General features: G+C 45.6%; 3 protein-coding genes, 1 long non-coding RNA gene and 1 pseudogene across 6 annotated transcripts; 3 read left to right on the top strand and 2 right to left on the bottom strand.

Annotated features, from left to right (window-relative positions):
• Nucleotides 1-498: 498 nt before the first annotated feature.
• STK10 (serine/threonine kinase 10) lies at nt 499-125,446 on the bottom strand. The gene is made up of 19 exons (XM_061393205.1): nt 125,052-125,446; nt 99,360-99,524; nt 74,783-74,831; nt 67,880-68,029; nt 51,903-51,975; nt 50,778-50,972; nt 50,114-50,195; nt 40,228-40,362; nt 37,927-38,469; nt 35,546-35,676; nt 30,089-30,212; nt 29,490-29,669; nt 18,854-18,946; nt 15,713-15,842; nt 13,463-13,587; nt 11,224-11,412; nt 10,599-10,724; nt 7,913-8,026; nt 499-2,955 (listed from the first exon to the last, which is right to left on the bottom strand). The coding sequence occupies exons 1-19, from the start codon at nt 125,205-125,207 to the stop codon at nt 2,812-2,814; spliced, it is 2,904 nt and encodes a 967-aa protein (XP_061249189.1). The 5' UTR covers nt 125,208-125,446; the 3' UTR covers nt 499-2,811.
• On the top strand, nt 40,312-49,692 carry LOC133233417 (uncharacterized). The gene is made up of 3 exons (XR_009731704.1): nt 40,312-40,384; nt 42,753-43,097; nt 45,645-49,692. It is a non-coding gene; the product is annotated as an uncharacterized LOC133233417 (long non-coding RNA).
• LOC133233416 (small ribosomal subunit protein eS1-like) lies at nt 110,711-113,168 on the top strand (annotated as a pseudogene).
• An 11,591-nt stretch (nt 125,447-137,037) lies between the features above and the next one.
• Nucleotides 137,038-142,689, top strand: EFCAB9 (EF-hand calcium binding domain 9). Of its 3 annotated transcripts, none has more exons than XM_061393206.1 (4): nt 137,038-137,244; nt 140,369-140,517; nt 141,317-141,493; nt 142,464-142,689. In XM_061393206.1, the coding sequence occupies exons 1-4, from the start codon at nt 137,097-137,099 to the stop codon at nt 142,656-142,658; spliced, it is 669 nt and encodes a 222-aa protein (XP_061249190.1). In that variant the 5' UTR covers nt 137,038-137,096; the 3' UTR covers nt 142,659-142,689. The 3 variants fall into 3 exon arrangements, with proteins under 3 accessions (XP_061249190.1, XP_061249191.1, XP_061249192.1); XM_061393207.1 differs by having other exon boundaries at nt 137,039-137,232; XM_061393208.1 differs by lacking the exon at nt 137,038-137,244 and adding an exon at nt 138,598-138,771.
• Nucleotides 142,690-146,268: 3,579 nt separating this feature from the next.
• UBTD2 (ubiquitin domain containing 2) lies at nt 146,269-206,482 on the bottom strand. The gene is made up of 3 exons (XM_061393209.1): nt 206,261-206,482; nt 163,400-163,636; nt 146,269-148,763 (listed from the first exon to the last, which is right to left on the bottom strand). Exons 1-3 carry the CDS (start codon nt 206,328-206,330, stop codon nt 148,366-148,368), a joined length of 705 nt encoding a protein of 234 aa, XP_061249193.1. The 5' UTR covers nt 206,331-206,482; the 3' UTR covers nt 146,269-148,365.
• Between the last annotated feature and the right edge of the window lie 29,124 nt (nt 206,483-235,606).

Consider the following 235,606-nt stretch of genomic DNA (forward strand, 5'->3'; position numbering starts at 1 on the left):
CCCTGAATGAGATTTTAGAAGCATGGCCATCACTTTCTATATGGCAGAGAAGCCAGTGGTTAATTGTGTGTGTCTCTTGCTTGAGTGTAATGCGTGCAGCTGGTGGGAGAGGAGCTGTGGAGAAGACCGTGGAGTTCAAACTTCTGAATTCCATGGGCATCACCAGGGCTGTGAGCTTTCACCTGACCTTCCCCTTACCCAGCATGTTTCCTCATCTATAAAATGACAATGCCTTCCTCACAGGTTGTTGAAAGGATTCAGTAAGTTAATGTGTGAAAAACTCTTAGGGGCCAAATGTTTGCTGTTAAATGAGAATGATATAAATGTCTGTAGAGAAAATACATCAAATGTAACTTCTTCAAGAACAGAAACCCCGAAGTCTGACCTGCTATACACCCTGGGACGCACTCAGTGTACTCAGACAATAGTAAACCGTTTCCTGGGTAAGTCTGCCCTGCTTTCCCCACCCCAATCCAAGAGAAAAAACCCAAATGCAAAGAGTTTCTCACCTTGTTATTTTATTAGAAGCATATTTACATTCTTGCAGTTAACTTTGCAGAGAACACTTCACAAAAGTTTTTTATATAAAGTTTGGAAACTACATAAAAATAACTTCTCCATAAAAGGGAAAATATAAGTTAGTTCTATTTACTCTGCTAAAAACTGACTGAAGAGAAACAGTTCCGTCTGTCCCTTCCAGAGAAAACATTAGCACAGAACATGAAGAATACTGCATGGGCTTCCTCAGTGAGGGGCGTCATACTGGCTTAACGGTGAGCCTGGGAGACCCAAGCGGACCCCATCCAGAAAGGACGGGGGAGCTAGTAGGGCTCAGGCGGTGCTGAACAGAAAGCGGCAACTCCTTGAATGAGATTCCAACGTGAAGGACTTCCTCCTCAACCATGAGACGGGCCTCTCTCCTAACACTCTCTCTCATACCCCAGGCTACAGAAGGCAGTGTTGTAAACAAAGCCCCCCCCCCCCAAAAAAAAAAAACAAAGCCCAAATCAGCCCTGCCAACGGCCAACGCGAGACCCTTTGCCACTGCTGGCCTCGCCCGGTGGGACTGCGTCCGTGTCCTGTCGTTACACTGCTGCTAGTTCATGTTTCCCCAGCGCCCGTGCACCAGAGAGAGGCAAAGGGGATCATCATTTCCCTTATCTCACCTGTGGGAGACCTGAAAACTGTCCTTCTGGGTCAAATACTGAAGCAGGCAAGCCGAGCGCTCACTAACCTAAGAGAACCAGTGCCTTCCCACGGGCCTCGGGCATCTTCACCGCGTGTGTAAGTCTGTGGAACCGCAAGTCCCTTTTTCTATTGAATGGTTACCCTCCTTTCCCAAAATCCAGTTACAAGAGTACCCAGAAAACTCCAGGGACTTGCTGTAGAAAGACAGAACATCTAACCTTAACCTATAGGAGAGGAAGAAAGAGGAACTCTTCCCAGAGTGTTAACCACCCATCACCAGCAAACTCATGCCCAGAATCAGTACGCCCATTTGACTCGTCTCAGTCACCTTCATATTTTTCTGTTGTTGTTGTTTTTTATTTATTTATTTTTAAAAAGCAGATGTTTTCCTAAGGAAGACATTCATTTATATCAAGTTAGACATAAAGATGGGGAAAAAAAAGGTTTTCTTTGTAGATGAGTCGAATGCTGGGTTGAGCATTCGCTTTACCGGGTTATATACGCTCTAGCCTGTGGGGAGTGGAACCTCTGGGGGGCCGGCTGAGGCATCAAGGCCCAGGACTCCATCTGAGAGACAGAAGCTTTGCTTCTGTCTGGTTCCTGGGGGCAAGAAGCACTCCATATTTCTCCCTTATGTTTTTTCTCCCTGAACAGAAGGTGCAGTGCCTGTGAGCCTCTGTCTGAAGTGTGAGGCTGGACCCTGAAGTAGGAGGGAAGTGGCCTTCCTGGATCACCTGCAGACAGGATGGGCAACGAGAGACAGAGTGACTGGGCGGGGGAAGTCTATTCCTGAACATAGGATCCCTCTGTGGGGCCAAAAAGGCATCACAGACTGGCAACTCAGCCGGTACCGTCTGTGCCTCTGGGGCCAACACCCAGCACCCCCACCCCATACCAATGGCTCGCCCTAACATACTCTGTGGCATGGGCTCAGCCGGCAAGTACCTTCCAACACACCCAGCACAAGAGGCCCAGGGCAGAGGCAAGCCTGCGTAGCACCAGCGGGCCCTGTTCTGTGTGCATGGGAAGGGGGCGGGGACGTGCGTGCAGAAAGGGGGACCACAAGATGGCATGAAACCCCTGAGATCAAAATAAAGCGTTCAGGTTCTTCCCGTTCCACCACTGTGGAGGTGGTCTCAAGAGGAAAGCGAGCTGGGGGAACGGGGGTACCCCAAGCATCCGGCTGCAGACCAGGCTCTGCTGGAGCCAAAATGGCCATTATGAGCCCTGGTTCTTGTCTTCCACCGCAGGGAACGGCTGAAAAGCCCCCGAGAATTACAGGATGAATGAACCCACGGGGACCTCGGCGGCAGTGCTTCGAGCTCACAGACAGCACAAGTGCTGCTTTGGCAACAGGAGGGGCCTCGCGGCCACAGAACACCTGTTCCTCCTGGTCTGCCGCCCCACCGACAGCCCAGCTCACTGGGGCCCAAGTGGAGCACGCACAAGAGTCAGGCAGCCCGTCACGAAACCTCGCCCTCCACAGCAAGCGAGCACTCAGGGATGCCAGGGCCGTCGGGCACAGCTGAGGTGGCCTCAGCAAGGGGCTGGATTCGAGTGGCATGGAAGCAAGAAGGAAGGGGGTCCTGAGTTACTTGTTCACAGAGCAGCCCTGAGGGGCTGTTAAGAAGCAGCATCCGCAGAGCTGTAGGGGAAGAACTTGGTGACCTTGTTTGGGGAGGTGGGATTCGCACACTCTGACTCCTCGTTCATCTTGAAGAACATCTCCTGCTCTCGCTTTTTCTGGTTCAGATCTTCTTCCAGAGCCTAGGACAGAGGGCAGATGGAGCTCAGTCACATCACTTACTTAGGACACAAGTTCCCCCAACCACTGGACCACCAAAATGGTCTTCTCTGGAAATTTCTGCCCCCCCACCCCCCAGGCCTCAGTGCTCAGGTAACTCGATCTTCCCTCTTTCCTTTCCCAGAGCCCACCACCCAGAAGGTAAGTACCACCTCCTCCTTCCTACTGCCCCAACCATGCAGGAGTTGCCTGTGGGCCAAGAGTTCTGCTTTGGGGAAATGCCAATCTAGACAGGGCATGAGGGAACAGCAGAAGTGAGTCTGCTGGCAGGGAGCAGACAGATGACTGGAGAAAAACCTGAGGCACTAATAGAAGATGGAGGAAGAGCTTTAACAAGAGCTGTCTGAACTACACAGTGTTCCTAACCAGACTGCTGTCCTGCCAAGGCAGGGGGCTTTTCAAAATCTAAGCGCAGTCGTGCCACCCCGAGATTCTGATTCTGAAAATCTACTGTAGGACAGGGCTTCTTGACACTGTAAAAGCATATCATGTAGCTCCGAGGGGAGCATCAGGCAGCTGGACACACGCAAGTTTAACAAGATAAATAGTGTCCTACCAGAAAAATGTATTACGTTCTCCAAAAATACACATCCAGTTAAGAAAGGAAGCATGGAAACATATACACTAACATATGTAAAATAGGGGAGAAGGCGGTGGCACCCCACTCCAGTACTCTTGCCTGGAAAATCCCATGGATGGAGGAGCCTGGAAGGCTGCAGTCCATGGGGTCGCTAAGAGTCGGACACAACTGAGTGACTTCATTTTCACTTTTCACTTTCATGCATTGGAGAAGGAAATGGTAACCCACTCCAGTGTTCTTGCCTGGAGAATCCCAGGGACGGGGAGCCTGGTGGGCTGCCATCTATGGGGTCGCACAGAGTCAGATACGACTGAAGCGACTTAGCAGCAGCAGCATGTAAAACAGATAAAATAGACAGCCAGTGGGAATTTGCTGTATGACTCAGGGAACTCAAACTGGGGCTCTGTGACAAGCTAGAGGGGTGGGATGAGGTGGGATGTGGGAGGGAGGCTCCAGAGAGAGGGGACATATGTATACCTATGGCTGATTCATGTTGATGTATGGCAGAAACCAACACAACATTGTAATTATCCTTCCATTAAAAATTTAAAAAAGTTCCTCTAAAACTATCCAAGTATAACATTGAAATAATATTGCTGTGAGAAATATCAATGACCTCAGACATGCAGATGACACCACCCTTACGGCAGAAAGCAAAGAAGAACTAAAGAGCCTCTTGATGAAAGTAAAAGAGGAGAGTGAAAAAGTTGGCTTAAAGCTCAACATTCAGAAAACTAAGATCATGGCATCTGGACTCATCACTTCATGGCAAATAGATGGGGAAACAATGGCTGACTTTATTTTTTGGGGCTCCAAAATCACTGCAGATGATGATTGCAGCCATGAAATTAAAAGACACTTACTCCTTGGAAGGAAAGTTATGGCCAACCTAGACAGCATATTTAAAAGCAGAGACATTACTTTGCCAACAAAGGTCTTATCTAGTCAAGGCTGTGGTTTATCCAGTAGTCACGTATGGATGTGAGGGTTCGACTATAAAGAAAGCTGAGCGCCGAAGAACTGATGCTTTTGAACTGTGGTATTGGAGAAGACTCAGTCCACCCTAAAGGAGATCAGTCCTGGGTGTTTATTGGAAGGACTGATGTTGAAGCTGAAACTCCAATACTTTGGCCACCTGATGCGAAGAGCTGACTCATTTGAAAAGACCCTGATGCTGGGAAAGATTGAGGGCAGGAGGAGAAGGGGACGACAGAGGATGAGATGGTTGGATGGCATCACTGACTCAGTGGACATGGGTTTGAGTAGACTCCGGGAGTTGGTGATGGACAGGGAGGCCTGGCGTGCTGCGGTTCATGGGGTCGCAAAGAGTCGGACATGACTGAATGACTGAACTGAACTGATTTACAAATAAAGGAAATCATACCAGAAGACCAAAAAAAGAAAAAAAGGAAGCAGAGTGCAGAGGAAAAAAGCAGGGGTTTTACAGTCAAATGGGATTCAGCTCCATTAGCAGCTGGGTGGGCCCCTGCGTGTTCTGTTTTCTCCCCAGGTCTGTTTCTTCTAGTGTAAAATGGCAATCTCACTGTCTTCCTGGCAGGGCACTTGCAGACTAAATTAAAAACCAATGGGCTGGGATTTCCCCCTCATTGTCCAGTGGTTAGGACTTCGCCTTCCAATGCGGTGGGTGCGGGTCCAATCCCTGGTTGGACTTGCACGAGATCTTATGTGCCTTGAGGCCAAAAAACCAAAGCATAAAACAGAAGCAATACTGTAACAGATTCAGTAAAGACTTTAAAAATGGTACACATAAAAAATACATATATATATATATATTTTTTTTTTTTTAAAAAACGAATGGGCTGTAACTACTGAGTACTTCTTGCATGTCACACACTATGCTAAGTGTATTACAGCTTATTTAATCTTCACTCTATGAGATAGATACTATTATCCCCATCTTATAGATGGAGAAACTGAGGCTCAGAGAGTTTAGGTCACTTGCCCAAGGTCATTCAGCTACGTGGGGGCAGAAGCAAGACGGGTCTAACTTTAGAGTTCAGGCTCTGAAACGCTCCGCAAAGTCAGGCACACATGTGTTACTCAGTAAATGTGGGTTTGTTATTGCTTGCATTACAGAAGTAACCATTCACAGGAATGGACCAGCATTCTGTCTCTTAAAACTATTCTAGGATGCCCTGAAATAGTCTCAGCAAACTTAGCCCCTTAAGTTCACATTCCTTCAACAGTACTAAATTCTAGTGAGTTCTACCTTAAAGGAAAGATGGGGAAAGGACACTGTCTTCCCAGCTCCAGCTGATGGCTGTCATGTGGTATGACGGGCCCAGTGTTGCTAGAGCTCCTAAGTTTTCAAAAGAAACTGGAAATCCAGGTTTTTATGTAAAATTTCCTTATACTTAAAAAATTGGTAACTCAAAAAAGTCTTTAAATTGCTGTCTGTTGGCCAAACCTCTCTGTAAGCCAGTTCCAGCCTGTAAGCCGTCAGCTACCACTTTTATTTTAGCACAGAAAGGTTTAGTAACTGCCTAGGGTCTCACAGCTAGTAATGGGGGAGCAAAGACTTTCTCCCCTGTTTGTCTTACTTCAGAACCTATCCTCTTAAGCACTCCTCTCTTTTACCCCTATAGAACCTCTATGTCCTCTATATAACCCAGGGCAGTCAGCAGTCCTTCTGTAAAGGGCCAGACTGTAAATATTCCAGCTTTGCAAACATTAAGGTCTCTGGTAAAACTGCTCAACCGCTGTTGTAGTAGAAAATCACCCATAGAGGATATGTAAATGAACGCGCATGGCTGTGCTCCAGTAAAACTTTATTTACAAATACAGGTGGTGGGCCACATTTGGCCCGTGGGAACAGGCCTTAAAACACCTGTTTTAAGGGAAGAAATGTTATCTTCATCTTATAGCCGTAAAAAGCAAGGTTCAGGAGGAAAGGCTTGTCTGAGGCCACATTCTATGTTAACTATGACCCAAGCAACACCTTATTGAATTCACCAGACATTCTATACTTACTGAAAGAAAAAAATCTGAATTTTTCTAAAAATACTCCACAAGGTACCATCATCTCCCCTGGCTCCCCCAACATGGGCCACAGCTCAAAGCTGCTGATGGAAATCCAAGAGTGTAAAAACATTTATTCTAGAATGAAAATCATCACCTCTGGGTCAGTGTTCCACCAACAACCCAGGTAAATGAAAACAAATAAAAGTGAAAAAAAAGGAGAGAATGCATCTACAAAGAATTCAGGAAAAGAGGCAGCCACCACCAGCAAAGTCCAACACCAGCTCACCAAACACACACTTGGAATACCTCCCTAAGTCCAGGCACCCCCCTGAAGCAGTCTGGGAACTGATGCAGTTGCTGGAGGCAATGTCACCGTTCACTTTCAGATTCTCTCAGGATGTGCAAAGCATACAGAACCACTGGGTAAGAGAACCAGGCAAACATTTACTTCTGATACCAGAGGGAACCTATGTCAGCAGTATTATTGATGTGAGTGTCAAGTATCACAAGTCCCAGCAGACCACATGTGGTTACAAGTTAAGTGTGGACCTTTTAATCGGAAGGTCTGGGGCCTTGGCCAGCTTCCAGCCAGAAATCTCCATTAGCACAGGGAGGGAGGCCTCAACTCAAGGACTTCCAAGGCCACTCTGAGGCAGAGGTGGGCAGCCGCCTCCTGGCCAGACCTCAGTTAGAGCATGTAGAGCTGAAGATGCCCGCAGAACAGACCTCAGGGCTTAAGGACAGAGAATCAAGGACAGTTAGGGCAGCTTCATCCTCAGAGTTTAGAATGGAAGGAGATGAGTCTGTCCCTGGCCTATACTGTGGCCTAGGGACTTTCCACGTAACACTATATGATATTTCTATCTTCACTTTACAGATAACCACACTGAGGCCCTGTAGAGATTAATTTATCTGTCAACCTGCCAAAGCCATGGTAACCAGCTGTTTGGTCAAACACCAGTCCAGATGGCACTGTGAAGGAATTTTTTAGATGTGATTAACATGTAACTCAGTAGACTCTGAACAGAGCAGCTTACCTGCCATAATGAAGGTGGGCCTCGGTCAGTCAGCTGCAGGCCTTAAGAGGCAAGCCTGAAGCCCCACTGAGGAGAGGACTGTGCTCTGGACTGCCCTGGTGCTCAGGACCACAGCATCAACTCTCTCTGGCTCTCTAGCCTGCCGTCTGCCCTGCAGGTTTCAGACTGACCAGCCCCAACCATCGGGTGAGCCAGTTCCTTAAAATGAACCCCCAAGTCTGTATCTCATCCATATCTGTATCTCCACCCGCACCCTAGGCAGACACCGGTGGTCCAATGAAGCAGAGCCCTCCACAGGCCCAGCAGCCCAGACATGGTTACCTTTTTGCGCGGCCGGAGCTTGTCCCGCCATTCCTTCAGGTTCTGGTTATGGCTTTCGTCCAGGGCCTTCAGCTTCTGGGTTTCGTGCTCTATCAGGAGGTGACACTTTTCATTCTGGAACACATTCCAGGCAGGACAGGTAAGAGGCGCAGAGGGCTGAGTCATACCATGAGGCACCAGCACCATGCACTTATGTCTTCTTGATTATAAACCACATTTATACAAAACTATACACATGAATACAAATGCACCAAAAGGTGCCTGGAAGAATAGTCCAGAATATTAACATTAATAGATTTTATTGTGTAATAGGATCTGTAGCAGTTTTGCAGCTTTCTTTGTGCTTCCTGCATTGTTTGAATTTTTCAACGTGAACATTATGTCATTTTAACAAAACAATAAAACCATTAACAATAAATATGTGCCCTAATTGTACCACACAGAGGCAACCACTACAGAATTTTAGATATATTTCCTGTCAGGCTCTGTGCTGTGTGGTATTCGGCTCACCCTGTATATAAAATTCTGAAACGTGCCTCCCTCTTAACATTAGAATGTAAACAGTTCTACAAAGAATTAACGTTTTTTATAATCATGATATTTGATTCCTACAGAGTATCTTACAGTATGGCTTTATCTAATTTAAACATTCCTGTATTTTTGGCCAGCTTGGGTTGCTCTTAATCTTCACTGTTATAAATAGCATTGTCTTAAACATCTGTGCCGTATACTGAATTGTTTCTCCCTAAAATTCATTCTGTTGAATCTGTAATGTCCAATGTGATGGTATTTGGAGATATGGGGCCTCTGGGAGAGAAGGAGGTTTAGTGAGGCCAGGAGGACAGTGCCCTCGTGGTGGGGTGAGTCAGGAAGAGACCAGAGAGCTCACATGCTAAGTGCTCCATCCTATCTCCATCCCTCTTTCCCCTCCCCTCTCTCCCTCCTTTCCTCTCCTGTCTCTCTGCCACGTGAGGACACAGCAAGAAGGCATCCACTCCCCCGGAACCCAACCATGCTGCCCAAGCTGATCTCTGGATCCCAGGCTCCAAAACTGTAAGAAAATAAGCTCCTGTTGTTTAAGCCAGCCGGTCTCTGGTATTTTGTTACGGCAGCGTGAGATAAGATAATCTGTATGTATAAACATTTTGTATCTATGTAAGTTATATACTTTCTGTGTCACATACCATCCCTCCAGAAGAGATCTGTGACAAGGGATAAGGGCCGTGGACCTGCCTGAGGCTTGCCAACATCACTGCTCTCTCTCTGAGGCAAGTTATCTGCCTCACAAAACTGAACCTGGAACCTCCCACAGGGACAATTCCCTGTTGGCTCCTCACAGAGAATCAACCCTGCGGTTTATCACGCGTTTATAAAGCAGGGGGAAGGTGCCTTTATCCAGGTACCTCCACCCTCCTGGACTGGAGTAGAACTGCTGGGGGATTTTTACCTGGGGTTTCAAGCTCTAGGGTTCTAGGAATTTAGAAACCGCCTTGTGGGAACAATACTCATAGCTGCCCTGAGTACTTGTGGCCTGCCCAGAGCTGGCTGCTAGCTCTCTACAGCTTCTCTCAGTTGATCCTCACAGTAACCCCATGAGGCAGGGGTGGGAACATAAATACAGAAGGTGAGCAGGCTGGCTAAAATTCACGCGGCAACACGCAGCAGAGCCCCTGCCTGCCAGGATTCAACACCTGCAGTATTTCCTCCACACCCCTCTGCCCTTCCAGAAATTGCTGGGTGGATCTCACAGCCTCAAGAGTTTCCTGAGGTCACAGATGCTTGTGTCAGTGCATCTGTCAGGCAGAGCAATGCCTCGCTCCACCACAAGGGGGCTCCAAGTACCAACTCCTGGGCAAGGGCCCTTAGGGTGAGGCGAACTTGACTGGGATTCGAGAAACTTGAAGAGGTCAAGGATCTCCCCAAGGAAGGGGGTCACACAGGGGCTTGGCAATATCGGGATTCCTTTTCCTGACTTTATGGGAAAATTTTGAGCTTCTTACCATCAAGGATAATGGTAGCTGTAGGTTTCTGTAGATACTCTTTATCAAGTTAAGGAAGTTCCCTTCTGCTAATTAACATAAGCAGGTGTCAGCCTCTGTCAAATGCGTTTTCTGTATCTACTGATGATATGATCATGTGATTTTTCTTCTTTAGCCTTCTGATGTCATGGATTACATTAACTCATTTTTGTATACTGCACCAACCCTGGGGGGTAAATCCCACCTGGTCATGGTATATACTTCTTTTTATGTATTTTTAAATTCTGTTTGCTAACATTTCATCGGGGATTTGTGCATCTGTGCTCATGAGAGATACTGATCCTTGTAATGTCTGGTTTTGGTATTAGGGTTATTGGGACACCTTTTCCAAAGACACAGTGATGACCAAGAAAGCCAGCAACATGCCCAATGCCATGTCCTAGGCATAGCACTTTTGGCTCAGCTCTGCCATCTCATTCACAAAGCCTCACTCCAGTTCTACAAAATAGGAGTGATTACCTTGCCCCACACCTGTTTTATAAATGTGGAACCTATGGCATGGGAGGGGGACATGATGTGACCAACATCACAGAGAACAGCAGGATGGAAACAGCTCCACCCAGAGCTCCCCTGTCTGTAGGGTCCCCCCAGAGAGCTGCGCGCCCCCGGGGAGACGGGGGCAAGCACAGCGGGGCAGGGGGTGGTACCTGCAGCTGCTGCAGCTCACTCATGTTGCTCTCACACTGGGCCAACATGTCCCGCATCTGGTTCTCATGTTTCTGCTGCTGCTGCAGCCGCTCTGCCTTCTGCCTCTTTTCTTCCTGCTGGGAGAACTGCAACCGAGAACAAGTGAGGTCGCTCCCTCAGGAGACGCCCCGAGGGGCCAGGGTGTACACAGGCACAGTGTCCTGCGCCACTCAGGCAGGGTCCCCTGTGTGAAGTCCTCCCAGCCCCCGCCTTCAAGGAGCCCACAGACGGGCGGGACACTGAGACGTGCTAGGACAGTGTGTGGAGGAGGCAGGAAGCACAGGACTCCAGGGTCACCGACTCCATGCGCCCGAGCCACCTGGGTGACTCGTGAGTGGGGGTCTCAGGAGATGAAAAGGGTAGAAGCAGCTGCAGAATAGAAGCCCAGGAGTGACGGGGAGCGTGCATCAGAAAGCAACGCCAAGCCTCCTTCCTACCCACCAGAGGGGGTCAACGTGAGGCTTCCAGTCCACTCCTCTCTCCAAGACTGCTGCATCTTATATTTTATATTCCCCTAAATGTGTAAGATTCAGGCCCCACCACAACTGGGTCTGGCCCCACTCCAGGACACCCCAGGCCCCCGACCTGCTTGATCTTCTCACGCTGCTCAGCAGCGCTGCCCCCTCCGTTGATGTGGAGGCTCTTCTTGTACATGGCCATGCGCGTCTTGCCCTCGCTTCTCTGAATCTTGGGCAGCCGCGCCTTCTCCTGCTGCTGCCGCACCTTCAGCTGCTCGATCATGCGCTGGTTGTAGCGCTGCATCTGCTCGCGCTCCTGAGAGGGACACCCAGAGGGGACAAGGTCAGCTGCTGCTCCACACACACAGGTGTAGTCAGAGGTCAGGGCTGCCACACGCCCCTCAGGAGCCCAAGACCTGCGTGGTTCAGAATGCTCAGAACAAGGCTCGGCGTCATTTGACTTCTCTCTTAAGTAACATTTTCTATTTTCAATTTTAAAATTACCATTAACAATGTTTTAGAGTCTTACCTTCTGAATGCCTTCTCATTTAACCAATTGGTAGCATGCTATCCTGAGCTATTATCTCAGAGCAAAATGTACATTAATGGGATGGTTCCTCATTATTGATAGGTGTCAATTCATATTTTTTAAAGTCTTGATAAATTTGAATATTTTCCTTCACCTAACACTTGTATTTCAAAACTTGGCACAGGCATCACTTCTCCCAAGAAGCCTCCCCTGACTTTCTAGCCAGGTAGAGCATGCCACAGCCTTGGGCTGACTTCCAACACTGTACTTAGGTTAGGAGCTGTAATAACCCACACCAGATCTCAGTTTAACCTGTCTCTGTCCCCACTAAAAGGACTGAACCAAGACAACTGCACAGAAGTAGAGTGCTCCAGCCACACAGAAGGGGCCCTTCTCTGGGCTGGGGAGGTTAGGGAAGGCTTTCTGGCAGAAGTGGTATTTGAGTTGAGACTTAAATGTATTTTGAAAGACTTCAGACAACAGTAGAAAGCTACAGTAATCAAAACTGCATGGTGCTGGGAAATCTATGGCAGTCCAGTGGTTAGGACTCCTGAGATTTCACTGCCAAGGGCCCGGTTTGATCCTCGGTCAGGAAACTAAGATCCCACAGGCTGTGAGATAAATAATAAAATAAATAAATAAAAAAAACAAGTCTATCCAAAAAATAAAAAGGACAGTGTGGTATTGGTACAAAAACAGATATATGGATCAATGGAACAGAATAGAGCCCAGAAATAAACCTACACACCTACAATCAATCTTCAGCAATGCAAATCAAAACTACCATGAGGTACTACCTCACATTTGTCAGAACGGCCGTCATTAAAATGTCCACAAATAACAAATGCTAGACAGGGTGTGGAGGAAAGGGAGCAGTCCTGCACTGTTGGTGGGAATGAAAGTCAGTACAGCCACTATGGAGATCAGTACGGAAGCGCCTCAGAAAACTAAGCGCTACCGTATGATCCGTCAATCCCACTCTTGGGGAGACAACAGTATAATTCGAAAAGATACATGCACCCCTATGTTCATAGCACCATTCCAGTAGTGAAGACGTGGAAGCAGCCTACGTGTCCACTGACAGAGAACGGATAAAGCGATGTGCACACGTGTCCAGTGGAATACTACTCAGCCATGAAAACACAAAGGGATGCCTGCAGCATGGATACACCTAGAGATTGCCACAGTGAGCGGAGTGACAGACAGACACCAGATGATGTCACTTACCTGTGGAACCCAAAATAACGGCGCAACTGAACCTGTCTACAAACAGAAACGAACTCACAGAGAACAGGCCAGCTGCCAAGAGCAGGGTGGGGGTGGGGGATGGAGAGGGACCGACTGGGCTGTGGGGGTGGCAGATGCAAACCCTCACATTTAGAGCGTATAAACAACAAGGTCCTGCTGTACAGCACACGGACCTATATCCAATCTCCTGGGAGAAGCCATAATGGGAAAGCCTATTGAAAAAAGACTGTATATGTGTGTATATGTGTGTGAGTCACTTTGCTGTACAGCAGAAATTAACACAACATTGTAAATCAATTGTAACAAAAAAAAAGTAAAAAGTATTCTGAGAGAATGCATGGGAAAGACAAAGTGAAAATGGAAAGGAGGGCAGGACAAAAGAAAGGAAAAAGGGGGTAAAAGTGAGACATATACGTCAGGCGTCAGGGTCAGGGAGGGAGCTTCCATGATTCCTGGCCCCTGGATCTGAGGCAGGACGTTGCCGAGAACCTCTTGAGCCTCCCTTTGGCCAACCAGCTCCTCTCAGACGTGCGGGGTAGCCTCCCGGCCCCCCAGTGGCAGCCTGGGAACCGCGGGCTCGGAGCCTCACCTTCTCATGCTTGCGCAGCAGCTCATGCCGCTGGAGGAAGTACTGGTCTTTGAGCTGCTGCTTCACCAGCTGGTGCCTCTCCTGCAGGTGATGCTCCTCCATCTCCCACAGCGCCGCCTCCCGGTCTGCAGCGGGCACAGCACCCAGTGAGGTGCAGATGGCCAGAGCCCCCAGGCCCTCCCCTCCACTCCCGAGCCCGGTCTCCACACCGCAGCTGGCGATGGCGCCGCCTCCTCAGACTATGCTGGCTGAGCCACCAGCTAGGAATTTCCTCAGCACCTCAGGGATGAGAGCCCCCCGCAGCATGGTACAGCGGGAGGTGTTTGGAGTGTCAGGACGTCAGGAGCCAGAGAAACCAGAGACCTAGGCTAGAACCCAGCCAAAAAGTCTGCTCCAGGCCCCATTTTCCACCCCTGCCAAATGGCACACCATGGAGGGAGGAATACCCTTGGAAGACACTATTACATTCTATCCGCACTGCGCCTGCGCTTCCCTAAGGGGCAGATGGGAAGCGCTCATGTGGAAACCTAGGGAGAAGGTATGACACTCTTGTCACTACATCCTACTTTGAAAAATGGGTGGGACCCTCCGCATCCCATCTGTGCGTTTTGGAACATTACCTGGCATTTTATCACTAGAGTCCATTAGTGCTACAGGGCAGGGAGGTGGTGTCATGGAGAACCTCACACCCTGCGAGACGTAGCTGGTCCTGCTCAGCCCACTGTGAAAGTTCCGTTTATCTTGCTTCCCTCCCATCCCATGAAAGCCAGCATCTACCCACAGGACACCGAAACAGTGATTTGGCTTCCAAACCAATCAGAACCATAGTCCCACAAGTAGGATGGTTCTTACAGACCATCACGTGATAAGCAAAGGAAACAAGGGAAACGAACTTTTTTGAAACACCCGTGGCTCTGTTCAGGATGTCGGAATACCAAGGACTCCATTTTGCTTGGTCCACATTAAGTACTGGGCTCACACCGTTTAACTGCCCTGGCCATCGGAGTCCTGGCTGCAGTCCCCGGTATAATAATGAGCCAGAAACAGTACTTGGGTATCAGTCCTGTTTACATCTTTATGACAGACAGGGACCATTAGGTCCACAGCCCACAGGCACCAAAGTCCAGTTTTCACTCAGCCAGCTGCTGTAAATGGAGTTCAGACCACAGAGTTCTAGCCATTTGGAGCCTGCTTGCTTTCCATACCCCATAAAATTGTACCCAACATCTGCTGCTGCTGCTGCTGCTGCTGCTAAGTCGCTTCAGTCGTGTCCGACTCTATGCGACCCCATAGACGGCAGCGCACCAGGCTCCCCCGTCCCTGGGATTCTCCAGGCAAGAACACTGGAGTGGGTTGCCATTTCCTTCTCCAATGCGTGAGAGTGAAGTCGCTCAGTCGTGTCCGACTCTAGCGACCCCATGGACTGCAGCCTACCAGGCTCCTCTGTCCGTGGGATTTTCCAGGCAAGAGTACTGGAGTGGGGTGCCATTGCCTTCTCTGGCCATAAATAAGACAGCCTGGGGGCTATATAAAGACCCCAAGCCCTGCGTCCTCCAGAGCGCCCTACCCAGAGCCTCCCCAGCAGAGCTCCCCACGCTGAAGGCCTTCGCCCAGACACGTGAGCTCGCCCCGCCGAGGCCCGTCTTCCAGGCACCCCTCTGCCCGCCGCCCCCGCACTGTTGTCTCTGGACAGTCCCGAGCTGGGAGGGGCCTGCCAGCACCAAACCTGCCCACACCCCACCCGCCGGGGACTGAAGGGCGTGGCTTCCAGAGAAGGTCTGCATCCAAGGCCCACTCGGCCGTTCGCGAGCAGTGCAACTCTGGCCAAAGCACAGCCACCCTCCAAGCCTCGGCTTCCTCATCTCTAAAAACGGGCGTGATGAAGGTACAAGATGAAGGCACACGGCTTGGCAGAGGAGGCGTTCAACATGTGATATGGCTGCTCTGATGGGCTCTGGATTCTGGCCGCACCTCACCACCCCACTGACCGGCTCACTGATTCTTTAATACAGTTTCCACCCATTCTACGTCGCTTCTTGTTCTCCTTCCTTCCTTGACGTGTGCCAGCATGTTAAATCGTGTTATTGATAATGGTCTCTCTGCCTCAGTCTTGACTTCAGTGGGGGTTTTCCTCCTGTTTCGCCACGAGGCTGATGTCTGGTCTTAGGGTGGAGAAGTCTCAGCGTCCGTCCCGCCCAGGGCTGGGCCATCCACTCAGGCCCGACGTGCACCCCGCTCTCAGGCACCCACCTCGAAGGAGCTCCTGCTTCCTCGTGAGGCACTCGCGCTCCTTGTCGCAGATCTCCCGCCTGTTGTCGGCCGTGATCCTCTTCATGGCCAGCTCCAGGTCTTCCTTCTGCTTGGCTACGAAGTCCCGGTCCTGTTGAGTATTTACAATTTTAGGGGTGAAAATTCCCTGGCGGTCCAGTGGCTAGGACTCCACTCTTCTCTCTGCCCAGGGCCAGGGTTCAATCCTGCTCAGGGAACTGAAATCCCACAAGACACATGGCACAGCCAAAAAAAAATGTTTCAATAAAAAAATTTATAAAATTTTAAGTGTGTTTTTGGTTTTGTTGTTCTTTTCTTAGAGATACATATTGAGGTACTTACAGATGAAATGATATGAGGTCTGGGATTCAATTCAAAATAATACAGTAGAGTGGGGAAGTGAGCAGATAGGGGTTGATAATTGCTGAGGTCAGGTGATCTGTATATGGGGTGGTTGTTCAGCCACACAGTCATATCCAACTCTTTACGGTTATTATATTATTATACCTATTTGTGCCAATGTTTTTAATTTTCCTTAATAGTAAAAGCTAAAATTTAAATTTAAAATTTTAGCTACTATATATGACGTAGATAACCAACAAGGACCCACTGTCTAGCACAGAGAACGATACTCAATATTTTGTAATAACCTGCAAGGGAAAAGAATCTGAAAAAGAATATATATATACACACACACATATATATCTGAATCACTATGCTGTATACCTAAAACCAATACAACATTGTATACTTCAATAAAAAATACTAAATTAAAAAATTTAAAACTTTAGGAAACATGTTAAGAAACTAAAATTTGCACTAATCTTACCACTCATTGCTAGCAGCTGGTTTTGGTACATTTATACAAATGTATCTACACCTGTTGTTTCAAAAATTACTTTTAAAGACTTGAAGAGATATTTATACACCCATATTCATGGCCCTATTGTTCACAACAGCCAAGGGATTGGAAACAACTCAAGTGTCCATAAACAAATACAGATAAACACAGTGTGGTGTACACATACAGGGGATCTTATTCAGGCTTTAAACGGCAGGAAATCCTTATACACGCTACAATGCGGATGAACCTTGAGGACGCGGTAAGTGAAGTAAACCAGACACAAAAGGATAAGTAATGTATAATTCCATTTGTATGAGGTCAAATTTGTAGAGACAGAAAGTAGAATGGTGGTCGTCAGGGACTGGAGGGAGGGTGTCGTGGGGAGTTCTTGTTTAATGGGTACAGAGCTTCTGTTGTGAAAGATAAAGAGTTCTGGAGATGGATCGTGGTGATGGTAATGCACAATGATGTTAATGTACTTAGAATCATTTAAACGTGGGTAAGATATCAAATTTTATGTCAATTTTACCACAATTTGTAAAAATTATTAAAAAGACTTTTCCATGTCATAATGTAACCTTCTATCAAAAATATATTTTAATGGCTGAATATATTTCATGGTATAACTACACCCTAACTTATCAAACCAATACATAACAGGTTGCTTATAGATTTTCTTTTAGATACTGCTGCTCTTCACATTCTGGTAGCTAAATGTCCTTGAGCCTCTGTGATAACTCATCTGTAAGATGAGCCCTCGTAGCAGAAAATCTAGGCCAAAGGATGGATTTGGGGGGCTCTTAATACATTTTTGAGGCTCTTGATGCAATTGCCAGGTTTCCAAGGGCCAATCTGCTCTTGCTCTCAGGGGAGGAGGGCCTGTCTCCCCGCCACTCCCCAGCACTGCATTCTTCCTCTAGTCACAGCATCGAGGACAGGTTGGAGGAAAGCAGGAGAGTCTGGAGTCAGATTCAGTTTGAGGCCTGGGACCCCACTGTTAACTGTGCACCGTCAACCCTCCAAGCCCTAGTTTCTTCCTCTGTGAAGGGAAAAACAAGCAGCACCTATCCTGGTAAGCTGTGAACACTGAACTAGATAATATATTAACACAAATACATTTGTAATGGCAGACTCTAATGTTCTTTGCATTTGGGGACAGAGGAAGTGGGAGAAGATGGGAGCACGAAGTGGGAAGAAGGCTGGTGAGGCTGCAGCAGAGGGGACTGCGTTCGGCTGGGAGAGGCGGACAGGAACCAGACCTCCAGGGCCTTGAAAACACACGAGAAGGCTGAACTGGTCAGATGAGTAAAGTGAAGGTTTATCTGTATGAGGGCTTAAAGGCCGGGATTTGGGGGGAGGGTGTCATGATCAGATCTGATCAGATTTGGAATTCGTGTTGATCACACCAACTGGTGTGTGAGAAAGAGCTGCAAGAGCTTCAGGGAAACCAGCTGGGAGGTTACTGAAGTAGTCCAGGCAAAAGACAACAAGCTCAGGGGTCACAGAGATGCTGACAACTTGATGGATCCAGAGAGAGTTTGGAGATTAAAAAAAAAAATCCAAACTCTGAGAAGCAGTGACAAACTAAGGGGAAAGAGGCGCCAGGAATGACAAGGCCTGTGGTCTCACAGCACAGTGGAGGACAGTGACCCCTCGGAACTAAGGGAACAGGCCAAGGTCTGGGGGACCTGGGCCTGATGTCTTTGAGACTCCAAGCAGGCAGATGGATATACTGGGTTGGTCAAGGAGATGTGATGTACAAACAACCGTAAAACAAGGCAGGAGGTGCTAAAGGCTTTGGGAGAGATGGAAATAAATGTCTGTGGTGTCTCGCAGAGATGGGAGAGCTCACTTCCAGCTGGAGTGAGGGCTATCAAGGAAGGCTGCATGGGAGAGGTGATGAAGGATAACCAGGATGATCTGGTTTAGATGTTCAGAATAAGGGATAGGGGGGTCTCCCTAGTGGCTCAGTGGTTAAGAATCTGCCTGCCAAAGCTGGAGACTCAGGTTCAATCCCTGGATCGGAAAGATCCCCTGAGAAGGAAATGGCAACCCACTCCAGCATTCTGGGAAATCCCATGAACCGAGGAGCCTGGCGGGCTACAGTCTATGGGGTTGCAAAAGAGTTGGACATGACTGAACACAAGCAAGAATAAGAGATAGGTGAATATTCAAGGGGCAGGGCACGGACACAGAGAAGTACTTGGGGCACCATTCAGGGTCTCAAACCTGGGACTCCCCAACCCCTCCAACCCCCCAACTCAGGGACAAGGACTCACGAGAAGCTGCTTTTTCTGAGTGTGCTCCTCCATCTTCTGCTTCATGCTCTCCTTCCGCTGCTGCCGGGGGAGCTTCTCCACCTCATTCTTCACCTGCACCAGCAACAGCAGAGAATTGCGGGGTCAGGGTACCCTCTCACACTTCATATCAAACAACCCTTCAATCCCAGAACTCCTGGGCCAGGGAGACTGAAGACAAGGCTCAGCTTTCTAGGCACTAGCCCCCACCCTACTCTCCACCCCAGTGACAGAGGGCACCCCCAGCCACCATTCTGCTGCTGGCTCCAGTTTCCAAGGCTCCGCCAGAGCAGATAAGTGCTGTTTTTGCTGTTTGGTATCCATGCCCCTTCTTTTGACGACAGTACCTCAGTTTCATTTAGGGCAGTGTTTCTCAACCTCCTTTTAAACTGTTGTCCCCTCAGAAGCCCTTCTCAACATTTTTTCATAGTTACCAACCTCCATGAAATGTTAATCCCACAAATAACACTGTCAATCTGTTAAACTATATATTATCTAAGATGTTTTTAATTCCTTGGGGGTGATATCACCCTGGCTGAGAACGCATGTCTTAAGTAGGTCCCATTCCGTGTCTGAGATTCAGGTATAACTGATGTCTCAACCCCAACTGACCCCAGGCTGAGCATAAGATCGAGGCTGTCTGTCAGCATGTTCCATGCCTTGGCATCAGAGACTGGTTCAGAGATGAGCAAGCGGTCTTGCCGGGCTAGTGAGAGCTTCAAGATGTTTGCTAAACTACTGGGGAAAGCCACTCTCTGCCCTTCAGGGTTGCTGATCTGGGAGGATGTAGGTCATGGTGGGCCACGCTGGAGGGATCCGCCCGAGACAGAATCAACTCAGGGAAGCAATCTTAAGAGATGAGGAAGGTGACATTTCTGGCTTCCTGGTCAGAGGCTAACAGTATTTTCAAGCCAACCAGAAGTGGGTTTCTGTCTTTGATAACACAAGAAAGAGAAGCGATTCATGACACTTCTCTGTAAGGAACCTAGATTTCCTCAGACAGTTTTCTGTGAATAACTTATATCTTTACAGGCACCTGATATCTCAAAACATACACTCACTGACAGGTTCCTTAGGAGCAGCAAGTGAGGGTAAAAATACTGTGATTAAAAAAAGAGCATTCCGGGAGAGTTCTGCTTCTGACATAATGAGGTAAATCAATACAACCTCTCTTTCCTGCTGAATACAGTGAAAAACTCTGGATAAAATACAAAAAGCAACTACCTGAGGACTCTGAAAAGTAAACAAAAGAAGGCGACTATGAAAGGGAGTCAAGACTTAGAGAAAGGCTGGTACTGGGGGTGAGTTTCCCTTTTTTCTTTTTCCTTTTGCTCTCCTAGCTTTGCCCCAATCCTGGACAGTGACGCTGTGAAAAAGTAGGTAAAACCCTAACAAACCTCATGTTTCTGGCCAGAGAACCAGGCAACAGTCAGTAAAATTAACAAACCTTTAGCCAGATTGACAAAGGAGGAGGAGGACGAGGAGAGGGAAAAGGAGGCAGGAGAGAAAGAGGCTACGACAACACAAACCACCACATGAGGAGCGAAAGAGCAACCACCACAGACCCCACGGCCACGGAAAGGGCGCCAAGGGAGCACCAGCAGCAGCCCAGCCCATTCGGCGAAACAGACAAATCCCTGGAAGGAAAGCACCCAAGCACATTCAAGAAGAAATGAAGAAAACTAGAGCAACATTAAAATAAAACCACAGACCGATATACTTTCAATGAATACAGACTCAAAAATCCTCACCAAAATAACAGCAAATTCAATCTAGTAATATATCAAAAGGAAAATACATAATGAGCAAATGGGCTTTATCCCAAGAATGTAAAGCTCATTCAATATGTGAGAATCAGTCAATATAATTCACAATATCAGTACACTAAAGAAGAAAAACTATATGATCATATCAATATAGGAAAACCGTTTGCTAAAATTCAACATCCACTCATGACAAAATCTATTAGTGAACTAGAAATAGAAGGGAACGTCCTTAATCTGAAAGACAGCATCTACAAAAACCCTAATGCTAACATCATACTTTACTAATGTTTCCCCCTGAAGACTGGGAACAAGGCAAAGTCGTCCACTGCACGGCTCCTGTTTAACATCCACTACAGGTCCCTGCCAGCACGATAAAGCAAGAAAAATAAACAAAAAATGTATAGATTAGAAAGAAAGAAAGAAATATGATAAACAATAAGGTCCCACTGCACAGCACAGGGAACTACATTCAATATCCTGTGATAAACCGTGATAGAAAAGAATATGGACTTCCCCGGTGGCTCGGCTGGTGAAGAATCCACCTGCAATGCGGGAGACCTGGGTTTGACCCCTGGGTTGGGAAGATCCCCTGGAGAAGGGAAAGGCTACCCACTCCAGTATTCTGGCCTGGAGAATTCCATGGACTGTATAGTCCATGGGGTTGCAAAGAATATGAAAGAGAATATATATTTATGTATAACTGAGTCACTTTTCTGTACAGCAGAAATTAACACAACATGCTAAATCAACTATACTTCAATAAAAAATTTTAAAATAAAATAAAAAGGAAGAAATAAAACTGTTTGCAAAATTGTTGTCTATGTAGAAAAATCCCAAGTCGATTTTTTTTCAAAAGTCCTAGAACTGATGAGTTTAAGCGTGATCAATATACGGGGCTCAATATACCAATATTTTCCTATACTCTAGCTTTGACATTAGAAATTGACATTAAAAAATAGTATCTTGTACAATAGCACAAATGAACTAAATATAATTCTTACAAAATATATGCTGAATTTGTATGCTGAAAACTATAAAACACTAAGGAAGGATGTTAACGAAGACCTAAATGAATGGATATATTATGTTCATAGAAAGGAAGGTTCAATATTGTTCTGATTCCATTCTCCCTAAATTGATCCATGAATTCAACTCAATCTCAATCAAGTATTCCAGCAGATATTTTTACAGAAATCAATAAGCTTATTCTAAGATATATATAGATGGGCAAAGGAACTAGAATAACCAAACTAATTTTGGAAACAAGGAATAAAGTTGGAGGACTCACACCACCTGATTTACTGTAAAAATATATTTATCAAGACATTGTAGAATTGGTGAAAGGTAGACAAACAGATCAATGGAACTGCATATAGTCCAGGTATAGACACACACAAATATATGGTCAATTGATTTTGCATAAAGATGCAAAGGCAGATCAATGGAGAAAGGACAGTCCTTTCAGCAAATGGTGCTAGAAAAGTGGACATCCATAGACAAAACCACACTAATAACGGTGAACCTCACCCACACGTTACACATCTAACGTAGAACTTAAAACTGTAAAACATCTGAAAGAAAGCATGACCTTGAGCTATGCAAAGATATCTCAGATATGCCACTAAACACACAATCCGTAAAAGAAACAGTGGTAAAGTAGACTTCATCAGAGTAAGTGCTTCTGCTTCATGTAAGACACTGTTAGAAGAACCAAAAGACAAGCCACAGATGGGCAGCAAACATTTGCAAAATATATAACTGACAAAGGACTGTATCCAGGATGTAAAAAGAACTGTCAGAATTCAGTAATAAAAAAATAAATCACCCAGCTAATAAATGAGCAAAAGATTTAAACAGCTACCTTGTCAAAAAAGATATACAGACAGCAAATAAACACATGAAAAGATATTCAACATTAGTCATTAATGAAATGCAAATAAAAGTCACAATGCAATTTCACTTCATGGCTTTAGGTTTGTAATCCAAATCCTGCCCCTGTATTCTTTAGCCTTCTTTAGTCTTAGATTAGGGTTTCTCAACCTTGGCACTATTGACTTTTGGAGCCAAATAATTCTTTTTTGTCGGGGTTTCCTATGCACTATAGAATGTTAATAGCATCTCTGACCCCTACCTACTAGATGCTATAACCAGTCCTTCTCCCCAGTCATGACAACCAAAAATGTTTCTAGATATTGCCGAATATCTACATGGGGATGGACAAAAAGAGTCCCTGCTTGAGAACTACTGTCTTAGACATCCTCATAAGATATCTCAAAAATTGCATTTGTGCCACTTCACCCTCCATATCCAAGGGCTCCCCTAGATATATGGTACATAATGATAATTTAGCACCTGTCTAGAGTTTGTCAAAATGCCACTGCCAGCCCCACTCAAGGCATCATACAGTTGAAAAGACCCACTAGCTTAGAAGGGTGCTTTTCAAGCTTGATGAAGTAGTTTTCCAGGACAGATGAGAAGCAGCAGTTTAGAAAGGGTCTGGAGGTTTCTGCTAAAGGCACTGAACACTGTGAGAAGTGTTATGCCACTCAATGGAGGGAGAGAGGAAAAGGCCATCCAGAGTCGAGCCGCATGGGGCTTGGCAAAGGGGCATTTGGACCTCCTTGTAAGAAGCCGCTGAGGGCAGGGATGTACCAGCACCACTCTGACTAAGGGCTATAAAGACAGGCTCCCTACTCAATGTCAGAAATCCTGCTTTCTCATCCAACTGCCCATCTTTGGAACAGTCCCTGGACTTGTTTCCCATTCTCTCATCAGAAAAACTTATCTGGCTTTTAACTAAAATTTCCAGGGTCCTTCCAGGAGTATAATTCTGTGGCATTATAGAGATCCAGACTATTTAAGAAGTAGTTAAATCATGTTTAATGAGTTTTGCCTAGGAAGGCAAGGAAACAGGGTTCTGGAAAGATTCCCTTTAAGACTGAATCTGTTCTCACATTTAGGGGATCTAAGAAGTAAGCTACAATCGTCAACTGAGTTTCTCACAGATATTAAATGTACCGTGTGTATGGGCAATGAGAAGCATACCATCAATTCCATCCTCACAAAATATATTTATTATATTTCTATGCGCAGACATACACAGTACTGGGTTTAATTATGTGAAACAAAAACGAAGAATAAATTTTTCCCCATTCAACTAGCTTACTAATAATGATTTTTCCTATATGCATACCTTCTAAGTGCAGGAAGGTCATTAGCATGATAAATATTTCATAATAATTGCTGTAACCTTGAGAGTCCCTTGGACTGCAAGGAGATCCAACCAGTCCATCCTAAAGGAGACCAGTCCTGGGTGTTCATTGGAAGGACTGATGCTGAAGCTGAAACTCCAATACTTTGGCCACCTCATGCAAAGAGTTGACTCATTGGAAAAGACTCTGTTGCTGGGAGGGATCGGGGGCAGGAGGAGAAGGGGACGACAGAGGATGAGATGGCTGGATGGAATCACTGACTCGATGGACGTGAGTCTGAGTGAACTCCGGGAGTTGGTGATGGACAGGGAGGCCTGGCGTGCTGCGATTCATGGGGTCGCAAAGAGTCGGACATGACTGAGCGACTGAACTGAACTGAACCATGAAAGAGGCCCCAGGAGGCATCTCAAGTTTTACCCTCTGTTATTTTTGTATGTTTTCTATGCCTGAGATCAAATCATGACCAGCCTTCTCACATTCAATGTGTGGTAGGGAAATGGACAGGGTGAACCCTGCCTTGCTCTGAACTGGTTAAAGAAAACTCCACACTGGGACTTCTCTGGTGGTCCAGTGATAAAGAATCCACGTGCCAATGCAGATTTGATGCCCAGTCTGGGAAGATCCCACATGCCGCGGGGCAACGAAGCTCGTGTGCCACAACTATGGAGCTGGTCATCTAGAGCCGTGAGCCACAGCTACTGAGCCCACACAGTGCAACCACGGAAGCCCATGCACCTGGACCCTGTGCTCTGCAACCGAGAACCCGCCACGAAGAGAAGCCCGTGCACCCAACGAGAGAGGAGCCCCACTCGCTGCAACTACAGAAAGCCCACGCACAGCAGCAAAGACCCAGCCAAAAAGAAAAGAAAGATATAAACTTGTTTAAAAAGTCCACACAGATCTGAGTATGGTGCCCCTCGCCAGCACCCACGTGTGGATTTCTCTGGTGCAGCGCTGGGCTGGCTAATGCACCCGCCGATATTTAAGTCTGCTCACCTGGGCATCCTACCCATTCCCACTTTCGTCCCTCACCCCTGCTGGTGCATCCTAACACCAATCCAAGGGCCATGGGCAGGCGGTCTCTACCCAAGCCGGCCATTCCTACTGGGCTTCACCTGCACAGAGGTGACCTTAGCAGTCAAAGAAGGCCTCTGACTATGAAGTAGGCCGTGGCAGGATACGGAACCTTCGAACACTTTGGGGGGTGTTCCGTGAAGCAGAGCCCTTCACTGGTCCCACCAGCAGGAATCCTTAGATATAACAAGGATAATGGTAAGCATGACCCGAGGGGCCACCGTGCAGTAAGTGCTTACGAGGTGCCAGGTGCCTGGCGGGCACTCTGTCATTTAGTCTGCATCTAGAACAGCCTCCCGGGCGATCCTGTCATTACCTGCTTTCACATGTAATGACAGAGGCTTGGTGAGTTTAAGCAGCTTGCCTGAGTTCAGAGTCAGCATTCAAACCTGGGTCTCTGACCCCAGGCTCCACATAAGCACTCCTCATAACGCCATTCTAACAGGACTTGCTTTTTTCTTTACAAGCTGAAGAAACCATCACTCTCCTTTACGCCCTCAGATAGACATGTAGCACGTTCTCAAACTTCTTAGAACCATGTAACTCTTCCCATGTTGACAGCCTCTTACAACAAGGGCAAGTCCGAGGACAGGGGCTGTACATGATTTGCTCATCACTGCCCAAGAGTAGAAGCTTTAAAGATATATACGGATGAACAAAACCTCAGCAATTAGCTCTGGAAACCAGAAGCAAACGCCAGCCTACGCTTTGCCTGGCTCCACCATGAAGCCAATTGAAGCCAGCAGCTCTGTTCCTGCAGGCCAGGTCCTGTCCACAAGAGCGCTTCATGGAAGGACAGGGATAGGATCACAGTCTTACTAAACAACAGAGGCCAAAGGCACAAAGATGTCAAGCTTTTTCTTTCTGTGAAAACTTTTTGAAGAAGAACACCCAGGAAATAAGAAAATTAAAAAAACTGAACCTGAGCAGAAGTGCAAGTATCAGACCCTACACACGGCCTCAGAATTTACTGACATAGTGCAGGGAGCTCAGCTCGGTGCGCCTAGAGGGGTGGATGGGGCGATGGCGGTGGGAGGGAGGGGGTAAATGCACATGTACAGCTGAGCCACCTCGATGTACAGAAGAAACTAAAACAGCATTGGAAAGCAACTCTACCTTGATTTAGAAAAGAAAAAGGAATTCACTGACAGGAAGGAATTCACTGACAGGCTGAGACCGCACCCCACCCCCTCCACCAAAATCCTGGCAGCAACAAGAATTTTCAACTTTGTTAAACATCAGTGCCAGCAAAGGGAAGGAACTGTGGCAACCTCCCACTCCTTCCCATCCCAGGCCCTGCCTCCACAGCCAGCTCTTTTTCCCACTCTTAAATCCCCACGACTCCTTCCCCACCCACACACACAAAGGGTGTGCATACAGGGCAGAGTGAGGAGCCAGGAGGAAACTGGAATTTACCTACTTCTCACCGAATGCTCACAGCATCTGTGAGAAATGCACGGTTAATAGCAATGAATCAAATGCAAACTCCCGCTTAGGAGTCACGTCTGTGCATGATTTGGCCCCTACCTGATTTTATCCCACAGTCATCTCCCCAGCACTTCCAAATCTCCTACCACCCTGACCATTTTTCAGCTCTTCGCACACCCCAAGCTCTTTGCCATACCTCAGGGCCTTTGCATATACTATTCTACCCTCCTGGAAGCATCCTCTTAACCAGAGGATGCTGGTTAACCAGCCTATTTGCTCTCACAGCAAGTATTACTATGTAACGGGCAACGGTTTTATTTATTTAATATTGTACTTTGTTTCTCTAGCTTCCCTGGAAATTAACAAACTCCTTGAGGAACCCTATCTATTTTGTTCATCACAGTGTCCCTGGTACCCCATTCAGTGCCACACAGGTAGGTACTCAACACAACCGTCCCTGAATAACTCTCACAGTGACAGAAGACAGCCAGAACTCAGGCCAGAACTTGGGAATATCATTGGTTTGGTTCCAGACACCCACAATAAGGTGAAGATTGCAATGAAGCAAGTCCCGTGAATTTACACTATATTGTAGTCTGTTAAGTGTGTGAAAGTGAAGTTGTTCAGTCGTGTCCGACTATTTGCAACCCCATGGACTGTAGCCTACCAGGGATTTCCAGGCAAGAGTACTGGAGTGGGTTGCCATTTCCTTCTCCAGGAGATCTTCCCAACCCAGGGATTGAACCCAGGTCTCCCGCATTGTAGGCAGATGCTTTACTGTCTGAGCCACCAGGGAAGTCTTTAAGTGTGTTATTATATGCATGTCTTAAAAAACTGTATATAAGGGAAACATGTTTTATTGCTAAAAAATGCTAGTCATCATCTCAGCCTTCAGCAAATTGTAGTCCTCCTGCAAAAATAACCATCACCAATCACCATGGCAAATATAAAGTCTGAAATAGTCAAGCATTACCAAAATGTGACAGAGACAGGAAGTGAGCAAATGCTGTTGGAAAAAATGGTACAGAAAGACTTGCTCATGGGAGGGTTGCTACAAACCTTCAACTTGTAAAAAGAAAGCACAACATCTGCTAATGTGCAATAAAACACGGTCTGCCTGTAGCTTGTCCAAAGCCTAGCAGTTAGCTTTGAGCCACAGTGCCAAAGACTTAGAAACAAGCCTGCCTCCCAAGCCTGTGCTCCCAGCACTGGAGCTGCGATGTGTTTAGTACCAGCCCCTCCCCTCCCAACCCCACATATCTCAGCCCACAAGCCCATCTCTCAGCAGGAGGTTCAGGACCAGGGTAAGTCAAGGCCTTTGGAAGGAAAGCTATGACAAACCCAGACGGTGTTAAAAAGCAGAGACATCACTTTGCCGACAAAGGCCCATATAGTTAAAGCTGTGGTTTTTCTAGTAGTCATGCATGGATGTGAGAATTAGACCATAAAGAAGGCTGAGCACTGAAGAACTGATGCTTTCATACTGCAGCGCTGGAGAAGACTCTTGAGAGTCCTTGGACAGCAAGGAAACCAAACCAGTCCATCCTAAAGGAAATCAGTCTCGAATGTTCACTGGAAGGACGGATGCTGAAGCTGAAGCTCCAATACTTCGGCCAACTGATGTAAAGAACCGACTCACTGGAAAAGACCCTGATGCTGGGGAAAGATTGAAGGCAGGAGAAGGGGACAATAAAGGATGAGATGGTTGGATGGCATCACCTACTCAATGGACGTGAATCTGAACAAACTCCGCGAGATCATGGAGGACAGAGAAGACTGGTGTGCTACAGTCCGTGGAGTTGCAAAGAGTCGGACATGACTTAGTGACTAAACAACTCAAAAAGTGGAGGCACTCACCTCAGACACAAAGGAGCATATATACAATTTTAGAAACTCAAAATTCATGCCAAAGAAACCATGAACAAAATAGCAAAAACAGACAGGATCAAGTCCTATACTTGCAGGGCTCAGCCTCATTGCCTCACACTAATCCTGGCTCTATCAGATCCTGCCTTTATTTTAAATAGCTGATAATCTGTTCATCGTGAATTTTTTTTATTTTTGACCCACCATGTGGCTTGTGGGATCTTAGTTCTCCAACCAGGGATTGAACCTGGGCCCTCAGCAGTAAAAGTGCAGAATCTCACCGCTGGACTCCCAGGGAGTAACCTGTGATTAATATTTTACACTAATTTCTATTTTAAAACATTGCATCAGAATATTATTTATCTTGATATAGGAGTTTTACTGTACATCCTTAAGTTTTGTGCCCTAGGCAAGTTGTCTCATCACAGCCAGTGGCCCCGATTCCCACAGGCAGCCACTGGATTCAGCACATGTCATGTCCGACACAGTAAAGTCTGGGCCCTGGGCTCTGCAGGCCCCGAAAAGCACCATGGGCCGCCCCTAGAAGCTGCTCCTCCCATTCCCACCTGGAGATCGAGAGCAGCCTGGATTGGTATGCCCTGCCCTAGGTTCTACCCTCCTCGCTCCCATCCTTTCTTCTGAGGGCTCAGGAAAGAAAGTCTGGCCCAGCCTCCAAGTGTCTGGCTCCATGGGGGAGGCGTGGGCTGCTCCCTAGGACTCAGATGCCCTGCCCTGGGGCAGGCCTCCCTTCCCTTGTCTCAGGACCGTTACCTCTTTGCCACTTCCCTTTCCAGCTGGGGAAAGAGGGAGAAGAGGCACGTGTGTCCAAGCAAGGGAGCTACTCTTCTAGGAGAAGGGGGAGTCAGGCATGGAGGATGTGTGTGCACCCACCCAGGACTCAGCTCTCCTCCTGGTGACAGCATCTCAGGTTTCCCTAAGCCGCCATCCCTTCCCTCCTCTCTGCTTTCTTCCAGCTCAGGCTGCTAAGCTGGGGGGATATAGAGGAAGTTGCCTGAGGCCACAAGACAAGGGCCTGCCTGGAGCCAAGTCCACGCAGAGGAAGGCAGAGCCCAAAAGACGGAGAAGGGGCTCCTGATGGCACAGCTAGGGGATGCAGATCCAGACATCCCTGGACATGCACTTTTCAGGTACATAAGCTCCTCCAAATTCCCTCTATGGCTGAGGCAAGGCTGAGCTGGAGTTTTGGTCATTTGCAACTGAGAGGGCCCTCATCCTCCCAGGACGCCCTGCTTCCGCCCAGCACGTGTTCACCTCCTTCTTCATCAGCTTGAGCTGCTCCTGGAACTTGGCATAGTCCCGCTCCTGCTCCAGGCGAATCCGCTTGGCCTCCTCCCGGCGGCGCACCGCGTGGTCTTGCTCCATCTTCTCTACTTGTTGCTTTTGCTGACGCTCCAGGTTCTCCAGCTCTATGTCAAAGAACTTCTTCTTGGCCTAGAAAGAGCAGAAAGGGAAAGTTAGAAAAGTCACCTGGGAGGGAGGTGGGGAAAGCCCAGAGGCTGTGCTCACACCTGGGCTTGAATCCCAGCTCTACTACCTCGCTGTGTGACCTGAGACAAGTCACCTAACCTCTCTGTTTCCTCAGGTGCAAAAGAAAGACCAGCATTGTTGCGTGGGGCTCAATAAAGGCTATGTCCACTCTAGAGGCCCTCCCATGTGGCTGAGAGCAGCACTGTGACCCGCAGGTGACACGGCGCTTACAAGTCAATACCTAATGGCATCAGGAAACCAGAGGAACTGGGAAACTGCTGTGAATCATTCTCCATGCCCAATCATCCTCACTCAGCAACTTCTGCTTAAATAAAATAAGGAGGCAAGAAGCCCTCTGGGGGCCCATCTTTCCTCACACTCACGTTGATTTCTTGTTCAAAACGCTTATGCATTTGTTCCAGCTGCAGCTCATGCTTGCTGCTCAGTTGGGTTTGATTCCGATGTTCTTCTTTCTGGAGCAGCCGAAGCTCTCGGAGTTCCTGGCGCCTGAAGGGTAGAAAGATGTGGACATTCCAGTCAGAAAGTGTCCTCAGTGGTCACATATGTCATAGCTAAGGACGCGGAAGGCAGGGGCATAGTGAGGCATCACATGGTCCAGGACAGAGGCGAGACAAGAACTTACAACTCACACTTTATTTGATATTGATTGACAGGCAAAACATTAACAATCTTGGTATATAAAGAGTGCTTACAAATCAATATGAAAAACAGGAATATCCTAATTTTAAAAAGCAGCACAGAGCATGAACAGACATGAAGCAAAAGACAAAAAGAACATTTTAAATCATCTATATGGGTATGAAATTCAAATGAAAAACAAATACATTTTCATGAAATAGGTAAGAATATAAGGGAAATTGATTTCTTCCTACATTGCTGATATGTATAAATTGACACATTTCTGGAGGGCAATTTGTCAGTAAGGTATGTCTTTTGACATAGGTCTACTTCTGGATACTGATTCTAAAGAGAGATTCATAGATATGTCCATTTCTGGATACTGATTCTAAAGAGAGATTCAAAGATACACAGCAAAACTGAATAAGGATATTCACCCACTCCAATATCCTTGCCAGGAAAACCCCATGGACAGAGGAGCCTGGCAGGCTACAGTCCATGGGGTCACAAGAGTCGGACACAACAGTGACTAAACCACCACCCCCACTGTTCATGACAACGCTATTTATAATAGTACAAAGTTGGAAGCAACTTATGTGTCTGTCAATATAGATGTAATTAAATAAAATGTCTATCTGATATAATTTTATTCAATCATTAAAAATGAATTTCTAGAAGGTATCAAATTACATGGGGGGAAAAAATCTATGAAAAACGCAGCAGTTCTTTATAAACAGATAGGGACTGATCTCTAAGTGAAAAAAGCAAGCTATTAAAGAGTGGGTCTATTATGCTACTGACCACCTGCTTGAAAAACAAAAAGGACCATATATTTGTGTGCACATGGGCCTGTGCAAGTTTACTTTCCTGTTTAAACACTGTTTCTGGAAGGACTGCACTGTGAAATATTAACACAAGGAAGGGAGCCGGCGGCCAGCAGAGAGTGAGTAAGGGAGGCATTGTACTTTCACCCTCTTTTCCGTTTCGAGTCTTGAACCGTGGCATTATATTACCTACTCAAAAGGTAAATACAATAAAAATTTGACCCAAACCACACAGTGTACCTTAACTTTGTAACACATTTATTGTCAACGTGTGTATGAGTGTACACCCAAAAATATACTTGTGGCATGCACGCATGCTCAGTCGTGTCTGACTTTTTGCAATCCCACGGACTAGAGCCCACCAGGCTCCTCTCTCCGTGGGATTTTCCCAGCAAGAAAACTGGAGTGCGTTGCCATTTCCTCCTCCAGGGGATCTTCCTGACCCAGGGATCGAACCTGAGTCTCCTGCGTTTCCTTCACTGGCAGGCAGATTCTTTACTACTGAGTCACCTGGGAAGCCCCCTGGTAGGATAAAGCCCAACTACCGTGTTTCTTTCTGGGCAAGTCCATTAAAAATTGGTATGTATCCTTTATATAATCAGAAAAGAAATTAAAATGATGGCAGAAAGAGCGTGGGCCTCCTGGCAGGGAATGGGGATCCCTTGGCAGCCTGTGCTCTGCTCTGGTCCAGCATCTGTGGGCGCATCATGGTCACCCCCACTGCGGGCCCACCTCACAGCTCTGAGCAGGCAGAGCTCCCCAGGAACTGCCCACAGCAGCTGCTGGAGGGGAGGCCTCCTGCTCTCAGAGGTCAGAGAGGCCTTGTCTGAATCTTAGCTCAGCTCGTTTTCCAGCCAGGTGCCCTCAGGCAGTCACTCAGTCTTTGCATGTTCTTTCCCTGCATCTGTAAAATGGGGAGATAATCTCTTCCTCACAGGTTCTTTAAGGTTAAATGAGGTGATACATGTAGCATCAGGTGATACTGTCTGACACATGGCAACCACTCCCCAAGTGGCAACTTCTCGAATGATAACGAGGAAGAAGAAGCAAAGGCCGCCCAATCTCTGGGAAAAGCCAGAGACGCTTTATACAGGTGTGTAAGGAAGCATCTCTGGGAGCCTCTGCATTTCGGGAAGAGAGGAGGCAGGAGGCGATTTCTGAGACATGGAAATCCCGACACAAGAGGAGCTAAGGCTCAGACTGCAACTGAAAAAACAGACAGAGTAAGGTAAGCAGCCAGCTTCTGACATCACCTCCTTGACCCACCAGAGTTCTCACAAGGGAGAGGCAGGCAGAGACAGGTCAAGAACCAGCTCCAGGAACTTTAGGGGAAACCAGAAAGAAGTCTGACCCAGCAGCCCCCACCTGCATGAGTGACTATCCGGTGATACTGTTCAAAACCCTACGTGGGACCCAAGCCTCCGGAAACGCTAGGACCCAGGTTCAACCAGGGACGCGGCAGAGTCTGACAGCCCGCAGCCCGGCCGGACTCACAGGGCCTTCAGACACGGCAGGCAAACAAGGGAAGGCTCGTTCTTTGCGAGCACCTCTTCTCCACCTCAGCTAAATCTCACCTTTCAAACCTGGGCAGCACCCGCTCCTCTGCTGAGGAGGCAGGTGGGGGTCCCGCCTCGGGGCCACTTTCAGATGCAGTGTGGTGGAGCTGGAATTTCACCCCCAGGAACCCAAACTGCCCAGAGGGGAGAGGACAGAAAGGAAACCCAGCCCCTGAGTCTGAAGCTCGAGGAGTGACCGTGAGAACAGAAGGCCGTGTCTTCAGCCGAGAGCAACCACGACCACCCCTCCCCTGACCCGAGCCTCCCCAGCACACACGGAGGACGTGTGTGTGTGTGTGTGTGTGTGTGTGTGTGTGTGTGCACACCCATACGCGTGTACACAGAAACTGCGGCCACCGGACGCAAACAGCTGACTCACTAGAAAAGACTCTGATGCTGGGAAAGACTGAAGGCAACAGGAGGAGGGGGCGGAAGAGGATGAGATGATTAGATGGTATTACTGACTCAATAGACATGAATTTAAGCCAACTCTGAGAGCCAGTGAAAGACAGGGAAGGCTGGCATGCTGTAGTCCATGGGATCGCAAAGACTCGGACACGACTGAGCGACTGAACAACTGAACAAGTAACGTCACCAATGCAAAGTCTGCCTGTCATCCCCCTGGCTTCGAGAGGGGAGACGTGCCCTGACATCCAAAACTCCTTCTGTCGGGCTTTGGAATGTCTGTGCTTTTTTAAGATAAGAATGTGTTTGATGTTTCAGAAGTGTCCTCCAAGCCAGTCATGAGTTGTTCCAGCAAAGGCCTGGCCTCACGGCAGCTTCGTGGCTCTGAGGCCTCTCTCCCTAGCTGCTAAGCCCCCACCTCCACCCCCGGGGAGCCCCCCAGAAAGCTTCCGGGTCCAGTGGAAACTGGTAGAATTCTCACACAGATAGATCTTCTCACCTGGGTGACCTGAGGCAAGTAAGTTCCCACCAGGAAACACTGTTTCCTCATCAACAGAACGGCCGAAATAGGGTCTCCCGAGACCCTTGAACTGCAAGGAGATCCAACCAGTCCATCCTAAAGGAGACCAGTCCTGGGTGTTTATTGGAAGGACTGATGCTGAGGCTGAAACTCCAATACTTTGGCCACCTCATGCGAAGAGTTGACTCATTGGAAAAAACCCTGATGCTGGGAGGGATTGGGGGCAGGAGGAGAAGGGGATGACAGAGGATGAGATGGCTGGATGGCATCACTCATCACATGAGTTTGGGTGAACTCCAGGAGTTGGTGATGGACAGGGAAGCCTGGCATGCTGCGATTCATGGGGTCACAAAGAGTCAGACACAACTGAGCCACTGAACTGACTGGGGAGGGCTGTCAGGGTGCCTGGACGCCTTAAGAATGCAAAGATGACTCCGTGCAAACAACTCTACCTCACACCCTCCTGCCCACACCAACCCCTCCCGTCTTCAGCTTTGCCTCCAGAATGCATGCTGAACCCAACCTGTCCGGCCACGCCTTCCCTCTGTCTGGCCACCGTCCTGGCCAGGGTGTCCCTGCATCCCTGCTTCAGTCCTGCCCCCTCTATAGCCCAGACTTGGATGACAGCAGAGTCGGCTTTTAAAAAGGGACATTACAGCTGGTCACTCTCCAGATGCTTCATTCCAGTTGTTTTTTTGTTGTAGAATCGCTAAGTCGTGTCTGACTCTTTGCGACCCCATGGACTGCAGCACACCAGGCTTCCCTGTCCTTAACCGTTTTCCAGAGTTTGCTCAAACTCGTCCATTGAGTCCGTGATGCCATCCAACCATCTCATCCCCTGTCGTCCCCTTCTCCTCCTGCCCTCAATCTTTCCCAGCATCAGGGTCTTTTCCAATGAGTCAGCTCTTCGCATCAGGTAGCCAAAGTATTGGAGCTTCAGCATCAGTCCCTCCACTGGGGATGAAACCTACGTTTCTCCACCCCTGCCCGTGGACTGACATGACCTGGACCCTGTGGGCCCTGGGGATGACTCCGCATCCTCTCCCTCCAACTCCACACTCCAGCTCCGCCCTCTCAGGTCCCTGAACAAGCCTTGGCTTTGGAGTTCCTGCCATGGTCTCCCAGCTCTGCCACTGGCTGGCTCCTCTGAACCCTCTGCTCTGCTCAGGGGATTTCCTGCCAGGCAAGGCCCCCCACCCCTAGCCCAGTGGCCACTCCCCCATCAGCCATTATTCCCTCCACAGCATGAACTACAGTTGGGAATTATCTTGAGTGCTATTTGTGGGCCTATGAGGTGTAAGTTCTACAATAGCCACACCTCCATTATCTGGGTCATCAATGTGTCCCCCAACCTGGTGAGGGGGTGTGGATATATCAGTGAATGGATGGCTGGCTAGCTGGAGGGGAGGCTGGAGGAATGCGTAGATAGGGAGCTGAGTGGGTGCGTAGGTGATGGGTGGGTGGGTGACTAGAAGGATGGGTTAGAGGATGGAGGGACGGGTGTGTGGATGGACGGATGAATGAATGAGTGGGTAGAGGGGTGGGCTGATGAGTGGACAAGTAAATGGAGGGGGAGGGAAGTGGATGAAGAGGTGGGTGGGTATATGGAGGAGGGAGGTGAGTTAGGGAATACAGGGTCTCAGACAAAGCCAGCTTCTTTTAGTGTCCCTGATTCCACACTTAATGCTATAGACAGACAGACAGTTCTTTTTTGGCAGCGTGGCAGGTGAGATCTTAGGTCCCTGACCATGGATTGAATCTGTGCCCATACAGTTGGAGCACAGAGCCCGAAACACTGGACTGCCAGGGAAGTCTCAGTTCTTGCACCAGAAAGACCCAAATCTCCCGTCTCATCCCTACCCTGTTACGGCCGTCAGCAGCCCCTCCCAGCCTCACCTGAGGAATCGCATCTCCTCGTCCTTCTTCTCATCCTCGCTGATGATCTTGGAGGTGGTAATGCTCACCTCCACACCGTCCACAACAAACTTGCGTGTCCTCTTCAGGGTCTTATTGTGCAGCCTTGAGTCCTGGCCAGGGAATATCATTAGGCAAAGCTCAGCATTACAGCCATGAATCCATGGGTGGCCCAGTCTCAGCCCAGTCCAGGAAGGAGGTGACTGTCCATGGTTCCCCGCATGCCTCAAGCTTCTCAACCTGGAGGCCTGAGTCTCTGAGGTTAGGCCTCTTCCTCTCCCTGACCTCACCCTTCGGACACTGCCCAGCCTCTGCCTGCTGACCACCAGCATTCTCTCACACACACGGCGCAGCAGCCAAGCGAACTGGGTTCCGACTCTCCTTCTACACCTCCTGGCCCTGTGACCCTGGGCAAGCCCCTTGTCCTGCCCAAGCCTCAGCTTCCTCAACCTGTCAGAGGAGACAAGCAGTGCTTGCCCCCCAGGTTGTTCTGAAGATGCAGTGAAGCAGGGGCGGGTGGAATGCAATAGCACCTGGGTCATGACAAGGGCTCAACACTTGATATTTATTTCTGACAGTTGCTATTGCAGACCACAATCGCTTATCCTCAATGCCAAAATCCAAGGAGCCTGGAAAACCAGAGTTCAGAACTATGTTGGCAGCCAAGCCTAACCTGACCTGAACTCCACAGGAGGCCACAGCCCTCTGGAGCCACCCTGAGATTACTCGTATCTTTGTCTTTACCTTTTCCTATGCATAATCATGCCCCTCACCTGTGATCGCTTACACAGTGCTGCCAGAACTCCTGGAGGCATTTAAACACCCTTTGAACATACTCTATCCTGACTTAGATGAGCCTGTGGGTCTGCACTGGAGTCCTCACGGCATCTCCTTCTCCAACTCCTCCCCTGGCTCCAGAGGCCCTTCCTGGTGGAGCCCAGCCTGGCCTTTCCAGCATCTCCCTATGGCAGTCCCTGCTGTGCCCCAGGACTCAATTCAGGATGAGTCAGACTAGCAACCAGGAAGAGGCTAGCCAGAGATGGCAAGGGAGAAAGGCCTGGGGTCCCGGTCACAGGGCCTCGGCAAGGGGGTAACAGACTCCCCGTGAAGCCAAGGGCGCTGACACAGCCAGGCGCTCTTATCAGAGCAGCTGTGTTCCCTGACTCACTGCCAGCCCTCCAGTTAAGGGATCCTCTCAACACCCTCGAGGAGAGGCGAGGTGGACCAGACTTAAAAAAAATATATATATCTTTTTTTTTCTAACCCTTAGTGTCTTTCCAAGAAGAGAAGGGACAGAAACCCTGTCCTAAGGCCCCGATGCTTCTTACACCTAAAAGCTGCTGCCCTTTCTGCTTGTCCTGTTCTATTTGTCTGATATTCTCACTTTAAAAAGTTAGCTTTTAGTTTTGTGCTTGCCTTTAATGTACTAGCTTTAAATGTAATATGATCTAATCTATTCAATTTTTTGGTGTGATTTCTCTCCCCCCCTCCACCCCACCCCCAAAAAGAAAAAAGAAACGCGCTTTCTTTCTGTTCCCAAAGGCAACTGCAACAGCTGGCTGCTTCTCCTTTTTCCTTCTTTCATTTGGGCCAAAATTTTTGAGTCTCTGCTATGCGGTTTTCAAACAAAAAGGCTGCAAAACGTTTCCTAAATTCAGCCTTGGTTGGGGGTGAGGTTCTTGGGGCGGCCAATCAGGTGACCAAAGGTGAGTTTGCGAACATCTCATGATCTGTGGGAGCAGGCCGGGGAAGGGCCAGGCCTCCCTGAGAGAAAGAGGCCACACAGCCAGCAGCCAGGACACTGACACGCGGGGTCCAGAGCGCAGAGGCTGGGGTCTGCCCAGCTCCCCACCTGCCACCTGAGGCTCTGTTTGCCGGGCTGTACTCAGCGATACGGCTCCTTTTAGGCATTTTGCAGCACAGGCCTTGCGTTGAGCTCTGAAGTGCAGTGGCTAGAGTCGCTCATAACGCCGCTCCCCCTCAGAACAGCCATGAGCCCACTCCCTTCCGCTGACTCTATCAGCAAATGGACCACACAGCCGGTCCACAAGTCAGAGAGCTTTCACTTCCAGAATTCTCTCTCCCTAGTTTGACCAAGGCCTTTAACCAAACCCAATTTAAATAGAACCCCAAACTGAAATTAAAACCCAAACCTACAGCCTGACATGACTTAACCCCAGACTGAACTCAAGATATCTAGGGGATTAAACAGCGATTCAAACAAAGGGCTCCTAAGAAACAGAAATCTCATGAACCACTTAAAATGCAAGGCAGCCACCGGATGCTCTCACAACCCAACATTGAGCAGCAGCAACTTCTGCAGAATGCCTGCCCCGAGCCCGCAGCACAAGAGGTGAGGTTACCTTGATGGACAGAGAGCCCGACTCCTTGTTCACGGACATGTCTGCTGACAGGGAGGTGCCGAAGTCCGTGCTCCCAGAGGTGGAGACGCTGCCACAATCCGAGTCCCTCTTGGAAAGGCTCTGTGCCCCCGGGGTGGGGAGCTCCAGACTGCCATTGGTCAGCTCGCTGCGCAAGGTCTCCAGGGCGCTGCTGTTGGGACGGCTCTGGCTTGCTTTCTGGGACCTGCTGGCCACTGGACTGAGGTCTCCACCCTGGTCAGCGGCTTGCTTCTCCTCGGACACCTGAATTCTGGCACCCATGGACACCGGTCGGAACTTCCGGAGGGGCACAGGCACCGCCTGGCCGTTCTCGTTTCCAGGGGCCACATCCAGGGGGCTGGTGGCCGGGAGGGCCCCGTGCCCAGGGGGCTCGCTGGGCCCATTCGCACCATCCTGAGGCTGGCTGGGAGGTGGCGGGGTGAAAGGTGATTCTTTGAGAAGTTTGTCCGCATCAATGCTCAGCTGACTCACCTCGGAGGAGTCTCGAGTGTGGTTCTCCAGAGGCTAGGAAAAAACAGACAGTCAAGGCCACGGGCCTGTGTGTCTGAGCAACAGTCAGAGACGCAGCGAGGCTGGACAGTCAGACACCCACAAGGTTCGGAAGAGGGCCAGGGAGGTCTCATAGGCGCCTCTCTAGTGAGCCACAGTCCTCCCCACTCCCTGCTGCCCAGCCAACAATAAAATTACCACTTGCTTTCAAGAACAGGTATTCCTCCTAGGAGTGGAGGCAACCGCGGCCAGCTAGATAGCTCGGGTCCTGTCTAAAGCGGGCAGCAGCTACCATGCTCCAGCCAATCATGAAAGCCTGGAAAAACTGGGTCCCCTGAGCCCAGACCTTCCAATTTTTCAAGACAAGCTGGAATTTGGAGTTTTACATGCCATCTCCCAATTTTTAGATGGCAACTAATTCAAATTTTTTAAAAGTCACAGAAAGGCCAAGCCAAACTAATCCAGAGGCTAGATTTCCGTCTATTAACCACTATGTTTTCTATGTTTTGTTTTTGTGTTTTAGAGCTTTTGGGGGGCAGAAGTACTGAAAATGTTGTTACTGTGAAACAGAACAAGGATTTCTGCAGAGGAAACATAAACGTCCCCCTTAATGAATAAAGTAAACACCCACGTAGCCACCTTCCAGGTCAAGAGTGGGACACATCCCAGACCTGAGACCCTCCCCTTGTCCAGGAGGGTCTCCCTGTGTCCAGACTCCCCTTGACATTGTCCTGACCTTGACCTCTAAGTGTTATAGGTTAGTTATAGGATTTACACACCAGCTCCAGCTCCTCCCAGGAATGAACTGCACTTGAGGAAGTGCTATATAATCCTTCCCAAACAGACAGGTCTGGACAAGCCTTGCTAGGTCCACAGCACCACCTGGACACTAAGTCTCCCCTCCTGGAGGAAGCTGTCCCCAAATGACTAGACCAGGGATCCGAAAGTGGCAGTTCAGGACAGAATCCAGCCCACAGATGAGTTTTGTTTGGCTCAAATGTTTTGTAAAAATTTAAATTAGCTTTACGGCTCCCTGGTGGCTCAGAGGGCAAAGTATCTGCCGGCAATGCAGGAGACTCGATTTCAGTCCCTAGGTTGGGAAGACTCCCTGGAGAAGCGAATGGGCAGTCCACTCCAGTATTCTTGCCTGGAGAATCCCAGGGTCAGAGGAGTCTCAAGGGCTACAAGTCCATGGGACTGCAAAGAGTCGGACATGACTGAGTGGCTAACACAAATGTTTTGTAAAAAGTTTAAGTTAGCTTTAATTTAAATTTACACCCAGCCAAGTGCCGAAGCTGCAGATGGGTTACAAGCGTGCCAAGACATGGGTCCCCTGGGCCCTCGCGATGGCCAGACGGGGTCTGGGGTGCTCGGAGCCCCTCGGCCTGTTGCCTCTGATCACAGGCAGCCTTTCCATGCACTGAGCCCACTGTGTGCTACACACATCCTCATTCCGTATGTGCGTCACGACAGGGAGCAGGCTGGGAAGCAAAAGGAGTCCACCACCAACTTTTAAAACCTGGAAAATCCCACAGAAAATTCCAATTCCGGGTCTTCCCTGAAAATTATAGGATTTGGCCAACACACCCTGCAGCCTCATCCCGGCCCTTGTGCTGTCTTACGTAACCGGTGGCGTGGGAGCCTGTGACCTCTGAGCTGGGAAAGAACAGAAAGGAACCTCTCCTGCGCCTCCCGGTGCCCTTCCGCCCCAGCTGAGGGATGCGGGGACCCCATCCCTCCCCAGTGCTCCCCGGCACCCCCTGATCTCCTTACAGAGGCAGCCTCCACCGCATCCTCCTCATCCCCCTCATCTCGGCCGTCTTCAATCTCCTCCATCACTTCAGCCTTGGCCTCGGCCACCAGCTCCCGCAGGGCCTTGTTGCTGGTGACGCTGCTGACGAAGGGATGCTGAGAAGGGCAAGACAGCTGGGTGAGAATCACAGCAGGCGAGGGCGGGGGTGGTGAGGAGGGGCACCCAAGGCCGGGGAAGGCGATCCCCCAGGCAGAGGAGGCTGGCAGCATCCCTCAGGGAGATGTGAACTTGAACTTGGTCAGGCAGACCCAGAGGCAGCTCAGAAAGTCCTGTGTGTGGTGAAAGAGGGCAAATGCCAGCTCCACTGCTCACTAGCTGTGTGACCCTGAGCAGGTCCCTTTCCCTCTCTGAGTTTCAGGATCCTCACCTCTGCATGGAGAAAATCATAGCAAACCCACAGGGATGGTATGAGGGTGGAAGGAGATCAAGCACAGAGAGGAGTTTAGCCCAAAGTGGGAGCAAAAAATAATGTTTCAGGAGGGTTATTTGTGTTTGTTAATTTATTTTTCTTTTTTATTTTTTTGGCCATGCCATGTGGCTTGTGGGATTTCAGTTCCCTGACTAGGGATTGAACCTGGGCCCTCAGCAGTGAATGCATGGAATCTTAACCACTGGACTGCAGGGAATTCCCTGTTAATTTACTTCTTAAAAAGATTTTAAAGGTGTAGTTTTAAAAATATTGGCTTCCCTGGTGGCTCAGTCAGTAAAGAACTGCCTGCAATGCAGGAGACTGCTTGTAATGCAAGAAACCCAGTATATGCACATACAGAGTATAATATATAATATCTAGTATGCACACACAGAGTACAATATATAATATCTAGCGTGCACACACAGAGTACGATATATAATATCTAGCGTGCACACACAGAGTACGATATACAATATCCAGCATGCACACACAGAATACCATATACAATATCCAGCGTGCACACACAGAGTACCATATACAATATCCAGCGTGCACACACAGAGTACCATATACAATATCCAGCGTGCACACACAGAGTACCATATACAATATCCAGCGTGCACACACAGAGTACCATATACAATATCCAGCGTGCACACACAGAGTACCATATACAATATCCAGTGTGCACACACAGAGTACCATATATAATATCCAGCGTGCACACACAGAGTACCATATATAACATCTAGTGTGCACACACAGAGTATAATATGTAATATACGATATAATATATAGTATGTACATACATATACACACACACACTTTATTGAGGAATTACACACAGGAAAGTTCACAAATCATTAAGTTCAGTGACTTTTTCCATATATACAGACTTAGTATAACCACCACCCAGCTCAAGACACAGAACATTTCCATCACTTCAGGAAAGTCCCCATCCCCCTTGCAGTCAAACCCACTGCCCTCAGCCGTCAAGCTCCAGAGACTAGTTTTGCTTGTTATTTACCTCCATCTGAACAGAATCCCAAAATATGTAGTCTTTTGTAGTTGGCTTTCTTCACTCAACACAACTAAGCTGAGACTATGAGATTCCCCTACCTTGTTGCATGTTAGTAAACGGTTCCTTTTCTAATTTTTTTAAAACTTATTTTTATTTATTTTTTCAAATTTTGTGGCCATAGCACGTGGTATGCAGGATCTTAGTTCCCCAACCAGGGATCAAACTCATGCCCCCTACAAGGGAAGCAAGGATTCCTAACCACTGGGATGACTGCCAGGGAAGTCTGATTGTTCCTTTTTGATTCCTGGGCAGCATTCTATCACATGACAATGGCACAGCCGTTTATTCTTTCTGCGGCTGATGGCCGCTTCTGTTTTAATAAAGCTGCTATGGAAATGCTTGTATAGGTCTTGGGTTTTGCAAAATCTTGAGGCCAAGTGGTATATGTTATATTCTGAGGCATTTTCAGAAATGTCACATCTCTAAAAAGTGAAAGTTATTTCATGGTCCGTGGGATACACCCAAGCTTTTAAGGCCTCAGTAGATGGTAAACGAACCTGAAGATCTCCCTACTGCAAGTCTGCACTGCATCAGGGTGTGGAAAGGGACGCGGGAGTCCTCAATTTCCCACACTCACCCAGGGCCGCTGAGAAAGGCACAGTGGCTCCCTGTGGTCCATGGCTAAGTCTCTGAGCTCCCAAAGCAGGGGGCCCAAGTTCGACCCCTGGTCAGGGAACTAGGTCCCACATAACACAACTAAAGGCCTGGCGCGGCCCAATAAATAAAAATAATTTTTTTTAAAAAAGAAAGGCATGTTAGGAGTGGTCATTAAATTGGAATTCGCTCATTTGAAATTTGCAGGAAGGCTCCAATGAAACTCACCGTTCTTACTGTCAGAAAATTTATCACTGGAGCAACAGTGTCAACAGGATTGCAGGGTAGTATCTAAATGACTAAAGAGAATAAATTGTCTAGCACCCTGAAAACACATTCACCACAGATAGGTCTACTACAGACCATTCTTATCTGCTTATTCGCTTTTCTCTGTTTAGTTCATTTGTGAACGGCCAGAAGCAATACCTGTTCACCCGGGGACCTGACCCTGCACACCAGAAACCAACGCCACTCACTCCTGTTAGAGAGCTCTGGCGTTCAGATTGCTCTAAACCAGCTGGACTTCCTCCAGTTAGTACCAGCTTTGAAAGGCATGAAGAATTTAATTTCTCATCCTTCTCTCCCACACCCCTCTTCATTCGTCGATTCACGCCTCGGTCCCATGTTGAGGCCAGCGACGTGCCAGGTGCTGAAAAAGGCCAAACAAGCAGACAGGCAAGGTCCGTGGCCTCGGGAAAGATGATGGGCATGTCACCAGATGACAAGAACCTTTTTCAGATCAGGTAAGAGGACAGTGTGAGGCTGGAGGAACATAGGCCTGGGCTGGGGTGCTGGGGGTGGGGTGGAGTCTGCTTAGGTCAGAGGGGCCCCCTTGGGAGGGGACACTCAAGGTGAGACCTGAGGGGATGTAAAGGGGCCGCCGACCAGGGAAAGATCTGGGCACAGAGAATTCCAGGCAGGAGCATAAGCGAGTACAAAGGCTACAGCAAAACAGTGCTATAAACAGGGACCCTTCAGAGGTGTCACTCCAGCAGCCGAGCGGCTCTGAAAGGTCTTGAGTTGGATGTTAATAAGAGCTGACTCATTTGAAAAGACCTGGATGCTGGGAAAGATTGAGGGCAGGAGGAGAAGGGGACGACAGAGGATGAGATAGTTGGATGGTATCACTGACTCAATGATGCCATGGTTGGATGGCATCACTGACTCAGTGGACATGGGTTTGGGTGGACTCTGGGAGTTGGTGATGGACAGGGAGGCCTGGCGTGCTGTGGTTCATGGTGTCGCAGAGTCGGACACAACTGAGCAACTGAACTGAGCTGAGGGAAGCAGGAGAGTATAGCAGTGAACACTGTGGGCTCTACACTTGAGACCAGGCTGCCTGGGGTAAAATCCCACTTCCAACATCTTGGACAAGTCAACCTCTCAGAGCCTCAGTTTGCTTATCTGTACCCTAGGAATAATAGTATGGATGTTCTAAGCATTGTAGTAAGAGCTCAAAATATGGCTCAAAAAATCATCTGCATAAGCATCACCACCATCATCCTCATCTCCAGCACCATCACCACCACCACCATCACCACCATCACCACTATCATCACCACCATCACCACCATCATCACCACCACCACCACCATCATCACCACCACCACCACCACCACCACCATCACCACCACCACCACCACCACCATCACCACCACCACCACCACCACCACCACCATCACCACCACCATCACCACCACCACCACCACCACCATCACCAACACCACCACCACCACCACCACCACCATCACCACCACCACCACCATCACCACCACCACCACCACCACCATCACCACCACCACCACCACCATCACCACCACCATCACCACCACCATCACCACCACAACCACCATCATCACCACCACCATCACCACCACCATCACCACCACAACCACCATCATCACCACCACCATCACCACCACCATCACCACCACAACCACCACCACCACCATCACCACCACCACCACCACCACCATCACCACCACCATCACCACCACAACCACCATCATCACCATCACCACCACCACCACCACCACCATCATCACCATCACCACCATCAGGAGAACCACAATCAGAGAAGCCTGTTAGCGCCAGTCTGCCCTCCCAGCCATTCCCGTTCCCTCCTGCATCCCCACAGAGCACAGTGCTTCAGAACTGAGGATGAGAATCAGATCCCAAATGTTCCCAAGCTTCACATTGCACAACCTCACACATGTGAACTTGAGCAAGAAGCTACGGGACACTTCCCTGCAGTGGCTGAAGCAGATGCAGCAGAAACAAATAACGCAGACACAGGCTTCTGGAAATACCAGGTTTTCATCAAGCCACATCACATATTGACCAAATTAGTGGTTCTTCAGCTTGGCCAGAAGCTGTGTTTTCTTGAGGCTGAACATCTGCTCCATGGCCTCCCTTGAGTACCCTGGAGTCTTTAGGAAGTGGAGGGGGAACTGTGGGGAAGAAAGCTTCTGATGAGGGGCAGGCGAGCAGGGCCACTTCTGGACCCCAAGCTCCTGGAATCCCCGGGCAAGCGAGGCTGGCAGACGGAGCAGGCCCTCCTGTCTGATGAGGCCCAGAAGACTGCTTTGTAAACTGCTCTGGGACACAAAGCACACACACCCCCCCCCGCCACTGACCCAGCTCTGTCACCTCCGGGATGTGTTTAAAAGGAGAGACAGCATGCAGCACCGGAAGGCGTGGGACCTTCCCCGACGGCCAGCACGCTGTGCACCACCTGGGGACAGGTTCATCTAGGCACAGGGTCCCTGGAAAGGTGCTCAGGTGCCCCCGAGAAAGACCTGGACCAGAGGGGACGCAGCAGTCTGCTCCTTCAGGACGAGGACAGCTACTCTGTGCTATCTCTGAGATGAGCCCCATGATGCCGCAAAGCTTACCAACTGGCACCCAGCATCCAGCCAGGACCTCTCTTGCCATCTGCATAGTCAAGCTTCCAAGACATTGAGCCCAGTTTTCCTCTGTGTACTTAAAAGTCATCAGCCGGGAACTTCCCCGGTCCACGGGTTAAGGCTCTGCCTTCAATGTAGGCAGCATGGGTTAGATGCCTGGTCAGGGAGCTAAGATCTCATATGCCAAACAGTGTGACCAAATAAAAAAAGAAAATCAAAACAAAAAAAGAAACCACCAACCGGGATATCCCACACTCCAAGACTAGCTTTAAAAAATGTCTAATAATACTTCCAAGTTTTCAGGCGTCGGTATTTTTCCTTCATTCTCCTTTCCCCACCTCCTAACTTTCCTCCTTCTCTTCTCTCTCTCCTTCATTCGTTCAGAGAGGCAGCTTACTAGAGTGGTCAAATGAACAGGTTTGGAACCAGATGACCAGAAATCAGCTCTGTCGCTTACATGCTGTGTGACCTTCTGCAGGCTACTTGACCTCTCTGTGCCTCAGTTTCTTATCATCTGTTTGATGGAGATCCAAACAATACCTACTTCAGAGTTGTTACGAAGATTAAATGAGTTAACATTCGTAAACATTTAGAATCGAACCTGGCATGGGAAAAAGCTTACATAACAGTTTACTAAGTAAAAATAAATATATTTAGCAAATATTTAGTCGAAGGCCCTCTCATACCAAGCACTGTTCTGGATGACTGGGGCACACTGGTGGAAAAAAAAAAAAAAAAAGCTGCTGTTCCCAGGGAGCTGACACGCTGGTCAGGGTGACCAACAATAAACCTGATACACAAGTTATATACTCTAAGTGCTATGTGCCATGGAGAACTAAAGTGGTGCAGGAAGACTGCCCTGGTGGTCCAGTGACGAGAATCCGCCTTCTAATGCAGCAGACACAGGTTCAATTCCTGGTTGGGGAACCAAGACCCCACGTGCCTCAACTAAGACCCAATGCAGCGCCCCCTCCAAAAAAAAGGTTAGGGCACAGGAAGGAGAGTTAGGAACGTGAGGGGTGCGGGTGGTTTGCAGTTTTAAATAGAACACTGGGGGAGGCCTCACTGAGAAGCTGCCATGTGAGCAATGATTTGAAGAAAGGAAAGAGGTGGGGGTGTCTACGGGAAGAGCAGCCCAGGCATAGCGGACAGCCAGCGCAAAGGCCCTGAGGCGGGAGGGCGCCTGGAGTGTCAGCAAGGAGGCTGGTTGGCTGGGGAAGAGGGAGGGGGTAAGAGAGAGACAGATCCGAGGGATCAAGGTGAGATGGGCAGACCATGCAGGACCCTGCAGGTCACTGAGACTCGGGATTTTATCCTGAGTAAGATGGAGTCTCAAGCGGCGTGGACTCAGGAGGTATAGGAGTTCCCTTGTGCTTTTCCCTCAGCTACAATGGAGGTGGTGAGAAGTGGTTGGATTCTGGGCATGTTCAGAAGGCAGGGATGATGGGACTCCCTGGTAGAATGGATACAGAGTGTGTGAGAAAGACCGGGTAATCCCTCTGAGAAGATGACTGCAAGGTTTGGGGCCTGACTGCTGGCAAGGTGGGGCTGCCATCAACCGGGGTGGGAAAATCACTGCTAGAGCACATGTGGGGAAAGATCAGTGGCAGACCTGTTAAGTTTGAGATGCCTGTGGACACCTAAGGCGGGTAGAGAATACTAAGGGGGGTGGAGGGAAACAATCGGACACAAGGGTCTGGGGTTGAGCAGGGCAGTCCGGGCTGCAGGCAAACTAGGCGAGCCCATCGAGGTGATGGAGATGGAGGAAAAGGCCCTGGCAAACCTCATGTGAATCAGCTGGAGAAAGAGAACAGCCAAAACAGACAGGCTAGTGACCAGTGAGAAGGAAGGAAACCAAGAGGGCGTGGAGACCTGACATCAGGAACCGACAGCAGGAAGACACGGGTCGCCTGCGACCGCTGCTGGGGCCCGCAAAACCAGCGCTGCAGCCTGAGCTGACCATGACGTCCAGAGGTGCCGACAACCTTGAAAAGTACGCTGTGCTAGAGCGGAGCAGGTTTAAGAGCAAATTCAACAAGTGTATACTATGCACCAGTGATGCTCCAGACGTCAGGTGGCTACAGACCTGCACCCACTCACACGCTTCTGTGATGTGAGCACGACCCACCCCCTGCAGAGGAGGAAACGGAGGCTCAGGGTGGGGACCACTCACATTCCCGGCAGGTGAGCCTCATTTCAGAGCCTGGGGTACCACCAAGTGATGTCAGTCCCCAACTAACATCCAGGCAAGCGAATGAATGGACCACAAGCCAGCAGGGGCAGAAGTCAGTCAGCTGAAGGCAGGATGCAGGGAACGGTGCGGGCCAGGAGGAACCAGCAGTCAGGCAAGGGCTGAGGCGGGGGCATGATCAGCTCTGGAGGAGGCGCTGGCTGGCAGCACGAGATCTGGGCTCGCATCTGGCCACTCAAAGCCAGATGACCTCAGGGGGCCTGTTCTGTTCCCTGAGCCTTGGGACCTCACCTACAGGGGTAACAATGCCTCACCCTCCCTAACTCAAGAGATAAATAGGCACATGGAAAAAGCTGACGGTAGCCTAAGCTCTGCAAGCAGTTTTATTTATGCGGAAGGATCTCTCTTTTTTTCTGCAACCCTTCTGTCTTAGCAAACAGTCCTCTGGCAGGAAGGTTTTTTCCCCCAACTATGGAAAGGAAATTCCCGGCCCAGGCTGAGGCTCCCGGGCTGCCATGTGGGATGAGAGACAGCTGGTCTCTTCACGGCAGCGTCCCGGAGGCCGGATGTTCCAGGCCGGGAGGTGACTGTTCACAGGAAACAATCGGCCTGAGGAGCCTGGAGCTCTCGCATCTGACGATGACAGCAGGCCCACCCCACCCCCACCGCCGGCTGCCCAGACCGTCCCTGCCCAACGCCTCCCCACCTGACGCGTGAGGCCACCGTCACTCCAGCCACGTGACTGCAAACACAGTGCAGAAACCCACAAGGAACAATCGTGACCCCAAGCAGATAACCCCAGTCTGCATCCCCGTTTCTTTCCACTTTTAAACAATTTAATTCAAGGCATCAAACAGTCACTGAGCATAGCACTGCACAGTTTAGCTAAGCACTTTCCAGGATCTTCCACTTAACCCTCACAATGACCCTGTAAGGGGAGGGGGGCTGACTATTATCCCCACTTCAGAGTGGGAACAGGGTCACGGCAGGATGAAGCCCCTCAAGCAGGGTCCCACAGCCAGGAAGCGGCAGACCTGTGATCTGAACCCAGGCCTTCCCACCCCCAGGCCACACACTTCACCACTGTGCACAGAGCCCAGAGGGACGCCCTAAGCGCCAGCCCAGCCCCAGTGCCTGACTCACAGGAAGTCAGCGCTGGGAAAAAGCGGCTGCATGTGAAGAGAGCCTCCAGGGCGCGGTGGGGCGCGGCCCCCTCTCCTCCCACCGCAGTCAGAGGCGGTCACACAGGGGGAAGCACCAGAGTGGTGGACGGGCTGGAGGGCCAGCCCCTGCCCGACCCCAGGCTCGCTTCCTCTCCCTCTCCCAGCAGTGTTGGTGCTCCCAGGAACAGTGGCCAGGCGACCTGGAGACGGCCGGGCGAGTGGTGTGTGCAGGTTTTCAAACACAGCTGCCAAGGCTCCAACACTCACCCCATCAGCTGCGGACACCAGGGCCTGAGGCATCGGCTCTGGACAAGGGTGGCTCACAGCTACCTCCAGTATTTCAAACAGCTTCAAGGAAGCCACCATCCACTTCCCCACCCAAAGGTCATTCAGCCAGCTAAGGGGATGCTCCCCGAGTCACCTGTCACCCTGGCTGGTCTCCCAGATGCCACGTCCAACAGCCAGAGAGACCTTTGTAAGAGTAACTCAGTGTTTCCCTCCAAACCCTCACAGGTGCCCTGTCCCAAACAGGGTGAAGTCCACGTCCTCCCAAGGCCCTATGTTACCCTCCGTGACCTGGTCCAGCTCTCCTTTGGAAGGCTGCTCCCATCATTAGCCCTTTTCTGGGAGCCTGGACTTGGAGAGGGTTCCCACCGTGAACTGATAAGAGGGGCTGACTCGCCTGCACTGTGCAAACGATGGAGTCCATGCGGACCACCTGCCCAGCCTTCTGGAGCCTGGAACTCTGGTCTGTGCCAGCAGAGGCTGCCCATGTGGTCAGCTGCCAGTGAAACCCCAGGCCCCGAGTTCTCCAACATGCTTCCCAGGAAAACAACACTTCCCATGTGCCACCAGAGAATACAGCTGGGGAACTCGGTGTGTCATCTGTGACTCCACAGGGAGGGGACTCTAGGCACTTCTGCCTGCCTTTCCCATGCGCCTTTTTCTCTGCATCCTTTTGCTATAATAGTCACAGTGGAGAGACTGACTAGATGCTTCGTACCCAGAGTCCTCTTGGGGAAGCACTGAGCCTGGGACTGGGCACACTCCGTGCAGCTCTGACCTTGTCTCCAGCCCACCCACCTCCCACACCCCTGTGCTCACCCCAGCCCCCGCACCCAGGCCTCCTGCCTCTGCCAGCTGCACCCATCATGCCCCCATCCCAGGCCTCCACCTCCACTCTCGAGCACCACGTGTGGCCCCCTCGCCTCCTCTGGGTGTTGGCTCACAGAGCCCCTCGCGTCCTCCTTTTATAGGAGAGCAGCCCCTCCCCTGTGCTGCTCATCGGCCGCCTGTCCCCCTCCCCCAGAAGGTTAGTTCCGTGCAGACAGGACTCTGGTCTCCCTTCGCCCTCCCTGCACAAGGGCTGGCGGGTATGGGTGCCCAGGGCACGCTGGCTGGTGACTGCACGGCTGTGCACGACGCCCCCAGGTCAGGGTGAGGATGAACCCAGCTTCTGGGTCAAGGCGGGCAGCCACCTGGGAGGGGGGACCACTCACCTCCAGGAGCTGCGCAGCGCTGGGCCGTGTCTCTGGGTTCTTATCCAGGGCTGTCTTCAGGAAATCTCGGAACTCTGCAGACCTGGGAGGACAGACAGGTGGGGGAAGTGAGCTGGGAGCGGGGAAGAGCCGAGAACACTCCCGCATCAGGGACTCCACTCTCCTGAGAGTCCCGTGCTTCCCAAACACGCCCCTCAAAGGACAAAGGTCGCCTTTATAAGCGAGCCAGCGGAGGCGACCTCAGGACTGCCCTCTGGTCACTGACAGAGGGGATGCAGAATCAGAGAGGGGGCTTGCCCAAGGCCACGCAGCGGAACACAGCCGTACTGGGGCTTTGAGTCCCAACTCCGAGCCTAGGGTTGCGCCGTGTGGCTGCAAGGGCTCATGTGGGCTCTTATTCCTGCAGCGGGATCCGGCTTATTTGGGTTCCGCGGTCTGCGTGGACGGAGAGCTGATGCTCAGAGCACAGAGGGAGGAAGGAGCTCTGAGGGCCCAGGAGCTCAGAAAAAGCCTGCCGACCCCCAGGCCTGACTGCTCCCCCGCTGTGGGGCCAAGCAGGGACAGCAGAGCCCGGCACCCCGCCTCCCCTCACCCCACCTGCCCCGCCACCCAGGGCCGCTGGCCGCCCTGCAAACACCCCCGGGCAGGCCTCCAGGCTCCTTACCACTTAGAGGGCGAGAGCAGTGTGGGAGGGTCGGACTTGGCGATCTTGAGCAGCACCCGCATGGGGTTGAGCTCGTGGTGCGGGGGCTCGATCTGGGCCATCTCAATCAGCGTGATGCCCAGCGACCAGATGTCCGCCTTGTAGTCGTACGGGGTGTCCTTCATGGTCTCACACATCACCACCTCGGGGGCCATCCTGAACCGACCAGGGGACAACAGAGCGCTAAGACCCTGGCCTCCACAGGCGCCTCCTGGAGGCTCAGGGTCAAGGACCAGCGCGAGCACTCCCAGGACCTGAAGTGCGTTCCTTCCCACCCCCTGTATTCCTTGGGACGGTTTCCTCACAAAAGGACGCCTTCCAAGCAGCTTCACAGCCCAGTCCTGCTGCAGCTCCGATTCCTACCAGAAGAGGGCAGCAGCAATCCAGAACACAGGGTCCTGGGGAAGGGGCGGGTGGGAGCAGGGCGGAGGGGACCCGGGGAGATCGGGGGCGGGACGGTGGGGGGAAGAATACATCAGCACAGAGAGGGGCGGGAGAGAAAAGGAGGAAGAGGAATAAAGGGGGGGAGAGAGAGAGAGTGAGTAATAAGCAGGCAAAAAAGGAACCCAACTCCATGATCGGACGGAGTAAAACAGAAAGCAGTTAGGTGTGAAACTGAGAGAGGCTTTTTCTTTTTGGAAAAGAAGGAACCAAAACGGACTGGAAGAGTCTAGGGAGATTTCATATAAGCATAGCAACAGAACTCATACCGCTCATCTTCCTGGCCCCAGCTCTAGCTCTGGGTCTGCCTGTCAATCTACACTTGTTGAATTCATCAAGAACCATTCTCCAGGGAATGTCAGTTCTTATCCGTGGAGCACTTTCTATATGCACCACCCCATTTAAGCCTCACAATACCACATTATATAGGCACTATTATACCCCTCATTTCACAGATGAGTAAACTGAGGCACAAAAAGCTGGGCAATATGGCCAAGGTCTCAGCGGGCCCAGGCTCAGACCCAGCAGGCTGACTCAGGAGCCCCTGCCTGTCCTCTCCCCTCCAGCCCAGCCAGGAGTCACCAAGGGGACATGGAGGTGTGACGTTCAGTCCACCATCCCATTTCCAGAGGCTACACGACTCACCAGTAAGGCGTTCCTATGAAGGAATCTCGCTTCTGCAAAGTTTTCAGATTCTTGGCAGACACACCGAAGTCAGCTGCAAGGCAAGAATCTCAGATAGAGGACTGGATGGACATTCCTCCACCCACGGCCCTGGGGTGTGGACGCAGAGATTCGCGTTCCAAACGCGATGCCATTTTCTGTCTAGCAAATTAGTGATCATTAAAAAATAACAACACCCACTGCTGTAAGAGGTATGCACCTTCCTACTTGCCAATAAGAATATAAATTGAAGAGGCTTTCAGGAAAGCAGTTTGGCAATAAATAGCAAGAACTTCTGAAATACCCATACTTGGGACGTCCCTAGTGGTCCTGAGGTTAAGACTTTGAGCTCCCAGTGCAAGGCGCATGGGTTTGATCCATGATTGGAGAATTAAGATCCCACATGCCGCACGGTCAGACTAAAAAGATGAATTAAATAAGACACCCATACTCTTCTGGCGCAGTAATCCAAATCTAGGAGTCTACCTTAATGAAATAATTTTCTTTCTTTTTTTTTGGCACCACCTTTCAGCTTGGGGGATCTTAGTTCCCCAACCAGGCAGGGACTGAACCCAGGCCCTCAGCAACGAAAGCACAGAGTCCTAACCATTGCACCACCAGGGAATTCCCTGAAATAATCTTAAATATAAAAACATTATGGGTAATGATTGTTCACCAAAATGCCATTATAATAGATACAACTTAAAAACAAGCATCATTGCTTAGCTTTCATGGAGGGATGTTTAAAATTCTTATGTGCAGTATATAATAGATTCTGTCTTTTCTAAAAAGGATTTAAGATTATGTATCATATATACAAACGTACACACAAGAAAAATGAACTAGGATGTGAAGACCTGAAACATTAGAAAAGACCCTGATGCTGGGAAAGATTGAAGGCAGGAGGAGAAGGGGACGACAGAGGATGAGATGGTTGGGTGGCATCACTGACCCAATGGACATGAGTTTGAGCAGCTCCGGGAGATGGTGAAGGACAGGGAAGCCTGGCGTGCTGCAGTCCATGGGGTCACAAAGAGTTGGACACAACTGAGCGACTGACAACAATAAGAAAGAAGTATGTTAGTTGCTCAGTCGTGTCCGACTCGTTGCGACCCCATGGACTGTATTTCCACCAGGTTCCTCTGTCCATGGAACTCTCCAGGCAAGAATACTGGAGTAGGTTGCCATTTCCTTCTCCAGGCAATCTTCCCAACCCAGGGATTAAACCCAGGTCTCCTGTACTGCAGGCAGATTCTTCAGCATCTGAGCCACCAGGAAAACCAAGAAAGAAGGTAAAGACTAAATAACTGAACAGATTAAGTGTGATACACACACATATGGTGGAATATTTTATAGTCATTAAAGTTTTAAAATATCTTATTCAATATTTCAATACTGAATTGTACATAATATTCAACTTTAATATACACTTAATAATGATAATAGATGAGGGAGACTAAGAGGCACAAACTTCCAGTTATAAAATAAATGACTCCTAGGAATGAAATGTACAGCGTAGGGAATACAGTCAGTAATAATGTAATATCTCTGTGCGGCAATAGATGGTCTTATAGCGGTGATCATTTTATAATGTGTAGAAAAATCAACTTACTACGTTTTACACCAGGAGTCAATATAGTGTTGTCAACAAACAAACAAACTCACAGAAAAAGAGATCGGATCTATGGGGGGTTGGGGGAAGGAGAATTAGATGAAATTAGTCAAAAGGTACAAACTTGCAGTTATAAGATAAATAAGTACTAGGAATGTACTTAAATATGCTTAAATATAATTAAGCACAATAAATATATATATAAATAAATATAACATTACTATATGTTATATATGAGAGTTGTTAAGAGAGTAAATCCTAAGAGTTCTCATCATAAGGAAAATATTTTTTTCTTTTACTTTGTAACCACACAAATGGATATTCACTAAATTTATCGTGATAATCATTTCATGGTGTATGTAAGTCCAATCGTTATGATGTAACCTTAAACTGACATAGTGCTGAATGTCAATTATATCCAAATAAAAATGTAGGGGAGAATAAATTAAAATTTTAAAACACCATGTGCGCTAAGTCACTTCAATAGTGTCCAACTCTGTGTGACTCTGTGGACTATAACCCACCAGGCTCCTCTGTCCATGGGGTTCTCCAGGCAAGAATACTGGAGTGGGTTGCCATGCCCTTCTCCAGGGGACCTTCCCGACTCAGGGGTCACACCCACATTTCTTGCGTCTCCTGCATAGGCAGGCAGGTTCCTTACCACCAGTGCCACCTGGGAAGTCTTAACAAATATTGAAATATTCAATGTTTAATAGAATATGAAAATATTTTATTGGTATATTTATATAGACTCAACAGGAAAGGGAGAGGATGCATATTTGAATCTATTGTATGGTTGGAATTATACCCTACCTCCCCCCAAAAGAGCAAAACTACAGTTTGAATTATTGGAGGAAATGTACTAGCTTGCTTAAATCGTTGTCCATGGGCAGAGAGACGAGATGAGGTTTCTTCCACTTTTCTGAAGTTTGCCATTACAAAAGCATTTGACTTTCAGGACTAACAAAATAATACAATTTCTCTTTACACACATCCATCACCACCACCCATTGCTAAGGGAAGAAGCCAGCACCACAAAGAGGAATTTTCTCCCAGTGCTCCAGCCTTCCGACGCCAAGCTCCACCTTGATTAAAAGCTGAACTCGAGAGGAAGCAACACACTGAGGGAACCACTGGAGTGGCAACAGCCAGCCGCCCTAAGAGCCGCCACCTGGGTCTGGAAGCCACGCTCGGCAGTTTCACTCGGACTCACACTTTCAAACCAGGAGCGGGCACGGCGCTGAGCTCAGCTACATGCTGAGCGACAGGCCTGAGCACGAGAGAGCGGGGCTCCAGGTTCACCCCTTCTGTGTCACTGCCTTCTTTCATCTATTCATTTAAGTTCCATCTGGAACCACCCATGAGCTGGAGCAGAGAACACAGTGGGGAAAAAGCAAACTAAGTCCGTGCCCTCTGGCAACTCGAAGTTTAGTGGTGGAGGCAGCTGGCAATCCCATGAACACCAACTGTGTCTGTTCACAATTGTGTGACATGATGGGGAGACGGGGGTGCAGGACTCGAGAGACAAGGAAGGCGGGACCTGGAAGAAGTCCAGCTAAGGAAAAACCCAGAAAATTATTCGGCGTGGCCATCTCACATGCTTACGCGTCCTACAAAAAGCTAAATATTCTAGCAGTGCTGTAATGAGACGTTACATCCTACTGTTGATATATGTATGGTCTGGTATACAGATGTCATTCTGTTGTCACAGCACTACAGTGAAACACACAAATAAAAACTTAAATTCATAAAAAAAAATTTTTTTTTTCATTTCCAGGCAATTCATTCATTCAACAAATATCTATTATGTGCCAGGCACTGTTGTAGGCACAGAGAGGAAACAAAACCTTCACCCTCATTGGCCTGTTTTTCTAGTGGTAGAAACAGGCCCTCCACACCATGGGACTCCTGGTAATGGGAAGGGCCATGCAGGGATAAGGCAGAGACAGGGCTGGTGCGTGCAGTTTAGACAGGTCAAGGGCTAGGGGAACGTATTTCCAGGCATAGGAAACAAGCTGGCTGAAGGGCCCAGGATGGGCAGGGCAGCATGGCTGGAAGGGGTGGTCTTAGATAAGGGGAGAGACAGGCAGGGGCCAGGACAGTTACCAAGCCTCCAAGCCTCAGTGTCCCCGCAGTGACACGGGGTGAGACTGTAGAACTCACTCTGCAGGGCTGCAGTGAGGATGAAACGACACACCAAGGCACTCAGCTCCAAGCCCAGCTCGTGGTAAGTGCTCCATCATGATAGTGAGTATTCCATGGGGTACTTGAGCTGTACTCCCGAGAGTCTGAGGCAGGGACGAGGACGAGGCTGTACTGAGGCCTCCTCCTGGGAATGGTCAGGACTGCTGGCCTCTGAGCCTTAGTCAGTGCTAACTGGACAAGAGCTACTTGGTCAGCTGAGGGAAGTGCTCACGGGACAGGCTGGCTACTGGGGCTGGAGAGCTGCTGCCTTTCAGGGTGGGAGCAGCAGCAGCTACAGGGTGAGATGCAAAGCCCAGGAAACCCAGGTGAGGGGCCAGCTCTGCCCTGTTGGCCTGGACACGTCACCACCCTTCTGGACCCAGGGGTGAGGACGGGCACCCATGTGGGCCTGGCTCTCCATATAAACACCAACAATGGCTGACATGCCATCCCAGAACACCTCTGAGGAAGAGGGACTGCCTCTCAGACCCAGGGTGAGGCTTCCAGGAGAGACACTGGAGCTGGCTACTCCCATATCTCAGCACCCACTGGTCCCTTCCAAAGAAGGGAGTGGAAAAGCAGAAACCACCAACTTTCAAAATGACACACAGTTGGTCCCCAGGGTCCTCCCTAAAACAAGCGCCTGCCAGCTTCTTGGGTGGTTGCTACTTCCGCTTCTGGGGCCCAGGCTGTGGGGGGGGGTCATCACCTCCCCGAAGCCCAGGAACCTTGGGCTGTCCCTGGGCAGGGGGCAGGGGGGCCCCAGCTGTTTGCTCCCTGAATGGACTTTATAAGCCATGTCCCCCAACAGGTAGACGGCTGCTCTCAGACAGTTCAAAGATTTTCACGAGGCAGTCTCTGTGGTTGAAAACATTCCTCTCTCCCCTTCTCCTATTTTAAAACAAGAATCAGAGACAAAGCAGCAGACATGTGGGGACTCTATACACTATCACTTCCATAAGGAAAGAGGCCATTTCTGCTTTGTCCACACCTGTACCTGATGCTGCATCTGCCACATGAAACACTCAACAGGGCTATCAAATGAACAAGATAAATGAAAAAACAGGAAAAAAAAAAGACAAAACTGGGCCTTAAGACATATGTTTGCGGGCCTTCCCCCCCCAGTCCAGGGGTAAAGACTCCATGCTCCCTGCATGCTGCAGCCAAAAACAAACAATGGAAAAAGAAAACATGTTTGACAATAATTCTACCTCTGGAAATAAACCCCAAACCGGACTTCAAATACACATGGAAGCTTCTAAAGCATTATTCAAAAGAGGGAAAGACTGGAAGTGACCTGAGCTGCTGCTGAACCCTGACTGGCGGACAGTTCAGGAAACTGAGGCTCACTCAGACCGTGGGCAGAGGAGCCTGGTAGGCTGCAGTCCATGGGGTCACTAGAGTCGGACATGACTGAGCGACTTCCCTTTCACTTTTCACTGTCATGCACTGGAGAAGGAAATGGCAAGCCACTCCAGTGTTCTTGCCTGGAGAATCCCAGGGACAGGGAGCCTGGTGGGCTGCCGTCTGTGGGGTCGCACAGAGTTGGACACGACTGAAGCGACTTAGCAGCAGCAGCAGCAGCAGACCATGAAATCACACGCAGTTCGTAAAAACGATGAGCTTGCCTTTGTGCTAATTTGGAAGCTGGTCCATAACACGCTATTCCCTCCAGGGTGCTGACAGCCCAATGCACAGTGTGAAATGGACAGTGTGGACTCCAGTTATATCTTAAGAAGAACGGCACGTGCATACTGTGAACACACAGACGTCCGTAAGCACAGAAAACGGTCTGGGAGGCCATCAGACTTAGTCGTGACCACCTCCCCGGGAGTGGGACTTTGGTGGGGGCAGTGTACGCCATCAGACTTAGTCGTGACCACCTCCCCGGGAGTGGGACTTTGGTGGGGGCAGTGTACGCCATCAGACTTAGTCGTGACCACCTCCCCGGGAGTGGGACTTTGGTGGGGGCAGTGTACGCCATCAGACTTAGTCGTGACCACCTCCCCGGGAGTGGGACTTTGGTGGGGGCAGTGTACGCCATCAGACTTAGTCGTGACCACCTCCCCGGGAGTGGGACTTTGGTGGGGGCAGTGTACGCCATCAGACTTAGTCGTGACCACCTCCCCGGGAGTGGGACTTTGGTGGGGGCAGTGTACTGAGGTGGCCTTACGTTTTTTACTGTGTACACTTCATAGAGAGTGTGCATTGCTTTTATGGTTTGAAAAGCTGAAATACATGTGGTAAGTTGCGGGGGTTGTTTTTGTTTTTAAGTAAAACCCGGTGGGGGCCAGGATGTGGTGAAAGAACTTCACACTCTGCGGGGGGGTGTGAACCGGCGCATCCAGCGTGAAGGGCACTCTGGCCTCAGGAATCAACGCCGCCTGACACACCACACCCATGCAACAGTCCTGCTTCTGAGCAGCCCTCTAAACGGTGCGATTACAGACGGAGACCCACAGACACACACACAGGCATGCCCGTCGCCACACCACCCAGAGGGTCGTGCGAGAAACCTCACGAGACGCCCAAATAGCCAACTTCGGGGGATTCATAAGTTAATCATGGTTTGCACAAGCGATGGAATGAAAGAAAAACATGAAGTAACTATGTTTCTAAGGAACGTGTAAGGATATGAGGGGTTATCTGATATTATTCAATTTTTTTAAAAAGCTGACTGGAAAATATATATATATATTAATATAGGTATATATACCATGATCTCATTAAAAAAAAACAAAAACTACATGTTGATCTAATAAAAACTACTATTTACTGACAACTTATTGGGTGTGCTGCTGCTTCTGCTGCTAAGTCCCTTCAGTTGTGTCCGACTCTGTGACCCCATAGATGGCAGCCCACCAGGCTCCCCCGTCCCTGGGATTCTCCAGGCAAGAACACTGGAGTGGGTTGCCATTTCCTTCCCCAATGCATGAAAGGGAAAAGTGAAAGTGAAGTCGCTCAGTCGTGTGCGACTATTAGCAACCCCATGGACTGCAGCCCACCAGGCGCCTCCGCCCATGGGACTTTCCAGGCAAGAGCACTGGAGTGGGGTGCCACTGCCTTCTCCAACTGGGTGTGCAGCACTACCCAAAGAGGCTGACGTGTTATCATTTGCCTTCCTCTACATATCACCTTGCATCTCATCAGCATATATATTACTATATATTTATCATTTGTATCTCTGACCCTTCGGGACAGGGAAAATTATTATCCTTATTTTACAGATGAGGACAATGACGTTTAGAGAGATTAAGTAACTTGTGGATGGTCGCCCAACATGAAGGACAGATGTGCCTCTAAGTCTGTGTGCTTTACCACTCTCTGGTCCCACTTTTCTGAGCAGAGAAAAAAGACTGGAAGGAAGCTGACAGTGGTACATTCCGGCAAGATCAGAAGGGACTTTAATTTCCTTCTTTGTGGGTCTTATTCCTAATTGTCTATAGGGCTATATCTACCTATATAGTCATTCTTAAATATATTTACTTACTACCAAGGCAATGCTGATTATCAAAAATTCAGACATTTACACAATAAAAAGTGTCCATAATCCTGGCAGTGATAAACACTTATGAAATTGTTGCATCTAGCTCTAGACTTATTGATATAAATAAAAATCACATATGTAAATAAAATCGTAAAAAATTGTGTGTGTGTGTGTGTGTACACACACACACACACACACACACACACATGCTGCTGTATAGTCGCTTCAGTCCTGTCTGACTCTTTGCAATCCTATGGACTGTAGCCCACCAGGCTCCTCTGTTCACGGAATTCTCCAGGCAAGAGTACTAGAGTGGGTTGCCATGCTCTCCTCCAGAGGATCTTCCCAACTCAGGGATCGGACCTGGGTCTCCTGCATCGCAGGCAGACTCTTCACCACTGAGCTACCAGGGAAGCTACCAGGGAAAAGGAAATGGCAACCCACTCCAGTATTCTTGCCTGGAGAATCCCATGGACAGAGAAGCCTGGTGGGCTGCAGTCTTGGGGTCGCGAAGAGTCGGACACAACTGAGCGAGTAAGCACATATATATACATATATATAAAATTTTCAGGTATTTGCTGCTTTTAAAAGAACGAAATTGGATTAAACATACTATTTTGCAACTTGTTTTTTTCCCTTTCACGGTATGTACATACATCTTAACAAAAGATTATCATTTTATACAACTTCATTTTCAATAACTGAAAAAGATTCTACTGTATGACATACCATAACTTATTCAAATAATCCTCTACCAGAGTAAATTGGATCACTTCTGATTTCTTGCTGTTACTAATACTGCTGCAGTGAATACCATTGTACATATCTTTCCATACATGTGTAAATTGCACACACAACTTTTATAATCAGAAAACTACATAACAGTATACATGCATTACATATCACGCTCTGTGCACACAGGGAGGCAGTGAACAGCATGAAGTTATACAGGAGACTCTCTCATCTGTCCCCTTAACTGCAGGCGACCACAAGAATCCAATATAAGAGCAGCCTTTTCCCAGACAACGCCAGGCCAGCTAGAGCCAGCCGCTGCCCAGCAGTCCTCCTCTCCTGGACCCTCCACCCCATGCCCAGGGGGTCCACAGTCCAGCTAGGTCAGGGCTTACCTGAGAGCTTTCCCGGTAGGCCTCAACCCAGGGTGGTGCCACCTGCCCCAGGAAGCATTTGGAAATAAATGGGCAGTCAGGCTGCCACAACAAAGAACTGCTGCCGTTTAGTGAGCAAGAGCCAGGGATGCTGCCCTTCCTTACGTGGCAAAAACTGTCCCATCGAAAACGCTGGCAGTGACCCTGCGGGCAAACACTAGCCACAGGCCTCACGGTGCAGACAGAACAGTGAAGCCTCACCGAGGGTTTAGGACCTGCTGAAACTGGGGTAGGGATGGGAGAATCAAAGGCTTCCACCACGCAGCCCTGGGAGCCCAGGGGCCTCCTTCCTCTGGATCAGGGCAGCCAGAGGCATGCCTGGGCTCAAAAGAAGGAGGCGTCTACCAATAACCCGTAATCTCTCTCATAATAACTACCAGGACATCTGTCTTCCTAGGAATATCATGGAAACAGTACCAAGCAGGGAAGTGAGAAGAGTCTACGGTGATTTGAGACAAACTATTTCTTGTTTCTGAGCCTCATTTTCTTCATCTAGTAAATGGGTCATATCTTTTAAACTAATTAATTTTTGGCTGCATTGGATCTTCGCTGCTATGCACGGGTTGCAATCAGCGGCTACTCTTGGTTGCAACGCCCAGGCTTCTCTTGTTACAGAGCACAGGCTCTAGGCACGAGGCTTCAGGAGTTGCAACACGCGGGCTCAGTCGTGACTCACAGGCTTACTTGTCCCTTGGCACGTGGAATCTTCCCAGACCAGGGATCGAACCCGTGCCCCGTGTCTCATCCACAGTACCACCAGGAAAAGTCCAAGGGGTCATATTATACAACCAGCTGTGAGACCGAAAGAACTGCTCTATTTTTCTATTTCCATTTTTGTTTTGTTTTTCAGGCAACCAGATACAGGGGACCCCTAATAAGGGCTTTGTTTTCCCATTTAGTCCCCTCTGTCTTCGGCCTCCCACTCCCACTGCCTTCATCCTCTCTTCTCTCCCATAACTCTTCATTTTTCTAGTCGTTTCCCTTTCTCAAGTCAATTGCAAATTCAGTCCTTTGTTTTCCATCCACTTCCACCTCACTCACTCCCTTTTCTGGGTCGCTATTACTCCAACAGGCTGTGTCAGTCTAGAGTAGACAGCAGTTGTTTTTTTAGCAACTCCAAATCTTTTCTCCTTCTGGAAAACCATGTCCCCCACCCACAACCACACTGTTCTATGGTGGCAAGGGGGACTGTCATATTGATACATACGCCGGCCCAATTCTCACAGAGTGACTACAAGCCCGGCCAGTCAGAGAAGCCTGCTTGCTAGGCCTCCCAGTTGGACCGGGAATCTGCATCTGAGCCACGCTGGGCCCATCAGAACTCTTCACTGGGATTATTGACTCTGAGATGTGAAATGCTGTGGCTCAGCTCACTCTGCAGGAGGTGGTACTGGGAAAAGTGAACACTTAGCCAGAAGCTGCAGAGAAGGCAATGGCACCCCACTCCAGTACTCTTGCCTGGAAAATCCCATGGACGGAGGAGCCTGGTAGGCTGCAGTCCATGGGGTCGCTAAGAGTCGGACACAACTGAGCGACTTCACTTTCACTTTTCACTTTCATGCATCGGAGAAGGAAACGGCAACCCACTCCAGTGCTCTTGCCTGGAGAATCCCAGGGATGGGGGAGCCTGATGGGCTGCCGTCTATGGGGTCCCACAGAGTCGGACACGACTGAAGCGACTTAGCAGCAGCAGCAGCAGCCAGAAGCTGTGGGTGAGGGCTTACACTGAGAGCCTAACCAACATGCACAGAAAGGCAGAAACCAGGGACATTCAGGGCAGCAATGTTTTCCAGGGTCCAACCACACATCTCCAGCTGCAAATATACAACTCGTATCTGTCCCAGCAAGGTTCCGTATACCCTATACACACATTATCCTGTCTGCCTTAAGTCACATGAGACCAGCTTCTATCATCTGCCACCAGGAGAGTCTAAGGAGGGTAGTGGTTAAGCACTTGGGCTCTGAAGCCAGTTGCTCCTCGGACTAGCTTTGCGACCTTGGGTAAGTTAATTAACCTCTCTAGGTGCCAAATCCTTCCTCTGTAGAATGTTAGCAGTCATCTGTGAGGATTCAGTGAGTTACATATTAAACACTGGCTCAGTGCCTGGTCGCCATCATAAAAGAACCAGGACTCCAGCCTGCTGGCAGCAGCAAAAAGGGATATTGGGGTTAGGGTCCAGGTGGGGGTGAGAGGCAGGTGACTGGTCCCTGCCAGGCCCACCTGCTAGGGCTCCTGAATACCAGGGCGCTTTGGGGAACTAGGGATCCTGCAGTGTCATAGGCTGCTACAGGAACGGCAGTGGTAGTTTCTACTACTTACTGAGCACCCACTATGTGTCGGGCTCTGTGTCGGGCACTCTGGTTTTTAGGGCAGTTCAGACCTCATCTTGGAACTTGAAAGATCCAAAAAGTTGTGAAATTCCGCTCCCATCTTCAGAGAAGCACCTCTGGGGAGAGGAACACGATTCTCTGGAGAATGAGGACCATTCCTCCTCACGACAACACTGAGTCATTCCTCAGCCCAGGAAAAAACTCAACGTATGATAGGCCTCTCTGATGGGCTGGGCACCTATAGATGCTTTGCATGTGGTGTCTCATTAAATCACCATACCAACTCATGAGGTAAGAACTATCAGCCCAGTCTGTCTGAGGACACTGTGGTTCAAAAGGGCTAGCTGACTCATCCAAGGTCAAGGACAGATCCAGGACGAAAACACAGATCTTTGGACCTCAGAGTCCTTACCCTACTTCATATCTGAACTGTCTCAGACAGCAGACACTCTTCCTTTCTCTCTCTGCACAAACGGATCCCCACCAGCCAGGGAAAACTTCTTCACACCCACCCAGAGCTGGAATGCCTGCTCTGCTTGGCGACTATCCAGTGAATCTCAGAGGAAGTTTGAAATCCTAGACAGAAGTAAACACTTAACAGGAGGAAGAAACCAAACGCCTAGCAGCGAGAGGAACATTACCCTCAGCTTCCCTGTGATGGTTACTTTGTGCTTTAGCTCACAGGTCACAACTCTGCAGGGAGAGTCTGCTGTTACACCCATTGCACAGATGAGAAGACTGAGGCCTGAATGGTTAAATGTGTTTACTCAGCTCAGAAGTGGCAGAACCAGGATCTGAACCAGGCTTGTCTGTGTCTAGGGCCCACACTTTGCTCAGTTCACTGTGCTCCTTTCCATTTATTCCCGTTCCACTGAGAAGCACAAACAGTGTCTCCAGTGAGGCCACATCCTTGCCTGGGAGGCAGAGCTGCTGAGCAATTCTCTAACACAGCCCTGGGTTGCATAAGGCCATGCAGGGGAGTGGGGGTGCCTCCAGGGGCCCAAGAAGAGGCAGACAGACTGCCACCCCACCTCCCAAGCTTCCTCCACTGCTTGCCAGGCTGCAGATTTCCGGCCCCAGGGGGAAGGATGATTTTCCAAAACAGAACATTAGGTCTCAGCAGGCGTCCACACCACAGCTCCCAGGGCCCAGTGGTAACTGTGTAAATACTCGCACACTCAACTCCCCCTGAACGGTTCTTCCTCCTTAGTTGGCTTCCTGGTTTTCTCAGCGGCCTCTGCCAAGTCACTGGGAAAGCTGACGCCCCCATCTGCTTACGTCCCATCTCTGCTGGGTTCCAGGTGGGATTCTGGAGTCTGCTCGGGAAGTCAGTGCCCCCACCCCCCAGACTGCGGGGCCGTGGTGGGGGAAACAGCATGGGAAATGAGGCCCCACCGGGCACATCCTTGCCTGCTGTCTCCACCCTGAGCTTCCCCGCTGACCCCTCAGGCTGCTGCAGACCCAGGCTCTGTGTGTCCTGCCTTCTCTGTTTGACACGTTCTTGAAGGCTGAGCCGAAGGTTTGCCTTGAAATTCCCCAAGGCACATGAGACTCTCCCGTCCCAAGACTCTGCCTGACCTGGCCCTTCCTGCCTTCCCTCCACCTTTGACAGAGCCGGTCCACTAGCAGCCGGAGCCAGAGGGACGCGAGTCCAAACTCCGCTGCTTCTCGCCTCCGTGGACCGACCCTGAGCATCTCACGCTAGCATGGGCTTCGGTGCCACACCATGATGGGTACAGTTCCCTCCCCTCTCCCAAGTGTCCCCTGGAGTGCTGAGTAAATGAGATCACATCTAGAAAGCACTCTGTCTAATGGCTGGTGTCTAGATGATGCTTCAGAGACCCAACACATATGTGTTATTATTTTTACCATCACTCCCCACAAAATATACTACCGGGCCTCCTTACTCGGCGCCTCTGCCCACAAGGCTGGACCTCTCTGCCCAAGCTGGTTTACCTGGCAAGTACCTACCTGCCTTTTCACAACCCAGCTCAAACTATCCTCTCACCAAGTCTCTAGAATCATAAACACCCAACCCTCAGGCCCAGGTAGGGGAACAGGCCACCCCTCCCTGCACACCCGCACCCCAGCACCGGCTCCTTCCCCGGTCCCGATGCTCCCGTGTCTCCCCACTGGCCTGGGAAGCCTGCAGGAGGAGGACGGGGGTCTCTGTCCTGCCGTCCCCAGAGCCCAGCACAGGACAGGGCTTGGCACACACCAGACACGACAAAACAGCAGGAATTACAGCTGGCTTTTCTGGAGAGCTTACTCTATCTTCTTATAACCAGTATCACAAAGCTCTGGATGAGCCTTCACTGTCACTTCAGTTATACAGATGAGGAAGTCCACAGGCAGCAGGTGAGGTGACATGCATATCCAAGGTCAAAGAGCTGGGCGCAGACTTGGATCTGAACCCAGGTCTCCCTGGCCTTCCCTGGTGGCTCAGACAGTGAAGAACACGCCTGCAATGCAGGAGAACTGGGATGGATCCCTGGGTCGGGAAGACCCCCTGGAGGAGGACATGGCCACCCACTCCAGTATTCTGGCCTGGAGAATCCCATGGACAGAGGAGCCTAGTGGGCTACAGTCCATGGTCGCAAAGAGTCAGACACGACAGCGACTAAGCACACACACACTCTCAGGCTCCAGGGTGCAAGCTCTTAGCCTCTCCAGCTAAGAGGATGAAACAGGAGGAAGGACAGCCATAGCACATGGGGGCTGGGCCTCAGGGTCCCAAGGAGCTGTGTCTTCAGGAACAGAACCGAGTGTGGCCTCGCTCATGCCTGGTTATGAGAAGCCCTCTCACACAGCTCACTTCAAGAGAGCACCAACCCTACCCTCTTGGGGACACAGAACTTCTAACAAGCTCCCAGGTAATGTTGATGCTACCACAGACCAGGCTTTGGTTCCTGAGGGTTCAGAGCTGAGGTTCTCAAAGTGTGGTCCCTCGGATCGGCAGCATCAGCTGGGAGCTTATGAGAAACGCAGGTTCTTTGGCCCCCTCCACAGACAGAAACCCCAAGAGATGTACCCAGCAAGCTGAGACTCAGAAGCCCACCAGGTGACCAAGAAGCACTAAATCTGAGAACCCACTGGTCTCGCATGGCTCGTGTAAGACCTCCAGCTCTCGGCTCCCAGTGGCCTGGGCTCGGCCGCCTCTGTGCTCAGCAGGTCTTCGGCAGGCCCTCCCGTCTCTGAGCTTCGGAGCCTCAAAGCGGGGATGAGGAGCCGTGCCGTTCTGTGCCAATCCTGGTTATCGCTGCGGCTCTATCACAGGGCTCGCTGGTGCTGCAGGTTCTTATGGACATAACTAAAATGTTCCTTAAAGAGACGAAGGTAGGGACTTCCCTGAGGGTACAGTGGTTAAGAATCTGCCTTCCAATGCAGGGAACATGAGTTCAACCCCTACTCAGGGAACTAAGATTTCACATAACCCGGGGCAACCAAGCCCAAGCACTCCAACTACCGAGCCTGCCCGCCCTGTGGCCTGTGCAACTCAACCAGAGGAGCCCGCACACCGCAACGAACACCCTGTGAGCCACAGCCAAGGCCCAGCACAGCCAGAAACAAAGAAGGACACGGAGGGAGCTGCTAGAGAAACCGCACGCAATGACGCTTCTGAGTGAAAAGCTCAGGGCTCAGGAAGAGGAGCGGCTGCAGGTGAATGAACTATTTACTCTCAGAGGAGGATGTCAGTAGAAAGTAGGGGCGAATGTAGTTAAACGATTAACAAGAGATTGCCATCTCTCTACTGTTAATATCACCCCCTAAATCCTCTCTATCCGCACATCCTTCTACAGACAAGGCAGGCAGAGGTAACTCAGAGCCAAGGTCTGGAGGGTGAGACTGCACGCACTTTCTGACTTTCCCTTTAAACCTTCCTGCACTGTGCGCATTTTCTATAACACACACACAGAGCTTTTTCATCAAACAATGAAAATCACTGCTTCAAAAAATAGCATTATAGGCATTTATACAACAATGAAGGAATAGATGCGGGAGGAGTTAAAAGCTATTGTCTCAGCGGTGGGGACAGGGAAAGGAGGTAGTAAAAGCAGAGGACACAGACGTGTGTTATTTTGGTTTAAAAACGTATTAAAAATACAAAGAAGTTATGACACATGCTACCACATGGATGGACCTTGAGGACATTGTGCTAAGAGAAATAAGCCAGTTACGAGAACACAAATGATTGCACTTGTAGAGAGACCTGGAGGAGAACGGTGGCTGGCGGGAGCCGGGTCAGAGAACGGGGAGGGACGCTGCTTAATGGGCACAGTTCGGGCAGATGACGAAGTCCCAGAGACGGGTGACGGTGGCGGCTGCACAGCGGTGTGGATGCATTTTGTGCCCCTGAACTAGACACTGACAAATAGCTAAAATGATAAATTTTATGTTATGAGGATTTTGTGTGTGTGCTCAGTTGCTCAGTGGAGTCCAACTCTTTGTGACCCCATGGATTGCAGCCTGCCAGGCTCCTCTGTCCATGGGGTTTTCCAGGCAAGAATACGGGAGTGGGTTTGCCATTTCCTCCTCCAGGGGATTTTCCTAACCCAGGGGTTGAGCCCACATCTCCTGCATTGGCAGGTGGATTCTTTACCACTGTGTCATCTGGTAACCCTATGTATATTTCACCGCAGTTGGAAAAAAAACGAAGAGAGGGGATCCATAATGAAAAAAAAAAAAATAAGGTTTCGATATATGCCCCTGATGTACTATTTTCCACCTGCAAATGGACCTCCATCTGTCACTCTCCCTCAAATTCTATCAAAAGCAGGAGCACAAGGGGCTGGACCAGTGCCTCCTCAAGGCGCTGCCAGCCCGCGGACGAGATCATGGTTGGCAGCGAGGGGCTGACTGCGTGCTACAGGGTGCTGGGCCCCCATCACCTCCACAGACCAGGTTCCAGGGGTCTCTCCCCACCCCTAGTTGCAACAATCAGAGATGTCTCCAGACACCGCCAGTGTCCCTGGGGGATAAACTCTCCCTCAGTTGAGAACCCTGGGTTAGATGCAGCCACAATGGGAACTGTGCCCCGCTGGACGCGGACAGACTAGAAGGACCTCAGCATCCCATGGGAGTGCGGACTCACACTCCCTCCTGTCCACAGAGGCTGGGCCCAAACTCAGGTGGGTAGTGCGGGGCTCTGCCTTCCCACCTCGCCCGAGATGCCCCTTACCCAGCCTGATGTCCCCCTCGAGGGTCATGAGCACGTTGCCGGCTTTCAGGTCCCGGTGGATGATCTTCTTGCCATGCAGGAAGGTGAGGGCTTCCAGCATCTGGCGGCAAACCACCTGAATCTGGGGCTCAGTGAGGCCTCTGTCCAGCTCTGCAAACAGAGAGGAGAACATGTCAGTTCAGCAAGCGTTCAGTGCAGGCCACTGCAAGTCAGGCTCCCGCAGGCACAGAAGCACACCAGCCGCCAACGTGCTTGAGCCCTTACTGTATACCAGGTACCCTGCCAAGCACTTTTTACGCCACCTGCTTTGGGCTCACAGTAACCCTATGGGACAGGCACAGCTGTTACCCCATTTCACAGGTGAGACTGATGCTCAGAGAAGTCAAGTCACTTGCTCAGGGTCACACAGTAGGGTCACAGATCTGAGACTGAAAACAGCCAGCTGGGCTTCAGAACTCAGGTTCACAAACACAACGCTTCTGAAGGGCAGAGACCCATTCCGTGAGCAGGTCCTGAGTGTCAGGCTCCGTGCTGCGTGCAGGGTCTCAGAGAGGCATGGAAATGATGAGCAGTGTTGGGAACACAGTGGGCGTGGGGGCGAGAGAGGGCAGCAACCCCTTCTACCTGGGGAGGCAGGAGGCTCCCCAGAGGAAGAGGCTCTGAAAAACGGTAAACAGGCTGCTGGTGATGGTGGGGCACGAGATGTGGGAGGAGAGGGGCCATCGCCAAAAGCCTCTGGGGCACTAGTTGGAGCCGCGGATGCACACGTGCACACACACAGACACACACACTCCACATACAACACAGTGTCCACTGAGAGACGGCAGGGCTGTCTTCTCTGAGCAGGTGGGGAGCACAAACAAGAGTATTCCTGCAGGGGGAACAGCAAGTGCAAAGGACCCCCCACTCCCCGCATGGAGAAGTGGAGGATACAGGTCGGCAGGAGATGTGGAGGCTGCGTTTTCTTTGAAATCCAATGGGCAGTGCAGGAGAGGTTCTGAGAGGGACAGAGATACAACCTGAGCTTTGCCTTAAAAAATTCCTCCTGGCACAGCAAGTGAAGAGCTTGCAGGGGAACAAGAGTGGGCAGGGGCTTAGCTGGCAGCCACACGGTAGTCCAGGAGGGCTACATGGTGGCCAAGGCTTCACAGAGGAAGGATTCCTGACAGGGAGGTGGGAATGACAGGGTGTGCGACTAGTGGGTGCAGTGGGAGGAAGGGCATGAGAAGAGCCAAGGATGATATCCCATGCTCATTGCTTTGTGAGCCATCATGATTATTTATTTCTTTTAAAAATATTTTGGGCATGCCAAGGGGCAAGTGGGTTCATAGAAACCCACACTCCTGCATTGGAAGCTTGGACTCTACTGCAGAACCACCAGAGCAATTCAGTTCAGTCGCTCAGTTGTGTCCAATTCTTTGCGACCCCATGGACTGCAGCATGCCAGGCCTCCCTGTTCATCACCAACTCCCAAAGCTTGCTCAAACTCAAGTCCATCGAGTCAGTGATGCCATCCAACCATCTCATCCTCTGTCGTCCCCTTCTCCTCCTGCCCTCAATCTTTCCCAGCATCAGGGTCTTTTCAAATGAGTCAGCTCTTCGCATCAGGTGGCCAAAGTATTGGAGTTTCAGCTTCAACATCAGTCCTTCCGGTGAACACCCAGGACTGATCTCCTTTAGGATGGACTGGTTGGATCTCCTTGCAGTCCAAGGGACTCTCAAGAGTCTTCTCCAACACCACAGTTCAAAACATCAATTCTTTGGCACTCAGCTTTCTTTATAGTCCAACTCTCACATCCATACATGACCACAGGAAAAACCATAGCCTTGACTAGATGGACCTTTGTTGGCAAAGTAATGTCTCTGCTTTTTAATAGTTAGTCATGGCTTTTCTTCCAAGGAGCATCTTTTAATTTCACGGCTGCAGTCACCATCTGCAGTGATTTTAGAGCCCCCAAAATAGTCTCTCAATGTTTCCATTGTTTCCCTACCCATTTGCCATGAACTGATGGGACCAGATGCCATGGTCTTAGTTTTCTGAATGTTGAATTTTAAGCCAACTTTTTCACTCTCCTCTTTCACTTTTATTAAGAGGCTCTTTAGTTCTTCTTTGCTTTCTGCCATAAGGGTGATGTCATCTGCATATCTGAGGTTATTGATATTTCTCCCGGCAATCTTGATTCCAGCTTGTGCTTCCTCCAGCCCAGCGTTTCTCATGATGTACTCTGCATAGAAGTTAAACAAGCAGGGTGGCAGTATACAGCCTTGACGTACTCCTTTCCCGATTTGGAACCAATCTGTTGTTCCATGTCCAGTTCTAACTGTTGCTTCCTGACCTGCATACAGATTTTTCAGGAGGCAGGTCAGGTGGTCTGGTATTCCTATCTCTTTAAGAAATTTCCAGTTTGTTGTGATCCACACAGTCAAAGGCTTTGGTGTAGTCAATAAAGCAGAAGTAGATGTTTTTTCTGGAACTCTCTTGCTTTATTGATGATCCAAAGCATGTTGGCAATTTGATCTCTGGTTCCTCTGCCTTTTCTAAATCCATCTTGAACATCTGGAAGTTCACGGTTCATATACTACTGAAGCCTGGCTTGGAGAATTTTGAACATTACTTTGCTAGTGTATGAGATGAGTGCAATTGTGCGGTAGTTAGAACATTCTTTGGCATTGTCTTTCTTTGGGATTGGAATGAACACTGACCTTTTCCAGTCCTGTGGCCACTGCCGAGTTTTCCAAATTTGCTGGCATATTGAGTGCAGCACTTCATAGCATCATCTTTTAGGATTTGAAATAGCTCAACTGGGATTCTATCACCTCCACTAGCTTTGTTCGTAGTGATGCTTCCCTAAGGCCCACCTGACTTCACATTCCAGGATGTCTGACTCTAGGTGAGTGATCACACCATTGTGGTTTTCTGGGTCATGAGGATCTTTTTTGTATAGTTCTTCTGTGTATTCTTGCCACCTCTTCTCAATATCTTTTGCTTCTGTTAGGTCCATACCATTTCTGTCCTTTATTGTGCCCAACTTTGCATGAAATGTTCCCTTGGTATCTCTAATTTTCTTGAAGAGATCTCTAGTCTTCCCTATTCTGTTGTTTTCCTCTATTTCTTTGCACTGATCACTGAGGAAGGCCTTCCTATCTCTCCTTGCTATTCTTTGGAACTCCACATTCAAATGGGTATATCTTTCCTTTTCTCCTTTGCCTTTAGCTTCTCTTCTTTTCTCAGCTATTTGTAAAGCCTCCTCAGACAACCATTTTGCCTTTTTGCATTTCTTTTTCTTAGAGATGGTCTTGATCACTGCCTTCTGTACAATGTCACGAACCTCCATCCATAGTTCTTCAGGCACTCTATCAGATCTAATCCCTTGAATCTATTTGTCACTTCCACTGTATAATCATAAGGGATTTGATTTAGGTCATACCTGAATGGTCTAGTGGCTTTCCCTACTTTCTTCAATTTCAGTCTGAATTTGGCAATAAGGAGTTCATGATCTGAGCCACAGTCAGCTCCCAGTCTTGTTTTTGCTGATTCTATAGAGCTTCTCCATCTTTGGCTGCAAAGAATATTATCAATCTGATTTCGGTATTGACCATATGGTGATGTCCATGTGTAGAGTCTTCTCTTGTGTTGCTGGAAGAGGGTGTTTGCTATGACCAGTGCATTCTCTTGGCAGAACTCTTATTAGCCTTTGCCCTGCTTCATTCTGTACTCCAAGGCCAAAGTCCTGTTATTCCAGGTATCTCTTGACTTCCTACTTTTGGATTCCAGTCCCCTGTAGTGAAAAGGACATCTTTTGGGGTGTTAGTTCTAGAAGGTTTGTAGGTCTTCATAGAACTGTTCAACTTCAGCATCTTCAGCATTACTGGTCAGGCCATAAACTTGGACTGCTGTGATATTGAATGGTTTGCCTTGAAAATGAACAGAGATCATTCTGTCGTCTTTGAGATTGCATCCAAGTACTGCATTTCGGACTCTTCTGTTTACTACGATGGCTACTCCATTTCTTCTAAGGGATTCCTGCCCACAGTAGTAGATATAATGGTCATCTGAGTTAAATTCACCCATTCCAGTCCATCTTAGTTCACCGATTCCTAAAACATCGATGTTCACACTCCTGCCATCTCCTGTTTGACCACTTCCAGTTTGCCTTGATTCATGGACCTAACATTCCAGGTTCCTATGCAATATTGCTCTTTATAGCATCGGACTTTACTTCCATCACCAGTCACATCCACAACTGGGTGTTATTTTTGCTTTGGCTCTGTCTCTTCATTCTTCCTGGAGTTATTTCTCCACTGATCTTCAGTAGCATATTGGGCACCTACTGACCTGGGGAGTTCATCTTTCAGTATCCTATGTTTTTGCCTTTTCATGCTGTTCATGGGGTTCTCAAGGCAAGAATACTGAAGTGGTTTGCCATTCCCTTCTCCAGTGGACCACGTTTTGTCAGAAGTCTCCACCATGACTCACGGTGTAGGGCCACCCAAAACAGACCAGGGCAATCTGTGATTATTTAGTTCTTGCTCCTGCCCAAGCTCCCTGGGCTGAGGTCAGCCCCACAGTCCCGCCTGCTCAGCCCTCAGGCTGAAGGCTCCCATGCTGGTGGGCAAGGACACTGCATTGAGGCCTCCCTCTGGTTGGGGCTTCCAGGTTCCCCTGCAGTGCCTGGAGGAATCCCCACAGTCAGATCCCTCAGGCTCAGTAAAAACAAACATGCCAGCCAGGGTGGAGGCGCTGCCTGCAGTGTCCTGGGAAGCCCGGCTCCAGAGCAGGGCTCCTGAACCAGGGATCATTCTGGGTCTGTATCTCCTTCCCTGCAGCCTCGTCCTCAACCCCTGCATCTCCTCCAGCAACGGTCCAAGATCAGAGTCTGTGAGGACTTCAGGGCCACACAGACTGTGCCTGAACTTGGGCACTGCCTCTTACTGGCCATGTGATTTCTCGCAAGTCACTCTATCTCCCTGCATCTTCATTACTGGTCTGTAAAATGGAATGAGGAGGACATGAAGGCAGGGCTCAGAGATGAAGCATGTTAATGTCTCAGCATGGAACACAATCAAGAAAAGGTGATGACTATTATGCTGGTCCTGAGATTGTGCTGGACTGTCTGTAGCAAATTTTTAAATGTCAAAAGTGTACCTGGCTCATGTCTGATTTACTTATATAGATGAAACAGGAAAAATCAAAGTGAGGAGGAGGAGGAGGATGACCTCAACACCACCATTTTTTGAGCCTTTACAATGCACCAGCACAAGGATAAAGTGTTGGGTGCATCATTTCATGAAAGCTTTATAATAATCCAAAGAGGTAGATAGACATAACACAATTAAAAAAATTTTTTTTGTTTTGATGTGGACCATTTTTTAAAGCCTTGTTATTAAATTTGTTACAATATTGCTTCTGTTTTATGTTTTGGTGTTTTTGGCCAGGAGCCATGTGAGATCTTGACTCCCCAACCAGAGATTGAACCGGAAGGTGAAGTCTTAAGCACTAGATGGCCAGGAAAGTCCCTATGACACATTTTTAAAGTCCAGTTTATTGAGATACAATTTACATACAGTAAAATTCGCCTTTTTGGGGGTACAGTTCTGTGAATTTTGGCAACTGTATGTGGTCACACCAACAGTCCCACAGTTTAGATACTGAATACATACTTCTATCACTCCCCAAAATTCCCCACTGTCCCCCTTCCACCCCCCAACTCTAGCCACGAAGCAATCACTAATTAGATGTGTTCCTATAGTTTCATCTTTTTCTAGAAAGGCATATAATTGGAATCACACAGCATGGTGAATTTTTAAGGTAAATTTTTGATTATACAGCAATACATGAATACTTTCTTCCTAATAAAAAAAAGTTGCAACATTTCAGATGAGCCCAAGTCCCCTTTGAAACCACATCCCAACCTGCGCCTCATCCTTCTGCTCTGCAGGACGGCTGAGAGCCAAAAATGTGTAACAGCTAGCAAGTCACGGCCAGCAGGATCAGAACGAGCACTGGCCTTAACAAACTAAAGCGGCCACATGGTGATGTGCCGGACGCATGTTCCCCCTACGCTGTAAAGGGGCCAGCCCAGTGCCCACAGCCACCAAGCCGAGGAACCTGGGATGGCCCTCAGGAACCCTGGGCCCCGAGCCCAGGCTCATCCCTCTACACAGCTCTGCAAGGCGATGGGCAACAACCTGGGGCAGAAAGGCCCTCTGAGCAGGGCAGGCATTTGTGGGAGAGTCAACCCCTGGCCACAGAGCTGCAGCTGCAACCTGGCTCTCACTGGGCCAGCTCTCCCCATGCCAGCTTCTCTTACCCCACCTGGATTTCTAAAATAGTAATGGCACTGTTTCTTCAAGCTGCCACCAACAGAGAGCAAACCGTCTGGGGCTGGACCAGTTAGTTCCATTAGGAGAACTGAGAGAAAATGGGTGGAGATCCCCGCTTTTCAAAGAACCTCCCTCAGGGGTCTCATTTTCACCTCCTACAAGTGCTGTGGGGTTCGGCAAGGGGGCAGCGCACCTGTCTTACATCCAGACAGCTTGAGGGAGCCAGTGATCCACTCGAGGACATGTGGCTCTTTGAACAAGAAGTTTTGGTCTTCTGAGTATCCTGCATCCTCTCCAGTAACCCAACCCCTGCTCCCAGATGCGGACAGAGTGGGAAGGTACTCAAACAGGCCATGGGCATTACTGGGGTAGGGACGTGATGGATCCCCGTGCTCGACAGAGCCAACCCCAGCACCACTGCCCTGTATCAAGGAGGACTCACCAGGGGCTTCCCTGGCCGTCCAGTGGTTAGGACTCCATGCTTCCACTGCAGGGGACACAGGTTCAATCCCTAGTTAGGGAACCAAGATCCTGCAAGCCCCTCAGAGAGGCCAAAAAAAAAAAAAAGAAATGACTCACCCAGCATGATGGCATCCACAGCTCCCCCAGGACAGAACTCGATCATAATCTGCAGAAAATACAAGGCAAAGTAACATGAGCAGCAGTGCCCAGCCCACGAATCGGGAGCCCCTCCAGGGCCGGCCCTGATCAGACAGGTCTGCTAGCACCTGACGCATTTGCTCTTCGGCCCCTCTCCCTCCTGCCCAGGGGTTTGTCCAGTCTGCCCCCACACTCCTGAAACCTGACATCAGTTCTTACAGGAGGCTCTCACACCCAGGAATTACTTGGGCACTTCACTTTTCAGGGGAAAAAAAAAAAAAGTCACCATGGAAACCCGCAGCTTCAGTGAACAGCCTTTTCAGCCGAGCCCACATCCTTCCCTTCTCCTCTGATCGGCCCTGTCTGCTCACTCACCCCCACCCGCCAGCCACCCTGCTTCTTACAATCCAAAGCCAGGTCTCAGAGGACACCTCCCAGCCACACACAAGCTGGCCAAGTCCTCCTGGGACTCCAGCACCTGTCTGTTGACTCTTCTCCATCACCCAGAGCCTGGAGTATCAGAACATCAGGTCCTTGAAGCCCAGCTCAGGTAGAGAAATCAAAGCCCAGAAAGGAGCTGTAATTGACCAAAGCCACACAGGTTGCCTAGTGGCTCCTGAATGGAAAGCAGGTTTTCCTAACCTCCAGGTCATTCATTCATTCACTCAGCACACATCCAACAGGTAGCAGGCCCTGGGAGAACCACCTGATACGGGCCTTCAGGGGCCAGCCCAGTGCAGCAAATTGGAAAAGCCAATTAGAGCCACAAGCGCCGGGGTGCTGACACAGGCCCCTCCCTGGTCTACTCGCATCTTCACTCTTTCTGGCCCACTCTGGGCTCCTATCATATACAGGAAGATGCTTTCTCTTTTTTTTAAAGTGCAGGTAGAGATGGGTGGGGAAGGCAGAAAGTGACACAAACTTCAAGGCACTCCCAGCATCTCCTCCAGCTCAGGGTCAGACACAGTGCCTGAGGGGCGCTCAAGAAGGCCTGCTGCTCTAAATAGAAAAGAAAACCTCAGCTGTGACCTCACTGGGCCAGAGCCAGCTCTCCAGCCATAGGAGGGAGGAGCTGCTTCAGTGTTTCGACGAGGCCTCCTAACTTGTAGTTGACTTTCCAGAGGCTTCCTGGCGCTGTAAATATGAGGATGCGGTGATGCCTGGTTGGACCCAAGTCCCAAGCCCACCGCTCACTAGTTGTGGCCTTGGGCAAGTCATTTCAACCTTGTGAGCCTGTTTTCTCAACTGTAAGACGGAGCTGCTGATGCTGTTCCTCTTAGCTGGGCCCCACCTCTGAGCTATATTTAGGGTACAGGCCACCCCTGGAGGTCAAGCAGGGAGCTCTAAGCTGGGCCAGGGACACCAGAGAAAAGGGTAAAAGGGAGGGGAAGGCTGTGGTGCCCTCCCTCAGCCCAGGGCAGCAGACAGGCCTGCCACATGCTGGACAAGGCTACATGCCACGGGAGGGGGCCGGACAAGGGAGTGCCCACCCGCTCACATACCACCACCCACCAGGGAGGAAGCACAGGGCCTCTGATGCTCCCACAGTCACTCTGGTCCTGCTTGGCCATGAGAACGTCAGGCCTGCCCCAGCTCCCCTGGACTACTCTTTACCACCGTGCTGACTGTCGTCCTAAATAAAAGTCATCAGAGATGCGTTAACATGCTGCAATCCAGTACACGAGGAAGCGGTCCTTCTTTCTTCCACTCACTCACTCGCTCGTGTGTTCACTGAACCAACCACCAACCAACCAGGCTTGTTCCCAGGGTCAGAGTGACCTGGACATGGGCATCAACCTCTTGAAGCCCTGCCTTTTAATAATGCTTGGCACTACAAAAGAGAACCCCAAATCCTACTAATTGCTAGAAAAAGCCAAGCCACAAGAGGCAGCAGTGGAAGAGAAGCCCAGCTCAGTCACCGCACAAGTCACTTACGAGTACGTGGCCTGTAAGATGGTGGAATGGTATGCCCAGAGCCCACAGGAGCGACAGAGTCATCCAGGCCTTGATGGGCGACACGTGAGACTCAGTCAGTATGGACTGTTTCTAGGACTTCTTTCTTGAGCTCAGGGGTTCAGGGTTTTTTCTCGTTTTGTCTTGTGTTTTGAGACCCCATGAAAGCCACCCTCTCACCCCTCATATAGAAAAATGCAAATACAAACAAATGTTCGTGTGCAATATCACTGACTTCTTCCATGCCCTCAAGTTCCACCGCCAAACCCAGGTCAATGTTTTCACCAGCTACTGACTATGCAGCCTTGGCAATGACCTACCTCTCTGTGAAATGGGACAACACTACAGACGCCCCCAGAACCACTCTAAGGATCCGATGAGGTGGCAGCAAGCCCGAGCCTCACGCACACAGAGGCTCAGGGCAGGCTCAGCTGTCTCCTCCTCTACTAGGGGCAGCTGAAAAGGGAAAAGTGGTGGGCTTGGCCTCGAGGCCTGGCATGCGTGTGCTCAGTCACTTAGTCCTATTCAACCCTTTGCGACCCTTTGGACTGCAGCCTGCCAGACTCCTCTGTTCATGGGATTCTCCAGGCAAGGATGCTGGAGTGGGCTGCCAAGGCCTCCTCCAGGGGATCTTCCCCACCCAGGGATCAAACCCACGTCTCTATGTCTCCTGTACTGACAGGCAGGTTCTTTACCACTAGCACCACCTGGGAAGCCCTTCAAGTCAGCTTCCTTATTAGCTATGTGAACCTAGGTAAGTCACTTAAGGTCCCCATGCCTCGATTTCTTCATCTGAAAATGGTACTAATATTTTCTGCCCCCAGTGTCATCAGACAGCCAATGACATGTCCAATACAAAAGCTACAACAACGAATATGCACTTGGTGAATCCAGCAAAGGAAATCTCTAGGAAGATCACACTTCAGTTCAGTTCAGTTCAGTTGCTCAGTTGTATCCGACTCTTTGCGACCCCATGAATCGCAGCACACCAGGCCTCCCTGTCCCTATTTAGGCTTCCTACAAAAACATGCCTTCCCAGAATTACAGTTCATCAACACTCCCACTGCCAGTATCAAAAGTCAATATGAGAAGTGGTCAAACCTGGGCGGTTCCTGCATCTTTCAGTGAAACTGTTCCTTACACAAGGCCCTTACACAAGGCCCTTACACAAGGCCCCCATGACCCCTCCCCTCCCAGGTCAGCACTAGGAAAGTTGAAGCAGTCTCCTAATCTGGTTTGCTTCCTCTTCTGCAATTTGAGACCTCCATGATGCCTTGCACTTCCCATATTTTTTTACTTTTTATTTTCTTTGAGGCAAGGAATATGACCTTATTTGGAAAGCCAGCAGACAGAGAAGATGGCAGACTAATATCTCAAAATAGACATCTTCCATTATCATTATTATTCTGTGCCAGCTACTGGGAAGCTCTGAGTTTAGCTTTGGTTTTACTCCTATGAATAAATGTACCAACTTTTCATTCTAAACCAGGATTAAATCTACAATTTTCTACAATTTGCATATGGACCCTAATGAAGTGTCTTTAGAAGATGACTGTCCTGGAATCCACACTTCAAAATGTGAAGCTCTTTTTGAAACAGCAGTCCTCATTTGGAGTTAATCATAGCCTATGTCAGAGTGACATTCTGTTTTATTAACTTTCTGTAATTTTGCCCAACTGTACTCTCATATGTGGCAAAATACAGTTTGGTTTTTCTTCTTCTCCTTTTTTTTTTGAAAGTGGCTTTTTTCGGCCCTTTTAGTTTAAAAAGTTTCATGTCTTGGTGCCTTTTATATGATATAAAACAGAAAAATAATGTCTCTCATGACATGGTTCACACTGGGTTCCATTACATGGGTCTTAACACTTCACATTTCAGCTCTCAATCACAGGGAGCTTATAACATGAATTTCGTAGTACTTTTATAGAAATGCATGAGGTTCAATTAATAAAATGATTATCTCAATAAATGTAATAATGACAATAAATAAAAAGAAAACAATCATCTGAATGCCTTAGGATATTACTAAATAGCCTGTTTAGAAAAGAGAATGGAAAAATTACATCAATACCCACAGAAGGTTTCAGTTCAGTTCAGTTGCTCAGTTGTGTCCAACTCTTTGCGACCCCATGAACCGCAGCACACCAGGTCTCCTTGTCCATCACCAACTCCTGAAGTTTACCCAAACTCATGTCCATTGAGTCGGTGATGCCATCCAACCATCACATCCTCTGTCATCCCCTTCTCCTCCTGCCCTCAATCTTTCCCAGCATCAGGGTCTTTTCAAATGAGTCAGCTCTTCACATCAGGTGGCCAAAGTATTGGACTTTCAGCTGCAACATCAGTCCTTCCAATGCACACCCAGGACTGATCTCCTTTAGAATAGACTGGTTGGATCTCCTTGCAGTCCAAGGGACTCTCAAGAGTCTTCTCCAACACCACAGTTCAAAAGCATCAATTCTTTGGTGCTCGACTTTCTTTATGGTCCAACTCTCACATCCATACATGACTACTGGAAAAACGAGAGCCTTGACTAGATGGACCTTTGTTGGCAAAGTAATGTCTCTGCTTTTTAATATGCTATCTAGGTTGGCCATAACTTTCCTTTCAAAGAGTAAGCATCTTTTAATTTCATGGCTGCAATCACCATCTGCAGTGATTTTGGAGCCCCCAAAAATAAAGTCAGCCACTGTTTCCCCATCTTGGTCTATTCTTGTATTTTCTACATTTTATTCAACTAATATGGTATAAAATTTCATATTAGAAGTACTGTTAACAAAAAGTACTGGCCTAAAATCACCCATGGCTACAGATGCATCTGTTCATCTGGAAGGGGATAGGGCTGTGCCTATCCACAGTGAAAGTCCCAGCAGGACCATGCCCAGAACACCCTCTTTAGGGTTTTCTATGTATAAGAGCTTGTCATCTGCAAACAGAAATAATTGTACTTCTTCTTTGCAATTTGCATTTCTTTTATTTCTTTTTTCATAATTGTGCTAACTAGCGCTTTCAATACTATGCTGAAGAGAAGTGATGAAGGTAGGCATCTTTGCCTTATCTCAAATCTTAGAGTTTTTAGACTCTCACCATTGAATATGTTCACTGTGAGTTGCTCATATATGACCTTTATCGTGTTTAGATACTTTTCTTCTATTGGTTTGTTAAATGTTTTTCTCATGGGAGTGTTGAATTTTGTCAAATACTTTTTCTTCATTAGCTGAGATGATCATGTATTCTCCCACTTTTATTCTGCTAATGCAGTTTGATATATTCATTGATTTTCATATATTAAACCATCCTTGCTTCCAAGAATAAATTCCACCAGTCATGGTGTATAATCCTTTTAATAGGCAGCAGTGTAGCCAAAAAACCAACAACAAAAACACGCTGGGCTTCTAGACACGAACAATGGACAATTCAGTAAAAGAAAATTAAGGAAACAATTCCATTTATAATAGCATCAAGAAGAAAATACTTAGGACTATCTAGGAAAAGGGAATAAGATTAAACCAAGAAGGTGGAAGATTTGTACACTGAAAAGTGCAAAACACTGCTGAAAGACATTAAAGATGACACAAATAAATCTAAAGACATCCTCTATGCATGACTGAAAGACTTTGTTAAGACATCAATACTACCCAACACAATCTACAGATTCAATGCAATCCCTATCAAATCCCCATGGCATCTTTTATAGAAACTGAAAAAGTTCATACTAAAATTCATATGGAATATCAAGGGAACCCAAGCACCAAAAGAACCTTGAAAAAGGACAGTTGGAAAAAATTGTTCAAAGAAAGTTGAAAGTCTCATACTTCTTGATTTCAAAACTTACTACAAAGCTACAATAATCAAAACAGCAAGGCACTAGCATAAAGACAGACATATAGACCAATGGAAGGAGATCCCAGAAATAAACCCTTGCATATATAGTCAGATGATTTTTAACAAAGGGGCCAAGACCATTCAGTGGAAAAAAAATAGTCTTTTCAACAAATTTTGTTGGGAAAACGGAATTACCAACATGCAAGAGAATGAAGATGGTCCCTTACATCATGTACCAAAATTTATTAAAAATGGATCAAAGACATAAATAGAAGAGCTAAAACTACAAAATTCTTAGAAGAAAAAAAAATGAGGGAAAAGTCATGACATTGAATTTAGCTATGATTTCTTGGTTTTGACACCAAAAGCACTGGCATCAACAACAAAAAAATTAAACTGGACTTTATCAAATATAATAACCTTTGGACATCAAAAAACACTATCAACATAGTGAAGAAGCAACCCACAGAATGTAAGTATATATGACACTTACAAATCATATATCTGATAAGTGACTACATCAAGAATATATTAAAGAAAATACTTTTACAACTCAATCTTGAATAGACACTTACAGATATACAAATAGCCAATAAATGCATGAAAATATGCTCAGCATTACTAATTAGAGAAATGCAAATCAAAACCACAATTTAGACCTAGAGGGGCAGGATGGGGTAGGAAGTGAGAGGGAGGTTCAAGAGGGAGGGGACAAATGCATACTTATGGCTGATTCATGTTGATGTATGACAGAAACTGATACAATATTGTAAAGCAATTATCTTCCAATTAAAAATAAATAGGTTTTAAAAAACCACAACTAGATATCACTTTTCACCCATTGGGCTGGCTACTTTTAAGAAAACAGAAAACAAGCAAGGATGTACAGAAATGGGAACATGTGTATTGATGGTGGGAATGCAAAATGCTGTGGCCACTGCAGAAGACATTATGGCAGTTCCTCAAAAATTTAAAACTAAAATCCTAAAAATTAAAAACAGAATTAAAAATGGAGTTGCCTTATGAACTGGCTTTCCACTTCTGAGTATATACCCAAAGAAATGAAAAGCAGAGTATCAAACAGATGTTTGTATACCAAAGCAGCATTATTCACAATAGTTAAAATTTGGAAACAACCCAAGAATACATCAAGAGATGAACAGAGAAACAAAACATGGCACATCCACACAACGGAATATTATCCAGTCATTACAAAGGAATGAAGCATTGACACATATGAATGAATCTTGAAAATAATGTGCTAAGTGAAAAAAACATCAGCCACAAAAAGCCACACATCTCTGATTCCATTTCTATGAAATGTCCAGAACAGGCAAATCCATGGTAGACAGAAGGAGATCTAACCAGTTAATCCTAAAGGAAATCAACCCTCAATATTCACTGGAAGAAGTGATGCTGAAGCCGAAGCTCCAAAACTTTGGCCACCTGATGCGAAGAGCCAACTCACTGGGAAAGACCCTGATGCTGGGAAAGATTGAGGGCAGGAGGAGAAGGGGATGACAGAGTATGAGATGGTTGGATGGCATCACTGACTCAATGGACATGAGTCTGAGCAGCTCTAGGAGATGGTGAAGGACCTGGTATGCTGCAATCCATCCAGACGCAAAAAGTCAGACACGACTGAGCAACTGAACGACAACAACAACAGAGACAGAAAGATCAGTGATTGCAGAGGCTGGGGGAAGGCTCCCAGGGTGATAGACTGTGGGTCTTAAAATATGACCTAAATGCTTTTCAGCTCAGAAAAGTGCTGACGCTATATGCGAAGCCCTGGCCAAGGTCACCTATTCAGTCTCTCATTTAATCCTTACACATTTCTTTAAGGTGAATACTGTTATTATCTCCATTTTCTAGGTCAAGGATCTCCTAAGTTTATCTGTAAAGAGCATGCATGCTTACTCACTCAGTCATGTCTGACTCTTTGCAACCCCATGGACTGTAGCTTACCAGACTCCCCTTCCAAGGGGAGTAAGAATACTGGAGTAGATTGCCATTTCCTTCTCCACAGGATCTTCCTAACCCGGGAATCAAACCCTCATCTCTTATACTACAGGAGGACTCTTTACCACTGAGCCATCAGGGAAACCTTTCCATGAAGAACCAGATAGTAAATAATTTTGGCTCTGCAGCGCTTTGACTCTGATGCTCCATTCCGAAAGCAGTGGTGGACGAGACCTGATCAAATGAGTGTGGCTGTGTCCCAGCAAATCCCATGGGCCACGGTGCTGGGACTTCAGGGTGTGCAAGAAGGTGGCAGGCCAGATGTGGCCCGTGGGTGGCTCCCTAACACCCCTGTTCCAGATGAGAAAACGGAAGCAGAGAGCATTTCAGTAACTTGTCAAGGTCTCCAACTAATAAGAGATGAGGCCAGGATTTGAACCCAGGTGCTCTGATTCATGAGCTCATAGTCTGTCCTTGGGCTAGAGTTCTTCCCCAATCATTTGGAGGACACTTAACATGTCACACCCATCCCTCATGGCACCGGAATATCTTTTTCATGAGGATTTAACCCCACCGGCCAGGTCAGAATCGCCCTCCCACCCAGTCTTGAGACCCACAGCAGGTACAGGCCAAGCTGGGATCTGACACCAGGCTGCTCACACTAGCTGCCCTGCATGAGGAAGACAGGTCTGCCTGAACCTGAATACGGGGAGCACACTCTAGGGCAGGAGGCGTTTGCTCTTCCTGGGCCCTCTTGCCAGGTGAGTAACCTCGGCACAGCTGGTCTCCCTAGTCAGCACTCACGAGCTTTTTGTGTCCCTGGAGACCTCAGCCCATAAACACGCTCAGAGGACGCCCAATGGGAGACAGTCTGCAGTCACTGGCTTGGGACTGCCTGGCGCCCAAAAGAAACTGGAAACCTGTGTTCACCTGGACCCCCTATCAGTTTAGATTAAGCAGCTGTCATGGAGCGGCTTAAGGGTCACGGCCTTGCTACATGATCCTGGAGGGCCAGCTCACCTCCCCGATCATGCGTGCATTCATTCATCCGTGGACTGATTAGGCACCTACTCTATTCCTGCACTATCTCAGCCATGGGAATTTGGCCCTGCACCTGTGCAGGTACTCTCTTCCCACATGGGCAGTGTCCTCTCAGAGTTGCCCTGGAACTGGTGACTATTAAAATCTTCCTCGAAGCTGTTGCAAATAGAGAATCAGCTCAATAATCCTTTAGGACTGAGAGAGCAGAATTTAAAAGCTCTCTCCTCCATCTGATCAACTCTTCAGGACGAAACACTGACACCAGAGTCCTGTGCCAAGCTGATTTCTGCCCCAGCAAGTAACATATACACAAAACCCACCCCCCACCCGCCGCCGAGTTCACTGTTCCCCCTTGCACAGTTTCACTCCATGCCGTCAACTTCCTTAGGACGTAAGCGGTTGCCTGATCAATTAACACAGGTCGGCCTCAGTTTCCCCATCACGACAAGTAACAGGAACTGAGAGTCTTATTCTGTGCCCGGCCCTATGCCAAGTGCTTTGCATAAATTATCTTACCATTTGAAGTGGGTATTCTAAAGAATGCCTCTTCCTCACAGGATCTATCGTGAGGATTAAAGGTAACAGGGGTTAAGGTAACAGATGCCTGGCTCTCAAAACATTACCTGGCAAACAGTAAGTAAATGCTTGACAAACGCTACCCGTTATTATCAGTATCTGGTGATGCTTTATTCCCATTTTATGTATGAGAAAACTGAGGCTCAGAGAAATTAAAGTCACAGAAATAGTAAGCACCAGAGCCAGGACCTGAACTGGGACCTCTCTGGGTGTCAGGTCAGCTGCACTCACCACCATGAAGGAAGAGACCTAGTGACCCCATGCCCCCATCCTTGTGCTTCAGGAAGGAAGCCAAAAAAGCTTGGGACATAGCCTCCCGGCGGTGGGGGAAAAGGCGCCTCTGCCTCCCTGCTCCAGCACTCGCTGGGCCCCAGGGGTCAGCTCACACATACCAAGTGAGCTTGCTCACCCGGAGATAAAGGGGCCAAGATGTCACAGCCCAGATAAGAGCAGGCTTGAACCACCCACGGGGTTTCGGACATTACCAACATGTACAGCCCGCAGGCAGCAGGACCAAGCCTGACCATCCTCAAGAGACAACTGAGGCATGCTCAAGCCATGCCCTGGAGACCGCACAGCGCTCGAGGCCTGGCTCTCCTCCTTTCCCTGGCCCTCCCCAAGGCCAGCAGGAGCTCTGGGTACACAGAGATGCTCAATGATTAAATGTTGACAACACTCCTGCAACCAAAAGTAAATACAATTAAAGGGCAACTCTCTCCACTGTTCCTGCCTGGAGAGTTCTATGGACAGAGGATCCTGGAGGGCTACGGTCCACGGGGTCACAGAGTCAGACACGACTGAGCACACCTCTTGCGTAGGTCTGGACAGTCCCAGACCTCCCCTGTCCTGTGACTGTGCTATCCAAACCCCTTTCCTGCTTTGAGCCTTAGTTTCCCCACCTGGAAACTGAAGCCTCTAACAGCTGAAAGGTCATTTGCAACACTGACATTTGAGGGTCCAAGGTGATGGACATCACTTAATCATTAAATATTATTATATTTAATATTTATAAAAGTTCATTCACATCATACATTATAAGAGTCTGGACCTGATTTGTGGACAGTGTTTGCTGAATGAATTTATGAAGAACGAAGAAATATGAATGAAACATTTCAGTGGCCTTCAGATGCCCAGAAATCAGGGCAAAACTGCCAAAAAGATGACTCACACAGCTGATTCTGCAAAGAAAGCAAGCCAGTCCCTCCCTCTGCTGCTGCCCAAGAGAACAGAGATAATGACTGCCATTATTGAGTGCCTAAGGCATACCAGGCACTGTGCTGAGCATTATACAAGCATTCCTTTACTTACTTCTATAAGGAATTCTATTTCTCTCTGTTTTACAGATGCGGAAACTGAGGTTTGATGGGGAAAGAGCCTCCCCAAAGCCACTAACCTCCTAAGTCCACAGAACGAGGGTAGAAACCCAGGTCTGTCCGACTCCCAAGGTCCAAAGATAGCCGAAATGTACAGCCAAAGGCAAGCCTGTTCCCCTCTCGAGACTTGCTTCTTCTTGGGGAAGAGGGGTGGGTGCTGCCTCTTCACCCCTTCTTTCCCAGGTCTCCCTGCCCTGAGAGGCACAGGGACACCCCACCAGCACAGAAGACAGAGGCTCTGTTTACTCAACAGAGACCTGTAGAAAGAAGGTCCCCGAAACACAACAGTGAACCCAAAAATGTCTCCAGCTTCTCAGCAGCTGGTCCCTGGAGTTGGAGTCCGGAATCTCCACACCTCCGAGCTCCAGGCCATACAATGCGGCCATTGAGAGGGGTGGCCCACACCCACAAGGCCTCCCGGAGCACAGGGCCTTGCTCCTCTGCCCCCAGCCGCACCCACCACGTTCACAGAGACTCGAGGAAGGAATTCGGGTTCCCCTCGAGACTAGCAACTGAGTGATCCCTGGCAAGAAGGAAGAGCACAGGGGATGACCTTGGGGTTCCTAAGGAGTGTGTGTGGGGGTTCCTGTCAATGCAAGGGGGAACCCCTAAGCACACCCCCCGGGTCGGGGTGGGAATTACTAGACGAGATAACCGAGACAGCGCCAAGTATACCGGCCCCAGCCCCGGGGCACCCCTGGGACAGAACTGAGGTGATGCAAATTGGGGGTGCCTAAGTCCTTCTGGCACTGTCTGGCCCAGAAGTCAGGAGCACCGACTTCAGAGTCACGTCCTCTGAGCTTGAGTGCAAATGCTGCCACTCTGTCTTCAGGCGACATGCTTCACCTCTCTGAGCCTCTAACAGTATGTGCGCCCCTGTAAATGGGGACACGTTCTCACCGTGATGGAGTCGTGGGAGAGTAAGTGAGCTGGCACATGCGAGAACAACAAGCACCAGGCCTGGCAGCTAGCAGAGCACAACAGACGACAGTCACCATCATCACGGGGACGACTACCACCATCGCCACGCATCACACCAGGAAATCAGGGCTGCGACCAGACTCCAGGCAGACATGAACTGGAGTTTCAGCCCCCAGGGGAGACACAAACAGATCTCTGTCTGCACAGATATTTTTGATCTCTTGACCATCTGTCCAGCCATCATTCCCGAAAACCAGGGGTGGCAGGGCTCCTGCCGCCAAAAAGAGGAGTAGTCCAGGGCCGTGCCCCTCAGAAAATGGACTCACAACCCACACGACCAGGAAATCAGGGTCACCCGAAGCACAGATACACCTCTGGGAGGCCTGCCTGCCTGGTAGGACATACATTCTTCAACTAAAATCATTTGAGATTTGTGGCATGTGAGACAGTCCTCAAGGGGCAAGCAGAACTGAAACCAAGGGGAGCGGGGTGGTGAGGTGGGCACGGCAGGCAGAGACGGGGCTGAGCGGCTCACAGCCAGGGAGACAGCACAGGCTGGGCGTCCATGGTGAGGTGGGCACGGCAGGCAGAGATGGGGCTGAGCTGCTCACAGGCAGGGAAACAGCACAGGCTGGGCGTCCATGGTGAGGTGGGCACGGCAGGCAGAGACAGGGCGGAGCTGATCACAGGCAGGGAGACAGCACAGGGTGGGCATCCATGTTCTATTACATCCCCAGGGCAACCCCCAGATCATCACCAAGGAACAAAAACCTGAGTAAATAAGGTGAGCCCAGGGTTTCGACCCTGGAGTCAGACACGCATGCATGCTCAGTCACTCAGTCATGCCCGACCCTGTGACCCCATGACTAGCCCGCCAGGCTCTTCCGTCCATGGTTCCCAGGCATACCTGGGTTCTAATTCTGGCCCTGATGCTAACTAACCCTGAACAAGGAATGACCTTGGAACAAGTAAGCGTAGAGCTCCGACCCTCAGTTGGAACTATAGCATCTGCCACCTGGGGAGTGAACAAATGGGAAGAGTTGGGGAAAGCCCAGGGCTCGGGACCTGGCTCTCGGTGAGCGTGCTCCAACCAGTAACAGCGGAGGCTGGACACACGTGGGAAACTGGCATGACCAGCCCGCTCGCAGAGACAAGGCCCCAGCGCCAGCAGCTGCCCCAGGAAAAGGCGAAGGAACAGTCTGAGAGCAGCAGAGAGCAGAGCAACGACCCTGGGTGCCCTGGGCAAGTCCAGGCATCTATCCAGCTACACACTCTACAATTTTATTTTTTTGTCTGCCTCCTCACCCCCACCCCACTGCCCCACAGAATGTGAATCCCTGAAGGGCAGAGCTTTGTGTCTGTGCCCTTAAAGCTGCCTGGCACACAGCTGATACTCTGGAAACATTTGTTGGTGAACAAATAAACGCACGAGTGAGTCAGTGACTGAACAAGTGAATGAATGAACAGTGGCTGCCCCCGCTGCTGCGGTGGGGGGAGGGGGGCAGTCACACGGGAGCATGGGTGCAGAATACCAGACACAGGTAGGAGTTACTGCGATGGGGACGCAGAGGCTCTGCCACGGCAGCAAGCACTGAAGGTCCCATCAGTGAGGACCCAGGTCTAAGGGCTCCAGAGACAGAGACTGGTGCGGGCACAGCCAGGAAGGAAGAAGCAGCCCCCGGGATCCAAGGAAGACGTAAGACTGCCTGCCAGCCTCCGGCTCGTCCCTCTGCTTCCCCACTTCCCACACAGGCCTGCGGTTACCTACTCGCATCAGGGCCAGGCTGGGTTAAAGGCAGCGAGGCTGCCTGGGCAGAGGTGACGGCGGCGGCAGCAGGTGGCTGCCTATGGGCGACCGCGCTCAGCCCAGCTCATAGATGCCATCGGGAGTATAAGCCCCTGTGGCTGGAGCTGCCGAACCTTCCAGTCAAGCCAGACACTTGGATTCTCACGCGAAAAACGCCATTTACAAAGGGTCACATTTCTGCAGAACTCTAGAGAAAGCCTGCCTTCGGTACAGCCTGTGGGCCAGGTCTGCACGTTTAACTGCCATCTAGACTTTGAACAACAGACATGACCTGTCTGCTGGGTGCCTGGCATGGGGCTCCTACTGTCTTGCCAGCTGGGACATACTGGGTTTCTAGCAAAGCCAACAGCATCGAGATCAGCATCATCACCCTTAATGTCCAGATGGGGAAACTGAGGCTCAGAGACATACCTGGGTCACACAACAGCACACAGGCAGCCAGGCTCCAGCCCACGTCTGGCTGACTCGGAGGCCACTGCCTGATGGGCCGAGGGCAGGGAGGGTGTGTGTGAGGCTGGGGCGGGGCAGTGAGCAGTGAGCAGTGGGAGCGGCACACAGGAGTGCCCCGGAGGGCATGACGCCTGGCTGATGGCTCAGGGGGTGAACTAAGTGCTTGGGAATGTGGCAGGCAGATCCCCGGACCACAGAGTCACCTTTGTGCCTGTGAATGTGACCCAGAGACCCCAGCCCAGCCATTGCAACAGCAAGATTCCAGACAAAACCCCATGTTACTTCAGCCTGGCCGTCCACAGCTACTCGGTTCTACCTGCTCAGGGCTGAGGGTCCACTGAGCCAAGGTAGAAGCTGGAGGGATTCCAAAGCCACAGGCCCCTCCCCACCAAACACTGCCAAGAAATGCTCTGCAGGAAAACAGCTCCTCAAGCGGAGGAGGGGGCCGCAGGCTGTGTCCTCTGAGCAGTTCCCATTGGTTCCCAGGGCTGGTACCTGGGGTGCGGGGGCACCGCAGCAGTGGGAGTCTGGCTGATCTGGGTTGGAACCTGGCTGGGAGCCCTGAGCCAATCTCTCTCTCTCTCTCTCGCTCTCTCTCTCTCGCTCTCTCTCGCTCTCACCCTCAGTCTTCACACCCGTAAAATGGGTTGACGACATCGCAATCCCATATAAATGTGAGGATTTGGCAAGTTAATCACGACAGGGCCCAGCGCACAGAGGAAGTGTCCAGCAAAGGCCCGCTCTCTGTGCTCTTTTGCTGATCCCTCCCTCTCACCTCCACCCCCTGCCTCCTGCCTCCCTGCCTAGGCCGCAGAAGTGGTAAGGAGCGACAGCAGGCTTGCCCGGTGGGCTCAAGTGCCCACAGGCTGTCAAGCGCTCTGTGCTTCGCCGCTCGGTGGTGTCCGACTCTTTGAGTCCCCATGGACAGTAGTACTTTATGGAGTGCCATTACGATCACGTGTGTCCCCAAAGTGGACGCCCCTACAGGCCTGATGCAGAAGGACACAGAGGTCGGCAACCGCCGGGGAATGCCAGGAGCACCAGGATCCCATGGGAAGAGGTGCTGCCCTCAATTCTGCCGAGAAGCGACACCACAGGGCACCAAGCTGACCACAAACATGGAACTCAGACTTCAGAGATAACTGGGCAAGGGCAAAATGAGCCGACTCGGGCCAAAGGGCCTCCTTGAGATCACCCCTTCCGAGCCCTGGGCGCTGCGGGCCAGGAAGGAGCGGGGGAGGGAAGGGACGGTGCCTCCAAGGGTCACAGAGAGCTGGGCCCAGACCCGGGATCTCAGGTCCGACTCAGCCCTGCGCCCTTCGACTGCACTGGGCGGCTCTCTACACGTATGCCACGCTGCTAGTGACTTTCTCGTGCCACATTCTCTTTACAGTTATTGGATTATTTTAAGGCCAGATATGCAATCTCTGTTGGTGACCAACGGCTAGCCTCAGAGCCCAAGGCGACAAGCCACAGAGACCCTGGCCGGGGACACAAGGTCACGTGAACATGTGTGGCCAGCGGGCCCCTCCCACCCACACCCTGCTCTGTGACCCGGGTCTGCACTTCCTCTCTGGAGGAGGCTCACTTTCAGACAAGCGGTCACATTCTGGAAAGCCTGCAGTCACTCCTTCAGACTCACCCGCACACACAACTTGGTGTACACGCACAGGAAGTTCACATATGCCTCACAAGCCTATTTTTGGATTCCTTACACCAGGAGCCCTGGTTTAAACACCACCAGATCTGGGAAGCTCAGTTATGGGCAAAGCAGCCCTGATTCTATGAAAAAACAGTCATCTTGCACAATTTTCTGGGAAAACACAGTCCTCTTAGTTATCTGTACTTTCCTCATTTGATAGAGACAGACGATGAGAAATAGACCCTCTCACTTCTACTTTAAGAAAAATAGTGACAGATACAGAGAACAGACTTACAGTTGCCAAGGTGGAGGGGGCCAGGGGAAGAAGGATTGGGGGTTTGGAATTAGCAGATGTGAACTATCACACACAGGATGGACACAAACAACAAGGCCCTACCGGACAGCACAGGGGACTGTTAGTCAGTCAATACCCTGCGCTGAACCACAATGGGAGAGAGCATGGGAAAGACTGCATATATATACTACCCTACGCTAAACCGCAATGGGAGAGAGCGTGAGAAAGACCGCATATATATACTACCCAGTCGTTCTGTACAGAAGAAATTAACACAACATTGTAAATCAGCTGCAGTTCGATCATTTTTTTAAAAAAAGAAAGAAAACCAGTGGCGTGTGCCAGTGACAAACACCCCCCGGGGTTAACATTGGGGGACATTAGGGAGTAGTGAGGTCTGAGGCTAATTAGAGAGCAAATCTCCCCCTGACGGGCCATTGCTGCCCAGCCTCAGGCAACTGCGGCCACATCTGCTGGTTGTTCTAAAAAAAAAAAAAAAAGTCCAAAGGCCAACAAAATGCTAGCCGCAAATTTCTAAAACCATCTTGTGTGCCAAACAAAATCTGCGTGGATCTGTTCTAGCCCGACATCCTCAGTTTGTGACCGAGCTCACAGCCTGACTGGCTCCTCCCAGCAACACAAGAGGCTGTGAGCGGGAGAGAGACAGTCCTCGACCGAGGGCGATGTGGTCCCCAGGGGACATCTGGCAACACAGAGGCTACACACGTGTGCCCAGTCGTGTCCAACTATTATGACCCCATGGACTGTAACCCGCCAGGCTCCTCTGTCCATGGGGTTCTCCAGGCAAGGATACTGGAGCGGGTAGCCATTCCCTTCTCCAGGGGATCTTCCCGACCCAGGGATCAAACCCAGGTCTCCAGCACTTCCGGCAGATACCATCTAAGCCACCAGGGATAGAGACAGAGACATAGCTAAGCACCCTACAACATACAGGGCAGCTCCCCCTACACAGAAAATGATCCAAACCCTGATGCAGACCAGACAGAGTCCAAAAGGCCTGGAAGTTCCTCTGGGGAACATGACTGGAGTGGTGGGAAGCTTGCCCCTCCAGCCTAGGGCAGCTGCTGCTTTCTCTGTGGTTCCATTAGATTTCAACAGAGGGCTGCACAGCCAAAGATGCCAGGAAAGCGCAGGCGGAGATGATGCAAGCTGAGACATGAGCTGGGGTAACAAAACCACTGGCCTCCAGGCGGTGGCCCCCAGGGAGAGGTGGGTCCAAACCCGGGCTCTGTCCCTCAAGTGTTTCTGGACAAGCTGGGCCACCTCAGTAGTAAGAGGAACACCCCAACCTCTGGCCTTTTGGGCTTGGCCAGGCCCAAATGCACCAGCCAGACAGTGCCCAGGCCTGGGGCGTGTCCTCAAGTGGAGGTCCTGAGACTGGGGCACCGCACGGCCCTGGGGGAGAGAAGTCCCTCCCCTGCTCACCCTCCCTTCTGAGCCCAGTCACTGCTGGACACCGAAGAGGCCCACGGAGACAGCATCCCTTCTAACGTGGAGTGCAGGGCCAGGGTGGCAGGCTTTGGCAGGCAAAGGGATTGGGCCAGAATGGAGCAAACTGGTTTATTTTCCTTTATTTCTATTTATGGCAAGTGGGCCCTAGTTTTCCATTCAGGGTAGTGAGATGAAAGTTTCTTTTTCAATAAATATATTTAACTTCTAAAAAGTGAGTCACCTTAAACAAATACTAACTATTCCAGAGGTAGCAGAATGAATGAGGTTTAGGAGAGGCAGCCCTACCAAGAGTGTTACTACAGCTCTTTAAGTCTGAGAATGACAAGGTCATCCCTGGGGGAAGTGGGGTGGGGAAATCCAGGAAGGCTCCCCGACTGTGGAGGCCTTCCATGCTAAGCAAGAGTCACTGCTTTCTCTGGTGGTCAGCAAGGAGCTTCCTGGGCTGATAAACGTGTGCAAAACTTTCTGCCCAGACAAAACTGGAGGGCAGAGGGGCTTCTGAACGTGACCTGTGCCAGTCTTCAGGAGTGGAGGCCAGCCCTGCCGTGTGCACACGAAAGGCCTTTCCTCCCCCTGTGCAGATTTCATCATCCACCCTGACATCGCTTTTCATCCTGTTGGCCAGCGGCACGATAAAGCCTCAGCAAGGTTCACTGAGTAAAAGACAGAAAAGCCAGAAGAGAAGAGGCTTCCAGAAACCCAGTATGAAGACGTAGTGGGAATGGAAAGAACCACGAGAGGAAGGCAGAGAGTCAAGGGCATTAATAAGCACCCACTCCGGGCCAGACACCGCTGCCTGTGCCCAACCTGCATACCTCACTCAATCCTTACAATGGGCTAGGCTTTGTTATCAGCATTCCCGTCTTAGCGGTAAAGAGCTAGAGACTCAGCAGTCAGCTAAGATCGCAACTGGCGCTTCAAGCCAGGACTGGTCCCCACTTCCTCCACCGCAGGGCAGCGAAGAGGACGATGCATGAGATACACGTGCAGAAGAATCAACCAATCGAAGACTCAGACTAATTAATCCCACTGATGGCTGAGGAAGAGGGCAGCCCTGGCCTGCCTGAAACCGCTGCCCCGTGGAGGCCTCCCGACACCCACAATAAGACCACAACCCTTACCTGCCTGTCCTCATCTCCTAGCACCCCACCCCAACCCAGGCACAGTGGCCCCTCGCCCCCTCTAAACGTGATAAGCACACTCACCTCAGGGGCCCTTGCTGACCCCTGGATCCTCCCTCAACTGGGTCCTTCTCGGACAGGCCTCCCGCTGACCATGCATGAAAGGCGGCTTGCCCTGTTCCAAGTCACACCTCTGATTTCATATCCATCATGGTCCTTATGGTTACCTGAATTATGTATTTATGTGCTTATTGGCTGACTTCCTCACCAGACTGTAAGCTCCTTGAGCACAAGAACTGTATCTCTTGTTCACCACTGAATCCCCAGCCTGCAGAACAGGGCCTGGCACACAGCAGGTGCTTAGCAATGTGCTCAAGGCCAGAGAGAATCTGGTCTCCTTTCATGTGGGTCTCTGGCTCTCTTCCTTTGCCATCGTCCAGCCACAACTTTTGTCTGGTCCTTTACAGGCTCCACTGGGTCCTGTCTCAGGGCGTCTGAGAATACTTCCTATTCTCTCTACCTGGAAATTTCTGCTCTCTAAATTTCTGCAGGTCTGCCCTGCAGCCTGTCTATGGGGCCTCAGCTAAAAGGTCACCTCGTGAGAAAGGCCTTCCTTATCTATCCCATTTGAAGCATCTGTCCCTGACCTGCCTGCCCCCCTCCCACCAAGAACTTCCATCACATTTCCCAGTCTATTTTTCTTTCACACACTTATCACTTGCTGAAGTCCTCTCGTTTACATCTTTATCTGCTTCCATATTGCCTGCTTCTACCACTAGACTCTGAGCCCAGTGAGGCCAGGGATCTGGCTAGTGTTGATCATTTCCGTATCCTCTGGGGGGGATCAGGACTGGGCACAAGGAAGGAATTCAACAGACACTTGTTTACACGAATAAATGGAGAACCCTGTGATCTGACAGGGCTGCAGGCTTAATTCCTCCAAGATGACCCAAGCTTCTAGAGACAACAGCCAGAGTCCCATGGTGATCAGGTAAGATCTCGACAGCAGATTTGCTGTCCTGTAGAAAGGCTGAGAGAAACCCAGGCTCAGAAACCAATGAGGAGCTTTCAGAATCGTCACAGCTTGCCACGCAGGACTTTGCAGGCACCTTCACTTCCTGGCCAGATTCTGCACAGGAAAAGCTTCCACCCTGCAAGCGACTGAAAGCTACAGAATTGTTTTGGCCAAAAACAAGGGCAACATCGCCCCGAGGCTACACTCTGGGGGCTGCAGGTACTCAACTGCCTTCACTCTCCCTAGGGCAGACCCCACAAGGGGAGGGGCGCCTGCCTGGACCTCCACTCCTGCCTCTGCTCTGGATCAGCACTGGGGGAGCCTGAAGGGTCCTGCCTACCAGAGGAGGGAGATACCAGGACCGACATCAGCACTAAAATGAGACGGTAGGATGAGCCCCCACAAAGGAGCAGAGAGAAGAGGAAGAGGAGGTGCGCTCCACCGAGAAGTGCCTGGGAGAACAGTGTGGAAGGAAAGGTCCTGCTGACTCTGCAGACGACACTGCGGAGGGCTGCCTGGAGGAAGGCACGAGATGCAAAGACCTGGAGGTGCCACCGACAAGCAGCCCGAACGGCTGCAGGGGGAGGCCTGGGAAGATGCTGGCAGACTATAATTAGCCTACGTTCCAGGTAATGGGTTTGGAATATATTCTGGAGAACTGTGGAAGGGCTTTTCAAAGGGCAGTGTGACATGAGCAGGGTCTCTCATCCACAGTATCTGATGTCTGTATGTCTGGCCTTGTAACTAATTCACTGTGTGACTTTAGCTGAAATTCCAACACCTGATTTGAAGAACTGACTCATTGGAAAAGACACTGATGCTGGGAAAGATTGAAGGTGGGATGAGAAGGGGATGAGAGAGGATGAGATGGATGGATGGCATCACCAACTCAATGGACATGAGCTTGAGTCAACACCAAAAAGCTGAGTAAATACCAAAAAAGGAAACACCAAAAAGTTGGTGCACCTTTAACCTAGTATTTGAGAAGGAGACTCCTCTCTTCCATACTTCCATCCATGCTGCCCTTCAGACTGCCCTTCCTTCCCTTACCCCTTGGAGAACTCCTATGCATTCTTTAAGATCCGGTTCAAATGTTCCTTCCTCTAAACCCTTTTCTGACCAATGATGCTCCCATCTCACGTCCTTGGACTTCTGGCCTAGTCCATTCTAATCATTTCCTGGTCAGCCTGGGCGCTCTCACTCTTGCCCCGTCAAACCTGATTTCTTTCTAAATGTGTGTCTCTCCCCCATGAGACTGCCGCTGGGTCCCTATTACCTTCAGCAATGGTTCTCAAACGTCAACAAGCATCAGAGTCACCTGGAAGGCTCCTTAAACAGATAGCAGGGCCCCTTCCCAGAGTTTCTGATTCAGCAGCTCTGAGCTGGGACCTAATATTCAGCATGTCTAACAAGGTCCGTGGTGCTGCTGTTACTACTGGTCTGAAAGGCTGTACTTTGAGAACCGCTGATCTAAAAGACCAAGTGTAAACCTTCACCTTGGCATTCAAGGCCCTCCACGACCCTGCCTCCAACGACCGCCCTCATTTTTTACGACATGCTGGTAGACCCACCAATCCTAGTATACCCAGGATCCCAACATGTCCCAGCTCTCCCACCTCCACACCTTGGCCCAGGCTGACACTGCTTGAAATCCTCTGCCCTTCTCGATCCACACAGTGCCAGGGCCACCTGCCTTGATTTCACAATGTCTAAAACCCAAATCAAAAATGAGAGATAACACCTTTAAAGGTCTCAGTTCAGTGCAGTCACTCAATCGTGTCCGACTCTTTGCGACCCCATGAATCGCAGCACGCCAGGCCTCCCTGTCCATCACCAACTCCTGGAGTTCACTCAGATTCATGTCCATCGAGTCAGTGATGCCATCCAGCCATCTCATCCTCTGTCGTCCCCTTCTCCTCCTGCCCCCAATCGCTCCCAGCATCAGTCTTTTCCAATGAGTCAACTCTTCGCATGAGGTGGCCAAAATACTGGAGTTTCAGCTTTGGCATCATTCCTTCCAAAGAAATCCCAGGGCTGATCTCCTTCAGAATGGACTGGTTGGATCTCCTTGCAGTCCAAGGGACTCTCAACTCTCAAGAGTCTTCTCCAACACCACAGTTCAAAAGCATCAATTCTTCGGCGCTCAGCTTTGTTCACAGTCCAACTCTCACATCCATACATGACCACTGGAAAAACCATAGCCTTAACTAGACGGACCTTTGTTGGCAAAGTCATGTCTCTGCTTTTCAATGTGCTTAAAGGTCTACAAAGTAACAAATGTAGGCTGTGGGGGCAGCTACAGAAGAGGGGGGTGAGAAATGATTTTGGCCACAGCAGCAGCCCTGGATAAGAAAGTACCAGCCTAAAGTGACAACCTTGGGACAGAAAATTCTAGTGTATCTATTTAACCAACTTCACCTCAGTCACTGTCCAGTTACAAACTGTCCTTTTCCTCCTGCGGGTTTTCTAACTCTGCCACTCTCCAGCTGTGTGGCGTGGCAGGGGAGGCGGGAGCCTGACTTAGCATCTTCCTCTCTCACTTTCGTCTGTAAGATGAAGATAAAGCAACAGCCTCAAAGAATACAATTAAATGACATAATGCGAGTCAAATGCACACAAAAGGCCCAGCACACAGTGAGTCTCCAATAAATATTAGCTGCTGTTGGCATCATCTCTCGACTTGGAAAAGCGATGAACTTGGTAAACAGCCACAAACAATAATGGGAACAGATAGATAACAGATGTTCTCAACACGTACGTCATGAGCAGTCCAATGAAGGCTGGCGGGATGCAGAGCTGGATGCAGAGCTGGACGGGCGTGTGTGTTGTGGGTAGGTGGTGAGATGGAAAAACTCAATTGTATGGTATCAAAAGTGGCTCTGTGAGGCCAGTATGGCGATAGATTTAAAAATCTTAAAAATTCTCCTAAAGAGATTCTCAAGCAAGAACATAAAAATTCAAAGATGTCCATCACAGAGTTGTTTATAACAGTGATAAAAAACAAAAGCAACGGCCTAACTGCTTAATAGTCAGAAGATGGAATTCTACAGAAAAAGAAAAGAGGGAGACGCAGGTGTTTCCCTAAAACATGAAAAGTCGTTCTTAATATATCTTAAACGAAAAGAGTAAGAGTGAAGTAGCAAGTCTGGTATAAGTTCATCTTTAAAAAAAAAAACCTGTGTGTAGATACAGAAAAAGTCTAGAAAATTTTATTATATTATTAAAAATGATTATCTTTGGTATAAAGATTCAGGTGACATTAATCTTTTGCTTTTCTGTATACTCCCATTTTTCTGATAACCATTGTATTTAAAATTTTAATTTCTTAAAAGAATAAAAACTTTCTAAAAAGCAGCTCCATGAATCAAGACAGAAGAAACGCATCGGTGTCAGCTGTGTGACCATGAGCAAGGAGCCTGCTTCTCTGTGCCTCTGTTGCCTCCTCTTTGGAAAAGGGTGACCAGTCTCCCTGCCTGGGTCACCTTCCAAGGTGCCAGAGACAGTTAACGAGGAAGGGCTTTGAAATCTTCAGCTGATAGGCAGGTGATGGTGGTTTTATTGCCCCCAGTGATAACTAGAAGACGCCCCAAGGAGATGCTCAGAGAAGCAGAGCAGCCGGCCTCAGCTGGCGGGCAACCAGTTTAGTGGACAAAGGTGTGGGCCGGGTAGATGGCCAAGTTTCTCCTCCCCCTCGGACACTGGCTTTGCTCATTTCTCTGAAATGAGAGGGATGAACTTTGACAGTGGTTTCTAAACCACTCCTTTGGTTTTCTTAAATAACAGGATCCCTTTCTCAAATGAAACACAGATTTCCCCATTAAGCATCAGTAGCTCTGTTCCTAAAAAGCAGGCATTCTGACTCCAAGACTCAACTTGCTGTCTATTTCCCATTATTTCAAATGGGAAAAACTATAAAGTATGACACAGCAACTCAGACTGCCCAATAATTTCCTAAAATGTATCTAACACACAATGACACTCTCCCTATACATGATAAACTATCGTGACAGGAGGTCCAATGCTTAAAACAGCCCCTCCTGGGAATTCCCTGGTGGTCCAGTGGTCAAGACTCAGTATTGTCACTGCATTGGCCCAGGTTTCATGCTTGATTGGGGAAGTAAGATCCCACAAGATGTGCAACCAAAAAAAAAAAAAAAATCCCCTCCTGACCACCAAATCATTACGGACAACCAGTAACTGTGGTGCCGTGAACCTGGACTGCTCACGCAGGTCTGGTTCACTCCCAGAGGCCCAGCCCCTCTGACACTTGCTCCCTTTGCAAACCATCTACCAGTGAGTCTGACAGCTTTCCAATTGCATCTATTAATTCATGAGATTTCCTGCGCACCATTTCGTTACAAATGTTCGGCTGAGTTTGGGAGACATGAATATGATGTTTGATGGGTACGATACTGGCTGAAAATGCAGTATGGAAACACGTAGCTTCTAGGAAGTTTGGGTTTTATAAAGTGAGAGGCTGGAAGAATGTCCATGGGGGAGCCATTCCGCAGGGCAGGCTCTGAAAACCAGGGCACCCCAGAATTCCTCCAAGGGGGATGCTGAGTTGGGAAGGCGGGGCTTTGATGCATCTGCACTGTGCATCTTAAAATACGAGGTTGCAGCCAGAGAGTGGAGGCTATTACAGGGGCCCCTTTAGTGCTGCCATTGAAAGGAAGCCCCCTGGAGCAGCTGCCACAGTGGCAGTAACGATGCCACCAGAACAGATAATAAAATAGCTCACACTCAGCGAGCTCTGACATGGGCCAGCTATTCTTCCAAGCATGAATTAGCTCATTTCATCTCCAAAACAACTCAGTGCACTAGGTACTGGCATCATCCCCATCTTACAGCTGGGGAAACTGAGGCAAGAAGTTAATAACTTGCCTACGGTTATCCAAGCACAGCTGCGATTTGAGGCCAGGCAGTAGAGCTTCTGAATTCCTTTCTGCTCCGTAGCACTACACTCAGCCCCGAAGTGGAGACGCTCTGCAGAAAGGGGAGCACACTTTACCATGCCCCCAAAGCAGAAGTGGAGAAAGAGCCGCGGCCCTCAGAACCGCGCAGGGCCCGGTGGCATCGCCACGGGGCCGAGGCACCCTTACCCACAGCTTCCCGTCATAGTAGTAGGCGCCTAGGAGCTTCACGATGTAGGGGTGGTCGCAGGTGGCCAGGATCTCGATCTCCACAATGTAGTCTTCCAGCTCCTCCTCGCTGTTGGTCTCGATTACTTTGGCTGCGGCCAGGGCACCCGTCTCCTTGTTCTTGGCCTGAAAAGCGGAGACACAGAAGGTCAGCAGGCCTGGTTGGCAGGAAGCTGACCCCTGGGGCTAGCTCAGAGAGGCCGTGCTGGGGGGACACAGGCCGGATGTCCAGATGCAAATAAGGGGCCGCAGCAGAAGGTCCGCTGCTCTGAACAATGGGCCAGTGCTCACTCCTGAAGTCAGCACAGTGGGCATGTGAGACAAACAATGGTCTATGGTTAGTAACAAAAATTTTAAGTACAAGACACCTGTACTATGGGATAAATAAAAATACAAGAACAGCATAGATCTACAAACAGCCTGGAAAGATTCCTGGCTGTTCTATAAAAGACCCAAGTCACTGAAAAATAAAAAGTGGTATGATGCTTTTTATATTAAAGAAAAATGGAAAACTACTTTTTCATAAATGCTCACACATGAAATGTAAATGCATGGAAAACTCTGGAAAGATACTGCCTGACAGCAGGCTGGAGAGGAGCCTGAAATAGGGACAGAGACAAAGGACACTTTTACTCTCCCTGTATTGCTTTAAAGTGTTAAAAGAATGTTTTGAGTATTTATTTGCATTATGTCACATATATTAAAAGCAAAATTAAAAGAGTTTTTCGTGGATGCACTTCACCTGGTCCTAAAAAGGGTTTCTTATTTGATGAAAAAGAGAGTGAGAGAATTTCAGATCTATAAGGATAGATATAATTCTCTAAAAACGGAAAATAAGTGTTGAGGACTTGGAAGAATTGGTACCTCTGTGCACTGCTAGTGGACAGAAAAGCGGTACAGCTTTTCTGGAAAAGAGCTTGGCAGTTTCTCAAAAGGTTAAACATAGAACTACCGCACAGCCAGCAGTTCCACTCCTAGGCATATTTGCAAAAGACCGGCAAGCAGGAATTTGAGCGGTCTCTGCACACCAATGTTCATAGCAGCGTTATTCACAAGAGCCAGATGGTGGAGACAACCCAAGTGTCTGCCAGCAGATGAATGAAGCGACAAAACGGGGCACAGTCAGTCCTCCTGGACCCCAAGTTCCACATCCTCAGTGTCAACCAACTCCAGATCAAAAATATTCAGGCAAAAAAATCAGAAAGCTCCAAAAAGCAAAGCTTGAATTTGCCACGTGCCTGGCAACTATTTACATATCATCTATATCATATTTACAACTATTTACATAGCATTTACATAGACTTTGGTATCAAATGTAATCTACAGATGTTTAAAGTATACAGGAGGATGCGCACAGCTTATATGGAAATACTATGCCATTGATATAAGAGACTTGAACACCCATGGATTTTGGTATCTGCGGGGTTGTCCCGGAACCAGTCTTCCTGGGAGGATGATTTACACGTTCAGAGGAGTACTATTTAGTCTTAAAAAGGAAGGAAGTTCTGGCACAAGCTACAACATGGATGAATCTGGAGGACATTATGCTAAGTAAGAAATAATACAGTCACAAAGGACAAATATCGCATAATTCCACATAAATGAGGTACCTAGAATAGTCAGTAAACTACTTTCATAGGGAAAGAAAGTAGAATAGAGGCTGCCAGGGGCTGGTTACCAGCAGGAGTGAGGAGTTAAGTGTTTAGTGGGTACCGAGTTTCTCTTGGGATGAGGCAAAAGTTCTAGAAATGGATAGAGGGGAAGGCAGCATGAACACTGTGAACAGACCTAATGCCAGTGAATTGTACAGCTAGAATCTGCTACAACAGTCTATTTTATGCTCTGCATATTTAACCACAGTTAAAACTGAGAGAGAGAGAAATAACCGTGTAAAGTAGTGCAAGCGATTTCACCCACAGTGAGCTAGTGCCCAGGAGAAGGGGCAGAGCCCAACCAGTCCCCGGAAGCCTTGGGGTGGGGGGCACTTCTGGGAGTGCCCACCCACTGTACCGCTGGTCAGGGAAAAGGGGGTCCCCAGTGAGAGAGAGCACACTGTCCTCCAACACGGGCCTAAAAGCCGGCGCTCATCTGCAGCCTTTGAACAGCAGTCTGCTGGAAAGCGCATGGAAAACGGGCCACCCTAGACTTCACACCTCGGTGCTGCTCCGAGGACAGTGCCACACGGCACATGCCTAACAGGACAGCTCCGCCACGTGAGCCGATGGAAACGCTGACAGCTGCACCACCCAGCACCCTGCGGATGACAACTGGCACTCACGTCACCTCACACGGTAACCCATTCTACGGACTAGAGAGAGGGAAAAGGCTGGAACCAGAGGGGCAGTCCCAGAATCTGAACCCAGGTCCTCTAACTTTCAGCATTCTAGCACTGCACACTACTCTCCAAGGTCCCCGTCGCCCGCAGAACGCAGAAGCCTCTGAGACCAGATGCCCTGCCCACGGTACCAGTGATGCAGACACATCCACCCCCACCCGGCCCCAAGCAGCTCAGCGGCCAGCTGGGGACACCCATCTCTGCCGTCAGCGGTGAGACAGCGTGCCTACGGGGGGTGGGCATGGAAACTGGGAGGAAGGAAGTGATGCCAATAGGCAACTTTTACGCTCATTTGTAAATTTATTCTCAGTTTAGGTAAACGTTTCCATTAACTGAGCCGCCAAGTCCGCAGGTTCCGCACAGTGACGATAACGCTTTCACGTTTCTCAAGGGCCCACTCCACACGGGACACTTGTCTACACTTCGACACGTGGTCATTCATTTATCTCCTCAACCATCCTGCCAGGTAGGTGCAACTGTTACCTCGGATGAGGAGACTGAGGCAGAGCCCCAGCAACCTGGGTGACGGGGCTGAATGGGAACACAGGCAGCCCCGCTCCCAGGTCTGCACTCCTGGTGGCCACGTGGTCTAGGGAACCTTCCACGTCTGGCCCAGGAGCTCAGTTCAGGGAACAGACTTTCGTGTGGGGCCGTTCCCTGAGGCCATCGTGCATCCTAGACATCACCCTGCTCACCCGGCCCCCCCGGGTCAGGGCCTCCCCTGAACTCAGTTTTGAAAACTTGCTTGGAACGCCTTAGAAATTCATCAGTTAAGCAATCAGGCGCTCTGTCTCTCTCTCTTTCACACACACACACACACACTTAACTGATGATGTGCCTGCCCCTTCATTTCTTGTAGAGCTGGTTTTTTCTGCCCCACTAGAAGACCATCAACGCACACACACACACACACACACACACACACTTAACTGGTGATGTGCCTGCCCCTTCATTTCTTGTAGAGCTGGTTTTTTCGGTCCCACTAGAAGACCATCAACGCACACACACACACACACACACACACACACACACTTAACTGGTGATGTGCCTGCCCCTTCATTTCTTGTAGAGCTGGTTTCTTCTGTCCCACTAGAAGACCATCAACGGACACACACACACACACACACACACACACACACACTCTTAACTGGTGATGTGCCTGCCCCCTCATTTCTTGTAGAGCTGGTTTTTTCGGTCCCACTAGAAGACCATCAACGCATCCTTTCACAGTGCAGCACCCACGCTCCTCCTGTCCAGAAGCAAAACTAAGGCCCACCCTGCTCATTTACAGAAGAGACAGTAGAGGGCTTCACAAGCAGCTACAGCGAGAGCCAGGTGACCGAGGCAACCCCCGTGGCCACGCCCTCCTGGTCCCCCGCCACAGCAGCACAGGGAGAGCTAAGCTAGCAAAGGCTGCCTTCATTCATCCATCTCTCACTCCTGAGAGCTGGCAAAGGAGGCTACAGTCACCTTTTCCTGGGTTTCCTTTAAAGGACTCTTCTCTCCTGCAGGTAGAAGAGGCCCAGGCAGGGGCTGTTTTCTGGGAGAGCATTAAACCTGTCCTGCCCTCCACCTTGAAGGGCAGCACTGACCACAGGGTCCAGCCTCAGGTGGGGCGCCAACATGGACACGGAGGAATGCCCGCCCCAGCACCTCTCTCTGATTTCACAGAGACCCACAGCCTGCCAGGACGGGGCTGGCAACAACCATGGCACGCGAAGTGACCTGGCCAAATTAAATGCTCTAATAGCCTGGTTAAGGCAGTGTCATCTGAAAAAAATGCACAGCGTGGGGGTTGTGAGCTAAGTTTTATTTGAGGCAAAATGAGGACTATAGCCCGGGAGACAGCATTTCAGACAGCCCCAAGGAGGCTGGGGGAAGGCCAGTATGTATGTGATTTTGATGAAAGAGGAGTACGTGCAATCAAGCACATATTTTTGGCAGAAGATCTCTGCTAGTCACGAAAAACTGACATCACCATGAAAGATTTTAGTGCTTTTCTAGATATGAGAAGATGCAAGATTTTACTCTTAAAATTGTCTCTTGGAAACATCTACCTGAAGACCTGTTCTGCCAGTTGTTCCCAGCGCACAGAGTGCCTGGTTTCTGATCTCCACTCTGCACTCCCCCAGGGGATGCTGAAGATCAGCAGCTCATAACTGAATCCTCATAGAGGCAGAGGGCAAGTGCCAGTGTGCAGACGGCAGCAGGAGTTTATCACCTGAAGGCCACAGAGGAGTAATGATCGCTGATCATAAAACAGTTAACACCGTCTGAGCACTCACTATGTGCTGGGACAGGCCTTAAGTAGGATTTCTCACTTCATCTTCAACACAGCCCTTAGAGACAAATACCGGCATTCCCAGTGTACAGATGAGGAAACAGATTCAGAGAGTCACAGTAAATGCCTCAGGTCACACAGCAGATGGGGGGTTGAAGGGTGAATCCAAATTCCAGCCTGACTATCTCAGAGAGCTTGAGCTCTACATCACTTCTCAGCATGCCCGTCCTAGCAAGGGCCCAGTGTTCCCTGTGCCACCTCCCTTTGCTAAAGATAAGCGACAACCACCGCCAATAGCAACCACTCATGGTCAGAGTGCTTGGTAGCTGCAGAGGACTAGAGAGCCAGGATTTAATCTGCCCAGGAGTGAGGTATCAGCCTTCACGCCCATTTCCCAGATGAGCACACTGAGGCTCAGAGAGATATCAGGACCCACCCAGGACTGGGAGCCGCAGTGGTCTTACTCCCAGTTCAGTGTTCTTTACTACACTAGGCTGGTGGGAATCAGTTTATTCCCCATTCATTCATTCAAGCATCATTTACGGAGTGCCTATTATTTGTGAGGCACTTTTCCACTGAAGAATTTCTTCCCAAAGGTTGGAATTATTGCCCTCCCATAACATAACTCACCCTCCCCTGATCTTTCTTCAGAGGAGCCAACCCATTCTCATTCCCCATCCCCAAGCTGTAATGGGGCTGATCCCATCACCATATCTAGAAGCAGGTAGATGATTTATGCCGTCCAGTCAGTACACTGCATTCCGTCTTACCACAGTGATTGGTTCAAGGACAGACATGTGATCAAGTCAGCCAATGAAATGCAATCTCAGAAGACTGCCCTAAGCTCTCTTTCACTGCTAGCCTCTGGCACTGCCTACCACAGTCAAGCTGCCAGGTCATCATGCTCCCAGGGGAGCCTGAAAGCGAAACTAACTCCAAAGTAGCAGAGCTTAGAGAGGGTCCAAGAAGACACTGCTAGATCCCCTCATTTAATTTTTACAAGAGCATTGTATTATTAAGAGCCTCTTTTTTCTTTCAGCAAAAATTGTTACTTTTAATCAAATAGGGTGAACAAGCAAGCAGTAGGAAAAAAGATATTTTGTAAACTCTTTCACCTAGAAAGAATTAAAGTATTCAAATATGCTGAGATACTAGTATACTAGCTATGTATATACATGTAGACATATACCATAAATGTGTACATATTAAATAATGCATAACATAGAATAAATCCATATAATAAAATACCTAACATTAAAATGATCCTGAATGTGATTTATTCCTTGTTTGACATTTCAAAATGCATTTCTGAACTTTGTGTCTCCTTTTGGTAGACATTAGGGCCATTATTTATCATTGCATTGTGATTAAGTCTGTTCAGGTTCACAAAACTTGTAGAGAACACAGTGATGGACATTCAGGTTTCCTATTCGGTGCAGAAGACACAGTGACTGCCCTTAAGTTCTAACATGAGGTTGTAGGATGGAGCAGATGAAAGCAGCTTGGCTTCTCTTGGTCTGGAACTTGAGAATACATACATCTATAAGAGCCTCATTTTATATATGCAAGAAAACTGATGCCCAGAGAGGTGAAGTCATTTGCTCAAGGTCACAGAGCAGGTAAAAGAGCAGGGCTGGAAGTTAAATAGAAGCCCACGTGACTTCAAAATCCATATTCCTGACCATTTTGCCAGAGGTTCCTGTAAATTCTGCAGTAGGAGAAAGGGGACACGATAGCCAAGCTCTCTCCAGAGTCTGATGTGAGGGCAGCGTGGGGAGTGGGTGGGTACTGGAAAGCTAAAGGTTGTCCACGTGGATGGGACACAGTGGGAGTTGACAGACAAGAAGTCATACAAAGAACAAACGGCCATCTGTGGCCTCTGACGTCCGTCTCCCACCGACTGAAGCGAGACTGGGGTCCAGGGAAGGACGGACGGCAAGAGCCCCCACCCAGCCCTGCACTGCTGGCCAGCGGTGACTAGCGCCTCGCCCCACACCCTGAGAGCAGACACACAGTGGCCACTTGTGTTTCCCGCCCAGGCACCTCTCTGGGAACAATCCTCCCCCTTGTGCAGCACGGGCCCGGCCCCAAGGAGGCGGGAACCACCCTTCCAGCAGAAGCCCCGCCCAAGCCAAGGGGCCCAGCCAGGGGCTGAGGGCTTCCTGAAAGTCACCCACACAGCCGCCGCCAGCTGGGGACGGCCCCCAGGCCCTCCCTGCCCTCCTGGCTGCAGGCTGACCGCTGTGTCCCGCCCTCCCCCTCCTCCGGGGAAAGGACTGATATCACAGAACACAGCGACCAGAAAGAACATCAGTCGCCCCTCTCAAACCCCAGCTCCCAGTCCCCAGTCTGCAGCTGGGGAAACTGAGTTTGTGAAGGTTATGCAGTGCCCAGAGTGCAGTCTGCGGTGACTGTGTTATCTGCAGAACCAAACAGAGTAAACGAGAGCACAAAAGCTGAAGGGCCTGACTGGAGGGGGGTGGGGGGGTTCCTGTTCCCGGGGCGCCACTCACTTCAGGCCTGGGAGCCCATGGAGCTGCCTGGAAATGAATCCTAAAGCGGGGCAGCAGGGGGACTGGCCTGCATCCGTTTTCCTCTGAGGACTCACAGCACCAGTTGCTTTTGGGAACTGCCTCTCTTTCACTCTTCGTGCAAGAGATTCATGAGGGGCTGAGCCCACCCAGTCCTGGCACACAGCCCAGCCCAGCCACTCAGTCTTGACCCCTCTCAGTCACACCCAGTGGCAGGCCAACAGGGTTGTACCCAAGTGGTCTTTTGTTTTTTGTTTTTTAATTTTTTGCTAAACTTATCGCCTTATACATCTTTTTTTCTTTCTCTTGGGTTGCTAAACTGTAAGATGGGAAGGCTAGAGGGTCTTGCAGCCCATCTTGCCACCCCTTTGGAGAGCCTGCCTGAGGATGAGGCCAAGACCGGGGAGGCCACAATGGAGGAAGACACACACTGAGGGTCTGTGGGACACCTGGAGCCAGCCGGTCCTGAAGCAGGCCCTGCCTTAGACTCCCTTTGGGATGACTGTCTTTTGCCACCAAAAAGGAAATGAGCCCCCAACTCTGGGGCTGTTCCAGCTGACAGTAGACACCTATGAAAATACTTCACCATGCAACACTTGTGTAATGAGAACCACCTTCACTCCCAACGGCACCATCATCTACAAAGTGACCTGTTCTGAGGCTTCTCAGAGGGCCTGACGGATAAAATGGGATCAGCAACCCACATGGGAAATGCAGTTGCTCACAGGCCCCAGGCAAACAGATTCTTCCGCCACAAGACTCTTCCTCCCCAAAAGCAGAGAAAGTCACATTACACTTTTAAATTAACAAAGAAGGAAAAATGACAACCTCCAATGCTGGTAAGCAAACAAATGGTAAAATAGGGAAATTCATTATTGATGAGAACATAGACAGATTCAGTCTCATCAAGATCAAAACTGGCAACAGATTTTCAGAGCCTAGAAAATACCTTTTAAGCCGATTAGCACTCACTCCTGAGATGGTAAGGCCAGGAAATAATTCCGAAAAAGACAACAAAATAAGTGTACTAGGGTCCAATTCACATTAGCCCACAATAATCGCAAACAAAGAGGGAATAACCTAAATATTCAACCCAAGGATGATGGTTAAATTAACTTAGTGGGATATTAAGCAATCCTTTAAAATGATAAATAGGAAAATAATACAGTAATAAGAAAAAGATAATTAAGCCATAATAATAAGTAAATGAAGCTGGATGATAAAATTATAACTAAGCTATAACTGAATCTGCCTGTACTGCGGGAGACCCAGGTTCGATTCCCCGAGGAAGGGAACGGCAATCTACTCCAGTGTTCTTGCCTGGAGAACCCCATAGACAGAGGAGCCTGGCAGGCTACAGCCCATGGGGTCGCCAAGAGTTGGACACAACTGAGCGATTAACACTTTCACACTTCACTTTCTGGACCAGGAGGTTCTGAAACACAGATTAAGGAATCCAAGTGGTTTCTAAAGGTGATCTTCACTCAATGGACATCTAGCAATCAGCCACAGGGGTCTTGGTGAGGACTGACTGGGGTTGAGGCACAGAAAGTGGCCCTTTCATCCAGAACTTGCTTTAAATGCTTCCAGGGATGAGCACCTGTCCTCTCAGGAACCCCCCTGAACTGCACTATCAGGATGGTAGCTACTAGTCTCAGGTGCTGAAACTTAAAATGTAGTTTCCCGGTTACATTAACCCCAGTGAACAGTAGCTACCATACTGAACAGAGCAGATACAGAACAGCCTCATCACTGCAGAAAGTTCCAGTAAGTGGGCAGGTCTGCACTTGAGGCTGCGCCTGGCAGAAAAGGCATTCTCACAGAGGTGAGGGAGCATCCACCACACTCGAGTGTACCAGCTCCAGTCTCAAAAACACGCATTTCTTTTTCTAGGAAGGAACAAAAAGCTTGAGTGCAGAGAGGGGGAAGAAGAACCTTGGGTGGGGATCAGTTGTGAGGTTGCCTAGCAACCTGGCTGGGCGGCAGGCGTGAGCAAAGGCTCGCAGCTGACCTGTCAGATGAGCAGCCACGGCCAGCAGGTCAGAGCCAAAGAAAGGAACAGTCAAGGCAAAAGGTCTCTGTTTCCCTCGTCCCCCTGACTGACTCTGGACACCGAGCCAGGCCTGTGTCCAGAGAGGTTGAGGCCACTGGAGCCAAGGAGGGGCTGGTCTGCGCCCCACAGTGTCCAGCTGGGCTGTCCCTGCCTGCACACAGTCAATCTTTGCGTGGTGACAACGGTCACCAATCGTGGGGAAACCTTCAACTCTCAATTAAGGAAGGAGGAAGTTGGGCCCTGGAGGAAACCAGGGTCACATTGAAACCCGCCACGTGTAAGGGAAGGGCTCAACATCAACTCGAGCAGGGTGGTCCACGGGCCGTGGACAGGATGGGTGGCAGTCGTGGCCTCGGGCTCAGACGCTGCCACCGCCCTGGGCTGGCAGGCATGAGTGGGGGGCAGAGTGGAGCCACAGCACCGCAGCCCCGCCTTCCCGAGGCTTGAGTCCTTGGGGGCCAAGATGCCAAAGGGCCTGCCAAGGCCTCCTATGGCCTCTTGAGGCAGGATAAGGAGTATCCCACCTTAGCCAGCATGGGTCCACAAGAGATGCAAAGCCCTGCCATCTCTTCCTGTTGAATAGGAAACAGGCCCAGGTAGGGAGGGTGACTTGGCCCAGGTCACACAGCTAGGAAGTGGCTGCCAGGACTCCGCTCAGGTCCAACCCTGTGCCTGGTGCGCTTTCCCCTCCAGAGGACACTCTCCAGGAGCTCCTGCCCAGCGGCTGTGTACACCAGTCCCTTTCTCCCGTCTCCCTCGCTGCCTTATACTGGAGACCCTCTTAGGATGAGCCCTCAATGGCTCCCTTCTGCCGACGTGATAAAGCCCAAATTCCGGGGCTTGGTGCCCCTGGCCCTGGTGATCTGCCCCTTCCACTCTTCCAGGACCCCATTGCTCCCCTGCAATCCCCTCCTGCGACAGCCAATGCCTGAGGCCCCCTACTTCCAGGCCTTGCTTGATGCTCCTTCCTCCATGGGGAGTGCCTTCGCCATACCTGTGTTTAACCACTCCACAAAGTCTAACTCAACCCCAGCCTGCTCTGTGAGATGTTCCCAGAACCCCAGCTCCCATCCCCTGCTAGAACTTCTTCACCTTACTAGGGCTCTCATCACAGTCCACCTGGAGCCACAGTCCTTTTATCTGGGGTCTTTGTTGCTGTGCATGGGCTTTCTCTACTCCTGGTGAGTGGGGCTACTGTCTGGCTGCAGGGCCTCTCACTGCGGTGGCCTCTCTTGTTGCAGAGCACAGGCCCTAGAGCACGGGCTCAGCAGGCGTGGTGCACAGGCTTATTGCTCTGGGGCCTGTGGGGTCTTCCTGGACCAGGCATCAAACTTGTGTCCCCTGCATTGGCAGGTGGATTCTTAACCACCATACCACCACGGAAGTCCTCCACAGTCCTTTGTGTTCACAGATTCTCTCTCTGACCTGACTGTGAGTCCTGCAAAGCTAAAGCCCATCTCTGATTCGTCTTGTCCTATCCCATACAACCTGTTCCAGAACAGCCAGTGGGTGGATGGGAACATGGGTGGTGGGTATATGAGCAGATGAGAGAACGGCTGGGCAGATGGGAAAGTGGATGGACAAACAGGAAGCGGGTGGGTGTTAGGGGCGTAGGTATAGATGTATAGAATACTATACTGTGGATGGATGGATGGGTGGGAAAATGGGTAGGAGGGAGAGTGTATGAAAGGATGGGTGTGTGGGAGGATGGATGGATAGGTGGATAGGAAGATGAGCAAATGGGCTGACGGAGAGATGGACAGACTGACAGATGAATGACACACTGAGTAAGAGGGAAAATCAGTGGATGGGAGAAGAGACGTACGAGAGAGAGGGGTAAAGGAGTGAAGGTGTGTCTAGGGAGTAGACCGGCATCAGATCTTCCTCTCTTCCCAAAGGCACCAGAGACCACCTTGTTGCTGGCTCCTACGGACACCAGCCTGCTGGGTGTTACTGCCTTCACCTAGCACTGTGTATTTTTGGTTTTTAAAGGCCTAAAACCACGTTTATCTTGTTCACCAATGTATTATTAATAATGTTAATTATTAATAATATTATTAACGTTACTCTGTCTGGCCAATATGTATTTTAAAATAATAGACAGATGGATGGGTAGATGAATGGATGGGTAGATGAACTGGTGTGTGTATCTCCTTGTAAACAGACAGAAGTAAGGCCCTCCAGGTAAGAAAGGAAAGTGACAAGAAGTCCACTGTCTCCTTAACACACTGAGATTCCTGAATCTAATCTAGTCTCTGGTTTTGGAAGATAGGCCCTCTTTACCTTGGGGGAGCCAAAGCCTTTGGCTGGGCCTGGACATACACAATTAATGACAGGAAACCACTTCCTGATCAATAATCGCCAGGCCAAGTTTCAGTTCAGTGAGAAACGAAACGGCTGAGTTTCAGAACAAGTGACACTTAAGGAGGGCCAAGAGCATGAAGCACAAAAGCAGAGAGTGACACGGCTTTAAAGACAGGCATTCAATCTCTCACTCCCTCGGGGAAGAGAACCCTGGCAGGCCATGCTGGCACAGCAGGGAAATGCCAAGCCTCAGAACCCTTCTGGGCCAGCAAATAAAACAGTAAAACCCAAACAGGATTGGCCCTGAAGATACCACACCAAGGCCTTGGCCAAAAACCCATGCAACCTGGCCAACTTGGCTGAGGATGTGGGAGCTTTCGGCTCTCAGATCTTCCAAAGTGCTAGGGAATCCAACCCCGTGGACCAGATAGAGGAAGTGGGACAGGTGACAGGGGCTCTGCCTCCTGAGACTCCTGCTCCCACCTGTCTCAAGCTCCCTCTACTCAGAGGGCAGAGTGCTGAGTCACGGGCGGGGGCGGGCAGCCTGGGTCACGAGCACAGGGGAAGGAAGCACCTTTATCCAGGCCCTGATGTGAAAAGCCAACTCACTGGAAAAGACCCTCATGTTGGGAAAGGCTGAGGGCAGGAGGAGAAGGGGATGACAGAGGATGAGACGATTGGATGGCACCGTCGACTCAATGGACATGAGTTTGAGCAAGCTCTGGCAGACAGCAAAGGACCGGGAAGTATGGCGGGCTGCAGTCCATGGGGTCGCAAAGAGCGGGACACGACTTAGTGACTGAGCAACAACATGCTCCCTGCACCAGGCCAGGCACTTCACTCAATCTTCACACGACCTGGGAGTCACGTACTCTTATCAACCCTGTTTTCCAGTCAGTCCCAAATCTCAGAGGAGTTGAGGCTGCCCTGTGGTTTCAATTAACAATACTGTGTGTGCTGGGTTTTTTTAATTATTATTATTCCAAAAGCATTATGTACCTTTTGGCTCTCTGAGCACCATGGCGGTCAACAAGAACAAGTGCCTTATGAAAGGAGGTAAAAAGGGAGCCAAGAGGAAAGTGGTTGACCTGTTTGCTAAGAAAGACTGCTATGACATGAAAGCACCAGCAATGCTGAATATAAGAAATGCTGGGGAGCATGAGTCACGAGAACTCAAGGAGACAAAATCGCACTGACAGCCTCAGGGGTTGTGTTTTGGGTTTTTTTTTTTAACATTGATTTTTATTTATTTGGCTGTGCTGGGTCTTAGTTGTAGCGTGTGGGATCTAGTTCCCTGATCAGGACTCCTGGATTGAGAGCCTGGAGTCTTAGCTACTGAACCACCAGAGAAGTTCCAAGACTTGTGTTTTTGAAGTGAGCTTGGCTGATCTGCAGAATCATGAAGCTGCATTTAGAAAATTCAAGCTACCTACTGAGGATGTTCAGAGCAAAAAAACTGCCTGCCTAAGAGCCACGGCATGGATCTTACCCACTACAAAACGTGTTCCGTGACCAAAACAGGGCAGACCGTGACTGGAGTTCACAGTGATGTCAAGACTACCGAGGGTTATCTGCTTCACCTATCCTGTGTGGGTTTTACTAAAAGACGCAACAATCAGATTTGGAAGATCTCCTATGCCCAGCACCAGCAGGTCTGCCAGGTCCATAAGATGATGGAAATCATGACTCGAGAGGTGCAGACAAAACTTGAAAGATGTCATCAACAGACTGATTCCAGACACACTGGAAAAGACACAGAAAAGGCCTGTAAATCTCTTTATCCACTCCATGATGTCTTTGTTAGAAAAGTAAAAATGCTGAAGAACAGCAGGTTTGAATTGGGAAAGCTCATGGAGAATCCACGGTGAATGCAAGAGTTCTGGAAAATGTCCCGGGGATGAAACAGGTGTTGAAGTTGAACAGGCTGATGGATATGACCCGCCAGTCCAAGAATCTGTTTAAAAATCAAGACTTTTAATGGTGCCAAAACATCTTACCTGTTATTTTTAAAAAAAAGAATTATGTACTCATTAAAGAACATCTTCAAAATATAATGGTACCAAGAAGGAAATCAAACAAGGCATCATCCCAGAGATAACCGCCTTCAGCATCTTGGAGCACCTCCTCCCAGGATTCCACGGTATGGATGTACCTAGACTTGTCTGGCAAGTCCACGCCAGCACTTCCCAGCTGTGTGGTCCCAGGGGACTTAGGTGACCACTCTGCCCCTCATTTCCTACTTAGAACAACAAAGATGTTAACAGTTCCGGCCTCATGGGCTGCTATGAGCATTCAGTGAGTTAATGCGTCAAAGATGCTAGGAGCAGAACTCAATCATAGTGTGCATTCCACAGTAACTCACTCATGCTTTTTTTTTTTTCCTCCCCACTAATGTATTTTTGCATACTTCACAAAAATGGGATTTAACTGTATACACTGATATGGCATTCTCCTTTTTACTTGGCAATATGCCATGACCAGCTGTTCAGATCACAAAACACTCTTCCACAGCATCCTCTCCAACTACTGCAGACTGAATGGTGGGTCCACCACAGATCTAACCAATCCCGTCACTGGACTGTCTATCCTGGTCACATGTGCTGTGTTCAAAAGCCTGAGACGCGATCTACAGACAGCCAGACAGGTCTCCAAACAGCAGGGCCACTGCACCCCTCACAGGTCACACAGGCAGGGACCCTGGATAGGTCTGAGATGTGAAGCCACGCCTGGGTCAGTTCTGCTGAGTCCTGGCTGGGTGCCCTTGGGAACTGGTCTTATAAGATCACAGGTGCAAAGACTCTTTGGTCCTGCTTGTGAGAGGGACTGTATTCTCCCCATTTTCCAGAAGGAAAAGAAGCTTAGGATGCTCAGAGGGATAGCTTCACTAGCCCAAGTCACACAGTGAAGACAGCAGCCTTCCTGCGACTCACAGGGTGAAGAGCATCCCCAAGTCCGGAGCCTCTGAGGAAGGCTCTTGCAGGAGGTACGGAGCGGTTCCGGGGCCTTCCGAAGTACACCCTGCTGGCCCCAGGAGTTGGTCCTGCATACAGACTGGAGACTCAGGACAAGTGACAGAGGCTGGCACTGGCACCTGGGGTCCAGATTCTTCATGAACAGAAGCACACCAGTCACTGCTCCTCAGCCCCAGCTGTCACCTCAGAGTGGGGCTAGGGATGTTAAGGGCACCCGAGGGAAAAGAAGGCTCGAGAAAGATCTAGGCCTCACCAGTCTGGCAGCAGAGCCGACCAAGAGGCAAATCGAAGGTAGAAGGAAACTCAAAGCCCAACAGAGAGGCATGCCAGCTCCGTCAGGGCCATTCCTCAGGGTGACAAAGCCAGCTCTGTGGGAACCTCCTCAGAGGGCCAAGAGTTGGGTCTGGGACGCCAGACACGCCAGGCCAGAGCTTTCCAGGAAGGAGGGCGAAGGGGAGCGAGGCAGTGGCGCCGGCTGCTCCCCAGGACGTGACTGCCGCTCTTCCAGACACCCGGGGTGGCCTCGCCTGCGCTGGGCCAGCGGGCCGGGGGGCGGGCACAGAACTTGCCGGGCAGCAAACTTCCCCAAGGGGGCCAGTAAAGAGCCTCTTTACTGAATCACGTTCATCCTCACAGCCCAGCGGCAGGGGCTCACTGGGAAAGAGTTCACCTGCCAATGCAGGAGACATGGGTTCCGGCCCTGGTCCGGGAAGATCCCACATGCCACAGAGCAGCCAAGCCCACGCGCCTCAACTACCCAGCCTGTGCTCCAGAGCCCATGAGCTGCAACCACTGAGCCCACACGTCACCGCTCCTGAAGCCCGCAGCCCCTAGAGCCTGGGTCCACAAGAGGAGACCCCTCAGTAAGCACCCGGAGCACCGCAGCTGGAGAGCAGCCCCCACTCTCTGCAACGAGAGGAAAGCCCACATAGCAACAAAGACCCAACACAGCCAACGATAAATAAATAAAATTGTTTTTAAATAATAATAACCCAGCAGTAGATTTTAGGCTGATTCCCAAGACCTGAACACCAGCATCTACCCAGGAGCAGCCTCCAGCGTGACAGACAAGCGGAGCTGGACGAGGGGCCTCAGGGGACTCTGCCTTTGTTAATCCTCAGAGAGCTGGGCCAGGCAACTGGTCAACCAGCAGAGAACCACAGTGATGACATTCCCATCCACCTCTTCTTCCTCCACGCTGGGCGCCGTGTTAGGGCTGGCCACACATCTCCATCCTCACAATCTCTGAGGGAAGCACTACTTTGATCCTCGTTTTACAGCTCAAGATACTGAGACTCAAAGAGCAGAGGTGACTTTCCCAAGGTCATACAGCACACAGCAGGGGAAGCCAGGAGAAAGCCTAGAACTGATTTCAGGGCCGGCACCCATCACAAGTGCTGGCTGGGGCGGGCGGGGAGCTAGGACTGGCCTTCACTATTCATCATTCACTTATGCAGCAGTTATTAACTCAGTATCTACTGCTACTACTAAGTCGTTTCAGTCGTGTCCATAGACGGCAGCCTACCAGGCTCCCCCATCCCTGGGATTCTCCAGGCAAGAACTCTGGAGTGGGTTGCCATTTCCTTCTCCAATGCATGAAAGTGAAAAGTGAAAGTGAAGTCGCTCAGTCGTGTCCGACTCTGAGCAACCCCATGGGCTGCAGCCTACCAGGCCCCTCCATCCATGGGATTTGCCAGGCAAGAGTACTGGAGTGGAGTGCCACTGCCTTCTCCGAACTCAGTATCTACCACGTATCTATTATCCACGAAAGATGGATTGATTACTCCCTGCTCTCCAGGACTTTACATCCTCTGAAGAAAGAAAATAAATAACGTGACAGACAAGAGAATCCGTTTGTGACAGGGGCTCTGAAGGAAATCAGCAGGGAGCCGTCACTGGTCAGGAGGGAACAGGGGAGTGGAGACCCACAGGACAAGAAGGAGCCAGCTGTGCAGCCACACAAGAGTGGCTGGCAGCATAACCAGCAAGTGCAAAGGCCCTGAGGCAGAGAGGCTGAGATTCCTTCAGTTCCTCTCAGTGGCCCCCATCTTCCCTTAGATGGTGAGGTTGGCTCATGCTAAGTCTTCAGTCCCTCCACGCCCTCCACCCTTAGAGCCTGGATTCTGGTTCTGGTACAGCCTGTTATTAAAGAGGAAAAAAAAAAAACCTATAGGAGAAGGAAGAAAAAAAATGTAGTAAAGGGGAAAGCAGAAAGAAAGGGGAAGAGAAAGAAGAGTGAGCACGAGGCGGAGGGGCAGGAGGAGGCAGCCCTGTGACACGCCCCCTGCCCGCCCACAGGAGTGCTCAGCGCTTTCGGATCCTGGGGCACCAGCAGCCCACCCCCGCCAGGGCCCCAGGGGCACCCAGCTTTCCCCCACGCCAGCCCCTTCCCCTGCCACTTCCTCTGCTCACCCTGCCCGTGACTGTCACCACTTCCTCTGCATGAGAGGCCACCACCGCCGTCCTGGGGCTCAGATCCAGTGGAGGCTGAGGCAGGCCGGAAGAATGGCCCATTCCTGGGCTCACAAATGTCAGCGCTGCCAGAGATACCACAGTGAAGGCACCCTGGACCCTCTCCTCCCGATAAGCCCCCTTGTCTCCCCCTCCAAGCTGCACAGCAGAAAAGGCACAGGCTTCTGGCCAGAGATACCTGGGTTTAAGTCCCAACTTTGCCATGGAAGAGCTCTGTGATGCTGAGCAGGTCATTGTCCCTCTCTGGGCCTCTGCTTCATCAGGTGAGGCTACTCCCAGGTCTAGTGGACTGTGAGAATAGTCTCCTAGAGTCCAGTAGAATAAACGATAGACAAGAAGGGAGGGGCACTTCCCTGGCAGTCCATGGTTAAGATTCTGCTTCCATTACAGGGGGCACGCGTTTGATCCCTGGTCAGGGAACTAGGATCCTATAATGACACGTAGCAGGGTCAAAAAAAAATCAACTCCCCACTCATTTATCTTGTTTACATGCTAACGGCCAACACCCACATGAGGTTTTCCAGCATCCCAGACTAAGTGGTTTACACGGGTTATTTCAGACAAAAAGCCCTATAGTGTAGCTAATGAAACCACGGCATAGGTAAGTACTTTTCTCCAGGACCACACAGCCTGCAAGGGAGAGGGCTGGGCTTCAACTCCAGGACCACACCCAAGTGCCCAGACCACCTCTGGTCCCTGGCAAACATGAGCTGCTCTTCCCATCTCACCCTCTCTGCTCTCTCCTGACCCAGCTCTCTAGAACCCTCCATGCCCACATACATCTGCTTCTCGGGTTGGTCACCTTCCATCAGTCACTTCCCTGCCTGGGCTCTGACCTGGGCTCCAACCACTGCTCTGGCCTTCCCTCCCACACGTCCACCTACTACCCCTGGTTCCAGTCACCAGGCCGTGGCCACTCTGGCCCAGCCGCCACTCATCAGTGGTCACCTTGGTCTTGGGCAGCCAGGACATCTGGATCTGGCATCCCCCAATTGTGCGGGCCAACCACTCCCTATCCAGTAACTATCCAAAGATCACTCTCCTCTAACACTACACGAGGCTGATCTCAGGACGGGGTCAGACCCTGGCAAGGTAGGGCAGGCAGGACAGTAACCATGACGTCCACATTCCTGAACGTGCCATCCAAGGCGCTCTTCACTTGGCTCCCACGCACTACTCTAGACCCGGCTCGCACTAGCCAGCTGCCCAAAGCCAAGCCCAGCTCCCAAATAATACACTGAACACAGGACTTGAGGAGGCAAATGAAATACGTACAGTGGGTCAGGGAGGGCACACAGTGGTAGAAGCCAGTAGAAGCCAGATATATGCTGCCCAGTACCGAGCCAAGGCCACTACTGAGCATCTGAACCACGGCTGGACCACAGCAAGACGCAGTGTAAAAGCCAAATGCACAGATTTTAAAGGCTTTGCATGCAATGAGAACTTTAAATATCTCTTTCTCTGTTGATTACACGCTGAAATGATAGCACTTTGGATATATACTGGGGTAACCAAAATAGACTATCAAAATTCACTTCTGGTGTTTTTCCTTGTTGGAGTGCGTCTACTAGAACACTTTAAGTTGTGTGCGTGGCTCCTGTTACATTCCCCTTGGACATTCTCCTCACTTCCAGCAGACATGACCCCGCATGAGTGCATGCCGGGCCATATCAGCATATCTGATCGGGGCTTTTATGTGAATGCTCATGATTTCAAAATGCTGGCAATCACTTCAAATTTGGTTCAGCCACCATGCGAGTCACGCAAACCAGTCCACAAGCCCTATCACGCTCAAGGGCTACCGGGGGACAACCTGAGGCCTCACTGCCTGGCTCTCTCCTGGCCTGGGCTTCCTTCCCTCTATCTGTCTGTCCTGTCCCCATCTCACCCGCCCTGCCCAGTGGACGCTGTCCCCTCTCACCGCCAGTCCCATCGTGGTCCTGTGCTCTTGCCGGGGCAGAACCTTCCTTTCCTCCCCCGTGTGGCCTTGAAAGCATCAGGTTAGGTGGGTAGCTGGCTCATCCTGTGTGCCTACGAGCTACTGATCTGATTCTCCCAGCTGCTCAGTGGGGTGAGTGTTGGTCTCAGCCCCACCAAACACATGGGGAAACTGAGGCAAGCCACTCACCTGACTTCATACAGCGGCTAAGTAGGGCAGCCAGGATTCAAAGTCAGGTCTGCCTGGCTGCCAGGCCCAAGTCTTGTATCACACACCTGTGACAAACACAGGTGAGCATGGCTGTTTGCGGAGCTGAATCCAGGCACGTTTGTTTGTAGGAGGCAGCAGTGCTCCACAGGAGCGATCTTGCCCCCCAGGGGACATGTGGCCTTGTCCAGAGACATTTTTGGCTGTCTTAGCTAGGGGCAGGAGAGGGAGGTGCTGGCAGTGGTGTCATTTTGTAGGTAGAAACCAGAGATACTGTTACATCCTATAACACACAGGCAGCCCCCATGACAAAGAAGGAGCTGCCCCAAATGTCAGTAGTGCCAAGGTGGGGAGCCTGGCATAACAAACAAGCTCTTAACACTGAAGTCCTTCTGTTTGCCCCCAGCTTAGCTGCAGTAATTGGTCGGGACCTTCTTTGTTTCATAGCAAGAGCATCAGCAATAATGAACCATCTTCCTTTCCTGCCCACTTCCTGGGTGGGGATCAGGTGCTGAATGTATTACACCTTTCTAAGTATCTTATCTTTCAAATCATCGCCTTTGTTTTATAGATAAGAGTCTGGAGGCTCAGAAGGGGGAGTCACTTGTTTGGAGGTGCAATCCTGATCCTCCTGAGCCCCAACTGTGTCCTTTAACCTTCCTGCTCCACGCCCTTGGCAGCAGCTGGGCCTGGGAGTGACCCATCCCAGGCTCTTTTCTGGCGGCAGCCCCTGCAGGGAACACAGGTTCAATCCCTGGTCAGGGAACTAGAATCCCTCATGCCGTGCACCAGGCTCAAAAAAAAAACGGGGCGGGTGGGGGGGGGCAGTCAACTCTCCACTCATTTATCTTATTTACATGCTAATGGATGACACCCATGCAAGCTTTTCCAGCATCCTGGACTAAGTGGTTTACACAAATTATTTCAGACCCAACAACAGAGATATTCCCCTAGTCCGAGTAACTTCAGGAAGCCAGGGGACACTGGGTGGAGGTGAGGGCTGGCTGAGCAATTGCTTAGCTGCTCTAGACCCAGACAGTGCGAGGTCAATGCAAAATCTGCCACTTTAGACCCCGTGGGCAGGCGACATCCCCAGGAAGCTCGGGTAACCTTGGTTTTCGGACCCAGCCAGGAACCCACTCACAATAGCAAGGACTTGTGTTTAAAAACACTAGGCTGAGCGGAAATAAGGTTACAGCCTGGGGGCAGAGCTCTTTCCGGAGGCGAAGGGGAGGTGCACAGGGATGAGGAGACCTGGGCAGCCCCCGGAGGAAGCGGAAACCCAGGCTTTAAATTCAGGCAGAGTCGAGGTGAAAGGAGCTGCCAGGCTGGGGAGGGCGGGAACCTCAGCTTTGTCTGAACTGGGCGGCGGGGCAGGATGTGGCCCCAGGGTTAACAATGGCTCTCTGAGCGGAGGGCACCTGAGGTTCCCACCCGGAGGGCAGCCGCTGCCAAGGCCCCGGGTTCCCAAAGGACTCGGGGGAATGGCCCTTAGTGAGGGCGAGGGGGCAAAGGGGCTGCTAGGAACTTATCTCATTTTCTTTTAAAAATCACGCTCAAAGAAGCATCACTCCTTCCACGGAATAATTCCCTTCCAGGAGTTAAGCCTAAAGGATGATTTAAAATACACAGTCAGTTTTGCTATAATGCTTACTTGTTAAAAATGTCAGTTTTGTTCCAATACCACTGATGTATCAGGGAACAATTTTATCAAAATGCTAAATTCACATCTGCTTATGTGTTGTCTGCCACAAACACGAGGTAAACGCAGAAAACTTCACCCAAGTGAGCCAACGCAAACGAATACACACAGAGGGCACAGGCCCCTCAGACGCCTGTCAGCAACCTTTGAGACACACCCGTCCGTCCCATACGGGGGTCCAATTTGCCACCTAACTTCAGAGCGCAGAGTCTTGGCCACTGAACCACCATGGAAGTCCCCATAATTCTATATTTCTTATCCACAAAACTTGTATAAAACTCTGCTACTTGTTTTTTTAGGCAATCTTTATTTCTTCTAATTTGTTGGTGAAGTTTTTGAGTGTTGTACCCTTATCCCCATTTGCTCACAAGGCCTCTGATTTTAACTGCATGATTCTGCACAGTTTAGGGATTTTTAGGAAGGCATTTACATTATAGCAGAACTGACGGTATCGTGTAAAGGGTTTAGCACAGCGCCTGGCACATGATAAGCACTTAAATCAATTTAACTTGTTAACAGTAAAAAAAAAAAAATTTACGAGGGGATTACTTAAATATCCAAAAAGATTAAGATCATGGGGGCACCGAACCATCCCAGAAAGTATGTATGAAGCATTTAGAATAACACATGAAGAGGTTTTAGGAATGAAAGATGGCATAAAACACCGCAGCTTTGTAGATTACAACCTTGCATTTTAACCAAAAATTTTTTTTTCTCCATAAAAATCAATTATGGGCTTCCCTGGTAGCTCAGCTAATAAAGGAGACCCCAGTTCGAATCCTGGGTCGGGAAGATCCGCTGGAAAAGTGATAGGCTACTCACTCCAGTATTCTTAGGCTTTCCCGGTGGCTCAGCTGGTAAAGAATCCACCTGCAATGTGGGAGACCTGGGTTCAATCCCTGGGTTGGGAAGATCGCCTGAAGAAAGGAACAGCTGCCCACACCAGTATTCTGGCCTGGAGAATTACATGGACTGTAATAGTATGTCCATATTTAAACAAATATTTTTTATCCATAAAAATCAATTAAGTCTGGAAGGAAATATATCAAAATGTTAACAGCAATTGATGGGACTTAGGGTAATGTTTTTCTTTTTAACTAAAAAAATTTTGTACTGTACTCCTAATTTTACAAATCATAAAACTTTTGAAAGCTTAAAGACAACGTAAGATGACAACTAGAGCAATCTTCAGGAAGCAGAAGAAAAATCTCAGCCTGTTAACCCAACTCATCAGGTCCACGGGCTCCCTGCCTCTGTTCAGCATTTGAGGGCCTGCTTCACCCACAGCTATGAGAGTGGGCACACCCAGTAAAGGCAGATTGTTCCATTCAACATCACACCAAATGCTTCCCTTTCCATCCTGTCTTCAAAGATTATTTCCAAGGGCAAGAACTTTTAAACTATATAGCCTATGACTTTAACTTTGTATCTAGTAATAAACTAAAAACTGTTTCCCTCTGAAATCCATCTGAAATCGCTTAAGGAGTAGGTGAGAGTGAACTTGACTTTGCACAAAATCAATCTTACCTACCTCTTTTTCACCAGAGATAAACTGGTTGGTGGCTTACCAGGGAGAAAAGGGAAAAAGAGGCTCCATAGTAGCACTAGTGGTAAAGAACCCACCTGCTTATGCAGGAGAAATAAGAGCTGTGGGTTCAATCCCTGGGTTGGGAACATCCCCTGGAGGAGGGCATCGACAACCCACTCCAGCTTTCTTGCCTGGAGAATCCCATGGACAGAGGCGCCGAGAGGGCTACCACCTATGAGATCACAAAGAGTCGGACACAGCTGAGCAACTTAGCACGCATGCACGCACACATCTTGACTGCTAATGCTTAGGCTTTGAGCCTCAACAAGACACTCAACAGGAAATCTATAATTGGCATCCTCTTCTGACAAGTCTTTGACAAATTGGGATTCTCATGACTTCTTTTTTTTTTTAATATTTATTTTATTTATTTGACTGTATCCGGTCTTAGTTGCAGCACACAGGACCTTAGATCTTAGTTGTGGCACGTGAAATCTGTTCCCTGACCAGGGCATGAACCTGGACCCCCTGCATTGGGAGCGTGGAGTCCTAGCCACTGGACCACCAGAAAAGTCCCTCTCGTGACTTCTCACACCAGAGAAATCCTCAGGAAGGCCATCATCACCTAGGCTGCCAGAAGAAAAATCTGCTAGTTCTAGGACAGGAAGAGGAGATGCTGCTAGCTGGCTGTCACTTGCCCAGCTCACAGCCAGCTGGTTACCAAGGCACCGTGTCAAAGTAGAAGTTCTGCTCCGAGATAAAAAACCTAGATGGAACCTCTGTCCTGTGCTGCTGAGATGGCCATGCCAGGGGACAATGAAGTAGGGAAGAGTTACGGTCCCTGAATAGAATCTTTATTAAAGCAATAACTGCTTCAACTTCATATCTAAAGGGCTGAGTAAACAGCACTTCTCCAGTGAAGGAGATAGGGGTCACAGAGATCTCTGATCTAAGACAGATCTTCCGAAGCTGTTAACTAAGCCCAGAGCCTTGGTTCTAGTCCATTCCTTTCCCTGGGACCCAGCGTTCCTGTACATAACATGGGGATGGGTTGGACTGAACAGTCACACACTAAGGCCAGGCGTGGAATCTAACAAATTGTCCAGGTGTATCAGCCATCACACAGCTCTCCTGGTCTAGCTTTGCGTTCTCTTAATGAGGAGAAAACCAAGGGTTCAGAGGTGGTGGGGAGGGAGCTGGGGTACGGTCAGCTCACAGCTTTGAGCACTACACTTGCTTTTAAAAGGGTCCATGTGTTCTGGAGAACCAGCAGACAAAGTAACTTGTGAATCAGATGGGCTCCTCTGTTTGGAACTTTCAGAGCAGTAGGGGAGTTTTACCCAGCTAAAGCAGGAGGAAATGACAATCGAAACTGACAAGGGGAAATCTTACCAGCCTAAAAGCAAAGTTCTACATTTAGATTTGAAAGAAAATGAACCATATGAAGCCAGGATCCATTAGGGGACAGGGAAAAGACTAATTGAAAGCCAACCCCAAACAGAACAAACATCTTCGAGAGCCAACAGCAAGCGTTGGAAACACCAGCTGAACCTTTTGGAGAAAGTGAGGGACATGGTGAGCTGCCCAAGGGTACAGCTGCCCTTGCAGGGGTCAGAGCACACCTGGAGAGCAGGCTGTGTCTGGGGGAGGCCAGAGCTTTGGTGGCCTGTCCAGGGATGGGGTGTCCGGGGGTGGGGTGTCCGGGGGTGGGGTGTCCAGGGGAGGGCTGGGGAGGTGGGGGGCGCCAAGACTGAGGACAGTTTCCTGGTGCCCTAGAAGGAAATGGCACCCCACTCCAGTGTTCTTGCCTGGAGAATCCCAGGGACAGGGGAGCCTGGTGGGCTTCCGTCTATGGGGTCGCACAGAGTCGGACACAACTGAAGCGACTTAGCAGCAGCAGAGGGAATAGGGAGCTTTGAGAAGGGTAAACAAAAGATGTGCCAGTGTAGAATGTGCTGGCTGCCCTTGCCTACACGCAGAGCCCACAGGCAGAGAAGCGCAGCAAGTCAAACAGCTGAGAGCCACGGGTGTGAGTGTCACAGCCTCTCCAACCACAGAACCTTTGCTCCAGTGGGGGTTCCACCCTGTAACAGGAAGTGCCTGCTTAGAAGGGAGGTGGTAACAAAATAGACACGGGGATGGGCCTGGGTGGCCTCAAAATTGCCTCCAGCCGGGTTTCTCAAAACTTAAAGTGCTTAGCGATCACCTGGGGATTTCTTACAACGTAGACCGTACTTGATCAGGTCTAGAGTGGGGCCTCAGACCCTGCATTTCTAATAAGCTCCCAGGTGATACTAATGCCACTCCTTCAGGGACCACAATTTGGTAATTCAGCTCACCACCACTTTCAGGTCAAAAAGAGCAAGTCTTGACCAGGAGGACTGAGAGAAGCCCTATCTGTGGTCCAAGCTCCTAAAAGGGAAGTCCTGGGATCAGAGTGGTCCACAAGCTAAAGGAATCCCATGAAGGTGACGGTGGCTCATGAAGGGGGAGTCCTCCTCGAGAACATGTGGGTTTCTCTAGGAGATAGGGGAAGGGTGGCGTCAAGCCCTAAGTGTTTTTTGGGTCCCCAGCAACACAGAATTTCTTCTCAGGACTAAGAACCAGACAATGCCTACAGCAAACGTGTCTAGAATTAATCAGCTCTGCCCCACCCACCCCTCCACAAAAGCTCTCTGGCCTCCTATTCCTCTAGGGGAAAGGTAACTACAGACTGGGAGACTCCCCAGCAGTGACTCATCCACATGCTCAAATCTGACCCCCGAAGCGCAGGATTCCAGAGGCCTTAACCTCCCGCTCTGCCGGCCCCAGCCTCCATCTCCAAGCCTAACCTCTCACTCCGAAACCCCCTACCCCCACCCCCGGTCTCTCTGTCTCTGGCTCATCTTCAGGTGTGTCCCTAGTATCATCGGACCCAACCCTTCCAGACGCAGCCCAGTTGCTCTGTGCCCATCGCCTCGGCACCCTAACAGCATCTGGGTGGACTCCCCTAAAAAGTACGCCTAGTCTCGGACGCAAAAGTTCTATAAGCGCCCCTTTGTCTCCCCCTGCGGCGCCGAGAGCCGTGCGGGGCGCACAGGAAGTGCTCGGAAAAAGCTTGGGGGCAGCCGCCGCGCCGTCAGGGGCGCAAGGACTGAGCCAGGCTGAGTGAGGGTACCCCCCACCCCCGGCAAAGAAGAAGGGTCAGCGGGACGGGAGCCCGGGACTCCGAGTTCAGGACGGGGCAGCCCCTCCGCGTTCTCCCGAGCCGCGGCCGAGACTGACCAGGGCCAGTGCCCCTCCCTTCCGGAGCGGCTCCACGCGCCCCGAGTCCCTCTCAGCGCCCTCACCTTGTAAACCTTGCCGAAGGCACCGTCGCCCAGCTCGCCCACGATCTCCCACACCTCGTTGGGATCCAGGTCCCGGCGGACATGCTCATATTCGCGGGACTTTCTCTTCTCGAAGGTAGACAGGCGCAGGATGCGGCGGAAATTGGCGAAAGCCATGGCTGGGGGCACGCGAGCCGGGGGGCGAGGTGGCGCGGCTCCCGCGGCCGCGAGGCGGAGGGGCTGGAGGGCGCCGCGGCGCTCGGGGGCTCTCCGCAGACCCGCCCTTCCCCGCAGCCCGACACGGGTCAAGTGCGCCCCGGGCAGCTCGCGGCTGGAGCACCCGGAACCGCGCAGGCAGCCGCGGTCTCCGCCCCCGCTCGGTCCCTTCCCGGGGCCGCCTCCCGGTGCCGGCCCCGCTCGCGCCGCGCCCCCCGCCCAGCCAGCCAGCCTCGGGAGGCGTTCCGGGGACCCGGCTCCACCTGCCGCTCCCCGGCAACACCCGGAGACCCCCTAATTGGCTACGGGCGCTCCCCGGCTCCGCCCGTCGCCGCAGGGCACTCTGGAAACTGTAGTCCCCTGCGCGCCGCACGCCCGCAAGCAACAGACTAGGCTTTGGAGAGTTTAGGGGACCCTTCGGCGAGAGCGTCCCGGAGCTGGGAGACCCCCAGAGTCACGTGGCTCCCAATATTTCTGCCGGAGCGAAAGGGGAACCAAACTGGCTATTCGCGAGCGCCCACTGACTGTTGTCCAAAGACCAAGAGGGCGAACCGACATTAATCACTGAATCCGCCCTGGAACTTCCCGGCAAAGGGGCTCTGCCCCCGCCCACTTTTCAGGTGGGGGCGCCGGGCGGGCTAGGCACCAGCCCCCCGCTACACATCATGTTGGCTGAGCCAGTGCGGTTTCCTCGGCGCGGTGCTGCCTCCTAGCGCGGGAGATGCCCGGTCCTTGCGGCAGTGGTCAGCCCTGGAGACCCAGGCTCCCCGGCTCGCTTCCCACCTCCCAGGGGCTCTGCCCACCGAGATCCACCAACCGGCCAGGATTACAGGGCTAGGAGAAAGAGCTCCTTGCCGACCTACGTATCCCATGCATCAGGATGGGTCTTCAAATATATTTGCATATTAAGTAAAAACTTTCTTATTCTTAAATTCCCAATTAAAAAAAAAAAAAAAAGCTCATTACACAGGGAGGCCTGGCGTGCTGCTGTCCTTGGGACTGCAGAGTTGGACACGACCGGGCGAACATACATAGAATTAAGTCTTCTTTGACTTAAGACCATCATTCTCGAACCTGGCCATTTTTTACTTGCCGCTGTTAACTGTCTCTAGGGCAGTTACACTTACATCTAAATCTAAGTGGGTTCCAAACGGTGGGCAGCATGTAAAGCTTATTATGGTAACTCTCCCTCATAAATAGAGCCTCAGCGAATGTCACACTCCAATAGTTCCCGTCCCTACGGAGAAAATTCCTGTTGAGGTGTTTTTACCACTCCGGAGCAGCAGGCAAACACCAATTTGGAAAGACAGCTGCAGAAGCCTGGGGTGCTGGTAGTGGTCTCCATAAAGGGTACCCTGAGTAAAGATTGAAATGTCTCCACTACTTAGTGAGTGGTTGCAACTGTAGAAAGTCTTAATCACCAGAAGAAGCAGACACAGCACAAGACTGGGCGCTCACCCACAAATAAACCTCCCAGAACAAGCCGGAAGGCAGGTCTTTCTCTGTTTCAGTCCACCTGACCAACTCTGTGAAGCGGATGGGAGGACAGTGGGGAGGCTCTCCCATTGGGAGGAAGGGGCTCTGACTTAGGCCAGTCTAGGGGTCTGGGAGTTGGAGGCCCAGGTTATCCCCAGGTCTAGCCAAACCACAAGGACTGTGTGAAAGCTCCAGAAAAAAATGAAGTAAGAAACAAAAATGGAGAGCTTCACTCAAAAATGTTATAAGTGAAAGAAACCAGACACAAAAGACCACATGTTACATGATTCCATTTATAAGAAATGTCTAGAAAAGGCAAATCCATGGGGACAGAAAGCAGGTTAACGGACTGAACTGAAATGGACCTGAGGGGTCTTTTTGGAGTGATGAAAATATTCTAAAACTGGATTATGGTGATGATGTAATAACTTGGCAGATTTAGTAAAAATCACTGAATTGTATACTTGAAATGGGTGTACTTTATGATATGTAAATGATATTTAAGTAAAGTTGTGAGAAATCAGAGAGGTTTAACAAAACCAAGCTATATCTCTGAAATAGCGAATAGACAAGACTGGTCAAAGACACAAAATGAGTTACAGAAAGAAAAATAGTCCCCAAGACAATGAAAATGAACAGGGACATAGTATTAGGTACCATAGAGATTTTGAAATCACAAAATGACATTTTAAACAATTTTATGTGAATATAATTTGTATGAAATGGGTAATATGAAATAGGTAATCATGTAGAAGAAAATACAAATGATATACAAGATTATAAGTGATATATAAAAGATACATAATTTCAATAAGAAATAAAAGCCTAAATAAGCTAATAATGAATAAAGAATCAAAAATCTAAACTCTGCCCCCACTGAAAGACATCATGTTATGTGGCTTTACAAATAATTTCTCCCTTTATATAAATACTTTAGGAAGATAAAGGAAATATTTCACTTTTCTAAGATGAGTTTTACTACAACTAAGTAGAGATAGTAAAAGAAACTTGTAGACTACTTTCCCTTAGGTAATAGATGGATTAAAAAAGATACTAGCAGGAGGAGACACATAAATGCCTATGGCTGATTCATGTTGATGTATGGCAAAACCCATCACAATATTGTAAAGTAATTATCCTCCAATTAAAATAAATAAATTTTAAAAAAAATAACAAAATACTCGCAAGATGAAACCCAAGGGGAATAAAAACACTATTACCAAGAAAGTCTTATCCAGGAATAAAAGAATGGTTCTATGCAGAAACAAAAGCAATTAAAGTAAGACACTGCATTGACAAAGAAAATCACATAGTCTCAGTAGTCACAGAAAAAGCATTTGACTGTTTTCTTAGGTTGGATTTTCCCAGAGACAAGGATCTGAATACAAATAGTTTATTTGGGAGGTGATGTTGAAGCCCGTAAAGGGAGCTGAATACTGCTATGGCTAACGGGGCTTAACCCACTTGGGTGTTCTGGGGATCAGGATACAGCATGCTGCAGACTCAGCCGAAGAGTCAAGGAAACTGGGGAATTTTTCTCTAAGCCTCATCTGTCCTTGACCAAGGGCTGCTCCCTAGGGCAGCGCTGCTAGCCTGCCGTGCTTGAAAGCCCAGAGAGCATCTCTTAAGTTGAGAGATGTCATGGCACTTTGTACAGCTTCTGCTATAAAATCCTCACATTTCTTATTTCTTCTCCTTTTTCCTATGGCGTTTGCTAGAATCTTTAGCAAATGATTTTACTGTATGTTAAACAGTAACAGTGAAAGTAGGAATCCTTGTCTTGGTCCAGTATTTAATGGAAAAGGGTTTAAAGTTTCTCCTTTAAGTATGATATTTATGAAAGACTGTGGCAAAAGATCCTCACACATGTGTGCTCAGTCACTTCAGTTCTGTCTGATTCTTTGAGACCCCATGGACTGTAGCCCACCAGGCTTCTCTGTCCGTAGGATTCTCCAGACAATACTGGAGTGGGTTGCCATGCCTCCTCCAAGGGATCTTCCTGACTCAGGGAGTGAACCCGCGTCTCCTGCATTGTAGGCAGTCTCTTTACCCACTGAGACACTTTCCTGCTATTTCTAATTTGCTAATAACTTTTTCTCATAGCTGTAGAACTTTATCAAATATTGTTTCTGCATTTACCATATACGTTAATCTTATGATTAATTACATGAGTTTTCTCACCCAGCCTATAGTCATGGTAGATTTCATTGACTAAATACTCTTGCATTCTTAGAGAATATTTTATCTTCCTCTAGAAAGGCTAAGTAACACAAGCCCAAGGTCACACAGCTTATCAGCGGCAGAGTTTGGATTTGAACCTAAGTAGTCTGATGCCACGGAGAAGGCAATGGCACCCCACTCCAGTACTTTTGCCTGGAAAATCCCATGGATGGTGGAGCCTGGTGGGCTGCAGTCCATGGGGTCGCTAAGAGTCGGACACGACTGAGCGACTTCACTTTCACTTTTCACTTTCATGCATTGGAGAAGGAAATGGCAACCCACTCCAGTGTTCTTGCCTGGAGAATCCCAGGGATGGGGGAGCCTGGTGGGCTGCCGTCTATGGGGTCACACAGAGTCGGACACGACTGAAGTGACTTAGCAGCAGCAGCAGCAGCAGTCTGATGCCAAAGTCTCTGCATCTGTTTGTGTAACTACTGTGTCCAGTTGCCTCTTGGTCATAATGTATATTTATACACATACCATTGACTTTGACGGCAAACTTCACACTTTACATAGATTTTTATGTCTATGTGCACAAACCAAAGCACCCATACTCTTCTTGTGCTGTCTCTATCTGGTTTCAAAATGAGAACATTTATTATTTTTTTTTAATTTTATGTAACAATTTAAGATAGGAATTATCTGTTCATTGTAAGTTTGATACAAAACCTGGTTTTAAATTTGCAAATCTCTAATTTTTAATTAGAGTTGGAGCATGTCTTCATAAGTTTGTTAGATGTTTGCATTTCAGGTTCTTTGCTGGTTCATATTGCTGGTTCATATTCTTTGCCCATTTTCCTATTAGATTTCCTTTCTCACTTTTTGACTGTAAGATTTTAAAAAAATAGTTTCTTACTGAGTACAGATGTCTTTCCAATGTATCATATATCTGTTAACTTTCCAGTGACTTTTGTTGAGCAAGAATGCTTAATACTGATGTCATTGAATTTTTTTGTCTTAAAAAAATTTTTAAGTCAACTTCATTGAGGTTTTTATATTTAATAAAACGAGTTCAAAGTTTTGACAAATATATACGCCCATGTAACCATCACCATGGGCTCCCCAGGTGGTGCTGGTGGTAAAGAACCCACTGCCAGTGCAGAAGATATGAGACTCGGGTTCAATCCCTGGACCGGGAAGACTTCCCTGGAGGAGGGCGTGGCAGCCCACTCCAGTATTCTTGCCCGGGGAATCCCATGGACAGAGGAGCCTGGCTACAGTCCATAGTGTCACAAACAGTCGGACGTAACTGAAGCGACTTAGCATGCAACCATCACCAGAGTCAAGGTACAGAACTTTCCCCTCGTCTCAGGAAATTCTTTTCCTTGATCATAAATTAATCCCCACTCACCATCCTCTCCCCAGGCAACCACTAATCTGTTTTCTGTCACCATATACTGGAAATGTCTTTCCTAGTTCATCAGATGAATGGAACCATATGGTAGTGCTCTTTTAAGTTTGGTTTCTTTTCACTCAGCATAATATTTTGAAATTCATCATGTTGTTATATGTATTTGTGGTTCATTCTTCCTAAATGTTGAGTAGTATTCCAGTGTATGGATATACCACAATTTGTTTATCCATTCAGCTGTTGATGGACATTTGCAGTCTTATGTTATCATGAATAAAGATGCTACAAATGCTTATGAGGTTTTGCATGGATATGTATTTTCATTTTCCTAGACGCGCTTAGGAGTGCAATTGCTGGATCATACCCTAAGTATATGGTTAACTTCATAAGAGAGTATTCAAGTATTTTACAAAGGATTGTATCACTTTCAGTTTAGTTCAGTTCAGTTCAGTCGCTCAGTCGTGTCCGACTCTTTGCGACCCCATGAATCACAGCACGCCAGGCCTCCCTGTCCATCACCAACTCCCAAAGTTTACTCAAACTCACATCCATCGAGTCGGTGATGCCATCCAGCCATCTCATCCTCTGTCATCCCCTTCTCCTCCTGCCCCCAATCCCTCCCAGCATCAGAGTCTTTTCCAATGAGTCAACTCTTCGCATGAAGTGGCCAAAGTACTGGAGTTTCAGCTTTAGCCTCATTCCTTCCAAAGAACACCCAGGACCAATCTCCTTCAGAATGGGCTGGTTGGATCTTCTTGCAGTCCAAGGGACTCTCAAGAGTCTTCTCCAACATCACAGTTCAAAAGCATCAGTTCTTCAGTGCTCAGCTTTCTTCACGGTCCAACTCTCACATCCATACATGACCACTGAAAAAACCATAGCCTTGACTAGACGGACCTTTGTTGGCAAAGTAATGTCTCTGCTTTTAAATATGCTATCTAGGTTGATCATAACTTTCCTTCCAAGGAGTAAGTGTCTTTTAATTTCATGGCTGCAATCACCATCTACAGTGATTTTGGAGCCCAAAATATAAGTCTGCCACTGTTTCCACTGTTTCCCCATCTATTTCCCATGAAGTGATGGGACTAGATGATCTTAGTTTTCTGAATGTTGAGCTTTAAGCCAACTTTTTCACTCTCCTGTTTCACTTTCATCAAGTACGTTCCCACAAATGATACTGCTCCAATCATATTGATATCATCAGTTCTTAAAACTCTAGCCATTCCAGTGAATATGTAATGGTACCTTACTCTAAGGTTTTGCCCTCAAGACGTTTGCAAAATCCTAAAGTACATGGGAAAGAGGCCATGAAACCAAACAGAAAGCCAATAGGCTCATAAACTAAAAGGCTAAGGACAGCCTTGTGGTCTCCAAATAAATTTTTCCATAAAATGGTACTATGGCTCTTTGGAGAAGTGCTTTCTAGATCTAAGACAGGAAATGTCTATCCTTACATCAGTATCTGTGCTCTGTCTTGAAAAAGAAAGTACAGACGGCAAATATACACGTGTAAATGTGCTTCACATCATTAGTCATCAGGGAAATGCAGATAAAAACCAGCCTATCCATTTGAGTAGGCTAAGTTATGCCGCAGTAAAGCCTTCACACAATTCGGATGGATTTCTTACTGACTGTACAGAAAGCTACAAAGAATGTCGCATCTATCCTCGTGAGAAAAAAAGATGGATGCTCTACAAAACTTTTCTTGAGAATATCAGAGGACTGAGGTCACGAGGCAACCAAGGAAACTGAAAGCCAAAAAGAACAAGCGAGGAGAGAGGGCACCCCACTATGGAACCTTTGGCAGAACACGACTGAAGACGGCAGTGGCCACACAAGTGGTAGAGAAGAAAGTAACTAAAGCTCGAGCAAATCATTAGAGGCAAAGTGTGGGCTACTGTGTCAGTGTGGGTTCGCTGGAGTTCCTAGATACAAGGCACAATCACATGCATTGGCAAACTCCTTCCCATGTGTCTCCAATGGGTGCTTGTGAGAAGAATTGGGGGCAGGGCAGCAGACTGGAGAGTTCCGATTCTTGCTGAGGCAGGAGTAAGGGAGGAGGTTGGTGGCTGCCAGGAGATGAGTATAAGGTCTCATCTACTTCCTCAGAAGTAGCAAAATCCTTCAAAGCAATAGCTTTCTGCTGCTGGGAGAGGAGAATCTGTCACTCTCAAGCCCCAGATGAAAATCCATGGTTCTCACCTCCCAGGGCAAGGGAGGGAAGATCCTCTATCTTTTTGTGTAGTCACTGAGGAACTCAGGCTAATAGGGAACCATCATCTATTTTTAAATTTTTTTTTATAGGGGTAACTTTGGTTATGACCAACCTAGACAGCATATTAAAAAGCAGAGGCATTACTTTGGCAACAAAGGTCCATCTAGTCAAAGTTATGGTTTTTCCAGTAGCCATGGATGGATGTGAGAGTTGGACTAAAAAGAAAAGCTGAATGCCGAAGAGCTGATGCTTTTGAACCGTGGTGTTGAAGAAGACTCTTGAGAGTCCCTTGGACTGCAAGGAGATCCAACCAGTCCATCCTAAAGGAAATCAGTCCTGAATATTCATTGGAAGGACTGATGCTGAAGCTGAAGCTCCAATACTTTGGCTACCTGATGCGAAGAACTGACTCCTTGGAAAAGACCCTGATGCTGGGAAAGATTGAGAGCAGGAGGAGAAGGGGACAACAGAGGATGAGATGGTTGGATGGCATCACCATTACTCAACTCAACAGACATGAGTTTGAATAAACTTCGGGAGTTAGTGATGGACAGGGAGGCCTGCTGTGCTGCAGTCCATGGGGTCGCAGAGTCAGACACAACTGAGCAACTGAATGAACTTTGGTTTATAACATTAAATAAGTTTCATATGTACATTATATTCCTATTCTGTGTACACACAGCATGCTCAGGGCACCATCATCTTGAATGTTACTGGTTACTATGGCATTGGAAAAGACAGTTAGTTCTGATATTTTGGGAATTGTTTGTTGCAGTCCTTACCCTAATTAACACACTGGGAAAACGCAGTTAAATTTTACACCATTTTTTCTCCCGTCCTCTAGCAGCAACAGATCTTCCCCTATATAGCTCCTGGTGAGTTCTGACGGCACCCACAGCTAGCTTCTTCATATGACATTATTTTTAGCATTTTTTTACAGTGAATATTCATTTAGATCTACTCACACATATTCAATTTCTGGTACTTCTCATTCCTCCCTGAATGCCTGTGTTTTCATAAGGGATTATTTTTCTGTGTTTGAAGAGTTCCCTTATGGGTGTTAATTTTCTCAGTTTTTGTGTGTATGGGTTTATTTTGTTAGTTCCTTCCTTCTGTCATAATTATATTGCACATAAATTTTATCATTTTGGGGACCTCTCTGGTGGTGCAGGGGAGAAGGCAGTGGCACCCCACTCCAGGCCTGTTCCCTGGAAAATCCCACGGATGGAGGAGTCTGGTAGGCTGCAGTCCATGGGTCGCACAGAGTCGGACACAACTGAAGTGACTTAGTAGTAGTAGTAGCTGGTGGTCCAGTGGTTAAGACTCCACGCTGCCAAGGCACAGGGGCACAGGTTCCATCCCTGGTCCCAGAACTAAGATCCCACATGCCGTGTGCCATGGCCAAAAGATAAATAATAATACTAGATTATATCATTTTTAAAGGCTTTAAAAAAAATTTATGTATTTATTTGGTAGTGCTGGGTCTTAGCTGTTGCATGCAGGATCTTCAGCTCCTTGCAGCATGCGGAATCTTTAGCTGTTGTATGCAAATGAGTTTCAGTGTGTGGGATCAAGTTCCCTGACCAGGGATTGAACCCAGGCCCCTGCACTGAGAGCGAGGAGTGTTAGCCAGTAGACGGTCAGGGAACTCCCTGCAGTTCTGACACTGTTATCCCTTCACTCCACGTTGTTTACTTGGATTGACCCACGCATTCTTACTACTTCGTTGCTCTGTGTTCCTTCTTACATCTTGGATTTTCTCTCTGTGATCATTCTCTTACTATTTTAAGTTGATCCTTTATAATTTCTTTTGGGAGAGTCAGTTAGTGATCATTGTTAGTTGTTTGGGGTTTTTGTCTGTTTTTGCCTGAATACAGCTTTATCTCATCCTGGTTTTTTTTTTCTTTTCACTATAGAAAATTTCAAACATATTCAAAGTAGAAGGAATAGTGTAAGGTAGTACTAGTATATACTCATCAGTCATTTCATGTTCGAACAACCCTAGTATATGTATACGATTACCCATGAGCCTGAGTCATTTTGAAGCACATTCCAGCATCTTATCATTTTGTCTTTTTAAACAACCTCATCTGTTGTCACTTCTAATATTATATCCAATCAGTGTTCATAGTTCTCCATCATCTCATGCTTTTTGGTAAGTTGTTTGTTTTTGTGGGTTTTCAAATGCACAATCTATATTAATAAGGGTCCTAATATGTCCATACACTGTAACTGGTGCGATCTGAAAGACTAATTAAACTGTTAGTCTATAGATCCCTCTTGCATCTCTTTTTCTTTTCTTGTAAGTTTTTACTGAAGCAGCGGAGTCCTTTTCTTTTAGAGCTTTCCGCAGTCTGGGCTTTGTTCATTGTGTCCCAACAGTGCCATTTAACATGGACCTCTGCTGTCTTCTCTATTTCCCTGATTTATATTTTCTGTAAAATGGTCAAATTCAGGTTTGATTTTTCTCCTCATTCTTTTGAGAAAGTAAAATTCACATAATATAAAATTAGCTATTTTAAAGCATACAGACACTCCCCTGGTGGTCCAGTGGTTAAGAATCCACCTGCCAATGCAGGGGACACGGGTTCCATCCCTGGTCCAGGAAGATCCCACATGCCGAGGAGCAACCAAGCCCATGTGCCACAACTACTGAGCCAGCACACCCTAGAGCCCATGCTCCGCAGCAAGAGAAGGCACCCCAATGAGGAGTCCACGCACCCAACCAGAGAGGGGCCCTGCTCGCCGCAGCTAGAGAAAGCCCGTGCAGCAACGACGACCCAGTGCAGCCAAAAATAAGTATTTTAATTTTTAAAAGTGTACAATTCAGCGGCACTTAGGACACTGACAGTGCTACTCATCTATCACCTCTGCGGGTTTGAAACGTTTTCATCAGCCCACTGGGAATCCAGAAGCTGTCACTTCCCGTTACCCTCCCCCCCAGCTCCTGGCAGTGGCTGATCTGCTTTTCTATGACTTTGCTTCTTCTGGATACTTAATATAAATGGAATCATATAACATGTGACTTTCTGGGCTCGGCTTCTTTCACTTACCATAAGGTTCATCTACATTGTAACATGTATCCTTCCCTTTCATGACAGAATGATATTTCACTGTATGAATGTACTACGTTTCATTTGCCATCAGTTTATGAACATTGGGTTGTTTTCACCGTTTGCCTATTGTGAATAGTGCTGTTACAAACATTTTGTACAAGTGTTTATTTGAATACTTTTCATTTCTTTTGGATATATTATCTAGGAGTGAAATTGCTAGGTCATATGGCATGGGGTCGAAAAGAATCAGACACGACTGAATGATTAACGCTAAAAATAATGGTAATTTCATGTTTAACTTTTTAAGGAACTTCCCTTCAGTCTTGAAAGATGATTTTACTGAAATCATCTTTTTTCTTGAAACCATAATTTTAGTTGGCTAGATTGTTTTTACACATTGAAACATAATTCTGTTATGTTTTGGTTTCCATGTTGTGAAGAAGTGGATTGTTAATCATCAGTCCTTTGAAAGTAATCTTTCTTCTCTGATTGCCTTTAAAATCTTTGTCTTTGGTAGAATATAGTTGCACTCTGATGTGTACAGATATGTATTTCTTCTTATTTCAGCTACTTAGGACTTCAAGGTTTTGAGAAGCAATATTGCATGGCTAAAAAGCAGTGATTATTGGCAGGCTATCTGGGTTCACATGCTGACTTCACCATTAACTAGCCTATTGACATTAGGAAAATTACTTAACTTTTCTGAGCTGGTTTCTTTTTTTAAGTTTTAATTGATATATTTGATGTACAGTATTATATAACTTACAGGTATACAACATAGTGGTCCACAATTTTTAAAGGTTAGATTCTATTTACAGTCATTATAAAATATTGGCTAGGGAATTCCCTGGTGGTTCTGTAGATAGGAGTCTATGCTTTCACTACTAAGGGCGCAAGTTCAATCCCTGGTTAGAGAACTGAGATCCTGCAAGCTGTGAGGCAAAGCCAAATATATATATATGTATATTATGTATATATATAGACATGTAACATACAATATATCCTCCTTGTATAATATATCCTTGTAGCTTATTTTATACACAGCAGTTTGTGCCTTGAGCCTGTTTCTTAATCTGTAAAATAGGTATAATAATCTCTGCCTCTTAGGATTCTATGACTAGTCTGCAGACTAAATGAGTTAGTATATTAACACACTTAGAACAGTGCCTGGCGTGTAGTTACATAGCTGTTCACTTTGATAACGATAATGAGCACAGTCTGTGGATGGGTGTCTTTCACTGACTTTGGAAAATTCTCATTTTTTATTTTTGGCTACCCTGCTTGGCTTGTGGGATCATAGTTCCCCGACCAGGGATTGAACCTGGGCCTCCAAAGTGAAAGCGCCGAGTCCTCACCACTGGTCAGCCAGGGGAATTGCCGAAATTTTAAATTTTTATTGACTGTTTCCTGTGATGTCTGACCTAGGAAGATCTTTACTACCTGAGCTTTTCTCCACCCAACATTCTAGTTCTGAGGCAGAATTCTCTGTTCTACTTCAGGTTGCCAGAGTCTTCGGCTTAAAGGGCTCCATAATGAAACTGAAGCAGGGATCGTTTCTGTGGTACCTTTACCTGGACAAACTGTACTGCTTATTATCCGTGAGGAATGTGAAGGCCTTGGTGGAGTATTTTCACCTTCTTGACGTGCACCACAAGAAAACCTTGAATGGTCAGTACTTCCGTAAGTGCTTCTTCTGGTCATGACTTGGTTTTTAATGAATGTGCAGGAGAACTTACAGAGCCAGAAACTAGTTCATTAACATAGGTATTACATCTTCGAAACGAAGCACAGAGAGACCCCACCAGCTGAGACTTGATGGCAGTTCAGTGAAGCAGATAAAACAACAAGCTTTGGGATTAGATCTTGGCTCCACGCGTTATTCCTTGGTGACTTGCACAATGTCATCATCCTCTAAGTCTAATTTTCTTCATCCGTAAGTGAGGCTTCTAATAATGGAGTCCACCTCATGGTTGGAAAAGAAAGATAACGAGGGACTTCCCTGGCAGTGCAGTGGTTAAGTCTCCGCACTTCCACTTCACAGGGCGTGGGTTCAGTCCTGTTTGGGAGCTCAGATGCTTCATGATGCATGGTGCAGCCAAAAAAAAAGGTGATGAGATTAGATAACATACGGAAAGTGCTTAGCACGGTGCTCGGCACGCTCTAAGGGTTTAATGTGTTCATTACTGTTACAGCTATTCCTGGCGGCCGACCCCTCTCAGGCCTTAACCCTCAAGAGTCCCTTAGCAAAACTTGTCCATAGACTGGGAGAATTGAGTCAGATGATCGGCAAGCTCCCTTCTAATTCTTGGTACTTGTGACTGAAAAGTGTTGATGAGCTCAACCCTGCTGCTGAGTGCACAACACTTTAGGGCTTTCTGTTTGTTTGGCATTTATTTCTCTTTAGACCTGGATAGGGCTTCCCAGGTGGCGCTAGTGGTAAAGAGCTCACCTGCCACTGCAGGAGCTGCAAGCCATGTGGGTTTGATCCCTGGATCGGGAAGATACCCTGGAGAAGGGAATGACTAACTATTCCAGTATTCTTGCCTACAGAATCCCATGGACAGAGGAGCCTGGTGGGCTACAGTCCATGGGGTCACTGAGAGTCAGACAAGACTGAAGAGACTTAGCATAAATAAGGTATCCTATTCACTCATTGTAACCTGAGGGAGAGAAGTATCATTTATCAACAAGGAGTTTCTTCCATAAAAAATTTTTAAAGAGTTCATTCAATCCTTATAAAATAATAAAGATACCTTCATTTATTCATACTTTCATGCCTCAGATTTATACACAGCATGTCACCAAATCTTCCCAATAACCCAGTCCTAGATAAGACAACTGTAGGGCACCTTGATGTAAACAGAAAAGCTGGCCCCAAAACCCAAGGGTTTCTAACTCTAAAGCCCATAGTCTCACCAGCGTTTGCTGAGCAGTCTGATCTCCCTGGTAACTAAGTCGCTCCCCGCTGATGCAACACCTGAGAGATGAAGTCATACTCGGGTCTTCTGGTCACCAAGGGACCGGATGGTGACCTGGAGGAAGGCACAGGCTTGAGCTTTGCCTGCCAGGGATGTGGTGACGTCGAACCCTAGATGCTTGGCCTGGAGTCAGCCGATTGAATAATAGTATCTGTTGATTAGCTACTGAGCCTTACTGTAAAGCAATCCTCACGAAGCAAGGACACAGGCATCAGCATGTCTGCACATGGTGTGTTCCCAAGTGCTCACACCTGGTGGGACGTGGGAAACCCTCAGATCATGACACTGTGTTAACTGATTCATTGTACCCTTAGCCCACTTCAGCCAGGACTCCAAACCACCCAGACATGCTTTACAGATGTAGTGGAGCCATGTCTCGTGCAGGAGACACAAGACAACTAATGTAATTAATGTGTATGTGTGCATGCTCAGTTGCTCAGTCGTGTCTGACTCTTTGCGATCCCATGGACTGTAGGCCACCAGGCTCCTCTGTCCATGAAATTTTTCATGCAACCATACTGGAGTGGGTTGCCATGCCCTCCTCTAGGAGATCTTCCAACCGAACATGGGTCTCTTGCGTCTCCTGCGTTGGCAGGTGGGTTCTTTAGGGCTTTAACACTTCAGGGCTTTTTTGTTTGTTCATTTGTCTTTTGATTTTTTTCTCTTTTAGGACTGGGTATAAATAAGGTAGGGCTTCCCAGGTGGCACCAGTGGTAAGAAACCCGCCTGCCAATGCAGGAGCTGCAAGAGATGTGGGTTTAAAGCCCTCTGTAATCAGTGGGCAAGAAGAAATCACATGTAGACAAAGTTACACTTGAGAATCTCTGAAATCTTACGGGTGATCTGTACATACAACCTGTACAGCCACATACCACTGTGTGAACACATCACCATGTTTGTTTCTTCCATCTAACATCCCCCAAGACAGATGATGAGTGAGTGGAATTTCAGGCAAAAACCTTCCCTGTCCTTTAAATTACAGTGTTTTTTTTTTTTCCCTCCGATTGCATATGACTGCAGATGCATTAACTAATGTGCAAAAGATACAGCTTCACTGTAGAAAGAGCAAGGCTGTGGAGTCAGATGGACCACATATGAACTCCAGCTCTGCCACTCCAAGTTTGGTCCACAGAGCAGCAGAGGCCACATCACTTGGGAGCTTGTTAAGATGCAGACTCAGTAGTCCCAAGCCAGTTTCTAATCACAACCGCTGTGTTTACAAGATCCCCAAGTGACTGGTATGCCCATTACAGCTCGAGAAGCCCCAAGCCTAGTTATCACCCAAAGCTTATTGTAAAAGGCTCTGTAGCTGCCTGGGTTCCACGACATGCAGCACTTAGAGTGCCCAGCACCTAAGGTGCCTGATGCTAGCTCCTTTCCCCAGTCAAAAGCATTTACGTTATGTAAGCATGAGGCACAGTGATACTTTTATAGAAGAGGAATGATTTTTAAATTTCTCTTTTTAATTCTCTCAAGTGAATGACCCAGGTGAAATGTCAGCTTTTCCAAGAGCATGTCCTAGGTCCCCAGTGAGAACTAAGCTCTTCTATGTACTAGGAGCACTTTGAGCCTTTTATTGGTTATGTATGCACATCGGTCTGTTCCATCGAGCACATGAGCTGCACTCAGGAACCAAGCCCTGTCCACTCCCCTTCTTCACAAGTCCAGGCGCAGTGGAATGTGTAGTGGCAAAGCCAGAAACAAAGTATTATCATTACTATTGCCGCGTCAACAAGCTTCCAACAGGACCACCATTTTGGTGGCCCCCAGATGTCGAACATTCTAGAACTGTTTCAGAATAACCTGTCTCATCTCCCTGCTGACAGATGTGCTGTTTTACCACTTCCTTCATCACGTGACTGACTTGACAAGGAACCAGATCACAGTTGTGTTCAACATGCTGGACTGGAACGCGGTGGGCGAGATTGGTTTTGACCAGTTCTACATGCTGGTGTGCATACTGCTGGCACAAGAGGCAAGTAGCCAGCCAGGCTCTGGGGCCGAGGGGGCAGAGCTCGGCGGCTGCCACCGTGTCGCTAACGGCGGTGCCAAATTAAGAGTGCGGCACAAGTTTTCTTCTTTCCACTGAAAACAGGAAGAAGAAACAGGGAGAGTACTACTTTTGGTTCCTAAATGGTCCATCTATAACCTAGGAGTTTCGAAAGGTTACCCAGCTTCCCTCCCACTTTGCCTTTATAAAGAACAAATCTCATCCTGTCACATCTCTGCTTGGCATGCCCTTCCTTGCTTGCCCCTTCTAGCTGGTGGGTCTTAAATAATCACCAGTAATCCCAGTTGCCTCTCTTCCTCAGTGATCCCTTTCCTCAGAGAATATTCTGAAGGGGATGAATGAGCAAGACAAGACCTGCCTGTCTTTGGGTACCCATCTCACCTTGCACACACTCCTAGAGTGTATTCACCTCTTTCCCTTTCCTTAAGGAAAGGCACCTCATGTCTTCATCATTTTATCGCCAGCGCTGACATTTTCTTATGTAGATTTTCACTGAACACAAGGAAATGCATTCTACTACTGAGAGTTCCATCTAGCAGAACTAATCACTACAGATAGCATCAGTTCCCCTTGAGGGCAGATGCTGAAGCAGGATCTGATACACTGACCACAGCACCCTTCCGGCCCTGAGCTGCTATGATTCTGCCCTTTGCTTTTAGCTCTCTAGGGAGTGGACTAGTGAATAGATGAGTCTTGATGTAACAAGTTTAGAAAGTAGCACCGACAATACTATTCCTTTCCTTATGTTTTTCTCTCAAAACAGAACCATTTGGAAGAGCAATTTATCTTCCGCCATTCCCGGCCTGTTTTTGAGTTGCTTGACCTGGATGGGGAGCTGAAAATTGGCCCAGACCACTTGCACATGTACAACTTTCTCTTTAATATTAAAAAGCAGCAACTCAGAGACCTCTACTATAACTTCGACATCACAGGTGACCGCGTAAGTGCAGGTCCCTAGCATGTGGCCTGGCAGTGTGCGTGCTCAGTCGTGTCCAACTCTTTGTGACCCCCTGGACTGTAGCTCACCAGGCTCCTCCGTCCCTAGGATTTTCCAGGGAGCGGTCACCATTCCCTCCTCTAGAGGATCTTCCTGACCCAGGGAGCGAACTTGCATCTCCTGCATTGGCAGGTAGACTCCTTACCCCTGAGCCACCTGGGAGGCTGTGGCCTGGCAGCCCCTCTGTCCAGAGCTAGAGGGCTGTGTCCTCTGCCTACAGTGGGACAGGGAAGGAGGAGGGAAGGAGAAACCTGCTGGAGCACTGTGTGCTGTGATCACCTGCTGTGATCCCAGTCACGGTACGGGGATCACAGAAAACCTGAGATGGACAGGCCTGTGGAAGACAGGGTTGTAACTGCTACATCATATAATGTGGATATAAAATTACAGAAGTTTAGAGAAGGAAATTCTGTTGGAAGTTTAGTTGAAAGAAGGAACTATTTTAATATGGCAAGAATTGGTCTTAAGAGGAAGGGTTATAGATTTTAATAAGTAGAAACAAAGAAATTCTTAGATGGGAACACATGAGTTAATTCCAAGAGAAAACAGTGCATACCTATTTCAAGTCCATTCGGTGAACGGCCTAGTCCAAGTCCATGCTGACTAGCTAGTGAGAGCTAAAGTCTAAGCTTTAAACAGATGGACCGCACTGTGAAGCAGCTCAGATGGCAGCCTGAACATGTGTGGACTTGAGGCAGCAGAAGTAAGAAAGTGGCCCTGGTGCCCTCTGAGCCCACAGTAGGCTGTCTCTGGCTCTAGACCACAAGCAGACAGGGATCAGTCCTCATTACTGGGCCTCTTTAATCAAGTTTCCAAGGTTTTAAATGAGAAGTGATTACAATCCTGCTCCCATCTGAAACAAAGTATCAAATCCTTTCTGAAATAACTTTCCTTTTTTCCTCCCCAACACAAGCTTCTTAATTACAAGGAATTTAAGCTGTTTACTATCTTCTCCATGGACAAATATCAGGAGAGTCAAAAAGCAGAGAAAGAGAAGAAGAAAGAGAAAGCTTTACTCAAAAAGAAACTATCACAAGTGAATGAGAGCCAGAGAGAGAGTCTTCTTGGAATACAACCATTTGAAAGTATAAGTAATTACAATTGTTAACAGGTCTTAAAAATAAACTTAGAACATCAAAGTGAGTATCTCTGATTTTTACACACGAGGGTTGAGTGTTCTTCAATCCACAGATTCTTAACCTTATTAACCTTGAGGCCTCACATGACTCATAGTCATGTAATCACTTCTCTTTTTTGACATGTCCCAGTTCTGCTGTTGCTTTTCAGACCAATCCTGTCTACCAGGTCCCTGTGTATCAATTACCAGCTCTTCCTGGAGCTAAGCAGTTGGAAGACGATGCTTTCCTAAGATTTGCCACAAGTAGTCCAATACTTTCAGAATTCTATTCTCCCAATCCTTAAGGCTAAAAACAAACTTCAAAATGGAAATGCTCCTCCACGCGTAAGGAATATTGACTTTTAAGGATATGGGGACTGTGTTCTTCCTAGAACTTGAATTGCTCTTTGATGAATTAGGTGCTTAAGCAATTATACCAAATCTACTAGGGTACGATAATTATTACATGTCCTTGTATAATTTTAATTTTTTGTGTAAGTAATGCCTTGAATAATTTTTAAGTGCTTTTAGCATGGGACTTGTGAATCCTCCCTACTGGACTGTACTGTGGTATTAAATATTAACTACCATTCAGTAAGTGCTTGCTATGGGTAAGGCATGGGGCTTTAGACACATGGCTTTTTTATCCTCCTAACCCTGTGAACTCTTACCTACCTAAGGTTCTTAATGACTCACAGTGGTAGGACCGGAGTTCAGACTCAAGGTCAGTTAGATGCCTATGCTTAGAACAACTGATCTAACTCACCTCAGTCCTAGCAGATCCTGTTTAAGTTTTAAGCTGACATTTCACTGGCTCAGAAACCCCTTCTGCATAATGGTAATTACCACATCTCCTTCGTCCACAGATTTGAGGGACAAGTTTGGTGACTGGAGGAATGCAGCCCATTTCCTATAAACCAAGGATTTCTTAAGGATACACCACGTAATATAACCGACCACAGCATTCAGAGTACTTAATAATCATCAACATTACTTTGTCAACATGCAACAGACAAGAGTACTGCTTATCAAAGACTGTCATTCATTAAGTCAAAGTTGTAATAACTGAGATCATGTTAGTTACACTATGAACATCCTTTATATTTACTCTAATAGTTATGAGATTTTAATAACATACTGATGAGTCATGTTTGGAAACCAAACCTTCTCTCTTCCCCAAAATGGTACTATGAAAACGAAATGGAACTAGCAAAACACCAAGAAGTCCCCCGAAACACACATCTCTTGATTTCTGGTTTATACACGGGGATAATGGGATTGGTCTCAAGAACCGTTGTGAAGACCAGGAAGATGGAGAGCGTCTCACTTAGAACAATGCTCTTCTCCTCTGATTTGGTGAACAGTTAATTCTCCAAGGAGAAGAGCCTCTGGAAATAGGTTTGGGTACTACTACACCTGTAAGAGTATTGTGCTGAGAGACTAGCAGTATCTGGCTGGGAAATGACAGCAAGAGACTAACCGTCATTTGAAAGGGCCTCGCCACACCACCAGGCTTACCTTGGATGGGTTTCTGCCTCTTCACGCAGCCTCAGTAGCTTTTGCTACCAGACAGCCTTACAACCTGGGTGCGGTTCTGGAAGGAGAAACTGCGGGGTCTGAGGAAGAGAAGTCTTCTCTTTCCCATTTTCCCAGGGGAGCACTCTTGGAATATATAAAGGGCAACTCAACAATGGTATATGTCTTTTTTTTTCCCCAGGCATGGTCTCTAAATCAATGAAGATATCATACCTTTTATTGTTTTAGAATGGGGAGCAGGAAGAATGAGGGACAGCCAAATAATAGGGTATGCTGCTGCTGCTAAGTTGCTTCAGTCGTGTCCGACTCTGTGCAACTCCAGAGACGGCAGCCCACCCGTTCCTGGGATTCTCCAGCCAAGAACACTGGAGTGGGTTGCCATTTCCCTCTCCAATGCATGAAAGTGAAAAGTCAAAGTGAAGTCGCTCAGTCATGTCTGACTCTTAGCTACCCCATGGACTGCAGCCCACCAGGCTCCTCCATCCATGGGATTTTCCAGGCAAGAGTACTGGAGTGGGGTGCCATCGCCTTCTCCATGCCAAGGACTAGAAAAGGCCAAATCAACTTGGCAAACACCTGCTGAGAGGGGCCGTTATCCATATCCTGAAAATTCTTCTATAATCTCAGAGTGGGTAAGACCTTAGGAAGAAAACCAAGAAGCCATAAAATACAAGACTGATAGATCTGACCATGCAAAACAAAATTTTTACATGGTAAATTACACAAAAACAAATGATGATAGATGATAGAAAACAACAAATCCTATATTAAGGGCATTATATCCTTAATATAGAAAAAATATTTACAAATTAAGAGGATAAAGACCAAAATGGATTAGGAAAATGGGAAACAGATAATTCATAGGAGGAAAAAAAATAACAAATAGCCTTAAAATATACAGTACAATGCTAAGTTTCATTCAAAGAAAAAACACATGACACAGGTTTCCACTTAGGCTGTCAAAGAGCAAAAAGTTGGTCAGGGTATAGGAAAATAAGAGCAGACATAGTCTACAGCACTAAACTGGTAAAAATCCATCTGGAGGGCCATTCAGCATCTGCTCTCTGTATGTATACGACGATCTGCAATACCCCCTCTTCAGCAGTGTATTCCATGGTTGTACACAGACACAAGGATGTAACTACAGAAAAGGACATTTCACAGGAGCACCATTTACAGTACCAAAGTCTAGAAAGACCTGTGGTACTCCAAACAATGGAATGCCACTCAGCTATAAAGGAATGAAGCAGATCTAGCTCAAGTTATAGGGAACAATCTCTAAGATTCACCAGAATCAAATGTCTAGAATAGCGTATGTTATTTATGAAAAAGACAAGGCAGGATGGGTGAATATACTCACACACGCCAGAGAAGTGCTTCTCACATTGGGAGCAGCAGTAGCAGCATCACCTGGGAACTCTCAGAAATGCAAATTTTGTACCCGCCCCCGACTCAGACCTACTAACTTGGAGCCTCTGGGAGAGGAGTCCAGCAATCTGTATGTTTTTTAAATCTGTGTTTTTAATAAGCCTTCCAGGTAATTCTGATGTATGCTGAAGTGTCAGAACCACTGTGCTAGAATATCTCTAAAGATATCCAGAAAACTGTGAACAGCTGTTACCTCTGGAGAGAAGAAATTCGAGATGAAGCGCAGGAGTCGAAGAGAGACTTTTTTATGTTCGGATTTTTTTCCCATGTGAACGTACTGCTTATTTTAAATAAAAATTCAACAATCAAAACCTGCCACTTGGATCCAAAATGGATAATCCTTCTGAAAAACTGAATGATGGGTTTTGGTTTACAGCATGATTCTTAAAAGAAAAAAACAACAACCTACTGAGCCCAAGGTTTCAAGGCAGCAAATAAAGTGTATCTATAAATGCCCATGTATGGTTTGATACAGCAGAGTCTAGGTTTGGTGATGATGAACTTGTTATTTACTGACCTGGAAAGGTTTTAAAAGGGGAAAAACCTTTTTAGAAGTTTTATCAGTAAGAAGCAAATTACCCTTACTGTGGACAGTAATAATAGTTAAACACCCAGAATAAAGGCAAAGACAAAGAGAAAAATTGAACTTTTTTTTTTAAAAAGCACAAAAACCCTACATACTAAAATTGTACACATCAAGTATTGGTCCAATCTTTTATCAATCTATTTACAATTAAACAGCACCATGGTTTTCTCACCTAGGTTAGTTAAACATGCCCAGAAAATTGTTATTCAAGGTATATGTTCCTTTAAAATAAAATAAACTCTTAACAGAGCTCAAATCCTCAACAAACAAAAAAACTTTTATCAATCATAGATAATTATATCACCGAATTTACTTAAGAAAAATAGATTTGAACATTTTTTTCCCTCCAGTTGACAAACTTTGAGAGATGCTGCTGTTTAATGTGGCAAACAAATTAAGAAACATTTTGATGACGGGGCATTATTCTAAAACACCCTCACGTACCTCCACCTCCACATATAAAAATATTCCTTTGGAATTAATGTTGCTGTCCCCTCTTGAATTTAGATTCAATTATCAGCAAAGCTAAATTAAATGTAGCCACAATCTTTAAAATGATTGCATAAAAAAGAGAAACAGTTAAAGCTCTCAGAAACACGCTACAATTATAGATATTGTATCTAATCAGGCTATAGGAAATTTAATAACATTTTAAACATAACATTTAAACTAAATAGCAGTTTCAGTCTGCCACTGAATTAATAATGGTGCTTCACATCCAAAATGAGTATGGAGGTCTGATCATTTCCCATTTGAGAACCACGTTAAGTGCCTGCTTGCCTCTGCTTCTCCATCTCATGGATTCCTAGAGGTTCAGGGACATCGTATGTGCTAGCCCCCTTCTCACCTATGGAACCAACTTTGAAAAGGCTCCTCATTAAATACAATCCTTGGCAGCTTTATTCCATTGAGAAGCCATGGAATTTATACAGAAGAATCAGGTTATGCCATGGAATTTTTCAGTTTTATAATCTGCCGATGCTTCTTAATTTGCCTCTTTGCTATGAAAGATGAGAGAGGAAAATTCTCATCCACCACAACTACAGGTAACAGTGAGCTATTATGGTAAGCACTGAAGTATAAAGCAACGTATCATCATTAGGTCTCACTGCCAATGTTTAAGTGATGCCAGGAAATTTTTCACTAGTAAATTATGACTTGAAATTTTTTTTCTGAAAGATTGAAGACAGGCACAATTCTCCTAGGCACAGACAGAATGGGTTTTCCTTACACCCTTCCTGCAAACCGGGGGAGACAAGATAATTACTTTATTGATTCTGTGCATTCCCTGACCTAGTATGCATGCATCTGGGGCACAGCTAGCTCTGAAAGTTCTAAGCAGAGTAGGCAGATCAATGAAGGTATTATATAGTAGTGACCTTCTAAGCCTGGATATGAAAACAGCTTCTTATATAGACATTTCAGAATACTTATGCAGCAAGAGGACAATGGACTTTTCAACTAAGTATCAGTTGAAAATCAGAGATCTGAATGCACTGACGAAATTATTGCCTAGTGTTCCAGAAAGATGCCTGCCACCAACTCGCTAGAAAGGCACCAAAATTTAGTGTGAACGTAAATAAGGAGCTCAACCCATGAGAATGGGAGTAGCAATACTGAAGCACAACTTGCCAGTCTCTATGCCTTTATGGCTAAATATGACTTGAGCAAAGAACTAAGACCAGAAAAGTTATCGAACCTCAAGTACTGCTCTGTTAGTTTCCATTTCAAAAAGCTCAAGTTTTATAACTGTTATCGATGATTTCTGGAAATTATATTTGAGAACTCTGTATTCATAGGTGCTTGGTGCTGTTCTTCATGGGTGCAATCTTCTATTTACAGTCCAAATCATTTAAATACAGCCATTACATAGTTGTTGGGTGTTTTAAAATAAAAGGTTATCTATTTCTTAACTGCCTCTTGAATTAAAAATTGTAATTACATGAGTCTCAAAGGCTGGCTCTTTGTGTTTTATTAATTACTTTTGTTGGTCTCCATCACAGATGGAATTTTTCACTGATAATTCCTCAGAACTAAATCCATTCATATGGAATTCAGAGCAGTGAAAACAGATTTCACGCCATAGAGTAGGAAATGAGAACAATAAAAAGGGGCATGAAGGATCTGGGGACGGCCAACAGGACTAGGTCAGTTCTCAACTGGTGTTGGGTTCTGCAGAGGTTGGCTCATTATAACCTGTACGACATAGTCCTTTGGGATCTTCAGCTCTTCCAATCTCATTTTGTCAGTGAGAGGTCTGCCAGAAAAGAACCACCGCTGACTAGCTGGTTCCACTCCTTCCGCAGCATGCAGTCGTCTCTTCATGTGGTACACTGTGTCTGTGCTGCGGACCACAAGTTTGAGGTCTTTGCCAGTGGAGAGGCGCAAACGGAGCTGAGATTCATACCCAGAATTGGGCGGTGGCTCAGGAATATCCAGAGTCTCTATGTCGCTCTTTTCCTCTATCATGTTGATTGGTGGTGCCAAGCAATAGACTGGAAGCTGGTATCTATTCCCCAGTTCATCATAGCACTCTGTAAGTGCACCTTCAGAAAGAGAAGAAATGAAAAAGGGTTTAACCTAAATGAATGCATTTTTCTTTACATTGTGCAAATGCTCAAACATCTCCCTGGCTTGCCACTTAAAAGGGAAAAAAATGTAAAATAAGACCAATCTCTGTCAGTGGTCAACGACTGTTATCATGGATGGCCCATGACCAATTATCTGAAAAAGGGCAAGTGTCAGTTGCTCACTTGTGTCCGATTCTTTGCAACCCCGTGGACTGTAGCCTGCCAGGCTCCTCTGTCCATGGAATTCTCCAGGCAAGAACAGAGGAGTGGGTAGCCATTTCCTTCTCCAGGGGATCTTCCTGACCCAGGGATCAGACCTGGGTCTCCTGCGTGGCAGGCAAATTCTTTACTGTCTGAGCCACCAGGGAAGCCCCCAATTACCTGAGTGTTTATCAAATGAACCAGGACCCTAACTCCTTACCCTCACACTTCTAAGTCATTTTATACCTAATTTACAGTTTCATTAAAAAAGGAAAAAAAGCACACAAAATTCCAATTTACTAATATTTCAATGCTCAGACCAAATTAAGGGGAAATTCAAACTGCAGTGGGATATCTTTTAGGAAACGAATCAGTTAACCTTAAAAAACAAACAAAAAAACCAGATCTCTAAGCCCAATTCGCCACAATAGCATCCCAGAGTGGTTCTCTTAATGCCCAGACTTCCTTTGCCAGAAGACCTCAGTCCAAAGAAATCACAAACTAGAGATGACAAGCTTACCAGCTGCCACTGGCTCATGGCTTATATATGAATCTCATTAGCACAATTACCACAGAAGTGACTGAGGTGTTTTATTTACCCTAATTATTAGTCAATCTGTTACAGAGAAGCTACGGGTTAAAAAGGAAGAATAAAAGAAGTATGAAGTTTATAACCCACTGCTCAGGGGAGGGGATAAAAAGTGTTTGCGGTTTAAAAGAAGATATTCATGGTTAATTTCTTTATAAACTGAATTGTAATTACCAGAGCTTCCCTTGGGGAACTTGAGGGCATACTGAATGAATGCTTTATTGTAAGGTATTCATAATGTGTCCTTTGTTCAATATAGATAAAAACCAAAAACATCTATATTCAAAACACTACACACAGGCTAATGAACATGGGAAGTGGGACACTGAGAAATGGTTATCAATGAACAGGTAAGTTAATAACCTAGTCTCTGTGGTCACTATCAACAGGCGGAAAATACAAAGAATTCCACATGAGATTCGAACAGTCGCCAACGCACCAAGCGTTGACCTGGGCCTGCTTTCTAAGTTATGTACGATGGGCTGGGGTGAGACCTCAGCCACCAAGCATCAATACTCGTGAATCTCCCCTTCCTCTGTGTTTAATGTTCAGCCTCTGTGCTGTTCACTAATTAATCTGAACACTCCTATGAAACTGTAGAGATGGACATGTTTCAAACCCAGCTGTGATCACCAGCAGTTTCCTAAACTAGCAGCCATCACACTGTAGAATGTTATTTATAAAATCAGTTGTGCAAACTTCACTGTGTACATACTTGATATAGGCTTGTTCTAAGGCAAAGAAACCTACCAGTGTCTTTCAGATGGCCTGACCATTAGGAAAACTAGCAAAGAAAAGGTGGAGAGTTCACTACAGACTCATCATCTCTCTCAGGAAAATAACTTCAGATACACATCCCACTGATACCAGCCTGACAGGTACAAGAGCATGTATTTACATGCGTGCATGCTAAGATCCTTCAGTCGTGTCTGACTCTGTGCAACTCCATGGACCGTAGCCCGCCAGGCTCCTCTGTCCATGGAATTCTCCAGGCAAGAAAACTGGAGTAGGTTGCAATGCCCTCCTCCAGGGGATCTTCCTGACCCAAGGATCAAACCAGAGTCTCCTGCGTCTCCTGCACTGCAGGCGGATTCTTTACCACTGAACCACCGGGGAAGCCCATATATTAACGTAACTATTCTATTAAAAAAAAAGTTCTCTTAGACAGGCACCATTCTACACCTTGTTTTTTGGTTGCTTTTTTTGACCACGCAGTATGACATGCAGGATCTTAGTTCCCTGACCAGGATCAAATCCATGCACCCCCTGCAGTGGAAGCGGGAAGTCTTAAATGCCAGGGAAGTCCCAAGAGACCAAGCTAAATCACTACTTTTGGGATCAGGAGACCATGACGATACTCCCAGCCTTGTTATTAACTAGGTGTACAACCTCCAGCAACATTCTTTAACCTCAAATACTTTTCTCAATTAGCTAAATGAGGCAGGATAAAAATGACCTGTAAATTGGTTTCCAGGTTTACACACACTGCTTCATATTCATGCACCACAAGAGATAGAGAACAGGAAAGCAAACCAAAGCTGTCAAACTGTGGGCAGAATCATGTCTTGACCAAAAGGCAGCCTGCATTTCCAGCCTCCGGAGAAAGGAGGGCGCGAGGCGCTGTGGCAGCGTCTTGTCCAGGGCTGAACAGCAGCGCAAGGCACCCTTACGACAGACGCACAGCCTGCCAGGCACTGTGGTCTTCCCAGATCTGAATACTCACTTCTGCATCACAGTGTAAAGCTGAGTCTTTCCCCACCTGCCCTTCAGCCCAGAAAGTCAAGGGTTTAGTTTTCAGATTCAAATGGGTAAGAATAAAAGCTCCATGGAAGAGGTACAGCTGGATGGCATATCTTCTTGCTCCAGCTCAGGAAGCCTCACATCTATAATGCTGGAAATAAACTATCCAGACTCCACAGCTAAGAAGCTCCTATATTCCGATATTTTGGGGAAAGGTAACTTCAATTTATCTAACATGAAATTTTCTGGTTTACTCTGTTCTTCACTCCTGCCAGTCAAATTATATTGCAAACTGAATTATAAATATGTTCCAGTTTTAGATTAAACTAAAAAATAAATATGCCAAAAATTCAGGCCATGAAGTCAAATATTACTTAATTATATTTTTAGACTAGTTTTATGGATTACCCTCTACCCACATTAAATATCTGAGTCCATAAAGTATCAAAAAATTAATCAATATAGACCAGAGCTGAATACTACCCCAGAGTTACCTATACAGAGCAGAATGACTCCTCTGTAGGCTCAAACTGTTCTGAACAATATATTCCCAAATCCCCCACCGTTTTATGGCCCTGCGTCTTTTTATTAAAGACAAAACTAACGGTGGTCTCCATCACTTGGCAAACACCTGGAAGTGTTAGGGTGTGTCACTGGCACTGAGCACAGAGGGTTACAAGGAAGCAAAGGCTGCCCCTGATCCCCAGGAGCTTAGAGTCAAGGGAAGCAGACATAGTGTAACCACCAAGGGTTTAAATACAAATTGATACACTGAGAACCAGACAGAGGAGCCAAGGTATCACACAGCAGTGATGGGACTAGAGCTGGTAGAGCCAAGAAAGAAAAAACTCTATAAAAATAGTGTGCTCTAAGCATGACACAGGGAGCTTCTCTGGTGGCTCAGGCAGTAAAGAATCTGCCAACAATCCAAGAGACCTGGGCTCAATCCCTGGGTCGGGAAGATCCCCTGGAGAAGGGAATGGCTACCCACTCCAGTATTCCTGCCTGGAGAATCCCATGGACAGAGGAGCCTGGGAAGCTACATACAGTCCACGGGGTCACAAAGAGTCAGACACGACGGCACAGCTAACACTTTACTCCACTACAGGCATGACACAATACAAATAAAGGGCATCCCAAGAAATATGAATTATATGGAAATAAGAATTAATGTAAGTATGGAATAAAAAGTGGCTTTGCTGAGGTGAAATACAGAATCAACTGAGTGAAATTACTAAACAGCAACAGTGAAAATCTAATAGAAGGCTTAGGGAGACTTAATACTATAGAACATTTCTAAAGGTGGCTAATACCAGTCCATGAGTCACTCCTACAAATATTGAGTGCCTACTATATGCCAAGCAATATTATGCCAGGGAATAAGACAAAGCCTAAAGATTCTTTTATTATTTGCATGAAACGAGAGTGACTGACTGGAATTAGGGGAACCAGCTAAAATGATTGCCTAACAATGGAAAGAAATGGATCTGAAAGAATTGGTGGTAATTAGCAGGACCTAATGATAGATTGTGTGTGTGCTCAGTCGTGTCCGACTCTCTGCAACCCCATGGATTATAGCCTGCCAGGATCCTCTGTCCATGGAGATTCTTCAGGCAAGAATCCTGGAGGGGGTTGCCATGCTCTCCTCCAGGGGATCTTCCCAACCCAGAGACTGAACCCAGGTCTCCTGCAATGCAGGCTGATTCTTTTACCATCTAAGCCACCAGGGAAGCCCAATGATAGTTTAGGAAAGGCAAATCACCTAACTAGGAAATGAGAGTGATAAAGAATTCAGGGTTACAAGATTCTTTGCTTAGTCTTAACTGCTGCAGGTATGGGGAGATACTTCAATTGAGTTATCTAAAGGTAACTGAAGAGGCATATTGGGAAAAAGATAAAAGCAGTGTGTACAGTAATAATCTTGAATGTACAAGCTTAAACATAAAAGCAAACACTTAAAAAGAGGGCTTACTAGCTCTGTCTGAGCACTTCATATACAATGACATTTAATTCTCACAATGACCCAGTAAAGTAAGTTTATCATACTCATTTTACAAATGGGAAAACTGAAGAAGAGACAGGTAAGCTTGTCCCGGGTCAGAGAGTAACAGAGTACAATAATCTGATTCCTGAAGAAGTAAATGTATGACACACGGATAAGGCTTCAGGGCTTGTGATAGCTCTACTGGACTCTCAGGTTAATGATATGGCTAGTAGAAGGAAGAAATGCTCTTGGAAAAAGGCAGAGGACAAATACAAGAGGGATGAAAAGCCAAACGTGAATCACAAGGCACAGTGCAGCCCAAAATACATTTGCCAGTGCTGTTAGTGACCAAGCAAAGGAGGATACAGAAGAGGAGGCAAAAGGAAGTGGTGACTAAGAAGTTTCAGTGCTCTGAAGCCACCACATGTAGTGACAAAACGGACATATTGCTGTCAATGTTTCATCTACAATATTTGAGAGGAGAGTGTAAAAAACAGAGTATGGTGAGAAGATGGATAGCTTCCCTTAAAGAAACCCTGTGTATAAACACAAAAGGGAAGGGACCACTCTAAAAGTAGGTAACATTAGGATTTTTTTTTAACCTTTCCAAAAATCACTCCTAGCTGGGTTTGCATTTGCAATTTACAAAAGGTTTTAAATTATCACCCACTGACCACTGATGGTGCAGCTCATCTAACAATTCCCCACTTGTTCTAAAGATGTGCTAGCCAGGGTTGCTTAGATTGCTCACCAAACGTTCTTTGTGGGAAGTACACCCGTCTTTTATTCCTCCTCCTCCTCACAACATCATTATAGGCCTCAACCGAGTCCTAGCAGAGAGACAGATGGCCACAGGGATAAATGCCGCCAGGCCACTGCTTCCCCTGGTCAGGAAGCCCTGAAAGCTCCCCAGGGCAGGAAGAAAGCTGCCAAGACTACCTTCTGTCCTGATTTCATACGTAATTGTTTGAGGTTGTTTTTATTTATCTTCTATCTAGATGATTGGCTCCGATGTTAAATTTTCCTTGTTTTCTATGGCTGCTTTTAATTTGGCTGCAAAATATTTCACAAGAAAATTATAAAGACAGGACTAAATTAAATACCAAATAATAAAAATAGCTTTCTTAAATGTCATAACATCTAACACTTTACTGTTTCTCAAGCAGTCTTTGAGATTAAAAAAAAGACATCTTTGTAAGCATTCAAAGGCCTCACTGGTTTTCCTCTATGTTTAAGACCAACTAGGTCTTCAAACTTTTACCATGTGAGACTTGCAGTGTTACATGATCAAATTTGAAAATCAAAGTTGAAAATCAATTTTATGTAAGGACGCTTTTGAGGATATTAAAATTTTTGTCAGTCATGGGTGTTTACATGTCAAAGCTGATCAAACTGTATACTTCAAATATGTGTTCTTCAATATACCTTAATAGTGTTGAAAACATTTATCAATAATATTGAAAACATACTGGCAATCTGATAGAAGAAATCTCCCTCCCAAAATTAATCATGAAAGCTGTACGCTAGAATTGCAAGGCTTGTATCACACTTGGGGTTTCTTCCAAGGATGAGAAAGGATGTCTTTATTTTTGACTTCACTTTTCAAACTGACCAAGAAAGCATGAACTCTTCAAAAACCATGACTTCCTAAAGCAACAGAAGACCAACACACAAGTGACCTGGACACAGTTAAAAAGGAAAAGAATCTGAAGTAACAAAGAATGGGAAGGAGAGAATACTGGGTTAGACCTGTGGCTCAGGCAGCCCACTGTTCAGTCTGTCAGAGGAACAGAAGTTGGAAAAGCAGTGATATCTGACAGAATGAACAGTGGCTTTGAGCTGTCACACCAAAATTTTAATTTGGATTCTAATCTTAGACATAGTCAGTCTGTTTCCTCAAGGACTACAGTATCTACCTCACAAAGTTGTTTTAAGGATTAAATAATAAAACACATGCAAAATTGACAGGTACATATAATGAATTCATAGAAACACTCAATAATGTCAGTTCCCTCCTCAAGAAGTTTTAAATCTCAAAACTAAACTTATGGCGGGGGGTGGGGGGAGCTCACCAATAGCAGTATCACAAAGGATGAAACAATTTCATCATGTTTGAGTCTACTGCTTTAGGCTTCACAAGGTCCTCTGTAAACACCACAATGTCAAAAGGGCCATCAAAATTACCCTTCATCCAGATATTATGAGCAGTCTTTCAAAACTAACAGGTTACAGGCTCCCTCATGCAAACTCTTTAGTGGGAATTAAATTAAGCTTATGTCTGGTAATCAGGCTCTAGGAGAAGCAGGTTCTGGTATCTTATCCCACCAAATTAGCTATTAAGACCGGGATTCAGAAGCACCAAGACTATCATCTCTTCTAGCAAGCATAGGTGAAAAGTGACTTAGTCTGGATGCATCACCAAAGTCGTATGAAGGTTAGACCATGACTAAGAGCTTGTGGAACATTTGGCCACATTTCTAAGAAGACACTGATCTTTTAAGTCCAGATCCTTAAAAGGACAGAGGAATAGATCAGCAGCACTTGTATCTGGTTTATTTAGCTGACCCAGCTTTACAGAAGTAGAAGTTGAGGCAATATATGTCTTGAGACCACATCAGAAATCCTTCTTTCCCTCCATTCTTACCACCCAGAATGGAAGAAAGGAGGTCTTCTTCAGAGACAAGCCTACTGAGTCAGGGACAAACTCCCACCTCAGCTATTTTAGGGACTTTGTTGCTTTATTTGAAGAAAAAAGGGTGACAGCAGCGGAGGAGCAGATGAAGCTACGTTGTGTAACTCCAAATCGTTTTTGTCTTTTTGAAGATAAAGAGGAGAAAAGGATACAACATTTAATTATGATAAGTCAGCCATCAGATCCTTTACTAAGACCCTGTTTCATTTCCAGATACAAGTCTGGTAAAAATTCCCTCTCTCCTGTATGTACAGGAGGTTCATGCTTCTGTTCTTAAACTTTTATCTTCATGAATTAAGTTTATTAAATGACAAATTCTTATAGGGACCTTTAAAGGACTCAGAATTCATGACTTGCTTCTTAACGGGCCTCTAATACACTAATGCATTTCCTGCCTGTCCATGTCTTAGAGAATCCACTCATTTCTCTTTACTAGTAATAGAACTATGTCATTTTAAAGTACTCTGTATAGTGTGGGAGGGACTAAAAAAGGTAGATATGGAATTAACACTGGAGATTACTTGTGCAGTAACTTCATAGAAAACACAGATGAAATGACTTGACCTTGTAATTTAACTGCTTTAGTTAGTTAGATCTAGGACTGGAGTTTAAAACCCAATTTCATGACTTCTACCTCGGAAAAATGACATAACCTCCCTGTGCTTCAGTTTTCTCAGCTGTTTAAAACAGGGACTGTTGCAGGTGATTATCACAGGATGAAAATTAAATAATATCAATTCAAAACATGAATTGGTAGTATTTTATTATTTCTGATTCTCAGTCCACGATTTTTTATCATGTTGGTTTCCTAAATACAGAAATGCTCCATTAATGATACTTATAAACTCCTTGGTTTTTAAAAATTTAAACTACATTATATGTAATTTAATTTATTCACATTTGATATATTTTGCAGTAAGAAAGACCAGGAAAAATAAAAAAAAAAAAACTGGACAATTCCTCTTCCACCTGTATTTTAAAGGTGATTAAAAAAGAGGTATGTTTTAAAGAATACCATTTTCTTTTTTTTTTTTTTTTTATTTTATTTTTAAACTTTACAATATTGTATTAGTTTTGCCAAATATCGAAATGAATCCGCCACAGGTATACCCGCGTTCCCCATCCTGAACCCTCTTCCTTCCTCCCTCCCCTACCCTCCCTACTTCTCATATCCTGAAGCATGAAAAAGGACAAAAGAAATTGGCCTTCAAATGTTCATCTGAAGAACTGGTAATGTTTAGTGATGAGAAAGAAGTAAGAATAATGTTGGGGTTAAGTCTTTAAATATGAGAAAAGTGTTTGGGGAGTGGTGAACAGCTCCTCCTCCTACAGAAGGATGGTTAAGAAGGGAGCTTTTACATGTGAATTGCAGGGAGTTGGAAAACATACTAATTGTAGATGCCAAAGAAAAAAAAACCTTTCTGGAAGTCAGGGAACCTTCCATGGAAGGCAGGGAAAGGAAGCAGGCAATTTTAAAAATCCCTGTAAATCTTCTAAATAGTAATTTAAGAAAGAGCATTAAATCCTCCTCGTTACAAGATAAACATATATTGTTTCTGAACAAGCTTTCACTGAAAATATCTGAATAACCCACTATGAACCAGACTCTGTGAAAAATGAAAATAAAACCACCTCCCTTTCTTTCACCCTGTTTATGCTAATTTGGGCAAGCCACTTAATCTATAATCTGGTTTCACAGGCAAAATACTGTTTGGGGGAATTTCAGGTAGTGAAAAAACAGTACTAAACTAGAAAAAGAAAATAAGCTGTAAGAAACGTAAGACCATGAGTAAAAACTGCTGTGTCAATAATGAAAAATAAAGCTCTTCTAGAATGGGGAGGCTATGGAAAAGAAGCACCAGACATTAGAATCATCCAGGGAGCTTTTCCACAACAGTACACTATTGCACATGTTCATACCACCCTCTACCTGAGTCATAATTTCCACAGTGAAAACACACCTTCATGTATAAAATCCCCAGGTAGTTTTAGGACACCAACTTCCCTCTTCACAATCGCTACTGCCTTTTAAGAAAAAAAACTAAAGAATTCTCACTGACAATAACAGAGGAAGACAATTTAAAAGCATAGACTCATTTTATGCTTGCACAAGGCACGAATATAATGAATATGACCTGCTGACTGGAATTAAGATAAAACAAATGTAGTTATGAAGGGAACCACTGTTAGAAAAAGAAACGAAAGAGAAAATACAGGGAAAAGGTTTTTTGTTGTTTCCTTGAAACACAAAAATAAAGGCCATGGAAAAACACATAATTTTTATGCACACAACACTGACACTAAATACAACAAACCAAAACAGCACAATCCTTGCTTATTTACAAACACATTTACAAAGACATTTTCATACGGCTTTCAAACTTTAAAGAACTTTTATATTTACACTGGGAAGATAATATGAGTACAGGTGAGATAACAAAAAGATTATGGGAAGAGAAGAGAGGATGAGATGAAAACAAAAAAGGAGATGATTTAGAAAGGAGCATATATCCTAGGATCTCTTCAGGTTGTCAGTCTATGATCAGTTCAGTAACCGTGTGAGTAACACTGACAGCTGCAGACAAAGGGGACAGGCATGAGTCAGGTGTGAGATGACGCTAAACTAATAATGTCCTCACTGCTTGGTGTCTGAGTAATAAATCTATTGCTGCTTGCTACTGAATCAAGGTCAACCTCAAAACTCCATTAGGCATATGCCCAAGAGAAGGGTATTCTAAAAAACCAAAGAAAGATGTCACCAGTAAATATTACATCCAGAAAATGATTGAAATCTATAATTTAAGATTTTGGTGCAAGGAGTTTACTTGTTAATGTCAGAGGTTAAGAAATACAATCATCCGCACTATTATTTATTAAGTGTGTTTTGGACCAGGTAAGCAACTTACACGTGTTATCATCACATTTAATCAATACAACCACACTCCAAGGCAGGCACTTATATCTGTATTTTATAGATGAGAGGACTGAAGCTTACAGAAGTGATTTGCCCAAAGGCACATAGCTATAAGTAATACAGTAAAGACAAGAAATAAGGCGAGGTCGCACCAAAGCCTGAGCTAAACAAGAGCTAAAGCCGATGCAATATTGTAAACTCAAAATATGAAGTGCTGAACACTTTAAGACTTTATGGTTTAACATAACAAAATGTGTCAAAGATAAAATTTCAATTACATAATTACATCTAAAAGATGGAAGGGATTTCACCAATACCACTGAGGAGGTCTAGGTAAAAACATGTAACAACATCCTCTGGATCATGGAAAAAGCAAGAGAGTTCCAGAAAAACATCTATTTCTGCTTTATTGACTATGCCAAAGCCTTTGACTGTGTGGATCACAATAAACTGTGGGAAATTCTGAAAGAGATGGGAATACCAGACCACCTGACCTGCCTCTTGAGAAATCTGTGTGCAGGTCAGGAAGCAACAGTTAGAACTGGACATGGAACAACAGACTGGTTCCAAATAGAAAAAGGAGTACATCAAGGCTGTATATTGTCACCCTGCTTATTTAACTTATATGCAGAGTACATCATGAGAAAGCTGGGCTGGAGGAAGCACAAGCTGGAATCAAGATTGCCAGGAGAAATATCAATAACCTCAGATATGCAGATGACACCACCCTTATGGCAGAAAGTGAAGAGGAACTAAAGAGCCTCTTGATGAAAGTGAAAGAGGAGAGTGAAGTTGGCTTAAAGCTCAACATTCAGAAAACGAAGATCATGGTATCCGGTCCCATCACTTCATGGGAAATAGATGGGGAAACAGTGGACACAGTGTCAGACTTTATTTTTTGGGCTCCAAAATCACTGCAGATGGTGACTGCAGCCATGAAATTAAAAGACGTTTACTCCTTGGAAGGAAAGTTATGTCCAACCTAGATAGCATATTCAAAAGCAGAGATATTACTTTGCCAAAAAAGGTCCGTCTAGTCAAGGCTATGGTTTTTCCTGTGGTCATGTATGGATGTGAGAGTTGGACTGTGAAGAAGGCTGAGCGCCGAAGAATTGATGCTTTTGAACTGTGGTGTTGGAGAAGACTCGTGAGAGTCCCTTGGACTGCAAGGAGATCCAACCAGTCCATCCTAAAGGAGATCAGTCCTGGGTGTTCAATGGAAAGACTGATGCTGAAGCTGAAACTCCAGTACTTTGGCCACCTCATGCGGAGAGTTGACTCATTGGAAAAGACTCTGATGCTGGGAGGGACTGGGGGCAGGAGGAGAAGGGGACGACAGAGGATGAGATGGTTGGATGGCGTCACTGACTCAATGGACATGGGTTTGAGTGAACTCCGGGAGTTGGTGATGGACAGGGAGGCCTGGCATGCTGCGATTCATGGGGTCTCAAAGAGTCGGACACAGCTGAGTGACTGAACTGAACTGAAGTAGCTAAGCTATAAACTGATGGTGAGTTAGAGTATATGACAAAACATAATTTAAAAGTCCATTCAACAAACATTATTGGTAAGTTTCAGATATGAACAAGGGAAATCAATCAAGGGTACCAATGATAATAATACACAGGAAGTTATTATAGAACTTTCAAACAGAAAGCTTAAGAAAGTCTATTTGATTCTTTCATGCTAAAGTGGAAATTATTCCTTAACATAGAGGGGAAGAGTAGAAGCTCATTTAATATTCTCAAATTTCCCAGAATAATTCTCCTTAATCTGTCAGTTGCTGGAGCTGCCAGGATCATGTCTCTTCAGTTCACACAGATAAAAGCAGAAGTGGGAGACTTGAGTTTTTAGAGATTGAGCCCATGTGTAGGCCCCACTTTAAATGAAACAGAACTATGACACCTCCATGAACTTGTAAACAAGGCCATAATTTATTGAATGAAATCAGATTTTCCCATAGGTAACTATGATAAGTACAAAGTAAGGAAGTTAAAGTTCTAAGGTTCTGGGTCTTGAGCTTCTAAATTAAGACAATCACAGATAAACAACACCCCCAACTCCACTTGTAGGCCTTAGAAATACAAATATATTCTGCTTTAAATAGAAGATAAAGGGCTTCCCTGATAGCTCAGTTGGTAAAGAATCTGCCTGTAATGAAAGAGACCACGGTTTGATTCCTGGGTTGGGAGGATCCGCTGGAAAAGGGATAGGCTACCCACTCCAGTATTCTTGGGGTCCCTTGTGGCTCAGCTGGTAAAGAATCCACCTGCAATGTGGGAGATCTGGGTTCAGTCCCTGGGTTGGGAAGAGCCGCTGCAGAAGGGAAAGGCTACCTACTCCAGAATTCTGGCCTGGAGAATTCCATGAACTATATACATAGTCCATGGGGCCACAAAGAGTCGGACACGACTGAGCAACTTTCACTCACTCACTCACAAGCATTAAAAAGAGGATGATAAAATCAATTATAAAGGAAAGCCCTTCCCTTTATATTATATAAAGATAGTATCTGAAGACAAATTATAGAACTAAAAAAAGTAATGGAGCAAAATGATGTGTACTTCAGTCACGTAAGAGGTAAAGAATTCAGAGATTATCCATGAAAATAGCAACTTAAGAGCCATATTAAAATAGCATTCTATTATAAATTTTTCAAAAGTAGAAGGGATCATTTTTATACCTGTGTAGAAAAAGTGATCTATATATAGTGGGTGCCAATGTTACTAACCCAAGACAATCCTAATAAGCTTTCATTAATAAAAGAATAAGATAGCTATGGAATATATATAAGGGGATCCAACCAGTCCATTCTGAAGGAGATCAGCCCTGGGATTTCTTTGGAAGGAATGATGCTAAAGCTGACACTCCAGTCCTTTGGCCACTTCATGCGAAGAGTTGACTCATTGGAAAAGACTCTGATGCTGGGAGGGATTGGGGACAGGAGGAGAAGGGGACGACAGAGGATGAGATGGCTGGATGGCATCACTGACTCGATGGACGTGAGTCTCAGTGAACTCCAGGAGTTGGTGATGGACAGGGAGACCTGGTGTGCTGCGATTCGTGGGGTCGCAAAGAGTCGGACACAAATGAGCGACTGATCTGATCTGATCTATTTTTAAAAAGTTTCTTAGATATACAATTAATTCAAAAAAATTAATGGAGATTTGGAAAACTGGGAAGGTTACTAAGTTGAACATCCTTTATTTGAAAAGGAATCAAAGGACATAAAGCAGATAAACAGTGGAAAGCACTGCTCCTTTCAAAATGTAGACAAATAAAGGAAGATACTGATCCATAGCTGTTTCTCTTCAGATTATATGAATCTTTTCCCTTTTACTAAAGATTCCTGGGGAGGTGAGGGAGGGGAGAAAAAATAGGAGGATACTGAAAAAGAAACAACCAATAAAAGTATAACCAAAAACAGAAATAGAAAACTACACAAAAGAGTATATAGGAGCAAGATAGACAACTTAGAAAAACATTAACTTGAAAAAGTGACAAGAAAAATTTATAAATACAGTAAACAGAACAAGATTATAATATAAAATTAACATCTAAATCTTAGTATAGCATGAAATTTGTTTCTAATCCAGGAGACTAAATATGAGGATATGCATGTGTCCAGGATATATGTGTCCCTGGAAACATTCAAAGCTTATGGTGGTTTTTAGAGTCACATTCCTAAGCAAAGGAGAGAGATTTCTAATAATGCTCAGGGATACAATCATAGAACTGTCCTTAAAAATACATGAGACTCACTTCCAAGTTTAGGTTTGCTCATTATGCTGAAAACAGGCCTCGATGAAGAAGGCTAACGACTAAAGGTGAGTTCACTGACTCTCTATGGCTTCTGAGATGTAATCTGAGATTACTTCTCTAGTGCAAGCAGGAAATCAGTGAAGTAGAACCTCCAGAAGACTGGGGCAGGGGGAAGCCTTGATGGAGAGCTAGATTATATGGAAGTTAGAAAATACAGGTTTAGGGACTTCCCTGGCGGTCCAGTGGCTAAGACTCCATGCTCCCAATGCAGGGGGCCCGGGTTCGATCCCTGGTCAGGGAACTAGATCCCACATGCCACAACTAAAAGATTCTGCATGCCACAGCTGCTAAGTCACTTCAGTCGTGTCCGACTCTGTGTGACCCCATAGACGGCAGCTCATCAGGCTCCCCCGTCCCTGGGATTCTCCAGGCAAGGTTCCTTCTCCAATGCCACAGCTAAGTGCTGCTAAATAAATAATAAATATATATAAAAAAGAAAATACAGGTTTATTGAGTGTTCTCTTTCTTGAGACCAACACACACACACACACACATAGAGTAAACCTATCTCCAGCTAAAAGAAGCAAAGAGGAATGCTCCTCTTCACTACACTGAAGAAAAACAGTTAGAATAACGCATACTAGGAAAATGACCACTTTCTATTTGGTTTATGGCCATTGGAAAGGAGCTGATGACGCTCTGCTTTGTTCTGGAAGGTAACTAGACCTACCGTGTGGCAACGTTATGTTTGCACCATCAATGATCGCTTGTGCCAGTTCATGATCATTGCTTTCAAAAGCATGTGCTGCAGCCTTCAAGGCATCCCAAATCTCTTTACGGCCTTCAAAAGCTGGTGCAGTATCCCAAAATTCATCTCTCTTGCTGCGCAGCTGTCCATCTGTCATGGGATAATCGCTTTTCCATTTAGGTTTCTCCTTTTTCAAAGGCTGGTTACGACCTAAAGCAACTGAAGAAAAATAAAAGGCTGACATCAAAACCAAAATTTATAAAAGATGTATTAATAGTTATCTGGTCATTCTTCTTTGATTCTTTCATCAAAATTATAGCTAGAAGCTGGCCTACTGGCTAATTCTTACATTCTGAAATTCCTCTAACCTATTTTGTTTTAGATCTACAAGGGCAAATGGAGACATTAGGTCAAATCTTCCAGGGCAAGTTAGTACCTCTTTTTCATTCAATCTGTCTCCTCCAAAGGATGATTTTTAAACTTACCTAGAGAAACAGTAGTAAGTGTTCCATCAGTCCATCAGTGGTGGCAGGATTTGAAAAGAGTCAAAGGAGGGACTTGTCTGGTGGTCCAGTGGCTAAGACTCCATGCTATTAGATGCATGGGGCCTGGGTTCGATCCCTGGTCAGGGAACTAGATCCTGCATGCTCTAACTAAGTTCACACATCGCAACTAAAGATACTCCATGTGGCAACTAAAAAGACCCTGTGTGCTCCGACTAAGACTTGGTGTAGCCAAAAAACATTTAAAAATTAAAATAAAAAATAAAAAGTTAAAGGGTGCCATAAAAGAGAGGTGAGGTTCTAGGAGAAACCAAATCACAGCAGTGGACTGAATCTCAGGATCCTGTGAAGCCATAGAGCAGGAACTGAGAAATCTCGCAGCGGGAAAAGACTGCTCTGTGGTGTCCAAACGAAGGACAGCCGAACCACGAGATCCACAAGGAAACCTGACCCTAGGAAAGCTTCCTCTAGGAACCTGTTCTGGACTTGAGTCTAGGAACTGTTAAAACCCTTCTCTGAGACTCAAATACTGAAGCTAATTTAGAAAGGGATGAGGGAGAGAGGTAGGTAGTGCTTTACTTTCTGGAGGGACGAGGGCTGAACCGGCGATGGAGAAACCCCCCACTACAAGGAGAAGAACTACAACACTCCAGTTTCAGTTCAGGAGGAGAAGAAAACAGAGGGTAGGAGCCCACTCCTTTTCCTGCTCTCGGTGGCAGCAAGGCTCCTTCGAGAAAAGCAGCAGTGCTACCATAATGCTAGAGTGAGTCTGAAGCAGCTCTTCACACCCAGAAACTTACCTGGCATGTGATCACTGATCGCAAACTGACATACAGAGACACTCTTATCTTATACAGTGCCATAGCTGAGAAGTTGTTCAACAGATGGAACAACAGGTAAAAAGAAAACTGAGGCTCCATGGAGTACTGGGTAAGAGTGGGTTTGAAATAAATGACAGAGGGTAGGAAGCAGAGGGTGTATGTCAAAATTCAATGTTCTATATTTAATTACAGGAAGACTAATAATTTAAAAGATATTACTCTCAAAATGATTCTAAAGAATCCCAGAAATTAACCACTCCCTCACTGGCCCAGGGCCAAATGAAATTTGGGTTATTCATAAAAGAAATAAAATGACTCTAGCCCCTAGGCAATCTCTACGTCCTATACCAGGCTATATTCCCAGATGACAGAACCATTTCTTGCTGCACAATGTCCCTGGTTCGACACTTGGACTAAACCATGATCTCTCCACACCCTATCTGGCCAGCGTATCCCAAAGCAGCACATCAGGTCTCGCCCTCCCCCTTTCAGAGTAGCACACTGTGCCAGTACCAGCTGTTTTCCTTTAAAACATTCAGTATTTTCGTTTTTAATGTTTTAATTCAAGGATAACTGCTTTACAGAATTTTGTGGCTTTCTGTCATACATCAACAAGAATCAGCCATAGGTACACCCACGTCCCCTCCCTCCCTGCCCCCCACCCTTCAGCACGTCACAGAGGCCCTGTTTGACTTCCCTGAATCACACAGCAAATTCCCACTGGCTATCTGTTTTACACACGGTACTGTAAATTTCTATGTTACTCTCTCCATACATCCCCCTTCTCCCTCCTCTCTTCCCCCCAGGTCTACAGGTCTGTTCTCTATGTCTGTTTCTCCTTTGCCATCCTGAAAGTAAATTCACCAGTGCCATCTCTTTAGATTCCATATATATGAAAACACTCAGTATTTTGACCCATTGTATTATTTGGCTCTCTAATTTGTCTTAGTGAGATGCAAACCAGTTGAGTTCTAAAAGAGTATGTACAGAAGAAGGAAAACTGTCTATTAAGTGGCAGAGCTGAATACAGAACCCGTCTCCTTACTTAATGAACGAGTATTTACTGAGTGCCCACTAAGGATAACACTATATATGTTATATCAGGTGTTCATATCAGGTTCAACTCAAATGTGAGAAACATAATCTATACTATTGACTTTTCCCTGTATCTTCTCAATAATACAGACAGATGCAGATTAAGCATTATTCCCCAAAAGGTGTTCAAAATATGTCAGATAATGACATTCCACCCCTGAATGATTCCACAAGGTAAAATTGAAGATAAATTTTATTTTCTGCTACATTAACCTTTAGATGAGTCAGAAACAGTTTAGAGATAACACTATTAGTTTACTGAGCAGAGAGTGGAAGATAAGGCATCATAGATACCTAACTCAATGCTCAAATAAATACTTATTTGAGTAAAATTTCATGTCTACTTGAATAGTTCCAGAGAACTGTCTAATATCATATGTATTAAATGTACCAGAGGGAAAATCGGTATAACTCCATCACTGTGAGAGAAGAGCAAGGCAAAAGTAAAGACAAGAAACCTCCACAATCTTGGTACTTAAATGAAGGAAACAAAAAGGCTCTCAAAGAGAGGAACTCAACAGAAAAACTATCTTGTAATAAAGGTGGAAAACAGTTTGCAAAAAGAAAGTAAAATGCCTTCCTTACAAATATAGGGCTTTATTTTACCTCCCCCTATCTGTAGAAGACATACGAATAAAGCCAAATAAAAAGGACAGATGATACATTATGCTGCTTAGGGATAATCACTGTTGTAAATGCATTTTCAAATCTATGCTGTCAACAGTTTCAAAGTAATTACTTTAGGCAAAAGTAAATCACCGAAAATAAATGCTTGTGACATGTAAGTTTACTTTTATTTCCATCTAGGTCTCTGCTTTTCCTGTATCTCAAACGTAAGTAATAAAGAATATCTGTCTATCAAATGGGCTTCCCTGGTGGCTCAGATGGTAAAGCGTCTGCCTGCAATGCGGGAGACCCGGGTTCGATTCCTGGGTCGGGAAGATCCCCTGGAGAAGGAAATGGCAATCCACTCCAGCACTCTTGCCTGGAAAATCCCATGGACAGAGAAGCCTGATAGGCTACAGTCCATGAGGTCACAAAGAGTCAGACACGACTGAGCGACTGACTGCCTATCAAATGTCCACTTATAACACAGAAATCGACTTAGCAACTAAGCATGTTTGCACCAAGTCAACCATTTTCAATTATTAAGAAATAAGACATCAAATATATGTATTCAATTACATTTTATACTCTGAACCTTTCAAATTTATCTTGCTTCCCACAACTTCAAACTCCTGATGCCAAGAGAGAGATGCTCAGTATCAGTTACAGTATCTGGAACTAAGCACTGTGCTCCAACAATACATTTAAAGACAGGAAACAACTTATTCCTCAAATCTTTGTTTCTAAACCTTTAAATTATAGGCAACCAATGATACTAAGTTTATTTAATCCCATGGTTTAACATACAAGATCCCAAAGATTAATAAAGAAATCTAATTTTTTAAAAATCTAGGTTATTTTAGGAAACATCCTTTTTTCCCTATCATTGCACATTTACTTTCAAAACTTTGCCAAAAATTCACCTTCTCAGCAGTCTTTTCATCTACTCCTTATCTTTCCTTGCAACCTTTCAACATTTCTTCCCATGATGTGACAAATAAATAGATCTAACATGTAAAACCCCAAGAAAGATTTGCTTCTCAGAGCTAAACAGCAATATAATCTTAAATATTTTTATCAACTGAATGCATTTTGCAAGTCATCTGGATACTTTATTGGCAAAAAAACAATGACATCCAGAGTGAAACACGTTTATAATTGTTTGCCTGCTTTTGGTTCCTTTCTGAAAACTGATTTAATATTGGGACTCTTCAAATAAAGGAAGGAGAGGCCATAAAGCATAGGTACTGTAGATATCAAGATATGACTCAAGAAATAATAGCTTTAAAGGCTGTAAACCTAAAGAATCAGTTTTCCTAGCACAACAGGCTGAGGGAAAAAACTGAATATTTAAAAAGATCACCATCAAAGGGGAAAATGTTGTTTAAAAGAATTGTGAAGACTTTAAAGCAGCATGGAACAGAACTAGGATAATGTACCTATTTTAGATTGATTAGTCTTAACACCATGAAAATGAAGGAAAGTTTCCCCTCACTTTAAGAATTAAGAATAGATCCTACAGAACGTTCTGTAACAGACTGTGCTAGCCTAAGAGGACAGTTGTAAAATATTTTATTCTCATTTAAATTTAGAATACTCTATATACACACATACACACACACATATATTCCCTAAAGTAACTAACTGTCAAAATAAAAATAGGGATATGGGGCTTAAAATGCCTCAAATAAGAGCATCAACAAGCCAACAGTCAACATCATACCCGTATCTGCTCTACTGTCTTGAGGATTTAGAGGTGGAAGAGATCTCAGACGGTTATAAGCTCAGCTTACTATTAACATTTGACAGAAAACCTAACAAGGATAAATACACTGCTGAGGGTCAAAAAGAGCTAAGACTAGAATCCAGATGACTAGATTCAAAAGCCAGAGCTCTTTTCATTACGGCACTCCATGTCTTACCAGAGCTGACAAGTATGCTTGCTTTTACAGAAGTACCATATCAATTATGAAGGTCCACTCAAAATAAAGCATGTGCCAAGCTGTTTTTCTAGTAGCATGCATCCATCTCTTCCAAGCTTCACTATGACCAATGCAATGGCTCTGGTAGGACAAAGGAAAAGCTAACCAAGAAACTCCACCTCTCCAAAAGAGAATCCCACAGGGGAAGAGGCAGTACAGTTTTCTGGTCTGTCAGTTTCAATTTACAAAGTACTCAGTACCTATACAAGATCAGGCACTGAAGATCACATGCGTGCATACTTAAGTTAGATACACCACTTTCTATGCTGCAATTTTATAATAAATAAAAATGAGAACTGAGAGTATGTTTCTATCCTAAAGATTATAAAAATTAAGCATCTGGAGCATAATTTTAAAGGCATATATGATCATTTCTAATGTTTGAGCTACCTTTATTGAGGGGGAAAATATCAACATAATTTTTGATTTATCAATCAAAAAATAGAGAAGTCTATGAGTCATATAGACTTCTCTGTGCTGTTTCTCAGAGTTTAAGCCTCCTTACAACAGCCTGAGCACACAAACAGGCAGCAGGAAAGTCTAATACAGTGAAAGCCGCTCAGTCATGTCCAGCTATTTGCGACCTCATAGACTATACAGTCCATGGAATTCTCCAGGCCAGAATACTGGAGTGGGCAGCCTTTCCCTTCTCTGGGGGATCTTCCCGACCCAGGGATCGAACCCAGGTCTCCCGCATTGAGGTGGATTCTTTACCAGCTGAGCCACCAGGGAAGCCCACAGGAAAGCCTAACCGCAACATAATGTTTCAAGGACTTTTTAAATGAATCATTAAAGATGTTGTAAAAGCATACAATTAAATCTCTCTCTCTCTCTCTCTCACACACACACACACACACACACACACCTGTAAAAAGGGGTAACATTACACAAAGTTGGGGAAAGAATATGGTCACCTAACACCAGCACACTGTAGCTTTTATGTGATACTGACACTTTCAGATGGTTCATTCTACTCGGGGATGGGGATGGCTTCATCCAGTATTACATTCTTCAGAATGCAGGGACCTTCCCTTCCCTCACTTTATGGACAGTTTGAGGGAGGGAAGCAAACACAAGTCAAGGATGCCCACAATGTCCACTACTATTTAACACTGTATTGAAGTGCTAGCCAACACAATCAGGCAAAACGAAACAGAAGCATAAGGGCCAGAATGGGAGAAAATCACCTCTAATTGCAGATGATATGATGGTACGACTGGAAAATACGAGAAAGTTGGTGCTAAAAAGAAATAGAAACTAACATGGTGGCAGAACATAAAATGCAGGCCTTCTTATATACATAAAACGTCCAGCTAGGAGACGCAGTGGGCGAAAAGGCCCTGTTTATAACAGAAACATAAAAGATATAATACTTGGAATGCAACACCTCAGGAAAGCTTTTAAAACTACTGAAAGATAAAAGTAGACTTGAAACAATGAAAACAATCTCTTGTACTTGGACATGAACATTACAAGGATATCAATTCTTCTAAAGTTAATATCCACATTTAGTACAATTCCAGTGAAAATAATTTTTTAAAACTTTTTCTGATACTAGATGAATTGATTCTACAACACATATGGAAAAACAAGGAGGAACAGTTAAAAGAATCCTGAAAAATAAACATAAGTGAGTTAGTCCTATAAATATAAAGCACATTATAAAAGCATTACAATTAGAAGCATGTAAAGCACATGACTATTTAGATCAATGGAACAGAATAAAGTTCAAAAAAACCATGTATGCAATGGATATTTAGTATACGATAAATATTTTATTTTAAATCATTGGAGAAAAATGGGAATTTTAATAAATAGTGTCAGAACTGGACAGCTTTTTACAAAAAGATAAAATTGGGTCAATAGTTTAAATTGCACACCAAAATAAACTCCACAGGAATCGACATGTAAAAATTAATTACAAGTACTAGAAGAAAATACAGATAAGTTTCTCTATAACCTAGGAATAGTGAATGCTTTTCAAAAGAAATGAAAAAAGACTGACAGATTTAATCTTATATAAATTTTTGTATGGGGGCAGGAAGAGTCAAAACACAAATGACAAGCCTAGAGAAAATAACTGCAACTTTCTATCACAAAAGGCTGATTTCCCTCATAGTGAAACTCTTAAAAATGAAGGAAAAAAGGGAAAACTCTGTGACAGAAAAATGGGCAACAGATGTGACCTTATATTTGAAAGGAAAATAGGAAATGACGTATGAAAAAATTTCTAACCTCAGTTATGCTGTGTGCTTAGGTGCTCAGTCGTGTCCGACTCTTTGTGATCCCACGGACTATAGCCCACCAGGTTCCTCTGTCCATAGGATTCTCCAGGCAATAATACTGGAGTGGGTTGCCATGCCTTCCTCCAGGGGATCTCCCCAACCCAGGGATTGAACCCAGGTCTCCTGAACTGTGGGCAGACTTTATCACCAGGGAAGCCCAAGAATACTGGAGTGGGTAGCCTATCCCTTCTCCAGTGGATCTTCCTGACCCAGGAATTGAACCAGGGTCTCCTGCATTGCAGGCAGATTCCTTACTAGCTGAACTGCCAGGGAAGCCCTCCAAGCCTCAGATATAAGAGAAAGCAAAGTGAAAACTATGCTAGAATTATTTCTCTGGCTCTTAGAAAGGAAATAATCAGGAATCTGACAACACATTATGCTACTGAGTTGTGCAGAAATAGATATGCTTCTACACATGCTAAGAGTCTAAGATCCCATAGGATTATCACTTAAAGGAATCCTAGATGGAGGGGGACTCTGACATCTAAGAAAATCACTTATTCATTCACTCATTGAGCCAGCAACCCTGGTTTTAGGATTCTACTTTCAAGATATACTTCCATAAATATGAAACATAAAAGGTTATATCCTACAGGCTTATTTGTATTAGAAACAATCTAATAGATACTATCATACATCCACACGATGAAGTACAATGCAACTGTACAGAAAAAGGAAAAGCCCTATGAACTCAAATGGAGAGATCTCTAGAATATATAAGTAAAAGCAAGACAGAGAGCAGTACATATATACATTTTGTTTAGGAAATATATATATATATGTATGTGTGTGTGTGGTAGAAGCAACAGAGATAAGAGCAAGACTCTTTATATAGATTTGACTTTTGAAAAATTTTAAGTATTTTACATTCGCAAAACAAAAGCAAACCAAAAACACAAGCAGCAAACCCAAACACTGAACAGAGAAACTAATCTAACTGTATCACGTATTTAAAGAACCATACAAAGAATACAGTGATTTCCAGCTCATTTTGAACACGATACCATGACCATACATCTTTAGTGGGACAAATCCTAAGGAACAAGAGACACACCACAAAGACGTCTTAAACCTTGTGGGAGGTGTCATGCCATGCAGCTTGTGGAACCTTAGTTTCCCGAAGGGACTGAAACCAGGCCCATGTCAGGGAAAGCCCAGAGTCCCAGTCACTGGGCCACCAGAGGATTCCCAAGACACCTTAACCTTTACTCTAGAGACTAAAGGAAACCAAGAATTAATGAAGAATACCAATTGCTATAATTTTAAAACATATAATGCTTACTGCAGGATGAAGCAAGTAAGGAACAGTATTATTATCAATAGAAAGCAAGATTTTTTATTAAAGAGAAAATAAAATATAAAAAAAAAGAAAAAACTTAGGTTAATTTTGAATTGGAAATACCAATAGGAACTTATAATTTAACAATAAAAAGTATTTTATAGTTCTGTTGACTAAAGGGACTTACAAACAAGGACAACCTGGCAGCAATGAGCATACCCAGCTCCCAGATCTTAGTTTTAAACACCATTCCCCCCTAAAAAGGCCCTATTTAGAGAAATAAAAAGGGCTATTTAGAGAAATGGCTAGTTCCATGGCCAGAGCTGGGAAAATTTAAAGCAAAACTGGTGATTCATTTCTTATATGATATTATACATGTTTCAATGCCATTCTCCAGGTTCGATGCAGGATACAGGATGCTTGGGGCTGGTGCACTGGGATGACCCAGGGGGATGGTATGGGGAGGGAGGTGGGAAAGGGGTTCAGGAAGGGGAACATGTGTACACCTGTGGCAGATTCATGTTGATGTATGGCAAAACCAATACAATATTGTAAAGTAAAAAATAATAATAAAGAAATGATAAATGGGTAAAAACATAAACAAAGCAAAACTGGGACAGCTGGCTGTTAAGAAGGCAAGAAAGTCCTCAAAAAACTAGTATATTAATGAGATCATGTCAAAGGCACAAAGGAGAGGGTCTGAAGGAGACAACATCCGCGTCAGTTTTGGAGCATCGAGAACAATGACTGCGGGACTTCCCTGGTGGTCCAGAGGCTAAGACTGCACTCCCAATGCAGAGGGGCCCAGGTTCGGTCCCTAGTCAGGGAACTAGATCCTACATGCCGAAACTGAGAGCTTCACATGCCACAACTACAACAGATGCCACCATGAAGACCACAATGCCACCATCAGACCCGGGACTGCCACAGTGAACGCCACAGGAAGACCCGGTGCAGACAAAAACAAATAAACAGTTTTCAAAATGACTGAAACAGACTTTAAAATACTAAATCAGGGACTTGCCTGGCGGTCTAGTGGTTAAGCCCCATGCCCTGCCCCCACTTCCAGTGGAGGACACAGGTTCAATCCCTAGTCAGGGAATTAAGATCTTGCATTTTTTCGGCACAGCCCAAAAATAAAATAATTTTTTAAATACTGAGTAAATAAAAATTCTAATACTAACACTAAACAGGAAAAATAAGAGGAAAAAAAAAGAGAAATACTAAAAGGGAAAAATAAGAGGAGAAAGACTCTTTCTTACCGAAGAATGCTGGTAATAAAGGAAGAAAAGAATGACATATTTAAAAGAATCATTCTTTACAATTCCTTACCTGACTCAGGTAAGGATTGTTACTAAATATACTAAAACATCATGGCAGGACATACAAGGTGTCAGAGGACCACCACCAATATTGTAAACTGCTAAGAAGAAATTAGACAGAAGACATCTGACATTCGTTACCTTAACCAAGCGACCAGACCTGGTAGCTTCCTGAGGCGCCGCAATATGAAGTATACAAAGATGGAGGATTCTTATCCAAAACGTGTAACTTGAATCTAATTAAACTTCTAAACCTAACTTCTCATTTACAGGAAATGAAAAGACTAAAGCAGTAAGTTGAAACATCTTCAGACACTGCCAAACATTTCCTGGAGGGTAAAACTGTCCCCTGTTGAGAACCACTGGTCTACACCAAATGAGACGAAATATGAACTTTGGTTGGAGCCCAGTATGGAAAAAAGCTGTAAAAGACAACATGGGACAACCACATAAATCTAAGTAAGGCTAGATAACAGATGTCATTAAGAAATTACTTTCAAATTTTCTTAGGAATGATATTATAATGACACAGGAAAATAGTCTTATTCATAAAGCAGAGGCATGATGGAGTTTTCAGGAAGTGTTACGTGTTATGATGCCTACAACTTTCAATTGGTTCAGCTATTAAAATGGAGAGTGAGCATGTCTATACATATACACACATACAGAAGAGGAAAATGTGTATACAGCAAGAAGTACTAAATTTACATGGGGAGTATACGTGTATTCATTGTATTATTTTTTCATGTTTGAATACATTCACAATAAAAATTCAGGGGAAAAAACACAAACCCTGAAAAACAGAAAGACCTGAACACAACACTCCAGGCACTTCAGCTCTCAGCCTGGTATCGCACCTTCTGGATGCTCCTCATTATGCTCACACAGCTGTTGAAGCTCCCCGTATTTTATTTATCTCAGTTTTATATTTATTTATTTTACTTTGCAATACTGTATTGGTTTTGCCATACACCCATATTTGATTTTAATAAAAGATACAGGAATTATATATTTAAGATGCTAAGCATATAATTCAGAAGCTGAATCCTTGTGCCCCAGCTTCCGAGTTCTACCAGGGCAAGGCTTTTAGGCACATGCCTAGTCCTCTTATACAGTCCCACGTTCAGATTCCAATGCCTGTCCCTGAGCACTGGGACCATCTACAAAACTCAAAAGCAACAGAAGCACCAAACAGTTGTTTTCTTAAATTTTCATCTATGGGTTAGTGCTTATTTAGAACAAGGAGTTAATAACTGAGCAATATTTAAAAGAACATTAAATAATAATGAGAGAGTCAATTTACCAGGAAAATACAGCAATAAATGAGTATGCACCTAACAACAGGACTTCAAAGTACATGAAGAAAAAACTGAATTAAAGGAGACAGACCATCCTACAATCACACGTAAACACATTAACAGTTTCTATTAGTGACAGATAGATCAAGGAGCCAGAAAATCAGCAAGAACACAGGAGACCTGAACATTATCAACAAACCGGACTCAAATGACATTGTAGGACGTCCCACCCAACAAAGAGAGAACATACATTCTTGTCAAGCGCATATACAGACCACTCACCAACACAGATCACACAAAGCTGAAAAGAGCAGAAGTCATACAAAGTGTGTTCTATAACTACAATGAAATTAGAAATCAGTAACATGAAGATACCTGGAAAAATCCCCAAATAACTAGAAATTAAATAATACACATAAGTCATGAGTCAAAGGGAAATTAGAAAATAATTTCAACAGAGTGAAAATGAAAATACATCAAAACTTATGATGCTGCTAAAACATACTGCTTGGATGAAAAATTAGAGCATTAACATGTTTCTATTAGAAAAGTTTCAAATCAGTGAAGCAGGCTTCCACCTTAAGACTAAAAGAACAAATTAAACTCAAAGAAAAAAATAAAAAGCAAAAACCAAAGAAACTGAAAACAGAAAAACAGAAAAATCATAAAAGCAAAATTTGGTTCTTTAAAATATTAACCTGATAAATCTCTCAGGCTGATCAAGAAAAAAAGACAAATACTACCAATATCAGGAGTGAAAGAGGTCATCTCACTATAGACTCAGCAGACATTAAAGGGATAATAAAGGAATATCCATTCATGAAGAAAAGGATAATTGGGTTAAGACTTCCCTGGTGGCTCAGATGGTAAAGCATCTGTCTACAATGCGGGAGACCCGGGTTCAATCCCTGGGTCGGGAAGATCCGCTGGAGAAGGAAATGGCAATCCACTCCAGTACTATTGCCTGGAAAGTCCCACGGACAGAGGAGTCGCACAGTCGGAAAGAAGTCACAAAGAGCTAATTTGGTTAGCTCTCTATATATTGTCTATGTGATAAAGATACTACATTTATTTTTCTTTAAAAACCCCCAACAAAGAAAATTTCAGGTTCAAATGGTTTCATTACTGAATTCTATCAATATACAAGGAAGAGATGATACTAATTATTCCAAGTAACTTTCAGAAAACAAAAGAGCTCAGGAGGATTTCCCTAGTGATACAGTGGATGAGAATCCACTTGCCAACACAGGGACACAGGTTCGATCCCTGGTCTGGGAAGCTTTGGCATGCATGGAACAACTAAGCCTGTGAGCTACAACTGCTGAAGCCTGTGTATCCCAGAGCCCGCATGCTGCAACTGCTGAAGCTCGGAGCCTAGCGCCTGTGCTCAGCCACAGGAGAAACCACTGCAATGAGAAGCCCACACCCGGCAATGAAGACACTCTTATTCATGAGATCTAAACTGCACTGACGACAAAGCCAGACAAATATAAGAAAATTATCAACTATCAACAAAACCAAAAGTACTGTAGACACAGAGATGACATAAAGACCTTATCAGTCGTAACAGGGCTCAAAGAATTCATCATCTACATACCTGTACTAAAGGAAACATTAAAAAGTCTTTGGGCAGAAATAAAATGATAACAGATGGAAACCTTAATCTACATAAAGGAATAGAGAGCACCAGAAATGGATAACTACATGGATAAAAATAAAAGACATTTAAAATTATTATTCATACTTCATTATGAGTGATATCATCGGAAAAGGCACAGTAAGGACTTCCAAAAATCTTCTCCATTAATGCAATGAGAACATTGGCAATAACTCAAACTTAAGTACTCTGGAAATTAACCAAAGACTTGCAACAATCCAGGGAACATTTATTTTTTCTTATTCAAGGAAAACAGCTACTGTATGTGGTGTTTTAGCATGTATTATACCCATCCTCCTCTCCCCAGCTCAGGGGCAGCCTTGAAAATCAACAGATAGCAATTACAATGAAAGCCACCAGTTCAGCAGCCACAGGAGGGGTCAAAACAGGGTTGGCATGCATTAAAAGCCCCATTTGTAGAGAACTGTCATTTTTTGGCCTGTCTGAAAGTTCTTGTCCTTATTTGACCTGACATGAGATAACCCAGTATGAACACCCTTTTCCTGGGTTCATTTGTCAAAAACAATCAGCAGCAATTGCTTAACCATGAACTTGCATGGGGCAGTGAAAAATTTGGAACAAGAAACTAATCAAAGCTGGGAAATGAGATGTGCAGAAAATCTGACATCTTACTGTGAATCTAAAAGGGTACATATATGTATATAACTGTGTACATACAGGGCTGAACATACATACGTTCAGGAAATATCTGAAAAGGTCCTCAGCTCTCAATCCTGACTGATATTGAGGCTCTGAGCACATGGGAAGTAGGAGTTAAGGAAACTGCCTGAGTTTTGAAAGTAAGCCCTAATATGAACACAGAGCCACTTAGCAAAGAACAAGAGACTTACTTGTTCTAGACTATTAAGGAAATCTGTCTAATCATTAGCTCACCACTAAGCTCATTAAGCAGATTTCAGTGGCTACACCTAACAGAGAATATAAACTTTACAGAATAAGTTCAAGGAAAGTCAGTAAACAAAAGGCAACAACAATAACAAACCCTAAGGGAGAAGGGAGACTCTGATTTCCAGGGTTGCCAAATATTAAGTGTCCAAAATTTATTAGGCATGCAAACAAACAAGAAAGCATGGCCCACACACAACGAGAAAAAAAGCAAATACAAACCGTCACTGAGGAAGCCCAGACATTGGACTTACTAGGCAAAAATTTTAAATTAGATAGTTTAAATATGTTCAAAAACCTGAATGAAACTGCATGTAAAGAACTAAAGCAATGAGAATTATGTTCCAATAAAAAGAAATTATTTGTAAAATTGTGGAATTGTAAAAACAAATGAAAAATTCACTAGAAAGGCTCAATAATATATCTGAACAGGCAGAAGGAAGAATAAGTTAACTTTAAGATAGGTCAACTGAGATGACCTAGTCTGAGGAACACGAAAGAAAACGAACACAGCCTCAAGTGGGGTACCATCAAGATTACCAATATACACAAAATGAGAGCCCTAGAGGGGACAGAAAGGAGTAGAGAGAACACTGAAAGAAGTCATGGCTGAACTCATTTGATGAAAAACCAATCCACACATGCAAGAGGCTCAACAAACTCAGAGATCACTACCTGGACACATCATAATTAAGCTGTCAAAAGTCAAAGACTAAGAATCTTGAAAGAACAAGAAGCAACTCAAGATATACAAGGCACCCTCAAAAAGTTTAACAGCTGATTTCCCATCAGAAGGCATGGAGAACAGAAGGCAGTGGGGCAACACAGACAAACTAATGAAAGGAAGAGTGTGTCAATCAAGAATTCTATATCCAGAAGAGAGTATCCTTTGAAAATTACAGAGAAAATAAAATATTCCCAGGTAAACAAAAACCGAAAGGACTTGCTGGCATCACTTGCTGCAAAAAATTCTATAGGGAGTCTTCAGGTATTAAATAAAGGATACTAGACAATAACTTGAATATACATTAAGAAATAAAGACCATCAGTAACATTACACAAGTCCACGTAAAAGGCAGCATATGTTTATTTTTTCTTTGTAACTCTGCTTCCTATTTGATTTTAAATACAAATGCATAAATAATAATTAAAATTTTGTGTTGATGAACATACAATGCTTAAAGATGTGATCTGTATATTAATAACAGTCCAAAGAAGGGAGGGAGGGAATGGAGCTGTATAAGTAGCATTTTATATGCTACTAAAATTAGGTTAGTTTCAATTAGAACTGAAATATTATAAATTAAGATATTAATTATAACCTCCAGAGCAATCATTAGGACAATGACTCAAAAATATATAGCAAAAAAAATGAAAAGAGAATTAAAATGATACACTAGAAAATATCTAAGACAAAAGAAGGCACTAATGGAAGGATGAAAGTAAAAAAAGAATAAGACATACAGCAATAAACAGCAAAGTGGCAGGTGTAAATCCTAAACTACTAGTAATTACATTAAATGTAAAGTATTCCAATCAAAGTGCTAAAATTTGCAGAATGGACCAAAATATACAATCCAACTACATGCTATCTACAAAAGAGACATTTTAGATTAAAAGACATATTTAAGTTGAAAGCAAAAGGATGAAAAAGATATACCAAGCAACCTGTCATCAAAAGTGGAATGGCCATGCTTATATCAGACAAAATAGACTTTAAGACAAAACTTTTTACTAGAGACAAAGGACATTTATAATAAATGGATCAATTCATCGGGAAGACCTAACAATTAAACACATATATGCACCTAACAACAGAGCCCTAGAATATATGAAGGAAATACTGACAGAACTAAGGGAGAAATAGTTCTACAATAACAGAAACTTCAATAGTCTATTTTCAATAACGGATAGAATACCTAGACAGCATATCAGTACAAAATCAGAGGACTTAAACAACAACATGAACCAATCTAATCTACAGACAGACAGTTAACCCTTGAACAACATGGGTTTGTACTGCTCAGGTCTACATACACACAGATGCTTTTCAACAGTACTATATGGCTTGAGGTTGGCTGAATCCACAGACATGGAGAAGTCACAGATGCAGAGGATCAACTATAAGTTATACACAGATTAACCACAATTTGTTCAACACTTGTACATATATAGAACACTCCACCCAGACTAACAAGTTAGGCCACAAAACAAGTCTCAGTAAACTTTAGACGAACTCATACAACATATCTTCTCTGACCATAATGGAATAAAGTGAGGAATTACTAACAGAAAGAAAACTGGAACATCCACAAGTAAATGGAAATTAAACAACACACTCTTATACAACAAATGGACCAAGTAAGAAATCAAAAATAAAATGAGAAAATACATTAAGACAAATGAAAACAAAAACACAAATAACTCATGGGATACAGCAAAAGCAGTGCTCAAAGGAAAATTTGGAACTCTAAACATCTACATTAAAATAGACAGCAGATCTTACTCAGTTACCCAAGTTTATACCTTAAGGAACTAAAAACAGAAAAGCAAAGTAAACCCAAAGCCAGCAGAAAGAAGGTATAAATAAAGACTAGAGTGGAGATGAACAAAGGACAGCAAACAGATTTAACAAAACCAAATGCTAGTCCTTCTAACACCCCACTCCAGTACTCTTGCCTGGAAAATCCCGTGGATGGAGGAGCCTGGAAGGCTGCAGTCCATGGGGTCGCTGAGGGTCAGACACGACTGAGCGATTTCACTTTCACTTTTCACTTTCATGCATTGGAGAAGGAAATGGCAACCCAGTCCAGTGTTCTTGCCTGGAGAATCCCAGGGACGGGGAGCCTGGTGGGCTGCCGTCTATGGGTCGCACAGAGTCGGACACGACTGAAGTGACTTAGCAGTAGCAGTCCTTCTACAAGATGAACAAACTCAACAAACATCTAGCTAGACTTTTTTATTCTGTTCTGTTCTTACAAAACAGAAGTTTCAAATAACTAAAATCAAAAAGAGCAAACATTACTACTGATCTTACAGATACAAAAAGACAGAATATTAGAATACTATGAATTGTTGTACACTAACAAATTAAATACTCTAGGTGAAATGAACACGTTCCTAGAAACACAAAATTATTAAAACTGGCTTAAGAAGAAACAGAAAATCTCCACAGATTTATAACAAGAGATTGAATCATTAAGCAAAATCCTTCCAACAAAGAAAAGCCCAGGACCAGATGGCTTCACTGGGGCATTTTACCAAACATTTAAAGAAGAATTAAGACCAACTCTCAAATGCTTCCAAAAAAATAGAACAGGAAGGAACACTTTCTAACTCATTCTATAAAGCCATCATTCCCTAGCCAAAATGAGACAAATATAAAAACACTACAGACCAATACCCCTTAAGAAGATAAATGCAAAAATGCTCAATATAATTCTTGCAAACTGAATCCAACAGTACACTAAAAAGATTATGCACTAAGACCAAGTGGGATTTATCCCAGGAATGCAAGACTAATTCAGCATAGGAAAATCAAAATAATATGCCATATTAATAAAAACAAAGGAGAAAATCCTCCACACAATCATCTCCACGACTGCAGAAAAAGCACATGACAAAACCCAATACTCTTTCATGATAAAAACATGTAAAGCTAGGAATAAACAATAAATTCTATGACATGATAAAGGGTCTTTATGAAAAACTCACAGCTAACATCACACTCAGTGAAAGCACACACACTGAAAGCACCCTCCCCACACCAAGATCAAGAAGACAAGCTGACATTCTTATTGTTGCTGTGAGAGTGTGGGAGAGAGCAAGCGAGCGAGAGAGAGAGAGACACTAAATACCGGTGTGCTTCATCATACAACCAGGCAAAAAAAAAAGTTAACTATTCTTTGGGAACTTAAAACTTTTTATTTCAGCCATGTTTAAACTACCTAAGAGAATGTACAAAAACACATTTAAATATCTGCAATGATGACAATCATTAAATATCTGCACTACATACAATGGAAAGAAACTAGCCTTATTTCAAACAAGGAATTCTACGAGAAATTAAAAATGTTACAGCGTAGTTATCACTGTGCAAGATGGTGTAACTATAAAGTAATGAGACTGCACACCAAAGGTGTGCAAGCATGAGTGCTCAGTCGTGTCTGACTCTGCAACCCCAGGGACTGTAGCCCGCCAGGCTCTTCTGTCCATGGAACTGTCCAGGCAAGATTCCTGGAGTGGGTTGCCATTTCCTATTCCAGGGGATCTTCCCAACGCAGGGATTGAACTCACGTCTCTTGCATCCCCTGAATTGGCTGATGGATTCTTTACCAACTGCGTCACCTGGGAAGCCGTATACCAAACACAACACCTAAATCAAGTTATGTATAATCACTATGTGTTTATATAGATGTACTGAGTAGGTACATGTTGATGAGTCACTGTAAGGCCAAAAAATAGACTGAAAGGTATAATATCCCTACTGGAGAACCAAATACTCACTATACATAGGAAGTCCTACAAATAGAAAAAGAAAGGAAAGCAGACAGACATGTACGCCCAGCTCATTAGTACAAAAGAAAACAGAAGGATAAACCAGAAACCAGGCATACTAGTCACTTACAGAGGGTGGGTAAAAAGGAATGGGAACAATGGAAGGATGGGTAAGAGGCAGCAATGAGTAAGGGTTACACTTCTCAGTATACCTTTTTGCCTAGTTCTAACCTTTAGAACTACGTTACCATCACACAGCTTGTCAGGTGGCTCAAACAGTAAAGAATCTGTTAAGTAAAGACCTGGGTTTGATCTCTGGATTGGGAAGATCCCCTGGAGAATGACACGGCAACCCACTCCAGTATTCTTGCCTGGAGAATTCCATGGACAGAGGAGCCTGGTGGGCTACAGTCCATGGGGTTGCAAAGGGTCAGACACGACTGAGTGACTAATACTACCATCACACATACTCAAATAAGCAAACAAAATCAAAAAGGGGGAAAACTAAAAAAGAACACAACTAGAAATAAATGAACTTAACTGTATTTCAAAGGGTTAACAAACTACATTAAAAGGGCGTGTACCTAACATTTGAACACAGTATTTTTTTTAGTAATTTTATCCTTAGGCTACAGATATAAAGAACTGTAAATGAATACTGAACTCTAGTTAGTAGTTTTGTTTCCACAATGAAATAAATTAGTGAATCCAAACTATTTTATGTGTATCCTCAGATTGAGTAAATAAGTAAATATTTGTGGAAATTAGGAGTCACATTTCTTTACTTTTAGAAAGAGAATTGTAAATATATGAACAGGCAAAGTCTAGAATAAATCTTGTATTAATACTATTAGACTGGAATGAGAGCTATCAGTATGAACTCATTTTTAATATGTAAAAATATATAGACGCATGGCCCTGGGCTCAGCTGGTAAAGAATCCACCTGCAGTGTGGGAGACCTGGGTTTGATCCCTGGGTTGGGAAGATCTCCTGCAGAAGGGAAAAGCTTCTTTCCCTTCCGGCTCTACTTCTTCCAGTATTCTGGCCTGGACCATGGGATCGAGACTTTCACTCACCATGTAGATATCATATATACCTATATCTTCTATATAGCTGAGGGCTGCTGCTGCTAAGTCACTTCAGTCGTGTCCAACTCTCTGCGACCCCACAGACGGCAGCCCACCAGGCTCCCCCGTCCCTGGGATTCTCCAGGCAAGAACACTGGACTGGGTTGCCGTTTCCTTCTCCAATGCACGAAAGTGAAAAGTGAAAGTGAAGTCGCTCAGTCGTGTCCGACCTTCAGCGACCCCATGGACTGCAGCCTTCCAGGCTCCTCCATCCACGGGATTTTCCAGGCAAGAGTACTGGAGTGGGGTGCCATTGCCTTCTCCGAGCTGAGGGCTACACAGGGGATATATGTATTCAAGCTCTTTCCACTTAGACGACCTACAGGCAATGTTACTCCAGTACCATCAAACACACTGGAGTCTAGATTTTTACTTCTGAATATCATTCTCCACTAAAAGGAACTAGGGGTCCCTAGCTGATTTCAGGACTCTGACAGGTAAAATATAATATGAGCCTGGAACAACTTGTTATGCCAGAAAACAAAGTATTCAAAGAATAACAAAGTCATGTCAAAAGAACACAGAGATCAGTCTGGAGGAGCTCCCGCTGGCCAATGTGGTACAATTTGAGCATCAAAGTAAGTAACAATAGCAACAGATTATACACAGAAAACCATGGGAAAACACAGAAAACCATGAGTCCATACCAATATAAATCAGCAAACACACAGTTGAGATGAGAGAGCTCTTTCTTAAATTAAATTATATAAAAGAAATAGTGAAATTAGAAAAATCACCATTTGACAACCACCATAATTATTTCAGGCAAGAACTACCAATGGATGCTAAAGCTAGTACCTGTTTGATAATAAAAAAAAATATTTACATAGATCCAATCTTCATACTAAATACTTATTATTTGCAGAGGAAAAAATAGTAACTTTGCAAGGAAGAAACTTGGTTGGCACCATACTTGATTAAAGTTAACATCAACAAAAATAGGAAAAAAGATACTATATGACTCTCGACATGATACACTAGGGACACAACCTCACTTCTGCGGTGCGCTTGCCCAGACTACACAATCATGGAGGAACCTACACATGAGAACACAGCAGACAGAGTGCAACTGATGAACACTCTGCAAAATAACTGGCACATACTTTTCAAAATGCCAAGGTCACAAAAGACAAAACGTCTCCAGAACTGTGCTAGATTACAGCAGGCTAAAGAGCTATGACAACATAATGCATGATCCTAGACGATTTTCTTGGAATATTAATGAAGACGATGAAATCTGAATAAAAGCTGTAAAAATTAGCATTATATCAATACTCATTTCTTGATTTTGATTACTGAATTGTGGGTAGGTGAGAGAAAGTCCTTATTCTTAGGAAATACACACTCAAGTATTTCAGGGTAAAAGGGTTTACTCTGTGCAACTTTTTCGAATGGCTCAGGAAAGTTTAAGTATTTACATACATGTATATATATATATATAAGGGACTTCCCCGGTGGCTCAGTGGTAAAGAATCTGCCTGACAAAGCAGGAGCCATGGGTTTGATCCCTGGGTTGGGAAGAACCCCTGGAGAAAAAAATGGCAACCCACTCCAGTATACTTGCCTGGGAAACCTTATGGACAGAGGAGCCTGCCAGGCTACAGTCCATGGGGTCGCAAAGAGTCAGACACAACCTAGTAAACAAACAACAACAACAACAATATGTACATATAAAGAAAATATAACAAAGCAGATGTGATAAAATATTAACATTTGGGGAAACTGGAATGAAGGGTATCAGAACTTCGTACTGTTTCTGCAACTTTTCCGTAAGTTTGATATTATTTTGAAATAAAGTTAAAAAAAAAAAAAGGACTTGTGACCCTTCAATAATCCCTTGGATACAGGTTTGGATTTGGCAGAGCAGCCATGGTAACTCAGACCTCACCCGTGCATGCTCAGCTGGCTCAGTCATGTCTGACTCTTAACCACCGCATCAATTACAGCCTGCCAAACTAATTCAGATCTCACCTGGCCCCAAAGACACAGGACACCCAACGGTGCTGATCATGTCTAGAGAGAATTAGATGCTCTGAGACTTTACTTGACCAACTCAAAAATTCTTCAGGAAAAGGAAAGTTCCTGTAAGCATTTAGAAAACCCTGCAGGGAAGGATTCCTACTAGTCTAACCATTAAATTACTGGTGAAGGTAGCAGTTTGCCAAAAATGTTGCTTTTCTCAGAAAAAATAATAGTCAACAGAGAATGCACACTGTCGTGGTCCAGCCACTGTGCACTGTGCTCTCTATATACAGTCCCACTCATCCTCTCAATAACTCTAGTGTAACCTCCACCTTAAAATGGACAAACCACCTAGGGGGAGCATAAGGGAGACCACAGTAATAATATCTCATAGGACTGTTAGGAAGATTTAACAAGGTAATATTTCTCACACAATTACAACAGTTTCTGGAACATAAAAAACTATATCTGTGTCTGTTAGATGAATAATAATAATAAATCCCAAAGATCATATAGCTAAATGGTACAGCTGGGATTCAAACCTAGACAAACTCCAAGGTTTATATTCTCAGCCACTAGGATTATACTGGAGAAGGCAATGGCAACCCACTCCAGTACTCTTGCCTGGAAAGTCCCATGGGCAGAGGAGCCTGGTGGGCTGCAGTCCATGGGGTTGTAAAGAGTTGGACCAGACTGAGCAACTTCACTTTCACTTTCATGCACTGGAGACGGAAATGGCAACCCACTCCAGTGTTCTTGCCTGGAGAATCCCAGGGATGGCGGAGCCTGGTGGGCTGCTGTCTATGGGGTCGCAGAGAGTCAGACACGATTGAAGCGATTTAGCAGCGGCAGCAGGACTATACTGCCTCATGGCTTTAAGAATTACTAGAATAAATGTTCAACCTGGTCTCAGACTTTTACCTACAAAGTAAAACTACATGATCAATCCATCTCTAAGGTCTTGGGCTTCCATGAGGTTTCAAAGGTGTGAACCAGTGCTTAAGATAGCATAGCAAGTCGACACTGACCTGAAGTGCCCAAACAATACATTATTTCCTAATCAGCATATACCAATTACCAAAAGCAGGCTGGTACCTGTTCCAAGCCCAGTTCCAAAATTAGTACTGTTTCATGAGAAAAGACATCAGCAGTTCATACAACTCTTTATTCAAGATTCAATCTGATAAGTTTCCTTTGCTTAATGTTTATAAGAGCCTGGCAAAAATATGGGTAAACACACTTCACTTGAAATTGTGTTCATTTGCAAAGTCCTTCTCCTTGAATGGGTTTCTAAGTGTAGTCAAAGCACTCATGCTTCTAAGTACATATAAGAACACAAGAGTGGGTGCCACAGAGCCATAAAACAATGATATTTTGGCTTGTCCAAGATTTTGCCACAAAAGCCATAAAGCAGAACCGGTGCTTAAACATCAATTCTATCCATGTATAAAGAAAATAATACTCAAAATAACAGAAAAACTACTAGAAAATGTATTGCCTCTGGGTTAGATTCATGGGAAAATAGATATTATCTTGGATGTCACTTAATCCTTTTAAAACTGCATCTATGGCTATCACCATTACAAAATCCCAAGCTTTATTTTCATCTTATTTAACTGAACTGTTCAGAAGGAAGTACTGTCAACAGAAAAAAATACTATATTCTTGCAAATGCCCCTACAAGAGACTTGAGAAACTTGCCCAGTTATATCAGAGTATTCCTTTGCTACAGTTTACACTGCATCTCCTCACATTACATTCCCAGTACATCCCATGACTTAAATTCATAGTCACTATGGAGAATAGTATGGAGGTTCCTGAAAAAAACTAAAAACAGAACTACCATATGACCCAGCAAATCCCACTCTTGGGCATATACCCAGAGAAAATCATAATTCAAAAGATGCGTGCACCCAGTGCTCACTGCAGCGCTATTTACAACAGCCACCTAAACGTCCACAACAGAGGAACGAATAAAGAAGATATGGTACATATACACAATGGGCTATTACTCAGCCATAAAAGTGAATGAAATTGGGTCATCTGTAGAGACATGGATGGAACTACAGACTGTCATACAGACTAAAGTAACTCAGAAAGAGAAAAACAAATATCACATAATATCACTTATATGTGGAATCTAGAAAAATGATACGAGCTTATTTTCAAATCAGAAATAAAGACAGTGATGTAGAGAAAAAAACAGAATGCATGGATACCAAGGGGAGTAGGGGGGTTTTAAATTGGGAGATTGGGACTGACATGTATACTACTGTGTACAAAACAGAAAACCAATGAGAACCTACTGTAGAGCACAGGGAACTCTACTCAATGCTCTGTGATGACTTAAACGGGAAAAAAATCCAAAAAAAGAAGGGATATATGTATACATATGGCTGACTGACTGCGTGTTAGCAGAAAGTAACACAACATTGTAAAGCAACTACACTCCAATAAAAATCTTTTTTTTAAAAAGTCCTGGGATGTGCACCTCTCACATCCTTGTGATGACTCTACTAAATCCTAACTTTTAAACCAGCAAGCTCAATTTTAGAAAAAATACTGACAATCCTTCCTAAATGAAAAGCTAACGACACTCACTTTAACCCAAAGCTAAAACATCAATAAAGTTAAATTCTAGAAGTTGTAGCTGACCTCATGAAGCACGTCACAATTTCTCTCAACATACATGAATCCATTTTTATTTCACTCTCTCTCTTGACTCATAGCCATATACTCTGAGTCTGATGCGATGTACAGCAAAATACTTACAGTAGGTCATTGAATAAATTTTTTTCTTAGATATGCTTTTTGACACTTAAAATTTTTTTCAGTTTTTAAAAAGATTTAATAATGACCACAAATTAGCAATGTTATAAGTAGCTTTTAGATTGTGTCAGGAGCAAATTTAAAGATACTGTAAATCAATTTTTTTTTTTGCTAAGTCACTTCAGTCGTGTCCGACTCTGTGTGACCCCAAAGACGGCAGCCCACCAGGCTCCCCCGTCCCTGGGATTCTCCAGGCAAGAACACTGGAGTGGCTTGCCATTTCCTTCTCCAATGCATGAAAGTGAAAAGTGAAAGTGAAGTTGCTGAGTCGTGTCAGACCCTCAGTGACCCCATGGACTGCAGCCTTCCAGGCTCCTCCATCCATGGGATTTTCCAGGCAAGAGTACTGGAGTGGGGTGCCACTGCCTTCTCCAAATCAATACTTAACTATATTAAAATTGTGTAGCATTTCCCCCCAAGATTTTATCACAAAAATAACTTGCCAATGATGTTCATACTTCCTATTTTTTATTATTATTATTTTTTAATTTATTTACTTATTTCTTTGGCTGTGTCGGGTCTTAGTTTGGCACTTGGGATCTTTGGTCTTCGTTGCAGCAGGCAGATCTTAGTTGCAGCAGGCAGCTCTCTTACTTGCAGCATGTGGGATCTCTTGTTCCCTGACCAGGGATCAAACCCAGGCCCCCTGCATTTGGGAGCCTGGAGTCTTAGCCACTGGACCACCAGGGAAGTCCCATATACTTCCTATTTATTATTAAATTAGAATAATTTCTCAATGCAAATGGAATTTTACTCTACATCTAAATTTTCTTTAATCCTCCTCAGTGTTTCATCTGAAAATGTCTTCTTTCCCCCTTCTTTAATAAACGGTGAAACTTTACTTTCATACACGTAAGACTTTCAGTACACATCCCTGTCCCAAATTGAAAAACCTACCTCTATCACCGAAATGTAAGTTCTGTCCCTATTTATATTCCCTCCTTAAAATGGTTAAGGATCATCTGTGACAGAAAAAACAGAAACTTTTATCCCAGTCATTTGCTTGCCCTATGCAGTTATGTTGTAATTTCTAGACAGTAGATTTAGTGCTGGTATACAGAAAATGAAAATACACACAAAAATCTGTTTTCTACCCACAAAGGAGTCAATACAAAAAGATAGTATCCTTCTTGCTTCCAGGAGTATTCATTACATTTTATTACAGGTAAACAATTTTCCCAATTCTCAAAACTCCTGTTATAGCTTAAATATCTTATTCAACATTCATTCCAGAAATACTGGGCATCATTGTATTGTTTTCTCAAGTTTCTTATGTCCTACTTATTATATGTAGTGACACGCCTCAATTTTTCACTTCATAATTATGAGGGACTAAAGGGCATATAAACTATTCCAAGTCATTTGGGAAGAGAGACGTATTCACACAAGATGCAATCATCACAAACCAAGAATCAAAAAAGCCAAATTCACAGAAGGGTTTGTTCAACAGGCCATATATGTTAATTTTTGGCAACAAAACAATGATCAAAGGCCCAAAGCTTTTTAATCACCACCAAGTTAAAATTTTTATTTCCAGGGTAACTGAAGTCCAAGGCAAATTGGTGACTGTCAGAAAAAGTACAAGCTGTGATAATGAAGCTGTATTACTGGACCACAGGTCCCCTCCTCCCCACTTTTAAATGAGACACTCCTGGTGGTAGATGGCCTCAGTTCCTTTTATCAGCTATAAACCATGTGTGTGAGTTCAGTCATGTCCAGCTCTTTGAGACTCCTTGGACTACAGCCTGCTAGGCTCCTGTGTCCATGGGGATTCTCCAGGTAAGAACACTGGAGTGGGTTGCCATGCCCTCCTCCAGGGGATCTTCCCAGCCCAGGAATAGAACCCATGTCTCCTGTATTGCAGGTGGTTTCTTTACTGCTGAGCCACCGGGGCTTCCCAGGAGGTGGTTCCAAATATCCATACACTGATATTATAAGTACAGATAGTCATTAACATATGGGTTCCAATCTTCATCCTTAAATTGCTGGATATGCCAATCAGAATGAACTTTCATGACACCTCCTTCAACTCACCCCTCAGGAGAATCACCACTCTGATTTGAAACAGATAGATATTTTAATACTCCACTAATGGTGATTTAAGATCACAGGCCTAGAAAGACTTTATTATGCTTTCTATAATTAGACAAAGTCTTCTTTTTCTTGTACTTTAAGGACCTCAAGGTAACTGGTTTCCCCACAAAGCTCAACTGCTAAACTCAAGTCAAGCTTAAGTAAAACTGAATATTAAGCTGAAAACATTCAGTCTGGGATAGCAAGCAGAGGTAATGATGAAAAGGAAGATAACTGAGTAAATGGGCACAAAAGAATTTTAGAAAAGATGATCACTTTTTTCCATTTGATCCTGTTAGATAATTAAGATTTTAGTTTGAAATTTCTATCTTGTGAGATGCAATATAATTTGTTGACTAAAACTAAAGGCAATTTCTCAACTCATTTTTCACTGCTGCGATCTCCATTTTGGAGTATGAACATGAGAGTCCTTAAGAACCATGTTTCATTAACTTCCCTAAACTGTGTTCTTGCCTGGAGAATCCCAGAGATGGAGGCAGCCCGGGGGCTGCCGCCTATGGGGTCGCACAGAGTCGGACACGACTGAAGTGACTCAGCAGCAAACTGTGTTTACTGCCATGAAAGAGAACGCTCACACATACACTTCTGCGGCAAGGAAAGAAGAATCAACCAAAACCCTCACCTTCAGTGGAGAGAATACTGAATTAGAAAACAGAAGACAAAACTTACAGTTTGGGCTACTCTTTTTATTCCTTAATCAGATTAAAACTTCCCTGTGCCTCAGTTTTCTCTCTTCTAAAATGGAAATATTAATATCAGACTTCCTCGAAGTCAAAGCTTCCTTTTAAGAATCAAGAAAATGTATATGAAGATTTTTAAAAAAACAAAATTACACCAAAGAATGTGTTGAAATCATGGTTCTTCTCGATAGTTGTTGTCTCTGTAAACCTTAAACCATTGAAAAACCATTATTTTAATGACTTCAGTAAGATCTACTCATTCAACATTACAAACCAACAACCTATGAACCCCTGTGCCAGACCCTGTTGAGATACTTACATACAAATTCAAGTATGTCACACAGTATACTCAATGCATGTTTGCTGTGCAAATAACATAGTCAGGAAGGGAGATTTTAATAAGTAAAAAACAGGACAACAGGCTTCCCTGGAGATCCAGTGGTTAAGAATCCACCTTGCGATGCAGGTGGGACACCATTCTATCCACGGTCGGGGAAGACTGCACATCCTGTGCAGCAACTAAGCCCCTGCACCACAAGTACTGAGCCTGTGCTCTAGAGCCCATGAGCTGCAACTACTGAACTCAGCACTCCTACAGTCTGTGCTCTGCAACTAGAGTTGCCCTTGCTCACCACAACTAGAGAAAGCCTGCATGCAGCAACGAAGACCCATGACAGTCAAAAAATAAAATAAATAAATCTAAAAATTTAGGACAAAAAGCTAAAAGCTGTTAGCATTGCTAAAAAAAAAAAGTATTTGCATTGCTAAATATCTCAAAATATCAGGCATGTGTTACAAAATTATACGTTATAAAGTTATATTTACATTAATTACTATCTCTACCCCAAACACAATACTCTTTATTTACAGTTTTTATATGGAGGAATGTGGTTTAGAAAGTAAATAAAGGACACACAGTTCCAACTTTCAGAGTGCAATCGGTCTTTAATAAAGTACATTAAGGAACGTCCACTGGCTCAGCAGTAAAGAATCCACCTGCAATGCAAGAGATGCAGGTTCGATCCCTGGGTTGGGAAGATCCCTTGGAGAAGGAAATGGCAACCCACTCCAGTATTCTTGCCTAGGAAATCCCATGAACTGAGGAGCCTGATGGGCTACAGTCCATGGGATCGCAAGAGTCAGACACGACTAAACCATCAACACTACAACCTCAGTAAGTGACTGCAACTTTCTTTTGGCTTACCCAGTGGTTCAGTGGTAAAGAATTCACCTGTCATAGAGGACACGCGGGTTCGATCCCTGGGTTGGGAAGATTCTGTGGAGGAGCACATGGCAATCCACTCCAGTATTCTTGTCTAGAGAATCCCATGGACTAAGGAGCCTAGTAGGCTACAGTCCACAGAGTCGTAAAGAGTCAGACATGACTGAAGCAACTGAGCATGAGCAAAGTACTGTAAAGAGCACTTCTACCTTACAATTTGTTCCTAGGCTCTGCCCTCCTCCAACATCCTCCAAAATACCTGCTTCAAAACCCCCCAACACCTAAATTCAGAGAATTCTTAAAAGGCATCTTCATTATTTCCTGTTATACTTTATAGGTTGCATGCAAAACCTGGATTTCTGCTGCATTCAATATAAGCACAGAATCAGCTCAAGAACAACCTAACATAATACCACTGGTCTGGGTGGCTTTAAATACAATTAACCCTCTTTTCATATACAAAGCAATTCAACTCACCACTAAGTTTGCGAAGGATGACAGAATAATACATTAATAAACACTTGGGGAGATTTTAACAAGCAAATTAGATCACTCCCTCCTTTTACCAAATAGCCAAATAAGAATCTATCCCAGAATTATGAGTAAAGTCTCTAAAGATAATGGAAAATAACTGTACAACATTACAATAGTTTTTACTATAAATTTCACCCCCAAAAGCAAATAACTAAAGCCAAGTAGAAAAAAATTTCATCCTCCAAATGATAAAGCAATTGGTAACTATTCATTCATTATTTCACTTATTCATTCAGTCAGCAGCTACTGAATGCACAGGTACCAGGAACCACACAAGCAACTAGGCATACAGTAAAGAAGAATCAGAAAAGGCCTGGGCCTCAGAGCTTACGACATTGTGGGAGAACAAAGAAATAAGTAAACAAATAATTTCCAAAAGCAGTATTAAAAAATGAGGGAGATCATGCTACTTTTAAGAACTGTAATAAAAGCACCACAAAGCAAATATTTACATTAAAGCAAAGGCCCTAGGTGGGCTTCCCTCATAGTTCAGTTGGTAAAGAATCCACCTGCAATGCAGGAGATCCCAGTTCGATTCCTGGGGTGGGAAGATCAGCTGGAGAAGGGATAGGCTTCCCACTCCAGTATTCTTGGGCTTCCCTTGTGGCTCAGCTGGTGAAGAATCTGCCTGCAGTGTGGGAGACCTGGGTTCAATCCCTGGGCTGGGAAGATCCCCTGGAGAGGGGAAGGGGTACCCACTCCAGTATTCTGGCTTAGAGAATTCCATGGACCGTATCAAGTCCATGGGGTCACAGAGCTGGACACGACTGAGCAACTTTCACTTCACTTCACTTCAAGCTTTATTTACTAGATACAGAGATCCGCTGCCATGCCCACTAGGATTCATCTCAATCCAGTCCATTTTTCATAAGCAAGAGTCAGACTCTCACAAACATGGCAGACACCAGACCTCACCTACCAGGTCCTTCTCAGCATCTCTTTTTATTCTAGTTCCTCCTGCATAAACCCCAAATACAAGATCTCATCCAACAATCCCTTTTCTATGAAGCACTCACTGTCTTGAACTTCCAAAAGTTAAATATAATACTTGATTGCCCCAACTGTAGGCAGAGTTGGAATATTTTATACCCGAGAGAAAAAAGAGAAGTGAAGCCACGTCAAAGACAGGGAGAAGCAAAGGCCTAACAGTACCAAGGTGCACTCTCAGCTTCAAATGAACTGAGAGGTAAAGTTCACACCTTACATGATCAATATCTTCACTTACAGAGTGCATTCTAAGCCAACAGTTGCTCCAGAAAAGAAAGACCACCCTGAGGGCTTGTTCCCGACCCTTTTAATTCCAGGTGAAGGCCAATCAGTTAGTGGGAGTAAGTGAATCAACTTCCAGATCTGTAACCAGATGGTAGTTAGTGGTATAGCTACAACAGACACCATCTCCTTCATCCCTTCACTATTTTAATGTTTTATCTTGCCTTTGTTTTCTCTCAAAGTTAGCATCAAAATTAACTTGGATAGCACTGCATTCTTAATACAGTACTATTCTTTCAGTATAGAAGGCAGTGAGAAGGCGATGGCACCCCACTCCAGTACTCTTGCCTGGAAACTCCCATGGATGGAAGAGCCTGGTGGGCTGCAGTCCATGGGGTCGCTAAGACGTGACTGAGCGACTTCACTTTCACTTTTCACTTTCATGCACTGGAGAAGGAACTGGCAACCCACTCCAGTGTTCTTGCCTGGAGAATCCAAGGACGGGGGAGCCTGGTGGGCTACCGTCTACGGGGTCGCACAGAGTCGGACACGACTGAAGCGACATAGCAGCAGCATTCTTTCAGTAATCCTATGAAACTTCAAATATGTAATACAATGCCCAACACAGTGCACCTATCCTGAGAGTAGATAAAAATTGATTGAAATTACATGTGTCATGTAAAGATTTTTTCTAGGATCTAGTCACATGACTTTTTAAATTGGTCCCAAAAAACTCAAGAGACAGAAACAAACAACTGTTTCAGCATTCCAAAATGTAATTTAAACTATCTTGTAAAATATTTTTTTTTACTATTTTTTAAGAACCCTAACAAAAAGTATCACACATTTCAAACATAAAGACCCATCATGAAACATGTTAGCTTATGCTGCTGGGTCAAACTCATCTTAGAGTCATTGGAATGCTTCTCTTGTCTACTCTATGCATATATGAACTTAAGGAAATTTTTCTAACTGTGTCACTGACTGGGAAAACCACAGCTCTGAATGTGCCTTTTATTAATACATGCACATACATGTTCACTCATGTAACACAGCTTTTGAACCGTGGTGTTGGAGAAGACTCTTGAGAGTCTCTTAGACAGAAAGGAGATCAAACCAGTCAATCCTAAAGGAAATCAATCCTGAATATTCATTGGAAGGACTAATGCTAAAGCTCCAATACTTTGGCCACCTGATGTGAAGGGCTGACTCGTTAGAAAAGTCCCTGATGCTGGGAAAGACTGAAGGCAGGAGAAGGAGATGACAGAGGATGAGATGGCTGGATGGCATCACCAACTCGATGGACATGAGTTTGAGCAAGCTCCGGGAGATTGTGATGGACAAGGAGGCCTGGCATGCTGCAGTCCATGGGGTTGCAAAGAGTCGGACGCGACTGAGCTGATGAGGGAACTGAGGGAGCTGAACTGAACTGACGGAGGGAACACACTAATACAGTACATGGATGTCTAGGCTTCGTTAAATGTCACAGCAATCTCATCTGTTCCGTATATGCTCTTATCAAGTTAACTGAAGAATGCTCAGTGAAAATAAAACATAAACTGTAATACTGTGTGACATGTTATCGTCTGAGTTCTGAGCACAGTTGCTGATAGTGTTAGTGAGTCAAACTTTAAAAAAATCTTCTACAGAACTTTATGAGACTCTAAATCATTTATTTTTATTTTTTAGAGACTATATACAATCAAAATAAAAAGAAATCAAATGCTGAGACTGATGTTACTGTTCAATGTAAGATATACCTAAAAAGAAGATTCAACTGTTTAAAATGCTGGAGCCTACTGATTTCATTAACATGCTCATTTAAAGGTAGCAGATACAAAGAGCAGAAGTGGAACCAGAACTAAAGAATTCTGACTCCTAAATCTTTTTATTACATGACATGGTCTTATTTAACAAGGTTCTTGCTCTAGAATTAAGTGAGCCTACTATTAAGACAGTTATCATTTTCTCCCTAAAACTGTTATAAAGTCAAAGATGTGCTTCACACAATTGTTAACTAAACCTAAAGTACTATGAGAAAACTGAGGTCGCTGTCCCCAGGTCCAACGTGGCTTATGCTCTGAGGAGATAAGTAAATGTACAAAAATAACCAGGACAGATTTTTGGGAAAAAGGGAGGGGGGGAGGTGGATTTAGTACCATTTATTTATTTATTTAGTACAATAATTTAGTATTATTTAGTACAATCTTGCAGTTTTAAGAAGCACAAGTTATAAAGATCTAATGTTCAGTATGGTTATTGTTAATAATACAGTACTTTATACTTGAAAGTTGCTGAGAGGAGATCTTACAGAGTCTCACAACAAGAATGTGTTCATCATTTTGATTCTGGTAACTGTTTCACAAGGTATATGTATATTATATCATGACATTGTATACTATATCTGTCAACCAACAGTTGTCAATCAGTCCTCAATAAAGTTGAGGGAAAGGAGGAGGGAGGAGAATAAGCACTGAAGAACAGTGCTACGATGTTCAGGATGGCAGGATTAGTCCTGGGTGGAAAAGAAAAGGCTCATACTTATTCACTGATGAAAGATTATCCCAACGTTGGAAGTGAAGACAGCAGAAAAGCAGGAAAAGCTTGGACTTTGGATCTACTATAGCCTAGGAAGTAAAGAATCACACATATTCTGTTAGAATTAGATCTAATTTCCAGTTACTCTTTCCCTGTGATACTTTTGTCACACAGACCACAAGCATGGAAACTATCTGAACAAATGCAAAGCAGCAGTCTGACCTTGCTTATACCTGCAAGTCAATTCTAACAAATGCAAAAGCTATCTGAAGGGTTTCTGGTGATGTTAAAATTTAATCAGAAAGGCCCAAGAGTCATTAATTCATTATTTTTTAAAGTTGTGAGCAAATGTATCATTAACACTTCACATTCAAGTAAAATTTACATAAAATTATCCCCCACATGTAAATATTTCTTGTTCTCAGATAACTCCAATAGAAATTTGATTTCTAAAAACTGAGCTATAATGGAAACTTCTACAAGTTTTACTGCAAACATGCAAAAGTATGGCATTACAATATCCAATGTATACTCAGCAATATTTAACCTCTCGGGTCAATATATGGAGTATATTCCAAACCAAATTTGATTCTTGCTAGCTCCAAGTCAAAGGAGCTGATGCAAAATGGAATATATGCTTGACTGTTCTTGCCAACCACATGCATCTTTAAGTACATACACGTTAGTAAAGTCTCAACCTATGGTTCTTGAACTACCAGTGAATCATGAGGAACTTGCTGGTAGCCTAGTACTGCCCAATAAGCAGAAGCAGAAAGCTGGGTAGGGATGGTGAGGGGCGGCGGGAAGAATCAGGTGCAGTGGTCCACCAAATGAAGATAAACCATTCAGGTGGTCTGCAGTAAGGAAAAATGAGAGAATCACTAAATCAGCAAACTGATCATCACGCCCAATTAATATGATCATATTGCTTAACAAAACCAACCTAATGCTTTCTTGCAACAACAGAAGATTGTGTTTCAGTCAAAAATCATGAGATAACTAACTCATTACATAAAAGCAAAAGTTCCTTACTACTGTTATTAACACTCAATAATTATTCTCACTGGAAGACTCACCTGGATATAGTACTACTAGCAAGGTGCTGCCAAAGCTTTGCATTTATAGTAAGAAAATTAGATTTAAAAATCCACTGATTCAAATTTCTCCCTAAGAAAGACAGGTGTCATAGACTAGGGCTATCAAAAATCAAAGGAATAACAATTCCTATATTTCTAATGGCTTAAATCTTCTGTTCATACTATGTAACTCTAGCCACTGATTCCTAAATATAAAATCAGAGATGAAAAGGACAGCTCATTTAATAGCCATAAATAAGACTCTTCATTTAAAATGTCTTTCCAACGTAAGTTCCCAGAGAATCTTATCTGCGAAAAAACTTCAACCCTCTACTTAGTAGAAAATTGAAAACGAGTGGGACAAGCCCAATGGGAGGAAGCAAATGAGGCAGGGGCTACCACATACCACAGCAGGTTTTAATGTAAACTGAAGTGCTTAACTCTCTTCTCAAAGAAGATTCAGCTTGCCCCATATGGCGGTATTTTCCAACTGTCGCTTCCCATCTAATTTCAGTTCTCATACCTACTGAACCTATGGAGCTACCCAAAGTACCACTGTATTTCCAACCTACATTTTCTTGCTGTATATTTTCCTTTTGATTCTTTCCACACAACTCCATTCCTCCTAGCAAAATCAGCCCCCTTCTGCTTTACATCAAGTAAATGCCTCCTATTTCACAGTACGTCTCTCTCCAATTGGTATGAAATTTTATGCATCCTCTCGTGAAGCCCCAGAGCTCACCAACCCGGAAAAACATGAAAGATTTTTACTTCTACTGTCACACTAGGGAGAAAACGAGGAGACTTAATCTTTAGTCCCAGTCATGTTCGATTCGCTTCTTTTTTTTTTTTTTTTTTTTTACCATAGGCACAGCCCTAAGAGAAGCAGCAAAAGAAAATTCAATGAACCACCTAGTGAGATGACAAGTGTAAAACACTGGAAATATATAAAGAATAGATGTCCGTGATATTCTTGAAGAAAGTAACTGATGTCTTGTAGAGAATGCATCTGTTCTGAAGTACGCCAATCTCAAAGGGGCTGTTGCTATATTCTGGAATTGGACGCCCAAGAAGTCTGTCTTATATTAGGACATGAGTACCAAACTACGACCAGAATTTCCACAACCACACTAGAATGAAAAGTTCAAATGCAATTAGATCTATCAGTTTCACAGGCAGACCTGTTTCCCAGTAACTCAACAAAATTCAGTATACTAAGTACTCACTACAGTCAGGTCCTGAGAAGTGATTTCTCATTTCTCTACTTTGTGAAAACTTCATGACTCAATTCTTAGTACTTTCCTCCTCTTTTCACTTAACTTGCAAGGAGATCCAACCAGTCCATTCTAAAGGAGATCAGTCCTGGGTGTTCATTGGAAGGACTGATGCTAAAGCTGAAACTCCAATACTTTGGCCACCTCATGCAAAGAGCTGACTCATTGGAAAAGTCTCTGATGCTGGGAGGGATTGGGGGCAAGAGGAGAAGGGGACAACAGAGGATGAGATGGCTGGATGGCACTACCGACTTGATGGACATGAGTTTGAGTGAACTCTGGGAGTTGGTGATGAACAGGGAGGCCTGGCGTGCTGCGATTCATGGGGTCGAAAGAAGTCGGACACGACTGAGCGACTGAACTGTACTGATAGCCTTCATTCCAGAGAAGGCAACAGCACCCCACTCCAGTACTCTTGCCTGGGAAATCCTGTGAATGGAGGAGCCTGGTGGGCTGCAGTCCATGGGGTCACTAAGAGTCGGGACACGACTGAGCGACTTCACTTTCACTTTTCCTTTTCATGCATTGGAGAAGGAAATGGTAACCCACTCTAGTGTTCTTGCCTGAAGAATCCCAGGGATGGGGGAGCCTGGTGGGCTACCGTCTATGGGGTCACACAGAGTCAGACATGACTGAAGCGACTTAGCATCAGCAGCAGCAGCATAGCCTTCATTGACTTTTACACCTCCAGCCAATTTAGCCAGCTGACTCCAAAATCCACATTCATAATCCTGAACATTTAGGAGTTCCATATCTAAACTTCAAAATGATGTCTCAACTTAAAAATTCTTCTGTCAATTGAACTTTAACATACTGAAAGGTTGCTTTCTCCAGACAGCTCTTTCTTATTCCCCAAAATCTGACATGCCACTTCAGTATTCTTGGTTTACCCAGGTTCACAAATATGGGATTATTTTCTATATCCCCACATCCAAAAAACCAACTCTTGCCATTTTTCCCCCTAATGTATTCCTCTCTCGTCTCTTCCCACTGTAAGCAATCCTTTACCAATGCTTCTTGAACTTGAACGTGCATGGCAACTGTTGGAGAACACTATTAAAATGCAGATTCTGATTCAGCAGTTTATGGCCAGGGCCCGAGAGTCTGCATTTCTAACATGATGTCTCCCACCTGATGACAGTGCTGCTGGTTGAGGAACCACACCTCCTAGCAGCAGAGGTCACTTCGTGTTCCGTTGCTCTCTCAGCACTTGCACAATTTATTCAGTGGTGTTTTTTATCTGTTTAAATAGTGCTTTTCAGTTGCCTCATACATGCACATTTTATTATGCTTTCCTAAAAAAGGATTCTGACATACACAAGAAATAGGATAATGATTCCTTTTTTTGGAACAACAGCAACCAATACAAAGTTGGGCATACTGTGGGTACTCAATGGTTGTTGATTGTAAAATGCTTCCCCAGAAAAGACAATACTCATCTCTTGATTAAGAAACTGAAATGGCTTTATGGATCACCTGTCAAATTTAAAAAACAATTTCATTGCATATCAACCTTTTCATCAGATCTGACAGAGAAAATAAGCTTAAAACAGCTTTCTATTCATAGTTAAAACAAATGTTAGTTATCAGATTTGTAAATTATTGTTATATATTTATTCTTTATCCATCAACAATTAAAAATAAATTTAAAACTGAAACTATAAGCACAGGCAACAAAGGTACAAATAGATACACTGAACTTCATTAAACTTTTGTGAATCAAAAGACACCATCAAGAGCATGAAAAGACAACCTATAGAATGCGAGAAAATATCTCCAAGTCATGTATCTTGTTGTTGTTCAGCCGCTCAGTCATGTCCAACTCTTTGTGATCCCATGGACCACAGCATGCCAGGCTTCCCTGTTCTTCACCAACTCCTGGAGCTTGCTCAAACTCATGTCCTTTGAGACGGTGATGCCATCCAACCATCACATCCTCTGTCATCCCCTTCTCCTCCTGCCTTCAATCTTTCCCATTATCAAGGCCTTTTCTAGTGAGTTGGCTCTTCGCATCAGGTGGCCAAAGTATTCAAGTTTCAGCTTCAGCATCAGTCCTTTCAATGAATATTCAGGACTGATTTCCTTTAGGATTGACTAGTTGGATCTCTTTGCAGTCCAAGGGACTCTCAAGAATCTTCTCCAACACCACAGTTCAAAAGCATCAATTCTTTGGTGTCCACCTTCTTTATGGTCCAACTCTCACATCCATAAATGACCACTGGAAAAACCATAGCTTTGACTAGACAGACCTTTGCTGGTAAAGTAATGGCTCTGCCCTTTAATACGCTGTCTAGGTTGGTCATAGCTTTTCTTCCAAGGAGCAAGCGTCTTTTAATTTCATGGCTGCAGTCACCATCTGCAGTGATTTTGGAGCCCAAAAAAATAGTCACTGTTTTTATTGTTTCCCCATCTATTTGCCATGAAGTGATGGGACCAGATGCCATGATCTTCGTTTTGTGAATGTTGAGCTTTAAGCCAACTTTTTCACTCTCCTCTTTCACTTTCATCAAGAGGCTCTTTAGTTCCTCTTCACTTTCTGCCATAAGGGTGGTGTCATCTGCATATCTGAGGTTATTGATACTTCTCCTGGCAATCTTGATTCCTGCTTGTTCTTCATCCAGCCTGGGATTTCGCATGATGTACTCTGCATACAAGTTAAATAAGCAGAGTGACAATATATAGTCTTGACGTACTCCTGTCCCAAACTGGAACCAGTCCGTTGTTCCATGTCTGATTCTAACTGTTGCTTCTTGACCTGCATACAGGTTTCTCAGGAGGAAGGTAAGGTGGTCTAGTAATCCCATCTCTTTAAGAATTTTCCAGTTTGTTGTGATCCACACAGTCAAAGGCTTTGGCATAGTCAATGAAGCAGAAGCAGATAAACGTTTTTCTGGAATTCTCTTGCTTTTTCTATGATCCAACGTTGGCATGGATGTTGGCAACTTGATCTCTGGTTCCTCTGCCTTTTCTAAATCCAGTTTGAACATCCGGAAGTTCTCGGTTCATGCACTGCTGAAGCCTAGCTTGGAGAATTTTGAGCATTACTTTGCTAGCATGTGAGATTGTTCAATTGTGCAGTAGTTTGCACATTCTTTGGCATTCCCCTTCTTTGGGATTGGAATGAAAACTGACCTCTTCCAGTCCTGTGGCCACTGCTGAGTTACCCAAATCTGCTGGCATTTTGAGTGCAGCACTTTCACAGCATCATCTTTTAGGATTTGAAATAGCTCAGCTGGAATTCCACCACCTCCACTAGCTTTGTTCGTAGTGACGCTTCCTAAGGCCCACTTGACTTCTCATTCCAGGATGTCTGGCTCTAGGTGAGTGATCACACCATCGTGGTTACCTAGGTCATGAAGATCTTTTGGTATAGTTCTACTGTGTATTCTTGCCACCTCTTTTTAACATCTTCTGTTTCTATTAGGTCTATACTGTATGTCCTTTATTGTGTCCATCTTTGCATGAATTTCTCTAATTTTCTATGATTTCTAATTTGCATGATTCCTCTAATTTTCTTGAAGAGATCTCTAGTCTTTCCCATTCTACTGTTTTCCTCTATTTCTTTGCAGTGATCACTTTGGAAGGTTTTCTTATCTCTCCGTGCAATTCTTTGGAATGTATCTTGATAAGGGTTTAATATACAGAATAAAGATTAACATAATCCTACAACTCAGTAGCAAAAACAAAGCCCAAACTCAATTAAAAACAAAAAGGCAAAGGACTTAGATATTTCTATTAAAAGAAGATATTCAAATGCCAAATGAGCACATTAACATCACTATTACAAAATGCAAGCTGAAACCATAAGATGTCCCTCACTTCACACCCGCTATAAAAGCTACAATTTTTAAAATGGGAAATAACAAGCATTGGTGAAAATGTGAAGAAACTAGAACCCTTGTATGCTGCTAGAAGAAATGTAAAATGGTGCAATCACTGTGGGAAAATTTACCTCTAAGAAGTAAACATAAAATTAACATGATCTCTCAATTCCTACGTTCTCCTAGGTATATATCCCAAAGCACTGAAAACTGGGATTTACTCTCTGTACACTAAAGTTCATAGCTGCATTATTCCCAATAGCCAAAAAGTGGAGACAATCCAAACGTCCTTCAACGGATGAAGGGATAATCAAAATATGGCATGTACACACAATAGCTATAAAAAGGATTACTGATACTTGGTACAACAGGATAAACCTTAAGACCTGTTAAGTAAAATATACTACCAACAAAACAATAAATATTGTATGATTCTACTTATATGAGATATCTAGAATAGGCAAATTCAGAGACAAATCCTAGACCAGAGGTTACTAGGGGTTAGGAGGAGAGGGAAGAAAAGATATTGCTTAACAGATCCAGAGTCTGTCTGGAGTGATGAAAAACTCTGTAAATACATAGTGATGTATTGCATGCTGTGGATATAATTAATGCCATTGAAGTATACACTTAAAAGTGGTTAAAATAACAAGTTTTATATGTATTTTACTAAAATTAAAAAAAAATTAAACTAGAGGAAAAGGAAAAAAAGTCAGCATTCTTTATTTTAGCCCCAGTTTAAGCTCTGACTCTGCCATGTTAAGCAAGTTATTTAATTTCTCCCAGCATCAATCCATCTATAAAATAGATACTATCCACCTCCCAGAGTTGTTGAAGACTCAGTGAGAACATAATCACAATACCTGCTACACAATAAATACTGGATTAAATGGTAGCTGTTATTACTCAAAAAGCATTGTTCTCATCAAGTAGGTGTTAAGGCTGCTATAAATGGATATCCAAAAGAACTCCACGATATTCTCAAGACACTCTGAAATAAAGAAGTCAATGTTTGAGATTTCCCTGGCTGTCCAGTAGTTAAGAATTTGCACTTCCACTGCAGGGGCATGGGTGGGTTGGATCCCTAGTTGGGGAACTAAAATCCCATATGCTGAATGCAGCAGCCAAAAAAAAAAAAAAAACCCAAACAAGTCAATATTCAGTATTCAGAGTTCTCCTCCTGTAAACCTAGAAACTGGTGAGCACCTTGGTCAGTACTCTCGGGATATCACTGAAGGTACAGAATAAATGACTTACCCAGAGGTGAGAACCTACTTTCCACTGACACATCACTACTTTCACTAAAGGATTGAAATATGAAAAGGGAATCGGCTGTCTTCAATGAATTTCATTTTACTGTTTTTTTATTCATGTATTTCTTATTTTTAAAACTCATCAGAGATTTAATTACTTAGTAAATGCCACGGGCCACATTCTTGTCTAAAGGACCTAAGTGCCAACCTCAGCATCACAATGTCATCATAATAAGGTGGAGAACTATACAAAATATGCTGTCTGAAAATGTCACAACAGCTGGAAATTCTAGGAGTGTGGAAGCTTGGAGAGCATTGTTAAATAATCTTGCATAAGTTCTATAATATAACTTTCTTGATTTAAATTAGGCATTTAAAAAATGGTCAAAAAAGCTAAAACTCAAAAATTGAATTCTAGGCAAGGTATACCAGAAGATACAGCAACTGATTCCAAAACAATACATAACACAAATCTTACAACATTAAGCCATTTCCATATTCTAAAAATTCTTACAAAAATTTTCCAAATTTCTTCAAAGTACTGCACCTAGAATGGAAGTTATTCTCAATATACACATTTATTTGCATACTTAAGAGACTTAAGATTCAGAGGGAAAGGGAAAGTACAGTACCTCAAATGGCCAAAAAAGTTTTTTAAGTCATTTTACTAAGTCTGCTGATATTCAGAAAGTGAAGCCATCCTAAAATGATGATGTTTGCACAACACTGTGGACGTAATTAAATCTGTCATGAAAATCTTAAATCTGTCATGAAAAACATTGGGAAACTGTGTTTTACTCCATGCTGAAAAAAATTTTTTCATAGCCCAATATGTCCAGATTAAAACTACTACTGTACATCTGAAAAGTGATGGATCTGTGCCAACACCCTTAGGGAAAAGTCTCTCCCTCCCAAACAAAAATCTACTATAATAAGCTAGTAACTATTTAACAAGTTAACCTGAAACACTCACCTGGGCTAATTCCTTTAAATCACAATTAACTCTTTAACTTTCATGACAATAATGGAGAATAAAGGCCTCCACAAATTAAATTCTAGAAATAATCCTTTTATCCCACACAGCTCACTCCTTCACTCCAGTTACATCAGGGTCATGCCTTCTCTCCAGAAATAAAACGAAGGTTTCACAACAATTTTTCTAAACTTTACTCTGGAAAGGTAAAGCACAGCTTAAAACCCAGAGAACTCAGTTCACAAAGAAGCTGACACTATAACTATCTAACTAGGTACCACTGATAATAATAAACTACCAAAAGCTAATACTTCTTGCTTTTAAAAGCCCGTGCTAATAACGTCTGGCTGGTCACAAGTCACACCACCAAAAGGCCTTAAAACCATAAATTAGTTCAAGTGCACTACCAACAACAGAAAAATGTTGAATCAGAATGTTAAAACGAGTGTGAAAAAACTTAAACTACGTATAATTTAAACTACATATAACAAGCACACTATCTATACTTACCAAAAAGTAATTGTACCTGTATAGTTTGGTACCATTAATGATCACCTCACCCACAGGATTTTGACCCTCAGTTTGATCTTAACCCAAGGTTATTTTAAACCACGCCCCCTTTTATCTTCCTGCTTTGTTTTTACTGCAAATCTCATTGTTAACGTGCCACTGAGTAATTATGCTATGACTTGAAATGCACTACAAAGTACCGCTTTCCGTGGACAGTTTTTTTTTTCAAGACGCTTTGCAGAGCTCTCAATTTGCCCAGGATTTAGTCATACAGGATGACCATACATTTTAATGAAGTAGCATGGCTAAACATCATGTAATCAGGACATTCATAAGTCAAAAGTTAGGTGTACATGGAGTTTAACGAGGCAAGCAACTGGTCCAAATGCTAGCACGATAAGAAAAAAGTTGTAAACCCACCCACCCCAACGACTTAGTTTAGGAACTTACACCCCACATTTCTGTGACATCTAACATGAGGTTGGAACAAAACCAACACTGTCATTTTTGCTATTCCTAAAAGGTGTTTCTTCTTTAACTAAAACATTCTGTCCTCTACACAAGGTATAGAATGGGCCCAGCAAGAGGTCATATAACTAAAAGCAGAATTAACTGGATTACTCTTCTCCTATACTACAACATTGATTGAATTAAAATACCTCTCCTCAGCAAACATATTTACAATAAAGTACAAGTGCGTTCCGTGTCACAGAAACTTTTAAACTACGGATCCTACCGGGGTAACAGCATTTGTACTTTTATCCTACATATTTTCCTTTACGTAAGATGGATAGGAATTTGACTAGCCCACCCCAACAGTGCACTGGCCCAATAACCCCAGGCTGGAGAAAGAAGCCACGTTTTACTCCGGCAGACCATTTACCCACCCCTCGTTAAAATAATGCTTGAGGCCACTTGAGACTTCCCCAGCCGAGTTCCAGAAACTTGCAGGTTTAAATGGCCAAATTGGAACCAACCAGGGCAGCTGTCATCTGAAACTCAGGAAAGCGGAGACCAGCCAACTCTGCTGAACAAGGCCGGGTTCGGAGAGATGTGGCGGGGCCCGTCGGAGGGAATACATTAGGCTCCCCTCCCCACCTCCCCCCCCCCCAACCCCCATCAGTTCGCTTTCCTGCAACCCCAGCGCCGCCATCCTGTTCCTGAATAATTAAACGGGCTGGAGAGGGAGCGAGGGAGCCAGAGGCAGTTTCTGGTCCGAGTTTCCCCAGCCGAGGCGGTGGGGTCGAGAGGCCGTGGGCTACCTTCCCGGAGCGCGGAGTGCTTTTCTGGGGCGGGGGACTGGGGGGGTCAGGGAAAAAAGGGGGCGACCCGGCGGCCGGCCGGAAGCGGAGCGCGGGGAGTGACGTGGAAGAGGGGATGACAAAGGGGCGCGGGGGCCCCGGCCGCGAGGCCCGCAGGGGCCGGGACAGGTGGCCAGGCCCGGCCGGGAACAATGGGGGGCCGAGGCTGCCCCCTGGCGCTCACCTACCTCCGGTGCCCTCCGAGTTCTCGTTGAGGCTGCCCGAGGAGTCGTGCTGGGCGCCCACACACCCGCCCATGGGGGCCCCCGGCGCCTCGTCCGCCACCTCCGGGCGCTCGTCCGGGCCCGCCGCCGCCTCCGCTTCCTCAGGCGCCGCCGCCGCCGAGCTCCGGACCAGCGCTCCGCTCCGCTCGCCCGCCGCGGCCCAGCCTCCGCCCCCCTCTCCGCTCCACCCACCGCCTTGGCTCGGCCCCTTCCTCCGCGCCCACTTCTACCTCAGTCCCCGGGCCGCCCGCCCAGCAGGCCTGGCCCGCGCGCCGCCCTCGCCTCCGGCTCGGCCCCGCCAGGCTGGGGCTGGCCCATCCCGGGCGGGCCGCGGCGCCCACCTCACGCCTTCACAGCCCCGCGCTCCCGCGTGCAGGCGAGCCCCGCGCCGGAGCCCCGAGTCCGTCAGACCCCATCGGCCCCCGCCCCACGGCGCCGCCCTCCGCATCCAGGCCTGGGCTCAGCGGGGCCCTCCCGGAAAGGCCGGGGGGGCGGGGCCGTGGGAGGCCGCGCGCTGATTGGCTGCGGGCGTGGCCGCGGGCGGAGGGGCGGGGCAGGAGGCGGGGAGGCGCCGAGGGGATGCGAGGCGGGCGAGAGGGGAGGGGGCCCCCAAACCAAACCCGAGGGAAGGAGGCGCCTGGGGGTTCCGTCCCCGGGAAGAGGCTGAGAAAGCGGGAGAGGAGGAGGGAGAGGGAAAGACGGGAATGAGCCAAGAAAGCGATGGAGGGGGAGAGAGCAGGACAGACGGAGTAAAAATGAATAGGAAAAGTGGAAAGGGGAGAAATAGAGTTTCTGACTCCTCGGGCGTCCCCTCCTTCTGGTAGAAGCGGGTCGGGGGCGGGCGGGGGTTGCGCACGGAGAAGTAGCGATGGAAGGCTCGCGGGCGGGGTCCCACTTACCCGGCGGAGGGGTGCTCCTGGCTGAAGATTGAAGTCCCAGCACCTTTTGGATTTGTGTAGAGTCCAATGGGTTGCTATCCTAAGTCCTGGCTTCTCCTTGCCTGCCCCATCCCCCTGCCCCCCTGCAATCTCGGTGCCCCAATACTAGACGTAGAGGCTGTCTTTGTGGTTGCAAACTGGACTGAGATTACAGAGGCAAGGCATCCGGGGCTGCGAGAGATAAGCGTGGACCGTAGTTCAGGGGGGCGTGGGTTTGTTTCCTTCTCGATTATTCAGACACAATGCTACTTCTCAAGATCCTGCCTTTAAGGGTTCTAAATCGTCCTTAGAACAAATTGAAATATAAATAAGTAAAATACCCCGCTTTTTCTAAACTAGAATTTGGTACACTGACCACGCCCGACATTCTTGGCCGCTGCTCTTCCAGTCTGAAGCCAAATTGTTAATGGTCCCTTTAGAATTGTGCTTTTTGCCAGGATGCCTTAAAATTTTTTATCACCTGGCTTGGGTCTTTCTAAAGCTTACTTCTGCCTAAGAGCTGTTTTAACTATCTGCTCCATTTTTATAATCAGATTTCTTTTTTTAACGTCCTGGGTCAGCTTTTGCTTAGCATTAAAGAAAAATTTTCAAGTAAAATACCTAGGAAAGTGGCTCTATGCCGTTTGGAATTTGCATTTAAATATATTTTCATACACTGCTGGTGGGAGTGTAAATTGGTTCAGTCTTTTTGCAAAGCAATTTGGATTGCAGATCAAGAGACTTAAAAATGTTCATACCCTTTGACTCAGGATGGGAATGTAGCTCACAGAAACAGTCCAAAATGGAGGCAAAGGTTTCAGTCCTTGTATTCATTTGACAATCAGATTAAAACGAATGTCCAATAAACAAACGAAACCCTATGCATACATGAAAACAAAGTGCCTTGTGAAAAATAGAAGTCTGCTATATTAAATTTATACTGACTGACAAATGAGTGTTGTCCTAGCTACTCATGAACATTCAAAGAGCTTATATACAAGTGATATCTTTATGAGTTTTCAGAGGGTGCTCTGATATTCAGGTACTGTGTCATAAAGTCTTCTATTTGATCATCCTCAGCTAAGTATTCGCATAGCCAGACAGACATCACTTCATCACTTCCTGGAAGGAAAGAAGCTGCATACTGATAGCTTCAAAAGGATTGCTTTGTCCTAAATTTTGGTCTAAACCAAGAAACCAAGTCCTGTCGGACTCTGCAGCCCCATGCACCATAGAGTCCATGGAATTCTCCAGGTCAGAATACTGGAGTGGGTAGCCTTCCCCTCCTCCAGGGGATATTCCCAACCCAGGGATTGAACCCAGGTCTCCCACATTGCAGGCAGATTCTTTACCAGCTGAGCTGCAAAGGAAGCCCAAGAATACTGGAGTGGGTAGGCTATCCCTTCTCCAGCAGATCTTCCCACCCCAGGAATCGAGCTGGGGTGTCCTGCATTGCAGGCGGATTCTTTACCAACTGAGCTACAAGGAAGCCCAAGGAGCACTGAGGATTTGGCAGCTGAGAGGAGAGAGCAATGCCATTGAGAAATCCTTAGCTGTGGATGTTCTCCACCTTGCTTTTATCTTAAAACAGAGACACAGATTCTCAGGAGATAGTAATAGGGCTGCTAATGGCTGGATCATCGAAAAAGCAAGAGAGTTCCAGAAAAACATCTATTTCAACTTTATTGACTATGCCAAAGCCTTTGACTATGTGGATCACAATAAACTGTGGAAAATTATGAAAGAGATGGGAATACCAGACCACCTGACCTGCCTCTTGAGAAACCCATATCCAGGTCAGGAAGCAACAGTTAGAACTGGACATGCGACAACAGACTGGTTCCAAATAGCATAAGGAGTACGTCAAGGCTGTATATTGTCACCCTGCTTATTTAACTTCTGTGCAGAGTACATCATGAGAAACGCTGGGCTGGAAGAAACACAAGCTGGAATCAAGATTGCGGGGAGAAATATCAAGAACCTCAGATATGCAGATGACACCACCCTTATGGCAGAAAGTGAAGAGGAACTAAAAAGCCTCTTGATGAAAGAGAAAGAGGAGAGTGAAAAAGTTGGCTTAAAGCTCAACATTCAGAAAACGAAGACCATGGCATCTGGTCCCATCACTTCATGGCAAATAGATGGAGAAACAGTGGAAACAGTGTCAGACTTTATTTGGGGGGGCTCTAAAATCACTGCGGATGGTGATTGCAGCCATGAAATTAAAAGACGCTTACTCCTTGGAAGGAAAGTTATGACCAACCTAGATAGCATATTCAAAAGCAGAGACATTACTTTGCCAACAAAGGTCCGTCTAGTCAAGGCTATGGTTTTTCCAGTGGTCGTGTATGGATGTGAGAGTTGGACTGTGAAGAAAGCTGAGCGCCGAGGAATTGATGCTTTTGAGCTGTGGTGTTGGATAAGACTCTTGAGAGTCTCTTGGACTGCAAGGAGATCCAACCAGTCCATTCTGAAGGAGATCGGTCTTGGGTGCTCTTTGGAAGGAATGAGGCTAAAGCTGAAACTCCAGTACTTTGGCCACCTCATGCAAAGAGTTGAATCATTGCAAAAGACTCTGATGCTGGGAGGGATTGGGGGCAGGAGGAGAAGGGGATGACAGAGGATGAGATGGCTGGATGGCATCACCGACTTGATGGATGTGAGTTTGAGTGAACTCCGGGAATTGGTGATGGACAGGGAGAACTAGCGTGCTGCAATTCATGGGGTCGAAAAGAGTTGGACACAACTGAGTGACTGAACTGAACTGAAGGGCCCCACAGAATCTGATTTCTGACCCGTACTAGCTATATGACCATAAATTTCTGTAGAGCTCAGTTTCCTCACCTGTAAAACTGGGCCAGTAACAATGCTGTAAACGCTGTGGGAACTCATTAACTCTCCTCTTTACTCTGCTCTAGCATGACCTGTCTAAACTTACTGCATGAACCAATCCACTTAAGATATTCTATAGAAACAGGCCTTCTCTGTGTGTGTGTGTGCTTTTCTAGTTTTTAATAACATCTTTATTAAGATATAATTCACATTCCATGCTGTTGCTACTGCTAAGTCGCTTCAGTCAGGTCCGACTCTGTGCGACCCCATAGACAGCAGCCCACCAGGCTCCTCTGTCCCTGGGATTCTCTAGGCAAGAACACTGGAGTGGGTTGCCATTTCCTTCTCCAATGCATGAAAGTGAAAAGTGAAAGTGAAGTCGCTCAGTCGTGCCCGACTCTTGGCAACCCCATGGACTGGAGCCTACCAGGCTCCTCCATCCATGGGATTTTCCAGGCAAGAATACTGGAGTGGGGTGCCCATATATTTCACCAATTTAGAGGGTAGGATTCAAGTAAACAGTGGTGCCACTGTGGAAAACAGTATGGAGATTCCTCAAAAAATTAAGAATAAAACTGCCATATAATGCAGAAATTCTACTTCTAGGTATGTATCTAAAGAAAATTAAAAACACTAACTTGAAAAGATATATGTACCCACATGTTCGTTGCAGCACTATTTACAATAGCCAAGGTATGGAAACAACCACAGTGTCATCAATGGATGAATAGGTACAGAAAGTGTGGTGTGTATACACTGGAATATTATCCAGCCAGTAAAAAAGATTTTGTCATCTGTGATAACATGGGGCTCGAGGGCATTTGCTGTGTGAAATAAGTCAGACGGAAAGATAAATACCATATGATCTTATTTATATGTGAAACCTAAAAAAAAAAAAGTCAAACTCATGGAACAGATAGGTGGTTGCCAGAGGCAGCAAGTAGGGTGTTAGCACAACGGGTGAAGAAGTCAAACAATACAAACTTCAAGATATAAAATAAATAAATCATAGTGATGTAAGTCACCATAAATCATGCATGATGGCTTTAATTAATACCATATTGCATATTTGAAAGTTGCTAACGGACCTTTCATACAAATGGAATCATAGGAAGTTTTTTGTGACTGGTTTCCTTCATGTAGCATAATGTTTTCAAAGTTCATGTTGCAGCATATATCAGTACTTCTTTCTTTTATGACTGAATAATATTCCATTGTGTGGATACTACATTCTGTTTCTCTATACATCAGTTGATGAGCATTTAGGCTCTTTCCACTTTTGGCTATTATGAATAAAGTTGTTATGACATTCATGTACAAGTTTTTGTGTGAATGTAGGTTTTCAATTGTTCTGGGCATATACCTAGCAGTGAAATTGCTTGCTCATATGGTAACTCTAAGTTTCTGAGGAATTGGCAAACTGTATTTTCCAAGAAGATTATACCATTTTATATTTTCATTAGCAATTTATAAGAGGATATAAAATGGTGCAGCCATTTTGGGTATGTAGAATATCTCATTGAGATTTTAACTTGTATTTCTCCAATGACTAATAATTGCTTACAAAGGTCCATAGAGTCAAAGCTATGGTTTTTCCAGTAGTCATGTGTGGATGTGAGAGGTGGACAATAAAAAAGGCTGAGCACCTTTTTTATTAATGCCTTCAAACTGTGGTGTTGGAGAAAACTCTTGAGAGTCCCTTGGACGGCAAGGAGGGAATCCTAAACCAGTCAATCCTAAAGGAAATCAACCCTTGGATTGGACTGATTCATTGGAAGCACTGATACTGAAGCTGAAACTCCAATACTTTGGCCACCTGATGCGAAGAGCTGACTCATTTGAAAAGACCCTGATGCTGGGAAGGATTGAGGGCAGAAGAAGAAGGGGACAACAGAGGAGGAGATGGTTGGATGGTATCACCGACTTGACAGATATGAATTTGAGCAAGCTCCAGGAGTCGGTGAAGGACAGGGAAGCCTGGCATGCTGCAATCCATAGGGTCACAAAGAGTCAGACACGACTGAGTGAACAACACCAAGAATATCTCATTGAGTTAGTTGCATTTCCCCAATGACTAATAATGTTGAGTGTCTTTTCATGTACTTACTGATGATTTGTATATCTGCTTTGGGGAAAATGTCTACTGAGATCATTTGCCCATTTAAAAATAGGATTATTTGTCTTTTTATATTGAGTAATAAGGGTTTGTCATACATTCTGATAACACATCCCTTAGCAGATACATGATTTGCAAATATTTTCTCCCATTGTGAATTATTTCCTAATTTTGTTTATAGTGCCCTTTGAAGCATGAACGTTTTAAATTTTGATTAAAAGTGTATGTTACTGGGACTTCCCTGGCTTGGGTTGGATCCCTGGTCAGGGAACTGGATCCCAGATGCTGCAACTAAGAGTTCTCATGCCACAACTAAAGATCCTTTATGCCATAAAGAAGACTGAAGATCTTGCATGCTGCAACTAAGACCTGGCATAACCAAATAAATATTTTTTTTTTAAGTCACAATTTCTCAGAAATTCTGATTCAGTAGGTCTGTGGTGGAGTCATGGAACCAGCATTTTTAATGCAGGCATCAGGCATTTCCTGAGGCAGTTTGGTCCACAGACGGAATTTCAGAGAACACATGTTCTTGACAAAACTTGATTCTCCATATCCCCTGCCAAACTGTTTTTACTTTTAGTCTTTTTCATCCTCTAGAAATGGCACTATAGTCCATCCAATTTTTCAAGTCTTGAACTTAAGAGTTATTCGTGATTCCCCCATGTTCCTCACCTCTTGCACCCAGCCCATTATCAAATCCTTTATACTCTATCCATTAAATATATTCTGAATCTCTGCTTCTTTTCTCTGTATCTGTTGCCACCATCATCTCTCACTTTGGCTACTACAATATTCTCCCAACTTGCCTTCCTGCACTCTTTCTTGCCTCCTCCTATAATTCGTTCTCTAGTCAGCAGCCAGCATGATCAAAAAGAATCTTAACAACAAACCTGCACGTACCTAAAAGTGTCTACGTTTAAAAGTTTAACAAATATATGCACCTGTGGAACCATCACCACAGTCAATATATTCATTCATCGCCCCCAAGTTTCTTCCTATCTCTTGGTAATCCCTGGGTGCAAAAGGTGAGGAAGATGGAGGAATCACTAATAACTCTTAGGTTTGAGACTTGAAAAATTGGATGGACTATAGTTCCATTTCTATATAGTGCCATTTCTATAGTCCAATTTCTGTACAGAGAAGGCAATGGCACCCCACTCCAGTACTCTTGCCTGGAAAATCCCGTGGATGGAGGAGCCTGGTAGGCTGAAGTCCATGGGGTCGCTGAGGGTCAGACACGACTGAGCAACTTCACTTTCACTTTCACTTTCATGCATTGGGGAAGGAAATGGCAACCCACTCCAGTGTTCTTGCCTGGAGAATCCCAGAGATGGGGGAGCCTGGTGGGCTGCCGTCTATGGGGTCGCATAGAGTCGGACACGACTGAAGTGACTCAGCAGCAGCAGATGCTGAGTTTCTTATTCTTGAGCTTTGAAAGTTCTCTATATTTTCTGGATACAACTCTTTTATCAAATAGTTAATTTGCAAATTAGTCTTTGCTTTATATTTTTACTGTCTCTCCATCTCTTTTTCAACTGGCTGCTCCATGAAGCTTCTGGGATCTTACTTAGTTCCCTGACCAAGGATTGAACCTGGGCCCTTGGTGGTGAATGTTCAGAGTTTTAATCGCTGGACCACCAGGTAATTCTCTTTATTCTCTTAAGAATGTCTTTTGAAAAAACAATTTAAACATTTTGATGAAGTACAGTTTATCAATGTGTTCTTTTGTAGATCATGTTTTTGGTGTTATATAAAAAAATTTTGCCTAAATCAAAGTCAAAAAAACTTTCTCCTTTTTTTTCTTCTTGGCCCTTTATAGTCTGGGGTTTTACATTTAGGTCTATTATCCATTTTGAATTAATTTTTGCAAATGATGTGAGATATGGATCAAAGTGTGTTTTTTTGTGACTTTGGTTTTGAATATAAATATACATCTATCAATATTTAGCAACATTTGTTGAAAGACTCTTTTCTCTGCTCAACTGCCTTTGTACCTTTAAAAAAAAAATCTATCCAGTTTCTAATAGTTAAGACATGGAAGCAACCTAAATGTCCATTGACAGATGAATGGATAAAGAAGATATATAGATATATATATGTGTGTGTATATATATATATTACATATATATACACACAATGGAATACTTCTTGTTATTTAGTCACTAAGTCACCTCTGACTCTTTGGTGACCCCATGGACTTGTAGCTTGCCAGGCTACTCTGCGCATGGGATTTTGCAGGCAAGAACACTGGAGTGGGTTGCCATTTCCTTCTCCAGGGGATCTTCCCAACCCAGGGATTAACCCTCCTCTCCTGCATTGGCAAGCAGTTTCTTTACCACTGAGCCATCAGGGAAGCCCACAGTGGAATACTACTCGGACTTTATGCCGTTTGCAGCAACATGAATGGACCCAGAGATTATCATATTAAGTGAAATAAGTCAGAAAGATATCATATGATATCACTTACATGTGGAATCTAAAATATGATACCAATTAATTTATTTATAAAATGCAAGAAGACTCAAAGACATAGAAAACAAGCTTACAGTTACCAAAGGGGAAAGACGGGGAGGGATAGATTAGGAGTTGGGATTAGCAGATACAAACTATCATATATAGAATAGGTAATCAACAAGATGCTACTGTACAGCACAGGAAACTATATTCAATATCCTACAATAAATCATAATGGAAAATAATATACACACATATATGTATATGTACATACATGTAACTGAATCACTTTGCCATATACCAGAAACTAATACAACATTGTAAATCAACTGTACTTCAATTTTTTAAAAAAGATTTATCCATATATGTGTAAGTCTATGTCTGGACTCTCTACCCTGTTTCATTGATCTATTTGATGCTGATGACAAGATCACCTTCTGCCTATTCTGTAATAAGTCTTGAAATCAGATTGTATTAATCCTTCAACTTTGTTTTTTCCTTTCAAAGTAGTTTTGACTATTCTTTGTTCCTTGCATTTCCATGCTAATTTTGGAATCATCTTTTCAATGATTTTTTTAAAGCAAACAATACCCTGTAGTGATTTTGATTGGATTAACATTGACTCTATAAATAGACTGGGAAAACTGACACATGAACAATACAGAATCTTTTGAAGCACGAACACAGTATATATATTTTTTGTTTATGTCATTTTTAATCTTTAATTTCCCTCAATACTGCTCTGTAATTTTAAGTGTACAGGCCTTTTTCTTTTTTTTCGGCTGTGCCACACCACTTGTAGAATCTTAGTTCCCTCACTGGGGACTGAACCCAGGTTCACGACAGTGAAGGCACTGGGTCCTAACCACTGGACTGACAGAGAACTCCACAAATGCACAACACTTGTATATCTTTTGTCAGATGTATCCCTAAGGACTTCATTTTCTGATGTTATCAATAACAATAGTGTTTTTATAGCTCCAATTACTACACGTTTGGAGAAGACTCTTGAGAGTCCCTTGGACTGCAAGGAGATCCAACCAGTCCATTCTAAAGGAGATCAGTCCTGGGTGTTCATTGGAAGGACTGATGCTGAAGCTGAAACTCCAATATTTTGGCCACCTGATGCGAAGAGCTGACTCATTGGAAAAGACCCTGATGCTGGGAGGGATTGGGAGCAGGAGGAGAAGGGGACGACAGAGGGTGAGATGGCTGGATGGCATCACCGACTCGACGGACATGAGTTTGAGTGAACTCTGGGAGCTGGTGATGGACAAGGAGGCCTGGCGTGCTGCGATTCATGGGGTGGCAAAGAGTTGGACACGACTGAGCAACTGAACTGAACTGAACTGAACTGCATGTTTGTTGCTAGCATATAGATATACAATTGATTTTTGGATGTTGATATTGTGCAATCTTGCTAAATCATTTGTCAGTTCTAGTAGTTCTTTACAGATTCCATTGGATTTACTAAATGGACGCTCAGGTTACCTGTGGATAAAGAGAACTTTACTTCTTTTCCAGTTGGTATATGATTTTGTTCCTTGACTAATTTTATTGGTTAGTAGGCATGACAATCTACAAATATCCTTACTTGTTCCATTCAACTTCACCATTAAGTATGATGCTAGCTCTAGGATTATTTTTAAGTAGTCTGAAAAAATATACATAACATGCTATTTATCATTTTAAAGTGTACAATTCAGTGGCATTAAGAGCATTCATGTTTTACAAACATTATTATGATTTGGTTCCAGAACTTTTTGAAGTGAAGTCGCTCAGTCGTGTCTGACCATATGCAACCCCATGGACTGTAGCCTACCAGGCTTTTCCATCCATGGTATTTTCCAGGCAAGAGTACTGGAGTGGCTTCCATTTCCTTCTCCAGGGGATCTTCCTGACCCAGGGATTGAACCCAGGTCTTCTGCATTGCAGGCAGACGCAAAAGGAAACCTGATGACCATTAAGTAGCCACTACCCATTCCTCTTCCTCCAAGCTCCTAGAAACCTCTACAATGCCACCCATCTCTATGTTTTTTTTAAGTTGGCTTTTCTTTTTGTTGCTGAGTTGTAAGAGTTAGCTGTAGGTTTTTAATAGATGCCCTTTATAGATTGAAGAAGTTCCTTTCCATTCATCAGTTCAGTTCAGTTCAGTCACTCACTCGTGTCCAATTCTTTGTGACCCAATGAACTGCAGCATGCTAGGCCTCCCTGTCCATCACCAACTCCCAGAGACCACCCAAACCCATATCCATTGTGTCGGTGATGCCATCCAAGCATCTCATCCTCCATTGTCCCCTTCTCCTCCTGCCTTCAATCTTTCCCAGCATCAGGGTATTTTCAAATGAGTCAACTCTTTACATCAGGTGGCCAAAGTATTGGAGTTTCAGTTTCAACATCAGTCCTTCCAATGAACACCGAGGACTGATCTCCTTTAGAATGGACTGGTTGGATCTCCTTGCAGTGCAAGGGACTCTCAAGAATCTTCTCCAACACCACAGTTCAAAAGCATCAATTCTTCGGTGCTCAGCTTTCTTTATAGTACAACTCTCACATCCATACATGACCACTGGAAAAACCATAGCCTTGACTAGATGGACCTTTGTTGGCAAAGTGATGTCTCTGCTTTTGAATATGCTGTCTAGGTTGGTCATAACTTTCCTTCCAAGGAGTAAGCGTCTTTTAATTTCATGGTCCCAATCACCATCTGCAGTGATTTTGGAGCCCAGAAAAATAAAGTCTGTCACTGTTTCCACTGTGTCCCCATCTATTTGCCATGAAGTGATGGGACCAGATGCCATGATCTTCGTTTTCTGAATGTTGAACTTTAGGCCAGCTTTTTCACTCTCCTCTTTCACTTTCATCAAGAGGCTTTTTAGTTCCTCTTCACTTTCTGCCATAAGGGTGGTGTCATCTGCATATCTGAGGTTATTGATATTTCTCCTGGCAATCTTGATTCCAGCTTGTGCTTCTTCCAGCCCAGCGTTTCTCATGATGTACTCTGCATAGAAGTTAAATAAGCAGGGTGACGATATACAGCCTTGACATACTCCTTTTCCTATTTGGAACCACTCTGTTGTTCCATATCCAGTTGTAACTGTTGCTTTCTGACCTGCATATAGGTTTCTCAAAAGAGAGGTCAGGTGGTCTGGTATTCCCATCTCTTTCAGAATTTTCCACAGTTTATTGTGATCCACATAGTCAAAGGCTTTGGCATAGTCAATAAAGCAGAAATAGATGTTTTTCTGGAACTCTCTTGCTTTTTCGACGATCCAGCAGATGTTGGCAATTTGATCTCTGGTTCCTCTGCCTTTTCTAAAACCAGCTTGAACATCTGAAAGTTCACAGTTCACATATTGCCGAAGCCTGGCTTGGAGAACTTTGAGCATTACTTTACTAGCGTGTGAGATGAGTGCAATTGTGCAGTAGTTTGAGCATTCTTTGGCATTGCCTTTCTTTGGGATTGGAATGAAAACTGATCTTTTCCAGTCCTGTGGCCACTGCTGAGTTTTCCAAATTTGCTGGCATATTGAGTGCAGCACTTTCACAGCATCATCTTTCAGGATTTGAAATAGCTCAACTGGAATTCCATCACCTCCGCTAGCTTTGTTCATAGTGATGCTTTCTAAGGCCCACTTGACTTCACATTCCAGGATGTCTGGCTCTAGGTAAGTGATCACACCATCATGATTATCTGGGTTATTATCTGAAGATCTTTTTTGTACAGTTCTTCTGTGTATTCTTGCCACCTCTTCTTAATATCTTCTGCTTCTGTTAGGTCCATACCATTTCTGTCCTGTATTGAGCCCGTCTTTGCATGAAATGTTCCCTTGGTATCTCTAATTTTCTTGAAGAGATCTCTAGTCTTTCCCAATCTGTTGTTTTCCTCTATTTTTTTGCATGGATCGCTGAGAAAGGCTTTCTTATCTCTCCTTGCTATTGTTTGGAACTCTGCATTCAGATGCTTATATCTTTTCTTTTCTCCTTTGCTTTTCACTTCTCTTCTTTTCACAGCTATTTGTAAGGCCTCCTCAGACAGCCATTTTGCTTTTTTGCATTTCTTTCTCTTGGGGATGGTCTTGCTCCCTGACTCCTGTACAATGTCATGAACCTCCATCCATAGTTCATCAGGCATTCTATCAGATCTGTCAATCTGTCTTAGTCCCTTAAATCTATTTCTCAATTCCACTGTATAGTCATAAGGGATTTGATTTGGGTCATACCTGAATGGTCTAGAGGTTTTCTCCACTTTCTTCAATTTAAGTCTGAATTTGGCAATAAGGAGCTCATGGTCTGAGCCACAGTCCACTGCCGGTCTAGTTTTTGCTGATTGTATAGAGCTTCTCCATCTTTGGCTGCAAAGGATATAATCAATCTGATTTCAGTGTTGACCTTCTGGTGATGTCCATGTGTAGAGTCTTCTCTTGTGTTGTTGGAAGAGGGTGTTTGCTATGACCAGTGCATTCTCTTGGCAGAACTTTGTAAGCCTTTGCCCTGCTTCATTCTGTACTCCAAGACCAAATTTGCCTGTTACTCCAGGTGTTTCTTGACTTCCTACTTTTGCATTCCAGTTCTCTATAATGAAAAGGACATATTTTCTGGGTGTTAGTTCTAGAAGGTCTTGTATGTCTTCACAGAACTGTTCAACTTCAGCTTCTTCAGCATTACTGGTTGGGGCATAGACTTGGATTACTGTGATATTGAATGGTTTGCCTCGGAAACAAACAGAGATCATTCTGTCATTTTTGAGATTGCATCCAAGTACTGCATTTCGGACTCTTTTGTTGACCATGATGGCTACTCCATTTCTTCTAAGGGATTCCTGCCCACAGTAGTGGATATAATGGTCATCTGAGTTAAATTCACCCATTACAGTCCATCTTAGTTTGCTGATTCGTAGAATGTCGATGTTCACTCTTGCCATCTCCTGTTTGACTACTTCCATTCATAGTTTACAGCTTTTATTTTTAATCAAAAATGGTTTGCTAAATGCTTTGGGATGGTTACATGGCTTTTCATTTTTAGTTTATTGGAGAAGGAAATGGTAACCCACCCCAGTACTCTTGCCTGGAGAATTCCATGGACAGAGGAGCCTGGTGGGTGACAGTCCATGGGATTGCAAAGAGTTGGACACAACCGAGTGACTACCACTTTATGATGGATTATACTGATTAATTTTCAAATATTAAACCTTTGCTAAATCTGACTTAATTATGATGTTTGTCCTCTTTATATACTATTGGATTCACCTTGCTAAAATTATGTTTGGAATTTTTGCATCTATGTTTGTGAGGGATATTTGTCTATATTTATTTCTCTTAACATTTTTGTTTAGTTTTGGTATCAATGTGTGCATGCATGCTGTTGTTGCTCAGTCATGTCTGGCTCTTTGCAACCCCATAGACTGTAGCCTATCAGGCTCCTCTGTCCATGTGATTTCCCAGGCAAGGACCCTGGAGTGGGTTGCCATTCCCTTCTCCAGGGGATCCTCCTGACCCAGGGATTGAACTTGCTTCTCCCCCACTGGCAGGCAGATTCTTTACCACCGTGCCACCTGGTATCAATAGCATTTCAATTTTTTGGAAAAAATTTTCTATATTCTTACCTGGAGAATCCCCATGGACAAAGGAGCCTAGCAAGCTATATAGTCCATGCGGTCACAAAGAGCTGGACACAACTGAAGAGACTTAGCATGCATGCATGCAGAGTGGTTACTGTTGTATTACACCAGTGGAATTGCTGGAAATCCACTCCCCAGGACTGGCTAGAAATCCATCCTATAGGGTGCTAGGAATTGTCTCACCAGAGCCATTCTGCTCTGAATACCTGAGAGGGAGTGCCTGGGGAAGTTGTTGCTTGCTAGGTGTTGGGTTCTGTGTGTTGCAGGAGCCGGATCTTGGGGAAGCTGCTGCCATTGCAGGAACCTGGTGTTGAAGCAATTGTGTATCCTAAAGGAGCTGCATGAGAGAAGCTGTCTGTGCTACGGGAGCGAGGCAATGCACAGGCTGCGCACATCACGGGAACCTGGCCCTAAAGTTACCCATGTTATAGCCACCAAAGGGAATTCCTCCTGCGGTGTCTGCCCTCTACCCTTAAAGCTAAACATCGTGCTTACTGGCAAAGGCACAATATTTAAAGGGCCCACATCCATTTTCACAAAGTAGGCAATGAAGAGTGATTTTAGATTTGAGATGCAGTAATTTGATAATTGGCATAATTTTCTACATGGAAACCTTAAAACTTTATATTTAACAATGCTTGGGTATAAGAGAATCACGTAAATTACAGAATTGCTATATGTTTAGAATCTATGGTATATTCCCAAGGAAAATACATAGAGCCAATGAAAATTTATAGTCCTAAAATCTATATCAATACAATTAAACAATAAACTGAATTAAACTAATTATTTAAATTTCCCATTTAAGTTAGAAAAAGAACAAAAGAAACCACAAAGAAAAAAATAATAAAGATAAAAGCAAGAAGTAATGAAGTACAGAACTAGAAAACAGTAGATCAAAATAAACAAAAATTCAGTTTTTTCGAATAAAGTCAGAACATAGACAAACCACTAGGAAATTTAATTTTTAAAGCGTGTAGGAGGGAGAAGGCAAAAATATGTAAGAGTAAGAAATAATAAGAGAAAAGTAGCTGTTAACACAGAGGAAGTCAGAAGGTCATAAAACAGTTCTTTTAGTTCCATAGTGCCATGCAAAAATTGTAAACCTAATAAAATGAATAATGTCTTATGACAGTATAGTAGACCAAAGTTGACCACCCCTTGAAGATAAAAAGTTTAACAAATCAACTTGAAGGATGAAATATAGAATGCTATAAAAAAAAACAACTATCCCATATCAAAATACCAAGCTGAGATGTTTTCACAAGAGAATTCTACCAGATATTTAAAAGACTGTCCTATTCTATATAAATCATTTCAGAGTACAGAGAAATGAAGGTCAACTTCTAAATTCTTTTTGTGATGCAGGTTAACATTGATACTACTAGTTGATTAAATGCCACACACAAGATAAAATTATAGACTAATGTTGTTTACAAATATTGATTTAAAAGTCCAAACTTTAGAACACAGAAAATTAAGAAAATTATAAACCACAGTCAAGTAGTGTTTAAAATAATGCAAGTATGGTTTGCTGCTGCTGCTGCTGCTGCATCGATTCAGTCGTGTCCGACTCTATGCGACCCCATAGATGGCAGCCCACCAGGCTTCCCGTCCCTGGGATTCTCCAGGCAAGAACACTGGAGTGGGTTGCCATTTCCTTCTCCAATGCAGGAAAGTGAAAGTGAAGTCGCTCAGTCGTGTCCGACTCTAGTGACCCCATGGACTGCAGCCTACCAGGCTCCTCTGTCCATGGGATTTTCCAGGCAAGAGTATGGGAGTGGGGTGCCATTGCCTTCTCCGAAAGTATGGTTTAACATTAAGAAATCTGTTAATATAATTTGACATATTTGTGTCTAGGAAGAAAAATCATATTGTTATTCCCATAAGAACTAAGAAGAAAAACCATGTAATTATATACTTTAACCATATGTGATTTAAAAACTTTAACAAAATTCAACTTTGTTGAATTCCAAACAACAAACAAAAACTAATGAAACAACAAAAACCTCTTAAGGAAATAAGAATGGACACTGCCCTAACGTGATAGAGCGTGTACATATACCTTAGTCCTAAAGTCAACATCTTAAATGGAAAACACTTGCCTCAGGAGTGAGGCAAGGATACCCACTAACTCACTAATGTTTAACATTGCCTTGAAGGTATGCTGCTACTGCTGCTAAGTCGATTCAGTCGTGTCTGACTCTGTTTGACCCCATAGATGGCAGCCCACCAGGCTCCCCTATCCCTGGGATTCTCCAGGCAAGAACACTGGAGTGGGTTGCCATTTCTCTGCCTCTTCTAGACCCCATGGACTGCAGCCTACCAGGCTCCTCCATTCATGGGATTTTCTAGGCAAGAGTACTGGAGTGGGGTGCCATCGCCTTCTCTGAATTGAAGGTATAGGCCAATGCAGTTAGACAAGGAAAGTCAAGATAGGCATAAGAATTGAAAATATATATATATAATTGAAAAAAAATCAAATATAATTAGTTCTATCTGCCAAAGACGTGATAGTGTACCTGTAAACCCTAGGAAATCAATGATAATATTAAATCAAACAGTAATTCTGAAGGGTACAGCAAATAAAATTAACACACAAGGAGGTGAGTGATCAAGATGGCAGAGTGGGAAGACCCTGAGCTCACGTTCTCCCATGGGCACACCAAAATTACAACCTACAATGAGATGGAACTGAAGACTAGCAGAAAAGACCTCCCACAGCTAAAGATATAAAAAACAACCACAATGAGACAGGTAGAAGGGCTGGAAACATGGTTTAGTCAAGACCCACACCCACAGGTAGATGACTCACAAATGGGAGGATAATCACAATTGCAAAGGTTATCTCCAAGGAGTGAGAGGTCTGAGCCTCACACTGGTACCCCAGCCCAGGACTCGTGCACCCAAAGGCCCAAACCGTCTGGTTTTGGAGGCCAGTGGGACTTATGTATGGGAGAGCTGTGAGGCTGTGGGAAACAGAGACTCTGTCCCTAAAGGGTGCAAACAAAATCTCACAGATTACTGTAGAAGCAGTAATCTGAAAAGATCCTGAATCAGGCCCACTTGCTGATCTTAGGGAGCCTCCTATGCTAGAGAGGCAGGAGGCAAGTGGGAACTCCCCCTGGGCACACACGTGCTGGCAGAAGACATTTTTGGGAGCTCGATACACCACGAAGAGGCTGATTTCAACAAGAGCCATATTGGAGTCCTCCTCCTGTCCTGTTAGCATTGGGAGCTTATTCACCCACCAGCTGGTTGGCAACAATCCTGGGACAACCCAAGCCAAGCAGCCTGCTAGTGGAAATCCAGCCCTACCCACCAGAAGGTCCAGAACCTGGCCACCAGGAGGTCAGCACCAGCCCCAAAACCCACTGGGCCCCACGGCCAGTCACCAGGAGCCAGCCCTGTTCACCAGTGGGCCAGTGCCAAAATGGGACCCCGCCCTGGCCTCCCCAGACCCACCTGCTAGTCCTGTGGGAACTCAGCCCCACCTAATCAGAGACTCCACCCGAGGCAGGACCCAGTAGCCAAAGAAAAATTAAGGAAACAATTCCATTTATAATTTGCAGCAAAAAGGATAATACCTCAGAATAAATCTAACCAAGGAGGTAAAAGACCTGTACCCGGAAAACTATTAAGATACTGATGAAAGAAAATGAAGACAACATAAACAAATGGAAAGATATACTGTGCCCATGGATTGGACAAATTAATGTGCTAAAATGACCCTATGACCCAAACAATCCACAGACTCAGTACAATCCCTATCAAAATGCCAATGGCATTTATCACAGAACTAGAACAAATAATTCTGAAATTTGTATGGAAATTCAAAAGACCCTGAAAGCTTTAAAAAAAAATCTTGAGAAATTGATAGGTATGAAAACATTACCTTTCCTGTTTTGTTTTTTTCCCCTTAAAAGGGCATGTTGTAGCAAAGAGAGAGACTAGTTCCTCCAGCCTGCCTGATTGAGACATCATCTCTACTTCCTGAGGGTTTCTAACCCCAGGTACCTGATTTTATCTTTTCATGGAGGGTGAAAGTTCAGGGAAATGCAAGGAATAGATAATGTGATGGAGTGCCATATTATTCATTTATACCTGGGAAGATAATTATCCAGTCCTGGTCATTTGTGCCAGTCTCCCGCCTAGTGTCACAGGTGGGTCCTTTAAAGAGACCAAATTCAGAAGGTTGCTTGTTAAGCAAATAATTGAAGCTTAAGTTGGATCCTTAGGAAGATCCAAGGCCAAGGATCTTCCTAAGGAATATTTCTGTTAACCTGTTTTCTTTCTTTTCTTCCTCTAGTCTGCAAATAAGCAGATACACTTTTCTCTGGATAAATGGAATCAATTCTGAAAACCAGAATATCCTGTCCCTTCAAAAGTGTGGAAGAGACCTGATTAAAATCTTGTTCTCTAATTCAATTTTCTGGACTCTATCCCGAACTCTCTGTATTATGACTAGACAATGGACTTATTGCAATAGCTGAATGAAGGTTAGATTTGAGTACGTGTAGTTTGCACTTGCCGACTGAGCACCAAAGAATTGATGCTTTTGAACTGTGGTGTTGAAGAAGACTCTTGAGAGTCCCTTGGACTGCAAGGAGATCCAACCAGTCCATTCTGAAGGAGATCAGCCCTGGGATTTCTTTGGAAGGAATGATGCTAAAGCTGAAACTCCAGTCCTTTGGTCACCTCATGTGAAGAGTTGACTCATTGGAAAAGACTCTGATGCTGGGAGGGATTGGGGGCAGGAGGAGAAGGGGACGCCAGAGGATGAGATGGCTGGATGGCATCACTGACTCGATGGACGTGAGTATGAGTGAACTCCAGGAGTTGGTGATGGACAGGGAGGCCTGGCGTGCTGCAATTCATGGGGTCGCAAAGAGTTGGACACGACTGAGCGACTGAACTGAACTGAACTGAGTATTCATTCATTCTTCTCCTAGTAACAGTGCAAGACCATCCCCATGGAAAAGAAATGCAAAAAAGAAAAATGGCTGTCTGGGGAGGCCTTACAAATAGCTGTGAAAAGAAGAAAAGCGAAAAGCAAAGGAGAAAAGGAAAGATATAAGCATCTGAATGCAGAGTTCCAAACAATAGCAAGGAGAGATAAGAAAGCCTTCCTCAGCGATCAGTGCAAAGAAATAGAGGAAAACAACAGTATGGGAAAGACTAGAGATCTCTTCAAGAAAATTAGAGATACCAAGGGAACATTTCATGCAAAGATGCACTCAATACAGGACAGAAATGGTATGGACCTAACAGAAGCAGAAGATATTAAGAAGAGGTGGCAAGAATACACAGAAGAACTGTACAAAAAAGATCTTCAGATAATAACCCAGATAATCATGATGGTGTGATCACTTACCTAGAGCCGGACATCCTGGAATGTGAAGTCAAGTGGGCCTTAGAAAGCATCACTATGAACAAAGCTAGTGGAGGTGATGGAATGCCAGTTGAGCTATTTTAAATCCTGAAAGATGATGCTGTGAAAGTGCTGCACTCAATATGCCAGCAAATGTGGAAAACTCAGCAGTGGCCACAGGACTGGAAAAGGTCAGTTTTCATTCCAATCCCAAAGAAAGGCAATGCCAAAGAATGCTCAAACTACCACACAATTGCACTCATCTCACACGCTAGTAAAGTAATGCTCAAAATTCTCCAAGCCAGGCTTCAGCAATATGTGAACCGTGAACTTTCAGATGTTCAAACTAGTTTTAGAAAAGGCAGAGGAACCAGAGATCAAATTGCCAACATCTGCTGGATCATGGAAAAAGCAAGAGAGTTCCAGAAAAACATCTATTTCTGTTTTATTGACTGTGCCAAAGCCTTTGACTGTGTGGATCACAATAAACTGTGGAAAATTCTGAAAGAGATGGGAATACCAGACCACCTGATCTCTTTCTTGAGAAACCTGTATGCAGGTCAGGAAGCAACAGTTAAAACTGGACATGGAACAACAGACTGGTTCCAAATAGGAAAAGGAGTACGTCAAGGCTGTATATTGTCACCCTGCTTATTTAACTTCTATGCCGAGTACATCATGAGAAACACTGGGCTGGAAGAAGCACAAGCTGGAATCAAGATTGCCAGGAGAAATATCAATAACCTCAGATATGCAGATGACACCACCCTTATGGCAGAAAGTGAAGAGGAACTAAAAAGCCTCTTGATGAAAGTGAAAAAGGAGAGTGAAAAAGTTGGCCTAAAGCTCAACATTCAGAAGACGAAGATCATGGCATCTGGTCCCATCACTTCATGGCAAATAGATGGGGAAACAGTGGAAACAGTGGCTGACTTTATTTTTCTGGGCTCCAAAATCACTGTGGATGGTGACTGCAGCCATGAAATTAAAAGACGCTTACTCCTTGGAAGGAAAGTTATGACCAACCTAGACAGCATATTCAAAAGCAGAGACATCACTTTGCCAACAAAGGTCCATCTAGTCAAGGCTATGGTTTTTCCAGTGGTCATGTATAGATGTGAGAGTTGGACTGTGAAGAAGGCTGAGCGCCGAAGAATTGATGCTTTTGAACTGTGGTGTTGGAGAAGACTCTTGAGAGTCCCTTGGACTGCAAGGAGAGCCAACCAGTCCAATCTGAAGGAGATCAGCCCTGGGATTTCTTTGGAAGGAATGAGGCTAAAGCTGACACTCCAGTACTTTGGCCACCTCATGCGAAGAGTTGACTCATTGGAAAAGACTCTGATGCTGGGAGGGATTGGGGGCAGGAGGAGAAAGGGACGACAGAGGATGAGATGGTTGGATGGCATCACTGACTCAATGGACAGGAGTTTGGGTGAACTCCGGGAGTCGGTGATGGACAGGGAGGCTTACTACTGCTACTGCTAAGTCGCTTCAGTCGTGTCCAACTCTTCTCGACCCCATGGACTGCAGCCCACCAGGCTCCTCCACCCATGGGAATTTCCAGGCAAGAGTACTGGAGTGGGGTGCCGTTGCCTTCTCTGACAGGGAGGCCTGGCATGCTGCAGTTCATGGGGTCACAAAGAATCTGACATGACTGAGCGACTGAACTGAACTGAACTGAACTGAACAGTGCCCTGAGTTCACTTTGAGGAAAAAATTGCTCCTAGCCATGAGTCAGTCCATTCCATCCCCCTCTCCAGGATAATCCCAAGACCCAGACTTAGCCAATCAGTGCATTTGAAAACCATGAAGGGGTGGTTGTGTCCATGAAGGGATGGACATGTGACCCATTTTGGAAAAATTAGAATCAGATTCAAGACGTTTTTCTCACAATTGTTTAGAAGAAAGAATCTTTTTTTTTTTTTTTCTGAACATGAATTTGGAGGACATAAACTTGGAGCTACCTGGAGCCTACATCAGGGGAAAGATTGGGGCCACTTTCCAATAGGAGAAAGCCTACCCAAACAGGCAAGCCAAGACTGAGGAAAATACAGCTGAGAAGCCAAGCCCTGAAGGCGATCTGAGCAGGATCCGTGTGTGCGAGCTAAGTCGCTTCAGTTGTGTCTGACCCTTTTCGATCCTGTCAACTGTAGCCCACCAGGCCCCTCTGTCCATGGGATTCTGCAGGCAGGAATATTAGAGTGGACTGCCATTTTGAGCTAGATCTACTGCCTGAAATTTTCAGATCCATAAGTCAATTCATTTTTCATTGTATTCCCTGTAAGTCTGTTTGAGTTGGGATTCCTTTGCTTGAGAATAGGAACTAGAGTTTATCTCTCTTTGTCTCTGAAGCATCTAAAGCAATCCCTGCTGGCACCCTCATGAAGCACCTTCCTTGTGTTTCAAGGTAAAAGGGTTTAGACCTTATCTTGGACAGGTTGAGGAACCACTGAAGGACCTTCAGCAGCAGACACATGCGGTATTTTGTGTATTGGAGCCACAGGTGGAAAGAGTCTGGCGTTTTGGCTGCTTGCAAAAGCAAGCAGTGATGAACATGACACTCTTACCTCGTAGCCCACCTAGCTGAAATTACACGCCTGCTGATGATGGGAGGCTGGAGCCCTACCTGAGTTATAAGCCCCTTCTAGCGCTATGTGAGCAATAGGGGTTCTGTTTGGTAATTCTCCCAAATGCCTCCCCTTTTACCAACTCTGGCTACTCCCACAAGGAGACTTTGAGGTGTCCACAAGGCAGGACTGCACACATCGAGAGCCAGCAGTAAAGCACGCTTCACTCTGCAGGGCAACATCAGGCACTCATTAAAGGGATGTGCTAGCTGTGGGTGATTAAAATCTAATTGAAACAAGCATCCTGTGAATGGCTTCCAGAATTCAGGCAAGAGAAGACTGTTAAATGTTTGAAAACTATTTTATGATCAAACATCCCCACTCCCTTTTCTCCCAGACAATCCTGTGGCAGACTGATGTTTATCCTCTATTCTTCTTTTACTCTCGCCGTTTCTCAATTACCAGTTGTATTATGGTATGACTGCAACGGACCAGTTTATATTCTTTCTAGATGTGATCCTTGAGAGCAGACAGTCTTATTCAGGTTTCTTTTTCCAGCTCTCCCCACACTCTCCATGGTGTCCTTAATGCCAATTTGCTGAATTGAATTGGTGAAACTCAGTCTCTAAATAAATCTGATCCAAAAAAAATGATCAAAGATATGCGTGTTCTCTGACTCCCTATGACCACTGCCAGAAGCTCAAACTGAACAAAGCAAAATTCAAAAACCAGTCATCAGTTGCCTTTAGGAACAGTTGGATCCAGATTTTCAGTGTCCCCCACACTCTCTTTCTCTGTGTCTTTTGCCTCAGCTTTCCTTTGCTTTAGGCTTCATTCTTAGGCGAGCTCTGTGCAGATGACAAGGATGGTCACCAGCATCTACGGGCTAAATTCTGCCAGCTTAACAAGACCAGTAGGAAAAAGTTTCTCTTTCTCAATATCTCTGGCAAAGGTCCTGAGATCAAATCTCATTGGCTTGGCTTGAGTCATGTGACCATTACTAAGCCACTTGTAGCCTGGAGACTGGATTACACTGATTAGCCTGGTCTGAGTCACATGGCCATTCTTGGCACCAAGGAGTGAAGCTTCATCCAAATCACATGGATCGAGAGTAGAGGAAAGAGTTCCCCAGAGAAAAATGAGGGTCATATTAACTGAAGAAAGGAAAATAGCTAAACCTCACAATGTGCATTATATACAAACATTTGATAATTCCTGTGTGCGGTTATAACAGTAACAATAATAATGATAGCTACCACCAACTAAGTATTTACTATATCCTAGCACTGTTCTGGGGACTTCCCAGGTGGCTCAGTGGTAAAGAAGCCACCTGCCAATGCAGGAGACGCGGTTTGACCCCTGGGTCGATCCAGGAACGATCCCCTGGAGAAGGAAATGGCAACCCACTCCAGTATTCTTGCCTGGAAAATCCCATGGACAGAGGAGCCTGGCAGGCTACGATCCATGGGGTCTCAAAAGAGCTGTACACAACTAAACAAAACACGACGAAAACAACACCAGCACTGTTCTAATCGTCTTACGTCTAGTGACTCATTTAATTCTTACCCCAGTACCATGAGGCAGGTGCTATTGCTCTCCTCACTTTTCAGGCAAGAGTTCAAGTCTGTCTAAACTCAAATTAATTATCAGGTTACATTGTCTCCAATTAAGACAACACAGGTCAGAAGTATAGGAGAGTATTTGATATTTTTTCCCCCTTATACCACCCAATCTGGCCGTTCATTCAGCAAACACTGAGCTCTGCAACAGTCTGAGTCTTCTACCAGATACTCAAAAAAAGTAACAGGAGATCCCTGGCCCAGAGGGGTGCCGGTCTTGTCAGGGAGACAGACACATAAACACAAGATTGTCTCCCTGTGGCTCAGACAGCAAAGAATCTGCCTGCAAAGCAGGAGACCTGGGGTGATCCCAAGGTCGGGAAGATCCCCTGGAGTAGGAAATGGCAACCCACTCCAGTATTCTTGCCTGGAGAGCTCCACAGACAGAGGAGCCTGGCAGGCTACAGTCCTCAGGGTCACGAAAGAGCTGGACGTGCCTGAGCAACTAGCCCTTTCACTTCCACACTGCACAGTGTGCTAAGTGTCTGAGCAACATTCTCTAGAATGAATTTTTCTTTTGTTTCCTTCCACACAAAGGGGTTTTAAAGTCTTATTATGACTCAGTACTGTTTTGAAAAGAGGCTCAAAGAATTTCAATTAGAATCAAAATTATTTGTACCATGTACCTCAACAAACATTCTTAGATCCAGAAAAGAGTGATCAGATGGGGGTGATCCCGGTCAAATAAGGAAAATGCTGCTCCCCTGCTGTCCGCTTCAGAGTGCTTTGTCCACCCTGATGTGTCCACCTCTCCCCAAACGTCTAGTCCATGTTCTGGCTAGATTGTCCTGTTTCCCCTAATCACAAAAGCATCCTGATTAATCCAGTGTCATTTAAGTGTAGGAAATGGCTTGTGGGGTAGTATTCTCATATATGTGAAATGACATCAAAATTAGTGTACAATTATTACCATTTCCAGTATTCTTACAATTCTGTTTTTTTTTTTATTGAAATAGAGTTGATTTAGTAATCCTCCTGTATATACATCTTCATATAGTTCTTTTAATGGAGTATACAAATCTCATTTTGATGTTAACTTGTCTTTAACACCTCCTTGAAAGAGTGAAAAGTTAAACTTGCTCAGTCAAGTCAGATTCTTTGCAACCCCGTGGACACTAGCCCGCCAGACTCCTTTGTCCATGGGATTCTCCAGGCAAGAATACTAGTGTGGGCAGCCATTCCCTTCTCCAGGGGATCTTCCTGACCCAGGGATTGAACCTGGATCTTCCACATTGCAGGCAGATTCTTTACCATCTGAGCCAGCAGGGAAGCCCCAACACCTCCTCAACACATGCTAATCTCCTTTTAGCAGAGAGAGACACAGAGAGAGAAATCCTCAGGACCCAGCTGGAGCTAAATGACACTATTTTGCTTTTACTGTGTTTACTTTTCTTTTCTTTTATTTTAAAAATATTTTTTATTTAGCTGCACAGGGTCTTAGTCGCCACACGTGGGATCATTAGTTGCAGCATGTAGGATCTAGTTCCCTGACCAAGGATCGAACCTGGCACCCCTGTGTTGGGAGCGTGGAGTCTTAACCATTGGACTACCAGGGAAGTCCCTCATTGTGTTTCCTTTTAGAGTTCGCTTTTATGAATGGAGAACTGTATAGGCTTTCCAACTGTCATGTTATAGCTTCCCTTTAAAGAAACATATTTGACTTTTGAGTTTATCAACTTCAAGTAAATTATGAAGAAAATGCTGATATGGGGGATGTGGACAGAGCAACATTCGTGAGGGTGCTGCTCAGCTCAAGTTCGGGGAACAATGTCCTTATCTACTGAGTCTGCTGCTGCTACTGCTAAGTCACTTCAGTTGTGTCCGACTCTGTGCGACCCCATAGACGGCCTCCTACCAGGCTCCTCTGTCCCTGGGATTCTCCAGGCAAGAACACTGGAGTGGGTTGCCATTTCCTTCTCCAATGCATGAAAGTGAAAAGTAAAAGTGAAGTCGCTCAGTCGTGTCCGACTCTTCATGACCCCATGGACTGCAGCCTACCAGGCTCCTCCATCCATGGGATTCTCCAGGCAAGAGCACTGGAGTGGGGTGCCATTGCGTTAGTTTTGGCTTTTCGGGCAGTTTTTGATAATCATCGCCCCCAGGCAGGTTTCCCTTCCCACTCTGTGCAAAATTCTCTTGTAATTCTCCCCACAGTTACCTGTAGTTAACTGTGGTTAGTTAACTGTGGTTTGTTAACTGTCTACAGGGCAGTCTTTCCGGCTAGACTATAATTTGTCTTATTCATTTCTTTGTCCTCAGCTCCCAGAGCAGGTCCTGGACTAGGCTGGTTATTCCTGTGCTCTTGTTTGTGAAGATGGAGGTTGCAGGTTTGTCCCGATGGGATCAAGACTCAGCTGCCTCATGTCAAGGCAGCCCCGCCGTTTGGCAATCTCTGTCATGAATCTGCTGGAGTCAGTGGGGACATGTAGGAAGGAACTTTAGCAGGGCACACTGGATCCCGAGCGGTAAGGGAACCACAGCCCAGAGTGTGTTCTTGGCTGATGTTACGGACTCCGAAGGGGACGCATTGGCCCCATAGACTGGATGAGAGCAGTCTGTAATGGGGTGTGGCTCCCCTTTCTCCTCGCCACCAAGCCACTTGCTAGCGTGCCCCTGGGCAGCTGTCTTTCAGCTCATCTAGAAGGGACACTTTGGTTGATGTGGGAACACCCAGCTTTCACTGAGCGATGAATTAGGAATTCTTATCCGGCGTGTGTGTGTAAGGGAGGGCAGGAGATGAGGAGGGAGCACCTGAACATCAAACCTTGGTCTTGCATGAGTCCCTAGTTCCCAATTCTGAAAAGCACTTTGGGGAATCCAGGCATTTTCTTTCCACCCCACCCCCATCCCAAACTTTCATCCCTTGGCTGAAAAACTACCGAGTATTTTTTTTTTTAAGGTAATTAAATACAGGCAGAACTTAATCGAAGCGCTACCCATCACATGACCAGAACTAAAAGACTTCTGAAAAGCTGGAGGCTCTTGGAGGTATTTGCTTTTATAAACAAACCCTTTCTGCCCACCCTAGATCACTAGCATGGAGTGTGTTTCTGAGAACCTCTGTAGCGCATCCCCGTGGCACATCTGGTTTTGATTGATAATAAGCCCATGAGCAGAGATGTACCTGGAAAAAGGAAGTCTCCTAATTGGCTTTGACCCACTTGCCAGTGGCAGGAGTGATTAATCACTTTGTTTCTCCAACTCTGCTTACTCAAATTCTCTCAAGGGGCCTGGGGCCTGGCCCAAAGGAGGCCATTGAAGCCAACATTTCTTTGACGTCTGCGGGTTTATCTTAAAAATGCAGGTGAGTTTTATTTTCTATAGCGTAACATTTTCTTGCTTGTTTCAATATGAAAATGAGTAAAATAACTTCCCGGTGAAATTGCTTAAATCTCTACTCCCAACTGTTTTCCTATCACCAACTTTTGGATGAAAATCACGTTCCAGAAGCAGCTTGGGGTATCTCTTAACACACTGCTGCTGTGTGCTCCTCGGGAGCCAGCCCCAGGGTGAAAGTGAGTTGCTAGGTGATCCCACCACTTTTCAAATGTCTTCCAGAACACACACAGAGCTTCTGTATGCCCTTATCCATTCGTGGAGGGTCCTTACAGGAAGTGGAGAGGTTGGTGGTAAAAAGATTTTCCGACTGGAGACCATTTGTCTGCTCATCCTCAGGGCTTGGCACAGTTAAGGGGAGGCTTAGGATTAAAAAGGAAGACAGTATTTCTTAACTTGGATATAGCACTTCTCTATGAAGGTATTTAAATTTCGTGTTTCCATTCTGACGATATTTTTTAAAAGATGGATAGGCATATTCTAGATCATCTGAAAGTTGGCCTCAACAATAGTTCTGTTAGCAAGTGAACTGTGGTCCCAGGCTAGTACTTTCAATTTCATGGGCCACCAAGAAAAGAACCATGTTTAACTACATACACGTCATGGACTGAATGTGTGTGTCCACCCCGCTATTCTGGTATTGAAATCTAATCCTCAGTGTGAGCATATTTGGAGATGGGGCCTGTGGGAGGTAATTAGGTCATGAGGGAGGGACCCTCAGAATGAGATTAGTGCCCTTAGATTAATAACAGAGGCCAGAAAGCTAGCTTACTGTCCTCCTGCCATGTGAGCATACAGTAAGGCAGCAGTCTGCAAGTCCAGCCCTCATCAGAACCTGACAATCACTGTGGTCTCAGACTTCCAGCCTCTAGAAATGTGAGAAATAAATTTCTGTTGTTTATAAGCCAGTCTACAGTACTTTTTTATATTAGTAGCAGACTAACTACCACATTTAGAGTGGACGAACAACAGAGTCCTGAAGTATAGCGCAGGGAGCTATATTCAACGTCCAGTGGGACGTCCCAGGAGGTGGTAGTAAGAACCTGCCTTCCAGTGCAGGAGTGTAAACTTTGGGAGCCTGTAAGAATTTTATTATCTTTAGAATTAGTGGGTACAAATTCAAATTTGAGAAGTCATTCTTAAACATAAGGAACTCCATCTCAGAAATGTGTTCCATGTTCACGCTCCTCATTTTTATTCAACATAGTATTGGAAGCCCTAGTCACAGCAATAGAAGAAGAAAAGGAAATGAAAGACACCCAAATCTGAAAGGAACAAGTAAAACTGTTACTACTTCCAGGTGACATAATACTATACATAGGAAACCCTAAAGACTCCACCAAACCCCTCCCCCAAAACAAAAAGCAAACAAAAACACCACCACCACCAAAACCATTAGAACTAATAACAAATGCAGTAAAGTTGCAGGATACAAAATCAACACACAACAATAAGTTGCATTTCTATACACTAATAACAAACAGAAAGAGAAATTAAGACAAATAATCCTATTTATAATTATAGCAAAAAGAATAAAATACGTAGGAATAATTTTAACCAATGAGGTGAAAGACCTGTACACTGAAAACTATAAGATGCTGGGGAAAGAAATGGAAGGAGACACAAATAAATGGAAAGATACTCCATGCTCACCGATTAAAAATATTAATATTGTGAAATGTCCATACTACCCAAAACAACCTTCAGGTTCCATGCAATCCCTAGCAAAGTTCCAATCCTAAAATTTGTATGGAACCACAAAAGATGCTGAATAGCTAAAGCTATCTTGAGAAGGTAAAGCAAAGCTAGAGGCATCACATGCCCTGATTTCAAACCATATTGCAAAGCTATAGTAATAAATGTAGTATGATACTGGCAATAAAAACAAACACACAGATCGGTGGACCAGAATAGAGAGCTCGGAAATGAGCCCATACAGGGTATACGGTCAATTTGTTGCTGTTGTTCAGTTGCTAAGCTGTGTCTGACTCTTTGCAACCCCATGGACTATAGCAGGCCAGGCTACAGTCCTCCACTATCTCCCAGAGTTTGCTCAAATTCATGTCCATTGAGTTAGTGGTGCTATCTAACCATCTCATCCTCTGCTGCCCTCTTCTCCTTTTGCCTTCAATATTTCCTAGCATCAGGGTCTTTTCCAATGAGTCAGCTCTTCCTATCAGGTAGCCAAAGCACTGGAGCTTCAGCAACAGTCCTTCTGATGAATATTCGGGGCAATTTCCTTTAGGATTGACTGGTTTGATCTCCTTGCAGTCCAAGGGACTCTCCAGAGTCCTCTCCAGTAAATGATTGAAATGTTAAATTTTGTGTTATGTATATTTTACTCTCACCTTTCACTGTGGCAACCGTTAAGTTTGTTTTCTAGGTTTATGAGTATTTCTGTAAATAAGTTCATTTGTAACATTTTTTAAGACTCTGTGTGTAAGTGATATCACATGATACTTATCTTCTCTGACT

Source organism: Bos javanicus, chromosome 20, assembly GCF_032452875.1.
Source record: "Bos javanicus breed banteng chromosome 20, ARS-OSU_banteng_1.0, whole genome shotgun sequence".
Classification (NCBI taxonomy): domain Eukaryota; kingdom Metazoa; phylum Chordata; class Mammalia; order Artiodactyla; family Bovidae; genus Bos; species Bos javanicus.

Coding starts and splice junctions, on each gene's coding strand:
- UBTD2 (XM_061393209.1), bottom strand. CDS start 206,330: ATGGGCGGGTGTGTGGGCGCCCAGCACGACTCCTCGGGCAGCCTCAAC. Junction 163,637..206,260: donor GAACTCGGAGGGCACCGGAG/GTAGGTGAGCGC, acceptor ATTTTTCTTCAG/TTGCTTTAGGTCGTAACCAG. Junction 148,764..163,399: donor AAACATAACGTTGCCACACG/GTAGGTCTAGTT, acceptor CTCTTTCTGAAG/GTGCACTTACAGAGTGCTAT.
- STK10 (XM_061393205.1), bottom strand. CDS start 125,207: ATGGCTTTCGCCAATTTCCGCCGCATCCTGCGCCTGTCTACCTTCGAG. Junction 74,832..99,359: donor ACTATGACGGGAAGCTGTGG/GTAAGGGTGCCT, acceptor TATTTTCTGCAG/ATTATGATCGAGTTCTGTCC. Junction 2,956..7,912: donor AGCTCCGGCCGCGCAAAAAG/GTAACCATGTCT, acceptor CCTCTGTCCTAG/GCTCTGGAAGAAGATCTGAA.
- EFCAB9 (XM_061393206.1), top strand. CDS start 137,097: ATGAAACTGAAGCAGGGATCGTTTCTGTGGTACCTTTACCTGGACAAA. Junction 137,245..140,368: donor CTTGAATGGTCAGTACTTCC/GTAAGTGCTTCT, acceptor CCCTGCTGACAG/ATGTGCTGTTTTACCACTTC. Junction 141,494..142,463: donor TCGACATCACAGGTGACCGC/GTAAGTGCAGGT, acceptor CCCCAACACAAG/CTTCTTAATTACAAGGAATT.